Raw genomic sequence first — 287364 nt, 5'->3', positions numbered from 1 at the left:
CTACAGAACTATATCTAGAGGGAGAGCTGCTCAGCCAAGCCTCGTCTAGACCACCCAACCCCTGACTGCCATGGCCAGAAGCAGAATTGGTCCTGCTGTCCTTCAGATCCTTGAGAATAAGTGATTGCTGGTTTAAACCACTGAGTTGGGGGGTGGTTTGTTATGCAGCATTGCTGCGGCAAGGGCCGAGGGATAGAGGGGCAAACAGTGAAGAAGTCTGAGAAGGGACTGAAATGGTAAGCAGAGACCTGATCCTGAAGGGCCCCATCAGCCAATGAAGTTAACTTTGTCTTAAGGGCAATGGAGCCTACTGAAATGGTTTACACAGAGAAGTTCCACAGTGAGGTTTTCTTTGTAAAAAGCTCACTCTTGGGGGTCTGTAATGGCCAGATGGGCAGAATGAGGGGGGCTAGAGAGATGTACTTCCTAGAGTTCCAGAGCGTTTGCACCCTTTTATACACTTTCCAGGAACGTATGGGTGTTCTGTCCTGTAATTTCACCAACACTGGGTGTCATCAAACCTTTTCATTTCAGTCATTCCAGTGGCGATGTTCTGTTATCTCCTTATGTTTTCAACTTGTCTTGATGACTAATGAGGTTGAGACCTTTTTTCCTGTGCCTTTGAGCTACTACTGTCTGTTTGAGCAGTTGCTGTTCAAGCCTTCAGCCATTATTTACAATTGATGACCTCCTTTTGTTGAGTTGTAGGAGTTCTTTACATATTTTGTATCCTTTGTCAGTTTGTATAAGCAAATATTTTCTGCCAGTGGATTGCCTGTTGATTTTTTTATGGTATCTTTAATGAGCAAAAGTTTCCATTTTTATAAGACCCAATTTATTACATTTTTCTTTTATGGCTAGTGCTTTCTGTGTCTTTTTAAAGGAATTTTTGCCTACATCAAATTAGGGATGATATTCTTCAGTGTACCTTCTAGAAGCTTTATAGTTTTAGCTTGTAAATTTAGGTCTATAATCTATGGCAGGGGTCCCCAACCCCCAGGCTGCACATGGGTACTGGTCTGTGGCCAGTTAGGAACCCAGCTGCACAGCAGGATGTGAGTGGTGAGCGAGCCAGTGAAGCTTCACTCGCTTTACCACCTGAGCTCTGCCTCCCATCCACCCCTTCTCCCACCACCACCCCCACCATCCATGGAAAAATTTCTTCCATGATACCAGTCCCTGGTGCCAAAAAGGTTGGTGACTGCTGATCTATGGTACTGAAACCAGAAAAATTGGTGTTTGTGCTGCCTATCATTACCAGAACCAATAAGCAGAGACAAGGATTGAATCTTTATGGGCACTTTACCCAGATGCCAGTGATCTGAGAGGACGGAGGTTATGTTCCCTCAAACACCATCTTAACATCTCATCTCAAGCCAACCTTTTTATAAGGGGAAGAAATGGTAGGTAAGGGATTTGGGAAAAAGGTTAATTGGATAAGAGTTGCAGTCCTGGCTGCTCTTTTCCTGGTACTTCTTTATCTGTGCATCAATAATTATTTGTCCACCTCAGGTATGTTCCTCCCTGAAACACAATGGCTCAGATACCATCTCAATTTGCAGACTCCCTGGGCCCAAAGGTTGAACAACCTCCTGGAGTCATTTGGTTCATACGTTCCAGTTCCTGGAGTAACAGATTTCCACATGCACTAATCAGTTGGATCTTTGAACTAAGGCTGAAATGTTTAACTCTTGAGTTCCCCTATCAGTACTATGTAACATGCAGTCACAATTCATTTTTCCCCCATATGGATACCCAGTTATTTTGGCACCTTATTTTTTTTTCTTTTCCCCATTGAACTACCTTAGTTCTGATTTAAAAATTTAATTGACCATGTACATGTGAATCTATTTCTGGATTCTCTAATCTGTTCCATTGATCTATTTATGTGTTCTTAGACCAGTACCACATTGTCTTGATTATTGTAGTTTGGTAGTAAGCTTTGAAGTTAGGTGGTAAAAGTCATCCAACTATGTGCTTTTTGAGACTATTTGACTCTTCTAGGACCTTTGCATTTCTATATAAATTTGAGAATTAGCTTGTTAATTTCTATTCCCCACACCCCAAAAAAGACTACAGGGATGGTAATTGTGATGTTTTTATAGATTAATTTTACATCTTAACAATGTTGAATCTTTGCATCCTCAAATGTGAAATATCTATTTATTTAGCTCTTTAATATTTCTTAGCAGTGTTTTATAGATTTCAGCATAGAGGTCTTACATTTTTTCCCATTATCTTTGCTCCTGAGTATTTCTTTTCTTGGATGCAATGGTTAATGAACTGAATTTTTCATTTTCCAAGTCTTCATTGCTCTTTTATATAAATGCAATTGATTTTTGTATATTCACCTATCTTGCAACCCTTCTAGTGTTAAACAAATCTTATGTAACTGGGAAACTCTACTTGGTGATTAATGATGTATTACAATGGTTTGAAATATTCAGTTTCTTAATATTCTGTTAAAAAGTGTTGTGTAGGAACCAAGATGGCGGCGTAGGTAGACACACTGCGCCTCCTCGCACAACCAGAACTGACAGAGAATCGAACAGCAAGGGGGACCAACACCAAGAAAATAGAAAATAACCATTCATCCAGACTGGTAGGAGGGGCGGAGACGGGCACCGGGGTGGAGAGGACTCGCGTGGCTGTGGCGGGACTGAGACTGGCGGAGTGTGGGACAATTGGCGCAGGCAGTCGGAGCACTAGCAGACCCTGCGGCCCCACATCTGCGCAGATAAACCGAGAGGGCCGGACTCAGAGTGGCGGAGAGTGGGGCAGGCAGAGCAGCGGGTAGCACCCCGCGGCACCAAATTCGCCCACAGATAAACCTGACTAACGGCGGGCAATGAAGCAGACCGTGCAACCCAGGGCTCCAGCTCCAGGAAATAAAGCCTCAAACCTCTGATTGAAAGCGCCCCTGGGGGTTGGGGCGGCAGCAGGAGAGACTCCCAGCCTCACAGGAGAGGTTGTTGGAGAGACCCACAGGGGCCTAGAGTGTGCACAGGCCCACTTACTCGGGAACCAGCACCAGAGTGGCCCAGTTTGATTGTGGGTAGCGGAGTGAAAGATTGAAAGCCGGAGGACAGTGAGGCCGGCGCCATTGCTCCCGCTCGGCCCCTCCCCCACGTACAGCGCTCGGCCCCTCCCCCACATACAGCGTCACAGCTCAGCGACCAGCGTTACCCCGCCCTGGTGAACACCTAAGGCTCCGCCCCTTAAAGTAACAGACGCGCCAAGACAAAAAAAAAAAAAAATGGCCCAAATGACAGAACACTTCAAAGCTCCAGAAAAAATACAACTAAGCGAGGAAGAGATAGCCAACCTATCGGATGCACAGTTCAAAGCACTGGTTATCAATATGCTCACAGACTTGGTTGAATCTATTCGAAAAACAGATGAAAAAATGAAGCCTATGCTAAGAGAAACAAAGGAAAATGTACAGGGAACCAATAGTGATGAGAAGGAAACTGGGACTCAAATCAATGGTGTGGACCAGAAGGAAGAAACAAACATCCAAACAGAAAAGAATGAAGAAACAAGAACTTGGAAAAATGAGGAGAGGCTTAGGAACCTCCCGGACGCCTTGAAACGTTCCCACATCCGAATTATAGGGGTGCCAGAAGGAGAAGAGGAAGAACAAAAAATTGAAAACTTATTTGAACAAATAATGAAGGAGAACTTCCCTAATCTGGCAAAGGAAATAGACTTCCGGGAAGTACTGGAAGCTCAGAGAGTCCCAAAGAAGCTGGACCCAAGGAGGAACACACCAAGGCACATCATAATTACATTACCCAAGATTAAACGCAAGGACCTACATCCAAGATTACTGTATCCAGCAAAGCTATCACTTAGAATGGAAGGGAAGATAAAGTGCTTCTCAGATAAGGTCAAGTTAAAGAAGCTCATCATCACCAAGCCCTTATTATATGAAATGTTAAAGGGAGTTACCTAAGAAAAAGAAGATCAAAAATTGGAACAGTAAAAATGACAGCAAACTCACAGTTATTAACGGCCACACATAAAACAAAAATGAGAGCAAACTAGGCAAACAACTAGAACATGAGGGTTGTCATTAAGGGAGTGGGAGGGGGAGAGAGGGGGAAAGGTACAGAGAATAAGTAGCATAGATGATAGGTGGAAAATAGACAGGGGGAGGGTAAAAATAGTGTAGGAAATGTAGAAGCCAAAGAACTTATAAGTATGACCTATGGACATGAACTATAGGGGGGGAATGTGGGAGGGAGGGGGGTGGGCAGGATGGAGTGGAGTGGGGGGGAAATGGGACAACTGTAATAGCATAATCAATAAATATATTAAAAAAAAAAATTGGGGGCAAAAAAAAAAAAAAAAAGTGTTGTGTACAAGCATAGGAGGAATATTGGCCAGTGATTCTTTCCTTGGAAGGTCCTTAATGTTCTTAACTCTTCGTTACAGTTATGTAGGGCTCATAACGTGAGTTGGAAAGTGTATGCTCCTCCACTATTTTCTGAAAACGTTTGTGTAATTTGGTATTATTTCTTCCCTAAATGTTTGATAGAACTCACCAGTGAAGTCATGTGAGGCTGGAGTTTCTCATGGTCTTTTAGTTACAAATTTATTTCTTTAATAGATAGAGTTATTCATATGTTGTACTTCTTATTTTGTGGCATGAAGTGTTAGTGTCTTCTATTTGCCTTTTAATGACTGTAGGGTCGATATTGGTGCCCTACTTCGCATTCCTGATATTGGTGACTGTGTTGTCTCTCTCTTTCTTGATTAGTCTAGCTAGAGGTCTGTCCATTTTATTACTCTTTTGAAGGAAATTATGTTCATTTTTCTCTGTGTACTTTTTATTTCACTGATTTATACTCTATTATTTTTTATGTTTACTATAGGTATAATTTACTTTTTAAGTTTCTTAAGGTAAAGGCTTAGATGACTGATTTTACTCCTTCTTCTGACCTGATATAAACATAGAAGACCATCAATTTTACTCTAAATATTTCAATAGCTGAATCCCACAAATTTGTATATGTTGTGATTCTATTATTTTCTTATAAATAATAGAATCACAAATTATTTTCTTATTTTCAAAGAATAATATTTTCTTATTTTCTTCTGATATCTTCTTTGATTTCATGGTTATTTAGAAGTGTGTGGTTTAATTTCAAAATATTTGAATTTGTCAGAGATCTTTTCGTTCTCAATTTTTATTTAATTCTGTTTTTGTCAAAGAATATACTGTTTATGATTTTAATCCTGTGGCATTTATTGAGATGTGTTTTATAGCCCAGTTTATGGTCTGTTTTGGTAAATGTTCCATGTGCATTTGAAAATAACACATATTCTGCCATTTTTGAGTTGTATTTGATAAAATGCCAATTTGGTTACGTTTATTTATAGTCCTCTATATCTTTTCTGACTTTTTCGTTTATATGTTCTATCAATTCTTGAAAGAAGAGGATAAACCTCTCCAACTCTCATTGAGGATTTGTCTCTTTCTCCATCCAACTCTATCAGTTTTGTACACATGTATTTTGAAGCTTGTTATTAGGTATATACATGTTCAAGAACTGTGTATCTTCTTAATGAATTGATTATTTTGTCATTATGTAATGTCTCTCTTTACTCCTGGTAATTATCCTTGACTTTGTCTGATATTAATATAGCCACTCCAGTGTTTTTACAATAATTGTTACATGATTATCTTTTTCTATTTTTTTCACTTTTATATTTAAGATGTGTCTCATAAACGTCACATAACTGGGTCTCATTTTTGAAATCCAGTCTGACAGTATTGTTCTTTTCACTAGGCTGTCCAGTCTACTTAAATATAATTAGAGATTTGGTTGGTTTTAATTCTACCGTCTTGGTGTTTGTTTTCTCTGTGCCCTGTGTATGCTCTGCTTATTTCCCTCTTTGCCTGCCTTCCTTCTTTAGACTCAGGCAGTGTTTTCTAGCACTGCTTCCTATCTTCTCTATTGACTTTTTAGCTATGCCTCTTTTAATGTTTAGTGGGTGCTTGGAGGATTACAATACACATAATTTAGTTACCACAATCTGCCTTGCATTAACTTTATACCACTTCACATATAACGTAAGAATCCCACACAATATACTTTTATTTACCCCTTCTCATCTTTTGCACCTTGTTGCCATACATTTGGCTCCTGTGTAGATTTATACCTCTTGTATTACTTTGCTACTGTTTTTGGTTTAAGCAGTCAAATGTCTTCTAAGAAACTAAAAAATGAAAAGAAATGTCTTTTATCCTTATGCCACACATATTTTTCATTTCCAATACTCCTTATAGATCTGATATCATATGGAATTATTTTATTTCTGTCTCTAGAACTTCCTTCAACATTTCTGATATAAATGCATGCATGCTGATGATGAATCCAGTTTTTGCTTATCTAAAAATGTTGTTATTTTACTTTTGTTTTTTAAAGCTTTTTTTTTCTGGACATAGAATTCTAGATTGACTGAGAGTATTTTGTTGTTTTTGTTTGTTTTTACTTCAGCATTTGAAAGGTATTGTCCCCATATCTTCTGACTGGTTTTATGTCTGATGAGAAATCAGCAGTACTTCTTATCAGTATTCCTATGTATGTGACCTGCTTTTTCTTTCTCTGGGTACTTTCAAAATGTTTCTTTATTTTTCTTTCCAGCAATTTGATAATGATAGGCCTAGATGTGGTTTTCTTTGTGCTTATCTTATTTATTGGATCTGTATGTTTTCTTTCATCTAATTTGGGGAAATATTTGTTAGTATTTCCTCTTTTTCTTTCCTTGCCTCATTTTCCTTTCTCTTCCCCTATTGAGACTTCACTTATACACATATTATACTGCTTGATGTTTTTGCCCAGGTTACCATGTCTTTGTTCATTTTTTTAATCATTTTTTTCTTTCTGCTTCAGTTTAGATAATTTCTGTTTACCTGTTTTCAAGTTCACTGATCTTTTCTTCTGCGTTGTCCAGTCTAATAAACTGTCATTTCATAAATTGGGTTTTTTAGTTCTATCATTTCCATTTGTCTCTTTTTAAAATTTTACCTTTCTTCATTGACTTTTCTATATTGAGAGGTCCATCTTTCCCTTTAAACCATTAAGCTTATTTGCAATGGCTCTTTTATAGTCTCTTCTGCTGCCTCTATCTGTGTCACCTCTGAGTCTGTTTCTTTGACATTATTCTCCTGGTTATGGGTCACATTTTGTTGCTACTTTGTACATCTAGTTTTTTTTTTTCCTCTGAATGCTGGACATTGTGAATACTATGCTGTTTTCTTACAAAGAGTGTTGAGTATTGAGTAATTTACTTGTGGCTCAGTTGGATCCTCCTAAGGCTTGTTTTTAAGCATTGTTAAGGTGAGTCAAGAACAGCTCATGTGCTAGGGCTGGTGTAGTCATATTCTTAGATTGGCCTTTCTAGGGTCTCAGGTGAATGCCCGGAGTGTTCAGTACCATACTGTGATTGGCCAGAAACCCAATGTCTTCCATCGCTGCGGAATCTCAGGAATCTCTATGCAGTTCATAGTCCCTCAGTAGCTAGCTAGCCTGTGCACAGCCACACAGGATCTTGCCTTGTACACGCACAGCTTTGTATTTGGCTAGAGACTAAAAGAGACCTGAAAGCAAATTTCTGAGGCAACTTCTCTGTTCAGTTACATCTTCTGTGGCACCCTATCCCCCAACTTCCAGCCCCCTCAGCAGCCAGAACTCAAACCCTGGCGCCTGCACCCAGTGAGACCACTGCGGTCGTTCGGGATCTACTTTCTTGTGCCGTCATCTGCAGACTGAACCCTGGCCGGAAGTGGGCTGAACGTGGAGCTTATCTCGAGTGTTTCCTTTCCTCAGGGTTCACTGGCCATGTTTTCTGTAAATCTTTACAAGTATTTTTTTGTGTTTATGTTTTTGGTTTTTAGAGGGAGGGAGAGAGGGAGAGAAACATCAATGTGAGAGAGAAACATTGATCAGTTGCCTCCACATGCCCCAAACCCGCAACCTAGGCACGTGCCCTGATTGGGAATCCCACCTTCAACCTTTCATTTTACTGGACGATGCTCCAATTAAGGGAGCCACACCAGCCAGGGCAAACCTTTACAAGCACAGAGTAAAGCTGTTGGCACATACTGGGTGCTTAGTATGTTTTTTTTTTTAAGGAGGAAGGCATGGTTAATTTGGCTCACTTAAGTCCTACTTCTAGAAATACCCAAGAGGCTATTCAAATGGTCTGTCCAGAGAATAAATCTGCATCTCCCACCCATTTCAGTTCCCCTTCAGGGTTAATCAGCCTGCCCTTCAGGAGCTGATAGTTTTTGGCACATTTGGGTGACTCTGTTTGTAAAGCTTTGAGCATTCCGAGAATGATCAGGATTACATTTGTCCACAGTCAAGATACGCACTGTCCTCTGGGGGATTTGATATACTTTTTGCAAATCAGTTAACGGTTCTCTGGAAGAGTTTTTAGCGGGAAGGGGTAATTGAATAACTGAGTATGGGTCATCACTCATGTATCCTGTGTACAGTTTCTCATGGTACCAAGGAAAGAGCTTATGTGGTTGTTCAAAGGGGGATGCTGAGGGGAGGAAGAGGGCAGCTCCCAGATCTCCTGGGAGGTGCAGGCTCCAGGCCAAGGAGGCCCTTGGGCCAAAGAAACCCCCATCAGATGCCCTGCTCTCCTCCCACGCCCCCCACACGCAGACCCTTCTATTCTCCTCAAACACCCTGCCCCGCCTCATCTTCCCAGGCCCATTTTCTGGACCAGTGAACCAGATGAAAAACAGCCATTTTCTTTTGTTTTCGTCTTGATTAGGAAGATCGTGTCTCCACAGGGAGAATTATTTGGAGCCCGCTCTGGAGATTATGTTTGGGTTTTTTACACTCAGTCATTTTCCACCATTCTGTGCCCACTCCCACCATCATACCTGCGCTGTGTACCCAGCTCCATCCTCCTTTTGGTGAAGGATGTGGCATCTTGTTTTGTGGCCTAATGACCCTATTCTTGCCTTAGGGACAATGAATGGGCGATTAAAGTTTGGAATTGCTATCGTTTGGCCAGTGGGACTCACCCCCCCGCTCCCCGATTCAGATTTCCTGTTCACCAACAAGCACCTCTCTCCCTGCCTGCATTTTGGTTCAGGGGCGTAAGAAAAACCAGAGATTGAAAGGACCACATGTGTGAGAGTTTTAATATCCCTCTGAGGGGGGGAAAAAAAACAACTAGTTATGATTTTCCTCTAAGCAAACAAACTGTTTTCCATATGTCTCCAAGAGAAAACTGCTTTTCTGTTACGCTGCACTTTCCATGGATGACTCCAGTGGGGGAATCTAAGAAACAGTACATTTTCTCATGTTGCAGGGACCATGTGCTTTCCCACCCATAGTCCCTATGCTCTAGTAATTGGGCTTGAGGCACCCTCTCCAACTCCGCTTCTGAGAGGGAGCCAGCGAATGAGGAGGGGCACGGTTTGGTTTCTAGAAACTCCGAGGGCCACCGGGTGGGGCCCGCTGGGGCCTGGCCTAATGGGCTTGAGGCAGCTGGTGCCCCTGCTCCCAGGGGAGATGGGTAGAGGCTGTGTTGTCTGCCAAAAAGAGGGTCCAGAAATAATTTGTGCAATGAAACCTTCTGGATTCCGGCCCCTGAGGCACCTGTAACCCCCACGGGCAAACCTTGGAGGGGACACTAGGGTGGCCCCTCACGTCCTTCCTAGAACATCACAGGCTTTGGTACCCGACCCCCACTTCAAAACCTCCCCATTGCTTTTAGAGTAAAGTCCATATTCCTCAGCTTTGTGTTGATTTTTCTGCACAAGTTAAGTTCTCAAGAACCTGGTTCTGCGGGGTTACTCCTCTGTCATCTTCTCTCTCCTCCCTTCCCAGTCCCCTCCGCTTTCTCACCTCCAGCACACAGAAGTGTTTGCAGTTCCTCGAATACAATGGACTCTCTCAGCGTGGGACGTTGTTCCTGGGAACAGGAACACTACACGTTTCACCTTCCTGACTCCTGGTCGCACTTCAGTTCTCAATGCAGAAAGGCTTCCTCTGGGGGGCCGTCTTCAAGGCTGGGGAGGGCGTCCTCCTGGTTGCTGTCCAGAGTTCACTGTGCCCGCCACCTCACAGGCACTCCCCGGCAGTGCTTACCGAGCTTGTCTGCTCAGCAGTCCTGTGCTAGGCCCTGAGGGCATGGTGGAAAGAAAACAGTAATAAACAAGTAAAACAAGCAAATACATGAGCAAATGCCACTTGTGCTAAAAACTGGAAAAGAAGAGGAACAGAAATGGAAAATAAGGGGTGAGGTAAAGATGACCGCCTCTTGTTGTATTCGAACTGCCCCTTTCCTCTCTGTATCTCTGTTAGACAGCAAGTTCCCCGAGAGCAGAGATTTGTGTTCACGGCCCCTTTACTTCTTTTGCCCGACATAGGACGCAACATAAAGGAGGCATTGGGTAAGGTGTGTGGGAAGAATTGTAACCATTTCCGGGGCCCGTTTTTTTCAAATCTTTTCCCAGGAGGAGCAAACTGGCCACTTAAAAGAACAAAGAATAAAGATACTGGCTTATTTGGGCATCAGCCGCCTTCCCCAGTCATCCCTGCACCTGTCGTCATGGGCGTGAGGGTGGAGTGATTTTAAAGCATTGTCTCAGATTCTCCAACAACACTCCCTCCAAAGATGCAGCCTCGTTCTTCTCTGGAGTGTGAGCTGGCCTTAGCGACTAGCTCCTAATGAAGAGAACACTGCAGAAATGTTGTGTTCGCTTTGAGGCTGGGTCGTGAAAGTAGAGATCCTGCAGCTTCCATCTCCCTCCCACCTTGCTCTGTGGGAAGCCAGTGCCCTGTTCCAAGGACACTCCGGCGGCCTGCAGAGAGACCCAGGTGGTGAGGAACTGAGGCCTCCTGCCAAAGCCAAACAAGTGACTATCTTGGGAAAAGATCCATTTGTCCCAGTCAAGCCTTCAGGTGATTGCAGCCCTGGCCAAAACCTTAGCTGCAACCTTATGAGAGACCCTAAGCCACAGCCACTTAATTAAGCTGCTCCCAGACTCCTTACCCTCAGAAACCTACAGATAATAAATGTGTGTTAAAAACCACTAAGTTTGGGCATAATTTATTATGCAGTAGTAGATAATTAATGTAATTTGTCTGCATACTTGGACTTATGTAGGCAGACAAGGGATTAGCTGTGCCTCCTCGGCAGGGAGAGGCTCTTCCACTCCTGAGAAGAAAGGAAGGTTGGTCTGCAAGATCGGAAGGGCCGTTACTTTGTTACCCGTAGGGAGATGGGGCCTGTCTTGGGATGCCGGGTCTCCAGCCTGCACCACAGCATCTCCTTATGACCCTACGTGAGTTACGAGCACAATGCAGGCAATGTAATTTATCCTTCATGCTTCTTGAAAACTTTCTATGTTTCTATGAACAGAGTTGTGCACTGTTCTACAGAGCTTCGCATATACTAATTCATTTAAGTCTCACAACAGCCCTGTGAAATATTATTACTGCCCCTGCTTTACAGAGGGGAAACTGAGGCACTGAACAGTTCCCCAAGTGGGTTTTTAATATTGGGAGAAAGGCGCAAACATAAATAAAAGCCTACAACATGACGAGCATTTTAACAGACAATTTAATATTATTTCATCCACAAAACACATGGGCGAGGAATAGATAAAAGTCCTTGCTTTAACTATAACAAGGCAGCCCAGGGAGGTTGAATGACTTGCCTGTGGTCACACAGGAAGTGGCAGGCGTGGGTTCAAAGGCCAGGCCTGGCTGGCTCTGAAGCCTTCTTTCCACGGCACCCAGCTGCTGTCCTGTCCCCACCATACTCTCCCTGCTCTCGGCCTCAGATGTGTGTTTGGCAAATCTGGGAAAATCACCCAGGTGCTGGCCAGCTGCCTACATGGGGAATGAGGTGACAGCCCTGAATTCACACATCCCCAGGCACCTCCAAGCAGCTGTTACCTGCACCCATGTCTGTGCCAATGTGCTTTACTGCAAGCCTCATGCAAGGGAGGAGCGAGCCAAGCAGCCAGGGAGGAAGCAAGACAAACGGGATGCAATAAAAACGCAGCTGGTCTGTCTTTGAGGCAGGATTTCCATAAATCCAGAGGCACCTGTGCTTGTGACATTCCTGAGGCTGAAGCTGCCACTGGGCTTGGCTCTGCTTCCTGGGATGCAGCAGGAAATCGGAGGAGGTGGAGAGAAGGCTGTATTCCGACTGTTAGGAGAGGGAAGAAGCCCGCCTATGAAACCGGACAGGCCAGCCTCAGCACAAAGCGTGAAATGACGGAAGTTTGTCCGGCCTGTCTCTGTCTGTGTAGGTGGGGAAGCTGCCTCCCTGTCCAAGCGTGCGCTCCCCCCTTGCCCCTCTCTCCCCCACTTAAGGCCTCATCCCCAGGGTTGGAGATGCCCCCTCCACTGAACAAGGAAGTCAAGATGGCTTCCTCAAGATCTTGAAACATTGGTCCTTGCACTTCTCTAAGGTGATGGTTTGTATCTCCTCTTGATACTTGGGATGATTGAGATTTGACATAATCACACGTGGTTAACGGTGAAGACATAAAGATCACCTGGAGAGTGAGCTGGGAACACAGAGCCAGGTTTCCCACCAGCAACTGTAATTCATCCGGTGCCCCTGTGAATCTGCATCTGTAAGCTGCCTGCTGACCACAGACGCGAAGCCGAGAGAAGATTAGCACTTGGAGTGGATCCATCAGCCTTGGATTAACAAGAGCACCAGGCAGAGGCGAGAAACATATCCCCTTGAGAGCGCTCAATTCATACTCATTGCTCTCGGAAAAACTACTGAGACCCTGGTTACCTCTAACCAGTTGAACATAAAATTTTGTATTCCATCGACAAAGTGGACAAAGTTCCAGAAAGAGGACTAAGGGTAGGGTCTGTCTGCCAAAATCAAAAGGGCACTTACTTTTTTATCCTTAGGGAGGCTGGGCCTCTCTTTGGGGTCCTTCAGTGCCTTCTAGGAGATCGTTTTGTCCATTTCTTGTTTATTTCGGTGACGGACAAGTTTGGCCCTCATGGCCCCTGCTCCTGGCATTGCATCCACGAATATTTTATGTTACATGGGGAAAGCACTTTGCAGTCGTATTTAAGGTTGTTAATCAGTTGAAGAGTTGCTAAATAGGAAGATTATTCTGGATTAACTGGGCAGGCCCAGTGTAATTACATGAGCCCTTTAAAACAGAGAAGAAAGGCAGAAGGGAAAGTCAGAGAGATTTGAAGAGCAAAAATTATTTAACCTGCTGTTTCTTGCTTGAAGATGGAGGGACTATGTGAGACAGTATGAATGGCCTTAAGAAATGAGAGCACGATCCTCAGCTGACAGCCAGCCAACAACAGGGATCTCAGTCCAACAACTTCACGGGCTGGATTCTGCCAACACCCTGGTGAGTTTGAAAGTGCAATCATCCCCCGAGCTTGCAGGTAAGGGTGCAGCTGGCTGCCACCTTGAGTTGAACCTTGGCATACACGGAACAGAGCCCGGAAGGGCTTGCTTGGATTCTTGAACTACAGAACATGGAATATTTACCAAAATTGACAGAATGTGTGACCGAAGCAAAGTTCTATGAACTTAAAAGGATTTCAAACATACATAACGTTCTTGGCCCACAGTGCAATTAAACTAGTAATCAATAACAAAAAGATAACTAGAAAGTTCCCATGATTGGGGCAAATTCTGGAAAACTTGAATGGAGGGATATACCACCTTCATGAATTGAAAAGCACAAGATTATAAAGATGACAATGTTCCCAAATTGATCCATATATTCAGTGCCAGCAAAAGCAAACTCCCAGCCGCTTTGTGTGAGTGTGTGTTTGGTGGGTATCTACAAGCTGATCCTAAAGTGCAGGTGGGAATGCAAAGTGCTCAGCATGGCCAAAACAATCTCAAAGAAGAATAGGGCTGGAGGACTTAGAGTATCAGATGCCAAGACCTATTATAATAACTTTATTTTGAGAGTATGGAATTATTTTTGTTTTTTAGTAGTTTATTTTTTATTGTATTTTTTCCATTACCATTTATCTCCCTTATAACCTCTTCCACCTCCACCCACCCCTCCCTCCAGCAATCACCACACTGTTGCCCATGTCCATAGTCTTTTCTTCTTTTTTTGCTCAATCCCTCTGTCCTCCAACCTCCCTACCAGAGCTGTCAGCCTGCTCTCTACCTATAAGTCTGTCTCTAATTTGTTTGTTAGTTCAGTTTGTTCATTAGAATTAGTTTTAAAAAATGCCTGGCTGGTGTAGCTCAGTGGATTGAGTGCGGGCTGTGAACCAAAGTGTTGCTGGTTTGAATCCCAGTCAGGGCATATGCCTGGGTTGCGGGCCAGGTCCCCAGTAGGGGGCATGCAAGAGGCAACCACACATTGATATTTCTCTCCCTCTCTTTCTCCTTCCCTTCCCCTCTCTCTAAAAATAAATAAAATATATTTTTTAAAAAAGAAAAAGAATTAGTTTTTAAATATACAAATAGACCAGAACCATATAATTTAGAGACCAGAAAATGATACACATATATATGGTACCATAATTTATGATAAAGTGGAAAAATAATTTGTTTAAAATAAATTGTTCTGGAGCAATTAGAAATCTTTTAGAAAAAAATGAATCTTGATCCCTGCTTTACATTATACATAAAACAATTCCAGAGGAATGCAACCTAAATTGAACGGTACAACAAAAAGGTTCTAGAAGTTAAACATCAGAGAAAATCTTTGTGAGCTCGAAGTAGTTAATATTTCTTAAACAGGGCCGAAGCAGTGCTACACCCAAGGTAAGTTTTGATAAATTGGGCTTTATTAAAATGAAGAACTTTTGTTTATCTGAAGACGGGATGAACAGAATGCCAAGGAAGTCCCCCGAATGGGGTGTGCACCACACGTGCTTCAAAAGAAAGGGCCCATTCAGAACGCACGAAGAACCGTCCATCAGTAAGAAAGTGAGCAAACACACCATAGAACGAGTCAATAGGAAAACGGGCAAAAGACTTCGTGTCTCCCTGTGGAACACGCATTACTTATACCGGGAAAACAGGAACTTCCTTCTGGAGGGTTAGGGCACACACCACCTTAACCACGTGATCACAGTCCGCCTGACCAGTAACAACAGGCTGTGTCGATACCATGTGCCTTGTGATGCGATTCACAGAGAAGAGCACGGTGACATATCAGTGGCATTCTTGTCCCCCAAATATGCATAATCTCGATGTTACCAGATGTTACAAAAATGTGTGGTATTACATACTGATGAGCAACCAGAGTTCTCGTGTCTGGCTGGTGGGAATGCACACTGACACGGCCACGTTGAAAACCTGGGGATTACGTGTACATACAGTTAAAAGTACACTTATTCAAGGTCACATTGACTTTTAAATATTTAAATGTAAATAAAACAAAAGCCATATACTTACCATATGACCCAGCAATCCCATGCCTCCGTGTTCATCCAGAGGCAATGAACGCTTGTGCCCACACAAGGACCTGCGCACAAATTCCTTCACACCTTATTAATAACACACTTATTAATAACAGCCAAGCCCTGGAAATGACCTAAACGTCCACCAGCCGGGAATGGGTAAACAAATGCAACGGAATACTAAGCAAAAGTAAAAAGAACAAACTACTGATATGACGTGAATGTGTCTCCGACGTATAGTATGCTAAGTGAAAGGCGCCAGGCTCACGAGGCCCTTTTCTCTGGGATTCTATGTACACGGCATTCTGGAAGAAACAAAGCTGTAGGGACTTAAAAGAGAGTAGGTACTTGCCAGGTGTGGGGCGGGAGAAGAGGGTGACTGGACGGGGTGTGGGGGGTTTCAGGAGGTTAATGGAACTGCTACATATGTGGGTTTAGAAGTGGTTACATGACTGGAAATATTCGTCAAAATCCAAACTGAACAGTAAGGTGAATTGTACTGTATGAATGATCAATTATACCTCAAAATCTTGACTTAAAAAAATAAACCAAAACTTCTCAGATATGCCATGTTTATAAGTTATCAGCGCTTAGAAAAGTGTTGATAACCATGAGAAAACATCAGACAAACCCAAGTTGATAGGCATCATACGAAATAATTTTTGAAAGTGCCAAGGTCATGAAAAGCGAAGAATGACTGAGGGACTGTCACCGACTGGAAGAGACTAAGGAGACGCGACAGTGTGAGGAACCCGGGCTGGATCCTGAAGTAGGAAGAGACGTGACGCAGAATGGAACTAGTTCACGGTACTGGACAGTGTTAGTTTTCTGGTTCCATGCTGCACTGTGGTTATGTAATACGTTCCTGTTGGGGGAAGCTGGGCGAGGGGTACGCAGGAACTCTGTTATTCTTTTTGTAAGTCTAAAGTTTTTATAGGCCTCAAGTTATTCCAAACTAAAAAGTTTAAAAAACATTAACAATTTCTGTTTCTCAAAAGTTGGTGCGAGAATAGAAAAAGGCAATCCACAGAATAGGAGAATGTAATATATAATACAATAGGAGAATGTAATATATTATAATATATAATATATCCACAAAGAACTCATTTCCATAATACATAAGGAAGTATTACAAATTAACAAGATGTGTGTGTGTGTGTGTGTGTGTACACATATGTATATATATAAGACACTCAATAGACAAAGGACAAAAGTTGCTCAGGGCCCTTCACGGAAGGGAGTACCTGAATGGCCCACACACATAAAAAGGTGTGTGATTTTGTTAGTCACCATGAATATGCAAAATGAAACCACAGTGAGATGCCAACGCACACTTAATGGAGTTGCTATAATTAAAAGGCCAATAATACCAAGCACCGGCAAGGATTTGAGTCGATGCTGGAATTCCATAGCCTTGTGGCAGGAGTATAAATTGGGACAATCCACCAGAGGTGAACAAACAGATGCATGCCCTGTCCCCAGCAATTCTGCCCCTAGGGCTAGATAACTAAGAAAAATATGTACATATATTCACCAAAAGACATGCCAAAAAATGTGATAGCGGTACTATTGTAATAGCCCCAAATGGGTACAAACCAAATGCCCATCAGTGTAAACTGTGATGTATTTACACAATGGGATAGCAGCAAGAAAAATGAAAAAGTACCTCTCTACCCGACAACACAATTTAAGGATAAAGACGTAGTATTGAGCAAAAAGGGGGAAAATTCATCTGTGATAATGGAAGTTGGAATAGTGGTGTCCTTTGGGGAGAGGCAGGTAATGACAGGGTAGGGGGCTGAGGGACAAGGCTCACACAGGTGTGTTCACTTTGCGAAAATACTTTGAACTATACGCCTATCTGTGGTACATGCTATATTTTAAAATATTTTTTATTTTAAAAATCTCTTGGAAGGCAAATAATAGAGAAAGATAGAAATGTTTTCATGAAAGTTTTGAAAAATCCCTGTTTGGAAGGAATCATAATTGTTCTGTTGTAAACACTTCTCTTCATGGGTCCAAAAAAGCATGGGGGTAGTAGCCCTTTTATGCGTAGATCTGATGTGAAATCCAAGACTTCGGTAGCAGCAACATACACAGCAAAAGCAAACAGACAAAATTAGAGAAGAAACTAACCGTACACATCTGGAGAACCGAAAATAAACAAAACAAAACAAAGAAGCTTCTAAGAAATCAAATTGGAGAAGTGAAAATACATGTTTTATAAGATAATCAAACCACCATGCCCACGGTGGTTCCAGGAATCTGCCTCCTCAGACAGAAAGCCCCAAGGTTAATTTGGGGGGCCAGAATAAAGAAAGAAAAAGATACACTGCATAATGAAAGGGCATCAGAATGAATAGAAGATAATTCCCCTGGACATAAAATGCAATCAAGTCAAGACCCACATTTTATCTCTGCTGGAGGCAGTCTTATTTGTTAGTGAAGTGCTGGGATAATCAACCATTGTTCTCCCTGCCAAGACTGTCAAAACAAATACAAGCTTCTTTGCTCAGTGCTAAAAATGTCTGAGCCTTTGGAGAACAGCTGGGCAGAAAGCAATCTTGTTCAATTTCTGCACATTTTCCCCCAAGTATTAGGCTGTCCGAATGCAGCCCACATCAAAGCATCCCAGACACCCACTGCAGGGACAGACCTGACATGAGAACACCGCCTATCAGACTCGAGCGAGCAGAACGCACAGTGAAACCACTTTGAACTTGGCCAGCTCCCAGTCTAAAGGAGCAAGGACTTTGAAGCATAAAAAAGCCACTCTAAACAAATAACTCCTTTAAGTTGCTTTTTATAAATATAAAAACATAATGTTGCTCTGCTTGCAAAATGCCATGTCTTGGTAGGCTCTGGGAGCATTAGAACTGATCTAAGGATCCCTTAGCTCTCCATATCAGTGCTGCCCAAGGGACATTTTCTCCCACACATTTGCAGAATTATTTGCCATGCTATTATGTCAGCTGTTATTAAAGCATGTCATATTTGTGGCTTTGTGACTTTATTAATTAGGAGGTAGGTCAGTTAGGATGTTTGGGGGTGCAAGTAATATAAAATTTAAAATCAACTCAACTGGCTGTTTAAACAATAAGAACACTTCTTTAATCAAATAACAAGAATACCAGAGATAAAGCAATCTCAGCTGGGTTAACCCAGTAACTCAAATGGTGTCATCAAAGATTCAAGTTCTTTTCATCTTCCTCTCTTCCATCCTAATGTGAAGTCAACCTCGTGCTCGTAAGATGGCTGCCACAGTTCCAGGCATCACACCCAGATACTTGAGTGTTATAAGAATAGGGAGTGTTCCTGTGAGTTTCTTTTTATCAGTGAGACAAAAATCCTTGCAGAAGGCCTCTCAGAAGGTTCCTCATCATTTTGTTTTGGTCAGAATTGTGTCATGTGCCTATTTAAGAAGCCAAATGGGGTCACAACACACCATTAAACCAATTTATTTCTAAATTCAGGGCCAGGGCCATCTTTCTATGACTGCTATGAGGACCCCATCCAAATAAATGAGGGGTTCTACCAGCTAAAAAGAAAGGGGGGCAGGCTATTAAGTAAACCACTATCTGCATCTGGTTCATTTGGGATGCAGGCATGGGAAGGGAAAAATTTCCTCTTTCCCCTCTTAGTTCTCCTGGGCAGTTGATTAATTAAAAATGACATAAGACAGATTAACAGAGAAAACAAATTTAATTATGTATGTAGGTACAGGGATTCCATAAGAATATGGAGCCCTAAGGACAAATTGGGTATTTAAGACCTGTATGCCATCTTTCTCTCTCCCGTACCCTCCCCCCACCACCCCATGCTATCTTGAACTAAGGAGAAAAGGGGGTAAGTGGCTCGGGACTTCAAAGGGGAGGAAAGCATTGCATGTAAACGGAAAGCAATATTAGGTAAACAGATGTTTGCTGGGCCATCTTTAACCGTGGGACACAGGAAGGACTTCGATCAAAGGGACCTTGCTTGGTTCCCCCCGTCACATCCTCTAAAAAATATAAAAAATGCTCAACATCACTAATCATCAGATGCAAATTAAAACCACAATGAGACAGCACCTCACACCTGTCAGAATGGCTACCATCAGTAAATCAATGAACAACAAGTGTTGGAGAGAATGTGGAGAAGAGGGAGCCCTAGTGCACTGTTGGTGCGAGACTGGTGCAACCACTGTGGAAAGCAGTATGCAATATCCTTAAAAAATTTAAAATGAAACACTCTTTTGACCCGGCAATCCCAATTCTGGGAATATATCCTAAGAACCCCAAATCACTGATACAAAAAAACGCATGTGCCCCTATGTTCATGGCAGCACCATTTACAACAGCCAAGATCTGGAGACAGCCTGAGTGCTGTCGGTAGATGAGTGGGTAAAAAGCTGTGGTCCATTTACACAAGGAATTCTATGCAGCAGAAAGAAAGAAGGAAATCTTACCTTTTGCAACAGCATAGATGGACTTGGAGATTATTGTGCTAAGTGAAATAAGCCAGTCAGCAAAAGACAAGTGCCATATGATCTCACTTATATGTGGGATCTAATGAACAAATGAACTAAAGAACAAAATAGAAACAGAAGAAGAGATACGTGGAACAGACTGACAGCTGTCAGAGCGGGGTGGGGGGACTGGTGAAAGAAGGTGAAGGGAATAGCTGAGAACATGTGTGCATGACCCAGGGACACAGACAGTGATATGGGGATTGACCGAGGGAGGGGGTGGGGCTGGGTGGAGTTGGGCAAAAGGAGAAAGAACAGGGACAACTGTAATAAACAATAAAAAACAATTTAAAAAATAAAGTTAAGTTTGCAGGAGAAAATAACCAGCTTAAAATACGGTTCCATGGAGGCATGTGTTGGGGTATCAAACTCTGCTCCTCTTCAGAGCATAAAAGAAGTTTGGGTTCATTGAATTTTTGTCTTAGCTGTGGGATGGCAGAATACCTTTTAGGTTGTGACCCCAGCTATGGAAAATTATTCTGCAGTGTATTAGTGTCCTTTCTTTTCCTACTGAATGAAGCCAAATGACACCTTTGCTGACAAAGCTGACAGCAAATGACCTTTGCTGCGTCTACACCTAATCACCATCCCCTTCCCCCGCTCTTTGAGAACTCCGTTTTTCTCCCCATCCTCAGGATCACAGGAGCAAGCCTCGACAGCCGGGTCTGCATGGTGGGCTCCTGCCTGCCTGGTCACAGATAGGGGGTACAGTGCACCCTCGGCGGACCAATCAGCTTCTTTCCCTGGGAATTTGAGATGGAGCACCATTTGGTTGTGTTAGTATCTTCACATGATTGGGCATGTAACACAAAACCTCCAGAATTGTCAGGCCGCTCTTTCTCTGCCACTTGGGATATGAAGACAAAGCTGATATTTGGAAAGGTAAAAATGAAATAGACACACACACAAATCAGGCATTTAAGGCCTCTATGCCAAAATGAAATAGACACACACGTGCGAGATCCACATCCAAGCCAGTCTGAGGTACCTTACCGACCTGCAGCCAGAGTCCGAACCAACACAGGAAAGACGTTTATTTCTGATAAACGTCTTTTATCAGAAATCACTGAGGGTTCTGCAGACCTTTCAGGTCATCGGTAGAAACTTCCCCTTCTCATTAGTCAGAACCCTACGTGTAGGAAACAGAAGGTAATGAGTCATACGTGTCATAAGTTCACCAAGAACTTGCTACAAAAATGGCCTTGGTTGGATTTAATTCTTCACTATTGGTTCAGTTTCTGATGCTTTCACACTTCTCCCTAAAAACAAAAGTATTTAAACAAAACACTCCACAGTAACAACAACAAATGACTGTGAGCGGTTTACGTTGTGCTGCGTGTTGGAGGGACAGGGAATGGGATGAGCAGGTACTGCGTTCCGACCATTTGCTTTTCACGTGCTGTTGACCTTAATCCTCACCACGCACTGTGCAGCGCTCACTCTAAAACCATTTTACCAAGGAGGAAGCCAAGTCTCAGAGAAGCACGCTGATTCTGTTGTGGTCCTGTGGCTAGAAAGCCAGGGAGGAAGGCTTTAAACCTGGGTCTGAGGAGAACCCAAGCGGGTGAAGTTTCCCCTCTTCCACGTTATTGCACAGAAAACAATGTGTCTTCACTGGGGTGACCTGGTACATAGATGCTACCAAATTCTGGACACATGGCTCTGGCTATCAGTACTGGCACGATGTAGGGTGTTCTGTATATTCAGGAAAAGAGACAGGGACGGGGAGAACAACCTGCTAGCACCTGGTCTGTTGTTAAGGACACCTCTGCACTTTCTAAATGAAGCATTGCTACTTCAGGGAGGAGTAGAGAATAGCAATTCTTAGCACCATATTTATTAAAGTGGAACAGCCAAGTGGCAGGGAAGGTGAGAGGGCTGCAGGATCCTCTGCTGGACCTGGAGACGCTTTGTAGCCACCTGGTTCCCACCAGCTCAGTAGGTGTTCATTCTTAAGCTGTTGATTTTTCTTGGTTAATGAAAGCTGATTGGAGTTTTACAGTTCAGCCTTGTTGTTGTTTTCCCCCTATTCCAGGGACTCGAACTCACACGCTATCTGTTACTGCCAATGAGCAATAAAGCTGGAGAGGAGTTAGCCCCAGCTGTTCCCAGCCGGTGTAGGAACCTGTCCAGACGAGGTGAGGTTGACTCAGGCAAAAAGCGCTGACTTCACTGTGGTTTGTTCCTAGCAAGACAATCATGCAAATTAGACTTTACATCAACCTTCCAGACTCCTCACCGCTGACAGGGAGGCGTAGAGCTGCCCATCTGGAACCTAAGTTTTTACCCTCTCCTGCTGACATCTCTACCTATTGAGTGTTTTCTTTGTTTTGTTTAGACAAAAACAGTACAAAACCCAAAGCGGCTGACTTGTTTTTCTTGATTACAGAGAAATGTTACATGCTTATTTTAATGCATTCCAACATTACAGGCATAAAAATATAGAAAAGGAAAGTTTGAATTGGAGTTTTTGATACTGTCGTCAGTAGCTTTCCTATAAAACTTGCCATAGTCGAGAACATCTCAGGGAATGTGAGCTACAGGAAAACTCCAATTACTCAAAATGCCCAGGGAATGGGAGATTCCAAGTGATCTCAGAGTTAACCAGAAAATCCTTTTAACATCAAAACTTGGTGTTTCCTGCCTAAAACACAGTTCACTCCAAATGTGATTTAACGCTTCTCTGATAGTTTGAGGGTCAAGCTGGACCTCAGGCTAAACATTCTGGACCCCAATTCCCATTGTCCAGAAAACAAAACAGGAGATTGGGTAGAAATTGTAATTGACCTCAGGATATGTTTTTGAAGTCCCTTAAATAAGTTCCATGAATTTTGCTCCTTTTTCCTTGCACAGGAGAGAAAAAAAAAAAAGGTCTGCTAAACTGGGAGTCAATTCCAGTTAATTCAAGATTTTTTTTTTTCGTTGAGCCCTAATGAGACATGCAAGTGAGGCCTCAGCCAGCAGGAGTCAGGGGCCACTCCCCCACCTGGCCTCAGGCCCCGAACAGGGATGGGAGGAGAAGCGAGGCCCTTCCGCAGCCTTCTCCTCCACCTGCACCCCTGCACCCCCAAACAGAAAGCAGAATGGCAGGGGTCTTGCGTTTAGTCATCTCCTTCTAGATCAGAGTTTCGAAACCTTGGCGCTACTAGTATTTTGGGCCAGACAAAGCTTGGTTGTAGGAGGCTGTTTTGTGCTTTGTAGGATATTTAGCTGTATTTCTGGCCTTTACCCATTAGATACCAGCATCCTCCTCCTCCCCCGAGCCCAGATGTGACAACCAAAAATGTCTCCAGACATTGCCGAATGTTTCCTAATGGGCAAAGCCGCCCTTAGTTAAGAACTGCTGGTCTAGACGGAAGCACAATTATTCTGTCTTCCTCTTGGAGTCAAGATTATGAGTTTTCTTGACCTTGCCAAGTAATGTCATGACGTGTTTTCTGTGCTATTTCATGGAAGAACAGAAATAATTCTTTGATGAAATTAATATTTTGACTTGAATTGTGCGAGGCAGGCCTTGTGCAAGTAAAAGTGCAGATTCTGCCTTGTTTTTGGAAGACAGTAAATAGACTTGTTTTCTGTATCAGTCCTGATCATTTAAGTGCTGAACTTTCAAACTCTCCCAAATGTCCCTTGAGGTCATGGTCATCATGGACACGAAGACGGTGCCTCAGCGACAGCCCCTTGTGGTCCGCAATTCCACGTGTGTCTCTGTCTCAGCAACATTTTTACGGCTATTGCTGCTTCCTCGTGCCTAACAGATTTTTCATCCACTGGTGTTTTTGTAAATCCATCATTCCCTCTGTCCGTGGATTGAGTTACGTTTAAATGCGATGTTCTTGAGGAGTATTTAGTAGATTTCAACAATCGGCTAAATTGGTGAAATTCAGGGAATTAGTTTTATATTTCTAATTTTAAGCCTACAGTGGTATTTCTGCTATAGAAAGGAGTTAACTTGTTTTGGATAAGCAAGTTTTCTGATTAGGAGAGTTACCCCACATATGTTGATTTTCAAACAAGTTAGTATTTTATATAGTAATTCACACACAATTTTTCAGGTTCATCAGATTTTTTTGTGTTATTCTTACTTAGAGTGTAAAAAAATAGAATACAAAACTATAAGTACTCTCTGACCATTCTTTGTACATGAAAATATACAAAATTTTCATGTACAAAGGCAAAACCTATAATATAAAAAGTTTAAATGGTTGTATTAATTACAGCCAAAATTTTCTATAGATTGTTGTTTATACACATTTAAAATAACACGTGTTTCCCTGATACTTGCCCAGGAGTTGCAGCAGAAACACAAAAAGTGAAATAATGAAAACTTACTCATTACGTCACCACCCGGAGATATTAACACGTAGAAAACATTCTCTTCCAGTCTTTTTTCCTTTCACAAACTTAGATCACCCTCCACAGACAGTTCTTTATCCTGATTTTTTTTTTATCATACTAATCTTGGGTATAAATATAACCAGCACACCACTGTGAGATTTTAGGTGATTTCCAGTTAGTTCTTCACCATTATATGTTTAATGCAACACTGAAAACATTACATAAATCTTCGCACACATGTCTGAACAGCACTTTCAGCTAAAACCTGAGACGGCAAACACGGGGTCACAGGGCACGGCTGTTTTCAGCCTGAATACAGATTGCCGAATTACCTCTGGAAGGTGGGCCCGTTTTCTGTCCCTTTATTGGCAGTTCTCTTGAAGCGCTTCCACTCCGTGCGTCCAGCCTCCAGGCCCGTGAAGACATTTCCCATGGGGCAGTCTTCAGATTCACCAAGGAAATAAGATCCATCTCAAGATACCTGTCAGCAGCCTCTCTGGGCCCCTCTCAGACCATCCGTCAATAGCAACTCTAATATATTTTGGGAAGACGCTGATGCAGTTGGCAAAAACAAGTTTGCAATGAAATCAGGCTTCCCAGTCAGTTCAATTGCAGAATTGAACTGTGTTAATGACATGTGACAGTCTTAGTACGACGTCCAGACACTCCATGTAGGGATGTGTCCTTGTAAATTTGAGGGCAGCTGTCAAAGGGGGAACCGGGATTACCGTTCCCGTGGATTCTGTAGCGCTCACACCATCCGAACCACGTTGTATGCTTGGCAGCGACAATTGATTCCTGAGCTTTAGCTTCAGGCAAGACTGGGGAGAAAATTGCCGCTTTGATGCAGGGCTGTCTTCCTTAGAAAGGTAAGGGGGTGCCGACTATCACGGAGGTAACTGGTACCTTGTGGTGAGTTTGTATTCCATGCCACCAAAGGATCTCTGCCCATGACAAACATGTGCTTCCAGAAGTGTTAGCTTTCTTACAGTGTATGAAAATGTTCTGTGAATTGCAAAGCACTGTACATATATGTTTATTACAGTTGCCATTGTATTGTCATGAGCTCTGAACTGACTCTGAGATATGGATATTAAAACATCCAGGAATTATGCATTTTATTTTGGATGCACAACATTGTTAAGTGCCAGCGGTTGCCTGTGGTTATCCTCTCCCCTGCCCCACCGTGGCCACGTGACCTCTAAAAAGATCACAGACCCCAAATTGCCCTTTAGTGTTCAAGGGCCTGGTGTACATTTCAGGTGTTCACAAGGCCAGAGTTGCCTCTGCCCTCAAGGGGATGAAGGGTTCACAGGTTTTCCCTTCTATGTACCACAGGCTAATTGAGTGTCACAGACAGTTCAGTCTCCAGGTAACCAGGCTGCCCCTTAGCTCACTGGACCATATCATCGTCTTGACATCTGGTCTGAGGGACACAAACCACCAAAGCCAGAGCAGATACTAACCACAGGGAACACATAACAGACAGAGGCTGGGGCCCACCACCTTGCCAAGGAGGCAGACTGGAAAGGCAGGCCTGACCTGAATGCCTGCTCAGTATAAATAGCTTTCATAAAAATAGGTTGTACTCAGCTACCCTTGGACAATCTCAAAGCATCTTAAGTACCGTCTCCTGCGTGTGGCCTGTTGGGGATAAGAATGGCCTGAATTCTTTGTTATTACACGGTAGCCAAAACTCAACCAAATGGCATTCTCCTGGAATGGGGACCTGAACCTGGCCTATGGCATCTGTCTGTTTCTATGGCTTTATTCCCACCCTGAGTGTAGGGAGAAAAAAGCGGGGATTATATGCTAAGATTTTTAAAGCACCATTACCTACATTATTTCATGGAGCTGTCCCAGTAATTCTACGAGCCTGGACTTTTTCTCTCTTTCAGAGAAACGGAAACAGGCCCAGAGAGGTTAAGTATTCCAGCCAAGGTTATGTGAGAAAGAGATGGCAAAGCCAGGACTCAGACCTTGAACTGCCCGACTTCGAGGTCTTTGTTCTCTTCACCGTGGCATAGCAGAGTCTTGGGAGGGGCGGTTCCTTCTGGGTCGGCTTCGGAGACGACCCATGTGTACAGATACACCATCTCCCATCTCTGCCCACCCCCGAAGTGGGGGGTGGGGGATGGAGTGAATGGGAAGAAGGTGAATCACAGAGAGATCTAGTCAGAATGAGAATCTTTTGAGAGATTTTGCCACTTTAATGGATGAGTTTCAAGACGTGGTCAATTGCTTACAAATTTATCCAACTTTTATGTGTTAATTTTTCTATCTGAATGAACCCGTTCTACTCTTCATCAACATAAACAATTTGCATGTCTCCTTACAGGTTTTCGTTTAGTCTCGAAATCCTGGGACCTGCGAGCACTGACCGTCTGTCTATGTGACATGCAGAACTAGGTAGGAATTTTCCCTCGATCCTGAATCGGTGCGCAATCCAGGCTCAGTGCAGACCACCCAAGGCACATGCTTATGGCAGAAAACGGGCTGCCAGTTGGGACCCATGTGACTAGACATTGCCAAAGGACTCTGAGGTCGTTCCCAGCCCCACGTTGTTGAGAAACAGCTGTGCTCCTTCGAGCTCCCTGTCTCCCGTTCCATTTGGATGCACAGAACTTTGGGGCTCTAGGGCGGGGATTCTCAAACTTGAATGTGCACCAGAATCAGCTGGAAGGCTCTTAAAGCACAGATTGCTGCGCCCCAGCCCCAGAGTTTTTATTCTGCAAATCCACCTGCGATCCTAGAATGTGCAAGTCCTGCGAATTCCCCAGTGTTGCTGATGCCGCCAGTCCGGGGACCGTGCATTGGAAACCGCTGCCCTGGGGCAACGCCCTGTTTAAGTACTGGTTGCACTTTATACTCCTCTGGGGGTATTTTAAACAGCATATCGGTGCCCAAGCTGCTACTCAAACCAACGAAATTAGAATCTCCTGGGGTGGAGCCCACGTATGAGTATTTTTAAAGCCCATCGGGCAATTAAAGTTGAAAACCAATGCCTTCAAGGGAAGCCCGAAGATGGAAGGCATGTGGGCTCTTGCATCCCTAAGTGGAGGAAGGCAGCCTGTCAGTGAGAAGTAGCCACTTTAGATTGTTATGCAAACAAGAAGTAAACTTCTATTGCATTAGGCTACTGAGATGCGGAAGATGATTTGGCATCACAGCCAGCATTACCCTAGCTAATACAATAATGGTAAGTATTAAGAACAAGCTTTCAGAAGTTCTCTCTTTATCTCCTGTCTTGCTCCGAGAAGGAGGGTGTTGATCTCGCTGGTTTCCAAACACCTACCGGCTCACATTTTGTGAAGGTGGGCATTTCAACAGAAATGAGGCTGCAGCACACGTAAGCATAGTCTCTCTTTCTTTCTCTTCCTCGTGGCCAGAATGGCAGGGCAGCCTTAATACATTCTCTCCCCTGCTCCCCACCCCTTGACTTTCTCTCTCCTGAGGCACATATTCATCCTGCCACTTGGAAGCAGGTTCGGAGGTTGAGTTCTCGACTTGGCCTGACAAGTACCAGACTGGGCCCAAGATGGAGTTGTTCGGGCGAAGCCCTATGTCAGCAAACCAAACTCAACTTGGTTTCCAGGCTCAGCTGTACCAGAAAATGAAGGCCTAGGTCAACCAATTAGTACTCGCTGCTCAGCACAAGTTCCTTGGCCCGGCTCTCAGACTTCCCTTTGCTCTGCATGAGGAAAGTAACCCTGATTTAACCAGTGAGCAAAGGCCCATTATAACTTCTTCATTCCTGCTTACTCTGGTATATAAAAAATCTCTCACCTCGTACAGCTTGTCAGAGCTCCTTTGTGTCTGCCAGATGGGATGCCGTCCAGTTTATGAATGGCTGGACAAAGCCAGTAAGATCGTTAACATTTACTCTGTAGAATTTGTTCTTTAACACAGGACTTGGGCAGCCACTGGGCAAATACGCTGGGCAAAGATGGCAAAATGCTCTTTTCCTTCCCTGATGTACGTTGAAAATCAAACATCAAACACAAACCACAAGAACAAAAAACCTGATCCAACATACGCCCACCAGTGGCAGAAGACATGGACGTAGAAGAGTAAACCGGTTACATCTGGGAACTGGAACTGAACGAGGAGGAGAAGCATGAGGCCCACACACACTGAAGTGTGCAGTAAGGTTTTGGACCAAAACTCTCCGAAGATAAAGTGCTACTCATTGCCAGCGTGGGGCACTGCCGAGAGATGGGGTTGGCGGCGAGGCTGGGTTTAGTTGGTTCTGGGTCCCCAGGGCAAATGTCTTCATACACCAAACCTTAGCTAAAAAGGCGGTGCAATTGAGATGGTAACATAAGCACTGTAAGAGGCATGGTGACCAAAAATATGTATGTATACAGATGACCTTCACTGAGGAATTCAACCCACGTCTGTGTTCACTTGAAGGCAGGCCCCGCAATCACTTCAGTAACAGACGGGGCAGATGTTTCCCCCCATAAAAACGTCAGTTCCAGGTGGAAGGAAATGGAAAGGCTAATAGCTCTAAGAGCATACTTTGCAGGTTTTGCCTTCTCGGGACAGTTGTAAAGGGACCAGCACCCACAAGCGAGAATCTCGTTCCCGGCGAAGGGCTGTGACCCGCCCTTCCTGGCGCAGCTCTTACTCTTAGAGTTTCCTCTCAACCTCTCCTCGTGGGGAATAGACACTCTTTCGGTTACAAGACACAAAAGCCAACCCAAGACAGTACCAAGCCCAAAGAAAATGCATTGAATCATGTAACAGAGTGCTGGAACCAGGGCTTCCCTCAGACATGGATGGACTCAGGGCACTTCTAGATTCGGAGCGCGTCTCGTCCTTCTCCGGGCTTGCTGGTACCCTTAGAGGGGCGTCCCCAGTAGGCAGCGGGTTGGCCACGGCGGCCCCTACCCCACACCTCCCGTAAGTTCAGGCAAGGAGGGAGTGAGACCCTCCTTCCCAGAATTCCCAGCGAACATCTCCCTGCTCCTCTAATTAAATCAGGTGATTATAATGAACCCGCCAATGGTGGCCAAGAAAATGCAATGCACTGATGCACTGATTGGCTGAGACCTAAATCACATGCTCTACTCTCGAGCCAGGGGTCAAATCTTGCCAGAATCACCGCTGAGAAGGGAAGAGGGTGGTAGAGTTGTCAAAACAAACAAAACAAACAAACAAAAACGGGGGGGGGGTCACGGGGAATGGATTCTGGGCAGCTGAGAAGACACAGATGTTCACCTCAGTAGCCCTGACTTCCAGCATCAGCACCAGGAAATTCTAAAACTGTTTCCCCCTGGGAGGCAGTATGGCAGACACGGCTGATTTTCTGCACAGCTTTTTTCAGCTAGTCGCCATATGGAGGTAAGAATAAGTCTGAAGAGGGACCACAACTGGCGTAAAGATCTCCTGAGAAGGAAAGAAAGCGATTGGTGGAATGGGGGCTGTGGTATCCAATCTAGTCATCCCCATCTCCCCAGGCAGAGCGGCCCACCAAACGGGAACTTTGGGACGCAGACTCCTCCAGCGGTGCTTCCTCGCGTTTGCCCCGGGCCGCCTCTCTCCCTCCGCTCTCTTGACGCACACATAGGTCTTTTTATGATGCTCCATGGAAACAGAGACGGAATGAATCAAAAGTGGTCAGAGGAACCATTGTTCTCCCTCGTAAAATAACCGAACCCTTGTTAATTTGTTGCCAGCCTTATATTGCTCCCGGAGAGATCCCCATTGGACGGAGGCTGTAAACAGGAAACTTGAAACACTCAGTCCTCCTTTGTGTTACTGATTGTCTGCGGGCAGCTGCAGGGGATCTGCCACTTCAGAGCTTGTCTCCTGGGGGGTTAAATCCCAGTGGGGAGCTGAGCCAGATGTATTTCTAAGACAGGGTCCCCAGAGGAGGAACTACATTTCTTCAAAAGGAAGCAGAAATGAAGCTGAGAGATGAGGAAAGAAGCATTTTTAAATAGGTGACAGATTTGCAGGGATGGCAAGATAACTTAGTTTTACTTGGTGTACAATCAGCACATCCCCACACAATGGCCAGAGTTAAATATCAAAAGGCCTTAATTTTGTAGGACCGCTGAAGCTGAACTACTGCTACTGAGAATATTGAAACTCTGGGGCAACCAAGGTCAATTGCAAGGTAGAGCCACTTCAGAACTAGCCCCTCCGTCCCCAGATGTGGCTCTTGCTGGGCCCAAGGGAACCCTTACTGCAAACGTGGTTCCCCGTGAGGGCTAAGAACTAGGCTTCTGCGGCCAGGCTCTCTGGGTGTAAATCCCAGCTCACGCTCACCAGACCTTGGAGACTTCACTTAATCTTTCTCTGATCAGTCGGCTCATCTGTGACGTGCGAGTGGTAACAGTACCGACCACACCGGGTTATTGTGAACATGAAATAAATGACCGCATGTAAAGCACTTGGAGCAGTGATTAGCGCATAGTAGCTGCTTGTATGTGTTAGCTGTCATTATTACTAACCGCAGGAGTAAATGTGTACAACCTAACATAACATGTATTATCTTGTATGCTCTACATGTGTCTACGCAGGGCCCCGTGTGGCAGATGAGCGCTGGTCCCAGCACTAGGGCAGCACCTGCTGAAGTCTGTCTTTCCTCGTGGGGTCAGGGCACCTGTGCATCTGGAACCGGGAAAGTCAGTGTTTGTGCTGCCTGTCAATACCAGAACCAGTGAGTAGAGACAAGGGCTGAATCTTTATGGGTGGTGCTTCATTCAGATGTCAGCACTCTGAGAATATGGCAGGCTATGTACCCTAAAAAACCTCCCGAACAGCTCATCTCAGGTCAATCTTTTTTATAAGGAGAAGACAAGGGCACGTAAGGGGTTTGGAATTCAGGGCAAAGGTCAATCAGATAACAGCTGCCCTCCAGCGATTTTCCTAGCATCCCTTCCTCTACCGACCAGCAGTTCTTCCTCTGTGTCCTGGTTGGCTGATGTTCCCTCCCTGGAGCACAATGGCTCAGATACCGTCCTGATCAATTGCAGTCCTCCTGGGGCACAAAGGTTGAATTGCTTGTGGGCTCCCTGGAGTCAGGGTAGGTTCAGTCATACATTCCAGTTCCTAGAACAACAGCTTTCTAAACCCATCAATCCCTAGGCCTATTAACTACAACTAGAGCTAAAAATTTTTTTAACTCTTGAGTTCCTCCTACACATCCACCTCACGTCAGTCTAGAGCCCAACATCGTCACCCTCATTCTCTGCCCTGGATCTGCCTCTTCCCGAGACAATTAACAACGGAAATATCTCTGAAATTCCTTCCACAGGGGTAGGGTCTCAACCTTTAACCTCAGAAAGTTCTTCATGGCTCAACACAAGGGTCGAATACCAGTATAGTTCTCAAAATCTGGAACTTTTCCATGCAGAGCTCCAAATCTGGGTTATCCCCTCTCTGTTGGAATGTAAACTCTCCAAGGTGGGGTCTGGATGGAGTTTGCACACCACTGTGTCTCCGTCTAGAACCAGGTAGGTACTGGCTCTGTTTGCTGAGTGAGTAAATGGATGACTGGATAAAACAGAGCATTAACCTTATAGGACAGTTCCATTTTCTCAGCAATGACTGGTGTGTGGTGAAGCTCAGACCTTCTGGTACTTTCTGCAGTCTTCTTAAGTCTCCATTCTGTAATCCCTGGTAGCTAGCCATCTCTCACCCACTCAAATGCTCAGGAAAACAAATTAAAGTGTATTCCAAATCCATTTGGTAGGCGGGGAGGGAGGGATTTTCTTCAAATAAAAAATAAAATCGAACAATATTGTCTGTGGAACAGACACTTTATCAAATGAAACATTTTTCATGGTAGGGACCAAATGGATTACTGGGTACATTCAATGAGAATCTAAAGGTTATTTGATTCTGTGGGATCTCTGTACCTTTTATTGCCTTAAGCTGTTTTACAACTTTGTAAGTTGTTGGTAACTGAGAGCAGTACAAATCATTCTTTTTTGTAGACCTGTGTATGTGTTTTCTCTTGCTGCTTACCAAACTACCACAACCTTAACAGCTAACTGGAAACAGTTATTACCTGTGTTTCCTGTGGGTCAGGAATCCAGACACAGGTGAGCTGGGTCTTCCACCAGGGTCTCAGCATGCTGACATTAGGACGTTGGCCTGGTCTCTTCTGTAGCTCAGGTCCTCTTCCAAGTTCACTGGTTGTCGTGAGCAAGGGAGCATCCCTGAAGAGAATCACATACACACATCTGTGTCTTTCCACAGTGCCAGGTTTATTGGGGTAGACAGAGAAGAGGAGCTTACGTGATAGAAGTGGGCAGAGGTGACGCCCGCAAGTGGAGAGGCAGGAGACCATCTCAAGCCAGGAGGCTGCCGTGGCACCGTGTGTCCAGTGGAGCAGGAGTTTGGCAGCGCTCTGAGCGTGACCATGGTAGAGCAAGGCTCAAGTGTTGGGTGGTCAGAGCTCTGAGTTCTTAAGGCCCACAAGCGGCAGAGGTCCCTCTCATATCAGTGTCTAGATGGAGTCCTTATCCAAGTGTCCAGACTTTTGCTTGTGGGCCTTCTAGGCCCCTCCCAATGGCATTCCTGTGACACCCCATTATTTCAGTCTTGACGTAGAACTTGACATAACTGTCATGGCTGACAGTGACCCCATATTGGGTTGTCAAAGGTGTCCAAAAAGTCCGCTTTGTTCTCGCACTACACACTGGTGGTTGGCAGGGTTCCTCTTGCAGTTGTAGGTCTGAGATCTGTTCTTCCCTGAGGGCTGTTAGTCTTCAGCCTCCAGAGGCAGCCTGGCGTTGCCCGCCGCTGGCCTTCTCCACAACGCAACGGTTTGCTTCTCACAAGCCAGCAGAATCTCTCAAGCTTCAAATCTCTTCCTTCAAGAAGGGTACCCTTTGAGGGTTCACTTGATTAGATGAGACCCACTTAAGGATAATCTCCTTTTTGATTAATTCAAAGTCTCCGAGATTTAATTCCAGCTGCAAAGTCCCTTCAGCTTTGTCATCTAGTGTAACCTAATCATGAGAAGAAATCCATAATATCCAGAGTCTCGTTCATACCCCAAGATAGGGGATTATCCAGGATGAATAGTTGGGAGAGAGGGGTCAGCAATCTCAGAATTCTGCCTACTGAAACATGCAAATGAATATCGAAGACTGCTCCCTCTCCCCTCCCTCCAGCCAGTTTTACATCTATTGAGCAAATTTATATCAGGCCATATGTGCCTGTATCTCCTTTTTATTTTTTTTAAAGATTTTATTTATTTATTTTTAGAGAGGGGGGAAGGGAGGGAGAGAGGGAGAGGAACATCAATGTGTGGTTGCTTCTTGCATGCCCCCTATTGGGGACCTGGCGCAAAACCCAGGCACGTGCCCTGACTAGGAATTGAACCAGTGACCCTTTGTTTTATAGGCCAGCACTCAGTCCACTGAGTCACACCAGCTAGGGCTGTATCTACTTTTTAAACTCTCCTTTGAACCTAGTGCATCATCTGATTCATTCCTTAATGAATGAATGAGTTAAACAAAATCTTTGATGTGTTCATTTTACATTTGTATAAGTCACGATTTTACCTTTAACAATATCATCCTTTATCATCGCTTTCCTGTTAACAGTTATTTCACAGTTTCTTAAAATCAGTGGGTATGTTGCTTACTTATACATGCATGAATAAAGGGCTCTTTTCCTTTTCCAGAAACTCCACAGAGAGGTATTCAAACGGCACCTCTTGAGACCTAATGCTATTTGCTGCTTTGAAAGGACGATGTTTCCAGCTTTTACTGATCTCGCTGTAAGTAGCTTACCCCTTGTGCCCAGTCACCCAGCCACTATTGCCTGGGTGTTAAGAGGGGGGATGCCAGCTGCACCTTACCACCCCCAGATTAACTTTCTTGTCATGAACCAGAGCTATGAAAGGGCCCTGCTCTCTTGGAATATTGGGGTTCCAGGATTTTGCTGCTGGGAGGGACAGAGGGTTTTCTCCTCTTTATGTTCAAAATAATGCACTTTGCCCAAAACTAGCTATGTCTTTGTGAGGAAAAAGTATCAATAACATTAGGCATGACCTAACTGTGCTTAGCATGGCACCTGACAGATACTAGGTGTTCAGTAAATGGTAGCCCTCCGTTTTCTTTCCACCACACTGTGACAAGGGGACAGAAAAAAGACGTAAAAAGGGGCTCCTGGGCTCCCCACCGAGTCCTGGGATCAGGCTCCTTGAAGGCAGGGCAAGCCTTTCACAAGTGAGTGTAGCTCACAGCCCACTTCTGCTGGCTTTCCTCAGCAAAGCAAAACCTCGCTTCTGCCAGAGAAGCAAATGAAAGCTTAATGCCAGCTAAATAATACACAATAGTGAGATAATTATCCTGTCCTCTTTCCCGTAGGCAGCTATCTTGGTAATGTGTAAACACTTATGGGACATACACAAAATCAGACCACACAGACTTGTGAAGTGGAAGCCATGATTCTAATTAGTCTGGAATAGTACAAGGCCACAGGAATTGTATTTTTCTTCCTTCTCTCCAGTCAGGAGCCAGGCTACCATTCTGAACAATCATAAAACAACTGTCCTGTCCAAGTTTAAAAGGTATCCGTCCAGTCTTTAAAGATGCCCCCCGCCCCTCAGGTTTCCCTCTCTTTGCCTCTTCCTCAAAGGTGAAGGCTGTACCATCATAGCTTTTTCTCCAAAGCCTTTAGCAAATACTGAACATGTTTCAGCGAGGTGTGTCCTGGAGAGACAGACAACCCACATGACTGCCTTTATCCACTTTTCATCACTACGGGGTAAGGATGAAGCAACAAGCTCATTTAGAAAGAAAGCGTTAAAGAGCGAGCAGGCTTAAGATGGGGGAGGAGGTATAGCTTGCAATGTAAAACTCGAAAAGGTACCCCAGTGTGGGCAATGCAAATCTTTGAAATTGCTTCCAAATCCACTGTTATAGGTTACATTGTCTGCTGGCTCTATTGATTATTTTTATATAATTTTTCATTAGAATTCCTGCTAATGGACACTTCAGGATCATCCTCTGCATTTAATGTATCTAATACCCATTGATCAGGTCATTGGCTTATTGGTTATCTACTTCGCTGCCAAATGATTCTCTATAATTGCTTTTTTGATTACACATTTTTATTTCAGGAGCAGCTTCTATTGTTCCCATTACAATAATGGAAATTATTGATATGGAAATTACTAGGCACTGAGCTTAAGAATTCTATGATTCAGTCACATTGCATTTCTTCAGACTGTAGAACTGTTCTTCTATAATTAGTAATAAATATTGGCATATTGGTGAAATTGGTTAATCAATTTCATTCAAGACAGAAAGGAAAGGAAACATGAACTATTTTGCATTGCTATGTATGTATACTTTAGTAAAGATAAATATAGTGAGTTTGGTGTTTACGTTGGGCACCTGATGTGTTGAAAATTTTTTAGCATCCCTAGTTAAACACGGGAGTGTTTTTGATTACAGTCGTCATAAGCATGCCCATGTCGCAAACGCAAAAGTCAGCCCCTGGGTGGCTAATATCTGTGCTGTGTTACCCAATATAGTAGCCGCTAGCCCAAGTTGAACACTCGCAGTATGGCTGGTCCAAATTGCAATGTGCTGTAATTATAAAATGCACACTGAATTTTGAAGGCTTAGCATGAAAAACAGAGTGTAAGACACCTCATTACTATTTTTATTAATATTAACAAAAGATTAATATTTAAAAAGATTATATCTTTTTTCTTTTTTGTTTCTTTATTTACTTTCATGTTTTTTATTATATCTTGAAATGATAATATTGTGAATAGTCACCTGTAATGAGATATATTATTGACATTAATTTCACTGCCTTCCTTTTCCTTTTCTTTAGTGTGGCTACTAGAAAAACTTTAATTCCGTGTGTCGTTCACAGTATATTTCCATTGGGCGGCAGCAGTTTAACACAAGTCCTAAGTAGGGGGTGTCTACGACTGAGCTGCCCAGCTGTCCTCCCGTGACAATGCAAACTACTTAAAAGTGAATACATTTAGCCCTGGTCGGAGCATCATCCCATACACCGCAGGGTTTCAGGTTCAATGCCCAGTCCGGGCGCATACCTAGTTTGTGAGCTTGATCCCTGGTCAGGGCCTATACAGGAGGTGACCGATCAATATTTCTCTCTCACGTTGATATTTCTCTCTATTTCCCCCTTCCCCTCTCTCTAAAATCAATGAACAGATCCTCAGGTGAGGATTAAAAAAAAGTGAGTACATTTTAAAATTCAGTCCCTCGGTTGTAGCAGTCACAGGTCAAGTGCTATTGCCACATGTGGCTGGCCGCTCTCACTCTGGACAACACAGACACAGAAGGCTCACATCGTTCCAGAAAGTTCTAGTGGAAAGTGCTCATCTCACACATCACTGAACAAACCGGAGAACTGAGAGGGCCCCTCTGCTAAGCCATTGCCCATGGAGACTGTCATGAAATGCCATGAAAATAAATGTGTCATATTAAAGGTAAAACTGTGCAAATAGCGATAGCACAGGGTTGGCAGCGATCGTTATTAACTAAGGTATTTGTTCTTGGAAATTTTAATCTGTAAGTGCTGCTCAGGATAATTGCTTCAAAGATGGTATTTATCTGTTGGTGGGACCCCTAATTTTGATGGATAGGAAAGATGTAAATCAGGTGGAAAAAACTGGAAACGCTTCAGGTATTTTTAATAAGTTTTAGTGAACAAGACCTTCCTTGTCAACCCTAAGCCTCTCTTTAAAGGGATTTGGTGTCTGAGGTCCAAAGAAGTTAAGGGATGAAACAGAGCCTGAGGTCCAGCGCTTGTTCCCCCAGGCTGCCCGAGGTTAAGACAGCATTGAGAACTGTGTGTTCGTGTAGGGGTTAGAAGGCTGCAGGGGATGCGGAAGTCACCAATTTTACAGTAAGCACTTAGGGGAAATTTTTATAAAGTCAAGAGTCAAAATTATTCTTAAACCAACACCCTTAGGATCACAAGCCCAAGTTAGTTTCTTCAGTCTCTCTTTGCTTTTGGCTGTGACTTCTTTCCCTAGAACTTAGGTGCAGTCAGAAAAGCAGGGGGCCCGAGGTGAAGGGGTAAATGTACTCGAGTCTCCTATTTTCTTCTTTGGTGTGCTCTCTTTTTTTTTGATACAGTGGGAGATGTTTGTCCGAACACATTTATTTGAATGTATATATGGTGGAACTCCTCTGTAGTTTGGTGACATTTATTCTGTTTGTCCAGAAGTAAAGCTATCAAGGGAATTATCCCTTACTGAGTGAGTACCTTCGCGTTATTACTATTGCCAGTATTCAGAGGAGGAAACTGAGCCTCTGAGTGGTTAAGTCCTCTGTCCAAGGTCACTAGCTGGTTAGTAGCTAAACCAGAATTTACACCCAGGTCTCCCCTGAAAACAAAACTCTTTGCTTTACATCAGAACGCCTGTCTTGGGCATCCAAGGCGGGGCACAGTGGAATTCCCTGCTGCCAGCATACATGCGGATATACATGGGTTAACACTGTATCTATAGCACTTCTGAGGCGTAGGATGTAGCCTGAGCGTCTCCAGGGACCGGAGCACACAGGCTAGGAATCTGTGCTTTGTCACTGATAAATGATCTGCCGGCTCTTAGTCCCGACTCCGAATCCCCATTTGTAAAGCTGTTGGCACATTTGCACTGAGCAGATCACTCTCTGCCAGCTTAGTTTCCCGTGGCAGTTGGGGATTTTTTTTTCTTTAAGATTTTATAAAGCTGCATATGAAATGCAAATGTTTTCATAAATGCTTAAGCATCTTTAGTGAAGCTAATTTATAGAATTTAAATTCTCCTCTCCTGCAGTTTAAGCCCAAACTCCCAGGCGGTGGGGAGTGGGGGCCGAGAGACAGGAAGCTGCTCTGTTGCGTTGTTCATGCTCTACCATAAAAAATTAAACGGCCTAAAAAGCGCAAACCAGAGAGATTTCTTTTGACTGTGTCTCCTCTGAACTGGAGATGGTGATGAACACAAAACTTGGATGCTTCTCTTTGGTTTGTTCCCCTCCCCGGGGCCTGGCAGCCCAGCCTTGGGGCTCTGGGGAGACTCAGCCTGCACTGGGCACAAACCCCAGCACGTCCCTCAGCTTGGGGCTGTACCTCGGGGGTGGCGCGACCAGGTGGGGAAGAGCCTGCGTGGCGCAGCCAGCGTGAGTCCCTCGGGCACAGTCTGCTAGAGAGCTTAGCACTCTGCCCAAGTCTTCAGCAAGGTTCCTGTGGTCAGATTTTTTTGGGGGGCGGGGGGGAGCTACTTTCTGCTTGTATTTTACATCCCATCCTTGTTTTGGTGTCTGCTTTTACTTCCAGTTTATGAGGTGGCATGAAATCTGCCTCATAATCTGCCTCTGTTCTCATGCGGAACCAGGTGGTATAGAAATCAGTGGATATCGAATACTCTCCGCGGGAGGTCCTGCTCCTCACTGTCTTAACTCTGCCTTCAGGAGCTCGATACCCTCCTTTGGCGGTTTGTCCCCAGCCCTTCCCACACCCAAAGTATGCTGGGTCCTCTCTGAACGTGATGGCTTTTTAAAAAATTGTGCATACTTGATACCATCCTCACCTTCATATCAAGAAACTGGGGACACTGTGTAATAATAGAATGAACACAACAATTAACATCTAATAAATGCTTACGCCATGGCAAGTGCCATTTATTAGACGCCTCATCTCATCTGATGCTCACACCACCCGGAGGCAAGTATTGTAATCATCATTCTGATTTTGCCAATGAGAAAACTGGGGCCCAGAAAGATACTGTAACTTACCCAAGGCCACACGACTTGTAAACGGCACAGCAGGGCAGGCATGCTGGCCCATGTCATGTGCATCGCCTGTGCCCAGGATGGAACAGAAAGACATCCCCCAGGCTGGCCTCCAGGCTGACAGAGGCAAGGAGACAAAGTACATTCAGCTATATCTTAGTACATGACACGGCTATATATTTGAAAAGCATTGTTTTAGTCCAGAGTAAGCTAGGCATCACTACAGTAGCAAATCTGGAAGTATTAGTGATTTAGCCTAGTAAAGGTTCACTTCTCGCGCAAGAAGATCCACTGTGGAAGCCCAAGCTGGATGGAGACATGGTGTGTGTGGAGCTGCTTTAGAGGACAGTTCCGCTGAGTCTGGCCTCTGAGTCATTCCATCCAGGCACCAGACGTGGGAGGGAAGAAACCTGCAGCCGATTCCTGCTCTGAACATTTCAAGTCCCCTCCCCCTGTTCACCTCTTCCCAGCTAAGTCCCCAGGCATTATAGAAAGAGATAAGCCATCCCAGTGTGTCCTGTCTGAAGTCCTGCTTTGCTGTTTTCAGGGTGGCTGTTTACGCAGCAATAGGTAGCTGCACATACGTACTGGCTTTGCACACACTGCGGCTCTGACTTTCAGTCACTCAGCAAATCTTTACCGAGCACGTATCAGGAGCCAGACGCTACTCTGGCCCTACACAGTGGACATGTTCTCATAGTGCTTATATTCTACAGGGAGAATAGTGTTTCTTTTTTTGAAAATCATTTTAGTAGGTTTTTCTAGGTATAAAAGTAATATTCGCTTATTCTATAAAACTTGAGAAATACAAAAAATGTTTGGAAAATATAAAATATCCCCACAGAAAATCAGCATGCAGAAATAATTATCCCTCTACTGTATTGTCCTGCACACACACACATACACAAACACACTCTCCAAACTAGAGTCATGTAACACATTCAGCTTTATTTTCTGCAAACCGCCCCCCCTCCGCCGCCCCCGCACTTAGAGTGTATTGCAAACGGTCTTAGTCCATGCAGGCCGCTATAACAAAACACCTGAGACTGGGTAGCTTACAAACAACAGAAATTTATTTCCCACCGTTCTGGAGGCTGGGAAGCACAAGATCAGTTGGCCCGAAGGTTGGTGTCTGTTGAAGACGCAGTTCCTGATTCACAGACGGCGTCTTCCTGTGGTGTCCTCGTGCGGTGGGAGGGATGAGAAGCTCTCCTGGGCTGCTTTTATATGGTCAGTCATCCCGTCCGTGGGGGCTCTACCCTCACAACCTACTCACCTCCCAGGGCCCACATCCTAATACCATGGTCTTAGGATTTAGGGTGTAGGATTTCAAGATATGAATTTGGGGGCAGGACATAAACATTCAGACCATAGCCCAAATATTTCTTCATATCACTAAAATATGCATTTTAATGCTGCATATCATTCTAGCCTGTAGCAATACCAATTACTTAACTATTCTGCAACTATTTTACATTTCATCTGATTGTAATTTTTCACTGTGGTAAGCAACATCTTAAAGAACAGCCTTGTACATGAATCTCCAACAGCATCTTTGATTTGTTGCTTAGAATATAATCAGAGAAGTGGGATTACTGGTTCAAAGGTCATGCAAATATTCAGGTTCTTCATAAATATTGACAGGTCGCTTTCCAGAATGTTAGCACCAATGTACATTCTCACCTGTACCTTACAAGACACTGCTTTCATACCTGTGCCAACATTCAGTATTAGAATGTGTCTAATCTTTGCCAATTTGTTATATTAGACAATGCTGTTTCATTTTAAGACTGGTTCACTGCCTGGGTTACTCAATAATTATTGGGATTTGCCTACACTTGAGTTTTAATCCCAGCTCTGGTACCTTTTAACAGATATGTGACATCTCTAAGCCTCACTTTTCTTTTTGTCAAATGGTGATATTTATTCTGACTTTTGGGGATATTGGGTGGATTAAATATGTTCAAGTTTATAAAATGTGTGATACTGTGCCTGTCACAAAACAAATAAATGGCAGCTATTATTATGGGTGTGATAATTCAAAAATTATTGACACATGAAAACTTCCAGGCTTTTTCCTCCATGTCTTCTTAAAGGAGATTCTGATTTTGCTCCATTGTATTTTTCTCCCTTCCTTCTCTTCTGAAGAGGGGGCTGCCATTGTTTGTGGCTTTTGTGAATTCGAATGAGGAGAACAAAGAGACACATTGGCCAGGGACGGACCACACCAAATCCAGGAGCTAATGACAAACATCTATTGTCCCACAAATGGGTCTGCTGTTGGCTGCAAGTAGGCCAATTGTGGCTGGGCTCAGCTGGACGGCTCTGCTTCTGGCTGCGGGCTGACTGGGCTTGGTTCCAGGGTGTGAATGAGTTCAGGTCTGGCCCCTGTGTACTTGGCCTGGGGCCCATACCCAATGAGCAGAGCAGAGAGTCCCCAGGGTGTGTTCTCACATGGTGGACCACTTGAGCAAATGAGGTCAAGCCAAATGCTACAAGCAAACTGTTGCAACTGCTAACATTCCACTGGCCAAAGCAAGTCACATGGCCCAGCCCGAAGTCAGGGGGGTAGGAAGTCTCCACTTCCCACAGTGACAGTGGGGAGGTGGGGAGAGGGAGTGGCTGTGTGCTGAACAAACGATGGTATTGAGTGTTTCCAGGAAACGTCAGAGGGTGACAGACAGTGTGGTCTAAGAAAACTGGAAGAAAAAAAGTCGTCATGGGATAACGCTAGGATTGTGTGAGAGTTTATAAGCCATTTAATTCCTGAAAGCCTCTAGTTAAGAAGTTGCAAATTACTTTTTGTCTGTCTGGTTTGGGCTTTATCAAACAGTACTTCCCCTTGGGACAGATCTGATGGTATAATGGCTTCCATAGGGTCACGTAAGGGGAACAGTTCCTATCTTTTCTACCGTCACACCCTACATAGTTCTTCCTCTTCGGATATCTTAGACCTTTTAAGCATTTCCTGACGGCTCTGTTTCTTTCTCCCGCACTGGTAGAAAAGGACAGAGAGTGGCTCCCTAGCTGACTGACCAAGCAGAGACACAGCCTCCAGAGGAAATGGGTCAGCTATCCCATCGCCATCCCATTTAAAGTAGGACAGACATCAGGTTTGAGGGAACGTGGACAGGAGAGCCCAGGTGCAGAGAATGAGGGCAACCCCCTGGGGCTCAGCCATGACTCACGAGCTCCACATTCACTTACAGAACCTTCCTGTGACACCTGACTGATAGAGAGCACCGGGGCATGGCCCTGACTAAACGGAGCTGAAAGAGCTGTAAAGAGAGGGGCCGGGTCTTTTTAGCAGCTTCCGTCCTCTGTGTAAAAGCTTCCCCTCACCTCCCTGGAGACCAATACCTGGACCCTGACAGGAGACTCACGTCTGTAGTGGCTGGGTTTGCTCAGCTCCGTAGACGCCTGGCACACCCCTTACACAGGGTTACTCCCCACGTTCCCAGAAGGAGGTTAGTTCATCCCAAATGATGGTTCTCACGCACTCTGACAATTATAGGTAGACCAGCTGAACGTGGACATACCAGTTTGGCTCACCTCTCCAAATGTCATCTGTCTTTGACTTCATGCATTACAGTCTTGTTTTGCTTCAGAGAAAGCAATGTTCTCAACCTGCTGAAAAAGCCAAGCCAAGAAGGACCATAGACTGTATAAAGAATTACACCAACGTTTCAGTTCTCAGCCTTGGTAGAGCTGTGGCGTGGAGAATCAGGGGCCTCCGCATCCGCTGGGCTTTCATTGGGATAATGGGAAATGTGTGCTTTTAAAGACTTCAGTGTTGGGGTAGGGAATTGTCTGTAATTCTGTCTCCTCAGGTCATTAGAAGACATTTTTCAGTTTTTAGAAATCTACAGCCAGATTGGCTGTCTTTCCCTATTTCCATGAAAGGAGGGGAGTGTATATTTAAAATCTTCCCTAACATTGTTTCTTCCTCGCTCCCAGCACATCCCCAAATGGTTGCTTTTTTTTTTTTTTTTCCTTTTCTGAAGTCCTAGGATAGGCATTACTGTCGTATGTTTAACAGCGTAGATTTGGGAGTTGGATAACGCGGGCTTGAATATTCAGCCATCTCCTAGCTCTGTGACCTTTCATAAGGCACTTTAACTTTCCATGTCTCAGCTGCTGCTTCTGAGAGTGAAGAAAGTGATAGGACCTCCCTATGGAATGTAAGATACTTGGCATGTTGGAAGCCTCACCACTTGGCCCACGTGGGGTTTGGGCTGTGGCTACAAAGAGCAGCTTCCTCACACCCTGCCTGGGTCCTACCTCCATCATCCACCCAGTCTCTCAGCTTTTCTGCCTCAGGTTCTTTTCCAAAGTGGGGCAAACAGGAAGTGGATTTAATGCTCCACAAATGGGGGAGAGGAGATCGTGGATAAATGTCATTCCCTAATTTATAGGGATAATTTGAGGTGTGATCTACAAAGATCCCAGAGGGTCCCCATCATGGTTAAGCTTCAGTCGCCCACGGCATTAACCAACTCAACAAATGCCCCTTTCATTGACTTTTCTTCTACGGTCCTCCCACTATATCCACTCCCTCACTTCTGCTTCCTGGAATCATCCCTAATAAGTGCTTGCACCTAAGCCCTGCCTCAAACACTGCTCTGGGAATCCCCACTGAGAAATCTCTTAATCAATATTTTCTGTTATGATTTTCGTTGAAGAACTTTTCTATTCCCAAGAAGGCCGATTTCGGAACCCAAATTCAAGGTGCATGTGGAGACTTTTTTTCTCATTTGACACTTTACTTAAATTGAAAAATAAACAAACTAATAAACACTGTCTCATTTAGTTACACACTTGCAGATCTCATGATATCGGACCGTCCCCCAGCACTGGAAAGTTGTGGTTTCTGTACTTCTCTTCCTGGCCTGCCACTTCTCACTCTGCTTTGTCGTGTAGACTGGGTTCTGGCCCCTCCTCTAGACCAGAGGAGGACACGGTCTGAGTGATTCATCTTCCCCTCCTTGTTGCACTCAGAGAGGGCCCTGCATATAATAGGCACTTAATAAACATTTGATTAATGAATGAATAGATGGATGGAGGGAAAGGGCACTGAGACCTCCAAAACCTACTGCCCAAATCCTCCCACCTAGGGCATTTGATTGATTTGTCTACAGTTCACTGTCCGAAATAGGTGTATACATACCTGTCCAGGTCAGGAAGCTTCTTGTTTTCCACATGAAAGCCACACTATCGATCTGCTGTCACCATGGCAGGCGCCTGATAAAGAATTGTTGAATAAATGAATGAATGAGCCAATGAATGATGATAATTTCCCATTTTCTAGTAGTTATAATCAGAAATGATATTCAGAAGTCAGGCACCAACCAGTTAGAACTTGGTTCCCTGCTCTGTCAGGCTTTCTTTTACTTTCACTCCTGGGTGGGACTGATGGGAGCACCAGAGGCCCCAGCTGGGCAGCTGGGGTAATGTTGGAGACACTCGGCTTAGGGCTAGTTACCCACTGGCCCAGAAGAGTCTTATTATTTTGACAATGGGCTGTTGGTGTTGGTGTGTGCTGCTTGAATGTCAGCTCTGGTTGGCATGATTGTCCTTAGGTCCTCCAAACTCTTTTCCCCAGTCCCTTTTGATCCCAAATGCCGGCACTGGCAGGACAACTTAGCAGGATGAAGATTCTCGCCAGCGACCGCAGGCCTTTTTCATCCCTTCGTTGCAAAGCCAACGGGCCCATGCCAGTGTCAGCCTCAACTTTGCCTTCACTGGCACTGCGCTGGGAGATTTGAGCCAATTGGCCGACGTGGACAGCTTCTAGCATTACTACGGCCCGATCTTTTCCACCTTGGAAATTTTCATTGTTACTACTCTGGAGTTTCGCTGTGATCAGGTTCACGGTTATGGGGCAGGCAGCTGAACGCTGCAGGGTGGGTTGGCACAACTCTTCAATGGGCAAATGTCCTCCTACTTCCAGTTCCCTTTTCAATTCAATCCCTCCCTGGCTTGGCCACGAGGACACAAGCTTTGCCAAGGTGAGTTGATATCATGAGTATCCTGGAGTATGCTATTCCCTTTTGTGTATGTCACTCTGTTTCCTGGAATTACTGTTTCTGGTAGGATTGGGGTTGATTTCTGGCTATCTATTACTTTTCCAGCTGCAATGTTTTATTCCTTCACTTCCACATTTCGGGAAGCTTTGCGAAAACACCCATCCTGCTCTGGGAAGGCTGCCTTAGAGGGTGTTACTACTCAGCTTCTCCTCCTTCCTGGCCCTGATGAGATAATGAGCTGCAGCTATGAGGCTTTGACTGTAGGACTTTAGGCTTAAAATGTGATTTCTCTGAGCCTTTGTTTCCCCAGCTATAAGGTGGGGGTAATTATGGGACAAAAGAGATCCTGTGATTCAAAGTACCAAGCAATCTAAGGTATTCATTCATTTGTAAATATCGAAGGCACTCTTGCCAGTGCTCAGCCAGAGTTCCCAGCCTTAGGGAGCTATGGTTTGGTGGGAGGAGTAACACATTAATAGGCCATTAAGATACAGACCCAGAAACACTCCCAACAGGGAAAATACAAGGTGTTACAAGAGCACAGGGGAATGAGGCTTCACTCAGTCTTGAGAGCTTATGGAAGGCTACTTGGAAGAAGTCTAGAAAGATTGGGAGTTAGTAATAGTAATATTAATTATAATTAGTAGGGTGCTTACTATATACTAGGTAGTATGCTAAGTACTACCTCATTTAGATATCACAGTTGTGCTTATCTCATAGGGGTCTTACTCTTCATTTCATAGTTGAAGAAATCTGCTCAGAAAGGCAAAGTAACTTGCCCAAGGTCACACTGCTAAGTGGCATGGTCAGACTGAATTTAAGTTTGATTCCAGAACCCTTGCTTTTAACCTCTATACAAATCTGTGCGCGCATGTTTCTGCTTTCTATTGCTCACAGGATAATCACTAACCTCCTTTACATGCCCCGAATCTCCCATTCACTTCCCTGGTCTCACCCCTCCAACCTCTCTCCACCCCTGACCCTCATGAGGGGCAGCCTCAGCAGCAGCATGAAGGATATTCTCAGCTAAGTCTGAACTTGTCCAGTAGGGAGCCATGGAGGTTAGCAGCAGACAAGACCAGTTAGGAGAGGGCTGAAGCAACCCAGGCACAGGTACATGGATGTCTGAACTCAAGAAGGGTCAGGGGTGACTTGGATTCAAGAGGCATTCAGTAGGTTGAGTCTACAAATTACGCTGACCGATCATACTGAGGAGTGAAGGAGAGAGTAGCCTCGGCTCATACCCAGATTTCTGACTTGAACAACAAGGCAGAAGTTACCAGCTAGTTTGGTTTTTTTAAAAAATTGTTATTGTTATTCAATTACAGTTGTCTGCCTTTTCTCCTCATCCCTCCACCCCACCCCAGCCGAACCCCCTTCCCTCCCCCACCTCCACCCCCTCCTTGATTTTGTCGATGTGTCCTTTATAGTAGTTCCTGTAATCCCCTCTCCTCACTGTTTTAAGGAGCTGTGATCAATGCCTGACAGAAGCAAACATGCCTATAATTCTGTTGTGCTTTCGTTACATGTATGTTGAAGGGTCCTGGAAGGGAAGCTGTCAACAATTTTCCCTTCTCTGTTCCCTCCCTTCCGCACTGGGTGTGGGAATTCACTGAAAACTCCGCAAGCAAACAAATAAACAAAAAACAAACACAAAATCCGTCTCTCTGCTCTCCCTCCCCCAAGATGAAGTATAAACCCATATGGCATCAGCCCCAGATTAGGCAATCAAATAGCTGCCAAAATTAAGCCTTTAAACATTAAAATCAATTAAGCCCGAAGAATCTAGTTTGAAACAAAGGTGTGTTTTTAAAAAGTAGACTGAGAGGCACTGAGAAAAACAACCTAAATTATTAAAGTGGAATTTTCACAGTACAGGGAAGGTGTTCCAATAATGTCAGGTTAAAAATGTAAATCTATTTACCTTCCAGATGTTGTTTTTGAATGCTCTTATTAAAGTTTGCCACTTGCCTGTTTGTCTATGAAAGGGAGTTGGTTACTTAGAGAAGGTAATCAGACCAGGGCATGCTGGAATCATTTCCTCGCATTGTTACTCAATGAGTATCTCCTGTGATTTTTTGGCTTGTTAGTTAATTACTGTATAAATTTCCTTACTGAAATGGAGATCTTGTTCAGTGTCGGGTTCGTCTTGAAATTCAAGTGCCAAAGGTTCATGTTCTTCACAAAGATGGTTTCTTTTTCTCTCCATTCATTTCCCCCTTTCCCTTTTTCTTGACCCTGTGGCATATTTGTAATATTGAAATTATGATGTTAAAATCACTTTTATGTCAGTTGACTTGGATGCCTAGAACACAAGGTGAAGAGAGTTGGGAAGTAGAATCAGATAGATGAGAAACTGGGAGGAAAAACGTCCTTCTGAGGTGCGTGACCCTCAAGTGGACTTGTGTTCGACTGTGATGCAAGGGACACGAGGGGGTCATGTGTTCATTTACCAAATAAACCAATTTTATCTGCTCTGTTCGAAAGAAATATGTGGTGAGCCCCAAATGCAAGCCACATATGAAGTTACAAATTTTCCAGTAGCCACATTAAAAAAGCAGAAAAAAAGCCTGTGGTGTTAATTTGAATATTATTTTATATAACACTGTATCTAAATATTATATTTCAACATACGATCAATGTAAATATTATTGACATCTTTTACACTTTTTGTACTGTCTTTGAAATTGTTTGTGTTTTATACTTTTAGCTTATCATAATTCAGAATAGCCACATTTCAAGTCCTTGATGGAGCTATAGGAAGCCATGGGTAGCTAGCTGGTGGCTGCCATATCGCATTGTACACTGCAGATCTATACAGTTCAAGGTCAGTTTTCCCCCTTAAACCGATAGACCAAGAGTAGGTTTGTACACATAATGAATGCACGTTGTTTTCCTTTTCCAATTGAGAATGAGGAAAAAATGTGCTTGTGATGAAAATTGGCAAAATGGCTTTGTTGATAAATTGCAGGTTAAATTCTTTTTCATATAATTGTTTCTTGGTTCCAAGACTGGTCACAAGTGAAAAATCACCCTTTTAAGGGTGTAGACAACTTCATTCAAGGGGAAGTAAAACTGAGGCATTAAAATAAATCACAAGCTGCATGTTTTTTTGAAGTGAGGGGTAAAAATTCCATCCTTTCAGATGGTACAAAATTTTCATTAATAAATGTCAGCAGATCTCTCTTCTGCAAGCTAGCAACTATATTAAACATGAGTTACAAGAACGCTCTTGGTTCCCAGCAGTATTTTCCTGTAGATTAGGCTGACAATTTAAAATATATGTGTACACACACACACACACACACACGCATTAGGCAGGTGTGGGATGAGCTTAATTCCTCGCTGGGAGAACTTTCATGCTCAGCATTTTCGTGGGGTGGGGACTGCAATAATTAGATGCATCCAGAAAAGATTTCTGGGAGTCGAACTGTATTACATAATAAATCAAGTTTTATCTGATACGTTGAGCATCTTTACCTTTCTAGCCCCAAACCCAGTGCACACATTATCTTTCAAGTTGCATGTGCGTGCTGAGGTTTATGAATTGGAAGTGGTTTTGCTGAAGGCAGCAAGGAAGGTTCAATATGGTGACACGGGGTTCCTTTGGAATCGGAAGGATCGGGCTTCAAACCAGTTATTTCCTGGGTTATTTTCGGCCAGTCACTTAAATTCTCTGGGCACAGATTCTCCCCCATCTATGCAAAGGGGATAACAATACCTAACATGGAGGTTGTTGTGAAGATAAACTTGATTATAAATGTATAATGTCTGAAGGAGATGCTTAATGATCATCCTCTCACACGGCCTTCCCCAGGCTAATGGGCGAGTGAGATCCAGTAAGTGTTCACAGACTCAATGTATTGGTTATCTAATGCTGTGTAACAAATCATTTCAAAATGTACTAGCTTATACCAACAAACATATATAATCTTAGAGTGTTTCTGGGTCAGGAATCTGAGCATAGCTTTAGCTGGGTGGTCCCGCCTTAAGGTCTCTCATGAGATTGTAGTCAAGCCGCAGCCAGGACTATGGCCTCGTCTGCCTCCTAGCTCACCTGTGTGGGCATCAGTTCTTTGTGGATCGAGTTCTTAATTCCTCCCTGGATGATGTTGGAAGGCCCTTAGAGTTCCTTGCCACTTGAGCCTCTCTATGGGGCAGCTCACCGCATGAAGGCTGGCAAGTGAGATAGAGATAGAGATGGATAGAGAGAGAGAGAGAGAGAGAGAGAGAGAAAGCTCAAGCTGCAAGTTAGTGGTTTAAAACAATAATAAACATTCATTATCTCTGATGGTTTCTGTGGATCAGGAATTTGTGACTGGCTGGGTGGTTCCAGCTCAGGATTTCTCACCAAGGTTACAGTCATAGGAAGACTTGTTTAGGGCTGTAGGTTTCACTTTCAAGATGGTTTATTCCAATGGCTGGCAAGTTGGCAGGAAGCTCAGTTCCTCCCCGTGTGGGCCTATCCACAGGAATGCTTGAGTGCCCTCACCACATGGTGTCTGCCTTCCTCCAGAATGTGGGATCTGAGAAAGTGAGAAACTGCTATGTGCTTTGTTACCCAGCCTTGGAAGTTCCCCAGTATCACTTCTACAATAGCCATTGGTCACACAGGTTGGCCCCACACAGTGTGGAATTAGGCTACGCAAAAGCATGGATCCCAGAAGGCCAGGACCTTTGGGAGCCTCCTTGGAGACTGGCTACCGACACAGCGGCCTTGTAACAGGTTCCACAGCCACAGCTACCGCCTCCTGAGCAGTTACTTTGTGCATGGTGCTGTGCCAAGGACTTTACAGACATTACCTCATTTGGTCCTGACAGCAACCCTGAGATCCAGGTACTCTGAATATCCCCATTTTACAGATACAAAAAGTAAGGCTTAGAGATGCTACTAACTTGCCCTAGGTCACAGAGCTAGTGTGTGGCAGGTGAAAAGAACACTGGAACACATCTCAGACAGACTTGAGCTCAAGGCCAGCTTTGCTCAATTTTTACCTATGGTGTTACTGGGGCTGCTGCGAGGAGCGAGAATATTACCGAACAATTGGGGTCCTGCTGCCCACGGCCACCCTCTAGGCAAAATTCCAGAGGCAAAGGTTTGGTGATAAAGGAAAGGAGTCTTTATTCAAAAGCTTCACCATTTTGGTACAACAGCTTTCCACATGCTTTATTCACTTAAGCTATCAGTTAAGGCTAAACTCTTTAGTTACAGCACTAATCACCTAAACCTATCAATTATGGCTAAACTCTAACACCTGAGTTCTCCTATCATTTCCATGTTAGTTTTAATTATCTTTTTTCTATAGGGTTAGTTTACAAACTAAAGCAACCTAAGATACAAAAGCTACACAATTTTGGAAGAATGGCAGGCTTCTGCCTCAGAGGTCATCCTCTCTAGAACACCCCCAGAAGAATAACCCTGCCACTCTCTGCCAGGCCAGCCAGACCCTAGGCTGCAGCTGGTGTTTCTTCCCATCTAAAATTCCATCCATTGGGAAATGCAGGCAGCTGCAGCATGATCATCCAAGCATCCTCGAGGGAGAAGAGAGCCCAGAGCCAAAGGGAACCCACACACACCCAGCTGAGAGCCCTTCTTTTATTTCAAATCTTCTTGCTCATAATTCCATGAGCTCTAGAGGCATTCAGCTTCTCAGCCAATCCCGTCCTAGACTGTGCACTGTTGCCTCCACAAACTCCTCCTATGGGACCTCCCTACTTCTCCCCAATGATCTGATTAGAACTCTCTGTATCAAGAATGTGTATGGGTACTACAGAGTAATATACCAAAGACCACAGAGAGACAAAATTCTTTCTTTCCTCCTTCAGCAATGTGAAACCATGTCAGAACACACATCCAAGGTCAGAGTGTCTCACTTTTGGTAAACAAGAAACATATAAAGCAATCTGGCTTTGATTTTTATTAAACCAACATAAAAAGGGCTTGAGACTGGCTCCCTGAAAACCCAAACAATTAGCATTGGATGCTGTGACATTTTCTGGAAATGGAGTGTCTTGTGTTTTTGATGAAATTCTAAAGAATTGCGAAATAGGAGAGCATAATGAATGGTTTTACCTCCTGCACAGCTTGTATGGTGAGGAGGTTGGGAGTGATTCAGTAAAACTCTAAAAACAATTGAACCTAAAGAGGACTTTATACTTGTCCAAATGATTTTAAAGACATTGATATATTTAAAATGTGTGTGAGATAGAGATAGAGAGAGACAGAGACAGACAGACAGACATGTAGAGAGTAAGCCAGGCACCCTAAATCATTTCCAGAGTTGAAGTTCATGTGCCCAAAGGAACCTAAGGAGACAAGAATGACAGCACTGGGTCAGGTCCACTGTCTTTCTGTATTCCTAATATTTGGAGGTGAATGAACAGCTGTAGGAGAAATCACTTGTCTTCTTGGGTGTCATTATCAAGGGCCAGAGGCCTTCCCACAACACATTTCCTGGAAAAATGCACATACCCACATACACCTGAATTTTTGCATAAAATTTGAGGGGCTTTAAACTCTTCAGAGCCCATGGATGGTGTCCTAATGTTCATGGATCCCAGGATAAAAAACCCCAAATGATAACTCTTTGGGAGAATTTATATTTTCCATACTTGACAAACTACTTTGTCATATAGAACTTGCTAAACTTTCCTACATCACATTTTCTCATTACCTTAAATGGGCATTGGTATTTTTAACTCTTGACCTGATTCACTTTAGCTTCCATGTTTCCAGACTAGAGCAGACAAAAAGTCAAGTCAGTGAACCTTAGCATCCTCCAGGTTGTCTGCAGTGCATCCAAATGGGATGACAGCATTCCCTGTGCAATTTCCCTCCACAAGCAGCCCTGGAACCCACACCTTCCAGACTCCTCCAAACAGGTATAATTTAGATACAGTAAAACTCACCTGTTTTAGGCATGCAGCTCTGTATGTTTTGACAAATGTATTGTTGTGTAACCACCACCAAAATCAAGATGCAAAACAGTCCCACTGCTCTAAAAAGGTCTCTTGTGCCCCTGAGAACTTACTGCCCCACCCCCGCCCGCCCAGGGAACGACTGATCTGATTTTGGTCCTTACACTTTTGCTGCCCCTCGTCCCATGTCTGATAAATGAAATCTTACAGAATGTACCCTATAGGGCGGGATTCTTTCTCTTAGCATGCTTTTAAGATTCATTCAAATTGTGTTAAATGATATGACACAATTTGTTTAGCCAGTCACCAGTTGATGGACATTTTAGTTATTTTCAGTTTTTGGCTTTTTTTTTTTTTTTTTTTTTTGCATTAGACTTTTGCTTTTTTGCGGGGTGGGGAATGGGAGTGGAGCAGAAAATATCATTGCATTCTTTCTCCATCTATCTCTCGGGAACTTGCTTGCACCAGTGCTGTCCAGGAGCTCCAGCTGCATTGAAGCAGCTGTTCATTTTGCACTTGGGTGTGTTCCTTTACATTTACTTTTCTTTTCTACAAATAGGTGCCCAAACGTTCCACTGGTAGGCCAGACCCAGATGAAATAACTCACACCGCCAGCCTGTGTACCTTGAAGGTGTTAGCCTTTCTTCTCCAGGTGTGGTTCATGGACCATCAGTCTCCAAATCACCTATAAGTTTGTTAGCAGAGCAGAATCCCAGGGTCCACCCCAGACTGACAGAGTCAGAGCCAGCTTTGAACATGAAGCCCAAGTGTTTCGGATGCGTATTAAATTTTGAGAAGCACTGGTCATATCCCACTTTCCCTATTAAAAAAAAAAAAACCCAAAACAGTTTCTCCGAGTATTTGGCTCTTCCTTCCAACTTTTTCTTTCCCTCTCTGGAGTAAGCCCATTGGGTCCGGGGAGGGGTGAGCGCCGCATCCCCAGACGATGGAGAAACAGAGGGAAAAGGAAAGAGGAGAAAGAGAAGGCAGAGAACAGAGCCCGGGCTGTTAGATTCTCGCTGCCAGAGCGAGTGGGCGGCGAGAGGCCGAAAGGGCCGGACCCTCCGCTGTCCCCTCGGCGGCCTCCCGGAGTGGGGACACCCGCGCTAGCAGGCGGACGGCGGCGCGCAGCGAGGTCGATTGCAAAACTTCGCGGAGCTGGGCAGGGCCGGCGGGACCGGCGGGGCCGGAGCGGGCGGGGCGGAGGGTGGAGGGACATCTGGGGGCGGGGCCGGCGCGGCGAGAGGCGGGGTCAGCGCCGAGGCCGCGGGGGCAGCGACTGCGCCGGGTTGCGGGAGCGGCGGCCGTGCCATGTGGCTGCTGGGGCCGCTGTTCCTGCTGCTGAGCAGCGCGGCTGGTGAGTCGGGGGGCGTCCGGCGAACTTCCTGCGGGGCGCTGGGCGCGGCGACCGGGCTACGATAGCGCCCCCTTCCCGCGCCTGGATTGCGTCTCCCGGCGCGGGTGTGCATGGAGGGCGGACCCCGGCGCCGGGCTGGCCGGGACCCGGGCGAGGGGCCGCAGCGGGGTGCGCTTGGTCCCATTGTGTGGGCGTGCGCGCCGGCTTCTGCTGTGTGGTGTGTGTGCGCGGGCGGGGCTTTGTGTGCAGCCCGGCTCTAGGGAGCCCGGCAACTGCCCCGATTGGGCGTAGCTCGAGTGAGTCTGTGTGTTGTGTGTGTTGGGGAAAAGAGGGGAGGAAAGGAGAGAACTCTTCCCTAATCCCATCTTCCCATACACCCGGGTACTCGGAGCTGGCTAGCCTCCCCAGAGGTTCTTCCCTGATCTCTTTCGTGCACCTTCGGGCCTCAGTTTCCCATCCTCGATCGCGGGGCAGGCCGTATCGCCGCTTCCTTCCACTCCTCCCTGGACTGTGTTTGGTTTGGGCAAAGAGATGAAGCAAGGCCAGGCCTGGGAATTAATAATCTTTCCTACTGGTTCTGGGAGCAGATCATGTATTTGTCATCTGACCACCCTCATTCGCCCTTCAATGGGCGCCCTGATTGGCGAAGTGCCCTGGGAGAGGACCCGGGCTTCATCTGGCGGACCTTTGAATCTGGCATCACCGTAGCGAGTGCATCCCGAGGTCCAGAGGAGCAGCAAGCTTCTTTTTCTCCCAGACAGCGTGCTGTTCCCAGGAACTTTTCTGCTGATGTGGGCACGCTCCGAATTGCAGCCCGGGAGCCCTTCCTCCTCTGTCCCTGCCGGCCAGCCACAGCTGTCAGCTGCCCCTCCTCGCCTCCGCTCGCCTTTGGCCCCCTGATGTTTATTTCTGGGCAGCTGATGCCCAGAAAGTGGGTAACAGGGCCCAGTGAACTTTTCTTCAGCAGCAGCTTGCTTGCCTGACATTTGTGGCATCCACATATGTAATTTATGCCTGATTTTCCAAAAATGCTTCTAGCTACTTGTTATGGAGGTGTCTTTGGTGGGGTGTTTGTAGGGGAAGTTGAGGCTCATTTCATGCTGACCCCGCCCCTCCCCCCAGGAGTGTGCTCAGAGAAATCTCCCTTCCTCCTTGAAGCCCAGGTCCTGGCCACTGGGCAGCCTTTTCAAAGCCCCTCCCTACTCCTCAGAGCCTCCCTTTAGATATCTGTGAATTTGTTGTGGCTTCCAGTGAGGGTGGAATGCTGGTGGCTGCTGTGGATTTTTAACCAGGTCTGGGTCAGAGTGCCCCGTTTCTCTTGAACTATTGGGCCATCCAGGGAGAGAGTTCCAAGGGGGCATTGGCAGCCACTTGTTGACGTGAATGATTATTTGGAAGCAGAACAGGCAGACTTCCTGGGCATCTCAGACATGAAGATCCGCCTAGATTCATGCTCTCAATTTGCATAGCTGCGGTGTGTCCCATGATAACACCCAAGTAGGACAGCCTGGAAGCCAGCTCGTGTGTGTGTGTGTGTGTGTGTGTGTGTGTGTGTGTGTGTCATCAGAGAGCTGCTTGTGGCTCAGTGGAAACTATTTTTTGCATCTCCCAGTTGGTCCTGGTTGCTTTGGTTGAGTCCCCATCTCTATAAAAATAGCTATAAAGTTAATTTTGTCCTTCTCTTGTTCAGTGCTGGGTATTTAACACGTGTGTACCTATAAAATAGGGCTAAAATAAATAAAATAGTCAGAGTGGGGTGGGGTCACAGAACTGCCTAACTGTCCGAGGTGGGGTTTTTCCATTATCCATGGTCATTGAGCCTGTGTGGCTTCAAGTCACCTCTACAGCTGCTGGTTTATAAACCTCTGGGCAGGTTGGGGTGTGTGCGTATTTCATGTTGCATTAAGCATCTCCTCTTAGCATGGATTCCTCCTTGACGTGACGTGAAGAAACAGGGCTGGCCGTTTTTCCTGATGCCGGCCTGGTGTCCTGGGCTGCTGGCCTATAGAGAAGTCAGTTTGGGGTTCAGTTTGGGGTCCATAGCAGGACCAGAGACCCTGCCACTGTATCCCATCTCCTACATCTTGATCCTCCTCTGGGAAGTTGCTGAAACGAGAGATTGTCTAAGCCAGTGCCTCACATCTGTGTGTCCCTCTGATAGTCTCTCAAGAATCCTGGGGTCAAAGTTGAGCCCGCGTCAGAGTTCTCTACCTTTGTGGGGCTTCAAGGCCACGGGCATTGCAAGAGCAGTTAGGCGGCCTTTGTTATTCAGGAACCATCTCAGACACCTTCATGTTTTTTTTCTTCCTTTGTTTTTATTGCTTGTGTTAGGGAAGTGAAGCATTGATTTTTGGCTGTTATTATTTTTTAATGTATCCTGTGAGAAAGACTCTGCCCATACAATGTCCAGTTTCTCTTCACACGGTGGACTTGGTGGGTTTAAGTGCTCTGAAGGTAGACATGTGTAATGGTGGTTAGTCTTACCTCCTCCCAGGCTGACCTTTGATTAGATTCCTTGACATTCTCTTCCTGTCAGTGAAAAGGCTCAAGATTCCCCCATGGGTACTCCCAGGAGTATGGCTATTGACCTTTTTTTCCTGGAAAGATCTGCTTAATGGTGTCAGCAGGTGGATTTTATTATTCATTTTTACCAGCCGAGTAGCTTGGTGCAGCCCAGCCCAGGTAGATGAGACTGTGCCGAAGTACAAATAAACACACCTTGTTGCTTTTCATCTTCAAAGAGCTGAGCAGAAGCCTCCCTCCTGGGGTGTGGGGTGTTTTTTCCTGACAGCCCACTTAGGCCATGTACTTTGGGATTAGTAGGGGAAGGACAGGGATGTGAGTAGGAGAGAGGGCAGGAAGGTAATTTCTGGGCCTCCAAGACTGGTTCAGACACTTTCTGGCCAAAGTCTCCAGAGTAACTTGAAAGTGGGCTTGTCTCATCACCTGCATAACATAGTTTAGGAAATTTTGGGATTAGGAAAGTTAATGAAATAATCTCACGTTATAGACGTGGTCTTTATCACCTTGCGTGTTTGCATGTTGAGGGGAGGACAGGGAACCTGGTGTTTGTGGAAGGAACATCTTTGCGTGAGCTTCTTTGCTTGCCACTTTCAACACGTATCTTGCTGAAGTTTTCCAATGCTGTGGTGTGGCAGGAAGTTACTTTTATGGTTCATGAGACAGCATCTATACCCAGAATGCGGGAGGAAGGACCGGAGCTTGGATTCCAACCCAAGTTTCCCTTGGCTCTCAACCTGGGTATCCCCACTGTCTCCAGGCACAGCGCTTCCATACCTCTCCTCCCGCTGCTCCTGTGAATTAGCAGCCAGTGAGGCTGCTTCCAGAGACACCCCCTTCCCAAATCTGTTCACGTTGCGGTCACTGCTCTGAATTTAGCAGTCGCTGTTTTTGGTAAATACATAAAATACATCTCAATCCTTAAGGAGAGATGGACCACTTCAAAATAGCACTGGTCTTCTCGCTGTGTGCATGGCGGGGAAGCACACTTGGCGGGAAGATGCCCCAGGCCGCCCCGTGACATTGCTTGACCCGAGCTGTAGGGGGGTTCGCTGTGGTTCATTAAGCTGTGTCTTTGTATTTTCCTCTTTTCTTACATGTTATTGCATCTTACAGTTGACAAGAGATAACTGCGTGCCATGGATGCAACTTGGAGTGATGGAACTGTTTGTAGCTGGGATAAAGTCCCAGGGACAAATCTGGTTTGGGTTGTTCTTTCCCCTCTTTCTCTCTCTGGACTATTTTGGAAATGCTTGGGCCATCCTAACTTGGCAACTTTTCTACCAGTGACGCCCTGGGGGGATTTTTAAGATGGCTGCTCCAGCATGCGGGCGTGCGTTCGTGCGTGCGTGCGTGCGTTCGTTCGTTCATGCGTGCGTGCATGTGCGTGCGGGCGTGCGTGTGCGTGCGGGTTCCCTTTTTTTTTCATTGTAATTGTCGTAAAAGAATTTACTCTCTTGGATCCTGAGGAATGCCTTTAGAAATGTTTGCTGGGAGAGCACGTGGGTACTTTGCAGATGTCGCATTTGTTTGTCACATCATTGGCCTGATGTGCAGTGATGCTCACCAGGGTAAGTAGAGCTTTGTGGCAGGGCAGCCGCTCAGCCCAAGGGATGGCAAATACTTCAGGCGGGATTGTTAGGGTTTCTAGAGATGCGTGTGTGGATGGGGTTAGTCCAGCGCAGCTGAGTTCTTGTCAGTTTCGGTGCGGTGGACATTTGGGGCTTCCTGGTTCTTTGTTGGGGGAGGAGTGAGGTGTCCTGCCATGGTAGACTGTGTAGCAGCATCACTGGTTCTAGATGCCGGTACCACTCCCCCCGCCCTCCCACCAGCAGTTGTGACAACCATACAAGTCATTACCAAGTGCCCTCGGGGGCCAAAATCACCCCGCTGAGAACCCCAGTTGAGAACCTCCGGCCTAGTGTGAGCAAGCCTGCTTGCCATACATCTTGAGCACTATTACTGCTCATCCTAAAAATGCGTTCTGGATGCAGTGGGTCAGGGGGTCATTCTCCTCCCAAGGGATCTTTTAGTCATCAGGTTCCCCAGAAGTTCCATGTGAAGACCCAATCTTAGCTAGAAATGTGTAGCACTGACCCTTTCCCTCCCACTTCCCCTTGTGTCATAGTGCGAACTTCTGAAGTTTTAGATTGTAGATTTCTTTGGTTTTCTTGGGAGAGACCTGCTGAGAAAGCAGGTAAAGGGCAGGTGGCACCTGACACCAAGAGCCACCCTGAATGTTAAACTTGGGAGGTTCACCGGTCCTGGGAGGAAAGGGAGAAGCTGCCTCAGAGTTTGCCTTGGGAGTTGTGTGTTGAAATCTTAACCCTGGAAGTCCCTCTTCCTCCACTCTACAGAGCCCTTATTGTTCTTTTCAGTCCCCCTTACCCTCCCAGAATTCCGTTTCCCTTCCCATCAAAGGGCTTTACAACTTGAGTCAGTTCTGCAGGTGGTGGGGAAAATCATCTGTACTAGCAGTAAGTGGGTTTTGGAGAAATTTTCATCTCGGACTTTGTCTCTGGTCTTATAAAAGTTATGCTCTGTATCGCTTTATAACACTTGGATTCTTTAGGACAAGTCTTCCAGCTGTTGTTTCCTTTGTTCAGTGTCCAGCCTTCCTTGAGTTTTTACTTTCTCCTCCTCTTCAGACTAGAAGTGTACTTTGTCTGCTGCCGTCCTCTTTTTGTTCAGGAAGAAAGGAGGCACTGAGAAGAGGGATGCTGGGCTTGCAGGGGAGACGTGCCGATGGATCAGGCACATGTGTCTCCAGGGAGGAGCTCTGGCTTCCCAAGCATGCAAATATTCTTACCCTTTTTGTCTTTGGATAACTAGGAATTCTTCTGAAAGCTTTGTTTGGCTGTTCATTAGCATGGTACCAACCCTGGCACTGTGCTGTGCTCTTAAGGATGGAAAGCTGTGTGAAACCTATTCTTTTCTCTTGAAGAATCAAGTGATGCAGTGATGGAGATGGGGTTGTTTACCCTCTTTTCATTATCTGGGAAGGGCAGATGCACTTTTCCCCAAGTGTTAAAAAAAAAAATAGAAGAAGAAGAAGAAGAAAGGCATTCCTAAGTGTGAGATGTACTGATGGATTTATGACCTTGGTGAGGACAGAGCTGTGTGGACACCAGGGGCTTGGGCAAACACGGATGCCCTGTCCTTCAGCATGTTTAATGGATGGGTCATTGTTTTTTTGGTGTTTTTTTTAAAGATTTTATTTATTTATTTTAGAAAGGGGAAGGGAGGGAGAAAGAGAGGGAGAGAAACATCAATGTGTGGTTGCCTCTTGTGCACCCCCAACTGGGGATCTGGCCTGCAACGTAGGCATGTCCCCTGACTGGGAATTGAACCAATGACCCTTTGGTTTGCAGGCCGGCACTCAATCCACCGAGCCACACCAGCCAGGGCTGGATGGGTCGTTCTCGAACAGGTTTCAGAGGTGATGACATGTGTCCTAGCTTGTTTCTTTAGCCTTCCAGGTAAAGTGTTGGGATATGTGTGTTGGTACTTGAAGACACTAGTGGCTACTCTTTGTCGGCTCCTGAGATTTGAACAAGGCATTTCGTCTGTGGCATGTGGGCAGCAACTTACTTTATTTTATGGCCAATCTATCTATTATCTACCCATCCGTCCATCCATCCACCCACTCCACTTCCCCATCCATTCATCCATTTATCTATCTCTCCCCTTTTAGTCTCAAATCCTACTAGGTTGTAAACTCCTTGAGGGCTGAGATCACTTTTCTTATTTCTTTTGTATCATCTAGAAGCACAGTAATGGCCACCACCCATTGAAAATTTACTGTCTCTGGCAGGGTGCCAAGACTGTGCACGTATTGTTTTGTTGTAATCTTCGTAAACTAAAACATTGCAAAAAATCCAACACATGCTCATTATAAAAATCTCAAACAAAATGGAAATAATTACAACTAAGGACTAAAATCTTCGTTTCTCCTCCATTTCTCTCCCCTTTTCTGAATGATGTTTAACTGTCCAGAATATATCAGTTTAGCGCTAATATGGATTATACACATATTCACACATGCATGTGCATACATACACGTCTAGTTCAATGAGCTCATACTTGTTTGTATTTGTAGTTGCTTTTATTAACTTACAGTATTTTGTTAGCTCTGCTTTGAGCTACGTGAATCGGCCACGTCTGCCTTCCTTTTGGTTTAGACACTTTGATTATTCCAAAGCTTTTGGCATTTTCACTCGCCTTCACTTGCATCGCTCAGTTGGTGAATGGCACTCCCCTTACTACCTCTATTTCAGAAGCAGAGAGCAATATAGTTTCAGCTGTTTGTGAGTGCCTTCTGTGCCGAGCTCTTTAAAGTGCTTGGTTCTGGCTTTGCAGGAAAATATGGAATTGCAGCATTCTTCCAGGAAGAGATAGTTGCTTCACTATTAATCAGATTTATGCTCAGTTTCCTTGTTGTCTTGTGTACACAGTAACTTTTATTTCAATGCCAGATTTTAGTGTAATCTTCTAAAGGACGTTCTAAATAGGTAAATTCAACCTCTGCGATGCCAATGTGCACCGAACTGGATGGAAGTGATAACATGGGAATGGCTGTGACCAAGTTCACCCAGTCCCTGCCCGTGACCATCACAGCTTCCGCCCACCCTGCGCTATCATAAGATGCTCTTAGTTGTTGGGTATAGCTTAAATTCTGAGGTTCCGATACCAAAGGTACGTGTCTTCTTGGCTGTCATTCTTTCAGTTCTTACATAGCTTCCATTGTTTTAAAAACAGCTTTAAAAACATCTTCTGGGATGTGTGTGTGTACACTTCAATTTATTTAGTGTTTCCACTGCTGACAAATCTTGTTTCTTTTTCACAGCAGTTTATTCAGGTAGGCAGTGTGCTCTGCCATTTTATAGATGAGAAGGCAGGTGGGGAAATGATTTCTTTCAGGCCCTGAGCCCATAAGAGGTGGTTTTGGGACTGGCAGGTAGATCTGCACAGCTTCAACCTGTGCAGTGCTCCTAAGCACTGGCTCCACCGCTTTGGCGTAGAACAGACACTTGAGTCCGTGTGTACGGGAAGAAGTGCACTGTGTAGCTTGTGCCGGCAGGCAGGGGTGTCGTGCCGGCAGGCAGGGGTGTCCAGCCCGCAGCCATGGGCCGCGTGTGTCCCAGGGTGGCTAGGAATGCGGCCCAACACAAAATGGTGAATTTACTTAAAACATTATGAGATTTTTGTGTGATTACATGTCACGATGTGTTTAATGTGTGGCCCAAGACAATAATTCTTTTTCCACTGTGGCCCAGAGACACCAAAAGGTTGGACACCCCTGTAAGAGAATTCCATCGGTGGGTAGTGATGTCAAGACTGCTTATCCTGTTGGATGGGATGATCTGTTAGAGAGCTGTTGGTGGGGGCGCGAGCATCCTAAATCGATTTTATTCAAGTGGGGTCTTTGGCAGATTGAAACATGTCCTGTCATTCCCGCCGTGGAGAACTTGTCATTGTAGGCATTTAAGTTGACCTTTGCAGAGGCTTGATTTATTAAAGAAACAGCAACAACAATAAACAAATTATTCCAGCACCGTGAGCCTTGCCTTTGAATGTACTAGTGATGGAGAGTGTTTCTCCCGCTTTGATGGGAATATTTGGTTGGAATATCAACCAAAAGCAATTTCCTTTGGTGAGTTTCCCTCAAATAGTGCTGGCTGCCAAATAGAAGGACCCACTATTTAAACAGTCTAGGAGTAGATTTTTAAGACAAAAATCATAATGTCAATTATAGTGCCTCACATGAAAAGAAGAATGTAAGGTTTTTCTTACTTTCTGAACCTGAGCTTAAGCTTGTATGATTCACCTGTGAGAGAACTTTCTCTGAGCTTACTGTGGAAGGTGAAATGTCACCGTACTGCTCCAGGAAGAAGCTGGAAATAATTTGCTCCATCTTGTTAGCGCTGACCAAGGGGCTCTTGTGAGTGTACGTCGTGTCTTGTGAGAAAGTAGTGCTACGGGCCTGTGGAGCGTTAAAACGTCGGCCGCCCAGAAAGAGCCTTGGGCCCCAAACTCTCACTCCTGTGCTCCCCCGAGCCTCTCCCTGAACGGGCCACTGTGACACTAGGAGACTGTGCCTCGGGTGAGTGCGCTGGGGCCCGTGTCCAACTGTCATTTTTGACAGCGCAGAGGGAAGCCCAGGGTTGTCTCTGGCCGGGACAGAGGCCACAGGAGGGAGGGCAGCCGTTTAGCTTAGTCTGGAACAGGCCCCCAGCGACTGGCGGGTGCGGGGGGCACGAATAAGCTGGTTTAGAAGACCTGCAGGCGCAAGGTGCGGAGGGGGCCACATGGGACGTTTGTGTGTCTGTTGGCATAGGGAAATGGGAGCATAAAGGGTGTTTAATTTTACTGCATTAAAATCCCTTTTTGTTATTCTACGGCCCAGTGAGGTTGGCTTTGGGGGTATCAGGAGTGGGTTGTCTTCGATGGCATTACTGGAACATTTTCCTCCAGCTTTAGCCTTGAATCAGCGCGGTGTTCTTGAGGAGTGGTTAAGCTAATTGGACATGGCTGAAAAATGAGCCCTCGTCACACTTGTAGCTCCACAAGTTGAAAAAAAAAACCTCTGGGTTTGGAAAGTTCTAAACGTAACTTGATTTTTTAAATTGTAAAAATGAAATGGGGGAGTTTGGGGATGATAGAAAAATGATTCGCAACATAAGGTGTTATGTCACAAAAAAATTTCATCAGGAAAAATTTGAAGCTGTGAAAAATGGTTACTGCTAAGAGAAACCAGGACAGAACTGAACAAGGGGTTTCAAGAACAGACTTTATAAACACATCAGCCTAAGTGTGATTAAAAAGTATGATAGCAGCAACTGAGCCCCCTGTCAGGGGCCTGGAGAAGCAGGACTGAAGTTGATATGAACTGCTGTCGAAGAGCTAAAGTTGGAAAGAATGACGTGCATCAGGAGTATTCTGTAGTGACGAAAGGTAGAACTCACCTTGTAATGTTGCAGAGAAACTGTAAACATTGGCAGGACCTATGAAGGCCTGCAGTGATGCCCGAGTGTGCCCGAGGTTTGTGTTGCCCAAGTAGATGGTAGTGACAATCCAAGAAAAGCTGACCGATGTCAAGAATATACCGTATGTTGCCAGTTATAATGCGTACTATTTTGCCCAAATTTTTGAGGGAAAAATAAGGACGCACATTATACATGGGTAGCATCTGAAATACCTTGTATCTGTTCTTGTGTTTTGTAATCATTTGTTACAGAAAATGTCTTGTACCATTATCTGTTCAAAAATAAATGCTAAAATTCTTTTCTAATACAGAAAACAAGTATCTAAATATAAATAAGTAAAAAATTGAATTAAAAAACTAGAACGGAAGATTTTTTTCCTGAAAGTTTGGGACAAAAACGTGGGTGTGCGTTATGCACAGGAGCGAATTATAGATGGCAAAGTACGGGAATACGGATGTTCAGTTTCTGAATCATAAACATGCAAAGGAAATGGAGATGCTCAGAAACTGGAATCTGTCTTCAGGGGAGAGAACTCTGTCCAGCATTGAGGGGGCAATACGGGTACTTTTGGAAGTACCCATAATATGTGTCTTGGCAAGAATCCTCAACAGAAGAAAGAACTCTTCCTTTCTTGTAATTAAAGTTCCTTGAGGCAGGATGGGATCTGTCATCCTCTCTGATATCTGTCTCATTTGCTGTTTTATTCCAGCGCCTGAGTCAGTGCTTGGCATGGTGTCAGTCACCCAGTAAGGTTTCCGGTCAGTTACCCAGCAGGAGTGGAGCTGATCACTGGAGGTGTGTGCCTATGGCTGCAGGAGAGAAGGACTTGAGGGAAGAACTGAAATTGACTGGGCCAAGTCACCTTTGCCCTTCGGTGACACGGTGTATTTCCTCTAGGTTTTAAAACAGGCTCATTCATCTCCCAAGACCAGAGATACCTTTGCCTTTAAAAGGCAAAGAGAAAGAGACCTTTGAGAGGGAAATGGATTATAGCGATTTAAAGTCAGATGATACGTTAAGACTAACATGTGGCAAATGTAAAAGGTTCCTGACAGGTGAATGGAAACTGCTATGCATCTTAATTCCATTTGAAGGGAGTTTACATAGTTTACTTAATGAGTAGGAGAAGTTACCAAGAGGAAAAAGTGAAAACAGTTCTGTTTTATAAAGTATGGGTGGCAGAAACATTCAGTAGAGGAAGCTTAAGATTATCTTTTGGTCTAATTTAAACGGAAATAAAAATTTTCTGATGAAGTCACACAAATGATTCAAGGAAGGAAGTGCATTACTAAATATAATCTTAGAGGGAAACGGAAGGTGAGCTAACGACATCATGTACAGACTACCTGAATGTTGAACTGTCACTCGTACTGAAAAAAAATCACCCATCTACCCACCATCGGAAGAGCAGTAAAAACCAAGAGATATAAATAAAATGAAGAGTTGGGGTAATAAAATCCATTCTGGAAGAGCTGCTTTCAAGGTATCAGATAAGTAATTTCATGGCCCTAAGCATTAAGATAGATAAACAGGATTACCGCAGATGGCAAAAGGTTCATTAAACAACGAATATCCGGTAATCCCACATAAAAAGACATGAAGAATTAGGAACATAATTAAAGGGTGTTGAAGGTTCTTTAAGTATAAAATTAGCTAGGGCTTGCCAGGTTTTAGAAGGTTAAACTGTTTAGAGAATACATAACTTCACTGTTTCAAAGGAAAAGTCTGTGGGAATAGGGAAATGCCAGGTCTGAAACGTGCCAGGGACTCAGTGATAAGTGTCTGCAGTTGGGAGTGGCGGGTGGCCCTGACTGGTTCCTCGGGCCAGCCCTGGGGCCCCTGGGGCCCCTCCTCCTTGAACCTGCTCTCTGGGTGTGTGGAAATGCTTGCTCTTGGGAGCTTTGAGGATAACATGCTCCCTGCTAATGCGATGAGAAGGTTGATTAAGCTCTGAGTTGGGCTTAGTGAGTGTGACACCAGCAGTGTGGCCGGGGGATTGTCGGTGGTGGGAATGGGCAGGAGCAGTTTAGGTCTGCCGCATGGATAGGAAAGAAGGGTTGCAGAGGTTATGGAGAAGAAAAGTATATTTTTGCATATATATATATATAATATATATGTGTGTGTGTGTTGCTATTATTTAAATTCTTAGAAGAGACATATTTTTGCCCTGGCTGGTGTGGCTCAGTGGATTGAGCACCAGCCTGCAAAATGAAACATTGCTGGTTCGATTCCCAGTCAGGGCACATACCTGGGTTGTGCGCCAGGTCTCCAGTTGGGGGCTCACAGGAGGCAACCACACATTGCTGTTTCTCTCCCTCTGTTTCCCCCTCTCTCCCCCTCTGTCTAAAAAAGAAACAAAAGAGACGTGTTTTCTCCTTGAAGATTGTAGTATAGAGATTGTGTAGTCTGTACTCCAAGTGTGGTCTCCAGGCCAACAGCATCAGCACTGCGTGAATCAGAATCTGCATTATAACAAGATCTTCAGGTAATTTGTGTACATGGTACAGTTTGAGAGCCTTTCCAGTGAGTCAGCCTGGGTTCAAATGCCGCTCGCTGCCTTGATCTTGGCCTGGTTTCTTAGTTTTTTCAATGCACTGTGTCTTCATCTGTAAATTGGGGTAACAATGGTCCTTAGCATGTATGAATATTTTAAATGAGATATAGTGCATATAAACCACTTAGCCTTTAACTGCTCACAAAATGTTAGTTATTATAATTATTTAGGTTTGTTATAAAATTTGGGCAGATAATTAGAAAAACATAAGTTACAGTCTTACCACCCAAAGACTGTTAACACATTGGTATATTTTCTTTGATTTTATATGGTTTTGGTCATACTCAGAATATAATTTTATATCCTTCCCTCTTCACTTGTGAATACAGCATAAGCATTTTTCTTTGAAAAGTAATCTGGGAGAACAGATGGTTTAACATCACAGGTCGGCCAGGTGTATTCTTCAATGTCGGCTATAGGAACCATCCATCACAACCGAGTCGGCGGCATGCTCTTCCACAGCTTGTTTTTCTCCCTGTACATAGGGGTTGGCGCTATGCCTCCTGTCTGACTTTACCTGGTAGTTGTGAGGATCCAGTGAGAATTGTGTGTGTGAAAACAGCTAGTAACAGGCAAAATCTTGTTGATGTCTGTGTCATTGTACAAGGGTGGTCCTAATATGCGGCAGAAGCTGAGAAACATAATTATCCAGTGACTCAAAAATTCCTCTTCTAGGACTTTATTCTAATTAAGTAGCTTGGGATGTGTGCAGATAGATATTCAGCCAGGAGGGTGTGTAGGGCAGCTGACAAAATAGTCACTAGAAAGGGTGACTTGTCACACCAGCCTGCTAAGATACTCTGTAGACAGTGAGAGAGATGCCATAGACCTGTGCTCTCCGGTAAGACATCCCTCGGCCACATGTGGCTACTTAACTTAGTGAAGCACAATCAGAAACTCAGTTCTCCACTCACACCAGGCATGTTTCAAGTGCTCAGTAGCCCCTGTGGGTGGCGGCCGCCATATTGCCCAGCTCAGATGTACATGACATTTTCATCGTCTCCGAAAGTCCTTTTGGATAGTACTGCTAGTACTGCTCTGGAAGACTGACTCTCACATGGAAGGAGAAGCCCTGTGAAACAGAATGATTCAGACGTGTGTGTGTGTGTGTGGGGGGGACGGGGGGTGGGGGGAGAGAAAGAGATTGGCCCCTTGGGGCACAACACGGCATTTCTTCATTTTTCTAAATTCATCCACTCTAGCCTGGACGGCCCCTCACTCACAAGCTAGAGCTTTGGTGCGAGTCGGTTGTTGACTCTCCTCCTCCCTTAGGTTCTCTCAGGACCCCTGGGCACCGGCCCACATTGGTGTTACTGTTGCTCTTTGTTCCAAAGCCCGTTGCCTTCTTGTCTGCTGAACACTTCAATCCACCTCTTCCCATGAATTAACACCCCACCCATATTTTACAGCAGTCGTTTATAAGGGTTGGGCGAGACGAAGCCCCCATTCAGATTGGTGGGGATAGTGTTACCTCTGGGGGGGAAAACAGTCACAAGTGAAAACTATGATTCCCATGGACATGCGTGCTCTGCTTTCATCTAGTTTGCAGGCTGTAGTGGACACTGTGAGAGGACTCTGCTGCGGTGGGGCCCTCCGTCTCCACCCCTCCCTGCAGCGTGAGGCCTCCGTGGGAACACTCTCCCTGCCTTGCCGGTGGAGTCAACTGACACAGCCCGTGCCCGACCTCCTGGAAGATGTTATTGCCGCCCAAGTGCTTTTTCTTGTTGGATTTGTAGCACCTGGTTCTGGCCAGCTCGACTGAGAAGGGAAGGTGTCTCCCGGCTCCCTCCTTTCCCCACAGCTCAGTGCAGCCTTTATGTATAGAGTGCGTGCCCTTGTTTACTGTCTAGTCTTGCTGTTGACTTAGGCTATGCCTGTGTTTGTACAGTTCCTCCAAAAAAGCTCCCTATTCACCCTTCACCACCCTGCTAGTGTGTCCAGAAAGCTGGCTTCCCATAGGTACCTGCCAACCACAAAATCAGTTTCACCTCTTCTTCTTTTTTACTTGATGTATATGTAGATTGCAAAATGATCATCACAGTAAGTTTAGTTAACATCCATCAATTACCTCACATAGTTACAAGGTTTTTTCTCGTGATGAGAACTTTTCAGATCTATTCTCTTAGCAGCTGCCAGTGTACAATGCAGTATTGTTAGCTATAGTGAACACGCTGCGTGCATCACGTCCTAAGACTCACTTATGTTGCAACTGGAAATTTGTGCCTTCCGATACCATCGCCCATTTCTCCGCCTGCCCCCACTGGCAACCACCGGTCTGTTCTCTGCCTCTATGAGTTTGGGTTCTTTAGATTCCATATACAAGTGAGATCATACGGTGTTTGTCCTTCTCCGTCTGACATATTTCACATAACACTGTGCCATCAAGGTCCATCCACGTTGTCACAAATGTCAGGGTTTCCTTCCTTTTTATGACTGAATAATATTCTATAATCTCCGTTCTTAGTGGCTGCCTCTGCCTTGAATTTGTTCGTGTTGGACTTAAGACATGGTATTCTAATTTATTTATGCTCATTCCCTATCTTAAGTGGTTATTAGATGACTAAAAGAATAATTTGGATGTTTTATATACATACTTTTTAATTACCTGAAATTCTGGAATTTATCAAACATCATAAAAGAATCAAGAGTAATATAACAAATACTAGTGTAACTATCATATGGATCTATCATATTTTTAACATTTACCATTTTAGTTTAGATTTTTTTCGAGAAAAATATGTTATGGATGCTTTGAAAAACTTTCCCTCATCTTGTTACTTTTTCTCTTCTGCCAAGAAGTTCCTGCTCTTCCCAAGTTGCTGTATAGCCTTTCTGTCCATGTTTGAATTTTTTACCTCATTCCTGTCCATCTGTATCCAATATAGCATACTTTAATGTGTATAGAAATGCTATCATACTGTGTATACTTTCGCAACTTACATTTTTATTAAAAATTTTTAAAACTTAATTGATTATAGAGAGAAGAATGAGGGCAGAAAGAGAGAAACACAGAAAAAGAAAATTATCAGTTTGTTGTTTCACTTATTTGTACATTCATTGGTTTATTCTTGTATGTGCCCTGACAGAGGATCAAACCTAAAACCTTGGTGTATCTGTAACAGGGTGCAGCCAAGGGGGGAGCCCAAATAGGGATTTGTAATGGGGACCAGAACTCAGTGTCCAGGAAATATTAGAAAAATATATGTTATAGGAGGTCCTCACCCCCATAAGACTGAGCTGGGGGATGGGATGCATGGAGCAGGGCCATTGAGAGTTGTTTTGCATAGCAACAGTTTTGCAGATAACCTCTACAATGGTTATTTAACATGTCTATAACTGGTTTCATGGATACGTTTAACAGCTGTGGCCATGCTTTGAGCCAGGGGGATGGGAGTGACTTCAACCCATGATGTAGCTGGGAGGCAACTCCCCCTGGTTACAGAGCCTCCATGAGAGCTTGGAGATGATTGGCTCCACACCACAGGCCACACCTGCCCAGACTTACTATGACAGCCCAGTAAAGCTGGAAAACTATAGGAATGCTGGCAGCTGTGGCCAATTGTGGGTGGAGTCAGAAATGGTGCAGCAGAGGAAGATCGGGGCTGGGATTTAAACCCAGGAGCGGTAGCCATGCGGGGTCTTTTTCGGACCATGAGGTTTGGGCAGAGAAGAACCACGGACTTCTATTTCTTTTTCTGAGATACGGTACCACAGACTGGGCGAGGGGGGAAGGAAGGACTGTGCCTTTGTGGGTATTCTAAAGGACTTTGGGATCTTAATGAAGACATTAAGTTAGTACTCTTAAGTTTGTATAACTCTTTAAATAAATAATCCCTTTCCTTTTCACCAGTCTCTGGCATTGAGAGACGTCTTTCCCTGGTGGCGGGCAAGGCGAACCTAGTATGGGGTGGGGGATCCCCGGAGCACAAGGGTGGGAGGGTGGGTCCATTCAATAATAATATATGGTTCATCCACACTGCGCCCCCTGTGCCCCGCCCCCCCCGTCTGTTCTGCAACATCAGGACGATGCTCAACCCAGCCAGTGCCAGCAACTTAACTTTTTTCATTTATTCTTAGAATTTTGAGGTCCCTCCATGTTGGCACATGTCAATGTATCTTTTTATAACTGTTGTAGGGTATTCCACTGTATGAACGTACAGTTTGTTCATTCACCTCGTAATAGGACATTTAGGTTATTTCCGTGACTAGACACATTGCAGTGGAAATCCCGTGCACGAGAGCAGAGCTTCGTAATGTTCTTGAAAGACTGCAGATCAGAGGGTTTGCACATTTTCAACCTGACTAGATATTGCCAGCCTACCCTCTGAAATGGTCCTACCCACGGATATTCCCATTAGTGGTTTACTAGAGTGCCTGTTTCCCCACGTTTCTTGTGATATTTGGAATTAAGAGCTCTTCGTTTCCCAAAGGGCACAAAGTGGTCACTTGCTGTGGTTCTGCTGTCCTTTCCCCTGATTACCAGTGAGGGGAATGTGGGAGGCTGTGGCCAGGCCTCCCCTCTTCCTGCCCCGCCGGCACGTTCCCCAGTTGAATATAGTTCGAGAACCCCGAGGACATTGGCGCAGGTGCTGATGTGGCAAGAATTTCCAGGTCCTTCACTGTGGGCCTTAGAGCTGGGGGATGAGGTCGACTTTTGCCGAAAAGTAGAGCATTTGCTATTCACATGGATTCTGGGTGCTCCTGGGGCTCAGCGTCTACAAGGCAGTTCTGTGTTCCTCCGTCCCCGGGCTGTTTTACTCAGAGGGCTGCTGGGACCAAGGAACTAAGGGTGCCCGTGTGAGAAAACCAGCAGAGCAGTGGGGAGCCACTTCCTGGACCCTCCTTCTGATGGAGGTTGGGGAGTGCTGGCTCGGAAGGCAGGCTCTGGAATCAGGTGGTCTGGCTCACGTCCTGACTGTGTGACCTTAGGCCACTTACAGAGCTTCTCTGCGACTCAGTGAGCTCTTTACCTGTAAAAGCGAGATGCGGATAATGCCAACCTCGTCATATTCGTGGGGGGAGTGGGCAAGGTCATGCGTGCACGGCGCTTGGCCCAGTGCCTGGCACTTTTGTCAGCCATCACAGCAGGCTTACCAGTCCACGCTCCGAGTTGGGGTTTGAGGACTAGGAGTGTCGTTTACGTGCCCAGTGCCCAGCCCAGCCCTGGCACTGAAGTGGGCGCTCCGTGAACGTTGGAAGAATACACGAGTTCCTGCGCATGGTGTGTGCTTCGGTGTGTGCAGGAGTCCAGGCTGTGGTCAGACTTCGGAGTTTTGTTCTAAGATCGATAGATTATTTTTAACGAGGGATGACGATGATCCCACTTGTGCTCTTTAAACAGAAATGAGAGCTGTCGGTCCACCTGGACATTTTCAGTCCAGAAATTTCTAGTCACCAAGCATGAACTTGAAGTCAGGTACCTTTTCTGACTCATTTTCACAGTGATTTAAACAAATTTATTCTTCCCATTTTCCCTCTTCCTGAGAGGTTTTCCCCCACCCTTCTTGGTCTTTCTTAAATAGCTCTCCCCCTTTGGCGGCTCTGAAATACGCAAGTGTTTGGAGGTTGCACTTGAGCTTGTCTCTGGGTTCTAGAGTGTGCATATACTTCTTCATGACCTAGGACCTACTGCAGGGTTGGCGCTCAGTTAGAATCTGGAAACAGGGTCTGAGAACTCTGGCTCCATTGCAGTTCTGCTGCTAGGCCGGATTGCTCATCGCAGTCTGTTTTGCCTCTGGAGCAGCAATTTTCAACCTTTTAAAAAATTTCATGGCACACATAAACTAATTACCAAAATTCTGTGGCACTTCAAAAATGTATTATATTTTTGCCAACCTGACAAAAAAATAGGTGTAATTTTGATTCATTTGCACCAAAGACTATTGTTCTGTTGGCTGTCCTCATTTTTTTTATTTGGCAACCTAAGGGAAAGGAGGTCAGTGCCCCTGACTAAATAGTCAGGTATTGCACGTTTTAAAAATTCTTGTGGCACACTGTTTGAAAATCACTGCTCTAGAGAGTGATTTTTTGTCCATCCTAACTTTTTATGGAAGTGGGCATACACACCTTGTAGGGCCATCATGCAGACTGAGTGACTGATAATTTTCCATAAGTTGATTCTGCTCTGGCTTCAGGGAGCGAACAGCTTGCTTTGGGGAAGTTCATAAGTGTCCAGGGTTCTCTGGAGCATCTCCTTTTAAACGAGCTCCTAGGAAGAACAGAAGAGCCTCAAAGATACTGAAACAGAAGTGCCCTTTCTCTAAGTACCTTTAGAGGCAGACACACTAACTGTTTTTGTTCCCTTTTCTGTTTAAATAATTCAATTATTTGAGTGATGGAGAATGAGAGCAGAATGGAAAGAACTTGGAATCTCTCTGGACTTGAGTTATTTTTATACATAGGGTGCCCTAAAAAGGCCATTTAGTGGATTTAGAGATGAAGGGGGATGGAGAACAAAGCAGAGGTTGAAAGGCTGGCTTTGTAAAATAAATAAATAACAATGCCACCTTGAGAGGGTAACTTGAGTGAGGATAGGGAAATAATGTGGTAAAGACTAAACCAAAAGAGAGCATCATCAAAACAAAAGAGAAGTGTGAGAGACAAAGTTGTAGATGGTAACGGGGAACAAGGCCAAGTGGTGTACAGTCCATCAGAACTGAGGGTGAGCAAGTGCCAGACCCGGAGCACAACGGATTTAAATCCCATCGGATTCGAATTTTAATTACCGTCCACTGGTGTTGCCTGAGATTTGGGAATGAGCTTATTTGCGTGCTTATCTATATACGTGTATGTGCACACAGCCCTGTACATACGTGTCTATGTGTACATGTATAAACTTTGCCTGCTGTGGTCCCAGGGAGACATTCAACATTGTACGTAGGAGGTCTTTATACTGTATCTGCTTATCATCTATTTTAGAATAATCTGTGGAGGATGATGTCGCTGGCTCTTTAGAACAATTATTTATTGTTCATTTATGTATAAGGCACCGTGGCAGGCACCATTGGATGTACAGTTTCCCCTTGACTTTAAGTAATTGAGCGTTGAGCAGGAGAGGGAAACCGTGCAGATAGGTCTGAGTCAGGCGTTGTGTAGTAATGTGGAAAGTAGGAGAGTTGCAGAGTGGCACAGACCAAATACTGCCTGAGATCAGAGGAAGACCGTGCTCTGCCAGGCCACGATGGATCAGCAAGGACATGAAGGAGGGCGCTGACGCGAGCTTGGAGGAGAGGGTGGAGGTAGGCTGGAATTCACGCTGGCATGGCAGAGTCCCAGAGCTGGGAGAGGATACAGGGACTTGGGGAAGACTACAGTTTTGCCAGAGTCTCCAGGAGCAGTGGGGGATAAAGCTAGAAAGAGGGCCTAGTCTGCTAGAAACACTCCTCCTGCTACAGAGTTTCCAGTTCTTGGCTCTCACTATGCCCCAGAAACTCTGGGAAGTGCCTCACACACAGAATTGTGCTGAATCCTCTCAAGACTCCTGTGAAATAGTCACTGTCACCATCACTTCAGCCATTAGGAGACTGACGTAAGGCTGCTTGGCAGGACATGGGTGAGAGCTAGGTGGTGGACTTTGGGCCCTCTGGCTCCAAGGCCCATGCTTTGGCAGGTGGTGTGGTGATGAGGACCATGAATGCCAGTGAGAGCTTGGCCTTATGTGGTTGGCTTTGGGAAGCCTTTGCCTTGATCAAAGCTGCTTAGAGAGGCTGGGTTGGCCCTTTGGAGGCTCTCTTACGTCTGAGTGTAACGAGGGCCAGTCCTGGGTGGTCCGTTGTGGGCTGGAGGGAGGGGCCTGGATTTGGAGACCTTTCTATGAGCGGTTTTCCTTGAATGGTAGAGCAGAGGCTGGGTTTGTAGATTACGGTTAGGAAGTTAAGCTGGGGAGGAAGTGGAGGCCGCCACGTACTGCTTATTCACATAGCCAGTGATTCCCAGACTTGGATTTTATGGACCCGTAAAATCATGAAAAATACATAAACCCAAAAGGTTGGGCGCCTGATGTGGGGTCACCTACTTTGCTTCGATCAAATGAGAACAGTGAAAAAAGTCACTGTTTATTATATCACCACGACTTTCTGAAAGAAATCATGTTTTAATATAAAAATGTGGAAGTGGCTCATCCTTAGAACAAAGGATGGCTTTTTAAATCAAGTCAGTTTAGTTCTAAGAAGAGTTCTTAGCAACTGTTCCTTCAGATTCTAATTTTGCCACTGACCAACAGACGCTTTGCAGTGGAGCACGGTGTCCTCGCAGTGCACATCGGGGACCTGCTGGGTAGAGGCCGGCCCGGCCCCAGGTGGGAAAAGGGAGCTTCGGGGCAGAGTCTCGGGGCAGTAGGAGGATGTAGGTACCTGGTGTTCAGGTGTATGGGTATTTAGGATTTCGGGGAAGGGTTTTCCAAGGCAGGGAGTCCCGGCTCCGTGCAGGGGCCTGGGGAGGGCTCTTGTGCACGTAGAAGCGGGTGGGTGGGAAGTGCCAGAGAGAGGAGAGAGAGCAGAGAAACAGAGGGGCAGACCTACCGTGTATGTAGCACCCGCCAGTGGTGCATTGTGAGAGGTCCCTCATGAAAAGTCTTCGGGGGCAGAGGCACTGTTACTCCCATTTCATAGATGGGGACACGGAAGCTGCAGGTGTTTGATGCATCAGAGTCACCTCAGAACTGAGTGGCAGAGTTGGGGTTTGGATGGAGGCTGACACATTCTTTAATTTCTCCTCATGGGTCCCTGACTCTAGGATGGCATTGGCATGGTGTTTTGGAACCTTTCGACGACTCATTCTGTTTCCAGTAGCAGCAGGGACGTGTTGAGGCACTTGTGTGTTCCCTGTGGGACTGTGCGGTTAGTTGCCTTGTGACTTGTGACTGTTGCAGTTATATTCCTAGAGCACGGCCTCATCGTTTGGCAGCTGGCAGAGGAGGCTGCATTGATAGGCAGATTTCCTTCTCATGAAGAATCCTTTCCGGTGTGAGCACCAGTCGCTGGCTCAGCGTCGAGGTTTTATACATGGGTCTGGGGCGTGGAGTCCATGTACCTTACATGAAGGTGGTGGCTGGGGCTCTTGTTTCTCCCCGTCAGGAAATCAGTAACACAGGAGGAGGGAGGGAGGCCTCCCTGTTCCAGAGCAGCTGGGATTTGAACCCTGGCCCCTGCCTTCTCAGTCCAGGCTCTTCTCATTGCACATCTGTGGAGGCCTCTTCCTCTCATTGGCACAACTCCCCCCAGAGGGCTGCTCAGAAAACTCATAATGGAATCTTTGAACAGCTGCCCAAGGACAGTTTTCAGATTTTCAGCCATTTTTCTCTTGTAATGGGAAGCTCTGTCTGGCTACTTGGTTAATGGGTCCCAGGCTCTCCCAGGCCACTTACTTCCTCATTTTCAAGCATTATCAGTGGGGAAAATCCACCCTGTAGGAGCTTATGACTTAATGAGCCCAGTCAAAGTCAATATCAAGTTGTGGGCTGCAGCTTTGATCGTTGTGATGGGCGTTTTGGTTTCCACAGGGGTGGGGCGGTGGGGAAAGCTTGGCCCATGATTTATTCATCACCGCCTGGCTCTCCCCGGAAGGCCCAGTGAGCAGGCTGCCTGGGCCCCAGCCTCAGCTCTGGGCTTTTCTCTCCATACAGCATGTGGGGCTCCCAGGGCTGTGTTTCTGGAAGTGTTGCTGAGCTGGAAGGCAGCCAGGTATTGGAAGCAGAGGTGCACACCTTGAGTAAACCCTCTCTGGCTTTCAGAGTAGCCTGTGGGGCCCCTTCTTGGCAGACCAGCTCCTCCTAGGAGGAGGCGTGTGAGGCCCACGTGCGCGTGTGGGGTTTCTCAGAGAGACCCCCTGATAAAATATTTACCACAGTGACTCGGTACGGAGCCCTGGCTTGTTTGTTTTGGAAGTTTTAACAACACAGCAACCATTAGGATGCCAGCTTGTTAACTTCTGGTTTCTTCCTTGCGGTTTTTGTTTCCGTGAGGAGTGAGGAGGCCAAGCCTGATCCAGGAAGGGGCTTGCTGTGTGGGAGAGTGGTGCTCCCTTGTGTGGCTAGCAATGGTGAGATCTCCCACCTGTCGGGTGCTTAATCTGAGCAGCCCCAGTGGAGTTCTTAGTGCTGTGCTCTGTGATCGCTTTAGTCCTCTCACGATCTCTAGGTGGGTTGAATTGTGTCCCTGCAGACATGTTCAGGTCCTGGTGTCAGTACTTGTGAACATGACCTTATTTGGGAATGGGGTCTTTGCAAATGTAATAGGTTAAAATGAAGTCATCCTGGGTTAGAGTGGACCCAGACTCCAATGGCTGATGTCCTTAAGAGGAGAGAACACGTGGACACATGCAGAAGAAGATGGCCATGTGAAGACGGAGGCAGAAACGGAGTGGCGGAGGCGCCAGGCAAGGAGCTCCAAGGATTGCCAGCAACCACCAGGAGCTAGAAGAGGCAAGGAAGTATTCTTCCCCACAGCCTTGATTTCAAACTTCCAGTCTCCAGACCTGTGGGAGAACAGGTTTCTGTTGTTTTGAACCACCCAGTTTATTGAATTTGTGAGCAACCCTAGGAAAGGGGTTACCTGGAAGGGTTTTAGTCGTCCCATTTTGCCGATGAGCAAACCAGGGCTCAGAAATGTTAAGCCTCCTGCCCCAGGTCTTTCAGCTCTTGCATAGAGACAGGCAAATGAGGGGAGTGCAGGAGGGTGCTGTGGAGGCCATGCTTTCCAGGTGGTGACTCTTGGATTCGGGTAATCCAGGACACCTGAATGAGCAGTTAGATCTCAGAGCGATGGTATGCATCTAAAGGGAGGGTAGATCTACCTTAAACCCTGCCTCCAGGCCAAAGTTTCCCTGTGTGGGACTCTGAGGGAACTTTGCCTGAGGCAACACAGGTATTTTCTAAACAGGGGGTCTAAGTACTGGGTGGAGATGTCATGGCACCTGTGATGTGACATCTGTGTTCAAGGAGGCTCGTAGGTAATCAGGGACCAAGTCTCCTTCTACAGAGGTTAGACAGCTTGCCCAAAGCCTGTGTAAAGTTTGGAAAAAGGAAGGGAAATAAGAAAAGCGTGCTTTCTACCTCTTTCCAGTTGTATTCTTATCTCTATTTGAACTGCCACTCCCCCACTCCTGTTCTCAGCTTAGGGAGAGAAGTAGTCAGGGGTTATGTGTTGGAAAGACATTATTTTAAGGGCATTGGGACACCAGTGAAGGTTTTTATTGGGAGTTCCATGGCCTGTTGGACACTATTATGGGCTGAATTGTGTCCCTTCAAATTCAAATGTTCAAACTTTAACGCTGGTATCTCAGAATAATTGTATATTAAAGAAGTTAGCCCTTTGTGATACCAGTTGCAGATATATTTTCTCACTTTGGTTAGATTTGTTAATCCTTTCTTTCTAGATGAAAAAATTCTAGATTTTCATGTCCCACTTAGGCCTTCCTTGCTCCAAATTACATACTAAAAAACTTGTGTTTTTGCCTTTTGATGTATTTCTCACATTTAAATTTTTCCTCCATCTGGAATTTATTTCATGTCATATGAGTCAGGAATCCAACTTAATTTTTTTTCCAGGTGGCTACTTAATTTGTTCCAATCATTTATTGAATAATCCTTTCCTGCCCACTGACTTGACCTGCATTAGGTTTTTATTGCTGTGTAACAATATTATCACAAACTTAGAGTCCTAAAACAGCACACATATATTATTTCACAGTTTCTGTGGGGTCAGGAGTCTGGGCACGGAACACACGTCGGAGATTATACTCTCATGGATGAATATTACTTTCTGGCGCACCACTGCCGCTTTGTTGGGTTCTCTGCAAGGCTCCCATCAGGTGTCAGCTGGAGCTGCAGTCTCAGCTGAGGCTGGATTGGGGAAGGATCTGTTTCCAGCCCCACGTGGTGGTTAGCAGCACTCACTTCCTTGCAGGCAGCTGGATTGAGGCCTCATTTTCTTGCTGGCTGTCGGCTGAAGGCCAGTCTTAGTTTCTTGTCCTGTGGGTCCCCAACATGGTCTTTTGCTTCATCAAGTCAGCAAGGGAAAGGGGCGCTATGGTCTTCTGTAACACAGTTGCATGCGTCCCGTCACCTTTGCCTTATTCTGTTGACGAGCAGCTAGTCACTGTCCCCTGTCCACATTCAAGGGGAGATGACTAGACAATAGCATGACACGGGGACAAGGAGACTGTCAGGGCCTTCTTAAGAATGTGTCTGTCACCTTACCTTTATTATACTTTAAATTTCCATGTATTTTTGAACCCATTTCTATAAGGGGTGAGTACAGGAGGAGGAGCTTGCTCAAAGACGGGAGGAGGTGCCACGGAGCGGCGCTCATCTTTCCCGACTCTGTCGTGTTGGAACCTAACCTTGGCCGGCTGTGGACCCCATTTGTCTGAGACCCTTTGGCAGCCGCTTTCGTTCCATGGCTGAACTTGACACAGAGGCTGTCTGCTGCCTTCATGTCCATGCTGTGTGTCTCTAGAGATACGTGAAGGCAGAGAGAACCTAGCAACCGCTTGGGTGTGGTGAAAGTCTGCAGTCTCACTTGCGTGCATTTGGCCCTGGACTTTTGTGCTTTATTAGAGATTATGCTCATGTTGATGAACATTACTTCCTGGCCACACCACTGCCTCCAGATGAAACCCAGTGTGTCATTGCAACTTGAAAATGCTACCCTAGTGGAGCGCAGTAGTAGGGTCTGCTGGGAGGTGTTGGAGATGCTCGTGGATCGGTCCCAGTCCTTGTGCCCGAAGAACAAGAGTGTGCAGCACAGGCCTCTGGAAGAAGGGTGGACATTCTGGCAGCTGTGTTCTCTCCACTTTTATTTTTGCCACACTCCTTTAAGTCAATTTTGTAACCTATAGTTTGTGGCCCCCCCCCCCCAAAAAAAAACCAAACCCAAAAAACAAACCCACCCCGAAACAAAACTAAAGAAAACCCCCGTTCCTTTTCCCAAAAATCTGTGCAGATTGATGAGTAGAGGATTTGAGCAGTAATTAAAAGATGATAGGTTAAATAAAGTTAACAAACCCCCTCAGGAATAGTAAGCAGTATATGAGCTGATCGTGATATGGTGTAATCTCTGGCACTGAGCTCTGTAGGATTTACAGGGAGATGACAGAGCTCTGCTTCTTGATGGATGGAGAGGGGGTGGCACTTCCAGGTGGGCTGGGACAAACAGCTGGCCTGGTAGAGGAGGGAACAGTAGGGAATTTTTGAAAAAGTGGAAGGATGTGAGATGAAAACAGAGAATTTTAGTGTTGTTTAGATGTGCTGTTGGTGGTATAGACTTTGCACAGCAACTGAGTAAGGAATTGAGTGCCCGGGCTCAGGAGAATGACCATGTAGAAGATGCTTTTCCTTGGTGGGGCTGGAGAATCAGTTGCTGCAGAGGGGGCCATTTTGATATCAGGTAGGAGAAGAGGGACTGGTGTGGAGTGGACGAACTTGTGTGTTCTTCTGCTAGCAATGTCATGGACCCAGATGACTGCTTGAGTAGCAGCCAAGTCATGTGAATTCCAGCCTGGAGGAAGGAGGAAGACACTAAGACAGATAAGCTCCTTCTTGGATGAGGTGATGTTGGCAATAAACCTGCCAGGTAATTCTTTAAACTTGTTGCTAGTGAGTTGTATCATGGTAGAATTTGAAGTTGGAAGTGTACCCAAGGGGGTCTTTATATCCTTTAGTAGTTAAGAAAAGCAAAGTTGTAGGGGTTAGTTCTGTGGATCCACCTCTCCCAGAGACACAGAAGGTCAACATTCAGCAGGGAAAAGGAAGGGTGGTGGAGATGACTTGGGACTTGGGTGGTGGGGCTGGAAAAGTTTCTTCCCAAGGACAGAGGCCCTGGGAGAATAGATGAGAGATATTTACTGGAAACACTGATGGACCAATCAGGAAGGGAGATGTTAATATATCTTGTCTCCTATTCCAGCTGTGCTTTTATACTCCTATCTCCATTAGAACTGCCACTCCCCCCACTCCTATTCACAGCTGGGGGTACAGAGTAGTCAGGAGTCATGTGACCACAGTCACCATGCTGTTCATTACATCCCCAGGACTTATTTTACCATTTCACTCACCCTTAACCCACTGCCTGTGGCAACCACTAATCTGTTCTCTGTACCTGTGAGTTTGAGTTTCTGTCTTGTTTGTTTTGTTTGTAGACTAAACATGTAAGTGAAATCATATGGTATTTGTTTTTCTCTGTCTGACTGACTTCACTTAGCGTGATGTCCTCAAGGTCCATCCATGCTGTTACAGATGGAAGGATTTCCTTCTTTTTTTAAAGACTGAATAGTATTCCTCTGTGTGTGTGTACCAGTTTCTCGATCCATGCATCAGTCAACACTCTCCCATGTCTCAGCTATTGTGAATAATGCTACAGTGAACGTGAGGGTGTAGATAACTTCTCAAGTTGGTGAGTTTTAGTTAAGTAATGAAACTGTGAGTCTCAGAGCTTCTGGTCCATTTGTTTTAGGTCATTGCCGTTCCTTTGCCTCCTTGGAAGGCGTTGGGATAAGCAAAGTTAGTTCAAATTCTTTCCTGTGTGCCATGCTTGAAAGAATTTTTAGGATACACCAGACCTTGTAGCTCTGCGACAAGAAATGTGGCAGTTGGTGTCCTACCTGAGACAAGGTTCTTGAGCCAGTGGCTGGGAGGGATCTCCTGGTCTCTAGATTTCAGTCTGGTTCTCAACTACTTTACAGAAACATCCTCTTCCTTTCTGATTAGACAACTTTTTTTTTTCATCAGTGAAGAGCTTTGTCAGGACTGTGAGAGAAAGGCCCTGTATCCCTTCTCTAGAAATATCTAAGCTGAATTTAAATGTTCTTGTTTTTAATGTAACAAGGTGACAGAAATTTTTAAGAAATGGAGCCTCTTAATTGAGCCTTCAATTTCCATTGAAGTATTTTTGAAAGATTTATAACTGTGTGTAGTAGCTCTCTAATGACACCTTCAATTTGCATAATACTGATTATCCAGGCAATTCAAGTAATTTATAGCTGTATGTTCATTACCAGGTGGCAGATGTTACCCCATTTCATTGCTGGGGAAATTGAGTCTTCTTACAGAGAAGTAAATGACCCCTAGAAAGTCACATCACAGAGAAGAATTGCCAAGGTTTTCTGGCAGCCCCTCTTCCCTTTCCCCCCTTGACTTTGTCCCGATGGGCATGGTTTCATTAGGGAACGAATCTGCTGGTGAGTGAGTGAGTCAGTTGGTCCTTTTGGAAATGGCATTACTCCTCCTTCCTTCTCCCTTTCCCTCCCCATCCGCCACACATACACAGTAAAAATTCTGATTCACTTAGCTCCCCCACTGTGAAGGTTAAGGAGTGAATCTGAACTTCGTTAAACAGTTTGGGAGAAGTGGTATTTTATTAATGATAAACTTGGGTTCTGCTACTGGGTGTCATGAGGGCACTTTCCAGTTTTCTGAACGTGGATGACACAGGCGCTGGTAAGTCTCAGTCGGTCCCCTTTTCTGTCTGATCCAGCCAGGGACTCTTAGAATACTCCCCCCCAAACCAGATGTTTTGGAATAGCTTGTTACCAAACCACAATAATTAAGTAATTTGTATTGTTAAAACATTAATAAAAGACATTTATAACTATAAGAGATTTCATTTGGAGGAAGTAGTTATTGTTACCACTCTAATGTTTTGATTTCAGCCAAGAACAAAAACATTTGATGTGCTAATTTCCAAGCATTTAGACAAATGGACAAATTTGGTTGGTCCTTTTGAAGTAGTCCTGGGAATCTTTCCTACCCCAACCATGTGGAGACCTCAGCTTGGAGGCTTTTCATGGGGACTTCTCAGGCCACTGCTGACCCCTGGGGGAGTCAGGGCATTATTATTTGGGGTTTGGTTTTCATATTGGTTGGGAAATTTCACATGTAAAAAAAAAAAAGAAAAAGAAACACGTTCTAGATAATCTTTCTCTCCACGGTCCATGGGCTGCTTAGAACCAGGACTGGCTGCTTTTCCGTTTCCTGCTCTCCGTGCTCACGGTCACACCTTGGGGAAATACAGGAGGCAGTTGGAAGGTGGAGTCAGGAGGGAGGATTTTATGGTGAGGGTGAGGGCTCTGTAGGCACAGTAACTTTGGACCAGACCCAGGCTCTGTGTGTCTCAGCTGTGTGCCTTTGGCCATGTCACTGAACCTCTCTGATCTCAAGGTCCTTCATCTGCAAAATGGAGGCAGTAACTACCTCAGTGGATTGGTGAGAAGACTAAACGGGATGACATACGTAACAAAGGGGTGACTCAGGCTAGCCCTGGTAGGCTCTTAATATTGCTAAGAACAGAATGTATCTCGCGGAGACCTGAGGTCCTTCTTGGCAGGTGCACATCCTGTCGAAAGGTTTGTTTTCACATCCTCATTATTTTTTAAGAGTACACTTGCAGTTTGCCAAAGCTGTCGAGGGCACAAACAGCCCCCTGGCAAGAGGCCTTGGAAATCCGAGGGCACGTGGGACCTCTCGCGCCCTGGCAGGAGCTGTGAGCAGGAGCCGGCAGTAGCCCTGCTCAGCCCAGGCTGCGAACGCGGTGTGTTGGGGGGGTGTTTGAGGCACACTTTGGTGGCATGTCAGAAAAGCTGCATTTTTCACTCTTGGTTCTTGCTAAAGAAAGGCCACTTCTTACCGGCCCTGTGGCCTGGGAGTTGGAACTCTGTGGTCCTTCTGTCATCAGTTTCATTTCCTCGGCTGCTCTGGGTTGCAGTGATTAGTCCCACAGTCAGGGCCTCCTCTGCCAGCGCTTTGAAGACATGGACCATATCTGTCCTATATTGGACACACTGGCTTAAGTGAAATACTGAAATGAACTTTACCTGTGCCTTTTAAATTTTTTGGTAACAAGGCTACTAGAAACATTTATATTGTATACATATGTGCATTGTATGACACTTCCGTTAGACAGTTCTGGTTACAGCTCTGTGTCCCTTTATCCATGTAAGAAACTGCATGGACCTGCCCAGATTTTGTGGCTGGGTTGAAGGTTGGGGGCAGAGGTGGGCGTGAGGTGCTCTGAAGGGCTCTCTAACCTAAGCTTACCTGACTAATGCTTAGACCCCTGTAGTGGGGTGTAGTGAGTTGAATGGTAATCCCCGTCCCCCAAGATACGTCTGTCCAGAAGCTGCGACTGTGATCTTATTTATTTAGAAAAAGGGTCTTTGCAGACGTAATTAAGGGCTTTGAGACGATATCCTGGCTTATTCAGGTCGACCTTAAATCAGCCTAGTGACAAGTGTCCTCGTAAGAACAGGAGGAATCATCTAGAAGGAGGCTGTATGAAGACAGAGGCAAAGAGTGGAGTGTTGCATCCCAAAGCCAGGGATCCCCAGGGATTGCTGGCAGCCGCCGGAAACTGGGAGGGAGGCGTGGAGTGGATTCTCCCTCCGGGCCTCCAGAAGGAGCCCCCTACCATATGTTGATTTTGGACTTTTGTCCTCCAGAACTGTGGGAGAATGAACTCCTGTTGTTGAAAGCTGCCCAGTTTGTGGTTTTCAGGCAGCCCTTGGGAACTAGTACATTTAACCAAGAGTTCATTGGTTTAGCATGCAAAACTCTGCAGGAATGGGGAGGAGCCTCTACTCCTCATGGTTCCTTCATCCCAGGCTGGTCACACGTCCTGCCTGGAACATGGGCAAAGCAAGGGACTAGTTTGCAGGAGTTGTCACATGCTCCTCTTCTTTTTTTCACCCTGAAAGTGACATACATTGCTTTTGCCCGCATCCCGTTAGCCAGATCTAGTCATGTGGCCCTGTCTAGCCTGGGAAATGGGGGCAGTGGGGCGGTGCAGATAGAGTGGCGGGTGGGTAGCATAGGGGACACCTGTTGGTGATGAGTGAAGGCCTGAGCCTCTCAGAGTCAGGGGCTGCACTTCCTCCTCTCTCATACCGGGCTCTTTTCCCCCCACTTTTCAGCACTCAGCAAGTGTTGGCTGAGTTGAATGAATGAATCATTTGAAATCTGAGTTTTTGGTCTGATTGACAGTGCTGCTTAGAATAATCTTGCCGATAGAATTGTCTGCTTGCAGAGTGCACGTGCCTCTTATGGCAGAAGTGGGTCAAGCCCAGCTCTGACAAATTACTGTATTTTGTTAGCAAGAAAATGTACCAAAGTTACTGCATTTTTAAGGGATCCTTTTCTTAAAAACCTTCTCATAGGAAAACCTCTGTATGGACACAGTGGCAAAATTTGGTGTGTGTTAGCTAGTAATTACAGCATGGGGTTTATTGAAGAGTCAGGCAACCCAGGCCCGAATCCTGGTCCCTCCACTGGCTCTCTGTGTGATTTTGAACTAAATACTTAGGTTTTCCAAGCCTATTTTCTCATCTCTAAAATACCTAGTTCTCAGGGTTGTTGTTAGCAAGGATTTTATTGATAGCTGTATTAAATTGTCAGGGCTGCTGTAACAAATCACCACAAACTAGATGTTTTAAAACAACAGGAATTTATTGTTTCATGGATCTGGAGACTAGAAGTCCAACATCAACATGTCATAAGGGTTGGTTGCTTCCGTAGGCCCCAAGGGTGAGTCTCCTCCACACCTCTCTCCTCTCTTCTGATGGCTGCAGGCAGTCCTTGGCGTCCTTGGCATCCTTGGCTTGTAGGTGCATCACTCCCATCTCTGCCTCCATCTTCGTTTGGCCCTCTTCCCTGTCTGCATCCAGAGTTCTCTCTTACAGGGTTACCATCAAGTGGATTTGGGTCTACTCTGATCCAGTATGACCTCTTCTTAACTCCACCACCTCTGCAAAGACCTTTCCAAATAAGGTCATGTTCACAGGTACTGGAGCTTAGAACTTGAACGTATCTTTTTAGGGGACAGAATTCTACCTATGTGCCAGGCCTTCAGTAAAGAAGACTTCCCATTACTCTTCTGCATATTTGGGAAAATGTACACGGAACTTTCTGACTTTTTCTGTGTGTTCAGACCTTTGAGGTTGTGGTGTCAATAAAACCAGAGCATTTCCTGTTGGGTTTTGGTGCTACACAACTTTTATTTGCAGTAGGATGCTCTTCTAGGTCTGTGTCAGAGCTGCCATGCATCTCAGTTACAGCAATGTCCGTATTTGGGTTTTAAGTGACTTAGCCCCACGCTGTCACGGTTTCCTTCAGGCACTTTTGTCTTGCTTAATGATGCAAAACAGAAAATGCACACAATTGGTTCCAGAATGAAGCCTGTCCTTACTGCTGCTTTTGCCTCCCGCGGCCCCAAAATGCAGAAGCTCATTCACTGCGAGGCTACTCCAGCTCTAAATCTCCCACCTCCATAGATTACATCCCATATTACACTCCAGCCTGGCAAAATTAATTGTGGCCAAGGCAGGCGAGACAGGAAAAACCTATAATGGTTTATCATATTTTGCAGGCTTTGTGAGAGTCATAAACTTAAGGCCTACAGGGATGGTATTTATTCCTTAGACTTCACAACTTTGTAACCTTCCCTGTGTCTGAGAACAACAATGTCTTCAAGACAACAGGGTCTGTGGTTTTGAAGTAGAAAAGGGGTGACCCTAGCGATGTTGCCAGCATCCCAGACCATAGAGCTGTCCCTCTCAAGCTTCTTTGGTTTCACGGCTGCTAATAGCTGAATTATTAATGCAGGGTTGCTGGCGGAGGGAGCTGCTCGTGGCCATTGTCTGTCCCCTGACATCAGCTCTTTAATAGCCGTAGTTGTAGGAGTCACATTTCCTATGGAGCGGGTCGTAAATACGTACGAACTATGAGTTCCGAGTTGGATGTGTGTGTCTGCGTGTGTGGTGGAAGGAGCTCCTAGGAGCCTCTGACTATGTTTTGTGAGTGCCACTTTGTGTCTGAACCCTTGCAGTTCAGGAATTTACAGTTTGGAATGGGGTCTGCCTTGCAGCTGGCGTAAAGAGGGAAACGTACCCATGGCCGACCTCTGTTGGCCGTGCAGCAGCGCCCCTCAGCAGGGAAGTGCCCCCGTCTCCGTCTGTTTGGACAGCAGGGATGCGTATTCCAGGGGTTGAAATTCTCTGAAGTGGCAGGTTCTTCACGATGACAGTAAAGCACTTTTGGCCGCACATTCCCTGGTGGCCTTGTCAGTGGGAATGCAAGTTAGATTTGATGAGGATTTATTTCCTTTTCTAAAGCAGAAGTCCATGAACTGATTTTTTAAAAATTACAGAACTATGTAACCACCCCTTAGTAATCTTGTAGCCCACTGGCTTCAGACTTGCTGACAGTGACCCATAGAAACACGTTCACGCGTCCACACGAACATTTGCTCGTGAATGGTTTGCAGCTGAGTTACTAGTAGCCCCAGAGTGGAAACACCCCTGATGTCCCCCTGCGGATGAACAATAAGTAAATGTGTTATATACACACAATGGAATGTTATGCACCCATAAAAAGGAATGAAGTACTGATAAACGCCACACTGTGGCAGGATCTTGAAAACGTGCTAAGTCAGCAGACACCAAGTCCACATTATTGTGCGATGCTGCGTAGGAAGACAGAAGGTAGATTTGTGGTAGCCCAGGGCGGAGGCGGGGGTTTAGGAGGAAGTGGAGAGTGACTGCTGATGGGTATGGGGATTCCTTCTGGGGAGATGAAGCGCTCTAAAATTGAGTGTGGTGATGATTGCATAACTCAACACACTGGAAGTCATTGAGTTGTAACCATTGAGTGTGTCATTTGTGTGGTTGTGAATTATATCTCAATAAGACTGTTAAAATCACATTTACATTGCAAACTAGAACATTTACATACAGCTGAATCAAAACCCACTCTTTTCATGTCCAGTACATTCTGATTTATGTGATCTGTTTCCTTCCATTTCTAGAAAAAGTCCGTGGGCGAGACCCACCAAATTGATTTCATACCCATGTTTTTATAGATTGTCCTCTCCATTGACAAGAACGAGCCCCAGAGGGTACGAAGTGCGTTCAAGTTTACACAGTTAGTGACTCAGCTGAGACTACAGACTGGTTAGTCTAAATGCCTGTTCCACTGGGCCAGTCAGTTGGGTGTTCTTTTAAAAGACTGAGCGGAACTTGAGATTAAAAAAGGTACTGGCAGTGAATAGCCTTCTTGTAAACGCCTTCGCCGTGGGGTCTGCAGGGGTTAGGAAATCTCAGGACACAGAAGGGCTGGCTGCCCGGTTCTGTGCTGAGCACAGTGTTCGGTGCACGACAGCCGCAGGGCCCCAGCTCGCCTGGGAGTCTCCATTTGTTTCCTTACAGGCGAAGATGCTGTTTTCTGAGCATTGCAGAGTAGAAACAGTAGAAATTCCTAGCTGCCAGGCTTCTAGCCCTTCTGTGGACAGTAAAGTTTGAGGTAGGGGATAATAGAAATTAGGAAAACAGAGGAAATGAGGGAGAAAGGAGGAGCTGGGTTCCCCTACAGCCCTTGAATTAGTCAATTCGTAGCAATTAATTGTGCCCTGGGTACATAGCCCGGGCCAGAGACGCAAGGGAAAGAGAATTTTGCTGGGGTAAAGGATGGGGAAGGGGAGTGGTGAGTGGAGGTCCTCTGAGGTCCTGGGTTAGTCTGGGTGCTCAGTGCTTTCTCCCCAGGGGTCATTGCGGAGGACTTAGGGGCCAATTTAGACCTGCTGCCCCCTCCCAAGTCTGTGAGTGACTGTTTCATGGCCAGGGCTATTTATTCACCAAGTTTTGCTCAACACTGGACCAAACAAACACTCTACCTCCTTAGTTAATTATTTGCATAAATATTTGCTTGTACCTGGCAGGACCATTTCCCATGTTAAACAAGAAGGGCTGTCACATGGATCTCAAAGTTTTCTTTTCCCTCTCCCATCAGGAATGTGGTGCTGGGAAAGGGGCCCACCTCAGGGATGGAAACTCTGCTTAGTGAGGGGTCTGAGCTGGTGGAGGAGCGGAGGTGCAGGGAGGAGTGGCTTGTTCTGCCACAGGCTGGCCTGCCGCGGGGATCCCAGGGCCCTAGGAGGGCATTCTGCCTTTGGATGGTTTTCATGACAACAGCGAGAATCCATTGTGTATGGATTCCGTGTGGGTGGAGTCTGTTTCTCATCAGAATTCATGTCCTGCCTGGCCTGATCCAGAAGGCCAGGGGCAAGGAGCACACTCAGGGGAAGCAGCAAATATACGTAACACTAAATAAAACAAAAACAGTTACTAATTTGGGAGTTAAAGTTTCACTCAGCCTCTCCCAACATCCCAGCATAGAGTCGAAGAACTGTCAAGAATTGGCAGACCTGCCTCAAGGCCTGGCTCCTTCCTTTGCTCCCCCTCTAACCTTGGGAACGTAGTGTCTTCCTTTGCAAGCCTCAGTTTCCTCATCTATCAAATGAGGATCGTAATGCCCTCACCTCGCGGAACCACAGACAGCTGAAATGAGGCAATACACACATAGTTAGCTTACAGAACGGCTCTGGGCAGGTGCTCAAAAAATAATAGCTATTTTTATGGCGTAGCAATTTTTCTTACCCCCCATTTGACAGATTAGGAAGCTGAGGCTCCGACAGGCATGTAACTTGCTCAGGATTCATAGCTATAAAGTAGTGGGGCCAGGACCTGAGTTCAGGTCTGTCTGACGCTGGACCTCATGTTTTTACCACTGTGTTCTCTTCACTGATCATCTGATGCGTGGTGAAGGTGTTGGTTAGGGAGGACACCAGGGCCACAGGCCCTGGACCTGTGGTGCCCTTTCTGATTTGCAAGTCTTCTCAGAAGGGAGTTGACTCACCCAGGTGACCCCAAGGCTGTTCGCTGGAGGGAGGCAGTAGGAGTGGACCTGTGTCTGTCTCTTGCTTCCTCCTTCCTCTTGCCCAGAATTACTAAGGCGGAGGAGGTGTTTTCTGCTCTCTTTTGTGCATATTCCTTTGCCACCCAGTTTCAGTATGGGGTGCCTTTTGTTCATCTTATCAGTTAGAGATTACAATCTGCCCTGGAAGATAAAGGCCTTTCCCTCCCTCCCTCTTCTTTGATGCTTCCAAACGTTCCCAAGGGCTAGTGAGTATTGCATGCATCCAAGAAATAGAATAAACACTCTTAATACTGGATTGGTTCTCTGAGGCCTCAGCCATAGCATGTTCTCTCTTTCTCAGGCTTGATATGCGAAACCACTTAGAGCCTGCTGGGCAGGCCCGTCAAAACAAAACCCAGTGCTAGAGTGAACCTCCGGAGAGGGTTATGCTGGATGCTCTTAGAAAATATCCTCGGGGGCTCCAGGGAGGTCAAAGATGTGAGTCTGGCGCCTGTGGTTTGTAAAGGTGGCAGATCCCTAATTGGAGCCTCGGTCTGATGGTTCAAGGACTCCGTTGGACTCGGTGTAGTAATAGTCATAGCAATTTAAAGTAGGCTCATTACTGGAGCAGTTATTGCCTTTGTTCAAAATGGCCCATCGAAGTCAGGCCCTATTAAATACAGCAGTTTAACTGACGCTTAGCGTCTTTAGGGAGACGAATTATCCTTCGGCCTGGTCACCTCCACTGTGAAATGCGCTCGTTGGGATGAGCCCTGGGAGAGTAGTTCGGGCGGATGCGCTCCCTCACGGGAGCCCCGTGTCAGTCATTTGTTCAGGACACATTTAACGAGGACCTCCTCTGTCCCCGACTCTGTAAAGCCCTGGAGAGATGATGGCGATGGGGGCGAGGTGGGCCCTGCTTTTAGGGACTGCACAGCCTGTATTCAGTCATGAACACTGATCGGTTGTGTACGAAGTCCTGTGCAGAGGACAAGTGTGGGGCAGCCAACTGGGTGCAGCCTGGGACTGAATGTACGAGAGCGCCAGGTGATAAGAGAGGTGCAGGGAAGTGCTGTGAGCACAGCGGAAGGAATGAGTCTTTCCATTGGTTGGGTTATGGAAGGCTTTGTGGCACAGGTGACCTTAAAGGATCCTTGAAGGAATTCCTCTCTGATGAGTCAGCCAGATTACCTTTAAAGGATGTTAAAGCAGGGCCATTCCTTGGGGGCCTGGGCTGGAGCCAGGAGCCTCTCCAGAACTGAGGCTACTCCCCTCCCCATCTGTCTTGACCCTGCATGGTCGCCCCTTCTAGGTGTGGTCAGCTTCTCTTTGCACGCTCACTGTGTCTCTGTCCTACCCACTGCTTCCTCAAGGCTTTGTGGCCTTGCCATCGCAGTCCCAGATTTTCCAGCTCAAGCTTTTCCAGCTCAGCTTCCCTGGCTCACTGGCCAGCCTGTGCCCTAATTCTAAAGACCCCGAGGGAAGAGTGTGGGACACCTATTTGTCTTCTCTGGCCATACCATGCATGTCGCCCCATCTGGTACCAGTGGCCCCCTTCTGGTTCAGTCAGCAGTGGTCCGGGTCCAAAACCGGAGACGGTGGTGACCTGGTAGCTCATCGGGAGCCCTGGGCACAGCAGTATCTGGGATGGGTGAGCCCTGTGTCCTGTGGGTGCGGCACTCTGCGTGGCGCCCGGAGACGCCCATGAGGACGCTCACGACAGCTCTGTTTGCAGTAGTGACACGCTCAAAGTCGTCTCATCCTCCCTCTAAGGGGACTGAGTAAGTAAGTGATGGCATGTCATAAAGTGGGGTGCTATGTAGCAACTGAAGTGAATAGACGAGATCTTCACATACCAAACTGGATACATCTTTCAAGGAATTGAAAGTGGGAAGAAGGAAGTGGCAGGTGGTATATGCCACTTGAGTTTGTTTTAGAACGACACAGAATGGGACTGTCTGCCTGTCTCTTTATCTGATCTGTATATAGTGTTGTATATATATAATTCCCTGTGAACTACACACAATGAATTATATATATGTGGTAGAGGTAGCAAACCTGGGAAGAGGAGACACGACAGGACTGTAGTTCCTCTGGGGAAAGTACGATGGGTGGGGGGGTGCTCTGAACCGTCCATCTCAGTGGCATTTTGTTCCTTAAAACACATATGCACTGTTGCAAAATACTTGTTTTAGGACCAGTAAAAATGTGTGCATTTATTTACGTGTGATCTGTCTTCTGCCCTATTAGCAAGTTAGCGGAGTGTTCTGATTTGACTTTTGTTATACAATTTTCATGACCTTCTTTTCCTAAAGGTCTTCCCACGTAACAGATTCTGTAAAATATTAATGTTTGTGAATTTGGAGGTCTGGGGACATGAGGGTCTGTTGTGTTAAAATCTGTACTTTATACACTTGGAATATTTCCTGTTGTTGAAAGTGTGTTTGCAGAATGAGCGATGACGTGAGCATCGGGAACCCAGTTTGTGGAGAGGACTGTCCTGGATGCTGCAAGGAGAAAGGAAGACGGAATTCAGGCTAGGCCAGGCGGCGGATCTCCCAGCCAGTGGGGTTTGGAGGCGGGAGCTCTGGAGACAGACAGTAAGGACGGTGACACGACCTGTCCTCAGCATGAAGAGTGGCGGGGGAGAGCTCGGTCACGGTCCCTGAGGTTGGGTGGCAAGCTGCTGCAGTGGTCCCGACCCCAGACTTTGGAGGGAAGGGCTGGGGGATGAGTCAGCCTGAGGTGAGGCCGCAGGGCTGGTGAGGACGCAGTCACATTCCCGTGGAGCCCTGGCCTCCCGCATGCTGGCTGTTGAAGTGGCAGAACTGGTTTACCCAGACCTGAGGGCTGCCTGTTGTAGCTGTTCACTGGTACCTTCTCAGTCAGAAAGCTGCCCAGAAAAGCAGCTCGTGGTTGGAAAGAGAGCTTGGAGGGGAAAAAAATGACTCTGAGGAGAAGGTGGTGTTCTCCCAGCGTCAGACCAGGCAGGTGCGAGTCTGTAGCGTTTTGTGATTTGAGTGTCGTGTAGACATGTTTGAAATGTAAAGCAGCTGTTACATTGCCATGTCGCACATTAAGATGCCACTTAGTACAGAGAGATTCGGGGGGGGCATTAGCTAAATAATGAGCTCCGTTTATGCATCACTGTGTAGTTTCTTTATCAAAAAATGTCTTTGATGAAATACTGCCATACGCGACAACACGGATGGATCTTGAGAATATTATGTGAAGCAAAATAAATCAGACCGAAAAGTGAAGAGCCATATGATTTCACTCATACTGAGATATAAAACAGAAAGTAACACATGACAGACAAGATAAACAAAATCTCGTAGACACAGACAGCAGCATGGTGGTTACCAGCAGGAAGGGGGCGGAGGGAGGTCGTGGAGGGTACGGGGGATCGCGTACGTGGTGACGGAGGAGAGTTGACTTTGGATGGTGAGCACACAGTGCGATGTGATGTATTATAGAATTGTGTACTTGCAACCTATGTAACCTTTTTAACCAATGCCACCCTACTAAATGTAATAAAATTTAAAAATGTCTTTGACTTTTTAGGGGAAACTCTCTTCGGAGTCAATGCTCAACCTACGTTGACTCTGTGACAGTTTGGTTCTGGGATGGTCTCCCCCGTCCCCCCCCCCCCCCGCCCCGCCCCTGCTTAAAATTCTGAAAAATAACATTTGTTAGTATTCTTACTGTGATTTGTTATTGAAGATACAGCTAATCAGAAAGAAGAAAACAAAAATCACCAGTCATGCTACCATTCAAAAATTGGTGTGTTATCCTTCAGACATGTTACATGTGTGAGTTTTTAAACTTTGTTCATTTTACACATGCTGAGCATTTTTCTATTCATTCAAACATTTCTATTTCAGTTCATCTGCAGTCTTGCTTTATCCCAACTCTATTAGTCAATATAGTTTTTATTAGATTTATTTTCTCTAATCTCTATTGCGGAAATGGTAAGCTTTTATGTTATTTGTCTCCTAGTTTGGGATATCTGTTCTAACAGTAATTGATTTCTTGAGGCCACACAGTGTCCCTCTCAGGATCCTGGCAGCTCACTGCTTCGGGCATGCTGTCACCTTCCCTGCGTCCTCCTCCTCACTGCGTTAACAGAGTAGCGAGGATGGTGTTACTCTGTTACTGCTACTGCCCCGACTGGAAAGGAGTTCGTGAGACCGTTTCACAGGGCCCCTTTGACATCCGCACTAGCATCATCATCTCCTGGTGCATTTTATTTTATTTTATTTTATTTTATTTTACTTTATTTTTAATTTTCAGCTCTGGCTGTTTGTCTTAGCAGCCACTGAGGGTGCCATTGAGTCTTCCCAGTCCAAGCATCAGCCCCTCCCAGACTGGGAAGAGCCCCCCAGAATCTCAGCTGGCTTCAGGATGATGAGTCTCACTTCACACAGAGGGTCCCAGGAGGTCAGAAGTGTTCCAGATGAATGATGTTCAAACCATTTTTTAAAAAGATTTTATTTATATTTAGAGAGAGAGGAAGGGAGGGAGAAAGAGGGGGAGAGAAACATCAATGTGTGGTTGCTTCTCTTGTGCCCCCTATTGTGGGGGACCTGGCTGGCAACCCAGGCGTGTGCCCTGACTGGGAATTGAACTGGTGATCCTTTGGTTCACAGGCCGGCACTCAATCCACTGAGCCACACTAGCCAAGACTCAAACCATTTTAATCTTGGTTTGCATAGATGAGTCAGTGGTCCCTATGGCACACCTACCCCATAGCTTCCTACTTTAGTAGAAAAGACGAGAGGAACCACTGTGGTAATGAGGTGGCGTTTACACTACAGAAGCTCACAGTCATCCTACACATTTATTAATGTAAGGACAGCCGTTTCCTTTACGACTGTGTCAACTTCATTTATTGGCTTTCTGGTAGAGAGTAACCTTGCATGTGATAGTAGATTACCATACACGTTTTTATTAGGTAAAACCATACACATTTCCAATTAAGACAAAGAAGTGCAATTTCCTGAAGTCGGGATTCGGGTCATAACCTTGAGTGCTCAGGAATTCCAAGTTTAATTAATCCACCAAATTATTATTACTAAGAGGAAATGTCCTATCAATATTAGATGTGGCGGGACAGCAATCTGGCTGTGACCAGTCACTCTTGGGATAACCATGCGTGGTCCGAACTTATCTGGCTGGTCCAGGCAGCCTCTCCTATCAAAGTGAGCATGCGCCCCCCCTGGAAGTCAGCCACATTCTCTTCTAATACCCTTTTTCTGTGTTAAGTGTAGGCGGCACTCAGGTTTTATGGAAGTTGTGTGTTGCTTTTCTTCCTCATTGGCTGTGTTTTCTTAGCCTTGCTTTCCTGCTGAAGTGCACGTCCCTTCAGTCAGGAGGCCTGCGAGCTTCTCACACCGAGTGGCATCATAGAGATTTGGTTTTATGTAGAAAGAGTCCTGCCACGTCTGGCTTCTTGGAAGGAAGGGGATGTGTTCAGGGTCCTTGCTGCTCTTGTCAAGAGTCACATTCCAGGGGAGAGCATCTTCTTAGTTCAGCTTAGATCGCGTGACTGCTCCCTTTGGCTGGCGAGTGTAGAGCCCCTGATTGTGGTCCTGTTACATCACAGCCGTTGGACAGAGGTGATGCCAGTAAAGCAGGACAAGTGAATGCTGTGTAACTTAAACAGAAATCTGCCACCAGTGTCCACTATAGCTGGGACTCAAAAACGGCCTGCTCAGTCCCCGGAAGTACGGGCTCTGGGACACTGTGGGGATCTCCATTTGATATTCTCCTCTGTCCCCAGCAATTTGATCTTTGAAATCCATTTTCTCCCTAAATCACATAGGCTGCAGAGCTATCAGAATGACAGCCAACTCACTGATTAGGGTCTTTAGAGGGAAAAGCTTTGAATTTAGGAGTTACGGAGATGGGTTAAAGTTTTGGCTCTGCTTCTTACCAGCTGGGTGATCTTCACTTTAACCAGCCTTGGTTTTCTCCTGGGTACAATTGAGAGGGTGGGGCACCTCCCGGAGTAGTTTCAAGAATTAAACAGAACAGCGTTGGTGAGAGCCCTGAGCTGTATGCCTGGGGCGTAGGAAGCCCAAAGCAGTGTGTGGTGTTCTCTCCTTCCCCAAACAGTGCCCCAATGGACATCGGTCCGGATACCTTTCGGCAGATGCTGCAGCTTCTGGGGTTGAAGAGTGTGAGTTTGAGAGCCACACAGACCTGGTTCCACTAGTCTCTGGTTATGTGACCTCAGGCAAGGTCTTTAACTGTCCGAGCCTCTGTTTCCTCCTCTGTAAAGTTAGCAACTGGTTCCTTTCTCCCTCGTGTGGCTGTAGTGAAGGATCCTATAAAAAGATGCAGGTTTTGTGTCCTAGCCCAGTGCCTGGCACACAGATAGCACTGGCTGTGTTACACGGGGTGAAATCGGATGGCCTCCAGCCTGCAGACCCAGACCTCCTGTGCTTCTGCCCTGCTGTCCCTACCTGGTGCCTGGTCTCCCTCCTGCAGGAGAAGCAGCACTTCTAGCTCATGAGTGAGGAAGGAGTGGCTGTGATAGCATTGCCTGCTCCAAGTTTGCAGCCCTTCCGGCCCCCACTCGGGTCAGTCCAACCTCAACGCCATGCTGTGGCTCTCTCTCAATCCGCGGGAGAACATTAACAATTCTAATGCCAAGAGCTTTGGAAAAGTTCCACCTCCCCACCAGGCATTATTTATTTATGCTTTAATCTTCAGAGACGACCCTGAGTTGCTTGCAGCTCTCTCGAAAGCCCAGCGTAAGTGGAAATAGTGCATGCTCCTGAAGTAATTAATGCACTTTCTACTAGCGAGGGAACATGTAATATTCAGGAATGTGTGTCAGGACCCACCCTGCTAAATTTATACCCTGTAATTTGCAACGTTTGCTGGCACCGGATTGGCAGATTGGAGAGTCTAGCCTACCTGCTTTGCAATTATATCTGCTGGCTGCTGGTATTGCAGGATTGAGTAACTGGGAGATAGAGATCTCAATCATTTAAGTAAATTAGAACCGGCTCCTGGGACCCATCTGAGATCTGGTAGATGAGGCTGCTTCATGATGCTTCCTCTGTATAAACTTGAGAGTCTCTGATAAGGGCGAGGGAGGGAAGAGGCCAAGACGCAAGTCTAGGCTTTCCTGGGTTGCTGGGTGCGGGTGGACCACGGGCCTGGGGATGGCATCTCTGCAGCAGGCTCCCCTTGGACAGGCCTAAACGGAAAACACAGAACTGATAGAACAGAAATGGTTTTATGGTCTGTTTTATGAGCTGCATCAGCCCTAATAATTGGCTCTGGGAAGATTGTTGTTCGTCTTTAAAACTGGAAGTCACTTCTCAGCCTTTGCAGGCCAGTGATTTTGTAAAATCCTCGTAATTTTTTTGTTGTGGGAAACCTGCAGAAGAGTCATGTGGGCCAACTTGCAGGCTTCTTGTTCTGCAGGGGCCAGGAGGAGGGTGTGAGACAGCTGGGCTTTCCCCCGGTTGTGTTTTTGTGGCCAGATGAAAGAATCAGCAGGGGGTAAAATGAAGTGCAGCAGCCCCAGCCCTGGTAGAAATGCCAGGTCCTCGATTGCTCCATGCCACCTCAGGCAGACTGCTTTTTACCTCCCTGAGCCGCCTGCCTCTCCTCATCGGTGACATGGAGCTAATGAATCCTTTGATGACGGCTGTTGTAAATATTAGATGTTTGTAAAGGCATCCGACACTCAATAAATGATAATTGTCATCAGTACATTTATATTTGGTGGGGGGAGCATGTTCTTTATCAGTTTTAAAGAAGCTTGGCTGAACAGACCAGGCAGAATTGGTAAACAAATGGATAGAGTCCTTTATTCTTTCAAAAAGCCATTTGCGTGTGTACCTGGAGGACTGAAAATGCAGACCAGGTTGGGCTGCTACTATTGATTGGAGGGGGCTTGTAGCTGAAGAAAAGGCTCGCTGAAGAGGGTGGGATTCTTATTTGGCCTTGGGACCTCCTCAAGTCTTAAAAAATATAAGGAGAAATTTATTTATTTATTTTAAAATATATTTTATTGATTATACTGTTACAGTTGTCCCATTTCCTCCCTTTTATTCGCTCCGCCCTGCACACCCCCTCCCACCCGCATCCCCCCCTTTAGTTCATGTCCATGGGTCCTACATGTAAGTTCTTTGGTGTCTACATTTCCTATACTCTTCTTAACCTCCCCCTGTTTATTTTGTACCTACCATTTATGCTACTTATTCTCCGTACCTTCCCCCTCTCCCCCGCCCACTCCACCACTGATAAGCCTTCATGTGATCTCTATTTCTGTGATTCTGTTCCTGTTCTAGTTGTTTGCTTAGTTTGTTTTTATTTTTTTTAGGTTCAGTTGTTAATAGCTGTGAGTTTGTTGTCATTTTAGTGTTATATTTTTGATCTTCTTTTTCTTAGATAAGTCCCTTTAACATTTCATATAATAAGGGCTTGGTGATGATGAACTCCTTTAACTTGACTTTATCTGGGAAGCACTTTATCTGCCCTTCCATTCTAAATGATAGCTTTGCTGGATACAGTAATCTTGGATGTAGGTCCTTGCCTTTCATGACTTTGAATACTTCCTTCCAGCCCCTTCTTGCCTGTAAGGTATCTTTTGAGAAATCAGCCGACAGTCTCATGGGCACCCCTTTGTAGGTAACTCTCTCCTTTTTCTTGCTGCTTTTAAGATTCTCTTAAAAGGAGGAATTTATAATCGGGAGAGGGAGAAACTGAGGTACTGAGATTCTTTCCCCTGGGAGTTGGTCGTGGTCAGGGACCAGAGCTTTAAACACCCTTATTGACTCGGTTTGTGAATAAATGGGGATTCGCAGGTATCCCAGTCCTGTGGGGTGAGACAGAATGAGCTTTCTCTACGTGTGTGTGCAGGTTGGATGCATGCACGTGCCCAAATGTGTGTGTGCACGTGTGCATATGTGTGGCGCATGTATGGCACATGTGTATGCTTACGCATGAGTGAGCATGTGTGTACATGGCACGTGTGTATGGTGTGTGCCGTGTCTCCTTTATGGGCTGGTACATTGCAACGAGGAAAGGCAAATGTTTAACTGCCTAAATATTAATAAGTTGTTGAAGAGAATTGAGGCCTTTGTTTTGTCTTCTTAAGAAATGAACCGTCCTTACTCACCATGTTTCTGCAGGAAACTGCGCGGTGCGAGGAAGGAGTACTGCTTTGTTTTCCTTGTCGGCTTTCCAGCTTGGACCTCTATTTCTACTGGGGCCTTGTTTTTAAAAACATGTTTTTAGAGCAGAACTGCAACTGTGGAGATTATAGCGGTCTCTTACACCATTGGTTACGAATATGGTTTATGCAGCGTTTTTATTTCTTTTAATCGACCATTCTCTCACCTGAATTTTTCCGCATGTGGGATGGGGCCAGACGCCTTCCTCCGCTGCACTTTCTCCTGTGGCCTCCAGCACTCTGAGATCAAGCCCAAGCACACCCTTCACTTTCACCCTGCTTCCTGGTACCTGGCGGAATGGGTTTGGTACTGTTGTAATGTCCAGCCTTCCCCCACTCCTTTCTGTGGCTGCTTCTACCTTTTCTTCCTAGGCCTTTCTTGAAGAGTTCATTTCCTTGTCTTGGCATCACTTCCTAGGAAAACTCCCCGCTCCGCCCTGAGACTGACACTTTGTTTAGTGAAATCGAAGGCTTCCAAACAACGGTTGAGGTCTGCGGGTTTGGGGGCCGTCACCACTGGCAAGCCTGCAGGTGACTTCCACTTGCAGGATGTGGTTGGCTGTCCTGTTACCTGGCTGAGAAGAAGGGGAAGAAAAGAGTAGACAGCCCTGCACTGTTTTCCCTTCCATACCTGAAAAATTAGTTTCCTTTAGGATAATGGATTTTTCCCTGCCAGAGGTTTCTGTTGAAAGGGGTAAGGTGCATTTGGGAGGATGGAATGAAACTCTTCAGGAAAGAATGGATCTTCCACCCCTGCTACAGTCTCTCCTTTGCCCCCCCCACCCCCCCCCCCTCCGGCCATGAGTGGGTTTGGTGCCATTCACTCTATTATTGACTTGATTACAGAAAGTAGCAAAAATTGAACCCATGCAGAAAATGCCATGAGTCACTTCATCTCCTGCAATAGCTTCTTTACTATTATTGCAGAAAGGAGCACATCAAAAGGCAGGTCTAGAAAAACCCACCTTTCAAAAAGGTGGTTTTATTTATCTTCTAAAGCAGTTATTTTCCAGAAATCTGTAACCAGTATCAGGAATTTTCCGGTTCTGCATGCATAGCCACTTATTACTCTCTGATGCTTGCTTTTTTTTTCCCTTTCTTTCCCCTCTTCGGTTGTCTTTGGACTTTGCAGATTGGAAGGAAGCCGGCCAGAATGGTTTGTACGGAGTGCCCAGGACTCCCTCGCCCCCAAACGCCCCCAGCATAGGAGACTGAAGGATGCAGTCTGTCCCGCTGTATTTTGTCTGGGTTGTCCCTGTGCTCAAATCTGGAGCCCAGTGCAGCTTCCTTGATTGTCCCTATGAGGATTGCCTGCCCCTTGCTCCGCGCTGCGTGCCGAAGCAATACAAACAAACTGCAGCATTAGCCGGAGCAAAACATACAACGAAGACAGTGGATCTGCTGCCAGAAAGACCATCTGCTGTTTTCCAAAGCTAGAGATTGATGGCTGGGTGTCTCCTCCTTCAGCCAATAGAGACTCAATATCTTTACTTATTTTAAGTTTCACCAGCCTTTTGTTCTTCTTCTTACTAGAAGGGGGAACATATGTTGGAGTTAGTGAAGTAAGGCCCAACTCCTTGATTCCCAAATAGGTGCCTCCGGTCTTTGAATTGCTCCCAAACCAGATTTTCTCACTGTTCCCTACCCCAGTGTCTTTTGGCGTAGGGCTACCAGGTTAACGTAACCTGAAGCGTTACTCACCTTACGACACTCCCCTCCTCAAAACCGATGTTGGTTTCTCACTGTGGGCAAAGTCAAGTCCAAACTTTACAGGCTGGTCTTGCTTTTAGGGTGTCTTGTCACTGGCATTGTTGTTCATCGTCAGCATTGCTGTCTGAAATTGCAGGGGGGTGGTTTTTGTGCTTGATGTGCTTTCTTATTCTTGATTTTAATTAGTAAATTTAGATTGCCTTCTATAGTCTACGGTTAGGAACTCTTCCTTCCATATTCACTAGAGGTTAGGAATTCTGAGTGCTGTACCTCTGTGTAAAGATGTGAACTCCTGGGGGTTTTGAAATCAGGAAAAGTAAAACTGTGAATGGAAGAGGTGGAAGGAAAGAGCCCTGGTGCTTGGGGGCAGAAAGTGGAATTCCATGCAGTGTTTAAATTCTCGTTTCTCCTTTATAGTTCTGAAGTTTTGTTAATTTTGAAATACAGAAAGATCTACTATGTATACATTGGCATGGTCACGGATGATTTTAGAGATAGAAATGCTGTTGTTACTTACTGCTGAGAAATGCTTTGAGCTTTCTTCTTTCTTGTTCTTTCAGAAGTACTGAGGAATAGTGCCTGATTCATAGGGAAGTTTGGTAAAAACAAACATTTCCCTGAAATTATGTGCTTGCTAGCAGGGCCCCTGAGCCTCTTGGCAGCTCGCTTGAAGAAGGGGCTTCGAAGACATGTTTCTTTGGACCATGCTTTTTACAAATCTGTTCCCTTCACCTCCCGAGTTTGCAACCCCCAAGGGAGTGTGCTCGAGGCTTTTCCTCTGTTGAGGTAGTAGGGGGGCTGACAGTGGTTGTTACATGGAATCTTCTGCCCCCACTGGCCACTTTTGCTGACGCCCAGGCAGGAGCCATAGGTGGCTGTCTTCCCCTTTTTTGTGTTTCTACTAGGATCTGGAAGGCCCTGGAAGAGAGCTGTGCACCACAGTTTTAACAGGTCCTCAGTTGGTTCGTTCTCGTTCAGGCCTTCCTGGTGTGATCCGTGCATCTGTGACCTGCTGTCCAACTGAGGGTCTGGGGCTGGGTCTCGGCCTGGTGAGTGTGGCCTGGGATATTCCTCTCACACCTCCCTGCCTCCCTGCCTCTGGAGTCTGAGCTTGGCCTCTCTGTGTTTGCAGCAAGTTTGGAGTTTTCCTGGGGTGGGGGAGGTATCAGGAGATGGAGTTGCCATCCTCTAAAGCTTGAACGGAAGCCGTTTTGTTTTGTGGAACACAGGAAGCTGACCTGAGAGAGAAGGAGAGAGACAGACAAACAGACAGACAGTGGTATGTGACAGGAATGCACTGCAAAGGCACAGAGAACACAAATGGGTGGCATTACCAACCTGGCCTTGAATGAAAACGCTGTGATGACAGCACCATGTAGGATGATGGTCCCTGCTGGGCCAGACGAGTGCAAGTCGCTGGAAGGGTGCCATAGACAGGTGTGGCCTGGCACCTGGGTGACGGGTGACGGCTGCATGCTCTTAACACCAGAGACGCCCTGTGGCTGGTGGTTTGCCTCACCCGCTCCTTGTTGTCCAGCAAGGGGGTGGCCACCTTGCTGGAGAGCTAAGATCAGCCTTCCTTTCCCGGAGCGGAGGGCCCCTCCCAGAACGTCTGGACAGGGTGGTGGCGACTTGGCAGTGCCCTTTGAAGGAGCGATTGTAGCCGGGGAGAAAGAGAAAGCCGGAGTCAGACTTCTTGCTGGGCCTCGGCCAGAGGTGTGCATTCAGTTGCTTAGAATTGGTGGGCTCATCAAATGTCAATCATTCGGTATTGCGTTGCTGTCTGTATAATTTTGTGTAAACTTGACATTTTTCTTTTTGTCAAAGACAAACAGAAACCTTTTTCACTTCACAAAAGTGAGGGAACCCCAGCACACTAACCCCATAGAAAAGTTCTTGAAGACCCCTGATATCCCTCAGGGGCCAGAAAAACCCCAGAGGAGCTTGGGGAGTGAGGTCGAAGGTAACAAGAGATGGCACTGGCTTCGAGGAGGGGGTCCCATCCCCGGTTCAGACTCATTTTGAAATGAGAGCTGTAGCGGCCACACAGACTTTTCTACGTGCTTCCCAGAGGCTTGAGCTGTAGCCGAGTTCAGTGGCTGGGGCTCAGAACCTGGTGCCTGGCCGGAGGTGCTTGGGGCTTCTCAGGGTGTGGCTGGGGCCATTTTGGGTACCGGGGAAAAGGGCTGGGACTGTTTTCATAGTAGGGGAAAATGAGCATATCAATGAAAAATGTATGCTGGACATTGCCCTCTTTTCACATCGCCAGTCCCCCAGTGGTCACTTGGCATGACTTGGCCTTTGTGTGACTTGGACCTGTGAGTTTGCTGGTGGCTCAGGCTGTAGAGGGAAAAAAGGAGAGGTTCAACCTGGAGTGGACAAAGAAGGTGCCTGTGAGCCAGCTACGTATTCATAAGATTCCCTTTAATTACTTAAGTAAACTTTTAATAGAAATTTAACATACGTATGGAACAGTGCACAGAGGTAGGGAGCACTGTAAATTTTCATGGGGTAAACATAGCTGAGGACCGGTGTGCAGATGAAGAAACAGCATTACCAACACCCCAGAGCCCTCCTCGTGCCCGTGCCTGGTCCTCCCCACTGCTGATCCCGATCCCACCATCATAGATGGCTTTTGCCTGGTTTTGAGCTGGCAAGAATAGGAGCGTCTGGCTCCTTTTGCTCAACACTAAAAACATCTAATTTCCGCCGCCTCTTCCAGGAGGCGGGTTGTGGGATGACCCTCCACCCACTTAGGTTGTGAGGACAACTCTGAAACCTTGGCGACCAGACGCCCCACCAGCCACAGGCTCCAGGCTCCACCTCTCTCTCTCCAGGCGCCCTTGAATGAGCTCTTCTGTCTTCCAGCAGAAAGTGTGGCTGGGTGCCACCTGGAAGATCCAGCAGCCTCGAAGCAGGAGGCCAGCCAGCCATAATTGTGGGCTGACAGTGAGCACAGGCAAGCCCTGGAGAAACATGCTACATTCCTCACAGAGGACAAATGCAATTTATACCCCTTAAGCGGAGTCGGAGCCCCCAGCACCCCCTCCCGGGCCAGCAGGGTGGGGGCCTCTCGTGGGCAGGAGGGCGGGGAGATGCGTGACTGTGGAAAGGTGGCTCATCACCTCTTTTGTGGAATGCGTTTGTGTTCTGAAAGGGAATATAGCCCTTTGGCAACTTCCCAGAATAAGAAGCAGCCATTCACAGGTTTTTCCAAATGATTTGCTATTTGGTTAAAATTTTTTTATTTTTAGTCTGGCCCAGTGTTCGAGACTATTTCATAACTATGTAAAAGTGCTTTTACCCAAACTTGTTTCTCTTAAGTTTTAAGGAATGCTTTGTCTTTTTCATGGTTTGAACATGAGTGAGTAGGATGACCTCTCGGCTCTGCTTCTTAAAAGGGCCAGTGTCTGTGCATGTGCGCGCTGTGATACTGATGCAGAGGCAGTCCCTCCCCCACATTATCATGGTCATTCCTGACAGGTCTCCAGGCGTATTCACTGGGGTGACATTTTAGGAAATTCGCTTTGAAGTGAAGACGCCAATAGAAAATATACCTGTATTTTCAAAGGACCTCTCGTCTCCTTCCTTCAGAGCGTATGTTCTAGGACATTGCAGATAACGAACACGTAGGTGCGTGTATATTGTCACGTACTTCTCTGGAGATACACAGGAGTGGGTCATGCCGTACACGTTCTGCAGCGTGCTCCCCTCTGCACGGTTCAACCTCTCCCACGTCAGTACGTTCTGGCTGCTGGGCTCTTCGTTCTTCTTAGAGGCCGCAGGGTTGTAGAAGGGATGCACTGTGTCACACGGGCCCATCTCCCCGTTGGTAGATATTTAAGTTCTTTTGAGCTTTTACAAACAATGGTGAGTAGATTTTAAAAAAGGCTTTTATGCACTTACGTATTTATAGATTCCTCGAAGTGGAATTGGTGAGCCCACTGGTGAGCTCGTAGTAGGGAGTGCAGGATGGTGCCAGACGGCTCTGGAGGGGTGTGAGGTTTATGCCCTCACCAGTGCTGTGGGAGGGCCTGTTCCTCACACTCGCGCCAGCTCGTAGCGTTAGCCGTCTTTTTGACTTTACTGATAGGATTGCTTTAAAAGGTGGCATTTCCACTTGAATTTGTTTAACTACCAGTGAGATTGTACATCTTTTTATTTGTTTATTAGCCATCTTTATTTTTGGTGACATGCTTATTTCCTTTATCTCTTCTTCTTTTGGTTTGTTTGCAATTTCCTTACTGGTTTTTAAGGAGTTGTCTGCAATTAGGGACACAGAGGATTGTTTTTGAAAGGTCATTTAGGAAGAAAATCATCTTGATTGGCATTCCTGGCTATAAAACTCCATAAAAGTTCTAGTAGTCCGTCTTTTTAAAAAAACGTATTATTTTTTTGGCACTGGTTAAAGGCTTCGTTTTTCTGTTTTGTTTTTACTTAATCAGGTGAAGTTCCCCTCCTGGCTGGAGAGCCCTGGCTGTCTGTGAGCGCATTCTCACTGGTGCAGCACGGGGCGCACGGTGACGTGAAGTGGAAAGCCAGCCGTGCCAGGCAGGGTTGGCTCCTGTCAGAGCTGATTATATCGCGGACGCTCAGTGAAAAGCTGGATCCCTCACCTCGTTTCTCTTAAAAACTGCGGTCTCTCCGGTCTTTAGCATGAAGGCACCTGATCAACAAAAAAGACGGGGAGAGTCTCTTAAGCTGTGTTGGCAGTTCTGGTTCGTTATGTTTATTTATGCTGCTGGCATTCCTAGATCAGTGCGGCTCCCTAAACTCCCTTGGCAGGTTCACGTGGAGCCAGGCATCTTCTGTTCACGTCCAGAGCTTCTGGAGGGATGCCACCCTCCATATTGGTAAACAGACTGGGCTGTTGGTTCAGAGGTTGCCAGGGCTTTCAGAAGTGGGGGTAGCTGGGGGCTGGGGTCCCACTGATGACAGAGGCAGACCCTTCACCCCTTTCAGGCCCCTTTGTTCTGCCGGACCACCCTCACAGGACTTGCTTCGTTGTCTGCTCTGGATGCCTGTCCCAGCCCAGAATGCCACTGTCTTTGGTGCAGCTGTCACTACTCCCTGGATACAGTCAGAAACAAACAGAGGCCAAGTGTAGGGTGCTGATGGTTTGGGATTCACCATGGGGAGAGGGGGAATCAACCTCCCTGTGGGTGGAGGCCTGGCGGCTTGACTGGGACTGCCTCCAACCTGTGGCAGAGCAGAAATAGAAGGTTGACTCTTAGGGGTGTTTTCAGTGACTAGATGCACCTGGCCTGGTTCCTCTCCCCCATAACCTGTGTATAACCTTGATTTTTTGATAGCTGGCTCTGCGAGAATGGGTCATTGTAGAGTGTTGGATTTGCTCAGCTGTGTCAGATACTGCTGACAGCTCACATGTTGTGCGGAGTCCTCACGCCCCAGAGTTCTGGAGGGAAGCTTTTACCTCTAAGGTCATGGTCTAAAGTACTGGGCTGCATTTGAGTTTTTTACTTTGAGCCATGGAGAATTAATTATTGGCTTAAGCTCAAGCTAATCCAGACGTGTAGACTGCCATCCTCCCCTCCCTCCCTCTGTCCATTCACCCCTCCATCTCTTCATGCGTCCCTCCCTCCCTCCCTCCCTCCCTCCATCCCTCCATCCATCCATCCATCCATCCATCCATCCATCCATCCATCCATCCATCCATCTATCCTTCCCTCCCTCCCTCCCTCCCTCCCTCCCTCCCTCCCTCCTTGGATCCTTTGAGTTGGAGGGGAGAGAGCTGAGTCGGAAGTTGAACCTAATGGCAGATGAGGTGACGTATCCAGGACAGATGTAGCCATCTCTGCAGCAGACAGGAGGCAGAACACTGAAGGCTGTTGAGGGGTGGAGGGAGGGAGAGGAGCCTCCACGGTAACTGAGGAGGAGTGGTCAGAGAGCTGCATGTATGGGGGAGGCCCCAGGAGTGGAGTTTCATAAGGAGGGAGTGATCCAGTTGGTCCAGGGGGGCAAAATTGTGTGTAAGGTAAAGATTAAAAACTAACCTTTGCATTGAATGATTGGGAGACTTGGGAGGCCACCAGTCACTTTGTGGGGACAGATTCAGGACACAAAAGGGGGCGGGAACCAACTGGATGTCCAGGGATTGAAGATGGCACAGACTGTAGGGTTGGGACACGTTAGCCCGGCAGTGACTGACTCCTTTCCAGTGAGTAGGTGCTGGAACCCAGGCTGGAGGCACACTGTGAGGCATACTTGATTTCTTGAAAAATCGTTTCTTAATGAGCCTGATCTCTCCTGATCTCTCATCTCACCTGGTGGGATTCTACTGTGTTCATTTCCAAGCTCCTTTTATACTTGAGATCACTCTTCCTCTGAATACTAATCATGGAACTGCATTGTGATCGTATGTCTCATGTGATGACATGTCATATGCCTGTATTGCATCTAGTCTTTATATAATAGCAAGTCTTCATTGTGAATAATAATAATACCCTTACCAAATGAACTCTGGCTAATTTGTGGCCTGTATTAATATATATTTTTTTCATGAAGAGATTTTATTTTTGTGGTGTGACTGATACTCCTGAGAATGCTAATGTTTTCAGGTCTGTGATGATGTAACTCCAATACCAAGATGGACACAATGCCCAGGGAGCTTGCTTAGGCTGGGTCCATCTCCATTGTGGATGAGGAAACTGAGGCACAAGGGTGAAGTGATTCTCTGGGCTTGGAAGGAGTGGAATTCGAATTCCAAGTTTGTGGGCCGCAGGCTGGCCCGAGTGAGACCAGCTCTGTAACCTCTTTAATATTTCATTCGCTTTGTTTTCCTCACTGTCAGAAGCGACCCTCTGCGATCTGGAAAACCCGAACCGGTTAACTTGCACGCTCCAGCCCTCTGATTTACCAATTGACAAGTCTCTCGTGGAGGTCAGTTGCTCCCTCAGAAAACTGTGCTCATTCAGTCACGCACAGACGCGGGGACTCCAGCCGCAAATGCTGCTCAACGCTGGCACTTGCTACATGTGCAAACTCCATTTGCTCAAGAAATCAGCTAATTCCTCATGATGGAGGGCCTGTCCTCGGGCTCAGCAGAGGCGGAGGGTGCCCGCATGAGCAGATTGTAGACGTGAACAGTCTAGTTTAGTGGATTAAAGCTACTTAATAGAATTTAAAAAGACGCACCGGTTCATATGTATCCCCTTCTTGCTTAGTGGTCCCAGGCTGGTGGTTCTTATGTCCCTGGCAGAGTTCCTCTCCTAATCAGAAGTGATGAGGCAAACAGTCCTTCATCTACTGAGACATGAGGGAAGGTTGTGGGCCATGGAAGTGAACCAGAGAGGAGAGGCTCCAGGATCCATAGGGAACCGGAGGCAGGTCTGTTTGCTGGTGCTTTGGAGGTGATTTTCTCCTGTTGCAACGGAGTGAGGGACTGGCCTTCTTCCAGGGCACGCCAAGGGAGGCCAGGGTTCTGAAGCGCAGAGGCAAGAACTAAGTGTCACCCAGGGGCGGGAAACCCGGCTTCTCAGGCCGGCCCCAGCCCTGCCTTTTGCCAGGCCGGTTGATCTCTGGGTCTTAGTCTATGTATTTAAAAAGGAGGAACTACCTTTAGTACCAGCCTTGCAGGGAGGTGTTTGGTTCTTTAGAGAAGGAGCTCTGTGCAAACACTAGGTATTATGTTTAAGCGCTAAAGAATGTATCTGGGATGGGCAGAGGGTGAGTGTGGCCCGTCATGGGAACAGGGTATTATTGTCCACACAAACAAGAACAGCGAGTTGAGCCTTGAAAAGGAACGTCATCTGTTACTGTCTTATTTTACACATGGTGGAAACCGAGGCGCAGGGACGTGGAGAGACGACCCCAGATCCCAGTGGTGAACCCCATGCGCCTTTCTCTTCTGACCTGCTTCATCACTACCGTGTTCAGAGGGGTGGCTCATGTTTACAGTGTGGCTGCTGTTAAAGAGCCCACGGAATGACCCAAGCAGGGCTCATTAGGAATAATCAACCTGAGACTGTCGTGTGTTAGAGGACACACAGCCAGCGTCACATTGTGAGCTCCTTCACTGTGTTCCTAAAGCCTGGCGTCTCTCCCTGTGGACCTGAGTGGCCATGGGTCTCAGCCAGCCAGCCCCGGTTCCAGCAGGCTTCCCACCGACTCAAGCTGTGCCCTTCCTAGGGAGGCAGGGAGAGAAAAGGCCCTGGTCTTGTCTGAGGACCACTGGCAGTGCCAGCATTCAGAGCAGAGCAAGGGGAATGTGTGTGGGGGAGGGAGGAGTAACAGGTACTAGGACTGTTTATTGACCCCCAACTATTTGCTGCCTATTCTCTTACTTTGTCCCTCTATCTATTACGGGTAGGTGGATAGGTGGCCACCCTGTCTGGGAGGTGGGGCTACCCTGGTTTTACAAATGGAGACTCTTAGTTCAGAGAAGGTAACTCACTTTTCTGAAGTCACACAGCCAGTTATAGTGGTAAGAGAAGCAGGCATTCGGCAGCCGTGACTGGGCGTGCCACATCACCACCGCAGCTACCTTGAGCGCTGCTCAGCCTCCCACAGCCACATGCCAAGGGGCAAGGAGGCAGAGGGCATGTGCTGTTCTGAGAAAGAGAGCTTTACTCTGGCTCTTCCCACCCTGGTGTCTCAGGGAGTTAGTGTTTAAAAAATATCTGGCCTTCTGGCTAGGCCTGGCAGTTTTTATTTTCGGAATGCCATGGCTTAATAAGTTGGGTGGGTAAATCTGTCTTGTGAGATGCGTTTATTTTTCCCCTGCACAATCGGCTGCTACTCTGCAACTGTTGCTGCCTTTCAGCAAGTGAAGAGTTCATGAAAGACTGAATCTCCCGGATGGATGTCTTTGCCTTTGCTCTTCTTCCCCAGTGAGAGCACTTGCCCCCTTTTATCTTTCATTCTTTTATCGTTGATGGGAATTTTGAAGCTAGGATATTATTGGTAAATGGTTCCATATGTCTTTCATAGGTTTTTCTCAAATATTAGCATAATTTTTGTTCTTCATAATAAATTTTATTAATGGAACGTTTTTTAAAGGATCCAGAGTCACACAAAGAAAGCCTGCGTGCCTTCCGCCCAGCTCTGTTGAACGCCGATGGTTTGTCGTGCTTACTTCAGGTCGCTTTCAAGGAAGAAGTCTTCTGGTTGAAGCTCATTGTGTGCCCTGTGATCCCGTTTGTCAGTGGGTATCCACTCTCCTGAATTTGATGTTTTTCTTTCCTGTACATCTTCAAAAACACGTTTGCATCCGTACGTGTCCATTGACCTGTGACACTGTGCAACTTGTGTTTTTCACTGAGCGTTAGCTTTCTCAGACTTTTCCATGTTGATTCATGCCGCCCCAGCTCAATAAATTGAAGCTCTGGGTAGTAGTAGTCCATTGTGTACCCCGAGTTTTCGTCCATCCTCCTTTTGATGAACATTTAGTGTGTCTCGCAGTTTTGTATTAAAGCCGTGCCGCCGTGAACGTTCTCGGGCTCTTGTCTGCGCCCGGTTTCCCCAGGCCCAGGGCGTGCCCCACGGGGCATTGGCTGGGTCCGAGGGCAGTGGTGCCTCCACCTCACTAGGAATTGCCAAACCACTGTGTCCCTCCACCACGGGCTGCGTGTGAGTTCCTGTCGCTCCACATCACCTCACCACTTGAGATGGCCACACTTCAAAAATTGGGAAGTCCAATGGATGTGAAAGAGAACTTGCTTGTTTCGTTAATCATTCTTTGACTACCAATGAGCTTAAGCATATGTTAAGGGGCTGTTTAAAGTTGCTCATCAGTGAAAGTAGCTGTTCGTATGCTCTGTCCAGTTTCCACTGGGCTGACTGTGTTCTCTTTCAGTCTTGTAAGACAATCCTAGGTGTCAGTCTTTGTAGGTTATACGTGGCAGATACTGTCTTCTCGTTAGTGGCTTATCTTTGAACTTCGTAGTGTCTTCTGATGACTGGGAGTTTTACAGTTTAATGCAGTCGGTTGTATTTACCAGTCTCCGTGGCCTGTGCTTTTTTGAGTCTTACTCTAGAAATTCTTGCCCTGACCTCAGGGAGATATGCTTTTGGGCTTAAGTGAAGCTCATTTAGTTTTCAGCCCTCATTAATCCTTGATCTGAGTTGGTATTTTTCATACGTGCCCTGCGTGGGTGTCTGTGTGGAGCAGAGGAGAGGCTGGAACGGTTTGCAGTGACTGGAAGAACTGTTGCAGGCGCCCCTAGGCAGACGGGGCTGGACTGAACTTGGGGTCAGAGCAAAATCTTTCTTCTTGACCCTGTGGCTGTTTCTGAGAGGTGCTAAAGTGCAGGGTTGATTGGCTGTCTCTCAAGTCTGGCTTATCTGCGAGCCTGATAAAATTGGTCATAGAGTTGTCCTCTCCAGTTCAGTCTCACTGCCCGATTCTCACTTCCTGCTGCTGCTGCTGATTGAAGCTGAGAAGACAGAACATGTGGGGGACAGCGTCTGCTCCAGGTTGTCACCCGGCCAACACGCAGCTGGTCCCTGCGAGGACGTGGCATGTGGGGAAAAAGGGACCCTGAAAAGGTCACCAGATTTCTTCACTTCCCTTCCTTTCCTCTAGGAGCTCAGGAGTGTTCTGCAGACCCAGGCTCACCTACCTGTTCATTGTGTTCTGCACAGAAGTGCAAATGGATTCAAGTAGGGTTTAGATAAAGTCACAGAACTTGAGAGAGTGTCAGAACCAGGTGGTCCTTAGGCGTCATCAGCTTCTGTTTCCCAACTTCTGTTCAGTCAACAAGCATTTGCTGAGTGCCTGCCGGGTGCCCGGTACTTTCTAGTTGTTGAGGACACAGTGGGGAACTGGACGGCCAAGGTCACTGTCTCCGTGGTGGGGAGAGCAGCCCTCAACCACAGGGATCATTTCAGAGGGTGGTGGGTGTGATGGGACAGAGAGGGCGTGCCTTTGGATTGGCACCTGTGCCGGTTGGTATTTCAGGTAGACACGCCACCTTTTAGCTCTGCGGTGGGTACTGTGGCCCGTGTCCCTGACCTAAGAATGGTTTTGACATTTTAAAATGGTCGACAAAAAGCTGAACTTTGCAATAAGGGTTGATGATAGGGAACACTAACTTTGAACCTCAGTCAAGTGAAATCTCACCTGTCCCCCCAAAGGATTTCATTCTTCTCATCAGTAGATTACAGAAAATTGTTCTCAGTCATTATATTTTGAATTTCATCAATAAAAACTTTGTGGAATATTATTTTCTCTCCTCTTATATGAACACCCATATAATATCTTTACTTTGGCCTCCTGACCTGCACAGTCTAAAATGATGCCTGTCTAGCCTTCTATAAAAAGAGTGTGCAACAGACCGACACACCCCTGTTCTAGCTGTGTGACTGGGCACGTTACTTCCACAGTCTGTCCCCTCACCTGCCAGGTGGGCGTGTACTTACTTCATAGTGCTGTTGTGAAGGAATGAAAAGAATTGACGGTAACCTGCTGCCACGTGTCAGGAGCTTCAGCAGACGGTAGATCTTCCCTAGTGAGGGGTCAGCAGTGATTGGTTTCTTAGGGGCTGCTAAAGGGAGCATCGGGGGCTGGAGACCAGGGGGGCCGGGGCTCAGTGCTCCCCTTCCAGGGCCAGCATCCCCCCATGTTGCTGTCCAGCCCCAGAGCTGTGGACCTTGGACCTCACGCAGGCTACATCCTGATGGCCCTGCAAATCCCCATGACGTTAATGTCACTCCGACATAATTTTTCTCTTGAAACGCAATGGAGCATAACTTAGAAATGTAAGTAACAGCTTCAAACCCTTAATGAGGCTATAAATACAGAAACAAAAATAATTTATAAAGCTCTTTCCTGGTAAGGAACTGTCCTTTTCCTAGACCTTTTCATTTTCTCTTTGCTTTTCTCATTAATAGTAGCCATTGGCTTTCTTTGCCAACTCATTTTAAGTAGGAAACAAAGCATGCAGCATTTTGGAGTGGTTGCTGCTTCACCCTGCACGGGAGAAGCAGAGAAGAAAGCGTGTGAAGTGCAGATGCGGGGTGGACAGCTAGGCCCACTCACCGTCCATAAATGTTCCGCAGAAAAATCACACATGATCTTCCTTCGTGGTCAGTGTAAACATGAAGTCTGTACATGCCAAGGCTCACCATGCCTGGGCTGAGTCCATGAGTCATTTTACACCTTCTCACCCATTTCTTCCCTTGAACAGATGGGCAAACGGGGCAGGGCCCTGTGCAGCCTGGTCAGAACTGGGGGCCTGGCTACACGCAGGTACCTAGAGCCAGAAGCACTTCCTCACTTTGGGCTCATACGTCCTCACGTGACTGCTCCCTTCTTGGTGGCCTCCAGAGTGCTCGCCATAGCAAGGCTCCGGCAGGAAGCAGTTTGTTTGATGAGAACCAAATGGCTCCGGGATATGCTTGGGACAGATGTCCTTCATTCCACCCGACTCTGATGGCACCATGTGGAGCAGTCTGCAGACGGAGGGACCTTCAGGGATTTTCCGGGGATGTTTACAAACAGATCGCTGCAGACCAGCGCTCTCGGTGCTTTGCATGTGCCTGTGCATGGAACATATGTGTTCTGTTTGAAGAAGTGAGTCAAAGAGAAAACAGATGGTTGTTTTCAGCGGCCTCCTAACATCGTGTTTGCTGGCACCAGGCAGTGGGAAGAGGTGTGTTAATTCTCTGTGGAGGTTCTAGGGAAGATCTGTTTGAGATGGAACGCTAAGCCGTATGTGTGTCTGTGCGTATGTCTGTGTGTCTTGCTGTGTTGTTCATGGAGCTTGCAGACTGGATTGTCAGGAAGCAAAGGATGAGAACAGAGGCAGTTGGGCAGAAATCTGAACGCAGGGCCTGTCGACAGTTTGCAGATGCCAGTCCTCTATTGCATCGTGATGGGATATCCTCAAGGGTGTCCCGAAGATGAGCAGGAGGAGAGCAGAGAATGTGGAGGACTTCCGCAGCTGGAGTAGAATTCCCATTTCTCGGCGGGGAAAGCCAACATCGCTGGCTGCCCGTTCCAGGACACTTGGGGCAGAATGCAGCCGCTGTCTGAGTTTTCCCAGTTACCTCAGCCTTGGCCCCTCGTCGAATAATAAAGTTGTGGGTGCCAGAAATTTCAGAAGAAGTTGCTGCTGTAGGCTGTTTGTCTCTGTCCAGTGGGGGAGGACTGGGGACGTTTTCCTTCATTCTTGGTGAGATGGTGTATGTAGTTATTTTAAGTAAGTGATGTGCTGTGGTGAAAATGGGCAACTCTCTTTCATTTCTCAGCCTAATGAAAAAAAGAAAAGGGAAGAGGAGAAACCCCAGGTAGCCTACTTTGTGCTAATGCTTGTCTTTCTGGATTCTAAATGTGTCCCAAGACGCTGAGATGGGATAAATATTTCAGCCACTAGAAAGTTCTACTGTCGGGCTGAAAAGATTTCTCACCTCTTTTAAAACCAGCAGGGTAGTGATTTACTTGCACAAACGCAGACACTCCCCTGTTCCTTATTTTCAACTATATAGGTACAGATCCCACTCACCTTCTAGGGGGACAGGCAGGAAATAGAACTTCCGAGGAGGAGTCTGGGGATGGGGATAAGTAACTGCGTGCTTGGTTTTCTTCTTAGAGCGACCACAGATACTCACTGGGGACCCATTGAGCACCCAGTTGTCAAGGATGTGGAACTGAACCAAGTGCTGGCCCTCTGCCTTGTGGGCATGCAGGCTAGTGGGGTTGGTGGTACAGATACATCAGTCAGCACAGGTCGGGATAAAGGCAAACAAGTGCCAACAACAAGCTGAGAAGTGGGGACCACATTAGATTGGGTGTCAGCTCAGGGTCTCAGAATAAGTGACCTAAAGCTGAGGTCCGAAGGATGAATGAGATTAGTCAAATGTGTTAGTTTGCTGGGGCTGCTGTAACAAAGTACTGTGGATTGGATGGTTTAAATGGAATTTACTTTCTCCCGGTTCTGGAAGCGAGAAGTGTGAGATCAGAGTGTGGGCAGAGTTGGTTTCTTCTGAGCCTGTCTCCTTGGCTTGCAGGTGGCTGTCTTCCCCTGTGTCCTTCCACACGGTCTTTCCTCAGTGCCAGTCTGTGTCCTAATCTGTTTGTACAAGGGACCAATCAGATTGGGTGAGGGCCCACCCCTACCACCTCATTCTAACTTAACGGCCTCATTAAAGGCCCTGTCCCTGAATGCAGTCACATTCTGAGGGACTGGGGGCTAGGGCTTCCATGTAGAGATTTTGGGAAGATACAGTTCATCCCCCAACACCCATAACATCAGGGGGACGGCGGGTGGAAGAACCGGGGTCAGTGAACAGCATGTGTGGAGGCCTCACTGCAGGACGGACATCAGGAAGTGGTTGGAAATGACGTTGCAGAGGGAGGCAGGGACTGGGTCACACCGGGCCTTGTCAACCATGGCAGGAGCTCTAGATTGCTTGTAAGGGCACCCAGAAGCCATCAGCAGCCTGTTAAAATCTCCCTCTGCTGTGAGGAGAAGGAACTGGGGGCAGTGAGAAGTGAAAGCTGACGGGTTGGTTTAAGCCAGGATTTCTCAACCTTGGTCCCCTGGACGTTTCAGGCTGTATGATTCTTCTTTGCTGTGAGGGCTGGCCCTGTGCGTTGCAGGTGAGCGGAAGCATTCATTCCTGAGCTCGACCCACTAGACACCACAACCAAAAATGCTCCCAGATGCTGCCCTGTGTCCCCTGGCAGGCAAAATTACCCCAGGTTGAGAACCCAGGCCGGCAGCGTGGATTGGCTGGTACCAGTTGAGTGAGGCACACTGGACGGGTTCGGGGAAGATTTTTGAAGACAAAATCAATGGGATTTAACCTCTTTGCCTCGGTTTTGCCTCTTGCTTTTGAGTTTGATGATAGTGTCATTTCCCTAAGGCACAAGACCCTGTGCCCCCTGCTTGCACGATGGAGTTGCTCAGAAGTGCTGGAAGAATGTTCCTCTGTGTCGTCAGTCACCAGGCCCTGGGGATCCCTGGTCCTGCCTGCAGAGCTCTGAGCCCTGTGGCTGGCAGGGCCACCTGCCTATGACAGATGTGGTATTGAAGGCTCTGCATCACACCCTTTCATTTGTCAAGTCTGCGGGCCGCCAGCCTGTTGACTCTCCGAGAAAGCACTTTGGAATCTAATCTGGCCAATTCCCTGCCTCCGGAAATCTGTTTATCAGAACAAGATTTCACAGTGGCAGTGAGTTTTCAGGGAGCTTGCCTTCGAGGAGCTAGTGCGACAGAAGCAAGTGTAGGTGATTTTGTAATAAAACAGCATGACAGTTATGTTCTGGAGCCCTGAAGAACTCCCTGCTCACTGATGGGGCTCAGAGAAGCTGTTTGGAAACAGCTGGAATGTGTGGGATTTTCTGGGCTGTATATTCCCTGTCTGGGCAGGATCCAGCACCTGGCTGTCCCTCAAGGCTTCTGTCCTGTAACTTCCCCTCTGTCCTCTAAAGCCCTCACCTGTGATGGCGAATTGGTTTCATGTTCTTCCCAGGGTGGGTGGTGGCTTTTAAGGAGTCCAGTCTCAAGAGGGGTTCCAGCATTGGGTGTGGGCTCAGCAGACACGGTGCTGTGATTAGTGGTGTCTGTCTGACTGGCTGATAGAATAGGGGACATGTGGCACAATATGTTTGCCTTTCCTAACAACCACAGCTCGTTTTTTGTTCCGTACCCTTTAATACTCTGGGTCGGGCTTTCTTCCACTGTTTTGCTGTCTCGCTTTAGGCCTGAAGGGCCCTGAACGTCCCTTCTCTGTATCTGTCAGTGCCCACTGCAAGTGCCACCTCTCTCCTCGAACCTTTCTTTGATGGCTTGAATTTTGACTTCAGAACAGTGGGGAACTATTCAATGGCTTTTTAAAGTAAGGAAGGGTCCTGATTGATTTGCTCTTTAGAAAGGTCCCTCTGGCCACAGAGAGGGTTGTGAGGCTTGTCAGGGAGGCCAGGCTGGGAGACTGTGGTAGGAGCCCTGGTAAGCGGTGGTGGTGACCTGGGCTGGACTCATGGCTGTGGCCGCAGAGACTAGGGTGCTGCACTTCGTGCTTGGCCATCTGTAGAGGGTGAATGAGGAGGGGACATGGAGGGTTGTTAGGGTCTGGTGCGGGCTGAGGCCCCTCACTGTAGCTGCTGTTGTAGAAGTCTTCAGTGAGCTTTGCAAGCTCATTTTCAGTAGGGAGACGTGCATGTCCACCATTAATTCAGCACCGTGGGGCAGCTGGCCTACGGTAATATCCACAGCACCGGGGCTGATGTGGTACTGCTTGTTGCCCGTTCGTTCCAGTCAGACATGTTGAGTGTTACCTGTGTGAGAGTCACACAGAAGAATAAGTGCTCATCTCTGCTCGGAGAAATCAGGGGACACTTCAGAGGGAGAGCCGCATGGACGTTGTACGCTAACGGCTGCTAACGGGGCTTTGCGAGGAAACCCCATGGGTTGAGGGCATTCCAGGTAAAAATAATAGCACGTGTAGAGAACAGTGGCACGAAAGATATGGTGGCAAGGGTCTGGAATGAGATGCTTCTCTTTGACAAAGCTTGTGAACGAGGATCATGAGCTCACTCTACTCCCGCTACCCTCAGGGGGGTCTGGACACCCCTCCTAGCCCATGGCAGTCAGATCATTAGGATGCTATGTGTCTTTCCAGCCCTAGTTTTTATCTCTGCATTTTTAGGACGTAGCACGAGTGTCTGGTCACAGATGTTCAATAAATAAATGCTCATTGATGACTCAGGAGGGAGCCCTGGAAGGATTGGTCTTTATTTCTCCTTTTACCCTGAGACCATTTTACTTCCAGATGGATCCTTATCTCCCAGCCATTGATCACAGTGATCAGATTGATTAGACTCCAGCTCCTTTGAAAATCTGCCCCCCGAGTCCATTGGTGGATGCTATTCAGCACCCCACTCCCATGCCCTGTTGGCTTCCTAGCCCAAGAGCACCTTTGTGTGAGGCTTTGGCATTTTGTGACTCTGTTCAGTGGGGTTATATCCAAACCTTGGGGCTGGTTCAACATCTCCAACAACTCTTGGCAGGCAGTTCAGTGAACTTGGGGGTTAGAGGTCTTAGTTTAAGTTTTCATCTTGGCTTATCCCCTTTGTGTGACCTCAGGCAGATTAAAAGTTTGGGCTGGGGATCCCATTTTCTAAAGTGAAATTATCTGCCAATATTCCTATTGACTGGGCCAAAGTTCAAGGATTCTGTGATTGTAGGACCACGGAGTCTGAGGCCTGGCGGGTGCGCACAGCTCCTGCTGTTGGAGCCTTCAGGAGGCCAGTGCTCGCTGCTGTCCGGGAACCTTCCTTTTCAGGCTCTGCTGCTGGCCAGAAGAGACGTTTGGACTTTTACAGTCCATCTTCTTGACGGAGAAAGAAACGTCAGTTGAGCACCTAATGTGTGTCAATCACCTGCACCATACTTCTCGATTTTTCTCCATTTAGTCCTCCCAGAATCCCCAGGGGTGGGGCGGCGAAGACTATCAGTCCATTTCACACGTGAAGAAACTGAGACCCAGAGAGGTCAAGTCACCTACCCGGGGCCTTACCTATACAACCCCTGCCAGACAACAGCCCTTCCAGTTGGGGGCTCAGGTCCTTGCTGCATTTGTCAGGCCTCTGATATGTGTCCCCTCTCCAACAGACAGCCAGCTGCTCCCCGGGAACAACTTCACCAACGAGTGCAACATTCCGGGCAACTTCATGTGCAGCAATGGGCGGTGCATCCCGGGCGCCTGGCAGTGTGACGGGCTGCCCGACTGCTTCGACAAGAGCGATGAGAAGGAGTGCCGTGAGTGCCCGGCCCTGCTGGGGTAGGGTTCAGGGTGGGGGTCCCCAGGGTGGAGGGAGGAGGTCCCGATCTGGTTACACCCTGGGCATTCGGCTTGCTGTCCTTCCCCACGCTGTAGCTCTGCCTCAGAAGAGCGTGGTCTGGGCAGCCTGGTCCGTGAGGTGGAACCACAGCTCTGGGCACAGAGGACCCCTCCGCCAGGCTCTCCCGACCCCCACCCTGGGGCCTGTCATTGCCTTTATTTTACGCATGAGGAATCTGAGACTTAGAAGTTACGTGGCTTCAGTATCTATCAACCAGCAGACAGCTCTCCTGGATTTGAACTCAGGGCTGCCTGACCCCAAGGCCCAGGCTGATAACCATCTTGCACGTTGCATACATCGTGGAGTGTTCTTGACGATTAAATGAGGTGTAGCACTGTGCCAAGTATCCAGCATGGAGTTGGTACTGACTAGATCTTCATTTACTTCCACATGTCCTTTCCTCTGCTGAAAAGGCCTGTGCATCATCTTCAAATGGGCACCACCAGGGGGCATCTTTCTGATCCTCCCCACCCACCTCTTTCAGCCTCTTACCAGTTTCATGCCCTGAAATATGTGTGACATTTGGGTGCGGGGTAATCTACGAGAAAGGAAGCACCTGGGATGTGAGTGGAGGGGTGTCCAGGGTGTCTACTGAGCATGCCCCCTGCCCTGGAGAGGTGAGTTCCTCTTCCTCCCAGAGTGTGGCGCTGCAGAGTGAGCTCTGCTGGCACCCCGAAGGCAGGGAGCACACCCAGGAGTGCTGGCCCCGGGTCAGTCTAGCAGGTGTCTGCCTGGGGATCTTCACAGCGGGACAGTGATTCTTGAATCTTTCCGTGCCTTCAGGCAGCAGGCCTCTCTGACAGGAAAATGTGTGTCTGACTCTGAACCTGCTGTCTCTCTGGAAGCCAGCTGAGGAAGTGTCTGGGGAGGGGCTGATCATTTGAAATTTTAACATAGCTGGTACCCGGATTTGAGGCCAAGTCTGCCGACCCACTGGAAAGAGCACTCTGTTTGGTGTCCATCTCTGGAGCCCGTCAGCAGCCACCTGCCACCCCGCCCCTCTGCCCCCAACCAGTAATGTGCTTCCTCAGGCAAGCAGCCCGCTCTGAGACTGGCCCTCACCTGTGCAAGGGTCCAGTACTCCAGCTGCCTGCCTCTGCCCTGCAGGGAAGTTTTTGGAGGGTGGATTGGCAGTACCTTCTTTTGTGGGGAGTATTTCATTTTGGTTGTTGTGTGTGATTTTTTTCTGAATAGCCCACTATACATATTGCACTTTTATTTTCGCAATTTTTTTAAAAAAGTATTGTCTCTCTTAGCCTTCTGTTTCTAGTGTGGCTTCAACATTGCTAGAAATACAACATTTGTCATTTGTGTTTCCAGTGACATAATGTGTAAACTCTATAGTCTGTCAGCTTTGAGCATTAGTAACACTGTACAGATATGTGAAATGGCCATTTTTAGGGTGTGGTGTGTCCTTGAACCTCCAGGAAATGTGAGTTGTCCTTGGCGGAGGGGGGTTACTCAGTGCAGGAGAAGTTTGCAGAAGAATGTAGGGCTGGGAGTTGAGACCTAAGGTTTATTCCCAGCTTTGTCAGTAGCAGCTGCGCAATATCAGCGTCATCTGTGACATTCAGTGTCCTCTGTCAGCCTGGTGCCATGATTACAGAATCCGTGCGCAGACTGGAAGGGGTGGTGGAAAGAGGCTACAGAGGAAAAAGATGGTGCGGGCAGCTGCCTGGCGCTGTTTGGTTTGGTTTGGAACAAGCTTGTCTTGGCCATTCTCCATCCTTTTTTCCTCATTTCCTATCCTTAACCCCCAAGTGGAGACTTGATTGACATTTATTTAGTCTTTTGATCAAAACATAATTTAACGAACCATACACACAAACACATGTGTTAAATAAAACCCTCTCCCCTGTTGCTTTTTTTTTTTTGTCTTTAAATAAAAACAGAAGAACACTAGAAAGTTTAGACAATAGAGAAAAAGAAAAGAAGTCCTTTTCTGAAACAAATTCAACTTGCATTTTAAATTTCTGACATATGGCCTTATAGGCTGGGAGTCGAGGGTGCGAGCGCTGAAGACACAACGGTTCCAGACCCCAGGCCATCCTCCCACCCCTCGCCCAGATGCTATGTGGTCTTAGAAAGTTACCAGAATGGTCTAAATCTTGGCCATTGGGAGGATTTAGTGAGGATTTGCTTCAATTCCCTCCTCTCCAAAATGAGCATAATAAGGCTTTTAATAAGCATTGTTGTGAAGTTTGAATGCATGTTAAGCACACAGCATAGGGCCTAGTAAACATCAACTGTTAACTGGTCAGCCTGCACAAACTATTTAATCTGGTCGTCGTCATGGAAACACATGATGGAGTAACTTTTTTCTTCTTCGCGTTGGAGGCCCTTTGCCACATTACCATATTTAGCATTCACGATTGTTGTTTTGTGAGGTTGCCCACTATTCCATCAAGTAGATGTGCTGTAGCCTAACCATTCTGCTATTGTTGGCGGTTTAACTCTCTCTCGTTTTTTTACTTCTGCTGATCAAACGGTTTAGGGTCAGTTAAGGAATTCATGCATTCCCAGAGGACAGAGCCAGGATGGGCTGAGCTGAGGTCTCCAGGGTAACCAACTGGCCGCTTCAGAATTTGTGTCACTTCCCCCCATATCTTGCTCAGAAGTTGCAAGGCCCTTTCTCTGATCCTGTGGAGGAACTTGGTACTTAAGGAGAGGAGAATGAAGGCGGTTCATAGTCTCACCACAGAGCGGTGATTGCCTCAACTTCCTTACAAAATAGCTTTGGCCTTTAGAAGACAATGTGCTTCCACAAGGAGAGTTGTTGCCCTTTTGAAAGGGAGAAGATCCCCCAGCAGGGTGTCGTGGTGGGAAAGGAGGCCACAGGCAGCTCTTCTGTGTGCACGGCAGAGGAACAGTTTTCATAAGACAGGGAGAAACTTCTCTTTATCATAAAGGCAATAAAACCATGCATTGTAAAATGTGGGGGGTGGGGCACGCAATCAGCAGGGTCACACACACACAGTGATCGAACAGAACCACTATTAATTAGCATCTTCAGAGTTTCCATCCAGGCTTTTCCCAGTGGTCACCAAGGATATGCATTATTATATTTTGATTTTTTTCCAGATAGTGTTTCAACATTTTAATATCTATATATTTTTATGTATCATTTTTAATTCTTAGATGAACAGTCTGTTCACTTGGTATAATGTTTATTTACTCATTACTCAGCATTTATGTTGTTTCTAGTTTTTCACTGTTAGAAATGGTGTTCACTGTTCTGAACATGAGGGTGGACGCGACTTTCCCTCTGTTTTGAGACATTTTCTTAATCTAGATTCTTAGAAATGAAAGGACTGGTTTGAAGGACAGAAGCTCTTTCTGGCGCTTCATTCAGACAGCCCACTTGTTCTGCTAAAGGCTGGCACCGGCTTGGTCTTCACTGGCAACCTGAGAACTCTGGCTTTATTAGTCTTGGCAGGGCTCGGTAGTGTCTTAAAAAAATATTTTTATGGTTCATTTAATAGGTGAAAACAGATATATATTTTAATATTTAGTTTTTATCATCTAAAGAAATTGAATGTTTCCCTGTACCTCTGTTTACTAGTTATATTTCCACCTTTGTGCAGTACCTATTAATGCACTAGAATAAATTTCCATCTGGGTTGGGTCATTAAATTTTCCGCCTCATGAATCTGGAGAGCCTCCCTTCTTAGAGTTTTGAGAGAAGAGGCTCATTTTGGGAAAGTTTGAGTGTACTTCTGTTCTTGGTTAGTGAAATGCTCTAAATAATCATTTTATCTAAATAACTTTTTTTGGTAATGAAAGGATTAGAGATGTGTTTTAGAAAAACAGGGAAGCTCCATGCTTCATGAAAACACTTTGTCGTGCTGTGCCGATTCGAGCTTCCTCTGGGCTGCCCACTGAGTTATATTTGTAACTCATTTGCTTGTCGCAAGGGCCATGTGAGGAAGGGACTGTTGTTATCTCCAGATGAGGAAGCAGAGCCGCAGAGAGATGGACGGAGCTCCCTCGTCGCCCCAGGGACCTCGTCCTGGTGACCGTCCTCCCTTAGAGACCACCAGTGGGGTCCTATGGTCTTTTTCTGCTCATGGGTGTCACTCTGCTGAGCAAGAGTCTCCTCTGTTACGACTCTGCTTTTTAAAAATTGAGAAGCGTCGATAGTGTTGTTCTTTGTAAATGGCTGCTGAAGTGTCCATCAGCCCCGTGAGTGCGCGGAGGAAGAGGCCGCGCTTCCCTGACTGCCGCTGCTGTGATGAGGGTGCTGCAGCCCATTCCCGGACCCACGTGTGACCTGGAATCCAGAGCCTTCAAATCTGCCTCCAGCTCTGTGTGGATTGTAGCTGCCCCTCTCTGTGCCCTAACCAGATGGGGGCGAGATCGTGGAGGTTTGAGATCTGCAGTTCATTCTTTTCTAGGAAAAATTACATTGATCATACCTTTGACCAGGCACATACAGACTTAACGTCTCCAGCCCTTTATGTTTGTGTGTGTGTGATGGGGGCTGCAGGGGGGTGGGGGGGTAGGGATGGAGGGAGGTGAGAGAAGATGGGGAAAGATTCAAGGATTTTGTCAAATGATAAAATTTTAATGTATCTCAAGTTCCGAATCATCAAAAAATAGGGGCAAAAATGGAATTTAAATTTTATTTGCTTTTACTGTTCCCAGCCATTACTTGAGCGTGACTTTTAAGTGCTCTGGTGTGATGGCAGAAATCCATGAGCTAGGGTTGAGAGGGCGACTTTGGAATAATGGTCACCAAGAAATGTAAAAGGGGAAGAAAGGGGGGCGGGCAGAAATGCCTACTCTTTTCTTTTCATCCTTCCTCTCATCTTCTGCCCCTAGGTGGCGCCACATGTAATGTTTTCTTTTAAATGTGGTGCCACCGGGCTCACAGAGCTGTTACAGAATTCTCTTTAGCTTTGAACTCCTGGGGAGGCAGCCAGACACCAAAGCCCGTGCAGAAGGGAAGGAAACACCTATTTGAGGGCCTGAGGTGAACCAGGCAGGCTCTTGGGACAGCAGGGGGCCTGCAGGTGTTCCCCACCCTCCAGAGTGGCCGCCACTGGCTCTGTCCCAGCTTAGCTGGAACCCCACACAATTAGGTACCTATGTGGATTTTGATGGTGGTATTTTGCTTCATCACCTGAACTGTCTTCTTCAGCCTCTACCTTCACGCTGCTGTCCTGAAACCAGAACTGCTCCCTGTGGCTTCTAAGGTTTTAGGTCTAGAGCCTGGAGAAGTAACAGTCTCCTAGATACTCTTTTCTTGCCCTCCAGCTGTGCTTTGTGCCCTGCGTCCGTGTGAGGAATGGCTTGCAGTCCAGATGTTAGGATCTCAGCATAAATTCCCAGGTTGTCACCTGATAGCTACCTAGGAACATTTCCTGCTTGTCAGGCTGCACTTGACCTAACATGAATTTGACCTTATGCAGACTGTTCTAAAAGGGCCGTGGTAGCTGTTTGAAGATGCCAGCAATTTTACACTGAGTTGAGCAATACAGAGGTGAGGGGGTGAAAAACGGGATTCGGGATTCTGAGCTATTATTCTTTTCTTTTCTTTTTTTTTTTTTTTGAGCTATTATTCTTTAATTTAGCAGTAATCTAGCTATTTCACCAAGATACTTAGTGCTTGGGTCACATGCCAAATGCCCCAGGAAATGAGGAGGTTTCTGCAGGGTGGATGTGGCTTGCTTCGTGTTCTCTCAGGCTGCTCTGCCTTCTCTGAGAGAACGGGGTGGTGATGGGCTGTGGCCCAGGAAGACAGCCTGTCAGTGAACTGGCAGACACAGAAGCAGTGGAGCTTAAAGCAAAAGTGGCACAACACTGGTCCCAATACTGTCCTTACATTGTTATGGGTTGAATTGTCATCCACTCTCCGCCTTCCCATTCATATGTTGAAGTCCTAACTTCCAGCAGCTCAAAATGCAATTTTATTTAGAGGTCGGGTCTTTGTAGAGTTAATCAAGTTCAAATGAGGTCATTAGGCTGGGCCCTGCTTCCATACGGTTGTGTCCTTATAAAAAGTGGGTATTTGGATGCAGAGAGACATTCAGAGGGAAGACATCTGAAGGGACAGAGAGAAGATGGCCATCAACAAGCCAAGGAGAGAGGAGGCCAGGAGCAGATCCTTCCTCCCAGGCCTGCTGACACCGCGATTTCGTGCATCTGGCCTCCAGAACCGTGGGACAGTAGATTTCTGTGGCCGGAGCCACGCAGTTGTGGCAGTTGGTTACGACAGCCCGCACAGACTAATCCAGCTACCTACCCATCTCGCTTGCTTCTTACGGATGGTTACTTAGTGAGTGACAGCTGGCCCACAGCTGTGTAACAGGAGGACATTCACAGACATCCCACTTCCATTTTTTCCTTTAGCAATTTGAAAGTAAGAATCATACTGTTACGGGTTGAAGTGTGCCCCCCACCCCAAAAGATATGTCAAAGTCCTAACCCCCAGTACCTCAGAATGTGACCTCATTTGGAAATGGGGTCATCTTGGGTGTAATTAGTTAAGATGAGGTCATACTGGAGTCAGGTGGGCCCTCAATTCGATATGACTGGTGTCCTCATAAGAAGACAATGTGTGAATAGGAGGCAAGAAAGCCAGGTGACAGTAGAGGTAGAGATCCGACTGATGCAGCTGCAAGCCTTGGAACGCCAGGAATCAACAGCTGCCACCAGAAGCTACAAAGAGGTGGGGAGAGACCCTCCCCAGAGCTTCAGAGGGAGCATGGCCCCCTTACCCCTTGATCGCAGACTTCTGGCCTCCAGAAACCTGAGAGAATCAACTTCTGTTGCTTAAAGCCATTCAGTTTACGGTACTTTGTTTTGGCAACCCTAGGAAACTGATACACTTCCCAGGGGCAATTAAAGCTATTTGGGCTTTGGTGGGCTTGCTTAGCCCAGGAGATAAGGGCATTCTGTTAACCTCCAAGCCCCCCACCATCCTGCCTGGGCTCTCTGGAAGAATCATGCCCTCCATTTCTGCTTGACACACTGCCTTGCCGTGTGGTCAAGGTGTCTCTTTTTCTCCAGGTCTTGGTTCTGGCAAGCCATTGTTACACGCTGAATTTCACAAGCCTTCTGAAGTTGAGCTTCAGAAAACAGAACTGGCCCTACAGAGCCTAGAGAATATCATTGCACTTTAAAGCTATGTCCATTAAATACTGCAGAACGAGAGCTCACCTTCCTTCATGGTACCCTTTGTACAGAAGAAGTCCAAGACCTGTGTGTGTTAACGTTGCCTCTTTTCTAACTTAATCATTTTGTTTGTGTATTTGTTTCTAAGTCTCTCAGGTCGTGCTGGGCATACCTCCTATTTCACTTAATATCTTCCATCTCACATGTGAGACCATGAATTCTGTGGTTGAGAACAGAGGCGTGGGCCCAGACAGTGCTGGGTTCTACCCCAGCCCCTATATGGCTTCCGGGGCCCTGGGCACCACTTCACCTTACCCTGCACCTATTACCCCTCCGTAAGATGGGGATACTGATGCCAGCAGTGCACACTCCATAGGTGATGTCAAAACGTTGAGTAGGTGGTATGTCCAGGTGATAAGCCTTTTAGAAGTGAGCTGACCTTAAACGATAGGCCCTATTTCCTGATGCAAACAGGGTGACGATCAGCTCTGCTGACCACAGGGCATTATTGTTCTAAGTCTTCAGTGAGCTAAGGTGTCTGAGGTTTGGAGCTGGGTGCCTGGTACAGGCTAAGCATTTGGTAAATACTAATGACATTACTCCCTTAATAGGAGCTAATGACTTCCTCCTCGAACCAAAGTCTGCTGTGATATCACTGGCCTGTGTAGTGCTAGGTGTTAAGGTTCCAGCCCACCTCTCCAAGGCCCCACTTTCCCTTGCCCTCCATCCCTTGTCTTCTGCTGCTCTCTTTGGGAGCTTACACTTTAGAAACACCTTCCTTTGCTGGGTCAATATCTTCTTTTCACTTGAGAGAATCTTGAACACACAGTTATGAGCTGTTAGGAAATTCTCTTTAGCTTTGAGCTCCAGGGAGGCAGTCAGACACCAAAGCTGGTGCAGAAGGGAAGGAAGGAAACCACCTATTTGAGGGCCTGAGGTAAGTCAGGTGGGTGTTGGGGCCGCAGGGGGCCTGCAGGTGTTCCCCACCCTCCAGAGTGGCCGCCACTGGCTCTGTCCCAGCTCAGCTGGAACCACACACAGTTAAACACCTATGTGGATTTTGATGGTGGTATTTTGCTTCATCACCTGAACTGTCTTCTTCAGCCTCCACCTTCACGCTGCTCTCCTGAAACCAGAACTGCTCCCTGTGGCTTCTAAGGTTTTAGGTCTAGAGCCTGGAGAAGTAACAGTCTCCTAGATACTCTTTTCTCGCCCTCCAGCTGTGCTCCTTGTGCTCTGTACCCATGGTGAGGAATGGCTGGCAGGCCAGATGTTAGGATCTCAGCATAAAGTCCCAGGTTGTCACCTGATAGCTACCTAGGAACATTTCTGGCTTGTCAGGCCACAAGTGACCCACCGTGAATTTGACCTTATGCAGACTTTTCTAAAAGGGCCGTGGTAGCTGTTTGAAGATGCCAGCGATTTTACACTGAGTTGAGCAATGCAGAGTGCTCGGGAACTCCCTGGGTGTGTTAGCTCCTTGGGGCTGCCGTAGCACAGTCCCGCACACCAGTGGTTGGAGACGGCAACCCGTGCTCTCACAGTTCTGCAACCTGGGTGTCTGACATCCCGTCTGGCAAGACCTTGCTGTCCCTGAAGGCTCGAGCGCAGGGCCCTCCCTGCTTCCTTGCTGGTACTCCTTGGCTTCCTTGGCTTGTAGAGGCACACTCCAACCTCTGCCTCCATCGTCATGTGGCATTCTCCTGTGCGCCTGTCTCTACATCCAAATTTCCCACTTAAAAGGATACCCATTGTTGAATTCAGGTGCACTTTAATCCAGTGGGACCTCATCTTAACTTGATTATATATGCAAAGACCCTATTTCCAAACACGGTTGTATTCACAGGCACGGGACACTAACACCCAGCTCCACCAGGGCCCTTTAGAGAAGGTGGAGTGCCTGGTGCCCGCAGTACGAGGCCGTCACACTGAGCTCCAGTCTGTGTGGGTTCTCCCTGCGTCCACTGGGGCTGGCACGATGTTATTTATTGTGTCTCCCTTTGTAGCACGGTGGTCATAGATGAGGAGTGGTTCAAAAGCATGGGAGGAGTGCTTTGTATGACAAAATAAATATTAAAAAAGAAAACTCAGCTATCATCCAGCGGCCTCGATTCAGCCACTTCACGGTGAAGAAAATGCTCTGAATGCTAGTTCCTGTGTGTGGCTGCCTGTGAAAATCTGCACCTTTAAAAAGCCATGGGGGTGGGAGGTGCTATAACCTAACCTCTGCCTGCGGCTCGCTGCCTTCCAGCCCACCTGGGAGGAAGCCGGGTGGGCTTCCAGCCAGCTGGAGCAGCCACCAGGTTTTGTGAGTCCTGCACAAAGACCCTAAAAACTCAAATCGGTTGCCCATATTTCTAAAACTTGCACATAAAAATGGGGATTATCAGATTTTCTTGAGAAATCACATTCAGTGTGAGGATGCTCTCCATACTCAGAGAACCCGTTTCCACTTCGCCTCCATCATGCATCTCCCTGCCTGGCTCTGGTCGAGGCCTCTAGTTCTACGTTAACCCTAAGACAGGCGTCTTTTCACCTTCAGATCTCTGACATTGAGATGCTTCTTACAAGTGACGGAATAAAGAAACACGGAGTCCCAGTTTAATGGGCAGTTTCTTCTTTTTGACTTGTACGTAACGTAGGACATGCCTTGTAATCGGCGGCACCTTGGAGTAGGTGAAATAGAAGTGGTTTTCTCTGATCATTAGCACGTGATGGTTCAGCCAGGGCTGCTGACGTTTCCAAACAGAAACAGGCACTGCGTGGGTGTGGTTTCCTTAGGGTGCTGCCTGGGAGGGGACTGGCTCTGGGGCCTCACTGCCTGCTTTGGGTCCTGGTTCTGTCACTGGGATCTGTGGGACCTGGGCAGGGTACCTCAGCCTCAGTTTCCTTAAATCCCATGGGATTTTTATGAGGATTGAATGAGCTAAAACCTTGAAAACCCTTCATACAGCAGCTGGCACATAGTAAGCACTCAATGAATACTAGCTTAATATTAGCTAAATGTAGTCTTGCTGGCAACATGGAGTCACGTTTCTGGTTTACATCCCAGCTCTGCCCCTGGCTGGTTGCTCCCCGTCTTGGAGCCTCAGTTTCTTCATCTGTGAAACGGAAGTAGGTCTGAAAAGGGGGGTGTGAGAGAATCAGGTGTGCCAGTGCCGATGTCTGGTGCAGGGCAGGCACTTTATAAAACATGCTTTCCCATCTTCTCCCTTCCCTAGCAATGCCTTATTCCTGGAAAGGGAGTCTGCAGAGTTGCCAGAGCATTGATCCAGGCTCCCTCAGGCTCCTGCGTTCAGTCATCAAAGATGGGCTGGAAGATGCTCCGCAGATTCTGCCTTCTAGAAGATTGGCTGAGCTGAGGGAGGTGAACCGTTTCGCTTCAGAAATCCTGTGCGCGTTCAGAGTGGCTGCACATTCGTCAAAGTGGGCATGTCCCCCTCTCTGAACCGTTTTCAGAGGACAGAACCCAGTGATCCTGTGACAGCCCTGATTTGAGGGGTGGGGTGAGGGAGCCCCTTCTCAATCCCACTGCTCTGGGGCCCCCACCCACCCCTCAAAAGTGAGAAGAACCAGACTGTTTACCAAGAGCCCTGGTGCCCCTCCCTTGGAGCTGGGGCTGGAGATCTCAGACTCTCTGGCTGAGGGAGAAGTTGAGGTGTAAGCACCTTGGAGCCTAGAGAAAAACTAGGAGGATTTGTCCATGTTAGTAATCTCCCTGGACCTTAATAATCTTTCATCTCAGAAGTCACCAAAGCTCTCCGTTCTTAGAAAGTCTTGTTTTATTATTTAGTTAAGACCACCCCCCCCCCCGGCCCCCCGCCACCACCACCACACACTCATCCCTGCTGGTGTGCATGGCACCTACCAAAAATGCCACCAAGCTCCGTCTGGTTTCCGGCCCCTGCTTTGTTGACAACTACCAGTGAAATGACAGTGAGTCATCTTATAAGTCGGCTCTTTTGTACAAGTATCAGCCTTGCTCATCTCGCCAGTCCCCCTGCTGCCGCCTGTGGAGAACGCTGTTCCCATCAGCACTGTGCACTGCCTTTCCCCAGCCCGCACGAGGAGAAGCCCAATGATGGACCGGGGCTGGGAGGGCCCACGTTCCGAGCTGCTGGAGTGCGTGTGGCCAGGGCGCGGGGGCCCTGTCGTTCAGGCTCGCTGTCAGTGCCAGGACGTGGCAGGAGCTGCGAGACGACATAGTCAGTGGTAACAGGCTCCATAATTGCTAATAAAATTTAAATGGCTGCAACATCTCAGAGCATCAAAAAAAATTATTTCTCTGGCACATCCAAGTCTTGCTGATTCAAGCTGGGCTGTGACCGGGCAGCCTTTTTATTTTTATTTTTATTTTGTGTGCAGACTCGCACTTATATCTGCGATACAGCTAGCTTGCCGTTTCCGAATGGCTTTTAAAAATTCAGAGACCAGTGAGAAAGGAATAATTAAATGAAGAGGTTGTGCCTGAGTATAATCCACACACGTGACTGGGGCATTCTTTGGCTAATAACACAGAACACTAGTTTTCTGGCAGTTTAGAGTGGGAGACAGTGTGGGTAGAGAATCTGAGGTCAAAAGGTATGGTCCCGCTACAGAAACATTCTGGGAACCGCTGGCTTTTGGCGCAGTTTATACCTCGTCCTGGGTTAAGATGGCTGCAAGAGAGCTCCCGTAAAACGCGGGGAATGTCTCAGGGCTAAAGGCTGCCAGGTTGTCTGGACTCGGTGGTTGGAAGGGGAGGGAGTGAAACAGGTTACATGCGTGTAGTTCCGTGTTCTAGGCATGGCAAAGCTTCAGGTTAATTCCAAGTCTCTGGGCCTTCTGGAAAGCCGCAGTTTGCATGCACCTGAGCTTTTTGCTGTCTTCAGGGCCCTTCGTTTGTGGGGGAGGCTGGGAATCCGTGCCTCCGATTCTCCTTGGGGCTGAAATCTGCAGGGAACAAGGACCATCGTGGCTCCTGTTGTCCCTCGGCAGGTGGAAGGGTTATTGGCTTCTCCAGTTCTTCTGGGATCCAGCAGTAAGACCCGTGATGTTCGCTGACCTGAGCGGAGACGAGGTGCTTCAGAGGGGGTGGGGTCCGGGCGGGGGAGGGTGGCTCTGATGAGGAGCCGGTCAGTGATGTGTTGGGAGCATCAGATGTCCCAGAGAGCCGGATGGGCGGCCCACTTGCACAGCGACTTTCTGGTGGTCACCCAGCGTGATATGTTTTTTTCTCGTGGCTGATTGGAACATTTTGGCCAGTGAGAGGGGAACCAGGAGCAGGATCCTGCCTGTGGCCGAGCATTTGTTCCCCAGCCCGTTCAAGCCCATCGCCATCACTGTGCCGCATGTCCTTTGGCCTTTTTCTGTGGAGCGCAGCCTGCTCCTTGATGTGCAAGCAGACACATTCTCTGAGTGCCCGGGCAGGCGGCCGGCAGCCCGTGGGAAGCCGGGGGAGCCTCTGTCAGATGACAGGGAGCAGATGGTCTTGGTTTGGAACGTGGTGGGTCTCTGGCACTCACTGTCTGACATTCAAAACCAAGCCAGGCTTGTTCCCGATGCCCTGGAATTGAGGATACTGGCCAGTCTGATGCTGGGAGAGTGCAAGGGAGAGAGGTCACCTGCTGCCCATGGTCACTGTATGCTTTGGTGCAAGGCCTGGTGCAGCGCCCACCTCCTTTTTTGTCCCTGCTGCTCCTCAGGACCCCTCTGAGATGGAAATGGGGGCCTGGCACCTGCTCTTCCTCCAATTCCCCATTCATCCGTTTCTTGGCCATGTGCTGGGATGTTGGTTCCAATGGTGACTTGAGGAAGAACCTGTCTGGCCACCCTGGCTTCGGGAATGGGCTGTGGAGTGGCAGTTAGGACTCAGACTCTACCACTGCATTATTCGGGTCAGCTGAGATGCAGCTGCCAAGACAGGGTTAGGTGTCTGAGAGTTTTACTCAGGGTGGGAGCTGGAGAAGGCAGGGAGAGCGGTGATGGGGAGTTGGCATTTGTGAGAGGAGAGAAGGAAGGAGGAGGCGGAAGGGCCTCGGACTGCAGGGTGGCTTGTTTAGCCAGGCCCTTGGGATGTCCCGGAGCCAGAGGTGCCTGTGGAAGGAGTCCTGAGGGCAGTGGCTGGGGTTGGTGGTCACGCTCCCTGCCCAGGAGATCTGGGTGCTGCCTTTCCCTGACCCCCACAGCCACACATGAGCTGTGTTCGTGCATTCATTAATTCATTTAACAGACGTATGCAGAGCACCGTGGTGGCACTGGGGAAGCGCTGATGGAGGAAATCCCAGTCTTTTGAGAGACATAAGTCCGGTGAAGAGATGAATCAATGAACAAGCATTTGCAGTGGGGTCTGGGAGAGGGGCATGACCTTGGTGCTGTGGGTTCCCACAGGAGGGACACCTGGGGCTCCTAGGAAGTGTCTGGGAGAACCACGGACTAAGCTGGCACTGGCAGGGTAAGGAGGTGACCCCGTAACAGGTGGGAACACCTGCATGGAAGGGGAAGACCTAACAGAGCCCAAGGGTGGAGAGAGGGGGTGGTGTTTGGGCATACCTGAAGCAATTCCTGTGGCCGGTGGGGAGGAGGAGAGATTTTCAGGGGGTGTGTAGAGATGGGGGGGGCCGTCCAGCAGGGACTTGACAACCGAGGGCAGGACATCCTCTGTGTGCCTGTGGTTAAGAGCCTGATGAGTGGGTCATTCCCGCTCCCCCACTCCCAGCTGTGTGGCTCCAGGCAAGTCACCAAACCTCTCTGACTGCAGTGACCACATCAGTAAAATGAATGGGATAGAAGGAGGTCCGTCTCACGGGGCTGTGAGGATAAATTGTTCTCTGTGAAGCTCTGGGAACGGTTTGTAGTTCCAGTCATCACGCATGCTTTAAACTCTCCTGTAAAAAGTCACGGGACAGCCACGGTCGGGGCTTGCCTGCCGCCCTCAGACGGCCACCAGACAGTCCTCACAGTGACATGATTCATGCGTTGCTGAACGAGTGAAGGAGTGCTGTAGTGTTTTCTTGGTGGCTCAGCATGAAGCCGCTCCACGTGATATTACCAAAAACAACTTCAGAAAAATACCTAAGTAAGTCTGTTTTCTCTCGAACAGTAACTGAATGATGCTCGAGCTGTCAGCCAGCTGGGGCTCCCAGGCTCGTAGGGACAACCACCAAACAGACTTTGCTAAAGCTGCCTGAGGGTCACCTGACCCATCTGTTCCAAACCTGCTGAAGCAGAACCCATGTGGATGGGACCTCAAAACTGGCATCTTAACCAGAGGTGCAGGCGAGCCGTGGACCCACTACACTGAGGTGCACCTGTTCCCTGATGGAACTCTCAGTCTTGAGGAAGGAGGGGTTACATCAGGCAATTCTTACGTTGTCAGTCTCTCTCCATGTCAGGGGAGAAGGGGCTTGATGTCCTCTGAGAAGCCCAGGCAGGTAAGACGCACCCCACTGGTGTGTTGGCCTCCAGGGCAAAATGTGAGCAGAGAGCGCTAAGTAATGGGATGGCCACGTGCGAGGGGTTAGAGCTTCACTGGCTTTCAAAGGCTGTTGATGCGTATTGTCTCCTAAAGAAAGCCGCTGGATCCCAAGTGCTCTCCAAGCCAGAAATGAAATTCTTGGCCAGAGGTGCCTGGCTTTGGACGTCTCAGCAAGGAACGCCAACAAGCGTGCATCCCTGTTAACAGGGGCATCTCTGGGAGCTCTGGGAGGCAGCGTGTGGGGTGCTTCAGCGTGCACAACCTGGCACTGGCCTGCTCGAGTTTGTCCTGGTTCCTCAGCATCCCGGGCAAGTTACTTCATCTCTCGGTGCCTCAGCCTCCTCATCTGAAAAATGGGGGCTAATCCAATAGTGTCTACTGCGTAGAGTTTAAATACATTTATATGTGTCACGTGTTTAGGACAATGCTTGACCCTTGCTGAGCTCTTGAGGAGAATTAGCCATTTTTATTAACAGTAACATCATTTTCACGTACACGGAACCGGTGGGCCATAGGTGATTGTTGAAGTGTGAACAGAAAGGCTGCCTAGATCACAGGAGCTAGTATGTGGAGGGTGGGGGATGCAGCTCTCTGCAGTGAGGGGTGAGGCCCCTCTCACTGCTGCAAACTGTGCAACTTGGAGGGTCAAGGGTCAGTGCCATTGGGAGGAAGGAGGGCAGCAGGGCGGAGGGGACTTTGGATCCTTGAAAGCAAAGCAGCTACAGGTCTCTCTCTCTCTTTTTATCTGAATTCAAGGACATGCTTATTGATTTTAGGGTGGGTGGGGGAGAGGGAGAGGGAAGGAGAAAAACATTGATGTAAGAAAGAAACATCAATCAGTTGGTTCTTGCATGCGTCCAGACCAGGGACAGAACCTGCAACCCAGGCATGTGCCCTGACCGGGAATTGAACCCATGACCCTTGGCCTACAGGATGAGACTCCAACCAACCAAGCCACAATGGCCAGGTCAGGCCTCTTTTTTAATACCTAATGCGCTTTGCGTAAGATTTCATTCTGCCAAAAACAGACAAAAAGAATTGAGTCCCAGTGGACCAGATCCCTGGACTAGAACCCTGAGAAGCCTTTTTCCCCTCTTTAGTCCCTTCTTGACACTCAAGATTCCAAAGACCTCACCATAATTGTCCTTTTCCAGAACAAAGCTCACTTCCAGCTATCATAGGAGGGGAGTACTCAGAAGTGCTTATTGCAATGAGCCAAACTCTGCTTTCTGGAACCCTAACAGTAGCAGTGGGGTGCCGGAGATGCTCACACGTTCTCTGTTTTTAGAAACGTTCAGGCTCGTGATGATGTCAAGTTCCAGCTTTGCGAATTGCAGGCTCAGCGACCCAGCCAGTCTCTCTGCCTGCCTGAGGAATGGGTGGAGGGCGCAGGCCAAGTGCTTTCGAGCCGTGACGGGCAGGTGGCAGTGACGCCACTGCTCTGCTGACCCGGAGTGACTGGGGAACGTGCTCGGGCTCCTCTTCCTGCGACTCGGGAGGAGAGCTGCTCAGACAGCGAAGCAGACATGTCCTTGGTTGCAGGCAGTTTTTAGGTGATGCCACTAGGATCTCCCTTCAGTGCCATTGACCTTGCCAGTGGGCCGTGCACCCTTAGGAGCCTGGCCTTTTACAGTTCCCATGAGGGCTGCCGGGAAGCGTTGTACGTGCACCTCCCCGACGTCGTGGCTCCCTCGTTAAAACCCTCACCCTAATGCTGGCGACCAGCCACACCCCGGACCAGGCCACGGACGTGGTTCCCTCTTCCCTTTGCTCTGCAGGGCGCGTGTCAGAAGACATAAGCCGCGGGTGGTGTGCAAACCAAATCTTGGCGAGTGGGAAGGACTGCGAAAACAGTACATATGTGAAACATGCTTTCTCTGTGCTCTCGGGTGTTCCACTTCTCTGCCAGGTCCCCCCTTGTTCTGCATTTCACAAATATTTTGTTTTTCATTCCAGACCGTGGGAGTACAAAGGCAGATTTGTTTCATCATTTAATTTGCTGATACTGCCAGTCTTTTTCTCCTGCTGATCAGCAGACTTCTTACAGTCTCATATTTAAGGCTGACCTTTAGGAAAATTACATAAGAGCAGTATCATGCTTAACCTGTGTATGGCTACAGGGTACATGGAGAAATCAAGAGAAAACAAAAAACTTCAGGAAACAGTGCCTCTGAGAGTGAATCTTAGGGGAGACAGGGATGCCGCAGCTAAGCAGGGTTGGGGGCAGAGGAGACCCTTTTTTGTTTTTGACCCTGCATGGTACTTGGGGCATTTGATTTCATTTTTCTGAGCCTTCTTTTGCCTCTTGGTAGAACCCTGCCCTTTGGCATCTGCCCAGAGATACTAGTTATTTACAGCATCGGCACCATCCTCTTTGGCTTCCCTGGTGATGGGAATACAGAGCTGTAAACCACCAGCAGAGGCTGCTGCTTAAAGAGAATGAAGGTGGATATGTGGATGGCTGGATGTGTGGATGGCTGGATGGATGTGTGGATGGATGGCTGGATGGATGGATGGATAAGGACAGGGGGCTCTCCTTCTGTAACCACAGTGCCTCCCAGAAGCCCTCCTGTCCTTTCTCCCCAGGTAGGAGATGCCCCTTGACCCTTCTCCCGTAGCCCTTCTCTGACTTTGACTTGTAAACAAGCACATACAGTAAAGGGCTGAGGGGACCATCTGCCAGGTGACACTGGAAGCTTCAGGACAGCCAGGTGAGGCCTCACCTGTGTCTTGTTCACACTTATCCTCACATCAGACAGTGTCAGCTCCTGGCACGTGGAAGATGCCCAGTGCACGGTGGTTGAATGGACCAATGAGAGAACGGTGACAATTTAAAAGGACTTGTGGGGGCACGTTTTCGCTTTCGTTCTTGTATCCCTCGCACACTGCTGCTCTCCCAGAGCTGGTGTTTCTCTTCCCAGGGAGCCAGATGGGTTGCTAAGCAGGAATAGGGCGCCTCCTCCTCTAACACAGACGCACTTGTCTCTCTCCCTCAGGATTTTAAAAGGGGTCACCTAACTGATTGGCTTTAACAGCTTGTCCTCATAACCTCCCTTTCTGCCTCCTGACACCCTCATTCCTCCTTGTTAATGAATCTTCTGAGGATAAATATCCCTCCAGGTTCTCTCCTTTCTCTTCGGGCCCCAAGGGGTGTGACCTTGGAGAGAAGCCCACCTCTGTCTCCCTTTCTGAGCCTTTCTGTGGACACCTATCATCCTCAGCTCAGCCCCTGTGTCCTCTGTGGGGAAGGAGAGACCAGAGGCAAGGGCTAATGAGGGGCTTTTGTGCTCAGGAACAGAGGGCACCCGGCAGCTTCAGCAACCTCTCCATTTAACCCCAGACTTGTGGGGACACTCACTTGAGCTTCGCACAGCCTGGGGGAGTGGCAGACGGCGCACTTGGCCTTCCCCTGCTCAGCCGTTGCCTGCGCGGCCTTGGCGCCTGTGTGCAGAGGGGACGCCAGCGTGCTGTAAAGGACAGTTGCCTGTGGTCTTCCTGGTTGGTGTGCTTTGGGTACGCACTCCGGCTTCTCTGCCTTCGTTTTCTCATCTGCAAAGTGACTTGATACCTCCGAGCCCCCTTACAGCTGCAGACATCTGTCATTTAAAATAGGACGTCCTCACAGGCCGTCCTCTTCCTTGTGAAAATAGAGAATGGTTTTCTGGCACGTGGGCACACACACGTAGGGGTGGGTCTAGGGTGGTTTAGGCTTCTGCAAAATTGTGGAGACCCCACAAGCTTGCAGTGTAGGGGTTCTGGGTCAGACCGTGGAATTTTAACTACATACCAGGCACAGTGCCCAGCACTGCCCGTGGATGATCTCGCACAGTCCTCACAACCACCCCGCGAAGTGAGGCCTGTCAGTATCCCCATTTTATAGATGAGGACTTGAGGCTTAGAGAAGGTAAGGAATTGGCTAAGGCGCTTGAATAGTTCAGCCAAGTTCCGAAGGCAGACATTTAGCTCCTGTGAGCAGGCCGACTTCTCTGCTATGCTGCCCCCTGCAGGGAAATGTGTGCCATGCGGGTCTGTGCAGAGGTTTTTTCAGGGTTAGGTGGACTTCCCCGCCTCCCTTGCCCAGGGAGTGCATATTGAACGTCCTGCACAACACTTTCCCGCCCTGCAAGAAGGGATTGCATTGTAAGTGTCTGCAGTCACGACTGACTTTTCTCCTTGGCTCTGGAGGATGCAGCAGGGCCTTGAAGCATTCAGGTGTTCCTCTGAGCAGTCCTTTGCTGTCTTTGGTAAAAATCAGTGGCAGGCAAATCTCAAGGCACTCTGCGCTAAATACACCCTGTAGGAGGGTGCCCAGGAACTTCTCCCTTCCCCTTCCCACTTCTCAAATTTTAAATGTACATGAAAGGCACGGGGATCGTGGTAAAAACACAGGTTACAATTCATTGGGTCTAGGGCAAGGTTATTGAATTTCTAACAGACCCTCAGGACACTGTTGATGCCATTGGTCTGAGGTCTGCACTTGGAGCAGAGAGGGTCTATAGGCCGTGGTTTCCAGGCTGGCTCCATCAGAAAGACTGGGAGGCCTCAGTAAGCTGTTTCCTGGGAGATTCCCAGGCAGCAGGCCTAGCACAGGGCCCCGGATGCTGCAGGTGTTCATGGGACCACACTGTGAGAAACACTGCCCACACCAGTGGCTCCTAAGCCTCAGTCCTCTGCAGCCGTGCTTCTGTGTCCACCATAGTAATGAACTTGTCCTGGGGCATATCACCAAGAAACTCCTCATTGTGAGATTCAGCAGATATTCCGATCCTCCCTGACCTCCGAGCAGCATTGGACTCTATCAATCACACCCTTTACTCTCCCCGCTTTGCTTGCTGGGTCCCCCTCATCTCCTGGCTGCCCTCCCACCTCGCAGGCAGCTCCTTTGGTCATCATTGTTCACCTGGAAATGAGCTCCAGCTTTTGCTTCTTATGCAACCTCCATTGGAGAGCTCATCACTCTTATAAACTAGTGAGGCCCACATATTTATTTTCTGAATGATCTCCCTAAACCATCTCTCAGATCATGTTACTGCTCTCTGGCCTAAGACAGGTGGCAGAGGACTCGGGAGCCAGCTGGTCTGGGCACGGATCCTGGCCCTGCCGCTTGCCAGCCGGAAATCTCATGCAGGTCATGGAGCTTCCTTAGGCCGCTGTTGTCTCATCTGCAGGAGGGGGCCATCCCCTCATCTAGTGAGAGTGCCCAGCACTGGAGTTGCTACACACTGTGAGTGCTCAGAAGTCTGCTTTGAGTTTTTTTAATCGTTACTCATAAGGAATCCGAATGATAGCAGCAGTGCTCAGTGGACCCCAAAGTGCACCTCGCAGAGCCTCCCGGCCTGGCTGCCTGTCACAGCAGCTCCTCCCCAGCCACCCGTCTCACATGCTGTTTGTCTCAGCGCCCCTGTCCTCCCAGCATAGCCTTTGCGCCCTGCGGAGCTCCCCTGCCCCCCATTTCTCCCTTTGTGCTTCTGCTCAGTCTCGGGCCTGTGTGATGCACGAGTCCTGCCCCACTGACCTGATTTGCTTATATGTCAGTGTCCCCGTTAGACTCAGGTCTGCCAGTCACATTTGTAGCCCTGTCATTGGGAATGGCTGTCACTCATGGAGGACTGTGATACTCACGGTAGAACACATGAATGTTTGAGTGACAGTGAGCATCAGCATCACCCACTGGCCTAGAGGACAAGCACTGCGAATGTTCAAGGTTATTTTATTTCGTTATGGATGAAAGCTTAGGAATCACCCCTGTGGCCTCTCTCATACCAGCTGCCCCCTCTCCGCAGTGCAGTCCATTGACAAGTCCAGTCAGCACCGCCTCTAAAGCAGTGGATCTCTGCCAGGGGGGACTTTGACCCCTAGGTCATTGGGCAATGTCCAGAGACATTTTTGGTTGTCATAATGTGGGGTGCCTCTGACATCCAGCGGGTAGAGGCCGGAGATGCTGTGAAACCCCTACAATGCACAACACAGCCCCCCACAGCAAGGAAACCTCCCTAGCCCACGTACCAGTAGTGCCGAGGTCCAGACACTGAGGTCTAGAGCAGGGGTCCCCAACCTCCGGGCCTGGTAGGAACCGGGCCGCACAGCAGGAGGTGAGCTTGAGTGTAATGCACTTGAATCATCCTGAAACCCATCCGCCTCTCCCCGGTCTGTGGAATAATTGTCTTCCATGAAGCCGGTCCCTGGTGCCAAAGGTTGGGGACCGCTGGTCTAGAGGGCTCTGAGTCCGTGCTCGGCTCTCCATCTTCCCCACTCCCACCTGAGCTCCTTTCCCCCTGGACTGACCCTTCCGCCCACTCCTCCACGCCCTCAGTCTAGGCAGTGGCTGATCTTTAAAAAAGATAAATCAGAATAAGTCCCTTGTAAACCTTCCTATCACACTTGGGATCAAACCTGAACTCGGGGCTGAGGAAGCCCTCCCTGATGGGCTCCTGCTCCCCGCCCCTCCCTGCTCATTGACCCCTGGCCCCCTGGCTTTCTGCTCTGGTCCCACCCTGCCATCCTTCTTTCTAGTCTTATTTAACTTCAGAACTATCGACATTTGGGGGCCAGATAATGTTTGCTGGGGGTTCTGCACACTGTAGGATGGTTCGCAGCATCCCTGGGCTGCCCACCAGGTGTCAGCAGTACTCATGCCCTCGCCCCCAGTATTGCCAAAGGTTGCCTGGCCAGCAGACCGGAGCCGGGGAGGAATGCAGCCAATTTAGTAACTTCTTGGGAAAGAACAGCTCTTTTATTTCTGATGTCACCACCCCTGCTAGATTCCAGGGGTTCTTAGAAAGTTTTGTTTCTTCACTTGGTTACATCCAGAGAGTTGTGCAACGTGTTAACACTATTCTACTTTTAAAACACTTCCGTCACCCCCGGGAGAAGCCCCTTGTTACTGGTTTCTGATTCATTCCCATGTGATTGGAGAACATGTGGTATGACTTCACTCCTTTTACGCTGACTGAGGTCTGTTTTATGGCCTAACATTTGGAACACCCCAGAGGACATGGAGTGCGCACCTGAGGAGAACGTTTGCTCGGCCGTGGGTGGGCGCAGAGGTCCGTGGGAGACCCGTGGGTCTGGCTGGTTTACAGTGTCGTCCTTGTCTCCTGTTCCCTCCTTGACCCCAGTTACTCTGCCCATCGTCGGGGGTGGGGGACTGAAGCCTCCAGCCCTTAGGTGTCAAGGCCGGTTTCTCCTCTCAGGTCGGTCACTGTGTGTGTCATATATTCTGTGGCTCTGTTTTTTGGTGCATATAGTTATGTCTTCCTGATGGTTTGGCCATTTCTTTCACTCCAGCACTCGTGATTTTAGACAGTTTTTGTAGGCCTCCACGGTTACCCTAGTGTGCAGTCAGGGCTGAGGGTCATCGCTCCTGTGGGGCACACGAGAAGCAGAGGATCGCTTTAAAAGTGCTTGGCTTTAAAGTGCGCCCACAGCTACCGAGAGACGAGATCCCCGGGCCCGTGCGCGTCCCGTGCCTGGTGTTGAAGGCGCCCGGGAGCTCTGGATGCCTGCACGAAGCCCTGTCCTGCAGCAAAACTTGGTGGGTTAAGCGCTGTTTTCAGTTCCCTCGTGGCAGACGGAGGATGTTCTCTTGCTCAGCCGGTCAGAGCAGCCAGATGGCCGCCTGCCTCCCTGTCTGCAGGACTGCGTCTCTCAGCTCAGGTCCTGTTGTCCTGTGGGCCTCACCACATGTGACCTCATGTCACAGACTTTCCCTGGTGCCCTCCGCAGGCGTCATAACAACAACAAGTCCGAGCCCCGAGTTTTTCTGTGTATGTGTGCTGTCTGGGGAGGTGCAGGCAGGAGGGACGATGGGAGACACTTCCAGAAAGCTGGTTAGAAACGAGCCACCTCTTCATAAGTCTGAAGGAAATAGAATCCAGAAAATAAAAATGAGGTAAGAAGAAACACCTCAAGTTTGCCAGGGCCCAGTGGGCAGGAGAGGGTGAATACTCTGAAAGGCAAATCCTCCTTTTGGCAAAGGCGTCCCTCCTTGCCCAGCAGGATGGAAAGTGATCTAGAATGGACTCTTCTTCCTCATTCATTTTTGTGTAAACCTGAAAACTCTCTTCGGTTCTCACACCCCTCCCTCCCTCCTCCTTTTTTCTCTTTTTCCCTTTTTCCCCTCATGTCTTAGGAGCTGTCCCTTAGATATCCCCTTTCCTGGAGTTGGCTGATGCCTTAATTGAAGTGCTCCTTTGAAGGTGGAAACTCGTCTGTTTTATCCGCGCCTGTTCCCACATCTGTTCTTGATCCCGGGGACTCTGATCCACCATCAGGAAGTTTTCCCTCCAAGCAGTGAGAAGCCTCTGGAGGCTAAGTTATCTGACCCACATTTATTTATCTTTTAGAGCTTTTTTCCTCTCAAGATTTTTCTGTAGAAGGACCAGTTGAGAAGTCTGGGTTTCCTGCCATTACGTTCTCTGGAATTTTCATTCCAATGTTTGCATGCACACACACACCCCTGCATACACGTGTACGCGTGAGTCATAAATCACCAAAATAGGTAACCTAAAAAAAAACAACCCTTCAGGCCATAAGAAAATTTTCTAATGCTAAGCTCGCTAACTTGTTTTACCTTTTTCCTGTCATTTTTAATAACAAAATTACCTTAAAGCGCACTGACAGGCACTTTGAATTCCCTTATTGTTTAGAGTGCCCTTTTTCCTAAAAGCCCCGAGAATATCACAGACTTGGCTCTCTCTTCAGTTCCCTCGGGGCTTTTGGGGAGTGGGGAGGGTATTTCTTTGACTTACAGAGCCTCATGATATCACTGTCAGCCCATAAACGTTTCTTTCATAAGGAAACAACTCCGACACGTTTCCTTCCTTTATAAAGATGTCTGCTGGCTCCCAGGATGAGTGTTCGAACCCCACCTGCCTCTCCCGCAGCCTCACCGCCTGCCACACACTCTGCCTTCCCTCTGCCCTGACGTTCCCCAGGTCTCCTCACAGCGCCGAGCTTTGTTTTGGTTCGTGCCCTTCGTTTGCCTGGGCGCCCCTCCCTGTCCTTTCTCACCAGCATTCTCCTGCTGATCTTTCGTACCCAGCTGAAATAGCGCTCCTCTGCTGTGCCACCGGAGTCCCCTGGGAAGAGTGAGTCGCACTCTTTTGGGGGGTTTCTTTGCACTCTGGACATCCCCCACAGATCGACTGAGCATCCACTGATGGTCAGAAACCATTTGAAAATAATAGTAATAAATGATAACAGCAATCACAATAGTCTGTACTGTGTACTAATGTATAACACTTACATAATACTATACTTTATGGTGTATAGTCAAATAATAATAGCTAGCATTTAATATATATAACAGTAGCTAATACAGTAGGAATTATCTGTCGTAGCTCTGTGCTCCAAAGAAGACTTACGTAATTATTACAGTGTCTCATTTAATCCCCACAGCAACTCAGCAAGGTAGGTACTGTTAGTGTCGGCCCTTGCGGATGAGGAAAATGAGGGCAGAGAGGTGAAATGACCTAACCGGGAATTGTAGCCAGGAAGTGGGACCAGTACTTGACCCCAGGCAGGCTGACATGTAACCCCGTGTCCTTACCTACTGTAATACAGTGTGGAAAGGCTAATGTTTTGCAGGTTATATTGCACTTGCCACATTTCATTGCAGTAATCTGTTTATTGTCCTTTTTTTCCTTCTTGACCAAGTGTGCCTTAGCTAGGGAGTTCTCGGTAGCAGAAGTCATGTTTGAATGTTTGATTCTCTCTGCAGCCTCCGTGCTTGGTCCTGTGTGTGGCTGAAGCGTCCGAGAGCTAACGCTGACGGAAAAATAACCGAGCGAGTGAGGCCTTGGATAGTCCAAACGCTACATTGGCTCGGCCTCATTTTCCCCAGGACCGTCCACGCGTGTGGAGAGCAGTGTGTGGAACCATGAACCATGTTAGGCAGGGGAGGATGTTGTCGGATCCCTGCTGGACACCAAGCATTAGGCAGTTTTCTCTACGTGCGGAATCTCCTATTTTCCAACCATTGGCGAGGTCTGTGCGTGCTTTTTGCCCCCTTACAGTTGGGGGGCACTGAGGCCGAAGGGGGCTCAGTGACTTGTCTCAGGTCTCAGCTGTTAGGAGGCAGAACTAGGATAGAAACCCAGATACCTTCAAGCCCTAAGCCCTCCTGACGTCTCAGCCCCAGGGCTGTAGGCTTCCTCCTTTAGTTTTCAGAGAGGAAATGTGTAGAAAGAATTTTCTGTCTGAGAATCTTCTGGCAAAGCTGCTTCAACTAGTTATCGTCTTTCTATGTTTATAGTCCGGTTAGCCTGTGGTCTTTTGCTTTCTCCACTCCCCAGGGTGCATCTCTGCAACAGCCGGTGTGGCATTTTAGGAGGAAGTGATGCGCTATGATATTTGAGCAATAAAACTTGAGAGGCCACGCCAGTAGTCACACGGAGCTGAACTGCTGGAACAAGCAAAGGAGTTTTTAGACTAGCCAATAATGAATTTGTAAAGGCTTGAATTCCAGGTGTGGATTTGGCTTGCTGGGCTTTTCGGGAACAAGGTGAAAGACCTGTCCCCCACCCCACCCCCTTAGAGAATCTGGGCATATCGCTTCTTAAAAGTTTTATTTTTATAAGGCCTTTTTTGCTCTTTTGCTCCCATCCATGATGTCAGTTTTGACTTTTCAAAGGAGCCACAGTTTGACTTTTTACAAAATGAACCAGGAGACTGAATATACTAGCAATTTCAGATCCATTACTTTTTGCAAAGTTTTTAGCCACGTGGGTTTAGCCACAAACCCATGTGGGCCATTGCTTAGGGGATTGTGTACATGTTCATTCAAATTATGTGAATTTTCTAATTTGATTTTTTCTACTTTATACTTAGGTATAATACAATTCTCACATCTTTAGTGTGAGCTGAATTGTAGCTACTCATAGCACATATGTACTGAGAAAAATGGTTTTTACTTTTTTAGATAAATAAAACATACCAGGTCCTTTTACTGTTAAGAGAAACAAATTCATAGTGACTCCCTTTCAGTTCTCCTGTGACCACTTGGTTCCTGCCTCCGGCCTTTGCACATGCTGTTCCTTCCTTGGAACAGCCTCCCTTCCACAGTCCCCCCAGCACTAGACTTTCATCTGTGCATAGCTGTCTCCCGGTCTCCTCATGGTGTGCAGGTGAGATGCAGAATTTGTAAATGAATGTTAGTCGAATGACTAGCCAAATCAGTCAGGCCTCAGACCGTCTGAGCCTTACACTGGTTTTCACCTTAGGTGCGCGTGGTGTGTGTGTCTCCGTGGAGCCTGGCTGTCCTCTGAGAATCATTTTCTGACTGCAGCCTCCCCCCCAGTTTGAGATTGGGTGTCCTCTAGCTCCCCCATCAGAGCACTCCCTGCACTGCATGCAGAGGCTCATTGTCTTGTCTGGTTTCTGTTAGGAGTGCGGTTCAGTTGCCATGCAACTGGCTGAGTGCCTGACAGATAGCAGGATGCTCCGGAATATTTTGTTATTGGCCAAGAGGGGCATAAATACAGGGTCTGGCACAAATAACACCCCCTTTTAATTACAAAATCTTATTACAGAATCATAAGCATGTAGTTCTGTAACACAAGAATATCACACTCAAGCATACCGTATTACATTTCAGATGAAATGTTCGATTTAAAGCTATAAATGATTACACCCGTATTATTACCCTACCAACCACGCTCAAGCAGGTGTTACTTCTGTCGGACCCTGTATTTCTTGGTTCCTTTGACCCTGTTTTGTGTCAGGCACAGGTGAAGTGTTAATCCTTAATAAGTGGACAGAGCAGGTACACAGCCCCGTGATTAAACCTTGATGAGTCTAGTCCCCATCTGACACCATAGACACTTACTCCAATATTACTGACTGTGTTCCCCGTATTCTGTAACTACCGGTTTCTACTTCTAAATCCCTTGACCTTTTTCACCCATCCTCCCAGCCCCGCTCCCATCTGACAGACACAAAAATGGTCTATGTATCTATGAGTCCGTTTCTGCTGTGCAAAAACAGAAAAGTGGACAGAACTGATTAAAAGTTTTAAAGTTCTAAGAGGGCCTTTTTGCTAGGGCGGAACTGTTTGAATGTGAGCCTTCGGCTTTTTGTGTAGAGCAGAGCGATTTTGTGTCTCGCTCAGGACCGTGGAAGAGGAGAGAACCTGTTGGAGTGGGAAGGACCGCAGAGGCCTGTGGCTTCCTTGTGGGCGGCGCTCTTCTCAGGGTGACTGCACTGTCTGGGGTGAGTTAGACGCGCCTCCAGAGAGCGATGATCCACGTGTGCCCCGTATTGGCCGTGCAGCCAGAACTCTTGGAGTGGCCGCTGGTGTGTGTCGTGGCAACATCAGGAAAAGGGCTGATGAGGTCGTTTGCTCTCTGGACACGAGACAGGTGTTCACATGTTAGTGTTCATTGCCGTCCTCTGGGTGCTGAGTGAAAATGCAGATTCCCCCGGGGAGGCCCAGGAATTTACATTTTCACAACATCCCTGGAGTTGCTGCTGCAGGAAGATCACCAATCCCTTTCTCCATGAAACACTGCCTTACAGCACAGGATATTCAGGGGAAACATTGGCAGACGGGACAGTCGTTGGCGAGAGAACCTGCCCTTTGTCGGAGCCCTCAGATAGAGGGGAAAGTGCAGCAAAGTCCGCTCAAGGAGCACCTCCTGGAAGGAGGGCCACTGCGTTAGCCTGTGCTTGGCGTAACCCAGGGAGACCGTTCCAGCAGGCCTGACGCCCTGCACCCGGTGCAGATGTAAAAAGATAAAAAGAGGAGTCATGGTTTCCTTGACCGCAGAGGAATGTCCCCTACTCTGCAAAGAATTAAATACACAGATGTTAACCCGAAGGGAGACAGAGATCGATGGAGAATGTTGAGCACAGGCAACAGGGAAGGACCAGCCTAGCGCAACGCGGAGGAGCCGCGCTACGCTCTCAGCCTGTGCACTCCTGGGGAGATCCTCGCCGGCCGGAGGAGCAGCAGCCTCCTCCAACAGTCCCGGGCTGGAGGCTTTCCCGTAGCCGTCCGTGGCCAGAAGACAGTACCAGGTCCTCAGGGAGGAGGCAGTCGGTAATCAGGAGAAGGCCCAAATGTGAAATATGTGTATCCTTTGACCCAGTGGTTATACCTTAAAGAGATATTGTACAAGTGGGAAAGATAATCTACGTGTCTGGATGTGCATTGTTTATTGAAAACACCCCAAAGGTCCACCAGTAATGGGACTTGTGGGCACATAGAGACAGTAAAATTACTCTTAGCCATCAAAAGTGAGGGTGTAGACCTGTAGTTACCAATAGAACACGTCCAGTGTACGATGTTAAATGACAGAAGCAGGGTTCAGAGTAGCATAACATTTCATAGCTGCATTTAGTCAGGCCTACTGTTATATCTGTTTATTAATTCGGTCCGTAGTCACTGAGCAACTCAGGTACCAGGCACTGTTCTGGGTGCGGGAGTAGAGCAATGAGTAAGACAATGAATGGTCCTTGCTCACAGTGAAGGGCTTGGAACCAGCAGCACCCATGTCGCCTAGAAGTGCGTTAGAAATGCAGGATCCCAGGCTCCACTCCAGACTGGCTACGTTTTATCAAGGTCCTGGGTATGCATCTGCACACTGTAGTTTGGGAGACTGTGCTTCAGGAGCACAGTTAACCAAAACCACCGCAGTGGATTTTCCTGGGCAGCAGCCGTTTGGGGTAATTTTTACATTTGCTTCTGTCTGTTTCTCTATCGTTTGAGTTTTTCTCATTGAGCAATGTCTTGAGTTTACAAAGCAAGGAATTATGCACAAGAGCTTAAGGCTCCTGCTTCTGGTTCCTTGGGCTGCCTAGGGAACACGCTGGCAGCGTCCTGGAGCAGGGACTGGAGGTGGCAGCTGTTGCTCACTTGGCCAACCACAAAGGTCGGGGAGAGAGACCCGGAGTACGGGTCTGTGGCTGCAGCTGTTGTCACAGTCTGAGAGATGCTGCGGGTCTGATGAGCTGAGTTCATGGCCACTGTGGCTGAACAGAGCGGCTCTGGTACTGTAGCCTCTGTCCAACTTTTAGCGTGATTACACATGGGGAGAGCCTGGGCAGCAGCTTCCTGAGCGGGTCGGGAGCCGCAGGCACGGTGCCTGGGGAGGAGCGCTTCTGTCTGAGGCCTGGAAGGTTCTGGCCGTACGGAAGAGGGCCTTTGAGTCTCATGGCCACTTTTCTTGGGGCCTCTCCTGAATCTGATCCCCGAGGTGGGCGTTGGCAGGGTGTGGCCCTGCAGCGTCCTGCCTGACGCACAGTGTAGACTCAGGGCACAAGAGCTGGATTCTGGAGCAGCCTGACCCCAAATAGCCAGGTGGCTTTGGGTAAGCCCCCATTGCCTCCTTGGGCCTCAGTTTCCCTCGTCTCTGAAACGTGAGGGTTAGTTTCTGAGTGACCCTGTGTGAAGGACCTGCTGTGCTCCGGACGTCGTGCGTGTGAAGATCGGACCTTGGGAGGGCGTCACAACCTGGCAACACTGGGGTGTCTCCTGGTCCACCCTGCCCCAGTCCTGGCAGACCCCCAAACTGTGGGCCGAGGGCTCTGTGCTTCCTGCGAGGTGGATGCTAAGGCAGCTTTGCGTTTAGGGCAATGGCGAATAGAGGTTATTGCACGTTTGTTTGTTTATGTCCTTGCTTTTATTTAAAATAAAATAAAAAGTCAGCAACTGTGTTAGTCCTTTGTCCATTCCCATCTAGTTAAAAAATTTTTTTTAAACTTTATTTTACTGGTCTGTGAAATCCAGAACTGGAACAACCAGGCTGTTAGGAGGGCAAGGACTCAGATCAGGAAAAAAACCAGCCCCCAGGAGAGCCCTGATTCCTGTCTTGCTGGCGAAAGCTGTCACTTTGGAAAGTCCGAGGAGCAGCCCCTTGCAAAGTGACGGATTTAAACACGCATTCAGTGGAATGGAGTCACCCGTCTGCCTTTGTCAGTGCGAGTTTAGGCACAGAGTCCTTTTTCCGCCTTTTGCCAGGGCTGCTGAGGTTCATGCTGAAATCTCCCTCCATGGAGATGGGGGCCAGACTTTGTCCAGGACCCCCCCTAAGTCTCTCAGCAGGTCACGCAGGCAGGGAGCAGCTGACAGCTGCTGTCAGCGACTGGGCTCTCTCTCTGAGCCTCTGCCAGGCGCTCGGCTGGCCGCCTGTGATCCACCGCGGAGGTCGCCGTAGCCGGCGTCTGGTGGTGCAGATGTAAATCGTAACAGGACAGGCTCCCTCTGACAGAGACAGCGTTTGAGCATCCCCGGCCGGGCAGGAAGTCTGATGACTAATCCCTGAGGAGGGTGCAGGGGCAGGGAAAAGAGCTGTTTAATTGAATGGTAGCTAATTCATTTGTAATTATTCATCTTCTCGCTCTCTTTTCTCTCTCTTTATCTTATAAGGTCTAGTCCTTTGGAGCTGGGATTGCTGGGCCTTAGAAATATGTAAGGAGGCAGCGGAGCAGATGAGTTGAGAGCAAGGTTCGAGCCTCGACCCGGTTTATTAGCACTGTGCAGCTACTTCACTTCTGGGCCTCAGTTTTCTTAACTGTACAGTGGATTTTGTGAGGAGTCCACGAGATGATACTTGTAAAAAACATGGAGCGCAAAGCGTAGCCCATTCCAAGTATTCAGGAAATGCTAACTATTATTACCCAACACCCCCTCTCTCCTTTTATAGGTTCCTTTGTATGTTCAGCAAGTATTGTTTTAGCCGTCCAGTGTAAGCACTGTATAGAGCGGCTCCTTCCGAAGTGGTGAATGATACGATTCAAGGAGTGTCTGTTTATCACCAAGTAGCCCAGCACAAAGCCGGTGACATCTTCACTGTGAAGGGCAAGAAAGAAGAGCAGGGTGGGGGCTAGAGTGATTGTGGATGGGAGGCAGGGTTCCACTGTAGACCATACAGTGGTTAAGAGACTTAAGTAAATGACGGGTGAGACACGCCAACCCCCGGGAGAAAGGCATTCCAGCCAGAGGGAGCGGCTGATTTGAGTGTCCCTCGCTGGATCTGGCCTGTAGCGGTTGTTACCGTGACTTTCTATTTCCCTCATCCCTTCTGTGTTTATTAATTGGAATTCTTCCGTAAGGAAGCACTTCCCTTTCTCCCCCACTTACTTATTTATTCAACAATTTGTCATGCCAATTTGGACTCACAGGCATTTATTGTATTCTCTGGGTTTCAAGTCAATACTATTGTTTATTTTGTTGCTTAAATTCTTCTACCTTTGGTCATTGGGAATTCAGTCCTTCAGGTTGATTCCTGTGCCCTTTGACATGCCTCCATCATATCGTGAACACTTCTCTACTTTCTGGCAACACAGGATACTCCAGGTTTATCTTGTCTTTCCCCCTGGAATCAACCACTTCTTCAGGGAGCCCTGGTTCCCTTTACTGGCTAATGGCATTTAGAAACCAAGACCTGGGTGTGCTCACTGCTGTCGGGGCTCACTGACTGCGCCCGTCTCTCTCAGCAGATGGAGCTGGGAGTTAGATGTGTATGCGCTGCCCCATACACACGCAAAATAACAATCCATCCCCCTCCCTCCCTCCCTGTCTCTGTATGTCTATGTCTCTACCTACCTGTACCTATATCTAATCTATTTATCCAAACCTGAGCCCAGCACAGAGCCTCAGGGTACATTTCAGCCTTCCCGCTGTCCTTATTTGTAGCTTCTCCCTCTGATAGGGAGACACCTTGCTGTTACTAAAGTCATTTCAAAGTTGCTGATCCATCCCCTGTGACAAACAACTACAGCTAGAATACCGTATTTGCATACTGTGGTTTTTTTTCCCTTTAGCCTTATAGAATCCAGTAAAAATAATCATTTCGTAGTTACTTAGGCTAGTTCTTTCCTTCCCCAGCCCCTTCAGTGTGGTGGTGTTATTCATCTGAAACACAGTTGTGTATGTTTGTTGCTATTTATATTACATTTTAAGTCTATAACACACATACACATGGTTGATTTTAATCGTTTGCTTTTGGGATGTGTGAAATATTATCCTGGTTCTAAGAGTCGGAGTTACGCAAATGGACTCAGAGAAACATGCAGCCTTCTCATCCCTGCTGCCTCGTGCCATTCCCACTTCCCCATCATTTCCACCCCTTTCCCACCCACCCTCTGTTGGTAACTGGTGTCTTTAGTTTCTGGTTTATTCTTCCTGAATTTCTTTTGCATAGATAAGGCAATTGATGTATATTTTCTTTTTTACCTTAAAGTATATTTTATTGGCTGTGCTGTTACAGTTGTCCCAATTATTTTCTTACAGCCCCTTCTCTTACTATATAGAGGGTTAAAGTATTCTAGCTACTCTTGCAGTTTGCTTTTCCCCCTTAACAGTTAATCCTGGAGAGCACTTCACATCAGTTCTTAGAGATCGTCCATGATGAGCTCTTCACACTTTGGTGATCAGGAAGAAAATGAACAGCTCAAGGATCAATTTTAGAATTCTCTAAGCCTATTGATGATGGTGATGGTGACGATGATGGTGACAAATAGCAGAAGCGTTGTCATTAATTGAGCATCTACAGCACAGGTGGCAAACACAAGGCCCGCGGGCCGAATCCGGCCCTCCACCTTGTTTCATCTGGCCCGGCACCTTGTTTCTACCCGGCGGCAGCGCCGAGCTCCTTGCCCCTAGTTAGGAGTAGTTGCATTTATACAGTCCTCAAATTATACATCTGGCCCTTTGAAGGCAACCTCGAGGCTAATGTGGCCCCCGGTGAAAATGACTTTGACACCCCTGCTCTGCAGTGTGCTGGCTCTGTGCTAAACATTTGATGTAGATTATCTCACTGAATATTTTCTAGAGCCCTGCGAGGTAGATACTAGCTTCAACTTACTGGTAAGGAAGTGGAGACTCAGTAGTAGTTGAAAACTTGCCCACGGTCATTAAAAAACGGAGCCACAGTCACTCTCCCCCACGTCTGTGCCTTGTGAAGGGCACACCGGCGCCCTCACAGAAGTCCCAGGCTGAGACAAAGCCATTTAGTCTTTTAAAACCAAGGCGTGTCCCAGCCCTTAGGACCCTCTCGATTGTGGATCAGCGGGAACGTGAAGGTAATTCCCTGCCTGTTTGGTCCAAAGAAACGGCTCTTCCTTTTGAGGACGCTGAGTCCTGCTTCTAAGACAGGAGACGAGGGGCACGCTAGGTGGGGTCTGCTACCTGGGTTGCAGTTAATCGCCAACCAGAGCGGCCAGGCCCATTACCGGGAAAGGATGTCCTACCACAGGGCCATTTGTTAGCAGGACACTCAGTCAGGCCTGTGTTACAGCAGTTTCTTTCAAAGCTGTTGTACAGCACAAGTGGAAGAAGAATTTCTTAGAGCAGGAACTGGCTTCTGTTTTGAAAAGTGTCAGCAGCTGGCAGAGAGACAGCACGGTGGGGTTGGTTGAGAGCATGGCTTCTGGGGTCTGAATGCCCGGGGCCTTGAGCCAGCGCCAGGCTTCTAGCTCTGTGCCCTTGGGCAGGTGACTTCACCTCCCAAAGCATATCTGTGGAACGGGGATAAGAACTGTACCCATCTTTGTCCAGGTCTCCAAGACTGTCCCCAGGTTCAGTGATTTGCTAGGAGGATTCATAGAACCCGGCCTGTAGTCAGTCCTACAGCTGTGATTGATGACAGCAAAAGGAGCCAAAGGAACAATACCGAGGGGCCAGGGGAAACCCAATTCAGACTTCAGGAGTCCTCCCTCCCAGCGGTGCCGCACAGGCTGCACTTAAGCCCCCAGCAACAGTTGCAACGACCCATGTGAGATGTTTTCTAGTGGGGACACTCGTCAGAGACTCGGTGCCCGGCGTTTTCCCTGGGAGCAGGTTGGTCACACAGGTGCCCTCTCCCACGCTCTCAGGGAAGAAACAGGTGTTCCGCATAAACTGTGCTGTCTGCATAAAGAGTTTGGGCATGGTGAACCGTTATTATGAAAGGATGGTGCAAACCCTACTGAAATCCAAGGTCCCCGATGCCAGGCAAGCAGGGGCCAGCCTTGCCAGCAAGCTTTTCTAAGGATCATGGTCTCGGGCCTACTGCATTAATTTTTTTCTGCACACCACCCCGTTGGGTGGTTGCTGGGTAGGTTAAAAGAGATGATCGAGTGAAGCGCCAGACATGCCGTCTAGGACAGTGAGCACTCAGTGAATGTCAGCAATTACTTTGACAGTCAGGGAATGAATTTTGAATGGCTCGTTAGCACCTTGAGAGCAGGCTCCATCCATCATCCGTCTACTTACCCATTCATTTCCTTTTAGCACATTTGGACGGAGCCCTGCTGGTGCAGGTGTGGGGATGGTCTCTTCTGGGCTTTCAGAGCAGCGGGATTAGCCATTCCCTTCCTAGAGGATGGTGCCAGTGGGCTTCCAATCTGGGGTGGGTGGTGGTAGTAGGAAATTTCTGCAGACTTCCAGGTAAATGTAAGAGGGCCCATTTGCACAGTCAGAGCTAGTGGGGTGGGTATGCTGTGGGTATCAGGAAACTTAACTTCCTAATGTCCTGCTCTTTATCCTGTTTTTCCTCCCGCAGCCAAGGCCAAATCGAAATGCGGCCCAACGTTCTTCCCCTGTGCCAGCGGCATCCACTGCATCATCGGCCGCTTCCGGTGTAACGGGTTTGAAGACTGTCCCGACGGCAGTGACGAAGAGAACTGCAGTAAGTGCTGGGAGCTTGCGTGCTGTGGTCCCCGTTCATTGCAGCTGCCTACCTGCCCTGTGCTGGCCACTGGCACCTTCGGGCTTCTCCCACCCACAGGCTCAGGCATTTCCTGCTATGACCCTGATTCTATTCTTTACCACTTCTGTCTTGTGTGAGTAACCAGCTACCCTTTATCGGGACTCTCCTAAGTGCACCGGGCCTCGGGCGTACCTTGTTTTCAGTTCCAACAGCAGCTGAGCAAATGCAGGTGTGTGGGTCCTGTTAACAGGTAAGGAATCTGGGGTGTGGAGAGACAGGTGAACTCATCCACTGTCACACAGCGCACAAGCAGCAGAGCCAGTTCTCTCCTCTTTTTTATAAAAAGATATTACAGGTTAATTCTATATATATACTGTGAGAATATAGTTTGAAAGAACACATTCAAACAGGGTAGAAAGCTAAAGTGTTTGATTTGTGACCACCCCGATTCCTTTTACCTGCTGCATAATATTCCGTGGTGTCAACACAGACACACACCCGCCACGGGTTCTCCCCCTCCACCTCGCCTCTTAGCAGCCTTAGTGTTGAGCGCCACTCCTTGGCCTGGATACATGCAGCCCCTTCCTTGCCGGCATCTCTTTGTCCAGGATCACTTCACACACAGCAGCTTCAGTGACCTTCGGGCGTCTCTTCCCCGCTTCTCACACTATCCCCTCTCTCCCAGCAGGTCGCTTTGTTCCTGCTACTGGTCACTCTGGTCCCTGCTCACTGTTTCTTCTTTGGTCTCCCCTTAAATGTCTAGACTACAGGGGCCTTTGCAACTGTAGTCAGCTCTGGGCCAATTTGTTTTCTGTGTCTACATATTTTTATAACATTTTCTTTTCTGATCGTTAATGTAACTTGCAAAATATGGAAAAGTATAAAGAGGGAGACACAGCTGCCCAGATGAAACACTGTTAATATTTGGACTGTTTTGTGCCAGTCTTTTCTCTCTCTGCCCCCCTTTCTCGGTCTCTCTTTTTTTTTCTCTAATGTGCCTAATTGAGTTGTCCTCTTTCCTGTGACCATTCTGTCATGTTATCAGTCTTTTTCAAAACATAAGTTTTGGTGACCTCAGTGATTGTCTTGATAAATTGATTTTCTCTTATCCTGTCGGTTCTATTTTAAGTCCCTGAAGAGGAAGGTGACTGTCCCCTGTGTTATTTATGTCCTTCCAGGGTGCAGTCATTGCTGTACCCTCCCAGCAGGGACGCCGGGAGTTCATAACTCTCCCACGTGCCTTCTCCTGTTGCCTTATTTCATCTCTGGGTCTCAGGTGGCAGAAATACAGCACAGCCACTAGGCTGTCGAACGGTTAGTACAGCGGCTGAACCCACCTTCCCGGGGAGGCTGCGTATCGCTGATCGGGTCGGGCCTGACTGAGCAAAGTGAGTCTGGAGCTGGAGAGTCTGACGTCAGTCACCCTGGTGTTTGTCCTAATCGAGCGGGAGATGGGCATGCTGCGTGATCTTGCACAGGCCTTTCCTAGTCTCTAAAAGCAGCGCTGAGAGCCTGCTTCCTGGGGTTGTCGTGAGACTTAGATAATATCTGAGAAGTGCGTCATGTAGAGGCTGGCACGGAGTGACTGGTTATAAAGGTGTGTAGTGACTTAAAACAAAACCGTGAGTGATCAAGGGGAAACCATAGTTACCAGGGTTTCGGCTTTGGCTTAGGATGTCCAAGAACATTCTTTCTTTTTACACTGAAAAAATTTTTGTATTTGGAATTAGCCAGCTGGACTCAGTTTAGATGATCCCAATTTTGTTGGCAGCATCCAAAGCGCCCTGGGAAGCCTGATCAGCATGTTGACCTTGACCCATTAAGGTCGTAGAGCTTTTCCATAGCCTGTGTGATCTGGTGCTTGTCGGCCTTGACATCCACAGTGAACACAGGTGTGTTGTTGCCCTCTATCTTCTTCACGGCTGACCCAGTAGTCAGGGGAACTCGATGGCATAGTGGTCAACCTTGTTTCTCCTGGGGGTGCTCCTCCAATGACATTTGGGCTGCCTCTGGAGCCCCAGTATCTTGGGCCATTGGAAAGTGGGCGATGTACAGATCTTGAGGGTTTTCTGTGGCTGTGGACACCTTTCAGCACTGCTTTCTTTGCCTTCAAAGTCTTTGTTTTGGCTTTGGCTCTGGGAGGGGCAGGGGCTTCCTTCTTTAATTTTGGCTCCATCTTCATGAAAAGGACATGCTTCGTTTATATTTCATTTAGTGTCTGTTAGCTTGATCTCTACTTCCTATGGTCCGTGGGAATCTTATAATCTGAGGGGGAATTATACTTACATATGTATATGTATATCACACACATATTCATACATATATACTAGAGAGTAATGCAATGGCAATAAAAGCAAGTGGGACACAATATACTATGCACATTCTGAACAGCGGCGGCATCCTACGTACTCCCTGCCTTAGTTAAAGACCATGTCTGACTTAAATGTTTGCATATTGGTCCCTACTCGTCTAAGTGAGTAAATTATATCCATTCCATATTAAGTCACCGTTTTCCTTTGGCTTATCTACTATTTAAAAACAGTGGTTCTAATTCACTATTTTGAAAACTGGTAAATAAAAGGAAAGAATCAAGCATTTACCCTCCCTTTCCCCTATGAATTGTACTTCTGAGTAATTACATACCTGACTTAGGAAAGTTCCTTTCTTATTGAAGAATACCAGCTATAATGGGAGAATGAGAGAATGAGGGTATCTCTGTTTTGTAAACTCTAATAAAGAAACGGATCATCAATGGCTGCTGAAACCATTAGATGAAAAGTTGATGGGGGGCTTTATAATGGACGGATCAGGCCAGAAGCTCCTGGAACCAGCAGCCGGTCTTCTCACAGAGAGTTTGAGTCAGGATTGTACCGCTTAAGGTGGAGTGTAGAAACCCTATCGCTCTGAGATCACCCTGAGTTTAGTTGTTTTAGTACATCTACATGCATTAAAAACTCCAAAAGGCAGAGCTTTAATTTTTGCTTTAAATTTTCAAATATGTTTTAAAGATGTCCAGAGGAGAAAACTAGGAGAAGAATATGTACCCAGGTAGTTACTGTTTTGGCTGCTCGCCCTTCATTCCGGAGGTTCCAAGTCCCCTTCTGGTGCCATTTCCCTTCTGTCTGGGGGACTTCCTTCAGCAATTCTTCTAAAGCAGGTCTGAAGTGCTTGGCGCCTGCCCTCTTCTGCGGATGTCTGTATTTCACCGTCATTCCGCCGGGATGTTTTCACTGTGTATTGAACTCCGGATGGACAGTCCATTTCTTTTAGCACTTTCAAAATGTGGTGCCACCTCCCCGGCGTCTGTGGTTTCCGATGAGAGACTTGCGCTCATTCAGTTTGTTTCTCCATAGAGAACACGTCATTTTTCTCCGACCAGTTGGAAGATTTTTTTCTCTCGTTTTTAGCAGTTAGATTATTGTGTGCCTGGGCATGGGGATTTCTTTGAGTTCATCCTGCTTAAGGTTCCGTTTGCGTCTGTAGGTTTTTGTCTTTTGCCATGCTATTATTTCTTCAAATATTTTTTTAAGAACTGCACTCTCTTTCCTTTTCTCATGGGATTCTGGTAACAACTTTAGATCTTCTGTTAGCATCCCGCAGGTCCCTCAGGCTTTGCTCATTTATTAACCAGTCTTTTTTATCTTTTTATTGTTTAGACTAGGTAACTTCTATCTTGTCAGTTTTACCTTTTTCTTAGTCAACTGTCAAGCCCACATACTGTGGTTCTTTATTAATTTGGTTACTGTATTTTGTTCTAAAATTCCTTTTGGTTCTTCTTTGTATCTGCTTTTTGCCGAGACCTTCTACTTTCCATTTGTTCCGAGCATGTTTGTGATTGCTCGTTAGAGTATTTGTATGATAGTTGCTTTGAAGTCTCATCACATAACTTCAACATGTCTCATTTTGGCATTGATACTTGTTAATTATCTTTTGCCATGAGAATTGAGATTTTCCAGATGGCAAGGAATGTTGGATAATATTCTTGATATTTTGAGTATTATGTGTGACATTCTGGGTTTTATTTAAATCCTACAGAGAGTGCTTAAATATTTTTTTCAGGAGGCACATGACCCTGTTAGATCAGAACACAAGTTCCTGACAGCCCTGCAGGGGCTGTGCTCGCAGCGGTTTTCCCGTGATTTTTGCAGTGCTGTTGGATGTGTCCCGCGTGCGCGCCTCCCAGCGGTCCGACTGGGACTGGGTGGTGGTACTCGCGTTTGGTTCTCATCTGTGGTGGGCTCGTTAGGACCGGCGCTGTGCTCGTGCAGCTTGGAGGCCAGCCTAGGAGTTCAGCAATAACTTCAGGGGGCTGCTTTCCCTAGTGCTTCCTTCTCCGCGATCTCTCTGACACATCCCAGGTTCCTGGGAACCTGAGAGGGAAAAGAAACTACCTGTTCTGTGATTGTTCAGAATTTGATCTTCTTCCCCAATTGGCCTGCTCCAGTTTTTCTTTTCAGAATCTGAAAATAGCAGCTACACGTGCTACATGTTTTCTGTCCAGGGTTGGTTGGTTTTTTGTTTTTGGTTTTCTTCTGCATTCAGTGGGAGAACCAGGGGGGTGTTGACTGCATCTGACCTGGAATTGAAACCTCCTCCAGGTCAGTTTTAGCATCAAAAGAAAGACAATCAGATGTCATCTGCCTTCTCATGTGACCCAACAGGAACACACATCACCGCCACGATGTCCTTCTACCCAGAACATCCAGCCTGAATCTGATTGAGCCTCTAAATCTTAGTCAGTGTGGGCTGTTATAACAACACCATTGACTGGGTTGCTTAAACAGCAGAAACTTATTTGTCACAGTTCTAGAAGTCCAAGGTCCAGGGTACCAGCACGGTCAGGTTCTTGGTGTGGGCCCTCTTCTAGTTTGTGCCCTCACATGGCCCTCCCTGCTGTGTGCATATACAGAGAAACCCCTCGGCTCCCCCCATCTTATAGGGCGCTCATCCCATCATGAGGGCACCGTCCTCATGACCTCATCTAACCCTGATCACCTCCTGAGGGCCCCCCTCCTGATACCATGCTGTTAGTGATTAGGGTTTTGGGAGAGAGAACATGCAGTCCATGGCATTAACCATGAGTGTACAGAAAGTTCAGGGCCAAAGGAACATGTTAGTGACCTGCCAGATCCAGAATGAGGGAAATTCTTCAGAACCCAGTGTCATCCGTTAATAAATTCTGAGGAAAAATATAGGGGAACAGGGAACCTATGAATTGCAGGAAAGGGAGAGAGGCGAGGACGTCAGTTTCAGACATGCACAGTTTGGGTGGGGGGTGTTCACGGGGCATCAGGAGAGATGTTTATTGCTAGAGGAGAGGTTTGGATAAGAGGCAGACTTGGGTGTTGAACAGGAGGTCACCATGCCCAGAAAGCTTTTCTGGGGACGAAGACACAGTCCTGCCACCAGCATTGAGCCAAGTCTGGAGGGGATTGAAAAATGCAAATCCTCTGAGTTTTAGAGGCTGGGAAGAGGCAAGCGGGTGGGTGTACATGGGACGCTCTGTCTCGGTAGCCAGAGCAGACTCTGAAAGGAGGGCAGGAACTTGCAGCTGGCCGCAGACAGGCTCCCGAGTGCGTGTCTGTGGAGATCGGGGATTCGAGCATTTTCCAGGCCACAAAGGAAGCAGTGCTTGTTAATGGGATGGATTATTTGCAGAGAGGCTTGGGGCCCAGCGCCCTGCATCCCGGAGCAGAGGAAGTCTTGGGCAGCTCCGTTTCTCCCAGTCGCGTGGTTTCCAGGGAAGCAGAGCTGGGAAGACAAGAGCCCCATGACCCCGGGATGCTGGTCGAGGAAGTGAGCAGTAAGCACTGTGGGATGGGGAGCAGAAGGGAAACGTGAGGGCTGGTGACAGGGACCTTGTCTTTGGTGTATTTTGTCAAGAACCCCTTCAGGTGGAATAGGGGCCAACCTTACAGACTTCAAATGGATTGAAGGCAACATTTCTTAGGTCCTGCTGGAGACACATTGCTTCACTTCCTGCCTTGACGCCGGTCAGTTGCTTTGGGGCGATCGCAGTGGGCCCTTGGTCCTTCCCTTCAGATGTGGTTGAAGTAAATGCCGCCAGTTTCATTAACCACCGAGCTTGCTCTTAACTCGGTCCTCCCTCCCTCCCTCTGGCAGCGGGAGGCAAGTTCTCTTTGCTGAGTGTGTGGCCTGGGGACCGAATCCTCGGATCCCCATGTTTGTTGTGGTAATAACTGAGGAGCTTTTCAGTCCGAAATTGAGTTTTTGGAGTTAACTCTGCAGACAGTTTTCTTCATCCCTATTGAAATAACTGCTATAAGACACACTGTTTGCCTCCCTAGCTGAGTAAAATAATCCATTTCTCAGTGACTGGTAAACTTGAACAAGGACAAAGAAAACACAGATTTTGAACATAGACGTTACAGAGACATACACCCTAGAGGTCAGTGCGCTTCCTGGCTAGTTTATGAGCAGTCTGTTGAGCAGTTACTATTTCAGGGTCCTGGGTGAGGGAAGCTCCATGGGACCACAGGAGCCCCTAACCTTGACCCTTGCCCGCCCAGAGCCTGCTGCCCCACATACACTGGCCCCGAAATTTGGCCAAGTCTGGGAAATAGCTGCAGAGGTCCTGGAAGAAATGCAGTGAGGCTTGAGCTGTCTGGCGACTTTGGGGAGCTCTGCCACTCTGGTTAGGTGAGCCTGCCTAGTAACTGAGCTTTCTTGCCTTTGAGGACCATCGTTGACAGGGACTGTCTGAGATGGGTTGCGTCTTGGCATAAGCAGTGTTTGATTGGAGACAGCAGTGGGCCATTCTTAGGATCATTAATTTTCAGACTGGGCTATAATACAGGGTTGCCTTTGGCTCCTTTTAGGACTTTCCGGTCTCTTTTGAAACTATCTTAGGCTGCTCGGCTGTGGCATTTTTAAGGTTGCTTTTTATAGCTTTTCTTGTTTCCTCCCATAGTCGTCAGCTTTCATTACTTGCCGGCAGTTTGTCTGCAGGGTGGCGGGCCAGCCCCTGGCCCGTCTGACTTGCTGTGTCCCTGGGAACCGAACACCAGCCTCGCTGGAATTTGCATAACCAGAGAATCAGTGGGCCCTGAAGGAGGGCCGGCTTGAGGGCCCTTCCCTGAGGAGCTCCTGGCACCCAAAGGGCATGAACACTCCAGTGTGTGTTGGTGGTTCCACGGCCTTTTTTCCAGCTGGCTGCTGGGTAGGGGGAGGGTTCCTCCTGCATCCTCAGCCTGTGTCTCTGTCTGGCATTGCTGGGGTCGGGGGAGGGGGGGTGGTGCAGCATTTTATGAGGAGCCATTGACAAGGAGGAATCCCAGGTGTGGTGGTTTACAAGCATATACCTGTGTCTTCTCAGCAGCTGGATGACTGAATGTGAAAGGTACCAAAAACAGGTGTTTGTGCACCAGAGAAAATTTTGTGGGGAAAAAAGTAAAGAAAAAAGTGAGTGGACACTGAAACTTGTCTGCCAGACAGGACTCCTAAAAATTCGTAGTGAAGTCTTTCAAACATATTGGAAAAGAAAAGTAAAATTAACTAGACTTCTGTGTTCCCAATACCCTGTTTTAAAAATTATACTACATATAGTTGTTATTATTATTTTTAATCCTCACTTAAGGATATTTCCATTGATTTTAGAGAGAGAGAAAGAGAGAAACATCAATGTGAGAGAGAAATATCAATTGGTTGCCTCCCATATGCACCCAATCAGGGATTGAACCCACAACCTAGGTGTGTGCCGTGACCAGGAATTGAACCTGCAACTTTTGGTGTATAGGATACTCCAACCAACTGAGCCACCTGGCCAGGGCCCTACAGTTATTATATTATCATAACTAAACTATAGCAAATCATACCATATGGTATATTTGAAAGTCGCTCAGGGTGTAGATCTTAAAAATTCTCATGACAAAAAAATTTTGTAACAGTTACAAAAAATATAATTATGTGTGGTGATGGACATTAATTAGACTTATTGAGGTGATCTTTTTGCAGTATATGCAAATATCATGTACACCTGAAACTAATGTTATTTGTCAATTATATCTTAATTAAAAAATTAAAAACATTACAATTTTGCTTTTTTGCTTCAGAATTTAAAATAATAAGATGCTAGCAAATATCATTAGAAGTCTGCAGTATTTCCCTCTAGGATCCTGTCCGTCCTTCTCTCCAGAGACATCCACTCTTCTGAACTTAGCCGTGTTTCTTCCAATGCGAGTTTTTATTCTTTCAGTATCTATTTTCCTATCCATCAGTAACGGGTAGCATTCTTTTGCACGGGTAACTTCCTACAGGTGGCACAACACCGTGATAGTCTTCCATAACTTAACTTCTCTCCCTCACTATTGTGTTTGCAGAATTTATTCACCTTGTCTCAGATTCATTCATTTTTCACTGCTGTGGAGCAGGGGTTGGCACACAGTGGCCTGTGGACCAAATTTAACCTACTGCCTGTTTCTGTAAATGAATTTTCATGGGAACCCTACCATGTCCTAATTTTCTATAGCTGCTTTGCACTACAATGGAAATTGAGCAGTTAAGAACAAGACAAAGACCAAATGGTTAGCAAAGCCTAAAATATTTACTGTCTGGCCTTTTACAGAAAAAGTTACCCAAGCCCTGCCTTAGAATTCTGATGTCACAGTGCTTCAGTAAATGGTGCAGACCTCGGCCGGTGGGGTCTGTGTGTTGTGGCTGCAATGAACAAATTCACATTGGACTACAGGAGTCCTGTGGAGAAAAAGGGATGGCATGGCCACTCTCTAAGTGAGAGAGAGGGCCCGATCCCTGCCTGGACAGGCTTTTATTGCTTTTCTGGGTACATTACATGGAGGATGGTCCTCATTTACTATGCACAGGTTCACTGTAGGTGATTGATTACCTTTTACAGATAATAAAGGAAAGAATGTTGCTAGTTACTTCAAAGAGAAGGATGTTTCAGATGCAAGGGGAAAAGTGGTTGAACTGATTACACTCCATACTTGGGAGATTTAGCTCAGATTTTAGGAAGTTACTTTAGAGATATACAGTAAACATTTGCTGCCTCAATCCAGGGTGAGGGAGATTTAGCAAAAGCAAGTCTCATAGCAGCCTAGGTACAATGCAGGCCTGATTCCACACGGGAGAACCTCTCCCATGTCCGTGGGCATGGGTCCTGTGTGCCAACTTGCTCCCCACTGGCCTGTCCGAGTGGGGGCTAGGCTACCTTCCCCATGCCACGCAGAACGGTTCCCTGTAAGTAAACATTTCTGTTCGTTCACAATTCTCCCTAAAGCGTATAGCTGGAAGTGAAATTACGGGCCTGGAGGGCATGTGCCCCGTGAGCTTTACCAAACGGGACTAAATCGGTCTCCCTCCGAGGTAGACCTACCAATCCGCACTCCCACCGGCAGTCTGTGAGACTTCCTCTCCCTCCATCTCCTTGCCAACGGCCTGCTATTTTAAGACAAGTTTGGCAAGTGGATGCAGTTAAAGTGGTGCTTCATTACAGGTCAACATCTTTTCAACTTGTTATTGACCATTTTCCATTATGGGAATTGTCTGCTAATAATACCCTTGGCTCATCTTCCTATTGAGTCGTCTTTTTCCTTTTGAATTATGAGAGTTCTTTATGTATTCTGGCTACTAATCTTTTCGGTTATATGCATTACAAACCACGAGTGTCCTGGCTTTCAGTCAGTCTGGATTCTTTACCGGAGCTGTGTCTTACGGTCTAGTCAGCCTCAGTTCATCTTACAGATACGAGTGATCTGTATTTATGCACATATATGTAGCATGTGTGAATGCAAGTGTGCACACACATGCATCCATAAATGACTTCTTTCCCTTGGGAAGGTCGGCACCGTCTGCCTTTGTGAGAGTCTAAGGGTGGAGAAAAGCAGAGACTGCAAGCAGGATCAGCAAGGCTGACCCAAAGCAGCCTGCCCGGTAGCATTGTCCCAGAAGCTGATTGCCGCTGACACTTTCTTTGCTTGTGTAGATGTGACATTCTAGGTCCCAGAGAAGCTGAAAGCCACTGTGGTGGAACACGAAGGGTTTGGAGGGCTGCCTTGGACAGAAAGTGAATGTGATTTGTGGTTTTGGGTTTTCTCTGTTTTAGTTTTGGCTGAAGACAGATGTTGGTTTCAGCTTGATCAAATCAAACTATTCTCTGTCTCACAGTGATTTAAATCATTAAAACTCCCATTTCCAGCCCTGGCTGGTGTGGCTCAGTGGGTTGAGCACCAGACTGCGAAGCAAAGGGTGGCCTGTTCGATCCCAGTCAGGGCACATGCCTGGGTTGCGGACCAGGTCCCCAGGAAGGGACACATGAAGGGCAACCACACATTGATGTTTCTCTGCCTCTCTTTCTCTCCCCCTTCCACTCTCTCAAAAAAATATATAAAATATTTTTTAAAAAACCCTCCCATTTCCAGGCCAGACTACTTTAGTTTGACTTTGCGCTGGTCCCTCACCTTCAAAACTGAGGGCACTGGCTTCCCTTCTCCATCCACCTCCTCTGACCTTTCCATTCAAACTGTCTGAGTTGAGTAGTTAAAAAATAACTCTGCGTTCCTTCGGGTTTGCGGATCCCTGTGCAATTTACAGTCCTTGCAGCCGCGCTCCCTGTGTATCTTCACAACAACGCAGCGAGGTGCGCGGAAGACAGACGGCAGCTGCCATCTTGCAGTTGAGGACCACCGAGAGATGCCGGCACGGGCTTGCCCGGGTCCCACAGCGACCCTCTGTGCTGGGCCGAGCGCCCCGCGCTGGTGCTCTTCCCACAGCATGTAACTGAGCTGTGGGCTCAGTTTGTCACCCAAGATCCAGGACAGCACCTCTTCATCATCGCCAGTATTGCTCCTTCAGACGCAGCGAGGGGAACATTGCCTGAGCCTGTGCCAGGTGCCAGACTCTGTACTTTCTCCTGTGTCATCTCATGCGAGGCTCCAGTCAGTGCTGTGCACGTGGCAGGGCCGGCTGCACGGGCACATGACCAGCGGTCATTCAGGGCCCGTGCTTGCCTTAGAAGGGCACCGTGCTTGCTTGTACGCCCTGCACTTACCTTCTTGAACTTTTAAATAATTCTTGAGTAGTTGGCCCCACATTTTCCAATTTGCACCAGGCCCTGATAATTACGTAGCCAGTCCTGTTCACAGATAAAAAACCAAGGCTCAAGAGGTGACTTCTTTTGCCCAAGATTACAGAGCTAATAACTGGCAGAGCTGGGATTGCAGTGGTTTCTACTTTGCTACTTCCCTTATTAAAAATAGAGCTCTGGAGAGCCTTGTTTGAATTGCACTGCAGGGCACCGGGAATGAGGCAGATCGTGCTGTGGAAATACTGATTTGCTGGGGAGATTTGCTCGCATGGTGGTAAATAAATGGTTTTGTGGTGACCCCACCCTGGTCAGTTGCTCCCCTTGCCTTTCAGGGAGGGATCCTGTCACTTCTTGTAGGTCCCTGAAAGTGTCTGGAACAGGGAGCCTCACAGGGCAGCCACAAAGGCTGACCAAGTGGGCTAATGCGCTTTGTGGATCACAGAGAAGCGAGACCACGGAGTTGAGTGATCTGTAAAGACACATGAGGAGTTAAGGTGCCAGTCTGTAGTTGGGGAACCAGAAGGACTTGGCAGAGCTCTTGGACCAGATCATGCCATCACTGCCTCGGTGGCGGAGGGTCCTGGGCCCCAGGCCCCCAGCTCAGCTACCCCTTCTGGCTTTCCTTTTCTCTGTGTGTCTCTTACGCCACCAAGCATTGCACTCGCAGCTCTCCTAGGACATTCAGGTTTGCCCCCGGCCCCCCAGGGGCTGCTGGCCTGCCGAGAGGTCGACCACTGGGGTGGGCCACCTGGCCATGTGGGTACAGCTCTCAGGCACCAGTATGGTGACTTGGGCAAAAGAGCTTTTAGAATGGGACAGAGTGAGTCTTGTCCTGTCCGGGTCACTGGCTGGCTGGTGTCCCAGGACCAGCTTTGATCCTGTCAGCCATCCTAGAAGGTGAACTCACTACTTTCCGAGTAGGACATGCTCTTGGCTGGGGAAGGTCCCCAGGGTGTTCAAAGTGACTTGCTGGCCTCGCTGGTGACATGCTGTGTTCCCTTCACAGCTGCAAACCCTCTGCTTTGCTCCACGGCGCGCTACCACTGTAAGAACGGCCTCTGCATCGACAAGAGCTTCATTTGTGACGGGCAGAATAACTGCCAAGACAACAGCGACGAGGAAAGCTGTGAAAGTTCTCAAGGTAGGAGACACCCCAGTGCTAAAACGCAATCGCAGCACCACGGGGCAGTAACCCGGGAAGGGAGAAGGCGACACCTGTACCCGCTTCAGGTACAACACTGTGTTAGTGTTTGCACTTGACCTTGCAGCCCTTGGGCACATGGCTTTATCTGTAACGCACCATCCGTTTTGTTTTCCTCATATATTGAACATCATATGTGCATTTTCTCTTCGAAACTGGAATTTGCCCCCACCGCGTTACACCCTGTCATGGTGCTCTGCTGTGGTTTTCTGGGCTGTTGCATTGTTGGGGGCCATTGGGTTGTTTCCTCCCATTGAGTTACTTGTTCGGGGTGAGTTCCACCAGGGGCGGGGGGAGCATCTGCATGGTCCGCGGCGCCACCTCATCACACAGCTGTTTGCTTTTTTTTTTTTTTTTTTTTGCTTTACATGGTGACTAGCATTGTCCACCCTTGTCAGTTTCACTGTAATACCCCAGGCGTTCACTGCTGTTCTGTTTTTTCCATTTTTGCTAATTTAGCAGTCATAGAGCGATAGCTCCCCAAATGCTTTAATTTGCATTTTTTCTTATTATGAGCAAAGTTAACATTTTCCCTCATGTGTTTGTTTACTACTTTGTTTCCTCTTGTGTGAATTGCCTACTCGTATCAGGGCTCTCCGGCTCAGAGCTATTTTCTGGAAGCTGATGGATGCAGTTTGGGGATGGAAGGATGAGCTTTTTAGGGAACCAGACAGACACAGCAGGGTATATCTTCTCCTGGTACCGTGCTTTTCTCATTTACTATAGACACGTATTCTCTTCAGTGACGAGGGAGAAGTGCGAAGGTTTAAGAACATATGTTCGCTTTTAAGGCACCCTAAAAAAGTATGTATTTCTTTTATAAGCTGGTATCATCTGTATGCAGTCTTTACTTTCTTTACTTAATATCCTGTCTCTGTTTCACCCATGTTATTGTTTGTTGGTAGCTTTCATCTTCTTGGCTGCTACCAGTATTCCACACTACAAACACCCCACGGGGTACAGATGCAATGACACTGTGCAAAGGAAAGCAAGTGAAAGATGGCTGTCGGATGGATGGGATCAGCTCCATGAAGTTGGATGTGGGTTCTTTTCAGGGTCCTAGCTTTTATTTCGGTAGGTGGTTGTGTTACTGAAAATGAATAAATAGGTCATTCATAGACCACGGGTGAGAGTGGGTCACCAGCCAAGGATTACGTTCGACCCAGATCTGTACGCCCAAGGTTCGGACACAAGAAAAGACAAAATGTGCACCAACATAGACTTTGCCAGAATTTGTGCAGAGAATAGCCTGGAGAGCTGAGTCTGGGGTAGAGTTAGCCTCCGATTGTCCTTGGGTCTTTGCTTCACCAGGGTTCTCAGAGCGTGATCCTCAGAGAAGCAGTAGCCTCACATGGGAACCTGGGAGATGCTGAGCTCATGCTGCACCCCAGACCCGCTGGACCACCTGGGGCGCACTCTGTTTTCAGAGCCTTCCAGGTGACTTCAGTACGCATTCCAGTCTGCAGCCACCGTGCCACACTGAGTTCAGAGAGGTTTCTGATCTTGCCATGTGATGAGGAATTTCTAAGCTTCTGATGGAACCAGCAAGGCATTTCTAGTCTTTCCGCAAAGTCAACTTGGTATTCACCAAAAGTTGTGCCAGTATACCTCCTGCGGCACATGCCGTCAGCAGTGATAGGTGCCAGGTGTGGGGAACCGCAGTCACAAAGTCAAGTAAATATTGACACAGGTAGGAGACACTGAGGAGAATTTTTGTTGAGTATTATTATGTTATTTTCTTACATGTTTGCCACACGCACTAATGGTGCCCTGAGATGTTCAGCAAAAGGACCCCCAAGTCTAAAACTTGGAAGCCAGGGAATTTGTCCCGATGGTTTCAGCTGCCCCTTTCCCCGCCCCCTCCCCCATAGGCCTATTCCTGCATCTTGCTGAAGTGGCTTTTTGCTTACCCTTAAGTACTGTCCCTCTGCACGCTGGTTAAAGTTAGTATTTCTAAACCCAGCTCCTTTTCCTCTGTACTATTATACTTCCATGTGAACGTGAGGTGTAGAAAAAGGCAGTGGTGGACACGTGTCCGCAAAGCCCAACTTCTGGCAGACACGTGACTTGGAGCCGCCTTCCTTAGGTCTCAGCTTTGTGCCTTCCACACTCAAACGACAGGCCCCTGGATGGTAAGCGGTGTTCTCACATGCTCTCAGAAACAAGTCCCATCAGGGCGTGGGTAACAGCTGTCAGCTGTCATTGGCGTGACAGCCTCCAACCCAGGGTGCCTGTCGTGGAAAGGCATGCCATCAGGAACGTGCCTTTTTTGCCTCTCGAATCCCACAGACCCTACCTAGCAGCACAGTGCCCTCACGTGGTGGGCGTAGTAGGCCCTGCAGACTAGAAAAGAGGTCTTTGTCGGGTGTTAGGTTACTAAGCTGTGTTTAATCTGTGCCCTGTGTAGTAGTACGTAACTTGTGTTTTTATATTATGTGCGTTTACAAATCCACCGTCTATGAAACCAATCGTGTTCAGGATTATTGTTGTTGTTCAAATAGAGAAGATGCTGCTGCCCTTCCCCTGGGGACGCTGGCCCCACAATGAGCATGCAGCGGGACCCCGGGCCTACCGTCGCCTGGGCCAGGGCGCGGTTTGGCGTCCCTCTCATGGTGTGACGTCCCCTTGTTCCAAGCGTGGTTCTAGTCTTGAAGGGTATGCTTTCCTCCTATCAGGTAGCCTGTAGGCAAGCTGACTGCTGATTTCGGTGCTGGAACCAAGGAACACCCCTGTACCAGGGCTGGGGAAGACCCTGGCTCCTGGGCTTTTGAGAGAATGGGCTCCACATCCTCCTGAAGCATTTGAGAGGCACCTGGATTGGACAGGATCTCATCTGGTACCACAGAAGAGTTGACCCCTTGTCATCTTGATAATAGCGAACATTTATCAGGCCTTACCGTGTGCTTGATACTGTGCTAATACGCACCTTCTGCTCACGAGCTCATTTAGTGGAAATATATCCTGTCTGCCTCTGCTGGGCTTCTAGTCCTTCACAGATGCATCTTTGCTTTCGATTGATGTGGGGAAAGAAAATTGTATTTTATGATGTTTATTTGGACAGAATGGAGAAAGCTGGCCCCAAGACAGGAAATATGGCTCTTAAAGTACTTCCCCTCTCGTTTGATGAGGGTATGAAAAGTGCTATCTCCACGCCAGAGACACCAGCTTTGCTGTGCCTCTCCTCCCTTTCTCCGCTCACGCCAGTAAGTTCCCTGCCTGATCCCTGGCAGTTAAACCAACAATAAACTCTGACCGGAATTGGAAGCGGGATGGGACCGTGAACGTGTAGTCAATGCTGTACCTTTCTGTTCCATCTGGGATGTATCAGAGACCAGAGAACAGCATGGTGGAATCGAATTTTAACTGGGGCCTCATTGATTGGAACCATAACCTGTTTACCAGATAATTCCCAAAGCGGCGGCCTTGGAGCAGGCTTGCGTATGGACTTTCTATTGCTTAGGAATTCTCCCTGGACGGCGCCACTGAAGTCAGCAGGTGCTGCCACGCACATGCGGGGTGTGGCCAGCGCTGAGGTGGCCTCACATAAGTTGAATTCAGTCCTAGTTGCACATTCAGAATGTTTTCAACTTTGGATAAATGACTGAGCATGGCAGGTAGCCTTTAATGATTCCCACCTGCTGGGGTTCACACCCTGGTAGAATCCTAATCCTTTGAATGTGATCTAGACTTTGTGACTTGCTTTTTTTTTTTTTTTAATTGTGGCAAAATACACATAACATAAAATTCACCATCTTAACCATAGTTCAGTTGTGTTGAAGTATATTCACGTTGTTGCACACCAGTCTCCATAACTGTTTGATCTTGCAAAACTGAAACTCTCTACCCATTAAAAAAAATTCTGCATCCCTTTCTCTTCTCCCCAGCCCCAGGCACCACCATTCCTGTCTGTCCATCAGCATTTGACTACTCTGGATATCCCATATAAGTGGAATCATACAGTATTCGTGTTTTGCTGACTGACTTGTTTTTTACTTAGCATAATGCCTTCAAGGTTCATCCACGTGGCAGCCTGTGTCAGAATTTCCTTTGTTTTTAATTAAGGCTGAATAATACTCCATTGTACGTCTGTACCACATTTATCCATTCATCTGTTGATGAGCATTTGAGTTGCTTCCACCTGTTGGCTCTTGTGAATAATGCTGCTGTGAACATAGATGTACAAATTGTGACTTGCTTTCAACAAAGAAAACAGCATCAACAGTGATGGGGTGTCAGTTTCAAGATTAGATGACAAAAGACTCTGGTGTCTGTTTTGCTCCGACTGTCGTTCTTGCTGATGGAAACCAGCTGCCATGTTTTAAGCTGCCCCTTGGATAGGCCCGTGTGGCAATGACCTGGCAAGGGCTCTGACCAATAACCAGTGAGAAATGAAGGCCTGCCAGTAGCCACATGGGTGTGCTTGGAGGTGGCTCCTCCTCTGGTCCAACTCGAGCTATCTGATACCTTGGCAGACACCTTGACCGCAGCGTTGAGCCAGAGCTAAGCTGCTCCTTCTGACCCATCGAAACTGAGATTAAAATGTTTGGTTTACTTACGTCTCTGACTTTTGGGGTAATTTGTTATGCAGTTGGTAATAGATGAGTAACATACTGAATACCTCTCGTGTGGGCCCCAATTCTGGATGTTCTAATCACAGAGACTCAGGTGATGGTGGGGGGGTCACCTGTGGAAGGAGATCAAAATCCATACAACATAAAGGAGGGTGCTTGTAAAGGACCACTGTGACTTTGGTCATTGACCGAATGGCAGGCACCGTTCCAAGTATTTTACGTGTGAGAGGGACCCTCTCACAGAAAATGAGCCCCCCTGTGCTAGGTGGAGATCCTGAGGAACAGAATTGTTCTAGGTTGTGCCGTGTCCACACAGTGAATCAGCGGTGGAGCCAGGGTGGGAACTCAGACCACCCTGCATGCAAACTTAACGTTGTTCGTGGTCCTCCGTGGTCCTCTGTCCCCCACGGTACTGCCATCTGGTCATCACTGTACTGGGACCAGGAGCACCGGGTCCAGCCCTTGGTCCTGTGAGCTCACGGGGGAGGCTGTGTTGAGGGCTGGCATATCTTCCCTCTTTTTGCACTTACGTTTTCCTTTCTGCAGGAAAGACTAATAATGCCTGTCCATCATCCTGGCTTGTGAGGAGTGCTGGGAAGTTCAGTTCTTTGAAGAAGCCACTGATGCCAGGGTAGTTCAAGGAGTATTTTGGCAACTGGGCTGCAGCTTCTTTATCTTGCTTGCTGTGTTCTGGTGATAACGCTTCAGGGAAATTTAGAAAGCTGGCCGTGAGGTTTGACACCTCGCCAAAAGCTAACAGTGACAGCTTTGTGCTGTTTCTTCTGTAGAATTGTGTGTGTATGTGTGTGTGTGTGTGTGTGTGTATGTGTGAGAGAGAGAGAAGGAGGGAGAGGGGGAGAGAGAGAGAGAGGGATTGAGATTCTTACTGGCATTTTGTCAGTGCCCAGGAAATGGGGTGCCTCCATGTGCCAGGCCCTGAGCCGAATGCAGGGATACAGAAGTGGTCTTGGCCCCTCTTCAGTCGTGCCCTCCCCCCTCAGTCCACATGCTGCAATCCTGCACCCCTCGGGCCTCAGGGTACGGCCTGATTTGGAAATAAGGTCATTGCAGATGGAATTAGTTACGATGAGGTCAAACTGGAGTAGGGTGGTCCTCTAATCCAAGGTGACCGCTGTCCTTATGAAAAGGATACATTTGGACATGACACGGGCACAGGAAGAATGCCACGTGAACATGAAGGCAGAGGTCAGTATGGTGCATCTGCAGGCCAGGGAACTCCGAAGATTGCCAGCCAACCACCAGATGCGAGGTGAGAGGACGGAGTAGATGCTCTGTCACGGCCCCCTGAAGGAGCCAGCCCTGCCAACATCAGCCCCCAGAATGGCGAGGTAGTCAGTTTCTGTGGCTTAAGCCCTCTGGTTGGCGGTTCTCATCTACAGAGGCCCTAGCAACTGACACAGCCCCCAGGAAGTCACAGGCGGGGCGCAGTCACACACTGAGGCACAGTGAAGCTGCAGGAGAGTGACAGTGTGCAAAAGCAAAGTGAGATGAGGACCTCAGGGACACGTGCAAGTGCTTGGTGCCTTAGGGAACCCTGACAGTTGAGAATGAATTCTCTTTGGGGTTGGTCGTGGTTAATAGGCAGCTCCCAGTGTGTGTTTCGAGAGGCCGGCCCGAGTCTGTCAGCACCTGTTTTCCTGGCACCTCGGGACCCTTTGCTAGATGGAGAACCAGATCCTCAGGAAATACACGCACGTCTTACGTATTTGCCAGGGGATTGTTGGTCGCTGCCATGGGCTGGGTGCTGTGTTCCGTAGACACAGGACATACCCAATTTTGCCAGCTCTTAAGATGCTCTGAAGTGTAAGAACCACCATGATTTTATGTTTTGCTGAGAAAGGAAAAATGCTGACAATTAAATTATGATGACCTGTTGATTTTAAGATGCTTCCCAATTTCAGAGTGTTAAATATGAAAAGTAATGTGCGTTTTAGAATGAAGAATGGTAATAGGGAAGAAAAGCATGGTCTTTGCTCTGATGGAACTTCCTTCCGGTTGGAAGCACTAGCATGAGGAATGTGTGGAAAAGGCAAACTCGGGATGCTCTGGAAGTCAATGGCCTGAACCTGTAGGGTGATGAAGGCCTTCTTGAGAAAGGGGTGCTGAAGTGGAAATGAGAAGAAGGGAGAGTTCACTGGACAAGAGGAGGGGAGGGTTGGGGGGAGAAGGAAGTGTGGGTGAGAAGATCCAGAACTGAGAGAGAGCGTGGTGCGTTGGGGAACGGAAGCATGGGGCTCCGCTGGGCTGGACAGTAAGAATAAACTGGGAGGAAGCGGAGTGATCAGTATTGGCCTACAGACTGGTGGCCCGGGAAGCCACACTAAGGATTTTGGACTTTCTCCTATGGGCAGTGGGAAGTCACGGAGGAGACTGTAGAGGTGCTAACAGTGTGGAAGACAGGACAGTGGCTTCAGGAAGTATTTCAGGCTAGCATCACCAAGATTCAATGACAAACTGCATGCGGGTTGCCAGGGATCGAAGTAGCCCTCCCGAGTCACCATGGAGATGTTGATTCTGCGGAACTGCAGAATCCGCTCTTGTGTTGTCCAAGTGTGCGTGCTTTTTGCCCCGCTGCTCCAGGCTCCCCGCCAGGTGAGGTCCTTGGGAGGGAAAGGAGCTTATGCCTTCGGAAGAGATCTTTGCTCTCTGTTGCAGGATAAAACCAAGTGACTGAGCAGTCATGGACCATTTCTCGAGAAGTCGTGGTGAGCAATGAGATGGGAAAAGTGCTAGTTTTTATTTCTTTCAACTATGAATTGGAAATATATATATATAGTATATATATGTCGTGTGTATATATATATAAAGTATATATAGTATATATATATGCCTGGATACTATGATATATATATATACACACACACACACACACTTTATAAAGATATATATATATGTATACATATATTAATAGTAGTCTGGGTTTAGGGGATCCAGCCAAAAATGTCACAACCTAGAATTTATTGGGTGGTCAATATTTACCCCCAAACTCGTGGCCACCAAGTGATGTCAAGAGCTTCGTTAGAGGGGCCCTAGGAAAGAATCATCGCCCTGAAAGAATGTGTTCGGCTTTGTTGGAAGAAGACTGCTGAAGCTGTGTGGAAGCCCTTTCCACAGCTTTTAATTGGAGTTTGAGAGCCCAGCTGGGCTGGAAAGGCAGCAGTGCCGACTGCCTTGGAAGAAGCAGGAGATTGGAGAGGCTCACTGCTGCTCTTTTGTTCCTTAGTAATTGAATGTTTGCATCACAAAACTTCCTCACCTTTAACCACTGCAACAGGAATTTGAGGATTTTTGAGAGTGGCCCTCATTCAGAAGAAAGGCCGGAGTCTCTTCTGAGGACAGTAATTGCTTCTTGATCTCATAGCCATTGCAGCAATCCTCAGAGCTCTTTCTTTAGTCTCCCCTAGTCCTTGAGCACGTCGTCCCTTCTCCTCCCTCTCCTGGCCCTGGGCTTTGTCTCTCCCTCCCTCTCCTTGGCATGTGGCCGAGTCCCGCCTGGACACCCGGCCAAGCGCGTTTCGGGGCAGTGGGACCGAGTGTGGACCTTGCTGTCTGTCTGCAAGTCTGCTCTGCAGGTTTTCTGAGCCGTGTGACTGCTGTTCTGCGCCGCGTGATTATTCAGGGGACCTTTATCTGGCCAGTCCCAGGACAGCCTGTGGCCCTCAGTTCCCCAGCCTGTTCTACATGTTTAGTCTCTGGGCACTTCCTCATATTCATTCAAACTCGAATTATTTGCAGGGTGCGTGCTATTGCCTAGCCCCACCCGGGTTCTGGAAGAAATACAAGGCTAGTTCAGATCAAAGTTGCTCACAGTCAACAAGGGAGAAGCGTAATGCCCCACAGATAATGACCCTAAACTGTAATAAATGCCATAACAGAGGGGCGAGCAGCATGCTGTGGAGACACAGGGACGTGACTGGGGCAGTGAGGAACGACTGCCGTTCCTGGGGGAACATGGCAAAGGCTTCAGAGAAATGAAATCTCTGCCCAGTCTTCAATGATAAACAAAAATGGACCCACAAACAAGCATGAGGCCGGGCATCTAGCCAGAGGAGGTAGCACATTCAACAGCAGAGATTCCTTACAGCTGAAGCAAAGTGTATATGTGTACTTGGGGGCGGGGGAGGGGACATGAAGCCATCGGGGTGGGTGGAGGCTGCAAGCGTCAGTTGGAAGGTGGAGCCAGAGAAGAAATGAGATGCTCAGTCCTGGGAAAGGAGTTCACAGGAGGGCTGACGCTCACTGCACACAGCGAGCATTCAGATTCTCCGTGGTCTCACACCGAGCTCTGCCCTTCCACGGAGAGGGAACACCTGAGACTTGGGGGTACTGTACAGGAGGCTGGGAGTAATAGGTTCTGAGGGTTCTCCAGGATGAGAATCGTCGGGGAGGGTAGAGGACTATGGGCCAGCTATTCCCACCCTCCCACCCTTGACTAGTGGCTTGAAAATCTATCCTGGGTTATGCAGTCCAGGAATGAGCTTTGTTTTTGGACCCAGTCTGGCTCCCTGAGAGCGCTGTGGCCTGTGAAAGTGGAAATGTGCTCTTAATACTGCAGATACCTTGCCACCCCTGCCAAATGCTCCAGGCACCTCTTTCTCATTCCCTCCTTGTTTCTCTCTGGAAACTCAGTGGGTTAGCAGTCTGATCAACCTTTGGTCCTGGCAAGCCACACACTGGCTCTTACCCACATCCTCCAGTGAGCTCTCTTCCTTGAGATCCTGTGCCCTCTGTGACGTGTGCACGGCTCCAATTTGCCTTGGTAGGTCAGCCTTTCCCGAAGGTCTCCTTTTGCAGAGCACACTGCTAGGTGCTATGTGGCAACAAGAGGACTCGTAGGAGGCACTCCATTCTCTGGTACCTACCCAACTTCTCAGCTGGAGAGGAAGACCAGGAATATACTGTCACCCTTTGACCAGCACTGTGTACTTGAAAAATGTTGTGTCAACTTACATTTGAAAATATACATTAAAGCACCCTATAGTCTGAGTGCCAAGGTGTGTTAGATGTGTTCTGTTAGCTGCCCCATCCTCTGCTCCTTCTAGACCATATACTCCACTCACAACCTTTGGAAGGGCCACTCTCCACCCTCCAAGACAGTTCCCAACCACCTGAGCCATTAACAACCCATCTAGTCAGGGACACCTGGCCCAAGGCCCGTCCTTTTGTGGGTGACCAGCAGTGAATCAGAATGTCTCTCTTAAACTCAGATGCTCAGGGTTGAATCAGCATTAGGAGGCTGAGCAAATGAGTCGGGGTAAGACACAACCAAATGGAAGCCACAGCTGGGAAGGGCAGAATTCTTAGTGGAGGGTGCTGCTCTGCCTGGAGAAGACATCTCAGAGGCTAGAGGTGGCCTCTCTCCCCACTCAGAGAGATGGGCGGTGTGCTTGCTTTATCCCGGATGGCTTGCAAAGGCCCGGCTCTAGCCCCCATGAGGCCCAAGGTTTCCACCTTCCAGTGAGGCCTCTGTGTCCTGGAGAAAACCTTTCCTTTCATTTGCACTGACTTGAGTGGGTAGCAAGCGATGTTTTATGGGGAGTGGTCAGCGTCCATTCATGGAGTCAGGGAAGACTTAGATTACTCACTTCAGACAAATAGAAGAGAACGGGAAGATGGAACAATTACAGAAAAGAAGCGTACGTGGAAATCCTTTGGGGACCTTGAGGATCTCATTTCTAGTGTTTCTTCTCTGATTCTTCCTAACATTAGGTTCTTAGTTTGCAAGACTTGAGGTGGTCCAGAGATGCTGTATTAGTTAGGAAATAGGCTGAGCTGCTGTAACAAAGAGACACCATCATACAGGGTCTGGAATAAGATGGAGGTTATAGCTTAAATAAGTGCCTTAAGTAAGGTGAAGTTACCCACATATAACACCCTGGAGGTGAACAGCCTGGGCAAGCAGGGAGCTCTGCCTTCCTCGGGGCTCCCAGGGCCACTCCTGGTACTGTTTCCCAGACACCAGGAAGGAGAAAGAAGGAAGACCAGGCCATTTCATCTTTAAGGACACAACCCAAAGTTGCACACATCACTTTTATTCACAATCCAGTGCCTTGGATTTTGTCACATGACCACACCTAGCTGCAAGAGAGTCTGGGAAATGGATTCTTTATCTTTGTGGGTCCTTACGTGCTTAGCTAAAACTCAGGAATATCTGTTCTGAAAAGGCAGAGAGGAGGAATGGATGGGTACTGGGGGATAATTAGCCACAGCCTCTGCCACATACTTGTGTCCTAAGTACACATATGCAACACTTCTTTAATTTAAATTTTATTTCTCAGTTACAGCTTACATTCAGTATTATTTTATGTTAGTTTCAGATGTACAGCATAGTGGTTAGACAATCTACACTGTACAAAGTGTCCCCCCCAATATTTCCAGCACTTATACCATACGATTTCCCTTATATGCAGAGTCTACAGAACAAAATAAACAAAGCAACAAAATAGAAACAGACTCATGGATGCAGAGAACAGACTGATGGTTGCCGGAGGGGAGGGGGTTGGGGGACTGGTTGAAAAAGGTGAAGGGGTTAAGAAGTACAGACTGGCAGTTACAGAATAGTCACAGGCATGTAAAGTACAGCTTGGAGAGTGTAGTCGATAATACTGTGGTGGCTGTGTGTGGTGCCACAGATTCTTTTAAGTGGACACAGTAGTTCGGAGGTTGGTTTAGGCTGATAGCGTGGCCTGCAGGCTTTTGGCCCTGACCACCAGGCTTTTACCTGAGTGGCATTAGTTCACGCAGCCTGAGAGAGAACACGCAGTATGTGCTTTGTCTCTCAGACAAGCTGGTCTGAGATGGAATGCTGTGCCGTGCCGACAGGGGATCCGAGGTACGTGTCCAGTTGGGGGCGCCCCCCTCTGTCCCCAAGTGTCTAGTTAAAGAGGCTCTCCGTGTATTTGTTTCTTCCTTCACGGACCCATTTATTGTAAACCTATTCAAGCCGTTTGAGAGCCAAGCTTTTACTTTAATTTTGGAGTCTGATCAGGGTAATAGTTATTCTTTCAATGGCAGGAACTTGACTTTGATGTGCTTTTCCTATAGAAGTCACTGGGCCTCGGATTTGGGTTGCGGTGCATCCGGAGGAAATACCCAAGGACTGATGCTTTTTCCTCATTGGCTGATTTGTTACATGGTCTTTCCCACACGGCTCAGAACCTTACAGGTTTTCCCTCTGACTCTTGGTCAGCCAGTGCCTGCCTGCGTCCCTCTGGAATCATGCTGTGTATTCACGGGGGTGTGACTACACGGTGCCTCCCTTGGTCCTGTACCCACCCCTATGTGATCCACAGCCCAACTACTTTCCTCTGTCTTTCTCCCTACCTCAGTGTGGCAGTTTGGAAGTACGGCCACAAATTCCTTGGCTTTCCTTTCATCAGTAAGTGGAGCCTGTGCCCCTTCCCTTGGAGACTGTGGTGATTCATGGCATGGGTGACGGAATGGGCTTCCGTGGCTAGGATGTTAAAGGCTTTGTCGCTCTTGGAACACTGCCTCTGGAAATCGTCAGCCACCACAGAAGCAGTCCAGCTACCCTCAGGTCACCATACTGTAAGGAAGGCCAAAGTCATCTGCACAGAAAGGCCCATGAAGAGAGACAGGGAGTACCTGGGCAGCCCCCGGCTGCTCAGCCACTATCTGATCGCAACCATGTGTGTGTGAGACCCCAACCCGATCCGAGGCTCCTTTCCTGAATTCCTGAACCACAGTAACTATGAGAAATAACAAAGTGTCGTTTTGAGCCGGGAGATGATTTGTTAGGCAGCAGTAGCTAATGGGACCTCCGTCAATGAAAAGTGTTTTCCTGCATCATCAGTCTGCTTCCCGACGCAGAGAAGCTGATTGTCTCGAACCCTTTGTGGCCCCCTCGTTTCCCAACAGGGCTTTCTTTTGCCTCTGTACTCCTGAGCTCTCCTGAAGGTGGAGTCACACACGGAGGTCAGAGAGGCCACTGACCCCCACAGTTCCGTGTTATGTCTCAGTCACACAACACTATTCCTGGTCACCCCCAAACGGTGCCCCAGTCCCCCCTCACCTCAGGCATGATCCACTGAGGCTTCACAAGGAGCTTCTGACAGAAGCTGAGCCTGAGACCCCAACCCGACACTTCTCAGCATGAGACAGAAACCTGGGAGCTTTGTTTTCCCTCCAGTCCTGTGCTAAGCATGGAACACACAGCAGAGAATGTTAGATATGACAGTTAAAAAATCCATCAGGCTCTGGGCACAAATTTTAGGAGCAAGCTGATTTCCAAGACACTCCATCACCATAGCAACTGTATCAGCCGTATTCATGATCTAACATTAAGAGCCCAGTCTTTGCTCTGTGACTTCGGGCAAGTTACTTAACCACTCTGAGCCTCTTCAGCACTAAGACCTGCTGGAAAGAAAAGGGAGAGAATGCTGCAGAGCTCTTAGCTCAGAGCAGGTAGCCCTGAGTGTGGGTTCCATTCCCCATGTGTCAACAGTCCCTCCATAAAACCAACAACCACTGTAGTTACCTGCGGGAGCCTTTTTGTCTTCGGAGAAACACCAAATGGAAACAAATCAGATGAGCTCTCCAGGGTACTTGGTCTCAGAGAACTGACAGTTTTTTTTCTCCTTCCTGCCTACAAGCAAGGAGCCAGGCCCCAGGCTTGGTTCCATATGGCATCTTGCTTCTTGGTGTGGAAAAAAAAAAAATGGAAATAGCAGTGGAATGTTCCAGAGTGTGGATGTCCAGATATGGGTGGGGGTGGAGCAGAGAGCCTCCACCAGCAAGGCAGGGATGGGGGATGCTCAGGAGGGGCATCTGGTATCTCAGGAGTGAACTTAGAGAAACAGTCTCATCGGTAAGTGGCAGAGGTGAGTCACCTTTGTTCCTTCAGCAAGTGGTGTGTGGTAGACACTCGGGATACATCACTGAATACGCGAGGCCCCTGTGCTACGTGGTTCTCTCCGTTTCTGAGGAACGGCGCCAGTTTAAAAGCTGTGTGCAAGTCTTGATTAGTTTGGAAGAAATTACTTTGATTATTTATCAAGCAGAACAGAGTCTTGCCTTTTGATCATAAGACTTCGAGAGCAAAAGTTGTGAGATGGAATCTAGACGGAAAAGGAGGAAAGAAGCCTGTGGTGTCACTGCGCATCTGTTCTAGACCATTGTGTTTGGGGACATTCGCAAGAGATGAGTCGCCTCAGACTAATTTATGGCGTGTTTTCTATTAGAATTGCAAAACAGGGTGTTAAAATACGGCTTCACATTATATTTAATACCTGCTATATTTAAAACGGGGGTGTGAGCTGACGCACACAGCAGAAACTACAAGGAACTGTACCAGTTTGCCGGATTCTGAACTGATCTTGGTTCTGTCCTTGTCTTTTCTTGTTTCCATCATTGTCCCTTATTGTTGTCATTAAAAGTCTTTTGAATCAGAACCCTACCGTGGGTTTTCAAGATCAGTCAGCTAGAGTGAGTCTGAAGCTCGAGGCTCCCAGCTCAGGCGGAGCTGACCCCTCAGTGGCCTGAGTCCCTGGCTCCCCACTCAGTCTGACAGTGTGACAAGGAGGCATGACGGCAGTGTCCACAGGATGGGGGACCCACGTGGACTCTGTCACTCCAGGGGCAGTGTCAGCATTAGTGACCATGCCTTAGATGGCGGCCTTTCTCTGCTGGGTGGACCCTTCAGCTCTCAATCTGGTAGGAAAATTCAGAGATGATTCTGTAAGATGTTTATATGCTCTGCAAAAAGATCTAGAAAATGGAAATGAGTGTGATCAGGGTTCTGTAGAGACAGACGTCATTAGAGGCCAGCATCAAAGAGTGTTGGGCGTTGCCCTGGAGAGTGTCCGCTGACAGTGATACCTAACCAGCGGTGGTTGAGAAAAGCCGGGGAGAGCAGGACGTTGGGAGTGTTGACGGTGAGTTTCAGAATGCTGGGGTGGGAGTGTGGATGTGGTGGGTGTTTAATAAAAGGGGTCAGGGAAACCTAATGCCCTTCATTGAGAGGTACAGTCTCACAAAGCAAAGAATTTGTCCCGCCCCCTCCCCCCCACCCCACAAATACCAATAGCTCTCTGCTTGAGAAGCCTTAGACCAACTCTTTCATTTTGTAAAGAGAAAGTAGAAGTGGAGACCCAGAGAAGTGATGTGCTTTGTCCAAGGTCACACAGCAGCACTGGGCAGGAATCCATGTCTTTACACCCTGAAACTCAGGTCTCTTCCCATTATGTTCCTTGTTAAGGAGGAAACAAAACCTAGTAATCAGAGGGGGAATAATCTGCATGTTACTGTGAACAGAGCTGACACATTATATACTCTGCCATTTGACCGATGCGAATCTGTAAGCAACAGAAGCAGCAAAATAAAGTAAATAAATACATACATTCATACATAAGTAAGAGTGCGTGTCTAGAACACCTCACTTCCTGCCAGCTGGAGACTAAGCTGAACTCCATTCCGTTCGGGAGTCCCAAATGCCACCACAGGAGGCGTTGGTCACAAGTATTGCATGTACTGGTTGGTTTGGGTTTTTAAAGAACAGCTTTATTGAATACAACTTATATACCATACAAGTCACCCATTTAAAGTGTAAAATTCACTGTTTTTTAATCTAGTCACGCAGTTGGACCACCGTCTAATTTTAGAACATCTTCATCACTCCTCCCCCCCTCGACCTGCTGTCTCTGTAGATGGGTGTCTTGTGGATGTGTCGTAGGAATGGGATCCTGGAGTGCGCTCTTCCGTGCCTGGCTTGTTTCACTTAGCGTAAAGTCTTCCAAGTTCACCTACATCCTAGCGTGTATCAGTGATTCATTTCATTTTATTGCTGAGTGATACCTTGTGTGGATGCACCCCGTTTTATTTAACACTGCATCAGTTAACGGACATTGGGGTTATTTTAACATTTGGGCTGTTATAAATAATGTTGCTGTGGACATTTGGGTGCAAGTTTTGTATGGACCTATCTTTTCATTTCTTTGGGTGTGTACACGTAGGAGCAGAATCGCTGGGTCACGCAGGAACTCTGTGTTTAATTCTTTGAAGAACTGCCAGACAGTTTTCCAAAGTGGCGGTACCATTTACATGCCCACCAGCATGTAAAGTCAGGATTCTGATTTCTCCACATCCTTGCTAACACTTGTTACTGTGTTGTTGTTGTTGTTGCCATCCTTGTAGTGTGAAATCCACATTGTGGTTTTTACTTGTAATTTCCTGATGACTAATGATGATGAACAACTTTTCGTGTGCTTATTGGCTATTTGCATATCTTATTTAGAGAAATATCTATTCAAATCCTTTTCCTCTTTTTAAAAGTTGGTTTATTTGTCGTTTTTGTTGTTGAGTTGTAAGGGTTTTTAGTATACTCTTCAAACAAGTTCTTTGATTTGCAGAGATTCTCTCCTGTTCTGTGAGTAGTCTGTTTACTTTCTTGACTTTCATCTGCAGCACAAAAGTTTTCAATTTTGATGAAGTCCAATTTATCTATTTTTCTTTTGTTGTGTGTGCTTTTGGTATCATAGCTAGTCATTGCCTAATCCAAAGTGCCAAAGCTTGCTTCTTTTTCCGCCCTAAGTTTTATGGTTTTGCCTCTTCCATCCATCTGTGATGCATTTTGAGTGCATTTTTATGGATGGTGTGAGTTAGTAGTCCAGCTTCATTCCCTTGCATGTGGATATCCAGTTATTCCAGCCCATTTTGTTGAAAAGGTTATTCTTTTCTCCACTGAATTGACTTGGTACCTTTCTCTGCTTTTGTTTTTAATAAATACACTATCTAGACTCCTTCAGCTATATTTCTAGTCTGGGGACAAATTCACAAGTAGTGTGTGACAGTCCTTGCCTTCTGGGGATTTACATTCCTTTAGGAAGAGCAGAGAAACAGACGTGAAAGAAGACAGAGCTGTGTGACGATATAGGGAACATGTTTTAAAAAGTGGTCAGTTCCCTTTGTCATTGAATGATTTCATAATACCATGTACCTCTCCTCATAAATCCAGTGGCAGTTTCCTTCCCCAGAAAAATAATATATTTTACTCCACAGGTAGTGGGAGGTAATTGTTACTGGAGTTCTATTAAGTGGCAACTGTCATTGGAGTGTTTTCTGTGTGCCAGAGACTTCTCTGAGCACTTCATACACATTATTCATTCAAACCTTGCAAGAACCCCATGAGGCGGTAACTGTTATCCACATTTTTGCCAGTGAAGAAAATGTCCAGAGAAGTTAGTTCATTTGCTCTGGGTCACTCCGCTGACAGGAGAAGGGGTGGGATTTGAACCCAGCAACCCAGCAGACACGTTTCAACATTTTCAGCAATGAGGCTGAACTGCCTCTGTCATCCCCTGTTCTATTCTCAGTACCCAGTACATAGTTGGCACTCAATAACCATTTATTGAAGATACAATTGGATGAAATGAATAAATGACTACAGGAATAATCCAGACAGAACAGCAGTAGCCAAGGAGGGAGGATTGACTTATGGGAAAAAATTAGAGGAATGAACCCACAGATAGAGTTTGCCTAAGTGAGAGCGATGACTGGAGCCAGAAGGCGCCCTGGGGGAGAGGAGCTGTGTTAACAGGGGAGCAGAGGGGAGGGAGGGAATGATGGGGTGTTGGAGTGCAGAGTCCAGGCTGGAATACAAATGAGGAATCACAAACCTACACTGTAGCTTGTGGAGCAGTCTGTGAATGTGTGGACACGCCCTCTGTACGCATAGACGCCCAGAGAGTCTGACCCCATCATTTAGACGGGGCTGGCCAGGAGAGGCGGGTCGCAGGGCAGGCCAGCAAGCATCACCTTGGGTCCAGCGAGATGTCAATGGCTGTGAGAAGGTGTTGTAATATGTGTGTGTCAAATTATCATCGTTCTGGCAAATACTGCTTGTCATGGAAGTCCAGGGAAGCCGTATCTCAAAAGAGAGGCATTCACAGAAGTGTTCAGGCAGGCAGAGCGGGGTTTTGTGAGCGATGGTAGCTTGATGGTCTATCTGCAGTGACTGGTGCTAGGCATTTTTATCCCTCTGCTCTTTGCACAGTATTTAAGCCAAAAGGTCACCTCCAGCATGGAGCGGGGAGGCGGGGCTGGTGTGAGAGCATGGGCAAAGCCACGAGACCTCCTTCCTCGCAAATGCAGTGCCTACCACCTGCAACAGCGGTGAATATTATTGCACCCTCGCTGCATGTCAGGCACCAGTCATTAATTTTCCTCACATGTCAGGATCAGTTCAGGAAGTTTCTCTGTTTAGTACGATCCCTGTTTTACAGGAGAGGAAGATGAGGGTCGGGGGGGGGTTGTAGGTTGCATAAGGTCATTGTGATGGTTGATTTTGGGTACCCTTGGCTGGGCTAATGAATGACCAGGGAGCTGGTAAATCATTTCTGGGTGTGTCTGTGCAAGTGTTTCCGGAAGAGATTAGCACAGTCAGTGGACTGTGTAAAGCAGATGGCCTTCCCCAATCCACTGAGGACAGAGAGGTGAAGGAAGAGGGTCAAATTCACTTACTCTGCTTGAGCTGGAGCATCCTTCTTCTCCTGCCCCTGGACATGGAGACATTGTTGCTCCTGGTGCTTGGGCCTTTGGACTCAGACTGAGCCCTATGTAGGGGAGCCTTCCATTGGCTCCCCTGGTTCTCAGGCTTTTGGATTTGGACTAGAACCACACCACCAGCTTCCCTGGGCCTCCAGCCTGCAGCGGCACATCACGGGAGTTGTCGCCTCCGTAATCACCTGAGCCAGTCCCTCATGGTATGTGTCTGTCTGCCTATCTGTCCCTATCTATCCATCCATCCATCCATCCAGTCTCCTGTTGATTCTCTCTCTCTAGAGAACCCTGACTGTACAGTCTGCAGTAAATGGCAGATCCAGGATTTGAACCCACAGTCTTGGGACCTCACAGGGGAAGATCTTAACTACTACATTCTTAAGACACACTTTTGGATCTCACGTTTGGTTTGGGTGATGAAGTGGATAAAAAACAACAACAACAACAACAAAAACGAGTAAGAGCTGTACTGTGTGCCTAAGAGCAAGCAAGGGGTCTTGGTGAACAGCTTGCAGACCCTGTCCAGGATGCAGCTGTGGTCAAGGACGCAGGGGCTTAGTGTGGGAGAAAAGTCTCGCTCTCTACATTTGTGGGTCAAGAACTGGTGAAGCAACCTCTCCAAGACTCAGTTTCCCCTCTGAAGAGTGAGGACAAGAATCCTATCATTTCTTGGGACTAGCAAATGAAATAGTGTTGGTAAAGAGCTCAGCGCAGGGCTTGACACCGAGGAAGCACTCAGTACTAGTAGCTGCCATTATTCATTGACGCTGTGGCTATGCACTTGTTGTTGTTAAGCAGACACTGGCTTCTGGGGACCAAGAAGAATAAGACCCTGCCCCAGCCCTTGAGGAGCTCAGAGACTAGTGGAGGAGATAGACGTGAGAACAGATCATTCCCACATTGCTCGCTTACTTTTCTGTGCACCCTCCACTCCCTGATGGTAAGGGCTCCAGCAGACGTTGTCGATGAGTAAGCCATCAGTGAGTATTTTTAATGTAATGTGAAACACGCAACACGAGAAGAATATCCAGTCTAGTTTGGTAGGTCCCACTGGTCGAAGTCAGCTTGGCTTCATTCTGCAAATTGCATTCAGTTTGGTTCTACCTGTTTTTCGCTCTCTCTCCCCCACCCCTTTCCTCTCTCCCTCCCTTCCTCCTTCCCTCCCTCTCTCTTTTTCTGGGAGAAATAGGCTTCACAGAGCTTGTTTTTTCTCAATGGCAGTGTCAGAGGTATAAAAACCCAGCTGCACAAGCATACTTTAAGCCTGTACCCATAGCACATGCTAAGGTCCCATTGGCCAGGGCGAATCACATGGCCAAACCCAAGGTCAATGGGGTGGGAAATACAGTCTACCTCCAGGGCGTGGTGCAGGGAAGGTGAACAACCGGGAAAAGCAATATATTTCACATTTAGTTTGGAGGGGAAGTAGGCTCTAGCCACAGATGGCTGCCCTTGGCCTTGCAAATGTCTTGTTTTTTTGGGAGACTTCCCTGACGTGGCAAAGTGTCTCTTCCCACCCCTTCTGTACCAACCACCCAAACCCCTACAGGCCTGCTGTGGTCGTAGAGCTGAACTCTGGCAGCAGCCAGCGCTGGCTTTTATTGAGTCTGCCTCTGACTCATTATTTACCTAGACTGTAAAGTAAAGCTTAACTCAAAATTACCGTAGGCCAGCGCACCCAAGTGAAGCTGGCGGGCAGCTGGACCTTCACAGTTGAAAGCAGCCTAAATAAAAGGGGGAGGGAGTAAAATGAAGAGCCGCAAATAAAATGTCAGGGAATGCTTAATTATGTAAAGGTTACACGTCTGCCTGCATAATTGTCTAAAGTGGCGGATGGCAGCAGCTGGCGAAGGAAGCCAGTGTTCACTTCTATTTGTGTGTTGATCTGGTGCCTGTCACCGCAATGGCTACAAGCAGTGTTGGCTCCAAATTAATTTTGCCTAATTCCTTCCCTTCCGTGGCTCTGCTTTATTACTACTTAGTCCCACGCTAAACTAGGAAGCCTGCTTAATACACAGTGAAAACTTGGGGTTAGAGGAGGCAGAGGCCACCAAATGTCACAAAAACGGCTCTTAACATGTGCCCTTCACTAGCCTGGGTGATTTTCACATCTCTAAGAGACTTCTAATACCCGCAACGGCCATATAAGGTAGGTATTATTCTTAGTCCTGTTTTGCAGATGAGGATACTTATGACCAGAGAGCTTAAGTAATTTGAAAAAAGTCAAACAGCTTGCGGTGGCCTGGAGATACGCTTAACCTTGGCGCTTTTGATTGGTTGGCCTCTGCAAGGTGGTGTGTTAGGAGTTCTTTGCGCTTGGAGTGAAATCCAAACTCTTTACCAAAGACTACACTGCCTTGTGTGTTCCAGCTCCAACCTGGTCTCTGTGCACATCTCCTGATACTCTCCTTGCCCACCTGGGCCTCTGCCAAGCTCTTTCCTGTCTGTGGGCCTTTGCAGGCACTGCTCCCTCTGCCGCTGCAAAGATCACAGCCTCCCTGGCCACTCTCTAAGCAGGCTGTCCTTCCCTCACCTTTGCTGTTCTCCATCACAGGGTCCTGTGTTTCTTCCCGGGCAGTATTTGGATTTGCCAGTTGTTCCAGGTCTCCTCTCTGGTCTGTACAGAGATAATATCGGCTTATTCACCTCTGTGTACCCAGACCCTGGAACATAGAGGCAGTGGAGTGCCCCAGACCCTGGGCTACGGAAGCAACTGCCTGGGTTCAAATCCCAGCTCTGCCACTTACTGTAGACTGGGCGACCTTAAGCTGATGACTCTTTCTCTCTGCTGCTTCTCCATCCATAAAATGAGGATGGTAGGGTTGTCCTGTAGAGGGAGTTAACTAATACATTAAAATGCTTAGGTCAGTGCCTGATACACAGCAAGCACTCAGTAAATGTTCACTGCTATTTTGGTCATCATTATTAATATTATTATTATTATTATAGCACATATTAGGTAGTCACTGGTTGTTGATGGAAGAATGAATGAATTTCTCTTTGTAGAAGGTGAAGCAGAGGACTTCACAGGGACCTCAGCAGGTCCCTGATCCAGCAGTCTCCTCCCACCTCTTCACTCAGGGTGAGCCTCCCAGCTGAGATGACTCAACAGAGCGATGGCAGGGTCACCCTCATGTCCAGCGCTGCTCCCTACTTCCCAGCACCTAGCTGTCCACACCCAGGCCCGCTGTTGAAAGTAAATAGGTTTGGGAGACTACCCTTTGTGCAGAGTTCTGTACATCCTTTTGGCGGAGTTGGGCAGATGATTTTGTTGGTGAAGAATGATACTTTCTTACTCAAGCTGTAGGCAAGATGGTCCTGTTCCCTCCACTGCAACAGTGCCCCCCATTCCAGTCCATCATGCAGAGCCACCCTCTAGGGGCACCTGATGGAAGAAGCTGTAGGATTGCTCTGGGGCCCAGCCAGGGACAAACAAGGCCGTGGAACGTGGTAGACGGCACAGGGTGACCTGTGCATGCGATGCCTCTCCGTGCCCTCATTTATAGAGTCTGTTGGAGGGTCGAGTCCTGTGTTGAGCCTCATCTCTGCCTTCAGGTGTCTGAGGCTCCAGCAGGCTCCCAGCAGGATGCTCTAGCATTGCCCCCCCCCCACTGCGCTCCCTCCCGCTCTTCTCCCTTCTGCTGGCTTCTGCCGCCTGCTCCTTCTACCAGCTCTGCCTGCTTCTCAGCCTCACAGCAAATGCCTTCTGTTCCTAGATGTGGGCCTGCTCTTCTTGGCATCTTTACTGTCTCCAGTCCTGGGCCCAGTTCCTAAGACAAGACTTCCTCCCACTGAGAGCAGGGTTTCCTGTATCCCAATATAATAGCTCGTCCTACCCCAGATGCTCAGCTCTCTTATTCGAGAGGGCAGGTTATTTCAGAGACCCCTGCCAGCCCCGCATCAGCCACTCCCAGCTGTCAGGGAAGTGAGGGAAGCCTGGCCCTTGGAGTGCTCAGGATCAGGAGGCTGGCCCCAGAAGAAGCCAGCTGGCTGTTGGCCAGGGCTCTGGGGCAAGGAAGTCTGGTGCCCACCATCAGCCACTGGGGCTGTCAGCCTCATTTGGGCTTTCCAGTGGAGGCTGATTAACATATCCAATACTGGGGTGCTGGGTGGTCTGAGTTATCCTTCGGTTTTTCGTCTCCGGGAACTCCAGCGCCCCTGGGTATGGTGTGGCATGCCTATGACTTTCATGTCCTTTCAAATTTCTGTTGGAAGAAAGCGAGAACTCCATAGAGTTATGAGCTGCGGAGGACCTATGTTGTGAGACCAGGGGGTGTCTTGAACGGCTCAGTAATTCACACTTGAGGAAACACCCAGAGTAGAACTCACTGTTGAGTAAGTGGATCCTGTGTGCCCGATTCAGCCATTTCCTTACATTAAGGGGAAAACTGCAGGCTTGCACTGGAATTGGGGGTTGGCTGAATGGGAGTTTGAAAGAATATCGGTAATGAGTAGTTGATTATAAAGGAGTGGTGTAGGATGGGTGGAGGGTTGACCAAACCCAGGTGTCTGGCACGAGTGTTTCGAGCATGTTCTAGTGCCATCTAGTGTCCGTGGGGCCTTGTGCCAGCCAGGTAAGGCTGCTGGGTCTCCCCCACTTTAGGGCAGTGGCTCTGTAAACCCAAATGGCTTTAAAAGAGCACCAAGGAGATATTTGTCTCGTTAGATCAGCTGTTTCTTTCCAGCTCTGATCTCTTGTAAACTAGCAACTGAATCCGTTTCATTAACAGTCAGAACAGTTTGTTCCTTTGAAGCTCAGACAGGGTGAGATTAGTATGAACCCAATATTAAGCTATTAAGCATCAATTTGGCGAACCTATTTATAAAGGAGAGGCGCAGACAGAGTAAAGAAGACCACACTGCGGAGTTCTTTGCCAAGTCCGGTCTGTCTGTCCCTGGAGAATGTGTCGCAGTTAGCAGTTTTTATGTGAGCGAAGAGGGAAAAAGTGGTGGGGGTGTGCACGCACATGCTTCGATGATGGGAGGTCATTCCAGCAGTAGTACTAAGAGGGAATGGTGCCTGACCTGCGTGATGCTGTGTGCCCAGCACTGTTCTAGGCACTTTACACTGCAAATTCCTGCATTGACCCAGTGACCCAGGCGTCTCTTAAATGTCTCTTGCAGCTGGAAGAGCTGGAAGCCGAGAAAGTTGGCTTTATCACCAAAAGAAGTAGGTGCTAGTATTTTCCCGTTTCACAGATGAGGAAACCGAGGCATGTAATATAGCAAAGGTGACAAAGTCACAGTGTGTTGTGCTAGAGAAATTTCAAAGGACTGAGAAACACCTGGATTTTAGTTAGGGTTCCAGGTGCTGCCCTTTGTGACTCAGGTGGTCTCTGGCGGTGGCTCTGGTCTCTCACATCCACGTAGTACGTCCTCATTAAACTTTGCCTTTGTGTACTTCTGATCTGGAAGGTAAAGGTGCCTTAGTTCCATGTCCGCGAGCTGTGGCGTCTGCCGTGAAGGTGTGTGCGCCCTGTCACCTGAGAGGGCTGTGTCCGTTCCCCGTTGTGGAGGATAGAGTAGTGCAGGTCCGAGGAGATGTGGGTTCTTCGATGTCGCTTCCAGCTGAAAGATGTGGACGCTGAAACAGTTGGCTTTATCACCTCTTACCCTCTCTCAGCATTCCATATGCCTGCACATGCAGGCGACATAGATGCACACACATGCATGCACGCCGGTGTCCACATGTGTGTATGCTATGTGCATACACATGTGTGCCAGTGTTTCCACACACATGTGTATGATATGTACACATACACACGTCTATCTGTATTCGCACACACATGTGTGTGATGTGGGCGTGCACAGACACGTGTTTATTTGCACATGCTCATCCATATACAAGTTACCTTCTACGATGTAAAACTACATCGTCAGCATTTTATGGACACTGAGAGGGGGAAGTCTGGAGAAGTCTCCTGCCAGCAGGAGACGATAAACCGCAATGCCCCACACAGCCCCGTTACGGCAGGTCGAGGTGTGTACGGCACCACCGCCAGTCTGCCGGCCCTGCGGCGCATGTTGCAGTTAGGTGAACTGACAGCATTAGCAAGCGCCTCGTTAGGTCCCTGTGAAAACCTGAGCTCTCGTAACCCTGCTTGTTCTGTCAGGCCTTAGGCTGCTTTGTCCCAGACTCTCAGTCTGTGGGGTCTGTGACATTTGCATGTCTGAAGGAAGTGATTTCTTAATCCACAGGTATGAAGCTGCGAGAGGGAGTTTTACCCCTTATCTCCATGGCAGTGTGGGAAATGAGATGTTCTTGTTCAGGGAGCGGGGGAGGCAGCAGGTGGATTTGCTAGTGAAAGCCCAGGCGCTCAGCTGAATGGTAAGAGTGGCAGCGGGAGCAGTAGTAGCCCAGGGCGTCCGCTGCTGACTGGCATGGAGAAATGGAGTCGTCTCTCCATTCTGTCTTGGGCTCAGTCAGTGACAATTGGAACTTCCCGTCTGGCTGGAAAACCTGTCACTTGACTCAAGCAGGCAGAATAGCTTGGAGTCAGCAAGTTGGTGGTGGGGACCTCTGGCACTCTAGGTACCCCAGGGAGCATCAGCTGTCCAGGGCAGTGAGGCTGTTAAATGCTAATTACTTCTTTCACTTCTCTCTGCCTCTGGTCCCCTCCTCTCTCCTTGCCTGCTCCTCCTCACTCCCCAGCCCTCCATTCTCTTAGCATCCTTCTCCTCTTTATCCCCCCCCTCTTCTCTCCCCTCCTGTTGTAGATGCAGTGCAGTAAGGGTGATGTCTGGCGGACAGCTGGGATGCCTGAGGCTTCCACCTTCTTTTGACTCAGCCCAGAGATGCCTCTTCTTCCCTGTCAGTTAATCATTTAACCATGAGGTTTAATGAGCACGCGGTTCTGCTGTGGTTTGTTTCTGCATCCAGCTTACTCAGAGCAAAGGCAGTGTCTGAGAGAAGTTGTGGCTGGATGTTCCAGTTCTCTGCCATCTGGTCTGTGAAACACTCAGTCAGCCTTTATCCTTTATCCAGCTGGAGTCTGGGCAGGTCAGGGACAGTTGTCGCTTTTGACTCATAAGTCTTGGGGGTGGGCAGCATGGTAACAATTTTGCCTTTCCATTCTTCTGCCCACCTCCTGTTCCCATTCTGAGTCTTTTTATTGAGTGTCTAAAATGATAACCTTTTCATGCCCTCTCTCACCCGCCTCCCAGAAAAGTTCTGTGATTTAAGAAGAATGGGAAACACTGGGTAAATACCACATTAAACCATTTTCTTAGTTTTAGGACCATTTCGTGCTTCTTACACACTTGGGTACATTAGGAATCCCTCAGTGGGGGAGGTATTTCCTGAAAGTACACAACCACAGAATGACTATTCGAGTTACATCTCATGGATCGACACTGCCAAAAGTCTGACCCCCGAAGTCATTCTAGTGTCGTCCTTCCGGGTAAGATACCCCTCCGTGTGTTCCAGCCCATCACCTGTGCACGGGAACCCTCTCACGTGGGTCTCACGTTCTTCGTCAGGGGACGTGCTGTTGAGTGGGCTGACCATCTGCGGAAGGATTAAACTGAGGCATGAAACCCTGAGAGCTTGCTAGGCCCCAGGTATTTCACATACACTGTCTTTCGTAGACTTCATAACCACCCTGCAGCATGGGTAGGCCCCATTATCCCTGTCTCACAGATGTGCCCGCTGGTGGACGGGCGTAAACTGAGTTACCCACAGCCCTGCAGCTAGTAAATGGCAGAGGCAGGATTCAGCGTAAACGTTAGGAAGCATCCGTGGGATGTAACTAAACCATGCAAAGCGTCAGTTGTCACTGGCGGATGACCTGAGCTGAGCTTGACCAGGTAGCAGAGGTTTGGGCTGGGGTCATTCTCTCACTGTTTGTGTGTGAGGTGAGGGATGTGTCCCTGTGGCTGCAGCCAGGACTCTTGTGTCCTCTGGCCAACGAACACCTTTTAAAACACTCAATTCAGATATCGACAAGTTCAGTTTTTATGCACCCAACTTCCAATGACATAACCACATGAGTTTTCTTGTACCTATAACTTCTCTTGCCAGAATTAGCAGACCCTCCACAATTTGGGGACCCCGGGGGAAAGCATTTTGCAGCATCCAACACTAAAGGAACCAGCATCATCACAGCGAGCCTCCCATCGGCAGTCAGCCCGGTCACCAAGGGGCTCAGGGTTCGTGAGAACAGGTGGCAGCACTGAGCTGGGGTTAGTAAGTGCCTCGTGCGCATGGACGGCACTGTAGATCGATACAATATATGCTCCAAAATCAGATGATAAATGAGTACCATTATGGCCTAATTAGCCATAATTAATGGATAAATAATAATTCAGCCACATTATCCTAAACCACTTCTTGAAAGGTGCTGTTCCTGCTGCGCTCGCTGAGGCACAGATCGGGGCACAGGGAGCAGAGCGGCCGTTTGGGTGTCTGTCTGCTCTGTGAGGGGTGGCTGTTTTGTCTATGTTCACAGACACTCTAGCTCAGCTAGACTCTTTGTGTTTTTAAGGTTAGAAATATTAAAGTGTATGTGTATGTATATATAAAACCAGACTGCCTCTCGAAGGTGGAATTTACTGGGCTCTACGTAACTCAGGGTAGGGTGGCGGGGGGAGCTGCATCCTTCCATGTGACGAACTTGAGCAGCATCAGCCTGAGTACTTGACCGAAGACCGCGGCATTGGGCCCGAGGCTGGCAGGGACACCAGCCACCTGCCCACTGAAGGAGGACCCTCACCTGTGCTCAGGAACTTGGTCTCTGGAACTGCAGGGACCTGGGTTCAAATCCTGCCTTTTCCCTTTGTGAAAGGCAAAAAAAAGATGATAGATAATAGTACTTACTTTCTCAGGTGGCTGGGAGGATCCATGAGGTAATGTGTCAAGTGCTTGGCATGGTGCCTGACACGTAACGGAGGACTAGACCAATCTTAGTTCTTGTTGACGCACTTCTAGACCTCGGGTTCATCTCCGTGAGAGAATGTGGTCGCAGCCCATCATCAGGTCCCATCGTGGGTCCTCGGATTCCCAGGGTTCCACAAACATCTGGAGGCGGTGGCCCAGGTGGCATTTTCTTCTGACTTAGAAATGCCCTATTTCTTTGCTCTTGTTAGACACATTGCAGCTTCATAGCGACACCTGCTGTTATCTCAGGCTGATCAGAGGCCCGGCTTGGCAGTACATTTGTTCGTTTCTAATGAAAAATGGGAATCGGGTGAAATCAGCCTTAATAATTGCGTCATGGTGACAGATGTTGACACCAGACTTCCCTCACGCGTTTTATGTGAAAGAGACCTGTGGTTCAGAAGGTGGCCACTGTCAGAACGTGTCATCCTTGGCCGGGGGTGTGGCTGGACCACTAGGAGGATTGGAGGCGGTGGAAGGCTGGAGCCTGGGTGTGGCTGGCATTTCCCAGGTCGCCTGCTCTGACTCTGTGAGGCTAGCCTGTCTAGAGGGCACGGCCTCGTGAGCCAGCAGGGTTTCCCAGCAGCTGTCCTGTGACCTAGGTTACCACTTTCCATAGGAATCATGACCATTTTCACCTACTCACTACCTTGCCTGCCCCTCCCAGCTTGTGGTCTTGGCTTGAGCCCAGAAGTTCCCTTACAGTCTCAGGGAAATGCTGCGCTCCCTCCTGCCCCTGCCCTAGAAAGCCCTTCTCTGTCCCGTGGCCTAATGCAGGCTTCTCGACCTCGGCACTGTTGCCATCTGGGGCTGGCTGACTCTTCGCTGTGGAGGGCTGTCCTGTGCGTGGCAGGCTGTTCAGTAGCGTCCCAGACCTCTACCACCAGGTACCAGTAGCTCCTCACCCTCAAGCTGTGACAACCAAAAATGTCTCTAAGACATTGCCAAGTGTCCCCCAGGGGGCCAGATTCAGCTTAACATCCTGCCCTCTCCGTGAAGACTTCATTTCCAGCCCTTAGGATCCATCAGTTAATTCTCGATGATCCCGACTATGATGCGTGTGTCCTCGTTTTGTCTCCCCAGCCACCAAACACAGTCTGGGCCACATGTTGCTTTCTCTGCATCTCCACAGAGCTCATCCTTGTTTGATGTATTGATTTTTAACAAGGGCCTCTTGGCTTGCTGTCACTTACCATGAATTGAATGTCTGATATTTTCCAATTACTTCATGCATGTGTTCTCCTTAATTCTTACAGCTCACATCAGTACTGGGAAGGTGTGTGTGGCTCAGAGAGGGTAGTTAACATACCTGGAGTCGCACAGCTGATGAATACAAGCCTGTGCCCTTTCCACTAACCCATCCAACCCTGCCAGGCCAAGGAAGGCAGCACAGAGGTGGCTGCTGTCTCTGCCTGACTAGGGGTGGGGAGGTCCTTGTGGCCGGTGTTTAAATTGTCTCTAGGAGGCAAAGGTGCAGGGGGAGCTGGGAGTGGCCTCTGTGAATGGATTTGAGGAAGAACCAGTGTGGAAAGAACACTGGCAGCCCTTCTTCCTCCAGGAAGCCTTGGCAGCAGGAAGCTGACAGGTGTGACAGCGTTGGGCCTGGGTGGGTATTGATGCTGTCGCCCTGAAGGCTATCAGGAGTGGGGTCAGCCTGACATACTTGGGGAGGCCCTGGAAAGTGACAGGGAAGTGATCTGTTTTGCCTCGGAAAGCTGTGCTCGTTACCTCTGGCTGTGGCTTGTTTAATCTGAACAAATCACGGTGTGGGCAGTTGCCGGAAGAAGAAGTGCAGTGACCCGTGAGCCTGTGAGAAGACGCCCCCTCTGCGGTGGGCAGGGCAGAGCCAGTCTGAACGGCAGCGCCCCTCCTCACGCTAGAGGAAGTCTCGCCGTGTGGGTACAGGGGTGTGACTTAGGGTATCTTGTCCTCATTGCTCCTGATGATGAAAATACTCCAAACAGCGGAAGTGCCCGTCAGCAGGGGACCGGACAGATCACAGTGTAGGTCCATCCAGGACTTGAGGTGTGAAAGAAAGCAAGACGTTCACTCGTAGTATAGAATGCTACAATTTTTATAAACTTCACAAACATACGCAAACCACCCAATACCATATATTGATTAGGGGTATAAACGTGTATGTGAAAGTTATTTAAAAATGATGTTAAGGTTGCAAACAAACCGAAGGAAATGATTCCCTAGAGTCAGTGGGGTGAGTGGGGGTGCTGTATTAGAAGACCTTCACTTTAACTGCAAGGGTTTTTTTTTAATTAATGGAAATGAGACAAAATCTTAGCTAGTTTTATATCTGGGTGCTGGTGAGTGCACAACCACACATTTTAAGTGTTTTTCTATATATTTTGCCCCTAAATGGAGCTATGCGTTACTAGCCCTGCCTGTTGTGTAGGTCCGTGATGGGGATGTGATGGTGGTAATAGATGAGAAAACGCTCCGTCCTCTGGGGTGCTAGGCGAAGGTGGGGTAGTGCCTGTTTACTGAGAGTGATCGCCTTCCTAGCTTTTCTTTGGCTTTGGCCAAGCAGCATGTGTAGCTTTTGGAGGCCTGAGAGGATTTGCAGTGATTTACACTCCTGGTACCTTGAAGTTCACATTCGTTTGTTTTGTAAGAACTCCCCAGAGCACACGTCAGAGATAAAAGCACAGAGAAAGCGGGGGATCGGATCTTTATGTGATCTTGGTCGGCTGGGGAGGATGTGGGAGCGGATGCTTCCTTCCAGGGAGTCGGAGACAGCTGTCCTGAGGTCCGCGTTTGATCTCCGCACCAGCCACATCTTTGGAGCAGATCCAGAGGCTGCAGCGCACACTTGCTGGGCTGCTGGGACTCAGTGCCCAGAATTCAAACTGTAGGGCAGTTTGGTGAGGTGGGGGATAGGCCGTCAGTGGGGGACGGTTGTCAGGAGGGAGAGAGGATGTCAGTTAACCAATATGGATGAAGGGCTAGGTGTTCAAATGGTGGTTTCTATGACAACACTGGGACTGAGCCTGGTGTCCCCAGCCAGAGAAGTCAGATGGGTACTGTACAGAGCTCTTTCTATTACCTGACAAGGTAGCCAGCTGGGGCCTTCAAGGCCATGGGAAGTGGCGGAGTGGTCGGGCTGATGGGCGGCAGACAGGGTGAGATGTGGTGCAGGGTCTCATCTGCATTTCTGAAGGCAATAAATCCTCATCTGAGCTGCAATATCGATCTGCTCTGTGAAAACGCCGCATCAGTGATTTTTTTTTAAGCCGTGTCTTTCCGTGAATCTCAGATAGGATGTGCAGGGCCTAATTTGTTCCATTTTCTGAGAAAAATAAATCTCTGTTGCTCACTCCCAGTGCCTGCCCCTTCTTCACTCTGGGGTGGGGAAGCCCTGTCACGTCGCTGTGTTTGGGGTCCCTTCAGCCGGGGCTGCTCTGAGCACAGTAACCCCCTGAGCTTCACGCCGTCTGTGGCCTCTCTGGCGATGTTGCTCTGACGAAAGGGTGGACCGCAGTCTGGACCTCCGTCAGAGCCCCACCGGGTGGGTTAAGGGCGTGGCAGAAGAGCTGGACACAAGAAAACCCACGCTTCCGTGCCTGCTCCATCATGCTCCAGCCTGCCCGTGTTTGTAGTCGGGTTTGGTTTAATAGCTCCTGGGAAACGTGAAGCAGAATTCTTCATAGTACAACCTGTTCACCTGCCCACGTTAACTGTGGCTCATCACGAACTCTGAACGTCTGTTCCGCAGCTTTTAGTCAGAGCTGACAGGGATTCAGTTACCTGACCTGTGCGCACGCTGAGCCGGCTCTGTGGGTCCCACCCCCTTCTCCCTGCACCTGGAGTCCATGTACAGATGTCTCCAAGAGGCCAGGCAGGTGGGTGTGGCATAGCCCACCAGGTGGGACCCATGCTCAAAGGAGGCTCGTGCTCTGTGAAGGGGAGCCCCAGCCCAGCCCCAGCCAGGGACCGTCCTGGAGGAGGACACTTCCTGTATTGCTGGGTCTTCTGGTTTATCAAAAGGACTCAGGTTGGAATTTTTGTTTGGAAACTCTTGAGTTTTAAAATGTTGGGGTAAAGAAAAAATTCAAAATCTTTTAAAATACTGTGCAGTCATACAAAAACTCGGCCCCGGGGCTCGGGTAGCCCCATGGGGAAATAAACCAGACTGCCCCAATGGGATTTCGGTACAGCTCAGAAAGGGGCCAAATTGGTGCACCCTTTTCATTGATACTCAGGAGAAACAGGCATTGAGCACCACTGTGTGTGGTGGGCACTGTGCTGAGTGGGTGCTTGACACTGCAAATTCATACCCATCAGGGAGGTGGGTGGGGCCAGCTTCATGATACTGGTGAGGAAGCTGAGTGTCACTTGGGGAAGTAGTTTCTTTAGGGTCACAGAGGAGTGACAGGAACCAGTACCTGAGCCTAATTCCCTTCCAGAGCCCCAGCTGCCACGCCCTGCTTCCTGCAGCCATGCTTCCCTGCCTGACCATCACAAAGAGTCCTCTGGCCTGCCCTGGCCCGGTGGCTCAGTTGGCTGGAGTGCTGTCCAGTACCTCTTAGCTAGTTTTATATTGGCTAAATATAAAGGTTGCAGGTTCAGTCCCCTTTGATCCCCAGTCAGAGTGTGTACGGGAGGCAACCGATCGATGTCTCTCCCTCACATCAATGTGTGTGTCTCTCTCTCTCAAATCAATAAGCATATCCTCAGGTGAGGATTTTTTTTTTTTTAAAGAAGAAGAGTCCTCTGGCCTGAAAGGAAACCGAAGCCTGGGAGGTACACCTACCCCCCAACCCCCTCCACCCCCCACCGTGCCCCACCAGTGGTGGCCGTGCTCTAAACGAGAAACCGAGAAACCCGGAACGGCTGGCACAGCTAGGAATGTGGCCTTAACCACTCTGTCTACCCGCCAGACTTGGCGAACGCGCTCCAGGAGATAGATTTGCCAGAAGTACTAGCTGTTGTTAGCCCAGGAATAACCTCACCAGGCGGGGAGAAACCTGTAGCTAGGAATTATGCATTTTCCTGCTTCCTGTCTGAGCCCAGAGAGGATGCCACAGAAAAGGAAAAACAGGCATAGAGATCGCATTCCAGCTTTCCTAAGTGTCTTAGTCAGCTCGAGCTTTCATAGCAGGCTGTCCCAGACCACGTGGCTTAACCACAGAAATTTATATTTTCCTAGTTCTAGAGGTCAAGGTGTCAGCAGGGCTGGTTTCTTCCGAAGGCTCTGTCCTGGGCTTGCAGGTGGCTGCCTTCTGTCGGTATCTCACGTGGTCTTTCCTCTGTGCCTGCAGGAGTCTGATACTCTGCTCTTCTTCTGTGAGGCTGCACTTCCTTTTTGTATATATATGTATATATACAGACAGCAGTTAGAATGGATTAGGGCCCATCCTCTTGGCCTCATTTTAACGTAATCACCTCTTAAAGACCTTAACCTCCAAATATGGGTACATTCCGAGGTGCTGGGGGTTAGGACTTCAACATATGAATGGGGAGGGGGTGGGTGGGACAGACACTCTTAGCCCCAAGTAAATAGCCAAACAGACTGGAGCTGGTGAGAAGCACCAAGAGACCAGAATTCTTAACTCAGACTCAGCCACCAGCAGCTCAGCCTGGTGACTACATTCTAGCCTCAGTGGCTCATCTGTAAAACTGGAGTGACGTTCCCTGTGCTCCCACCTCCCCACGCTACTGTGAACATTCAGTGTCCAAAGAACGTAAGGACTGCAACACAGTAGCAAGGTTTTGCCATTAGCTGATCGTTAGTGGAAAGATGGCAAATTGCTTATGTTCTTAATAACGTCCCTCACTTTATAAAGTTACACACACCCACTGTCCATCTTTCTCACATAATCGAAACCATCTTGTAAATAGTTATATAAGCCACTGCTACTTACCGTGGCGTGTTACTTTCCCGGGACTGACGTGAATGACCACACACTCGGATTGCAGCAGAAGTGGGTTCGCTCACAGTCTGGCGGGCAGAAGGGCAGAGTCAGAGTGTCCGCACGGTTGGTTGCTTCCAGAGGCTCCGAAGGACGGTGTGTCTGTGCCTCTCTTCCAGCTTCTGCTGGCTCCTAGGAGCCCTTGGCATTTCTTGGCTCGTAGACACGTCACTCTGATCTTGGCTTCCACCTTCACCTGACCTACTCCCCTGTGTGTCTGTGTCTCTCATGTCCGTCTCCTTACTCATAGGGCCACCAGTCACTGGACTTGGGCCAACCCTAAGTCCAGGATGATCTCCTCTCGAGATCCTTCACTCAGTCACACCCGCAGGGATGTTGTCTGTAAATAAGGGCATAGTCACAGGACCGGGGTGAGGACTTGGACGTTCCTTTTGACGGGACACAATTCAACTCGCTATACATAGTGTCACGTGCGTCTCTCGAGCTGGGAAAAGCTCCTTCAGCAATACGTGTGTCCCCGCATCCCAGCACTGTGATTCCAACCTACAGGCTCAGACCCTGGCTTTCCACTCGCCCTGTGATGCCGCAAGGGTGAGCTACCTGTTGGAGTGTGCGGTACCTGTTCTTTTACTTTTTTCTCCACTATGTTTTTCATTTTCTTATTCCATAAGTGGTACACTTTGGCATAGGGGCTTTAGAAAACACGACAAGACGAAAAAGAAAACTGTAAGTTGAGGGGTCAGTGAGGACATTTCACCCCGGTGTTGTATTTCAACACCTCCCCCATCCTTTCAGGGGTTTACAGGCAGGAAGAGGGTGTCTGTGGGCGCCTGGGTCTCCATTTTGATGAACTCTGGTGCTGGATTTTCTTTCTGAATTTCTGTGGTGACTCTGGGGTCATCTCAGTTCATTAGTGGTGGGTCCAGATTTCCCATTCTCTAGCTGGGACATTGCTGCTTTTACTATTTTTCTCTTGGCACCTGCTTTTGAGAAATCCTTCTGACAGTCAGATTTACCAGTGGGGCCAGAAAGGAAAAGCTTATTGCACTTGCAACAACAACCACGTAGAATCAAGCTGTTGGAAGTCTGGGCGGGGGCCTGAGTGATGGCTGAGACGGGGAAGGACCCAGGGCTGTGTAGGGTTTGTGGCCGTCCTATGCTCTGGGTCTTGCTGGCCCTCAGGCTCATGCAGCAGCCAGGTAACTGAGTCAGGGCTGCTCCGTCCCTGCGAGGCTTCCAAACCCCGAATGTCTTCCAAGTTCTGAGCGGCATGGAGAATTCAGTCATCTTCTGCCACCCAAAGAGCACCGGCCCTGTGAAAGATGCGCTCCCATGGCTTGGGTTGGCTGAAGGCTTTGGTAGTGAACTGAAATAGCATTCTGTCTCAAAGCTTTTGTGATAGACGGAGGTGGTGGATGCTACTGAAGGGCAAATGACGCCAGTGAAATGGACCCTCATTTAGTCCTTCCTCCGTCCATCCAGTTCGCCAGCATTGTTAGTACCTCCTGTGAACTGGGGTTTAAAGAGAAGCGAGCTCTGGGCTGGCAGAAACTCAGAGTCTAGAAAGAGGAACAGACACAGGGCCAACAGGTGAGCTCTGGAGTACCGACACGGCAGCTAAAAGGAGCGTTTCACTCGGTGTGGGGAGGGCAGGGATAATGGCCTTTCTGCAGGGTTCTTGGGGATGAGCAGGACATTCAGGACTGGGTGGGGAGAAGACAGAATGTCCAGGGACTCTGTATAGAAGGTGAGGAGATGAAATATGTCCTATTGAATCTATAAAAGAACAGAGGGTTGTATCAAATATTTGATTTTCTCCTGTTGAAAAAAGAAGGAATGGAGAGGGTGGGGAAGAAGCAAATGCAAAGACTTCCCTGGATAAAGTTAAGTTGGCAGAAGAAAGCATGTAGTAAATACAAAGGAAAGGACAAAGTAGCCCCATTTGGAAGGCCCTAGAAAGACCCTGACGGTTCGAGAGACACCATTTCTGGCTGAGTGGCTGACCTTGCTCAGTGGTCACCGCCTCTGGTGAGAGGAGGTGAGGGAGTTGGAATCTGCCTGGGCTCCTGTTGGCTCCTCATTATAAGTGTCAGCGGCAAGTGTCTGTGTCCCTGCAGGTGGCCAGCGGTCCCTGCCTGTAGCGCCACACTCTCTGGCTTCTCTCGTCTCAGACAGTAATTGGGAAGAAAACCCTTGCCTGGGACCCAGCAACTGGGGAGCACAGAGCCAGGGCTTCCTTGGTGCTGGGAGTGCTGAGGCGGGTGGCGTCCTTGCCAAGAGTGGGCTCTGATGGGGATCTGTACCCTCTCCCGGTGACCTGGCAGTGCTGAGTGAGCAGGCAAGGCCTGCTCCCTTCTGTACTTACTCCCCCGGGCAGGGGGGAGGGGCTACGGAGTGGGGAGTTTAGTAGGGTGAGGCAGAAAGAGCGAGGGATCCTTTTACAACCTCCAAAATAGCTCTCTTGAAATTACCACCAGGCTGCAGGTGGGTGTCATTTATGCGGGGACTGTGTGTGCTGTCGCATCCTCTAGGGAAGAGCGGCATCACCTCCCAGCGGCCGTGTCACCACCCATCCCAGGACTGAGAACGTTATTTGGTCCCTAAAAAAACAAACAAACCAAAAAAAAAACCCCACAACCAAAAACCTGTTGGAGCTGAATGCCTGTGCCCTAATTCTGGGCTTCTTCACCCCTTCCTTCACACAGTGTCCTAGTGAGGCTCCCTGCCCCTGACCCCCCAACCTCCATTCCATTTTACTCAAAGCCCCGTGGTAATTGTCTTGCGCTCTGTGCCACCTGCATAAAGCCCAGCGTCTTGCTTAATATCAAAGGTTCTCCAGGTCTGTTCTAGACACACCTCTTGGTTTTCCGCTTTTCACTCATGCTTTTCCCTCTTCCTGGCATGCCCTCCCTGGTCTCAGCCAGCAAGATTTCCAGTTGTTCAAATTCTCATTCAGACGGCTCGTTGCAGTGAACCATAATCACATTTGGGAACGACTTCTGGATTTCATCGTGGCTCAGACTAGTGTTAACTCCCTTAGAGTTCTGACTCACGCAGTAACACCACTGGCAATAAGATGGCGTGACTGTTATTGAACACTTGCTACACGCCGATGGCCGGGGCTGCCACTTGGCACAACTGCAGGAGGTGTCATTCACATCAAATACAGGACTGCTGTCACCGGACAGGGGTGCCGAGCCCTCCATACAGACGATCCCAGCCCTGAAAGGGGATGCTGTTGCCTCTGTTTTGCAGATGAGGAAACTGAGGCTACGGGTGTTAAGTATAGCCAGCAAGCAACGTGGCTGGGCAGTGGTTAACTCAGGTCTGCTTCCAAAGCCCCTGTTCTTTCCGTGACGTTCTGCTCCCTGCTGAATGGATGCTAGACTCCATGAAGCCCGGGTCCCACGTCCCATTCCTTTGTAACTTCCCCCCTCCTCCATGGGGCTTAATCAGTGTTCATTGGCCAAATCTCTTCGTCCTGTGACTGTGTAGTGCCAGTCATACCCTCTGTAGTAGAGACGGGCATTAGCGTGGATTCAGCCAAATAGACGGGTTTTAGAGTCAATAAACAGAGTTGAAGGAAGGAAAATATATTGAATACAATTCCTCTCCTGAGAACCCAGGCCACTAAGCCTGTTACTTTATCTCTCAGTAACACCCCAAGGGAAGTCTGAACTGCAAACTGAAGGACTGGGTGTGCCTGGCAGCTTCTTGGACTTGACCCCAACACCTGCAACGGGGTGACTCTGAGGAACTGACCCCAGCGGAACTGCAATGCCTTCTGCAGCCACCCCCTCTCTTCTCAAACCAGCCCACCCAGGTCCCCATTCCTGCAAGTAAAGTACAAACTGGTAGAACCAAGGAATGCTGAATTTCCAAATACCCCCTGAGGGAACTAAAACCACCGCTTGCCTGAGAAATGCACCCCCATTCCCTTTTCCCTTCGCTAAGGCATCCACAAGGGTCTCACTTCTTGATATATGTGCTCCTGAAAGCTGGGTGGAATTTGTATCATATTCTGTATTCACCAGGGGAATCTCCTGTTTAAAGGAAGCTGCTCATCAGTCATAAAACCAAACACTGTCAGAGATGGAAGGAACCTTACAGATTACATGGTTTAGCCTCCTCATTTTACAGATGAGAAAACCAGAGAGGTTAAGTGACTGGGCCAAGGTCACACAGCTTGTTTGAGATGGGGATTGACCTGAAGGCAAATAGAACGTTAAATCCTGTGAGGCTTGCACCAGTGCTTTTCCCTCTGTAAAGCTCTTTTTAAAGTCGCCCTGCCCCTACCCATGGCCCTGTTTACTCTTTCCCCTCCCCCCTAAAAAACCTTCAACATAATCTGTTTCAAAAACGCGACAATTCTTGTATCAGAGAGGGTTTCATCTAGACTTCAGGTTCTACCTGCTTCATACCAACTTCCTTTGGCCGTCTTGTGCTGACCAGCTCTTCTAACAGAAGGAGCGTGTGCATAAAGCAATTATGAGAGCAAGCTTGGGACTGCTTATCTTTAGAAAATCCTGCTTGCGAGTTTGGCCCTTGGCTGGCACCCGGGACTTGGATTTTGGAAGGGTTCCCACCACCCTGACTGCAGAGAAGGTTTCCGGTGCCTGACCTGTTTGTACAGACAGTGTGGTTTGTGCTGGACACCTGCATGCCACCTGGGAGTCCGGAATGCGGCACCTGCTAGGCAGAGCTGCCCATGTGACCAGCCTGGGTTAAAAGCCTTGGGCGCCGAGTGGCTAGTGAGCTCCCTGATAAACGTCTAACACGTGTGGTTACAGCTCACTGCTAGGGGGACGCAGTTTGTGCTGTGTGACTGCATGTGGGGGGACTCGTGGAAGCAGGCGCCTGCTTGCCCCAGGCTTGGATCCACGTGCCTTTGCCCTTTGCTGATTTTGCCTTGTATCCTTTTGCTCTAACAAATGCTAGCTGCGAGTACAACTAAGTGCTGAGTCCTTCAAGTCTTCCTAGTGAATCACCATATCTCAGGGTAGTCCTGGGGACCTCCCCCATCACCCAACCCAGGGAGAGATGAGCTCTTAGTCCAGGGCGCAGACAGTCTTTTTTCTTCTCTTAAGGGAGGCGGGAGTGGTTAGGGCTTACAAATGAAGACTTTGGGGTCCTGCTCACCCCAGGTCCGGTCCTGACTGCCATTTACCATGTATTTAGGGAAGTCGTCTCCCCACTCTGAGCCTAGGACCCCCAACAAAGGGGGTGTTAATAGGTGAGGATTCGGTGAGATGCCTGGCATAGGGGAGATGCTTGACTAGTGGAAGCTCTGTGTTGTCAATGCTGTGCCCCCGATTCTGAGAACAGGGCCTCCCGGCAAGTAGCTGCTCCACAGTAAACATGTGTTGGATTTATACTGCGAGACTGAGTAAATGTCACCTGCCATTGCTGCGGGAAGCGCATGGGTCTGGGAGGAACCAGAGGTTATTGTCGGTCGAAGTGAGTAAATAGCATGGAAGCGTCTGTCTGACCACGGGCCGACATGCGGCCGTGGTGGGAGAGTCTTTAACTGAACGCTGTGGGGTGAGGATGGGTGATCTCCACTTTCCCAGACCTTCCAGGTGTGCTGGCTCATCTGGCCAGACCTGGAGCACGCTGTCCTCCCCCTGCCCCCAAGGGCACTGGGGCTCCTCTCTGGATCTCCTCGGTTCATCTGTTCCTGGATCAGTCTGGAAAGCTGTTGTGTGTAGACCTAGTTACCAAGTACATGATCTAATTAGGCGAGGCTCATTTCGAATGGCTAAGTGGAACATCCCCTCATCACAATCCCAGTGACCCATTTCCCAAGTGCTCCCTTTATGCTGTTTTCCTTCTCCTTGAACAAAGCGGAGGGGAAAGAAACGGTCCTTTGCATATTTGTTTGCTCCTGTGGTGGCAACCCCTTCCTCTTCCTGCCTCAGGGAGTTTCTCTGGCTCGCTTTCTCGTTCCTGTTTCTTTTACAGGATAGATACTGTGGAAGTGTCATCACAGACCAACAGGAGGTGGCCGGCTGCCGGGAGGTGGAAAGTGCTGCCTCCCCCACAGTGCGAGGACACAGTTCCTCCTGAATTTTTAATCTTGATGGGAGTTTCACTTCCTGCCGGAGACAGGGCAGGAGGGGAGCTCAGACTGAGAGGCCCCAGGTTCTGGTTTCATCTCCACCACCAAGTTGTCCCTGAAACTTTGTTCCCCTTCTGCAAGTTGATCCAGAAGGTTCCCTGACATCTCTGGCATTCTTTCAGAGTGTCAGCACACAAAGCCCCAGTTTAATTTCTGAGAATGTCACACCCACTGCAAGTCACAGTTTATACACCGGGGTGGGGGGGGGATTAAATGCAAAGAATGCACTCATTCTACCGCCACCTCCAGTGTCCCCAAGCTGAAGGTGAGGCAGAGTGGGCAGTGGTGACTCACCTTTAGTGTCCAAGAGAGCACTAGACCCCACGTGGCACTGCCCTTGGGAGCCCCAAATCTGCGAGCAGCTCCACTTGTGGTTACCAGACTGTAGGAGACACGGTCCCAACTGAGAAATCACATAATACGGAGACGGCTTACTGAAAAGGAACCTGTTTACATTGTGCAGCCAGTGTTTTGTGAGTGTAATTGACCAAAGAACCCGTTACTTCCCACCCCTTTTTGTACTATCTTTCCTTCCCGCGCGAAGCCATCCCGGAAGCTGTGGCTGCAGCCCATCCAGGTGACTTAGTTGGGAATCTGTCCCATGTCTCACCACCCATCCTATCGATTTTCTTGGAGCCTGTGTCAGAGTATTAAAGACGGTGTTTGTGTTCCCTCCAAATCCACACACTGAAACCCGTATTAGGAGGTGGGGCCTTTAGGCCTTGAGGTTGGGTCCCTCACGAATGGGGTTAGCGCCCTTGTGAGAAGAGGCCACAGAGCTCACTCACTCTTTTTCCCACCATGGGAGGACACAGGAGAAGCCACCAGTCTGCTGGCGCCCTGAGCTCAAGTCTTCCAGCCTCCGAAACTAGCTGACAAATTCTGTTGTTTGTAAGCCTCCTCGTCTGTGGTGCTTTACTGTAACAGCCCAACCTGACTGAGACACAGAGGGCTGCCCATGTCCACCCTAACGGCGCTCTCATTTGGGACAGAACTTTCTATCATGAACAAACCAGCCGACCTCAAGCAGATGCCACCTGTCTTGTCACGACAAGTCCCTCTCCTAGGGGCCCTTCCTGCCTTCAGGCTCCATCTCTCTGCCTGTGTGCTGCTTTCTCTCTTTTCCTTTCTCCTTCCTTGCAGAAAGGACACCTCTTCTTCATTTCCTCATTCTTCATCCCTCTCTCCCTGCCTTAGTTTGAACTTTGCTGGGAAGGGGGTGATGACCTTTGACCACAGACCCACAACTCTTCTGGGTTCGGACTGTGTTATTTGCCATGGTTTGGTTTCTCATTGCTCAGGAATAATGGGTGGCCGACAGGCTCCTCAGAGTGGATTGCGGTTGTCTAGGGAATCTGCTGATCTGGAAGGGTTTTCGGATGTTGCTAACGACCCAGGGAGCACGCCATCAAGCATTTCCTTTCGCGGCCAGCTCTGCGCACTTCCTGCCTGTGACTCTTCCACTCCGCCCCGTGTCCTTTTGGTGACACTCATTTCTTTACTGGGGGACTTGAAGCCAGGCCTCAAAATGCCATTAAGAATTCTAAACTGTTTGATTCCTTACTCTCTTGTGTAAAGGGTTGTAATTAAAAGCTTTGTTTTGAGACAGCCTGGTTAAATAGTAGCTACACTGACTTACGCCTTTGCTCCTGAGTTCACTTTTACTGCCTGTTTTCTCCCCCATCTGGCTGTGAGGCTTAGAACAAGTCAGACTGGTGTCACTTCCTAGCTTTCTGACCTTGAGCAATTGGCTAACGAGCCTCGTTTTCCTCCTCTGCAAAATGGGCATAATAATATCTATCTACTTCACAGATCAGTGGTAAGGACTAAATGCGAGAAGTGGGGAGTGCAAAGCACTCAGCACAGTTCCACAGTGTAGTTATCTGTCAGGGAATTACAGTTTGATCTTCTTAGGTAATTCCTGCAAATAAAACTGACAAAAGACAGGTAACAGGGAAAAAAATTATTGATGTTAATATTTTTAATTTTATGGACACGGGGGCTTCATGGAAAAGAACTGCAAATGCAAAGAACTGATTCATCACTTATTTGGTGGTGGGATACCATTTGAACAAAGAGCGATACATTGTGGGAGTGAGGAGAAAAGGAAAAGAGGTCGGGGCTTCTAGGAGTAGTAAACTGTAGAAAGGAAAACAGAGGGGAGCTAATGGTGGGTGGGGGTTGCTTAGTGAGGTGCTTGTGCAGAGTCATCTCAGTGCCATCTCTGTCCCTGGTGATGAGTTGTTCTCCTGGTAAAAGGGGGGGACACCTTCACAAGGGGAGCTTCTGTCACCGTTACAGAGGCAAATTCATGGTCTGCTTTGAGCAGATGTGGGGGGCAGGCTGAGTGCCCCCACCCCCGTGTCTGCTGTTTCTCAGTTGCCATCAGCTCAAAGTAGTCCTCGCGCCGAAGTGGCATGTTTTGGGGTGGCGTATTCCAAACCCTGTCATATGCATTACTTTAAGAGAAGGAAGGGACCTCTTCTTCTTTCCTGTGTTCCCAGGGGTGTCTGGCTCACAGTGGGTGCTCAGGAAAACGTGTGCAATGGAAAATAGAGTAGGGCATCCCTAATGTGAAAATCCTCTGCTGGAGTCTGGTCTAGGCCCTCGAAAGTCCTGAGTCTGCCTTCCTCCTGGACGCAAGGCAGTGAGCCTGCCACAGGAGCCAGGCGGCTACGTGCAGGGTTCTCTGAAGGAAGAGCCCTGGGGCTGGGAAAATGCATCCCTACACAGGTCATTTTCCGGCTCTCCACCTCTTTCGCCATTCTCCGTCTTGGTTGCACGTGTGAATCACCCAAGCAGCTGATTTTACAATACTGAGGCCAGACTCTGCTGCGCTGGGATGGGGGCCTTGCCGTTCTGATGCACAGCCAGGGTCAAAAAGCCTTTGTGTTAATCAAGGATAACTGACTCGAGTGGAGACTGTATAACCTCATTGCACTTGAAGCCATAAAAGCGAACTCCAGCCCTGGCTGGTGTGGTTCAGTGGATTGAGTGCAGGCCTGTGAATCAAAAGGTCACTGGTTCGATTCCCAGTCAGGGCACATGCCTAGGTTGCAGGCCAGGTCCCCAGTTGGGAGCGTGCGAGAAGAAACTGATCAGTGTTTCTCACACGTGTTGATGTTTCTCTCCCTTTCTTTCTCCCTCTCTCTCCTCTCTCTAAAAATAAATAAAAATAACGTCTTAAAAAAAAAAACGAACTCCAGTAGTTAGCTTCTTAATTGGGACTTCAAGAGTGAACCAGAATCAGTCAATTGTCTCTATGGGGTGACACCGTCCCCACCTTAAGAGCAGTTTGTACCTGCTCTTAAGAGCAGTGACATTGTCACTGCAGACTCAAAGCCCAGGTTGGCTCACATGGCCAGCTCTACCCAGCGGGACCCTAGGTAGGGCCAGGTGCCTCGGCAGAACCCAAGTTGCTGATTTTAGGTGGTTCCAGGTGGACCAGGGCCGCTTGGGACAGCACCGCCCATTCGTTGTCATTAACAGGAGCCTGGAGAGCTGGGCTTTCCCGAGCCCGTTCCCAGCCTCGCTGCAGTGTGCAGCAGCGTTCGGAAGGCTTGCCCCTTCACAAACGGCTCCCGCCTGAGTTTTGTGTGTTTACCCACACGGAGCTTTCTCTCACGGGAAGGTACAGTGAGCCGTGCCGTCTCAGCGCACACTGATGTGCAGTTATTTGGAAACAAGGATTGCCCCTGCTCCCTCCCGCCACTCGCTCAACTGATGGAGGATCGCAAGAGGACGGTCAGCGTCCCTCATCGTCAGCGTGATAGGCTTTCCGAGGTTTCCAGCATTTGATTTGTAACGTTTTCGGAAGGGAACATAAATCATGTGGGTGATTTTTTTTTAATTGTGTTTAAAAAGGAAAAAGGAAAGCCTGAGTCCATTTGGGAAAGCGCGTGTGTCAGTCACAGCCGCCTCGGATCCGGCACAGAAGCTGTAAATACCTTGCTGCACACAGAGTGCATTCAGGTCTTGTTGACGGCGCCGCTGTTAGTGCCGATCTCCTCGGGGCTCCGAGCAACTCCGGGAGGAGGTGGGAGAATGCAGAGAGGGCCGTTTTCAGCCCCAAATAGAAGCAGCAATTTTCAGCAATTTAAAAAGTTCTCTTAAGGGCAATCTTTTGGTCTCCTGCTGGAAAGAGAGGACCTCATTCAGAATGCTCTTAGTAATGCTGCCAGGGGCTGATGGGGTCTCCAGATTTCTACAGAGTTTTCTGAACCCCCAAAGCCACCATATAGGGCCCCCTGCCATTTCTGCCCCTTCATGTCTTTAAACGGGAATATTAATAATATTCTGCTTAGTGGAGAATAGATTACAAAAGCTAGAAATGAGTTGTCCAGATAAAGCAAGTCCCCTTGGGGCTGCCAGACAAACTTGGTTTTGTCAGGAAAGGAAAAATTGAGGGGAGCTGACTGAAGAGTTTCCCACATTGCAGCTTGTGAGTGGTTTTATAGTGCTGTTGCTGATTTTTAAAAATTTCTTTTTATTTAGTCGTCATTTTTTAAAGTCCCAGGTGAGCCATGGATTCTGGGCCAGGAGAACAGATGAACGTGGGTTAGGTCAGGGAGTTATTTTCCAGCAAACTGCCCGTGAATTTGGAGTTGTCGGGAAAGGGAGTCCCTTTCCACTGTGTGAGTCTCTGTTATGAATGTCTTCAATTCTAGTGGAGCAAGACCCACAAGGGCCTGCCCCAAGGTCAGGGAGTGCGGGGTCCATCTTTGGAGGACATAGAATCTTCTTTCGGTCACTCCCACACGAGCACTGTCCTGTGGGTGAAGAAACGTCTCTGTCCCTCTGGGCCTCGCCTTTCCAGCCTGTGTTCTAAGGAACGTGGATTCACAAGGGCAGGCGCTCTCAGGTGCCAGGGGCAGCGGGCAGTAGAAGGTAGCCTGGGGGTCACTGGGTTTCCAGCTATTTTGACCTCAACCCGCAATAAGAAATTCTTTTTACGCCGCAGTCCACTATCCAGATAGGTTCGCATTCTGTGTGCGGAGCACCGATATTCTTCACAGATTCGCTTCCTTCTTTTAACGTCGTGTGGGCCCTGACCCAGTATGTTTGTTTCCCTGCTTGCTGTGTGGTCGAGACACTGCAGCAGGGTATTTATGCTCCGAGCTCCTCGGCTCGGGAGTTCCGAGAGACGCCTCAGCGAGCGCCTTCAGCAGTACTGCGTCCTGGGCAGTCCTCTGTGTTCTACTGCGTTTTCAGGAACAGAGCCCCTGGCCAGTCCTCAAATGCATCAGGGACTCTCACCCCAGGACCTTCTCACTTGTTCCTCCTTCCAGCTAGCCAAGGGTCTGTCCTCACTTCTTGACCAGGGGTGACCTTCTCAGTGAGACACCAGACTGCCCTGTTTAAAACTGCAGCCCACCCCCCACCCACCCTGCTCACTCTTCTTTGAGCCTGCCACTCCACTTCCCACTGTGCGGGTTTGGGGATTGTGATTTGGTTTCTGCCGCAGCATCTAATAATCTTTCAACAAACAATATTCTCTGTAACTTATTTATTATATTCATGTTCCCTCTGCTAGCTTGTAAGTTCCCTGAGGGCAGGATTTGTGTTTTGTTGATTGATAACCTCCCAGACAGCTGGAGAAGGAACTGCTACAGGATGGATTCCCACTGAAGACTACAGAATGAATGAATGAATGTTTTTCAATTACAGCCTCTCCCTGCCACTTCCTTGAATTGAGGAACTAAAGGGAAAGGCTGAGTCCCCACTTGGAATGCAGTGGAAATGAGCAGGAACAGTGGGGCAAGGAGATGAAAGTAGACAGTGAAAACCCCCAGAAAAGGAGGAGATGGGGGAACCTCTGTGACCTCCGCCCACAGGAGAACCCACCCCTCCCCCAGGGGCCAGGACATGGTTAGGGGGCCAGCTGGCTTCCTGTCATTCTGTCCCCAGCCTGAGTTATTCACTGGTGCCCAGTGGTGGATCCCGAAGCATCTCATCAGCAGCGCCCGGCTTCAGGGCTTCTGTCAGGACGCCCTTGAACATGCTCAGCCACACGGTACTGCATGTGGCCGTGGTGCATAAGCCCATGGCGGGAGAATTTGTAATCCACGGCCTTCGTGAGTGTGGCTGAGGCAGATAAGCAGTGGTCTGCCAAAAATAAAAGCGTCTTTCCCCCTTCCCTTTTCTTGCCTGAGACACAAAGTAAACCTGAATCTGTATAGTGAATGGACTACATCCTGGGAAAGCGAAAATGAAAGCATTTCATCCTGCCTCTCTATGGGAAATTTAGTGAGCCGCCCGACTTTGTTCTCAGACCCCTGCTCTGCTCTGCTCTGCTGTCCGTGCAGGCCAGCCATGAGGGCCTTTGCCCGCCGAAACTGGGAGGGAGCGTGCACCCACAGAGAGCCAGCAGGACTCCCCTGCCAGAGGGGACGAGGCTGGTGGGGAGCCTGTTCCTCTAAGCGATGGCAGTCTGGCCAAGTCCTGTGTGAAATATTCATTAGGAGGCACGGGGATGCGTATCCCAACAGTCCTTTTGTTTCTTTTAACCCATATTCAGCCAAAACCAAAACCAAACCCAAAAAACTCTGTTCCTGGGAGTTTGTTTCCTTCAATTAGGCTCTCAGAAGTCAATTAAAAAAAAAATTTTTTTAATCCCATTGTTAAGCCAGGAACTCTGCTTGTCAAAGCAGACTTTCTTTGAATAAAATAATAATGCTGTCCGATTCCCTTGATAGTCATAGTTTTCCCTTTAAATTGGTTTTCGGTTTTAAAAAGCGCTTCCCATGGAGGAAATCGGAGCTGAAAATGTACTCGTGAGGTCCCGGAAGATGTCCAGTGGCTTGGTGAGGGACTGGCGGAGCCAGAGCTCCCACGTCGAGGGGCTCCCATCTCTCCACACCAACCCAGCAACGCTTCAGCCTCTCTGGTTCCGCATGCCTTTGGGAGAGAGGGAAAGAGCTTTTAGGGAGTTCGGCACTGCACAAAGTGCCTCCATACACTACCCCACAGGTTCCTCCCAGGAATCCTGTGAAGCCGGTCTCATTACCCCCATTTTCTAATTGACGAAATGGAAATTCATTTTTATTGCAAATGTAAATTGGGCTTTAGCCTCTGAGTCTCTGCAAGCAGGGTGAGTCATGAACTTTTTCAAACATTGGAGAGGCCTCAGATACATAGATATGTGTGTATATAGGAAAACAAACCAAAAAAGCAGAAAAAAAAACCCCGGCCCTGTGGAATCTACCTTCTGATGCTTTATTTTGAGATGGATGGATGGATGGTTAACAGTCCTCAGAGCCAACTCCATTTCCATTCCAGGAATAATAATTAGCCCTCTTGCTAAAGGGCCAGAACAGATGCATTTGTAGACATACACAACCTGGGCTTCAGACCAGGCAAGTTTGATTTGCCAATAAATTTACTGTAGCGACACATCTGATACGTAAGATGCCTGAGAATAAGTGTAATATGTTTTTGAAGACAGGGCCTTAATCAGTTTTGTATGCCCTGTATACTGAGGCTTCCTGGGTGCTCACTGGATGTTTAAATGAACGGCACGTGTAGATGAGTTCCCGGGAGGCTCTCTGGGAATGAATGAGCATCTATCAAGAGTCATGCAGTCCACAGACTTAGATGTATCCCAAAATAATCACCCCTAGAGAAATCTCTGAAAATCAGCAATGAAACAGCTAACTGAAAGCGATAAATCATACCATCACATTTTCATACGCTTACAAGTGAGTGGTTTTTGGAAACAAGATTGGTGTATAAGCTGCATTTAGCTTTGGTGCGCTAAGCAAATTTGAAGCAAATATACATTTCTGGTGTGGTATTTTTAAGCCAGGGAGAGGAAAAGGGGGGTGCTGGGGGAGAAAGGGAGTTGAAGGAGCATATCAAAGCTATATTTGCAAGTTTAATCTGCATTTTTAGAAAGATGTGTTTTTGTAGAATTGGAGCATCAATCACCTCCCACTGCCAGGATTCTTCATCAGGAGAGAAATTACAGCACATCCGATCTTCCTTGAGTCTCTTCTGATCGCATTATTAAAATGGCTTTCGTCGCCGTGCACCACATGTGAGAAGAAACCCTTCCTTGGCTTACATAGCTCCTTGTCCTTCACTGCCTTGTTTACAGCCTGCAATAGACTTGTTGAGTGTGAAGGGAGAGCACAGTCAGAATGTTAATGCAGCGAAATGACACATGAGCCAGTGTCGCCCTGGGCTGTGAGTACACGGGAGGGAGGGAGGGGAGGCCCTGCCAGCTCTGCCTCTGCTCCTTGCATTAGCTCCTTGCTAGGCATTGTGTGGAGAATGAATTGGAGCCTCCGCCATGAGCCCCGCTCTGGGAGCCAAGCGAGGATCCTGAAGTTTAAAGCTTCTCAGCCGAGACCACTCAGTTAGCCAGGGTCCTGAGCTTGGCTGCTGGTGGACACAGTGAATAGTTGATTGGCCATGGAATCCACAATCTGGTATGGAGTCTCCATTATTAAAAAGTCCTGTTTACCCTCCCAGCTTCTCCCCTCCCCGGTTTATGACAGTCTTCTTTTCTGGAATATTTCAGATGGGAGGGATGAACCGGGGTTGTCCTCGAACCAGACCCTCTCCAGGGGGCTCAGCAGTTTTGAGGATAGCACCTGCCTCCCCAGGCAGCTCAGAGGAAGAGCTGCTCTCTCACCGCCCTGCCCTGCCGGCCTGTGTCTGCGTGGGTGTCTGATACCACAGGAAGCTGGGGGCTAAAACCGGGGGCAGAAAAAGCAATGCCAGATGCATTAGGCAGGAAGCCAGGGCAGATCAGGAAAAAGTCTGGAATTAGGGAAGGTTGAAGAGAAGCACTTTTGCTTGGTTTCCAACAGGAGCAGTTGCCTGCTTTGATGTCTGGATAAGAACTGGCTTGTAATTGACAGACGGAGCCTGAAAAGACTCTGTCTACATTCCCTTCTAGGAGTTAAACACACACCCTCCACCTCCACTTTCTTCCTCTGTTCCGCAGACCCGTTCCTCTTCATCTGCAGCACAGGAGTGTATCGTAGCCCAGTCTGCTTTGAATTAGTTCTTGGGCTCCGTCAATGAAGTTTGGCCTGCCTTGTGCCCAGGTAGAGTATAGTGCCCGGGGTGGATAAAGGGATTTGGGAGCGTGCTGGTATAGGATACCTAGCAACCAGATGTGGGGGTCCTTTTAAGTATTCCTTCGCTCAGTGAGACTTCAGAGCAGGAAACTTACTTCTTCTGCACGTGCCCACCCGATCACTGCCATGGCCGTTTGATAACCCACGGAAGTTCTTCAGAAGTTTTCTTCAGGGTTCGAGTAGGTTGTCTTTTTACCTTGAAGAAAAAGAAAAGCTTTCTGCTTGATACATGGATTGATGGACAAGCATATGTAGAATATAAGTCAGTATGCCTATATTGGGGGAATACAGGTATGTTTTTTAAAGTTATTAATAAAAATGTTTGAGGCCCACTGTTCAGAGCACAAAGTGAGGCACCTAGATTTTCTCCCTTTATCATGAGTGCTGGCTGAGTGGCTTCACTTTTCACACCTTCCCTACTGCCTGCTGAAAACAGGCCTAGAGTGTCCGGTGAGGAAGGAGAAAAGTGATGTGCCTGAATTAAGATGCCCCTTCTCTGTAAGGGGCCTTTCCTGCTCTCTCCACGGCCTTCGTGATCTCCAGGTTTCCCGGATCCGACCTGGAGATGGAGTCCCGCCTGCAGATCTCAGGCTCCCGCTGCCCACACCCTTCTCGTACAAGCTTCCAAGGCAGTTACCGTTGTGAAGATGCTGTATGTGAAGCACATGGGCGTTGGGTTTGCCCATCACAAGAGGCCCAGCGCTCTGTCCTGCTTTGCCGTGCTGCTGTTGCTGCAACTTAACCCATGCAGGCCACCCAAGTGTGGCTTTATTTAAAACTGGACAAGATTCAACCACTTAGAAAACACATTAGTATGCTCATCGCTCAAATGTCCCCTACCCCTGCGCCCTGCCAGTGGCCTTAGATCTCTTCTCATTCCCAGAAGCAGATGGCTTGCTTCAAAAAAATCATGCTTGAGCTGGGTCAGAAAGCTGGCGATGATAGCTTCCAAGCACACAGACTCGCAGAGGAGGGAGAACGCGGTGACTGGCAATGATCTCTGGCAAGGAGTGTCCACTGCAATCCACGCCTGTTGGTCCCTGGGACTGGTCTTTGGCACTGCACAGCGGAGCTCCTTCCGTGAAGGAGCTTCAGCAAATGGAGTGCCTGTGACAGCTGTGTGACTCACTCCAGAGCCTGGTAGTTTAAAGCTGACAGCTTGGACTCTTCACTTAAGTGCAGTAGTTTGATGCTTTGGGAGCAGGCCGCAGGCCAAGTCCTTCTCTGTCCCAAATCTGGATGTTACATTGTAAAACGTGGTGTTTACCAACATGTTTCACCTTGAATTAGTTGTGATTCAATTGTTATTGTTTGTTGACGGGGGACGTCCTTTAAAATCTTATACAATTGATTTACTTTTCAAAAGTACAATGAAATCATGTTTTCATTATAAAAATACATGCACTCATTATAGGACATTTGTAAAATATAGAAGAGGGAAAAATTCATCCATATTTCCTCCATCCATAATAATGATTATTCGCTCCCTGGCTGCTGTGGCTCAGTTAAGTTGGAGCATCGTCCCATAAACCAAAAGGTCACGGGTTCGATTTCCAGTCAGTGCACAGGCCTAGGTTGTGGGTTCAGTCCCTGATGGGGGGTGTGTGAGAGACAGCCAGTCGATGTTCCTCTCTCACATCAGTGTCTCTCTCGTTCTGTATCTCCCTTCCCCCCTTTCTCAAATCAGTGCATGTCCTTGGGTCAGGAATAAAGATATTAATAATACTCATTAGCTATCAGCGTATTTCCTTCCATATTCCTTTCTGTGCGTATGTAAAGGGGGCATTTTGTTCTTGCAGCCATGATATTAGTTATTCAGTTTTTCATTCTGCTTTCTTTCTACCTGCATTAGTATTTTCCCGTGTTGTTATAAACGCTTAATGAGCATCCTCATGACTGCGTGATATTCCGTCAAGTGGGTGCACCGCACTTTACTTAGCCACACGCCTGTCGGTGAACACTTAGGTTTTACCACTGAACTTTTATACACAAAGTGGTAAAGGCCTTTAAAGCTTGTTTCATATTTTGGATTACTTCCTCACAATAGATTTTCATAAGATTTATATCAGGTGTGAACACTTTTAGGGCTCATTGTACTTAAGGTACTAAATCATTTTCTAAATGGGTTGTATCTTTTTTATACCCTCACAGGCATTTGAATAGAACCTTCCCACTGCATTCTGGCCAACCTAGGGTATTAGCATTTTTTAAATCATTCCTGCATTGCTAGGCAAAAAATGATACCTAATTTTCTTTAATGTTGCACATTCCTGTTTTGTGTTGATTGAGGCTTTATTTAGGAAGATCCTACTGTGTTTTGCATGGTGCATGGAAATTTCATGGAAAGTGCTCTTAAAAAATAAAATTGTTTATTTTTTAAAAATTTATTTATATTTAGGGGGCAGAGGGAGAAAGAGAGAGAAACATTGGCATGCGAGAGAATCCACTGGTTGCCTCTCTCATGCTCCCATCTGGGGACCTCGCCCTCAACCTAGGCATGTGCCCTAACTGGGAATCGAACCAGCAACCTTTCGGTCCACAGGCTGGCGCTCAGTCCACTGAGCCACACCAGCCAGAGCAGAAAACTGTTTATTTTCATTCTGTTTTTCCTCATCTCTTTTCCTTCCCACTTCTAAGTCACCTCACATGAAGAACTACACGGCCAAACTATAGAGAATTGATGCTCCAGAGATCGAGTGACTGAGATGGCCATGCAGTTTTCAGGCAATAAACGACCTGAGTTTTAATTTTTCTGACTTACGCTGTTTAGCCAGCAACCATCGAGGCCTTCTGTTCGCCGTTTTTTCCTTCTTCCCTTATTTCCTTCCCCCACTCTCCCTCTCTCCCTGCCCTGCCTGTCCTCTCTCTACCCTGTGACAGCTTAGATAAAGGCCTGACAGAGGGGAATGGAGGGGCTAATCCCCTTGCTGCAGCCCGGGTCCTGTTCCTCTTCCTGCTGAACATGATTTGTGGTTGTTTGGCAGAAGGTCAAAATCTGATTCCTCACAGTGGGGGTGGAGGGGGAAATATTTGATTTCTTTGACACAGTTCATTAAAAATTCATACATATGGATCTGAAAATGAAACATTTCTTCGTGTCAACATGAGTTACGGCCGAAGCCTCAAGCAAGCTGTCAGTAGCAGAGTGTGGCACTTTCCCCAAGTAATCACACGGGCGTAGCGGGGCCTTTCCACGTGACCAGAAGGGGAAAGGTGAGCTGGGCTCCCAGTGGTGGAAATGAGATTTTTCTCTCTTTTGCCTAAGGGCTTTCCTTGTAAATAGAAGCCGGTTTATTAGGAAACCTCTTTATCTGAAAGCTTAAAGAGCCCATGTTACTCTTTTATTCTTTTGTCCACTCAGCTGATAAATATTTTATGGAGTCTCAGCTCTTGGTCAGGTGCGTATGAATGAGACAGGATTTACTTTGAAGCTCCCTACTTTCTTTCTTACTCTTCCCTGACCCCTTACTTGGGAGTCGTCTGACTTTTGCCGTGTCTTTTATTATAAATACCGTAACAGCATGATCTTCCAGCCCAGGGCCTCCCAAACTGCAGTGCACTTAAAGTCTGGAGGTCTGTTAAAATAAGATGCCGCCTCACCAGGTCCAGGACAGGACCAGAAAGACTGCATTTCAGCCAAGCCCCTAGGAGACGCCATTGCCACTGACCCAGGTACCCCGCTTTGAACAGTGAGGCCCTAGTCTGCATAGCTGTCCTGGGCTGAATTGGGTTCCTTCAAATTCCTGTCCACCCAGAACCAGTGAATGTGACCTTATCTGGAAATAGAGTCTTTACAGATGTAATCTAGCTAAGATGAGCCTACTAGTCAGGGATCTACTATCCATCTATCAAGAGAAAAAGAGATTAACTGGCTTTAAGGAATGGGCTCATGAGATGCTGAGAGCTGGCAGGACCCACCGTCTTCAGGGCAGGCCCCAAGGCTGGAGATCCTGGGAAGTGCTGGTATTGCAGTTGTGAATCCAACCCCCTCTCTGGAGGCAGAATTCCTTCTTCCTCAGAGGACATCAGTCTTTTCTAAGGCCTTCAACTGCTTGGATGAGGCCCACCCACATTGCGGAGGCTCTTCCGCTTTACTCAGCGTGCACTGATTTAAATGCCAATCACATCTGAAGAAATTCCTTGACAGCAACATTTAGCCTGGTGTTTGACTAAAGCCAGGTACCATAGCCTAGCCAAGTTGACACATAAATTTAACCATTGCAAAGAGGCCAACAGATTAGGGTGGGCCCTAAATCCAGTATAACTGGTGTCCCTAGAAGAACAAGGAAATTTGCATACAGATACACAGGGCCATTTGAAGACGGGGGCAGGGAGTAGAGTGGTGCTTCTGCAAGCCAAGGAATGCCAGGGATTGCCAGCAACTACCAGAAGCTAAGAAGAGTCAAGGGAGGATTCTTCCCTAGAGCCTTAATTTGTGCTGGTTTGAGCCACCCGGTTGTGGTACTTTGTTACAGCAAGAGAAAACTGCCTAGGAAACTGCCACAGTATCCCCTGTCGTAGGCAGTGGCAAGCCTGAGAACATCATCACCAGCGCTTGACTTTTCTGGTGATCTGCTATCTTGAAAGATGGACTGAGAGTCTCAAAGTGCACAAACTCAAGTGTTTTACCGCAGACCAGACCAGAAGTTCAGAGCTACTGTGGCGGGAATGACCAGGTCGGGGCTCCCCTCTTCTTCCCGGCTCCAGAGTGATCTGGAAATGCTCACGTGTCTCCTCCTCTCCTTTCTCTTCTCACCCTGTCTTCAGGTTGCAGGGCAGCCTGCTGACAGATGAGGAGTTAAATTTGCTTTTCTTTGAACAAACTCTACTAATTAAAATGTGCCCCCACTGGGACTGCCATTTTTCCATAAGTAACGTGTTATTTCATTAACATTTGCTTTAAAAACCAACAAGATCATGAAGTTAAGATTGCTTTAGCTTACCCGCTGTCCAGATTTCGTATGCACGTCGTAACCTCCCGGCGTAGCAATAAGCTCGAGCAGGCAGTCTGGGGTGCTTCGCTGGTGCTTATTCTTAACAGCAGGGGAATCAATACTGGGTGAGGGTTAGACTAACAACGAGAGCTGTCAAGAACTGAAGAAATAATTAAAATTACAATAATAAAACAACAGGGGTGGAGGGGAATGGATAGATGGTTTTATTCCGGGTGGGTTTTTTCCTGCCTCCCGCACATTTGTTGGCCTTTTCAGAAGGACACAGAACGAGGAGGTATATTTCTGCTGGGGAATGTTTAAGTAAATGTCAGTTGTGATCAAGAGGATAGCCTCCACAAGGAAAGCAAAGCTGTAAATGTCACTTGTTTCGCTTCACAGCAACTGTGTGTGTGTGTGTGTCTGTGTGTGTCAGAGCTGAAGTACGAAACCAGTGAATTCAACTGTAGCCAAGAGTTAGCACCCAAAGTCCATGGCGAGGAAACAACAGGACCCTGAAAAAATGGACCCCCCTTTTAGCAGCGAGAGTGTGGAGAAACTGAACTCCTCGATACTGTGATTTCTCTATCTAATTCAGCAAATTAAATGGCTCTTAGGACTGCTGTGAGGTGGTCTTCAGACGGAATGCAACCCACATCATTCTTTGTGCTTGAGAAAGGTGCATTTAAAAGTGTTGACATTTTAGATTGAGAGTAGGCTCCTCACCCTGGCATTCAGAGTTTTGATTCCAGTGAACTTCACACTCCCACTCTGTGGCCCAGCAGAACTGGATTGTTCATCACTCCCCAAATGGATCCTGTCATTTCCCTTCACGGAGAATGTCCTCACTCCGTCTCCACATGCTAGGACTGTTCCCACCCTTCGAGACTCACCTCTAATGCCACCTGCAGCGATTCTCCCGACTTTGCCAGACCAAAGACCGTCGCTCCTGACTTGGAACATCCCTAGCATTTAATTAGTACTGCTTTTCCGAGGCCTCTGCTGGAATGCTTCTGTTCCTACTGTTTGTTTCCCTTTATTGTTCCACTGACTTGGTTGTAAACTTCTTACGGTCATGAGAGTAAGAGAGTCCCCTGTTACCCAAAGGAATGGCCGCCTGCCTTAGCTATTGTAAGCCCTCTGTTGTGAATTGGGTTGAACTCTCAACTGGATAGTGTGTCTCTATTTGTAGCTTAACTTTTTCTCTGACCTGAATGATGAGTCAGTCAGAGACACAGAAGGCCCTGGCTGATAAGGGACTTCAGGACGTCCATTGAGCACAGATTCTTGGGCTGAGTCGCTGGAGGTGCTCAATCAAAGGGCAGGTCCCAGACACCTGGATTATGAACAGACATCTCAGAAGCTGGTTGCTGCAGTGGATCACATGGATCTGAGTTGAGTCCAGTGCTGCAGTTTCCTGCTTGTGCAGACCTGGCAGCCTCCCTGTCTGTAAGGTGGGCGTGGTCCTACTTGCCTTTTGGGGCTACTGGTGGGTCAGATAAAAGAGCACAGGTAACAGGCCAGCCCCAGGCCTAGATCAAAGAAGACACACCCGATTCTGAATGCTGGTCCCAGGTGCATTTACCTGCCTCGGTACACCCTCATTTCCCTCCCTGAACATTATTGCTCTCTTCTATCCAAGCCCCAACTCTTCTCCAGCTGGGGTTTGTCTCTTCTTCACCCCTGCCGCTGCTGTGGCCCCGTGGACGTGAGCTAGAGGACACACATGTCAATGCTGCTTCTCCTAGAGTCCCTTTCTGCTGCTGTCGTTTCTTCAGCATACACCCGAGGATATGCTGTGTGCCAGACACTGTCACAGACGTTGGACATGCGGCCGTGAGCAGATCGGGCAGAAACCCCGGTCCTCAAGGGGTTTATATTCTGGACAGACTAGAAAAATGATAAGTAGGAGGATGTGCAAGGTTTTTTTCTGCTCCTATTTTCACCCCAACCCCAGCCTGCTTCTAGGGAGTCTCCATCTTGGCAACATCTGCTAATCATTGGTGCACTTGCACTCTTGAAAGTCTCACCCTACTTGACTTCGGAGTCCCCAAGCCCCTTGCTCCTTGCTTCTGGAGGGGGGACGAGGGAAAATTTCCAGTCACCTTTAGTTCCCTGCTGAAGCTCTTGCAGACTTTCGACAGTGCGTACTACCACTGTGCAGGGGAGAACGTGATGACAAGTCACAGAGGCTTTCCCCCGTCATCTGTCATCTTCTGCTTCTTTGGGAAGCCGTTCCTGGAATCGCCAGGGGCTGCGTGTCTCCATTTAATAATGTGTGCTTTTCGTTTTTATTAGTCACACACAGAGCCTGATATTAAGCATTAAGGAAGGGAGCCAGGCCGAGGCAGTGGGGTCAAGAAGTTGCTATCTTTGAAGAAGCACAAGACATTTGGAGAGAAAACAAGAAGGAAGGAGGTCTCCAAGGTTGGGGCTACAATTCGAGAAATGGAGTCATCATTTATTAATAACGGTTTCTAGATTTTGAGCGCTTACAATGTACCAGGTGCTGTGCTGAGCGCTTCATGCATGTCACTGGGGATGTGGATGGTGGGATGTTCACGTCGCAGGTGCGGAAGGTGAGAAACAGAAAGGCTAAGTGAGCCAGCCACAGACGCACGGGGTCACTCAGCTAACCTGTGAGAGGCACTTTTCACAGGCTGGAGCGAGTGGAAGTTAAGCAGCATGAACTTTTTAACCAAACCCCAGTTTAAGCAAAGGCAGTAAATTTACACACACTCAAAGCAAAATTTAAATAATCACTTGCTGCGCAAATACAGAAATACAGGGTTTCAAAACATTTTGGATTTTCGTGTCTGAACCCCTGTTGAGTGAGAGTAGAGCTCACTGACCGTGATACAAGGAGGAACACTGTGCATCGTACCCGGTCTTCCGGGCGAGAAGGTCAATGAGCAGTGGAAGTTGTGATCCGGTTAGACAAAAGGAAAACACTCACTTCTGAAGTCTGCCACCCAGAAGTCACTATTTCAGTACTTCTTAAGGTATGACTTCCATACCTGTTAATGTTGTATATTCCTGGAATCCAGCACAGTCCCAGAGAATTAAAATAGGATTACAGCCCCAAAGCCCACGTTCTAACAAGCCCCAGAGGTGATTCTGCTGCACGCCACAGTTTGAATTTCCTGAGACCACCCCGTTCCATGTCTGTGAGCCTCTCGTCCCTATTTCCCACCTCTTTGTGTCCCTCTCGGCTGCATTCTGAGTAATTCCTCCCAGCTGTCTTTCAGGTCACTTATGGGCGTACTTCAGAGATAGTGGGGGTGTGGTTCCAGACAACCACAGTGAAGTGAGTCACAGTCTTTTTTCTGGTGAATGCTCTTGCCTTCACTTCGTAAGAGTGCGTCATCTATGAAGCGCAGTAAAGCAAAGCACAATAAAATGAAATATGCCTATATTGTTTTTTCATATGTTTCTAATATACTATTAAATGGGTCCGTTGAGTTTGTAATTTTAGTAACAATACTATCCACTTCTAGATAATCTGTTTGGTTCTTTTTTCAAATTTTTATTTGGTCATCTTTTAATAGTTTACTGTTCCCTGCAGAGGGATGTAGTCAACCTTTTCTTTTGCGTCTTTAGACTTAGTAAACATGTGTGATTTGGTCAGAGAATTTAATATCTGCAGTGTTTGTGTGTCCGTGTCTGATATCTCTCGTTTCCACTGGTCTGTTCTTCACGTACTTGGTATTTGGGGCTGCATTCCACACGTTGTCTTTGAAAAATTATTTGTGGGGATTCATCGAGGGGTATGATAAAGCTGTCTTTCTCCAGAGAGATTTCGCTTGGCTTCTGCTAGGTTCCTGGGAGTACTGCAGTTAACTATCACTTGAAACCAAGTTCAAGAGGGTCCATAGACCATCTAGGTAATGCAGACCCAAGGTGCACAATCCAGGCGAGGGCCCCCCTACTGACAAATGCCTCCGCGTCTTCCCAGGTGCCCATGTTGCAAGGATAACCCTTCCTGCAGCCCCCTGGGCAGGGGTCAAGGAGAGCTGCCTCTGGTCCATCCTGATGAGAGTTGCTCTTTGGAGCCCTGTTGTAAAGGAGGGGTCTCCTTTACACTCCCCACTTTGGGCAAGCCCTGGGTCTTGACTTCAGTCTCAGGCAAGACTGAAACCCAAGTGGGTCCAAATCGCCATTGCTCTGGGGACAGAGTTATCTCAGTTTCCCAGATGCTTACCCTTTACTTTTTATCAGCTCTTTAATGATATTGAGATGTTTTTTAAAAATATTTTACTCCAGTAAGTACCCCCCGCCTTGGGAAAGGTTGGTGTGAATAGTTAGCCCACAGTATTACCAGAACCAGAGGTCTCTCTGCTAGAGTTTGAGAGCTGAGCCTCTGTCCACTCCAGCCACCATTGATAGAGAGAACGAGAGCTGGACTTCTGGCCTGTTATTGGGTAGAACACCTGCCTTTACCCAAATCTTTCACTTTGTTCTCCCTAATGTGTCTCTCGGTATCTCTAGTGAGATGATTCAAGTCTCGAAGCAACAGTTACTTTAACTCAATAAAAAGGTCAAGCGGTGCTTTAGAAGGAGGCCAAGGGGCTGGTGGAAAGTTGAGAATCCTTAGGTGCTGGGAATTCAGGGAGTAGGAGCCACAGCTGTTCAGATCAGCCGGGGCTGGTCTTCCCTCTCACGGTCACCGGGGGCCTCTAGACGGTAAGTGCACTTGGATTAACATGGTGGCACAGGATGGCTTGTGTTCACCCCAGAGACTGACAAATGGGAGGCAGAAAGAGCACTCCAGCTTCCGTCGTTGAAAACTGGGTGGACAGTCTGCACCCGGGCTCTGCCGCTCTCATCGTCATCATCCCCTCAATGGGTTAATTGGCCTCTGGAGGTGAGGTTGCCACTGGTTCCGAAGGTGCCTCTGTCGGCCACATTATTGCGAACCCTGCCCTCCGTTTCTGAAAGTCACTCTCGAAAACACACTTTCCTCTCCACCCGCGAAGCCTGATTTATCAGCCAGCTCCTCAGAGAAGAAACAAGATAAAAAACTGTAGCTATAAAACACTGTTAGGCATGACGCCCTGTGGGTTTTCTGTCTAGACAGAGCTACGAGGCTCCTTTGTGGCCCGAGCAATACCTCGAGATTGCTGTGTGTTTACGTCTTTGTAGAAGAAAGATGGACTTGATGGCTTTATGTATTAAGAGAGGCCACGGAGTCTGGCAAACAAAGCTCTGGCCAGGAAGTTAGGAGGTGACACTTTCCACCTCAGTCCTGCCAGTCTTTCCCCAGTGAGAGAGAGCGTGGCCTGCAGGGTTCCAGTCTTGACACTATCACTTACTAATTCAGTGACCTTGGGCAAGTGACTCACATCTCTGCCTGAGTTCCCCATCCATAAAAAGGAGATAATGGTGGTACCTAGGGCATGGTGTGGCTGTGAAGATAAATCATGTAAATTGCTTAGAATATAATGCTTGGCAATAGCACGCACTGGATAAATGCGAGCTATCATGATTATTATACTGGCCAGGAGGGAAGGCATGCAGGTCTGTCAGCGCCTGGAAAACAGTCCGCTATTCCAGTGAGTCGAGGAGCTAAGAGCTCCTGTTTTGAAAGGGGAAATCGGCGGTGGTGCTGGCCTGTTTGAGAGGGCTGGTTCACCTCCAAGGGTCTTTTCAGCTCAGTACCTCCTTGCCAGGCTGATTGCACAAGTGGTCCAGGGTTCTCATGTTCGTTGCCAAGAGACTTGTGAGTTGCTCGGCCAGGAGACATTCAGATGAGGAGTGCAGAATCAGGAGGCCTCTGGGAAATGCAGGGACAAAATGAGGTAGCACCACCAGGCAGGAGCCCGTTGGGGATTAGTGAGAGGCATCGGTGTGAATCCCACACTGGACCAAGCCCCGACCCGTCACCGGCTGTTGGAATTGAGACAGCCTCCTCCTGTGTTTCTCCTTCGCCAGGCGAGCTCATTCCCTACAGATCCACACATCGGCATCCATGCAGCGAGGGGATTGTGTTTGAAATGAATGCTATTTGTAGGTTACCCGGCTGTGTGCATTTGTCAGAGGTCATTGAACTAAAATTACACAATTTTTAAAAAATGAGTTTCCATTTGATTCTACATGAGTGAAATCATATGGTGCTTGTCTTTCTCTGGCTGGCTTATTTCACGTAGCATGATGTTCCCCAGGTCCACTGTCGCAAAAGGTAAAAGTTTCTTATGGCCAGGTGGAATTCCATTGTGTAAATGCCCCATAGCTGTGTTATGAACAAACTGAACTAACCAGCAAAATAGAGACAGACTTGCAGCTAGAGAGCAGGCGGACAACTCTGGGGGAGGGGGGCAGCTTTGGGGGTGGAGGGATTGAGCAAAAAGGAAAAAGGACCCATGGACATGGATAATAGTGTGGTGATTGAGAGGGAAGAGACGGGGGATGGGGGGATAAATGGTAACGTAAAAATACAGTGAAATTTTAAAAAAATAAATTAAATATAAAAATTTATTAAAAGTGAAAATAAATAAAAAACAAAATAAAATTTAAAAATGAGTTTTCCTTCTCCTTAAGTTGGTAGTGGCGCTTTCGCAAATGCACGGGTGGTTGTCATGGCCAGAAGGGGGTTCTTATGTGGTTCCCAGGGGGAGGGGTGCACCTGCTGTGTGTCTCTTGCAGGAGTGCGTGACCTGTCCCCGACTCCTGCCAGCTCTGGCCCTTTCTTAGTCTCTCTTGTACCTTTCTCCGGCTTCTTATTACCTTTATTTTCCCCCTAGATTTGATCATCTTTTTTATTTTTTAATTTACTTTTTTTTCATTTTATGATCAGAAATAATATGTGCATGCTAGGAAAAAAAATCAAACCACTCAGAAGGGTTTAAGTAAAAAGTGAAAGTCGTTCCCATTCCCCACCCCCAACCCTGTTTCCCAGAAGTAACCACTTTTTAAATGTATTTGTAGTTTAATGTATATAATGCAAATATACAGATAAGTACATATATACTTATATATATGGTCTTGTTTTATTATAGAGATGGAGTCATTTTCGTGGTTCTGCCTCTTGTTTTTATCACTAACAGACCATGGGCATCTTTTTATGACACCACATATAGAATTTCCACCCCCCTCTTTTTCAATGGCTACAATATATAATATATTGTTTCAATCTATTTAACCACTCTTATCGCTATATTTCTAACCTCACTCAAGGTGGGCATATGTAGTTCAGCTGAGAGACAGATGCACTGTGGAATGCATCCAAAAGAATTCCATCTCATTTCTTTTCTGTAACACTGTCTTGGATTCTGGGGTGTGTTTGGGGTGATGTGGAGTCTGGCTGGCTTTGGCAACAGATTGGAAGAGGGAGAAACACTATCCGCCGTCATACATCTGTGACCAGAGGACATTCTTCTGAACGTCAAAGGGTGATTATAAGATCACTACTGACAAACTCTCCCCTGAGACAGGCCAAGGTAATGCTCGGTTGAATTTCAGGAGATGAAAGTGAGGTTTTAAGCAGTGGCAAAGCCTTGTGTCCCTGTGGTCCTTCATGCTTTCCGAAATGCTTTCATAGTCATCATCCTACTTGATCCCTCTTCGAACCCCGAAAGTGCGTAGGTCGGTGGTGATTTCCCTGAAACTGCAGGTGAGTCCAAGGAAAACAGTAAGTAGGAATCAGAGCTAGGATTAGCACCTTTTCTCCTATTCCTGGCCCAGTGTTCTGGCCACGCCGAAAAGTGAACCACACCAGGGGGAGATCGGTGATCACAGAGCAGCCACCCAGGATGCCGGTAGCACAAGTTACCTGAAAACCCAGGTGCCCTAGATCGTTGAGGTTCAGGGGAGTGAGTGAGAGGACTACCTGCCCACAGCCTTCTTGTTTAAAATGGCAACTTAGATACACACACGTACCTCTGTTTTCTCCTAAAAATCCACCTTAATGATATTTTAAAGAGTAAACCCATAAGGACAATGTAAGGAGAAAAGAAAAAACAATGATAAAAATGGGGAAGCAGGAGAACAGTTGGATGAGTAGCAGCTGACTTAGCTCAGAAAGCAGAGTTCTGACTAGCACTCGGGAGCACCAAGACCCAACCAACTTTACTCCCAGAAGGTCTGGGGATTGGCGGTAGAAGAAAACTCTGGAAGCAGAGGTGACCAGGAGTATTGTTTGGAGTTCCATTAGGAAGCCGTCACACTTCCAGATTCTCTCCCTACCTGACTCAGCCTGGCGACTGCCCCTCACTGTGGCAGAAGATGAGAGTTGATTCTCTGGTGAGGGGAAGCAGAGGGTCTCTGGATACCACTCGCCAAGTGCAATTGAGGATGAGGGTACCTTTCTGGAAATGGACTTAGTGCGCACTGACATACTGAGTGTTGAAATCACTAATCTACGCCCCCACTCCTGGCCCCCCACCCCCCGGTCATCTCGCAGGACACAGCCAGGCTCAGGCTCCTTCCAGTCGAGAATTAAACAGAGTTTTGTGTTGTGGGGGGAGTCTCACCAGTTTAAGGGATTGGAGATGCCCAATGACATGGGCCAACCAAGTCATCTTATGAGGAAGCCAGCAGTCACTGATCCGCATCCGAGAGCTTGTTAGTGCCCCATCCTGTACGTGAGTGGCCAGCGGGGCATCACCAGGCACTGGAACGTGAGGAACAGAGCACTCACACATGCACACACGCACATGTGCATGGGCACAGGCACCGACACGCATGTGCACAGGCACGTGCACACACATGCACAGGCACATGCCTACAGAGAGACGGAGACAAGTGGAAAGCACCTAGAGGAAACAGGCCATACAAAGAGGAGGAAAATGGTTTTTAAAGCCTAAGAGCTAACCGAAGATACTGCATTCTGGAAACAAAAGCAGGATGTTCTTTTAAAAGTGCAAACAGGGAAGTACTCAGAAACTTAAAATATGACAAAGCTGAAACAGGAGTCGGAGGATATGTCCCAGACAGTACAAAAACACAGAGAAATGCAAAGTGAGGTAGAAAGGATAAGGAAAGTAAATCAAGCATGTGGTTATTTACACCCAAATAATAGGAATTCTAGACAGAAGCGAGAAAATGGAGAGATTAAAGGAAATTGCCCCTGAACCAAGGATGGAGTTGTCAAACAGGAAAGGGTCCAACTAATGCTCCCATCCAGGCACGTCGGCGTGGAACGTCAGAACACCGGGCACAAAGAAGATCCGTGCTGCAGACTTCCACAGAGGGCCTGGAAAGACAAGTGCGTAGAGGAAAGCAGCCTTCTACAAAGGTTCAAGAGTCAAAACGGCATCAGACTTCTTAATAACATTGGGCATGAGTCTACTGTTCTAAAGTGAATAATGTCAAATTCTGCTCCATATACAGGAACTACTGTAAAGGACACATGGACAAAATCAAGGGGGAGGGTGGAGGTGGGGGAGGGAGGTGGGTTCGGCTGGGGTGGGGTGGAGGGATGGGGAGAAAAGGCAGACAACGGTAATTGAATAAAAATAACAATTTTTTAAAAAATTCTCCATAAACACATTTTCAGAAATGATTTTTAAAAAGTGACTTTCATACAGCCCTCCCAAGAAACTAGAAATGAGTGTGCTGTACCCAAACTAAAGGAGTAAACCAAGAATAAGAAGACAGGTTACGGGAAATCCAACATAACAAGTGAGAGTGAGAGGGAGCCTCCAGGCATGGATAAAATGCTTCACGGGTTCCAGTGTATTACAGAGCTGGGGAAGGCTCCGTTTGGATTAGTGAGAACTATACGCAGTACTAAACAAATACGTATATAATTCTAAACAACTGAAGGGGGAAGGCTATAGGAACTCCAGGGAAAACAAAGTTTTGCCAGGAAGAAAAGTGTTGAAACCATAGTATACGTTATGATGTGGCAGCGCATAAACTTTCTGTGATCAAGATAAGAAAAACACTGATTATCTAACATTACTCTCTAACTGGGGGGCTTGAAAACGGGCTTGACTGGCAGTGGGCGTTCGTGTGCTGCTGAGAGGGTGATAAACTAGAGCTGCGTCCTCGTCTCCCAGATGGAAAGTCCGTAGCTAATGCCTCAAGCTGAAAATGAAGAAATAGTTCTGTTATTGAGAGATAGGAGGGAAACTGAGAAAAGACCCAACCAAAATAAGTAGGAAATGATTGCTTCTGGCAGAGGAGGGTCAAAGAATGCTGTTCCTTTTATCAAGGCCTCTACAGCCATTTGACTCTTTACATGGCGTGCACATGTTCTTTTGATAAAAATAAATGAATTTAAAGAATGCACTGGGAGGAACAATTGATCAGTAAGAGCACTTGTACTTTCAAAGGGAGCTGTATGCGGAAAAGCTCTTTCAAGTATTCTCAGCCTCACCACAGATGGCCCCGGGCACAGACACCTCTGCCCGCCTTGTCTGCCAGTCCGGGTCCACCTTAATGATGGAAACAGAGATGCAGTGGTGACTTTTCAGAAGCCCGTGAGCTGACTTTTTTCTCTGCAGGATGAGTGGTTTATTGAAAAAATCCAATTTTGAGCATTTTGGTTTACCACAAACCAGAAGAGGTGGCGGAGGTGGCCTCTACGTGGGTTTGGATTGCACACGAAGCATCACACACCCCCTTGGGGAGTAACCTACAATTCCGCCCTGGTTTTTAAAGCGAAACCACATGGCCGATACCTGGGGAGCAGGATGAGGATTTATTCTCTTTTCTCCCATGCTCCTAGGCAGCCTGGATTAGGGACACTGATTGAGGCACCTTCTCTCAAGCTCCCAAGGCAGATCGTGTTACCAGATTCCTCTCCCAGCACCCCCTGGGGTGAATGGCTGGGGCTCTTTTTCTGAGAATGGGTTCTGCCGCGCGTGCCCAGGCACGTAGCCCATCCAGCCAGGGCCACAGAGGCCAGAGGCACGTTCTCATGGGTGTGGTGGTTCAGCGCATGCACTTTTGAAGAATGCTCAAGCTGGGTTCAGATCTTGATCTGGCTACTGCTGACTGCTGACTCAGAGTAAGTGACCTCACTTCCCTGAGCCTCCTCTTTCTCGTCTGTAAAATGGGGGTAACAGCAGTACCTACGGCATAGAGTGACATAATACATAAGATGGGCTTGCAGAAGAGTGCCTATCACGTATTAGCTAATAACTCGACATTATACTACCTATGTCATTTGGGAGACTCTTGAGCTCCAGTCTCCTCATTTGCAAAATGGGGTGATACGCATCTCCTGAGGTGGTCGCGAACGTTCTGGGAGCCGATGTCTGCGCACTGCTTAGCCCGATGCGTGGCAACTAGTGAGAGCGTGGTTCACAAAGGTAGTAATCACTTCCCTTCTTTCCACTTGCACAGCCTCTGTCCTTATTCAGGCCTCCCTGCCTCTTGCCTGGCCACCAAAATACCTTCTCTGGCCACCCTGAGTCTCCCCTCTCTCCTCTGGAATGCACCCTCCACGCAATTGCCAGAACAACTTCTCATAAACATTGCTTTCATCACTTCCCACCCGCGTTGAAGAGCCCTCGGTGCTTGTAAAATCAAAACGCCCTGGCTGGCTATATAAAGCTTCACATGCCACCTCTGTCCCACTCTGCTGCTTTGCCTCTTTTCTGTCCAAGTGACCACCTTCTTCTTCACCCACTCTTACATCTGCTGCCTCCTAAGAACATCAGAAGTGTTAAGAGTTGATTGGAAACTCACTTCCATCAGAAAGCCTTCTCTAATCACTTCTCCACGCTGCAGCCAGCACTGGGCCTGTGCAGTTTTGGGTACGTTTCCTTGAGGGGGAACACCTCTACTGTGGCGGGAAAGAGTGTGAGGTTTCGGAGTCTGAGGGATGTGGACTCCCATCTCAGCTCTGCCACTGACTAGCTGAGAGACCCGGGGAACAGAATGTCTCCTTTCCGCGTTCTCACTCGTAAACCGGGAGTTTATAAAATAGGGTATCATCATGATGAGGACAGCGAGAGAGAAAGGAACGTGAGAAACCCTCGTAAAATAGCCACGTACGCCCCCTGGTATCACATCTGGCGTGGTGCTGCCTGCGTGTGGGTTCTCTTCCCTCCGTTGTTGCTTCGCATGTGCGCGCTTCGTTGCTTCGCGGTAACCTCAGCTCCGTAGGTGCGGGGCCCGGTTATTTTCTTTGAGTAGCTTGCCCCTCTGTGTCAGCTGCTATATGCCGGCTGATGCTGTGGTAACAGAGACACCCACGTTTCCACAGTTCAAAACTATAGATAGAGGTTTAGATCTTGTTCACCTGCACGTCCGTTATGGACTCATAGGGCCGGCTTTTCTCATTTTAGGTACGCTCATGTTTCATCAGCCAGAGCAAGTCACAAGGCCAAATCTAACTCCTAGCAGGACAGGGAAGTCGAGTCCTACTGTGTATCTGGAAGGAGAGAAATTCAGGAACATTGGCCAACCTCCTGAGGACCGCCACATCCTCCAGGGGCCTGTTTGAAAGCCTGGTGTCACCACTGGGCGTGCAGGCCTCTGCCAGGCACTGGGAGCCTCGATAATCAGATACAGTCCAGTTTTCTGAGGGCCCATGGTTCTCTCACTGCGATCCACAGCCTCTCCCAGAAACCCAGAGCAAGTCCAGTTGCCTCGAGACTCCACCAGTCCTTAAGCACTGAGGACGCCCAGAGGAGGAAGCTTCATCCTGCCCGAAATCCTGACCGGTATTCAGGGACCCCGGCTCTCTAACGTTCTGTCATCCTTGGCTCATTCATCCATGTGTTAATTTCCTTGACAAATAGTATATTTACTGAGACCTTCTATCTGCCAGGCACTGTTTTATTTACAACAATATAGTGATAACCAAGACAGGCATGGTCCCTACAGACTCAGATTTGTTTGGACAACTGGGTAGAGAAGGCAGTGGACTGCGATGGTTGAGAACGGGCTCTGGAGCAAGACCACCAAGTGGGCTTGTGCATCCCTTCCTAGCAACCTTGGGCAAGTCCCTAACCCTCTCTGTTCCTCAGTCTTACCAGCTGTAAAGTGGGAATGATAACCATACTACGTTACAGGGTTATGATAAAGAGCAAATGAGATAGTCCAAATAAAACATGTTATAAAGCCGTTGGCATATGGAAAGCCCTTGCTAAATGTGTAGCACACCATCATCATCATCATCAATACCAGTAACGCCTAACAAATGGTGGTGGGAATGACAAGATGTAGCACGAACAGGGGGGGTTTGCATTTTCCTGTGAGAACCGTATTGAAGAGGGTTGTCTGTGTTGCACATGAGCCCTTGCCAGCCCGTTTCAGGTTCACCGGAAACGTCCCGTGAATACCACCATGCAGGCCCTGGTTGATAACATGGTGCTGGGCCCACCTGTTAGACTAGGCAGTTAGGCAGACTCGATGGGGAGCAGGAACCATCGGCCAGGTGTGGAATGTCACCAGGGCAGCAGGTCCCAGGTGCCCAGCAACGGGCAGACTGGGGAAACAAGTGCTGTAGGCTAGGGCCTGACCCTGAGAGTGACCTTCCCACCCTGAGCCTGTCGCTGCTCCTACAGTTCAGACCCCGTGGCCTTTCCTATCACTAATCATGCCGTATAGACTCCCTCAGAGGAGGAATGAGGGCCCAGGGAATCGCCTCATAAGACTCCCCACAAGCCCCTGCACGGCCCCTCCCTTAAGCATCTGGTACTGTTACCACAGCTAATCCCCTGACGTTGGCCATTTGGGCGATTCCAGTTGATCCACCGTTGTCGGCCTCTGAAGGCCCACCGTCTAATGCCTTTTGAACATTCAGATAGCTTTTCACTACTAAGGCTCAGAACATAGAACAGCTGAGTATGAATTAAACATTTTAAAGCAGGGAGAAAATGGCTGGTAACTCTCTAAGCCGGACTAAAGGGCTGCAAAGCAGCCCCATGACGCATCAAACCAGCGCCTGCGGGTGCTTCTGTATGGCCAGATCTTAGTCACTGTTCCTGGGAATACGTACACCCTAAGTTCCTCTGGGGCTGGCCCCCTCAGTCACCCAAGACACGACCAGGCCATGACATTGTGAGTTTAGCGGGAAGGGCCAGAGAGCCACAGAAATACCACTGTTAAGTCCCGGCATGTGGGTAAAATCCAGACACTTCTGGGTCTGTATCTGTTTGTGTTTAGGATGGGCAAGTAAAGGAGGGAAGTCATTCTTGCCACTGCTGATCAGTCAGACGTCACCTGAATCAAGGACATACTATGCCATAATCAGCCCATCCCAGCCTTTTGCCAAAATGTCCATCCAAAAAAAAAAAAGTATACCCCGTCCAAAAAGCTGGCCTAGTGAAATCCTGACAGATCGCTGCCACCCTTCACAGCTGCCCAGCGGCCGGGTCGGTTTCTGAGCTCTGGCAGGAGTGGGAGGCATCTGGCTTCACTGAGTTATTCAGTATCTTCGACATGAGCCAAAGATTGGTAGAAATGGTAGGAAATGTGTTATCTCACTCAAAGATACAAGGAGTGGGGGCAAAGTTCATCCTTTTTTTCCCCTCCCCACTTAATTTTAAAACGATCCAAAGCGGAGGTGGGGTGTGGGGTGGACTTGGCATTCCGTCTGTAGGACGGGTTGTCAGTGTGGTAGGTAATTCCTGCAGACTTTGAAAGAGGGAGGCAGTTTAGCCGTATCGAGTGCTTAATGAAGTGAGGCCCCACCTCATCGTCATTCACTGTGGCGCTGACATTACGTACCCTAATTCCGAAACAATGAGCTCTGAGGAGTGTTTTCTCCCTTGGTTCGAAGTGAATGGAGCAGCCTGGATTCTCCCAGTTTGATTCCCTGCTTGAACCTGGAGAGGCGCCAGCCTGCTGGGTTTCACCCTGGGGAATCCATACCATGTGAAAACTTTCAATCGGGTCTGTCTGCCAGGACCCGGGGTCCTAATCTGTTAAATATTTCAAGCTAACAATGCCCGTGGGGCCCTTCAGCCCCACAGTCAGTCTTGTTCTGCGAAGACCATGCAAGTACAACTGCTTCTGCCTGCTTTTTTAGGAAAGAATCAATAGTTCCCCATGCTGGCATGGTTTTACTCGAATCCCTCGCATGGGGCACTTGGCCTGTCTTAACCTTAGCGGTGGCACACGGTCCATTCTGTAGGGTCCGGTCCTCTTCCTGCATGCCTGGGAAGGTGTCACATGAAGGACTGGCTTTTCCTTTGGTTATCCACTTACGGGAACTAGGCCCTTTGACTTCATCAAGTCATGGGAACTTGAGTCTAGCGCCCTGCTGTGTTGTGTGTGCAGAGAACGGCATTGAGCCCTGTCTGTCCCTAGGCCCTTCTGGGTTCAGGAAACTTAAGACATTGGGACTTGTTTCAATGAATGGGGCTGTGTGGAGTGTTTTCTTTAGAGTCAAGCACTGCTGTCTAAAAGGAAACTGCTTTCCAGGAAACTCTGGTTTTTCATAACTACTGCTTTTATTCTGCTGGCTCATTCCCAGGGGAGTGATTTTTTCTTTCATTTCCCTTTATCCAAAAAAAGAAGATAACATTTTTAGGATTCTAAAAAGGACTGCATGATAGATCTTTCATTAACAAATATTTATTGGGCACCCTGTGTGTTAAGTGCTAGATACAAGGGCAGCACACGATGGCTGGAGTGGCTCAGTTGGTTGGAGTGTCGTCCCGTAACGGAAAGGCTGTGGATTTGATTTCCAGTCAGGGCACATACCTAGGTTGTAGGTTTGATCGTCGGTCCAAGTGCTTATAGGAAGCAGCCGATAGGCGTTTCTCTCTCACATTGGTGTTTCTCTCTCTCCCTTCTTCTGTCCCTCTCTAAAAGCAATGAAAAAGTGTCCTTGGGTGAGGATTTTATGTAGTCCTTACGAGCATGGACCCAGGCGCCCAGCGGCCTGGGCACAAATCCTGGCTTCAGTCCTTGGTAGCTACGTGAGGTTGCCCTCAGCACACAGCCTTCCTGGGCTGTGGTTTCTGCTTTGGTAAAGGGGGATGTCAACCACACCTTATTCTAAAGTCCTTAGGTTAGCTCCTGGTACTTAGTGAGTGCTGTATAAGGGCTAGCTGCCACCTTTGCTGCTGCTGCTGTCGATAATACTGTCATCACTATTAGATGCTGGGAACAGAGTCGTCCACGAAAACAAAACGAAACCTTGTGCTTACGAGACAGAGTTTCCCGGGGCGGCAGGCACTAATGGGAGATCGTACTGGAACTGGAACTGTACCCTGTGCTGCGACGACGCAGGAGAGATGACTGGCTCCAAGCAGACGCAGGAGTCGTCCTCGTCAGGACGGTCAGCAAAGGCTTCCTCGGGAGGCGTGACTGACTTGAGATGGAAGGAGAGGGAGGCATTAATTCATGACAAAATAATTAAGTCCCAGAATGTAGGAAAGCAGTCCCTAACTTCACCCATAATTTATCCATCTAGTAATAACCACTATCCACATTTTTTAAATGAATAGAAATACATACACACATATACATGTTTTCTCATCCACAAAAATGGCATTCTGCTCTTACAAAATACATAAAGTGCTTCACTAAAGCACTTTTTTTCACCTTGCCATGTCAGCTGTCAGGACTGACTTCCTTATCGCTGAGAGCCACCCTGGACCTTCCAGCTCATTATGCGCCCACTCAGCGCCCCGTCCCGCCCTGCCTCCCCAGGTGGCACGAAGGTGCTGCTCACAGAGCCAGCCCTTCCACTCTGGTCACACACCCAGTGACTGACTGGGCTCCAGATATCTGCAGGGCTACTACCAGCACCACGTAGGGCCTCCGGACTCCCGAGGGCTTTCCTCCCACTGTGCAGGTGGTATCCAGGAGGAAGCCTAACGGGTTTGCCACCAGCGTTTGTGGGCTGGAATGGGAGGCTCAGTTTAACATCTGCAGGAAAAATTTCTACACATATGCATCCCCTTGTTTCTTAAACCACCTCTCGTACTTTGGGAGCCAGAACTCTAATAAAGATTGCCTGTTAAGGAATTTGCTCCTAGGGTCCTAAGAGATCACCAAATCTTATGAGTCTCTTGGAGGATGAATTGCTTGTCCTGAAATTGCTGAAGGCTCGGGTCACTAAAGGTCACCTTTAAAGGAGATACTTTTATGGACTCAAAAAAAAAAATCAATGGCCTTGTGCTCTGTGAATTGGCTTCCCACCTCTTTCCCCTTCCTGTCTACTCAATGACAGGTTGCTTTACTCATTTCCGCTGTGGAGCAATTGAAGGCATGCCTGCCGCGCGCATGAGGACCCCGTTAGTGGGTACAGATGCATCGTCTCACCCAGGTGGGGCGGCTAAGCCTTGGCCTGTTAACCGTCCCCCCCCCCCACCGTCCTGCCTCCTCTGTGTCACAAAGGCTTGCCTTCCCTCTGAACTTGGTTTTCCCTTGCCTTTTCCTCTGCACTCGCACAGCTTCACCTCCAGTCAGTCCGCAGTACATACAGTGAGTAACAAGGTCATTCAGTAAGACTGGAACAGTGTTTTGGTCTATTCAGGCTGCCGCAACAAAATTCCACGGGCTGGGAGCCTTAGACATTTAATTCTCACGGTGCTGGAGGCTGGGAAGCCAAGACAGAAGGAAGTGCAGCCAGTTCATTTTCTGATGCAAGCTGTCCGGTCATCCCCTCTTGTAAGGGCGATAATCCTTTGATGAGAGTTCACTCTTATCTGACGACCTCCTTTAACCCTAATTATCTGCCAAAGGCTCCCCCTCAAACACCAACAGATATCGGTTAGAGAATTCAACAGATGAAAGCGGGAAGGGGACAAAGTATTCAGTACCTCACCAACAGGTTTCGGGACGTGGGAATAAGAAAAGCATGTTACCAAGAGACCGTGGCAGGCAGAAGATAAAACCCTGACTGTCAGTGGGAGGACATCAGGAGGAGGATGTGGGACGAGAAGGGCAGCAGATGCCAGCTTTGCCACTGACTGGCTGTGTGAACTTGAGAGGCGCACGTAACCCCTCTGAACTTGCCTGTTCCCCCTCTGTAAAAGCAGGGCAGGTGATGCTCACTCGGGGGCTTGCAGGGGGTATTCTTCACTCCATCAGTCAGTCAAGAAGTAACTATGGGTCGATTGGTTATCTGTTATGTTTCAGGCACTGTGTTAGGTGCTGAAATTAAATGAAACTCATGTGCCTGCCTAAAACCAAGTGCAAGACAAGGTAGGGCCTCAGTAAGTGTTTCCTGCCTGGTCCCACACAGAACAGATCACAGAAACAGAGTTACTTGGAGTCTCTCAGTGGAGCTGGTGGTTGCTAAGTGCAGTGACAGAACGGGGAGAACTGTTTTCTTCTGAAGCGTGGGAGAAAAGTATCCTGGGTGCCATGTTGCAGTTGGGTCCTGAAAATGGGTACCAGTAGAGGCTTTTGACGGTACAAGTGGAATGGGGTGATAACAGAAGCCACATGCTGACCTTCTTGGGCGATGCCATTAGCTAAGAGTAGAATGATGAGCCCACAGCCAGAAGACAGCCAGGCCATTAACAGGCAGCTCCATGCACCACCAGCCTTCTCTTTGTTGCGTGCGGCAGAAAAATAGGGATGCGCCTGCGGGCTGCTTGGGGGATCGGCCTTTTCATGGTTCGGCTTGACATGTGCAGCCCTGCACTTGGGTTAGAGGTGACCCATCGTGTTTTGAACTCCCATCATAGTAAATGTGAGGGACCAGGTTTGCCGTAATGGCTGGCGGTGAGGTGTTTATTGTGTGGTGGTTGAGTTTGTTGAGTTTCGGATGGTTTTTTTTTTAATCTTTTAAATTAATTTTCAATTAAGCTTTGAACGGACAAAATATAAAATTAACTAACTTGCAATTAATTTCAACAATAATTATGCAAAAATTCAAGGCATGTGAAAGAGGGGGAATATGGAGTAATTAGTTGTGGATTTTTCACTACCGTAATTACAGTGATGAATATGTATGAGGCTGGTTGGGAAAGGAGCGCACAGCAAGCAATTGTATTTAATTAAACTTTCAGCTGGCATCGCTCGGGGAGCCTGCATTGTGTTTTCGTCTCCTCAAACTATTAGCAGAGTCTCTCCAAACAGATTGCTCCCAGAAATATAAAGGAGACAGGCACACGTGCCTTTTTCCTCACTCTGAATTTTGCAGACTTCTCGCTTCCCTGGATCTTGAAGTCCAGGGCTCATCATTGGGTGATCGTTGGATCGTCGTTGCTCAGGGTGTGACCATGATAGTACCTTGAATTAACATTTTTATGACAGGCATGGGCCGCCTTGTGTCACGTCAGCCTGTGTCAAAAACCTTTCGTTGAGCATCCCGTAGGCACCCTTTTCTATGGTACTGAGTACAGGAATTGGCTTCTAACAAGAATATTATGGTAACAGCATGTTATAACCCAGTTCCTGGATTGGACTGTTACTGCAGGCTACTCAGTGTATTGAGCACTTGACATCACGATTCTCTCCTCCTCCTGGCCACCATGGTCTGAGACTTAAAGGAACTTCCCCGGGGTCACCTGCCAAGGAAGTGGTAGAGGTGGAGTTGAACCCAGCTCTTTCTGATCCTAAGACTCGTGCTGTTTGCCACTCATTCACTCTCATATTTCTCCAAGTTGGAAAAACAGAAGGAAATCTTTCTAGTTCACACTTTTAGCTGCGGGTGGAATTTACGCAACTCCTTTGTGTCTCCGAGGTTGCTTTCCTGGCAGATGGACATTCCAGGGTATCTAAGCCAGTAGAGGCCCCAACAGGAAGCCCCAGGGGATCACACAGCAGAGGCGCTGGTGACTCTGGTACAGTAGCAGCAACAAGTATTTATTAAGCCCTCAGGCTGTTCACCAACCATTGCACGGTGTGCTTTATCATGGCCAAGTCTGATCTTCACAAACGCCCCATGGGATGGCTGCTGTTATCCCCACTCCACGGATCAGAAACACTGAGCTTCTGGAGCTCAGCGGCTTGCTAGAATGGCAAAGCTAGTACATGGTAGAGCTAGGATCCAGATGCGGGTCTGTTAACATGAAGAGCCTGTGGTCTATACTAGACATCAACGCATCATCCTTCCAACCCCTTTTTAACATCCCTGGGTAGCCACCCCCCAGGTAGAAAAACATGTCCCCACAAAGACAGGCTTCCGTGCCATCCCTTGGTGGTAAGAGCCAGAGTCTGAGTGTTTGGAAATCTTGGAAGGTTTCCCGTCTGCAGATGGGGTGATATTTGGATGCTTGTAAGGGACTTTCTAGACTCTCCAGAGCAAAGTCTTAGAGGAGAGGAGACTGCGTCTAACTGCAATCATTGCAGGATCTCGTTTTCATGTAACCCAGAGCACTTTTCCTGAGGTGCCATTGCAAATACATAACCTCCAACAGGCCTCTCCCCCTTTGCCCCTGCCTGTCAGGTCATGCGCTCTTAGCCAGTGGCTTCTTTTGGTTCTTGAAGCACTCTCTTTGAAGTCAGTGGTTACCGTCTAGAATACTGTGTGATTTCTGAAGCGGTTACAGTTCCCCAGCAGGGCCAGCACAGGCCTCCAGTGAATGCTGAGTCCACGGCCCCTTTCCAGTTCTCATTCAGCTCGATGGCTTTAGTTTAAAAAAAAATCCCATCACAGACGTGCACACCAGACTGCCATTAGCAAAACTGGGAAGAACCTTTCACCAAGTGAAGCAATTTCCTCCTTCTGTAATTAAAGCAATTGGGGGATGAATGTATTTATGGGCAAACTTGCTGAAGTGTGAGACAGGAGCGATTTATGGTGTGCGGGTCAGAGGAAAATCAGAGGCTCTGGGCAGGCGTCCTGGGTATCGATCAGAAATAATGGCGTTACAGATGTGTCAGGTCTGAGCCAAATCTGGATGCTGTGTCCCGCGCATCGCAAAGAGGAGGAAACTGAGGCACAGTGAAGCAGTTCACCCAAAGGTGGAGAACGAGCCAGCTAGTGGCCAGACTGGTTCAGACCCAGTCCGCTCCCTCCTGCTCCCATGTCCCTCCCAGGATGTCCAGGGGGGCTGAGCTACTGGGCCCTGGGCTCTCCTCCAGCTAGTTTTTGTCCTCTTGTTGGCGTTGGATTTTCTTTGTTAATGGTTTCAGTTCCCCTCCAGTTCTTACATTTGTGAAGTTTTCCCAAAGTGTTGTTTCACCAGTAGACATTCCCATCTGCTGCCAGCCAGCCGTTCAGGCCACCTTGCCAGCGCTTGCCCTGCACAAGTCTGCGGAGAGCTAGGGGCCACAGACTCAGGCCGCCTGCCCCTGTGGGCCCCAGCCCTGATCCACGACCCCGTCTTCCCCCACCCCAGGCTCCCAGCTCCTTCCTCCTCTTTATTAACAAGTGACCAGAATTCTCAGGAACTAAGATGTATATTTTCCAGACTCGGCTGGGGCTCAAGATCAGTGTTGTGTTCAATTTGGATTTGCCTTACTCTTATTTCTCACAAAACCTGCGCATTTAGGGTAAGTTCAGGCAACAAAACCCTGGTCCCTTCTGTGGTCCCCATGGGCGTGGAGATTCCTGCCACCAACGGGGCTCACCCACCGCTGACTGTCACCAGTGTGAAAGGCCAAAGGAGGCGCACAGCTCATTTCTGCACAGAGCAGAACCCCAGGGCCCTTTTCCCTCAGTTTCTCCTCTCTGCTTCCTGAAAAGTGACTTTCAAGAAGTGGGACAGTCACGGGATTCACGAGCCTAGCCCTGGGATTGTGTTGTCTCAATGTTGCTCACGTCGAAAGGCTGTTTAAGGCCCTGGCTGGGTAGCTCAGTTGGTTAAAGTGTCATCTTGCTACAACGAGGTTGAGGGTTCAGTCCCCAGCCAGGGCACATACAAGAAGCAACCGATGAATGCATAAGTAAGTACAACAATAAATTGATGTTTCTCTCTCTCTCCCTCTCCCTTTCTCTCTCTTTCTAAATCAGAAATTTTTAAAAAGACTATTTACACAGCATCTTTTGTCCAGAAAGACAACCGATAACAGTGGAAATGCCACAAATGACAGTATCTCTAGCTTAAGACTTGGGGTCGCAGGGTCTTCTAAACCAAAGGAAGCAGGAAGGTTTCCAGCACCTCTTATTCCCTCAAAGTCTTTATAGACCAACGAGGGTCAAGCGTTTGTTTATCTGCCCTCGGGCAAGATGCTTCAGACTAGCCCCAGCTGAAGACTGTATTGTTGAGACCACAGGGGAGTTTATAATCATGACCGAGGATGAGCTTCCCTCCTCTGAAGCCAATTAAAAAAATACAATTAGCCCAGTCTCCCTTTATCTCCCTCATTTGCGCGTTCAATTAGCGCCATTGGACGTGGATACCGTTGCAAGAGGAGCTTTGCCGGGAATGAGAGGGTGGCGGCAGACTCGCAGAAATGAGGGGAGAGTATTAACTGGCGGGAGCCTGTCCTGTCGGTGCTGCTGCTGGCAGCTTCTGCGCCCCGAGTCTCCAGTGAGGTGGGTGTGAGCGCCAGCGTCTCCGCGTTGCTCCGGGTGGAGGCATCACCAGGAGAAGCATTTGATACATAAAAGCAACAGAATTGAGCTAAAGGCCCTCAACTTCTGGTCAGGCGTTATTTCTTACTTCTTGTAATTTTGGAGAGTATAGTAACATCGGGGAGGAAGCTCATGGGGGAGTCCAGAAAATTAAATCCTTGTTAGAGAAGGGGACATTCATTCATGGAATATTAAGTGGTGGCAATAACGCTTATAATAGCTCACACGGGTGTGGTGAGCACCTCGTCTGCCGGGAGATCCTAAGCCCATGATTTCAGGCTCATCATCTCTTCCTGATTCTACAGATATCGGAGAGCACTTAGTATATGTGAATTATGGCTGAACTTCACACTTGGAAGTAAGAGGGACAGGGTGTAACCATGACTGAAACAGGAAGTCAGTCCTTAAGAAACACAGGGTTTTGTTTGCAGGAAACTAGCTGAATCCGTAGTTGTTCTGCAAAGGAGGGAGTGGGAAGGGCCATGACGTGGATCAGGTGAGGCACGGGGGAAGCTGTAGCAAAGAGAAGGTACTTCCAGTCAGAGAGCTGTGGGGAGAAGCCAGGGAAAACGTGGCTCCGTGGCCATTCCAGTCTGGAAGGCTGGCCGTGATGTGGACGGGAGGTCAGGTTGGGAAGAACCTCGCAGGCCAAGGCAGCGGCAGTGCCAGGAAGGCAGCGGCAGTGCTGGGAAGGAAGGACTTCTAGGAAGGTTTGCCTGCAGAGCCCTGTGGCTAGGAACACTGCTCTCCGTGTCAGCTCTTCTAAGACGTGAGTTGATGTTGCCGTGTGTACACAAGAGGCTCTGGCTGGGGGGTCTCATGAGGTTGCGGGTGCGTTGTTGGCGGGGACTGTGGTCTCATCTGAAGGCCGGGGGAGGGTCTGCTGTGAGGCTAACTGACGTAGATGTGGGCATGATGCAGCTCCCTGTGGGCTGCTGGGAGGAGTGCCTCAGCTCCCCACTGGCTGCCTGGCAGCTTCCCTCCGCTCCTTGACTCGTGGACTTCTCCACAGGGCAGCTCCCGTAATGGCCCACAGAGCGAGACAGAGAGAGAGAGAGAGAGAGAGAGAGAGAGATTGACGGAGAGAGATTGACGGAGACCGCACCAAGCACCTAAGGCAGAATAATAGTCAGTCTTTTTATAACCTCATATAGGAAATGGGCACTCATTCACTCATTGTTTCTGCCATAGTCTGTTCACTAGAAGTGAGAAAGTAAGTCCAACCCCGACTCACAGGAAAGAGATCACTGCAGAGGGGGAATTCCCGGAATCCTCCCAAGTCCCGAGAGTAGGAGGAGGCCGCCCCAGGGATGGCCCACCATGCTGGGCAAGAGGGAAGGAGCAGCAGGACCTGGGGTCAGAGGGAACCCAGGGGCCACTCAGGGAGGCCTTCTGAGTCTTTGTGAAGACTGCGGTTTTACTCTAACAGCTGCTGCAGTGTGACATGATTCATCTGCCAGGGTTTTTTATTGTAAAGGATTATAATAGGGAAAGATTGGAAATGGATCCCAAGCGCCCAGCCGATGGGTTCTGGTTAAATAATTGATGGCACGTCTCCACAAATAGCGCACCGTGTGGCTATTTATTAAAGAGTCGGTGCCGGCTTCGGGCCGGAAGTACAAGAGGAGCCTGAAGCATCCTCTACCAGAAAGTGAACAAGTCCGAAAAACCAGCGGACAGAATCATGGTGGGGGCGTCAAGGGTTGTTGCAGGAGCCTCCTGGAAGGAGCTCCCATGGCCCAAGTTGGGGCAACTGCAGGAACAGATTAAATAGTAATGGCATTGAGTATGGCTCAGAGAGTCAAATAAATATTCATGAGCCCATCTGATGTCAGCGTTTATTTACATAAATAACAAAATAACTAACTAGTGGGAGGAGGGGGCACATCTCCCTTTCGGAAGAGCTTCAGTATGTGAACGTGGAAGGAAGGAGAGACATCGGAAGTCACGAGAACCGCACAGTAACAATCTCTGCGGGCGAGACCCATGACGAAGCCTAAAATTAGTGGGGAAAGTTTAAGCCGAAACAGGGTGTTTGCACAGATTCACAGGCTCTCCAAGATACTTAGTAATGACAAAGGGACAACTAGCGACCCTGCAGTGTAAGCTCTAGACAGGCACCGCCGTGAATTAACGCAGCGGTCGCGGTTAGCGTCGTCAGTAAGCGCGTGCTAGGCGGGCGTCTCCTGACAGCGCGCACGGAGAAGAGCACGTCACCTCTGTGATGTTCTCCTCAATAATCTAGGTTCTCTCTCTTTTTTAAAAAAAGATTTTATTTATTTATTTTCAGAGAGAAGGGAAGGGAGGGAGAAGAAAGAGAGAGAAACGTCAACGTGTGGTTGCCCCTCGCATGCCTCCCACTCAGGACCTGGCCTGCGACCCAGGCATGGGCCCTGACTGGGAATCAGACCGGCAACCCTTTGGTTTGCAGGCCGGCCCTCAATCCACTGAGTCACACCAGCCAGGTCTAGGTCCTTTCTTTAATGGTGAAACCACATCAGAAAAACCTGGATGGAAGGGCATTCTCCAAAACAACTACCCAGTCCTCTTCAGAAGTGTTAATTAAGGTCGTGAAAGACCAGGGAAGACTGAGAATCTGCCACAGGGCGGGAGGAGACACCTGCAGCATAGGTGGCTAGTATCCAGTCCAGGAGCCTGGATACTAGACCAGAAAACAGGACGTTAGTGAGGAGAACTGGCAAAATCTTAGTAAATTCCATAATTCGGTTCATGTAATGGTTTCTGGATTCTTAGTTTTGACGGTCATCCTGTGGTCAGATAAGGTGTCAACATTAGGGAATACTAGCTGTGGGGTATATAGGAATTCTTGCGCTATTTTTGCAATTCTCCTGTAAATCTAATCTTATTAAAAGTTCAATTTATTTTGAAAAGGAGAGCCTAGCATAAAGTAGGGACTGTACAGGTATTTATTAAAATAGGCAATATGGCACTTGGTTTTGAAAAATGTATGTATGCATGTGGTTAAGTGAAAAAAATTTAATTACTGCGTATGTGAAAAATACTGGACCTTCGCTAACACGTGCCTGGACCGTCTCTGGAAGCCTACACAGATGGAGACCGGCGCTGGCGGCAGCCTCCCAGGAGAGGAATGTGGCGGCCAGAGGGCAGGTGTGGGAAACACTTACTTTTCCCGCATATCCTTTCTCACCTTCTGAGTTTTGAACCACATATATGTTGCCTATTCAAAAAGCTTTAAAAAGGTCTACACGGCCATGGGAGCTCTGAGGTTCCCAGGGCTCCCTGTCCTTTCCCCAGTGACTCGTGCCCCAGAGCGGTGACCCAGAATCTCCTGGCACCCTGGCCTGCCCTCAGCAGATGTTCAGTAAGTAGTAACCGCTAAGCAGGTGTTTTCTGCTGTTGGCCCTTCACAGGACTCATCTTCACATCACATCGATCTGGGTGGGTCCTCTGATTCCTCTTCCCAGGAGGCCAGCCTGGGCTCTCCGTCAGTGATGGAGGGCTTCTAATTCTTCCCGTACATGTTTAAACACAGCCCCATTAATGTTTAAAATTGCTTACCCGAGCTCTCTGGCCTCTCCTTGGTGTCTGGAGAGCTTTTGACAGGGATACATGGGCTCTAAAACACCCCGGGGATTGTTGGTGATTATTTCCTCTGTAAAGAATCAAGCAGGTAACCTTGAGTCCTCCGCTGGCCCGGACCCTGTCGTTACTCATCCGTGATGGAACACCGGAGTCAGCTGCCTGGGAGGCCGTATGGTGTTGGAGCGGAGCCCCCAGAACCTTGTCTTGGAGAACATTAACACCTCCAACAGCCGTCAGGAATCGTAAATAGGAGACATCTAGGCACTTCTCACAGGTGGATCCACAGTTGGGCAGCATCGCCCACCCGCCCACAGAGGTGGTGCTGGCAGAGAGCAGAGGACTTCTGGCCACTCGGGTATTTCATATCGGAGTATAAGAGCAGGCTTGCCATTTCCTGTAGGAGCATTTCAGTCACTCACTTCTACAGACAACAGGAAGCAGGAGCCAGTGGAAGCCTGGCCAGGGCGTGACTTTCAGTTTGCCGTTTCAGCTGCAGCCATGATGGCCAGGTAGTCAGGTAATTTCCCGAAGAGACTGTACGCTGGGCGAGAGCAGACAGTATTCCTCCGAGCTCGTGGCTCATTACAGTGTCTGCTCAAGCAGTCAGAATTAGACCAGTGTGGGCCCCAAGTCAGTGTTTTAGGGTTTGTGAGCCCTGGAGTCTCGTGGCAGAACTGTGTGACTCAGCCATGTAGCACGAGAGCCAGTGTGGGAAGTACCTAAGTGAATGTATTTGTTCCAATGAAGCTTTATGTGTAAAAACAGTCAGAGGGCGACTGCTGGCCCTGGAGCTGGAGCACGGGCTGTTAGAAGACAGGCAGCTCAAGGCCAGGTTGAAAGAGTCAAGGGCCAGATCAGAATTCTCTCTCTAGGCCATTGTTAGGAGGTTGGATTCTGAGTGCAGTGAGCAGCCACATTATTTATCTCCTAAAAGAGCTTTCTGCATGTTGTGCGGAAATGGATTGGATTGGAGAGGGGCAAGATTGATAACTGGGAGAGCAAGGAGGAAGTGCATGTGGTAATCTGTGCAACAGATGACCGTGACTTGTCCCAAAGTCAGGAAGCAGAATCAGCAGGACCCGCCCCTGGACATGAGTTGGACATGAATGGGAAAGGGTTGGACATCCAACCCTTTCCGCTGACACGGGATGCCCCATCGCGTAGGGTGGCTGGGGATGCCATTGTAGGATCGCAATTGACATGTGGTGATGATACTTGTTTTCTCGGCCCCCCACAAGTGACACCTCATTTGCAGTGACAGTGGCATGCTTAGGGCAGTTTTCCCTGGTTTTTAGGGTTGGCTTTTCCCTGCAATGCTGTTGGTGTGTGATTACTCGGCACTCTCAAGCAGAGGAAAGTATTGCTGTTCCTTGCATCCCGCGGGAGTTAGCACTCTTCGCTCCAGCTGCTGACACTACAGGCTCAATAAACCAGCGTATTGTAGCTTGCCAACCCTTATTACCAGGCCAGAAACCAACTGACCATTGAGTTCAAAGACTGTCTGCTGAGTGTTTAAGTTTGCCTCTTCCACCATGCGATACAGGTAAATAGATACAGTAAGCAATAGAAACAGTAATTCTCTCCAGCCCTCCTTATTCAGCAAATTCCAGGAGGCATGTGTATCCATTGTAAGCACGTTGTCTGCAAGAACAGTCCAGGATGCCATGTGCAGGAGCCTGGGTCAGCTGAAGTGGCTGTGGGCTCAGGAAAGGGGTGTACTGGTGGTCTCCCCTCCAACAGTCAGAATGAATAGAACATTGATTCCAATACGTGAGCTCATTACCAGGTTGCAGACCCTCCCCTGGCTGCTTTCTTAGGCTTTTGCTTTTTGTGATCTGCAGACGTGGCAGCAAAGAACTGCTGGTCCCCCCTCACTGTGCTCTTCTGTTGACATTTTTTAGGCCATCGCACAGTTGAGCAGAGTTCTAAAAACACCCCTGAGCCTTAGCTCCCAGTTACCCTCATCAGGGAGTTTTGCAGGCAATCTGAATTCCTATTTAAAAATGCCCTTTTCTACCTTAAATAGCCAGTTAAGCTTCTTACCCTCCAGCCACCTCTGTAACTACCCTGGGCCTGTTTCTTAGCAAAGAGGCCTCCCCCCACCCTCTCCCTGGTTTATCACTGGGCCTTTCCTGATAAGAGCCGGAGCTGAGGCTCAGGGGAAACAGCCACTCTGAGCAACCTCAGAGAGCCTGGGATCACCGGGGACCTCCCTCCATTCCAGCACACTCTCCTCATTGTCCTTTAGGGGCCTCTGGTAAAAGCCAGCTGTCTCCATAGCACTTGCTAGAAATGTGGGGCCTTTCAGGGATGCTTCCTTGCCCCCTTTGCCCAAGGGTGGGCTGGACCAGAACCCCTTCGGTCTTTTGGAATAAGAACAACCGAAAATTCTCAGGGTGTCTGCCTTATTCTGTCTTCAGCCTTAGAACTTTCTCATCTCGTAGTCATCTCTCTCATTTGAGTTTAATTGTATGGCGCCTGTCTCCTGGTTCTGGATGGTCTTAGAAACCCTCGTTACCCCCTGCAGATGGGTCTCCTCCCTGACTTCCCGCTGCTTGAGGCAGGATGGCTCCTGCTGTGGTCTGGCTGACGCTGGGCAGGCTGGCAGTGTGGATTTCCCGTCACCCTCCCTTTGGTTAATTTTAGAAACTTGAGTTGCCATGGTAATGGTTCAGTGGGGTTTTCATGGTTCTCTCTTGATTCAGTCATTTGTTGGTCTGCCCTTTAAATTAAACTTCTTTAATTCGTATCTAAATTGGGACGGGAGATGAGCTTGGAATGGGATCCCCAAAGGCGCTGCAGTCCACAGGGTGTTTTTTTAAACAGGGAAGCTAGGGTGGATGTGGGACGCCCTTGGTTTACAGTGGCCATGGCTCCTGTGACTAGCGGCAGGAGGGTAGAGGTCACCCCGGGGGCATGCTGGAGAGAAGCGGGCCCAGGGCCTCTCCCCCACGTGAGCTTCTCTGGGGCCAGGTCCTGCCATTTTGGTTCCAGAATCCTCAGCACTGAGCACAGGGCCCAGCTGCAATTGGGACTTCATTAAGTAGATAAATGAATTTGCACCCAGCGAGACTTCCCTCCTCAGTTCTCAGCCCAACCCTTTGAAGGTCACACCTTCCGTGTCCCTCAAGTCCTGGCTGTTCTTCCTGTCTCCTCTGGACAGCATTTCCTCTTCTTGGCCAGTTAATACTCAGAAGGCTTTTTTTTGTTTGTTTTAATCTTCACCGAGGACATTTTTTTCCCGTTGCTTTTAGAGAAGAAGGGAGACAGAGAGAGAAATACTGATGTGAGAGAAAAACATCAATTGGTTGCCTCCCGTGTGCGCCCTGACTGGGGATCAAACCTGACACCGACGTATGTGCCCTGATTGTGAATCAGTCCCATTACCTTTCGGTTTACGGGACGACGTTCTAACCTGCTGAGCAACACCGGCCAGGGCACAGGGCCCTTTTTAACTGGGTGTGAAGAGATCAGAGTCTTTGCACAGATGAAAAGAAGTCCCAGAAACAGGCTCATGATCATTCCCCTCGGCTCAGGTTTAAAAGAATAGTCTTTAATGTTCCTATCAGGTCTGGCTTAGGTGCAGGTTTTTAATCCCAATTTTACAGATGAGGCTTCGAAAGGGGCTGTAAATTGGTCAAAGTCACTCACGTGGTCTATGACAAAACCAGAATCTAAGCCAGTCAGACTTCCACACAGTCTCGCCGCCACGCGTGCTGCTTTTTTGTAATTGGATAGGCTTATCCTCCCCTTCCCCGTGTGCACAGACGGGCAATAACAGTATTAGTGTCTCTTTCTGCAGACCTACCACTCCACGGCAGGGACTTCACCTACACTAGCTCTCGGCCTCGCCGTGGCTCTGCACAGTGGCTGTTTGTTGCCCCCACTTTGAAGATGAGGCGACCGAGCGTTAGACTTGCCCAGGGTGTCACGGGGACTTAGGCAGCCGTGGGATGTGGGCCAGACCTGGAGACGTGGGTTGCATAGTCAGTGAGAGACTCAGTTTACAGACAGACACTGGCAGATGGTGTATAGGACCGGAACACTGACCCACAGCCTACAGTGACCGGCCCAACGAAGCCAAACAGCGACCCCTTAACCTTGGGCCCCAAACACCCAAGACTTGATTAATGACAGCCTCCCTAATGTTCATCCCCATTTCCAGCTTAGGGCCAAGCAGAGAAAGCTAAGTGTGCACCCCTCACCAGTTATGTAGCCCCCCTTCAGCTTCCCCTTGCCGACAGCCCCTAGTCCGGACTTACCCGAAGCCGTCCCTTTTCCCCACTCAGAAGCTTTCCCATTCCTCTGCCTGCTTTCCAGTCTCTGCCAAGACAAGTGGCAGCATGACTCCCTCGCTGTGGCAGACTCTGAATAAATAACCTTTGCTTTGCCCCTTTGGGTGGTTTTCGTGTATTTCCAATTGGGGTGTGGTGAGCACAAGTTCCAGCTCTGGGCCCCACGCAGGGAAGGAAGATGCTTCCCTACACGGGGCCATGAGCCCGGCCAGGCAGGGCTGGTCAGCACTGGGCCAGAGGGACCTCCGGTCATTCCCATCTCGTTTAAGCCACCTTGTCTCCAGCATGCTGTCAGATGTGGCATAAAGCAAGATGTCATAGCGGTGTAGCAGAGGGAATGGCAGTGAGGGGAGTGCAGAAAGGGACCTTTTCATTCCAGTGGAGGGGACATGGAAGGCTTTGTGAACGTGGTGGCAATTGAGTGAAGGCCAGGAGGAGGTGGGACTTGCAGGGCTGAGGGAAGGGGCTCCCTAGAGGTTGTGGCAGGAGAACAGGGAGTGCTGGAAGCTCGGATCGCCATCTGCAGCCGGCTTCCTCTCTGCAGTGATGGCTGATTTTCACGGATTGTATCTGCTGAGCCTTTTACCATCGGGCTTTGGTGGGTTTGGTCAGTAGGAAGCACCAGCAAGAGGTAGAGGGTGAACAAAGGAAAAGATCAGAACATTTGTTCCCCTAGCTCCTTGTCTGTGAGGCCACAGATCAGCAATGGCTGCCTTCATCCACCGAAGGCTTCAGCTCCTGTCCAGTCTCACCTGCTTCTAGAAGCCACATCCCTCACCCCTCAGGCCTGAGGTTGGGAACAGCTTCCCACTGGTGTTCATTAAATTAGTTCAGTCTTCTGGACTTCTGGTCAAGATGGAGGTGTGGGTAAACATGGCTTGCTTCCTCATACAACCACAACAAAAATTACAACTAGACTACAAAACAAATATCACCCAGAATCATCAGAAAATTGAGCAGTATGGAAGTCTGACAACCAACGAATAAGCCACATTTATCCAGGCAGGTAGGAGGGGCAGAGATGCAGAAGAGACGCAGAGGACGAGCAGAGAGGTGCAGAGACATGAAATGGGCAGTCCCACACCCGTGTGCGATGGGTAAAAATTGGGAGGGATACCTTGGGAGCAAGGGATCTCAGCCCCACACCAGACCACCCAGCCTAGGGTTCCAGTGCCAGGAAGATAAGTCCCTATAACTTCTGGCTGCAAAAATCAGTGGGGATTGGGGCAGTAGAAGAAATTTCTGGATTCTCATGAGTCTCCTCTTAAAGGGCTCACAACAGACTTAGGACTTACTCAGACTCACTCCCTCTGGCTCCAGCACCAGGGTAGTGGCTGGGAAGGACACCAGTGGCATATGGGGAGAAATTGAAGTGACTGGCATCAGGGTGAGTGCTGGGAGAAAGCTTCCTCCCAGACAAAACTCCAGAGGCCAGGCAGCGGCATTGTCTCCTTTCTGAGCCCTCCTCCACATGGAGGCCTACAGTGACCACATGGGTTGCCCCACCCTGGTGATTACCGCATTTTGCTGTATATAATGTGCACCCGTGTTTTTGTATGCATTACACATGGGATTATTATACCCATGTATAATGCTCATCCTTACTTTTCCCTCAAAAATTTGGGGAAAAAAGCACCCATTATACATGGCAAAATATGGTACCTGAGGCTCCACCCCATCCAACTTACCCATGTGCTTTTCTGCAGTAAGTCACACTACTAAGACAGGGAGTCAAAGCAACTCTACCTAATACACAGAAACAAACACAGGGAGGCTGCCAAAATGAGGAGATGAAGAAATAAGGCCCAAATGAAAGAACAGAACAAAACTCCAGAAAAAGAACTAAACAAAATGGAGATAAGCAATTGATCAGATGCAGAGTTCAAAACACTGGTTATTAGGATGCTCAAGGAACTCATTGGGTACTTCAACTGCATAAAAAAGACCCAGGCGGAAATGAAGGTTACACTAAATGAAATAAAGAAGAATTTACAGAGAATCAACAGTGGAGCAGATGTAGCTGAAAATCAAAATAATGTTTCTACAAAAAACTCTGCGCGTGATGTATGAGTGGTCACGTTGTTGTGATGAAGCTGCCAATCATCAGTTGCCCACAGCTGCAGCTTTCTGAATCATCCAAATAGTTTCTGTAGAGGAATGTTCAAGCTTAACACACAATTTAAAAAAAAATTTATTGTTTTTCGAGTACAGTTTTCTGCCTTTTCCCCCCAACCCAACCCCCCACCCCTCCCCACCTCCCTCCCATTTCCACCCCCTCGTTATTGTCCATGTGTCCTTTATAATTGTTCCTGCAAACCCTTCACCCTTTTCCCCTGAAATTTTAACACACAATTTGATTCAGATTCGTTGCTCTACTCTCTCAGTAATTTTGAATGTGACGACCACACAGTACACATGCTCACTCAACAGCATCTATCGCCCCCCTGACTGGTACAATGAAGTCGTCAGTGTTCATGCATGGACATTCCAGTCCACTCTCCTTGGTTGCCAGGTTACATTGATGTCATGCAAATCATTCTTGTTATATTAACACTGGCTGGACTTTTTCCAGACAGACCTTGTATATTTTAAGCAATGAACGTGTATCTTCTCTATAGTCCTGAGCTCAGCAGCTGCCCATCAGTAACACCATGACTATTTCAGCCATAGAGGTGGTTTCCCATTCCTCAGAGCAAATTGCCTCCACAGACTTGAGTGGGACCTGTCCTTATACCATAGGATCTCTGGGTGTTGGACCGACATACCTGGGCTCAAGGCTCAGCTCTGTCACTTCTAGGCTGTGTGACCTGGTATGTGTGACCTTACTTCTCTGAGAGTTATTTTTCTCACCTGTAAGGCTAAGTGAGTCCCGGCCAGGAAGCACTGGGCACATGAGGTGCTTAGTCTCCTTTGAAGGATGCTGTAGGAGCCCAGCACACGGAAACCAAGACGTACAGAGCCACGGAGCTGGAGGCCCTCGGCCCACATCCCCCAACAGATGTTCACTGAGCAGCATTTTGGGTATTGGAGATGCAGTGATGCATGAGCAAAATCTGGCTGTGCCCACGCAGGGTTACATTTCAGTAGGAAGGAGATGATTCCATACAAAAACAGTGAACAGTGACAGTGCTGTAAAGACAGATAAGGCCGGGGTAGGAGATGGAGAGGATGGTGGTGGCCCAGGATGTCTTCCTGCAACATTGACCTAGGAGCAGAGACTTGGGTGGCATAGGGTGAATGATGCAAATGCCCAGGCAGAGGGCATGACGTGTGCAAAGGCCCTGGGGCAGGGGCTTCATGTGTTCTGAAACCACAGCAGGGAGGCTAGAAAGTTTGCAGCAGAATGAGCAGACAGGAGTGGAGGTTGGAGTGGTAACAAGAAAGGTTATTTAGGGCCCGGGAGGCCATGGTGAGGACTCTGGACTTTATACTGCGTATATGAGGAGTGACATGTTAAGGAATTTAGGGTTTAGAAGGAGCACCCTGCAGCCAAGGGAAAAGATACTGTAGGGAGCAGGTGGGGCAGGGTGGATGGAGGAGACCGTGGCTGGGACGAGGGCAGCAGTGGTGGAGGGAAGGAGACATGGGCCCTAGGACCAGCCTGCCCCAGGGCTGGTGTGCAGTGACTGGGGTCAGATGTGCTTGTGCCCCCCTGCGAGGACCCTTGTCTGCCAGCTCTGGGACTGAAGCATAAGGCCCCACTGTGTGCAAAATGAATAGCCCTTCACTGCAGGGTGTCTGCCCCAGTGGTGTTAAGATTCTCTGAAATCTCCAGAAGCCGTGAAGTTGTTCATGGTCTGTAAAGCTCCCCCTTGGGAGCCCTGCCTGTAATGCCTCTATTATCGTCCTTTTCCCTAAATTATTCAGGAAGTTTTCGCATTCACTGGGTCCAAGGGTGCACACTCAGCGTTTCCCCGGGTAATACAGTTTAGCAGGCAGACACAGCACCAATGAACCGATTATGCAGGGGCCGTCACAGACATGCAGATGTGAAGAACAGACCCACGGCTGCCTTGGGCTCCTTGTGCATTTAACAGGATCAGCTCCTGTCTAGTCAGGTGTCACGATGGCAGGGTGTCACGCAGCACCCCGGGTGGATGGAGTCTCTCATTTCACACTCAGGAGCTGGTCAGGCGTCAGCCAGGGATGGTGATACCAAACCTTAAGTGGGTGTGGCCTGGACGCAGGAGCTGCTGCTGCACAGAGAGGGGAGGGACTGAGGCAGTCCCTTCTCAGCTTTTCTGCCTTTTAGGTTGGTACACAGCCACAAGCTTCCTCTAACAGCATGCCCAAGGGCCAGGCCCTATCTGGTTTGTGAAAAGCCACTCTCCAGAATGTTAGGAATGTGCTTGCGCGGAACACGATGTGCTTTCTGCTCATCTCAGCGCGGCACCGAGGTTGATGAAATAGCCACATCCTCTCACAAAGTGTCACAGCGTGTGTCTGCCTAGTGAAGGCTCTGAAAAGTGCTGGAATTACAGCTGTTAATAATAACCGAGGCATATGGAGTACTTGGGCAGGTTTACATAACTTCTTTGAGCCCCCATTTCCTCACGGTCTACTTCATAGGATGGCGTGTTAGTCTTCTAGGGCTGCCGTAAAAAATTGCCACCAACTTAGCGGCTTAAAACAACAGAAACTTGTTCTCTCACAGTGCTGGAGACCAAAACTCCAAGATCTAAGCATTGGCAGGGTCCGCTCTTTGTGGAGGCTCCAAGGAGAGTCTGTTCCACGTCTCTCTCGGCTTCCACTCGCTCCCTGCGGTGCTTGGGGTCCTTGGCTCAGGGCCTGCGTGACTCCAGCCTCCGTCTCCACGTGGCCTCTCCCTCGTCTGTCTGTGTCCTCTCCTTCTCTCTCTGTCATAAGGACATTCGTCTTTGTAGTTAGTTACAGGCCAGCCACGTTCAGGACAATCTCATCCCACGATCTTCACCTTAATTATATCTGCAGAGACCCTTATTCCAAACGAGGTCACATCTGAGGTTCCCAGTGGACATATCTTTGGGAGGGACACCATTCAACTCACTCCAGGTGGTGTAAGGGTTATAAAACCAGAGTTAATATATGTAAACAGATACAGGATGAGAGCTGCTTTGGTGGTTGTTAGGATGGCATTATTATTACTCTTTGTGGTGGTGGTGGTGGTGGTGGTAGTGTTGATGGATAGTGTTACTTGTATTACTTAGTTCAGATCAGAAGTGAGGACAGGTCACAGGGCAAAGGGTGTTCCACACTCCAGCTCTGGCCCTCTTTCCCCACTGCTTCTGGGGTTGTGCTGCGAAGCCCAGGCAGGGAGGACTGCAGACACTGAGTGCCTGGCTGAGGAGAGTCATATGAGCCATTGAGGGTCCTTGATCTGAAGATTTTCACAAGAATGCCAGTGTCACAGAGGCGGGCGATGTTCAAACTGATGGGAGTTTTGCAGAAGGGTTAGAGGACCCACAGGTTTCTCCCTCTGGCCTGAGCTTGGATGTGGTTGTGGGAATGGAAACTAAGAGCAGAATGTGGGCTTGGTATGGACAGAGGAAAGGAGAAAGTTCAGGACAACCCAAAGTGTTCAAACCCTGCAGACCAGAAGGCCAGAGAAACAGCTACCATCTAGGAGCCCGTCCTAAGAAAGCGCTGCGCCAGGGACCACGAAGACCACTGATGTACTCAGCATCTCCGTTGAGCACTGACTGTAGACTGGTGGGCAGAAAGCAAGCCTGTTCTCTCCTTAGGCTTTCACGGTCTGGTCGGTCTGCCTGAATGTTGTTGCAGCATCGTTTTTAATAGTGCAAAAGGTGGGGTGCGGGGGGCAACCTAAATGTACACCCATAGGGGTTAGTTGTTCCCAATTCCCTCTCTCAACAGATAAGTAAATTCTGACCTGGTCTGTGATGGAACACTACACGGCTACTCCTTAACAAAGGTGTGGATGGGTGAGGAAAGATGTCTGTTGCAGAAATTTTGCACGGCATGAAGAAAGGTGCGCGTGTGTCTGTGTCTGTGAACAATCCTTTTGAAGCATCTGTGCTGAGGGTCAGTGAACTGAGGCCAGTGAGCCATGTCCAGTCTGCCTCCTGCTTTTGTAAATAAAGTTTGATCGGGACACAGAAATCCTTGTTCATCGATGTATTGTTTGTAACCGCTTTTTGCCCTACGGAGGTACTTAAATTGTACGTCCCACAAAGCATACAATATTTACAATCTGGCCCTTAACAGATACAGTGAATCAATACCTAGTCTATGCCAAACCCTTGACTGTTTCTCTCTGGTGGCATTCTGGTTGGTTTACGGGGGGAATTTTGTGTGTCTTGGACATCACTATATTACTTTAATTTGAATAGTCAACATGGGTTTTTATAATCAGAAATAAAGTTCTATTTATGAAAGACTCACGCCACCTGCTTTTCAGACTCTCTAAGGCTGCAGTTATCAACACGCTTACTGGCATAAGGATTGGTGTGTGGCTTAATCAGACAGAATAGTGAACCTACAAGTAGACCCAGGCTCATCTGGTCAATTGGTTTTCAACAAAGGTGCCAAGGTAATTAATAGGAAAGAATAGGCTTTTTAACAAATGGTGCTGGAACAGTCGGAGATCCAAAGGGAGGGGAAAAAGAACATTGAACTTCAACTTGTCCCATAAACAAAAATTAACGTGCTGTGGACCATTGATGTAAATGTAAGAACTAAAGCTATAAAACTTCTTCTAGGCAGCGTTTTCCTGGATGGGATACAAAAGGCACAGAAAGGAAAAGTAATAATTAATAAAATGTACTTCATGAAAGTTTTTTTTTAAAACACTTATCTTAAAAAAGACACTGTAAAGTAGATGAAATGACAAGCCACAGTCTGGGAGAGAACAATTTGCAAATGACATTTCTGGAAAAGGATTTGTATCCCAGAACATACTCATATAAAAGCCACTTACTACTCAATAATAAGTAGTCAGACAAACCCATTTAAAAATGGGCAAGAGATTTAAATAGACACTTCACCAGAGACCTAGGGATGGCAAATCAGCACGGAACAGATACTCAACATCATTGGTCATGGGAAAATGCAAGTTAAAGCCTCAGTGATACCACTGCACACCCAGCAGAACGGCCACGATTGACAAGACTGAGCATGTTGAGTGCAGGTGAGGCTGCGCACAGCCGGCGGGCCAGGGGAAGCCAAATGCTGTAGTCACTTTGGGGAACAGTGTGACAGTTTTTTATCAAGTTAAACGTACACTTTCCACGTGACTCAGCAACCTTACCCCTAAATACATATCAATAAGCATGAAAAATATATGTCAGCACGAAGACCAGCTTTCCAGAAACTGGCAACTATCTTATCTATTCACTCCCTCAGCTGCTGAATGGATAAACAAATTGCAGTACACCCATCCATTCAGAGGAATACGACTCAGCGATGTAAAGGAATGAAATGGGAATGCTCACAGAAACATGGACGAGTGTCAAAGGCATTTGCCACGTGAGAGAAGCCAGACACAATTGGCTACACCCACTATGACTCCACATACGTGATTCAGTGGTTTCCGGTGACTGCCAGGGAGCCCAGGAACAAATTAGTGGGGTGTGGGGGATGAAGGTTCCATTATTGTGTTTGTGGTGGTGGTTATGCAACTATTTTTATTTTGTTAAAATTCACCTTACTGTACATTTTTAAAGGGTAATTACAGCTTTACAGTTTTATTGTGTGTAAATTATACCTCAAGAAACCTCACTTTTTAAAATAGTTCATCTGGAGAAAAATAAACTTAAAAAATAGTTTTAAAAAAAGGCACACAGGAGTTGATTTTTCGGAGGAAGGGTGAACAGTCTGTTTGAACAGGGCAGTGAACATTCTAGAACGTATTTTGGGGATTCGCAAGGTCAGGCTGGAGGCTTCGGAGCATCCTTAGGGAGCGGTGCATCAGCAAGGGGCCTCAGTGAGTAACGGGACATGGACCCCAGGGAAGCCTCACTTCGCATGGAAAGAAGTAAGGAAAAACAATAAAGAAAGCAAGGCACACGGTCACACATATTTCCAGTAGGTAATGCGGGGCAATAGGCCGCACAGAGTAGAAGAGGAAACCAAAGTCCTCTCTTGCCTCCATTTTTCTCCCTCGACGCTTTTTCTCACTAGATGCTGCCTCTGTGTGTCCCTGTAGAAACATGCTGTGCATTCTCCATTGAACTTTGCTTTTCTTCATTTATACAGTATCTTTCAGGTTGTTCCATCAGCATATGTGGAGCTGCCCTAGTTCTTTAAAGATGCCTGAATACACCATAATTTAGCCATGCTGCAATTGATAGATGCTTCGAACTTTTCAGATATATGTGCTATTATGAACAATGCTTCGGCAAATACTTAAGAAGTTATTTCTCGCCCCTGCCGGGTGGTTCAGCCGATTAGAGCGTCGTCCCCATGCAGGAAGGTTGTGGCTTCAGTCCCCCAGCCAGGGCACATACAAGAGAACCACAAGTGCAGGGATGGGCGGAGCAACAAGTTCAGGTCCCTCTCTCTCTTCCTGTCTCTCTCTCTCTTCCTCTCTCTCTCTCTCTCTCTCTCTCTCTCTCTCTCTCTCTCTCTCTCTCTCTCTCTCTCTCTCTCTCTTCCTCACAGATAGGTTTCTCAGAGTGGAATGGCTAGGTCAAAGGAAATGTACTTTTTATATGTATATTTACACCCTGTCACCACGCTGACTCGTACTGACTTCCCACCCCCCACTGACCATGCATTCATGGTCCCGCCTGTTTCCCCAAGTCCTGGCCAGCAGAATGCAAAGTCCATCTTTGCCTTTGCCGATCTGATAACCAAAAAAAAGATATCTTGTAGGAAATTCCTTTTGTACCTGCAGGAGGGAATTTTTGAGAAGCAGAGGAACACCCAAGTCACACATATCCACTGCTTTCGTCCCTCCATCGGTCCAGACAGCGCCTCTGTGTGAATGAGAAAACGGCACTCTCCCTGAGACCCCTGAAAACTGCTGTGATACCTGCACAAGCCCGGGAGGACTTTGAGGGGCAGGGCGCCCCTGGAGTTGTGCACAGCCCGCCCACGGGAGCTAGCACAGTGGTCTCTGGGTAGTAACCAGATTGCCTGGCATTCATGCAGTGGGAGGGGCAGGCACAGGACAGGAGTCCACGTCGCTGGACAGTGGAGCAGGAGGGCGTCGGCTTGAGGGACAGCCAGAATAAATGGAAACTTCATTATCCGTGGTTATGCACTTGGAACCTGGGTCCCAGGCAGCTCTGATATTAGTAATTTGGCCAGCGAGCTCATTAAGCTCTTAAGAAAAGTAAGTCTAGTTAATGAATTAATACAAGATGACATTTTACACACAGAGCAAAACCGAGACCAGGCACCACTGACTTATGTAACATAATTTCTCCAGAGAATGTGATTGCCGCTTCTCGCCTGCCAGCACAGGCCGATCTGCAGAGGGCCTACTCTTGCAGACGCTAATGAGCCTGCCAAGACCCGCAAGCATTTGACATTCCATTCATGAAGGAGCTCTCTCTCATATTCTTAAAACCGCTAGTGGTTACACAGAAGTCAGGGTCTTAAAAATGGACCCATCGGTTTTCTGTGTGAAAACCCAGCCACTTTCCTCTTTTAAGAAACATATCTTGCCCTGGCTGGTGTGGCTCAGTGGATTGAGCACCAGCCTGTGAATCAGAAGGTCGCTGGTTTGATGCCCAGGCAGGGCACATGCCTGGGTTGTGGGCCTGGCCCCGCAATGGGGGCATGTGAGAGGCAACCTATCTATGTATCTCTCACATGTTTCTCTCCCTCTTTCTCACTCCCTTCCCCTCTCTCTAACAGTAAATAAATAAAATCTTTAAAGACTCCCCAAATCAACAAAACTCTTCTTTTGGGGGGGGGGGAAGAAACATATCTCACTGGAAAGAAAATTCCTCAATCCTTATCCTGTCCCCTACTTTACCCCCCAAAGCAGGTCTTCCAGCCTCTGTCTGTCTGGTCCAGAGAAGTCGATGAGGACAATGGGAAGACCGTGCACACCAGGAATTAGCAGTGACCAGTTTGGGGTGGTGAAAAGTTCTGTGGGGGGTGGGGGTGGTTTGCACCGTGGTGTGAATGTACTTAATGCCGCTGAAATGTACACTTAAAAATGGTTAAAATGATCAATTTTATGTCATAGGCATACACACACGACTTCGCCAGGCTCTTTGCTCAGGACTCTGGGAATATTGTATTTTACCCTCTCGGTAACCCAAGGAGACGGCCACTGTTATTTACACAGAACCACCGCCGTTTTAAAGATGAGGCATCAGAGGCTCATAAACACTCAGTAACTGCCTTGAACAACAGCCAGGAGTGATGGTCCCAGGATTCAACCCCTTGGCTCTGTGCTGCAGACAACAAAATAAAGAGGGTATTTTAAGTCTGAGTTCTGAAACACAAGCCGCCCCCCACCCAGTTTTTTAATGATCTAAACTGAGAACAGACAGAACTCCAGCAGAAACCCTGAATGACAGCTAATTGTCTCTGGAAAATTTCAATGCTGTCTCCCTGCCCTAACTCTCTGGAGCATGCTTCTGCCTTTTGTCTGGGGTTTTGTTTGCTTCTTTCTGTACAGTTAATCATTGAATGACCCACAGGAATGGTGTAGCTTTCATTCATGTTTGAGCACAGCTAGGAAGAAAATTAGCTCAAAGCCTGGAGCTTGAGGGGGAAGATCTGTCTCAGACGAGGATTATTTGGGAGAATCGGGAAATGCTGGTATTAGGAAGGAAGACAGTATATTTCAGCACGTGCGGTGTTTTTTGAAGGAGAACTGTCTGGGTTCTAACGCTGACTCCTGTACTTACGTGACGTTAGACGAGTTAATTCACCTCTCTGAGTCAATGTGCTCATCTGAAACTAGGAATAATAAAACAATAAAAGCACCTACCTTACCAGGTATGTGACTACAGATTTTTTTTTCTATTGAGTTGTGTGCACTTATTGAGTGCCTACTGTGTGCCAGGCACACTAGTGGGGATGCAGTGATGAACGGAACAAGCACATATGAAGTGATGAGGAGTGTAGTAAAGCTTAGCCCAGCACCAGGGCACCAGCCCAAGAAGCAGGGCTCGCTGCTACTGCTACATTACATCACACTAACCCCTGCTCACAGCTTCCCAGGTGGAAAAAGCACAGGGTGTGGTCACCGGATTTGCTCACTTGCACTGAATTTAGATTGCTCTTCAGCTGGGCCACAGACGTGGGTAGTTGTGATTCTTCATTTTTTTTAATGCATTTTTTCCATTGCCGTGTAGTCCTCTCATACCTGGCAGTCCCCCCACTGTTGCCCATGTCCATGAGTCCTTTGTCCTTTCTGCTCAATCCCACCACCCCCTACCTCCCCTACTCACTTAGCTGTCATCCTGTTCTCTATGAGTCTATCTCCTGTTGTCCTTGTTCGTTCAGTTCGTTCATTAGATTCCACATTGGAGTGAGATCATATGGTGTTTGTCTTTCTCTGAGTGGCTTATTTCACTTAGCATAATGTTCTCCAGATCCATCCCTATGTCACGAAGGGTAAACTTTTCTTCTTTTTTACAGCTGAGTAGTAGTCCATTGTGTAAATGTCCCATAGTTGTTTAATCCACTCATCTACTGATGGACAGCTGTTTCCATGTTTTAGTGATTGTAAATAATGCTGCAGTGAACATAGGGGGGCTTATGTTTTTCCAAGTTAGTGTTTGAGGTTCCTCTGGATGTATTCCCAGAAGTGGGATCACTGGGTCTAAAGTCAGATCCCTTTTTAATTTGTTGAGATATCTCCATACTGCTTTCCACAGCGGCTGTACCAGTCTGCATTCCCACCAACAGTGCAGAAGGGATCCCCTTTCTCAACATCCTCGCCAGCACTTGTTGTTTGTTGACTTGTTGATGATAGTTATTCTAGATCTCATTTCTCTGATGATTAGTGATGTTGAGCATCTTCTCTATTGTTCATCTGTATGTCCTCTTTGGAGAAGTGTTTATTCAGGCCCTTTGCCCATTTTTTAATTGGGTTGTTTGTTTTTTTGGTGTTGGGTTTTATAAATTCTTTATAAATTTTGGATATTAACCCCTTATCAGATGTCTCAGCAAATATGTCCTCCCAGTCTGTGGGTTGTCTTTTTCTTTTGTCGACGTTTTCCTTTGCTGTGCAAAAACTTGTCAGTTTGGTGTAGTCCCATTTATTTATTTTTTCTTTTGTTTCCCTTGCCTGGAGAGATATATCTGATAAAATATTGCTATGAGCAATGTCTCAGATTTTGCTGCCTATGTTTTCTTCTATGATTTTTATGGTTTGGGGTGTAACTTTTAAGTCTTTACTCCATTTTGAATTTATTTTTGTGTGTGGTGTAAGAAGGTGGTCTAGTTTCATTTTTCTGCATGTACCTGTCCAATTTTCCCAACAACATTTATTGAATAAACAGACTATCTTTAGTCCATTGTATGTGCCTGCTTCCTCTGCCAAATATTAATTAACTGTAAAGGTATGGGTTTATTTCTGGGCTCTCTGTTATGTTGCAATGATCTATGTGTCTGTTTTTATGCCAGTACCATGCTGTTTTGATTACTGTGGCCTTGTAGTATAGTTTGATACTAGGTAACATGATTCTTCCAACTTTGTTCTTCTTTCTCAGGATCGCTGTTGCTATGTGGGGCCTTTTGGTGGCTCTTCATTTATTTCATGCTCACAGCAGCCCAGTGAGGCAGGGACTGTTATATCCTCACTGTGCAGTCGGGAAGGTACTACACAGAGAGGTGGACTCCTTCCCAAAGGGCACACAGCCAGTAGGCCGAACGGCTGGGATTTGAACCTAGTCTGGCTCCAGAGTCCATGATTTTTAGCCCATGCTGTGCTGGCTCTCTATCTTGAAAGCTTGGCATGGGGACTGGCATGGAACAAGCGCTCTGCACACACAAGCACTTAGACACGTGGACCGGTGGTCCTCGTGTATGTTATATGAAAGCTTCTGAGGCAGACTGATTTCTGCCACAGGAGCTACCCCTCCTGGGTATTGTAGTTCCCAAGGCTGATATCTTTAAACAACTTTATCGAGCTATAGTTTACATAACATAAAATTTCCCCATTTTAAGTGGCATTCAATGTGTTGCCGTTAATTTACCAATTTGTGTAGTCTCACCACATCCAACGTGTCCCTCACCCCAACAAGATCCCTGGGACCCATTACCAGTTAATCCCCATTTCCACCCCCCCACCCCCAGACCACCATTAATCTACTTTCTATCTATAAATTTGCCTTTTCTAGGCATTTCATATACATGGAATTATACAGTATGGTCGTGCGTCTGACTTAGTTTACTTAGCATGACATTTTTGAGGTCCAAACCATGTTGTGGCATGTATCGGTACTTTGTTCCTTTTTATGGCTGAGTAATATTCCACTGTATAGACATACCACATTTTGTTAATCCATTCGCCAGTCGGTAGACATTTGGGTGGTTTTTCCTTTTCGGCTGTTGTGAATCGTGCTGCTACAAACATTTGCGCGCATGCCCTGGGGTGAGTTAAATGATAACCTTCTCCTTTTCTTTCCCCTCGGGGGCTTCTCAGAACCTGGCAGCGGGCAGGTGTTTGTGACTTCGGAGAACCAGCTCGTGTACTACCCCAGCATCACCTACGCCATCATCGGCAGCTCTGTCATCTTCGTGCTGGTGGTGGCCCTATTGGCGCTGGTCCTGCACCACCAGCGGAAGCGGAACAACCTCATGACGCTGCCGGTGCACCGGCTGCAGCACCCTGTGCTGCTGTCGCGCCTGGTGGTCCTAGACCACCCCCACCACTGCAACGTCACCTACAACGTCAACAATGGCATCCAGTACGTGGCCAGCCAGGCCGAGCAGAACGCGTCAGAAGTGGGCTCCCCGCCCTCCTACTCAGAGGCCTTGCTGGACCAAAGGTGCGTGCTGGGTGGAAGAGATGGGGGGGAGGAGCTCATCCAGGAGGGGGGAGTAGAACGTGTGCACACCTGGATCCCTGGGTCTCACTAAGAGTCCACGTTCAGGTGCTGTAAGCACAGCAGCGTCTGACATTCACTGAGTCCTTGCAAAACCAGTCACATGCATCATCTCACTGCATCCTCTCGGTGACTCACTGAGGATGGCTCTGTTTCTGCCTCAAGTTTACAAATGAGGCAACTGAGGCCGTTGGATTTTAGGTACTGTTAAGGACATACAGTTAGGGTCCTGGCCAACTGAGAGCCCTGCTCCTCCCTGTTATTGCCACACTGACACATGTTCAGGCCACTGGCTTTCACACTTGGAGGCCTCGCCTGCGACCACAGAACAGAGCCCCCTACATCTTAGAGGTTTCATTAATATTTGTGGAATGAATGAATGAATGAATGAATGAGCAAGTGAATGAATGAGTGAGCCAGTTAATCAGTTCCTTACCTTTGTTTGGCTTCCTCTATAGAATAAAGGGGGTGGAGCAGAGCACTCTCAAGCTTTGTTAAACAGTAGAGCCCTCGCTACCAATGGAGTCAGTGTATAAGTCATAACTCAGAGTTCTGTAGTTGAAGTGGGTAGTGGACCTGAGTCCTGCCTGCTCAGCCTCCCTCCCTCCTTTGGTGGCCTCCAGGGAATCCCAGAGCACCGGGACCAGAGCTGTCTGAGTCCCCTCAGGTTCTGAGATTGCCATACCCTCCCTGCAGGCTCACTGTCCCTCTTCCTCTGAGCTCACTGTGGGTGAGTCCGTGTTTCTGGGGTGACTGGGTTCCTCTTGGACCCCTTTCACTGGCAGCTCTTGTTTTCTTTGTATTCTTTGTAATCTTTGTTTTCTCCCCTCATAAAAGGTAGCTTCAGGGAGTGGCGCTTAAGGATCTCTTTGCAAATTAGCATAAATATACAGGACCTCACTCCCCACTCCCAAGCTCTTATTTCACTGCAGAGTGAGGTTAAAACCACTGAAACCGAGACGACGCCTGGGTGCAGACCCCAGCCCTGCTGCTTCCATGCCACTGGTGATCCTGTGCCCCCACTCCGTTTCCTCCCCAGTCAGCGCAAGGGCACAGAGTAACACCTGCCTCTTTGTACTTGTGATCCTGACGTGAAGGAGTGAGTGTGAGGCACGTGGCCTGGGCCCAACTCGGTGGGCTTGCAGTGAGTGAGGGCTGGAAAGTGAGGTGTCTTTCTGTCACTTCTTTGCAAGCAAAGCATCATTAGTATCCCCTTCTACAGATAAGGAGACTGAGGTGTTGAGAGGATGTCCCCTCCCTGACCCGAGTCCATGCAGCCAGGTAGAGTTAGCTTTCAGTATGAAGCTCAGAGGTTCCATCAAACACCAGGCCAGTGGCTTGGCCAAGGGGACCCCAGCCAATGGAGCAAAGCCACTCTGTCAGATCACCCCGGATGAGCCGAGGGTATATTTGGCATCCTCACTCTGGCTCCATCCAGAGGATGTGGTTTGGGCTCTGCCCAGTGGGCACAGCCAGCCGGAGCGCACTGACCTGCACCCGGTCCCAGTCCCGGCCCTGTCTTGCTGCGCACCACTTTGAGCTGCCTCTGTGCTTGGAGGGCAGACCTTCCTCACGTCAGCGTCTGCTCAGAAACGGGCAGAAGTTAGCACTGCCTGCCTTGCCTTGGCTCCTTATAATGCATTCTCCTTCTTCTCTCCTGCCCCATCTGCCTTCTCCACTGCAGACCCGCATGGTACGACCTTCCTCCACCGCCCTACTCTTCCGACACTGAGTCCCTGAACCAAGCCGACCTGCCCCCTTACCGCTCCCGGTCTGGGAGTGCTGACAGCACCAGCTCCCAGGCCGCCAGCAGCCTCCTGAGCGTGGAAGACACCGGCCACAGCTCAGGACAGCCTGGCCCTCAGGAGGGCGCCACCGAGCCCAGGGACTCTGTGCCCAGCCAGGGCACCGAAGAAGTGTAAAATCCAGTTATTCCAAAGTCCATATGGGTTCATCTACTCTGACTTGTTACCATCCTAACAACTTGCACTCAATGGAAAGCTCTTCAGGGTGCCTCAAGGAGTGATTGGGGGTGTCAGCTGTCTCTCCATTCCCTTCCTTCCCCAGGTTTCAGGGATGTTTTTGGGAGAGTGACCTGGCGTTTCCTTGGCCTCTCAGTTGACAGGATGTATTTTGTGCATCTTTTCTGGCAGGTCACCCTTCCACTGGGGCCCGGGATCACAGCTTCACTCCTCACACTATTCTGTTGCCGCTGTAATCTGGCTGAGCAGGCGGCAGCATGAAGCAGGGTGTGAGTCGCCCCTGAGAAGCATTGTTTCTGTGCCGTGTTGGGTGTTCGGAAGGGCAGGAGACACTGGGCCACATGCTCTGTGGGCTGCCATCTGTGGGGGTTTAGGTTCGAAGCCAGGCGATCATGGAAACCTTGCGTTATCCTGTGCTTAACTCTCAGTTCAGTGGAGGCAGTGGCCAGAGAAAACCTTGACATGAGTAGAGCCCTTCAGTAACCAGCCATGTCATTTTGGGTTTGTGAATGACCCTGCAACTGCCCACTCTGGGTAGATTCTGGCTCCACGTTTTGCCCGAGAATCCTCATTTTGAGAGCTTTCTCTGGCAGCATATCGCCAGCCTCATCCCAGAATAGGCAGGACATTTCCACCAGGGGTCTGACCAACTTCGAGGCTCCTGAAATGCAGGCTGCCAGGAGCCGAGCCCTGCTTTTGTCCACGGTCACTTCCCTAGTTTCTGGATCATCAGCCTCCCAGCTGTGGCCTGCTTGTAGCCCAGGGATGAATACCCAGCTGAAGCTGGCCTAGCATCTGCTCTGGTCCTCTGTCCCTGTAAAGCACACCCAGCCTGCCTGGCCTGTTCATGCAGTTTCAACACTAGCCTCCTAAGCTCCTTTAACACTCAGAAGTTGTTGCACCTGTGTATTTGGACGTGACACTGGTTGCTAACACATGAGAACCGTATTCAGTACCTCCCACCAGAGCTGCCAGCTCCCTGCACTGCACACTCCCCCTCGCAAGGCCCCAGTGTAGGGTTAGGGTTAGAGTAGGTGAAGCCTCTTCGAACATCCCGTAGTTTCTCCCCTGAGAGACATGGACGTGGACAATTTGGAGTCAGGATTTGCCATTTGGACTTTTTTTTTATCTTTTAGAAATGCATTTGAAACAGTGTGTTTGTTTTTTCCCTTCTAGTTAAGGGACTATTTATATGTTTATAGGACAGCTGTCATTGTTGTTTCTCTAGTGAGGTCCAAAGAAAGATGCTAAAGGAGGTCACACCTTTGTCCCGCTGATCCCCGATAACAAGTCACTCCAGACCGCCTGTGTGCCAGGTGTTTGTGCGTTGTTGCACTTCAAGCTGTTATTTATCTAGTTCTCACAGGACGCTGAATGAGGGGTGCCTTTCTCCCTCGGTCCTAGTCTCCGTTCCTGCTAGCTTTCCTCTTCTCTGTGCCCTTCCAGTCACAGGGCCCACCCCCTGGGGACATACCGGGTAGAAACCTCGGTGTTATTTGACAAGAAACGGACAGGGGATAAAACTGGAACCAGGGGGGCCACTCTGGGCAGCTGTTACCCATTCAGGGCTTCTCCCCATGGCCCAGCAAACTCTCCATAGCCTCTTTGATGCCGGTTCCCATGGAGCCTGCAGAGGGGGATGACATGCGCTCATTGACCCTGTTCTGTAGACCTCTTATTCTGAACCAGACCCAGAGGGTGTTACAGGAAAGCTAACCACTTGGTGATTTTTTTAAAGGAAAGGAACCTAGTTGCTAGCATCCTTCGTTTTTAACATAACACTTCAGTTATTTTCTAAGAAATCCAATGAAGAAAGAACTTTTGATGGCAGCCAGAGTGTGTCGGGAACTCGGGCGGAACATTTCCCCCCTGTGAGTCAGAGTGGCACCCCTGCTTCTGTCCGCTGCTCTGGACGTTGCTCTGGGGAGAGGACTCTGACTTCAATGGGTAGTGCAGTGAGTTACTCGTGCATTTCTGCTTCCAGGCATTTTGGGAAAATAAACGGTGTTAGTAGATGAAGGGAGCCTATTTAATGTTTTTTAAAACACAGGGACATTCTTGTTACAGATTTGACTTTTTTAATGAATGTTTCTAAAATATGTTAATAAGACACCAAAGCTGTGGGGGGTTGGGGATTTTCCCCCCCCCTCTACTCAAGATAGCAAAATAAGTGGCCAGCGATGTTTTTTAACTCATTCCAGTCAGGATATTTTTTTATACATTGCCTAAACCTATGCCAACTGGAAAACCATCGCTGCTCTCTTTTCGCAAATGAGGTCAATGAGTCCTTTTATTTTAGCCTTAAAACACTTCCACTGTGATAGGTAGCTCATCATCTGACCCAACTCCCTCTAATTTGCAATTGACACTTTAAAAAAATGCAACTAAATGGTTATTGGTGTGTGATGTTCAAAGTTGATCTAAACTGGAAAGATTGTGTGCAGGGTTTTTTTGTTTTGTTTTTGGTTAGGTTTTTTTTTTTAATTTTATACTTTCAAATAAACTTGCAGTTTCATCCTTTATTGGTGTGACTGGTTCTTAACACTCCTTTCTCCTCTACAGCGGCATAAACTCCCGTCACAGCTCCTGCAGTGAATGTATGCCGTCGTAAAGGGAGAAAAAGGAAGGCTATATTGATGGGACCCCAGAATATGAGGGCCCTTCAGGGTTCCGCAGCTGGTGCCATGGGGATCCAGAGGTGAAGTCGGGAGCTCCAGTTAGTATCACAGGCCCTGGGAGGTCCCTCAGAAGACGGACATTAGCTGCGTTCACCACGGTGCTGTCTGTAGGGGAAGGGAGGTGACTGTGATGACCGTGGCAGGCTGCGACCACGTCGTCCGGGCTGCACAGCATGCCAGCACAGGCATGCCAGTAATTGGTGTAGAGCCACAAATGGTGTGCATTGGCCCCGTCAGTGATGAGAACATCTTTGTGCTCTTTTAAGTCTCGTTCTAGAACTGTGACGCCACAAGGACAGTTGCACAGGAAGTCAGGATGCCCGGGGGCACTGCTGCCACCACCCATAAACAGGACAAGTAACCTTGGTCTTGGTCTTGGCCACAGGTGAAATCCACAAGTGTAGGCCAGCTCATGTTCTCCCCCATATGATCTTAGGGTAGACCTTCCCAAGCAGTGTGCCCGAGAGGTTTGTCCAGCTGTTTTCACCTCCTGGGGTGTCATTTTTTGATAGGTGCCACAATGAAGAAATATGATCGAGAAGTGCTAATCTAGAGCAGATGATCAGTAAACATTTTGTGTAAAGGGCCAAATAATAAATATTTTTGGCTTTGCGGCCAATGGTCTCTGTGGCAACTACAAAAGCAGCTGTCAACATGTAGCACATAAGCGAGTGAGTGCAGCCGAGTTCCAAGAACTACGTACAAAAATAGGTGACTGGTTGGATTTTACCTCCTGGGCTGTTGTCTGCCAACCCCTGATCTGAAGGGGCATTCCCATATTGTGGTCGTGGGCCCAAAGCTAGGGACATTTTAGAAAAGTGTGTTGGTGGCCTGGAATATTAGAGCCCTTGAAATGGCACCAACCTTCACAGAATTAAAAATAGAATCACTTAGGAAGGAGGCAATTTGAGGAGCTGTAAACTAACTTTAATTGGCCCTACTAGCTGTTTTGCAGTGAATAAGGAGACAGGAGTAAGATGCATAGGGGTTTTCCCAGTAACATCCTCAGCAGTTGGATGGAGTGCAGAGGGCCTGGTCAAAAAACCCTCTCACTAGGGATTCTGTAAGATGATGAATTGACACAACAGTCTGTCTTTTAGAGAAAGGACGGGGACGAGTGGTCAGAAAGGTATCTGTGTTCTCCATTTAGCTTGCCACCCTCGGGCAAGGCAGTAGATCCAGAGGGTAAACTGTATAAGGAAGACCTTCAGGTGGCCGCAGCACAGCTGCCCAAAGTGCACACAGGAAGGAAATGCTCCGGGAGAGCCTCAGGAGAAATGGCGGCAGGCAAATAGGCAGATCGCCCCTTGACCTCTTACGGTGAGTCAAGTTCTTGGGAATGTTCATAGAACCTCCAGTTGTAAATGACAGGAATTCAACTCACACAAGCTTAATTGTGTTTAATTTTAGGAGACACGTTGGCTAATGCATCCAAGTCCAAGGGTATGGGCTGTTGGTCTGGGACAGGACTGGCTGAATCCAGTTGCTCAACAGCTGTCATTAGGAATCTGTTTGTCCCTAGCTTCTCAGCCCAGCCTTGCTCAGTATTAGCTTGGTGGCTTTACATCAGGTGGAAGAGAGGGTCCCAGGGGTCCAGGCTCACCATCTCAGGAAAAGAGGTACCATCTTCACAAGAGTCTATAGAAATTCCCTCAAATGGACTCGCTTGCTCATATGGCTGCTACTGTGTGTGACAATCAATCTCTTGATTGACAGCCTCACATGAATTACATGGAGCCCAACAGGGACAAATGGAAGGGGCTGGCAAAATACCAATGCGTCTACTGTAGAATCTCATCAAGGAATGGGACCCATAACTGGCTGGCACAATTTCTAGTACATATAAGAAAAAAGCATACGAATAACAAGCTTCAGGTAACATAGCTAGGTCTGAAAGGAGCAGAGGCAATGGGACAGTGAAAATTTCAGGAGACTCAACAGCCTCTCCCTAAACCTAGGAGGCAAGGTTAAGCTGCGGGCACTTGGGGCTTGGGTTAGGTGTGCTTATGTGAGGCGGTCGTCTGGGGTGGGTCACAAGAACATGGATAAAGGCACGCAGGAGGAGTTCTACACTAAAGAAACCTGAACTAACTTGTAGGCTCCAGAACTCTCCCCAAACCACTGAAAGTACTGAAGTGAGCCATTATCCCACATAGGGTCACACCCAGCCTGCACTAGATTTTTCAGTGAATGGACCAAAGGTGTGTTCCCACTGATTACCCTTGTCAGGTTGCCCAAAGGTCAGACTCAGTTAGGGAGCACGTTGTTAACAAGGCTTTCCATGATAACCCTTTTATTTACTCCCTAAGAACTAAGGTACATCAGTACCTAGGTAACCACCCTTTGGAAATTCTGGGACAGCTGGTGCCACAGGAGCTGAGGGACTGAATTTCCATCATGTTTGGGGCTTGAAGGCATGGCCATGGGCGACTGGGATGCAGTGTTGGGGAGGCTTGTGTATTTTAATGTGACTGATACTTCAATTGGGCTGCGTTTGGGTTTGTGGTCTGAGCAAGGCTGATTCATACTAGGTCTCAGTATTAGACATTATTTGGCTTCACTTGGCTCTCAAGTTCACCCTGGTGAATCATCCCAGGGAGCCAGCAGAGGAAAAGGTATACAAAGGGGCCCACATGAGAGGTATTGATGGGTCAGGCTTGGAGGTTGCCATCACCTCCATTCATATTCCATTGCCCATCATCTGGTCAGTCTTATAGCCACACCTATCCACAAGGGAGGCTGGGAAGGGAGATAGGCTCTATGTCTGGGAAGAACCAGGAGCAGGGCTAGGCACTGGCCACCAAATACCTGTGTGTTCTGTTCACACATGGAATACACTCACCCTCCACCCCCTGTAATCAGACTCCAAGTCCAGGAGCTGGTGAAAATCTGTACGTGGGGTCCAGATGCAGCTCCTCTGGTAAGACAATTCCCAGCCCCGCAGCCCTCATCCTCTCTCTTCTGGATTGCCTCCCTATGGCCTGTTCTCAAAATGCTTGAATAATTTAAAAATTAATCAGGATAAAAGTCAAAATCATGGTCTCCTGGACCTTACACCATCAGTTCCCCATGGTCTACCTCACTTCATCTTCTGTTCTCCCCCCTCCTCCACCTGCTCTAGCTGCCTTCAACACGGGGCTGGTTCTGGAACTCGCCAGCCACACTCCCAGCACAGTACCTCGGCCTGGACACCCCTCCGCAGATACCTGCCGAACTTCCTCCTTAGGGAACCACCAGGGGCCACGTCCACATAGTCTTGGTACCACCATCTTTGGGACCTCAGCAGTGGCCACATGGAGACTCCTGGAGGAGAGGGGTACCAGGGCGCTCTCTAAACCAACGTCTGGTTACCACCCGAGGGATTTTGGTCTGCCGCCCTAGAGCAAAGCAGGACATGGGGTCTTGGGAAGGAGCACTGGGGGGTACGTTCAGACTGTGGCATGGAAATTTAATTTAATTTGGATCAACGTTCTTGGGTGAGGAAGTGAGTCAACTTAAGAAATGCCTCGATAATGGAAGTAATGCGCCGGAATGTGCAGAACAGGGCCCATCAGGGAGTTTTTTCTTTCAGTGACTCCAAATAAAGTGTGACCCTTCTGCAAAGGAACCAGACCTTCGTCTTGGAGTGTGTTCCTGGGGTACCAGCCTGTGAGTCAGCTCAGGGCACACACACATGCGTGGAAACTCCCAGGGCCACAAACTCTGTTTGCAGATGGTGGCATCCCTAGTTCAGAGGTGGGGAACTGACACCTAGCTCAAACAAGTAAAAGAGTGACAGAGCTATTCTGGAAAAAGAAGAGGTTGGCTTCCTGGTACGCGAAAACTGAACTGCTTACCCTGAGTCAAGTAAGTGGCTCTTTCGTGAAAACAATGTTTGTGTTTGCGTGGTGTGTCAGCAGGAATCAGAGCCACAACGAGCGTTACGGGAATGAGGGATTGAGTCTGGAAATTAGGGCTGACACTGATGAAGAGCTGGTGGAGCAAAGGCTGGGAAGGGTCAGGTGGAGGATCGGAGACATGGTTGCCAAGGACACCAGCCTGAGCCTAGAATGAGTGGAGAAACCAGAGCTTGCAGAGGCCCCTACATGGACTTACAAGGTGGCGCTGCAGCGAGGGAGCTCCCGGAGAGGACCGCAAAGCAGCATGTCTCGTGAACCCAGCCCCTAAGCATAATGACTCTGCCTGCACATCTGCCTTCAGATCTCAGACGAGTGCCTGTCATTGGTACACTTGACCCTGGACCCACGCAGGGAAGGGGACTCAGGAAGCACTGTTTCCAGGAGAGGGTGGAGACAGCAGGCATCCGCCCCCTGGGGACTGCGATTTTGGGCCATGCAGCGGCTTCCAGCCCAGACCTGCCATCCTCCAGGGGAAAGGATTCTTGTGTAACGAACTGGACTCAACAAGTATTGGACCTCAGTTTCTGTGTATCTAGTGAGAAGAGGGAATTTCACTTTTGACTCAACTCTTGTAGGCATACCCAATAGTTGAAGTTCGCAGTTTTCAAAGTACAATGATTCCGTGATGTGATTTGGTATAATCTCTGGTAAACTGGGCAATTGATGTCAGGAAATAGAAATACATGACTTTGGAGTTATTTTTACTAATGCTCTGTTTTCACCCTGAACAGAACTTTCTACTGCCCACTGCGGGTCCCGGAGAAACTCAGAAGGGCAGCAGTGGGCACTGGGTGAGCAACTGCAGGAAGGTGGACATAGGATGCTGCTCTCTCCCCTGAGAGAAAGGCCACTAGGTTGGCCGTAGGTTTGGGGACGAAGCCATGAGTTAGAGCAGGGAAGAGCGTGTTGAAAAGTGTAAGGTTTCTGGCCTCCTGTCCTGGTTTTCCTCCCTATTGTTTACTGACACCTTCTCACAGGAGTGAATTTATTAAGTGCGAGTGAGTCAAGTGAAAATATCTGTTGGTCCACGTCCACCAGAAAGCAGGTAGCTCGAACTGGAACCAGAAGTTTCAGAGATTCTAGAAGGAGGAGGAGTCAGCCTTGGAAAGGCACAGAGATCCACTATCCTTCCTACCCTGTCCTCTCCCCTCCCCTCCTCTCCTGTCCTTTGTCTCCCTTGCCCCTCCTCCCCTCCCCCCTGCCGGTTCTCTCACTGTTCAAGGTTAACACCTTTGTGAGGCTGACCTCCTGAGCTCCTTGGAGCAAACAGGGTGGCTACGGCACAGTTCTCCCTGCCAGAACATTTCAAGGTTTAGATTTGAGAAATAGGATGTCATAAGAGGCTCTCGTTCTGATTTTAGTTAATAGCTATAATTTTTTTCAATTCTTCAATTATACTTGTCACTCAATATTATTTTATACTAGCTGCAGAGCCATAATTTTCTTATTGGCCTTTACCGGAGAGACCATGTACTTTGACGAATTACTGGACACTCGTCTCTGCTCCTAAGTGGATATGTGGATTTTACCTTTGGTCCCCGCCTCTCCACCCAAACACTGAGTTTGCAAACCGGTGGCCCATGGGTAGTTTTCAACCCACAGGTTGAATATTTCGATTGGCTTGTAGACTCTCCTCTTTTTTTATTGTGAACCTGTTGCCAATGCTGGAAATTCAGGATAGTTCACATAGATACCTGGGTACCTGGCTTCTTTGAAGAGCCAGTGGGTGCAGGGCTTTGGGGCTCCCTTCCCACGTGTCGAACTTTGCAGAGCAGAGGAACAGATTCCCTGCTCAGAGGGAAGTTTGCTCAGCGGCCCATCGCAATTGCTTCTCGGTCTGGGCCCCCCGCCTGCCTGCTTCACGCCTTGACTTGCTTGCTGGGCCCCGTCGGCTCATCAGAACCTGGAGGCTGCGAGGCTGAGGAGCTGCCATCCAAACTTCTAACCATCACCAGCAGATTCTTTCTGGAAGGAGCAAGAAGACTGACGACCGCCAACATAGCCACTGATGAGTCTTGTTGCTTTTTGGGTCTCCATTTCCCTTCACTAACAGCTCTCATAGTGGACATTTGTTATGCCCCGTGCCTCTTTTATGCTAAAATACACATAACACATTTTACCATTCTAACCACTTTTAAGAGTCTGCGGCATTAAGTACAAGCACATTGTTCTGCAACCATCACCCCACCCACGTCCAGAACTTCTTCATCTTCGCGAACTGAAACTCTTGTACCCATCAAACTGTAATTCCCCATTTCCCCTTTTCCCAGCCCCTGGGAAACAGCATCCTACTTTCGGTGGCTGTGAACTTGACTCCTCTAGGTACCTCACTTAAGTGGGACCATTCAGTCCCTGTCTTTTTGTGTCCGGCTTGCTTTATTTAGCACGCTGTCTCCGACGTTCGTCCCGATGTAGTACATGTCACAGTCGCCTTCCTTTCAAAGGCTGAGTAATATTCCGGTCTGTGTATCCCACCCTGTGCTTACCCATCCTTCCAGGGGCGGACGTCAGCGTCGTTTCCACTTCTTGGCTATCGTGACTAATGCTGCTCTGCACAGGGGTGTACAAGCGTTTTTTGGAGCTCTTGTTTCCAATCCTTTTGGGGAGACACCCAGAAATGGACTTGACCCAGCACCTTTTGCTCATCTTTCCAATAGGTTTGGGGGATTCCTAGAGTCCTGCCTCCCCAAGAGCTCCCTGGGAACTAGGGCCCGGGCCCATACAGAGGCTCAGCTGATAGGCCCCTCGAGTGAATGCCTGTAATAGAGAGTACTGGGAAGAAGGGACACCACGCAGAGTTCGTTCTGAGGGTGGCAGAGGGATGTGAAGCTCCAGGCTACAGCGGGGACAGGCATCTTTCTTTTCCTCAAGGCATTTTTTAAAGTTTTTCAGTTACAGTTTACATCCAGTAGTACATTGTGTTAGTTTCAGGTGTGCCGCATAGTGACAGCCGTGTACTTCTTGGAGTGGTCCCCGGGTTAGTCTGGGGCCCGCCTGGCACCACAGTTTCCGCTGTATTATTGACTGCCCTCCCCGTGCTGTACTCGACACCCCGTGACTGTTTCGTAGCTACCAACTTGTACTTATTCCCTTCACCTTTTTCACCCAGCCCCCCCACCCTCCCCTCTGGCAGCCCCCAGTGTCTTCTTTGTGTCTATGAGTCTGCTTCTGTTCTGTTTGTCCAGTGATATTGTTCTTTAGATTCCACATAGAAGCAAAATCATATGGTATTTGTCTTTCTCTGTCTGATTTATCTCCCTTAGCATCATACCCTCTAAGCCCAACCATGTTGTCACAGATGGTAAGAGTTCCTTCTCTTTTACAGCCGAGTAATATTCCATTGTGTAAATGTACGGCTTTTTAATGGGGGCTGGCATCTGGAGGGTGCCCAGTGTCGGTGGCGCCAGCTGTGGTTCCTGTGCCAGGAGTGTCTGCCACGGAGCACCGGCATTTCCATTGGGGTATCCTTCTCCCACGCAGCCTTGAGCCTGTGTCTCTGGTCCTCCCCCAAATTCTTTAAGCCACTCACTTAATGAATTCCTTTCCTGTTTAAACCAGCAAATGATGTGTAATCTGCAACAAGGATCTGACTAAGCCGATGCTCAGCACAGCCGGAATGTGTGGGAACCTGGTCTGGACCCCGAGTCCACAGAGGGCCAGCTCAGTTCCCGACTCCCAGTGCGACTTCACACCAGTCAGCCAGTCAGCCTGCCTCATCAAAGCTGTGTCCCGTAGGTAAAATGCTGCCATCATCTCTCCTTCCTCCAGCAGCCGTGAGAAACACGCGCGCCGTATTGCACCTGGCTCCGGGGAAGGGCCCTGGAGCGGTCTGATGGGGAAGACGTGGCATCGTGTCTCCACCAGGGATGCAGCTGCCTGTGGCTTTGTGAGACCAGCGCTCCAACGCCGAGCTCTGCGGCCTGCCCTGACTTTTACACGCTGGGCGATCTGGGAGTCCATCGAGCAGACCACTTCAGGGCAAACTCTTAAATGCACTGGTGCCCAGGGGGTCAAATCCACTTATTCAAGTCCCTTTTTAGAAATTTACTTAAGTTGGTAAAGGCGGGGAGAGGGGGGTGGAGGGATGTGTTAGGCAACCTGATGATCTGAATGGCCAGATGCAGAGCAGTGATGAGGATGAGGATGAGGATGATGGTGATGAGGATGATGGTGATGATGATGATGATGTGACATTTGTCAGTCAGTTATTTTTTGCCACACACTTTGACTACCACCTGCATTGTCACATAATCCTCTGAACCGGGAGCTGGCAAACGGTGACGCGCAGGCCACATCAGGCCCACCACCTGTGTTGTAAATAAAGTTCTTTGGGGACACGGCATGTTCATTCACTGGCCGTCTCCGCGGCTGCTTGCATCCCACGGTGGCAGAGGTGAGTAACTGGCAACAGCGCTCACGGGGCCCAGAAAGCCTGAGATGTTTGCTACCTGCCCCTTCAGAGAACACGTTGCTGACCCCTGCTCTCATGAAGCCTGCCAGGTGGATACTATCGTTCTGCCCACTTTCCAGATTGGAAGACTGAGGGGCAGAGACGTAAGCAGCTTGGTCTAAGACCTAACCCTAGCAAGTCCTCAGTGTCAGACTGGAGCGCCAACCCCCAAGTTCTAAACCTTCCACCTGTTAACCACAGTGATGTCTCCTCTTCCTCCCTGTTCCCTGTTCCCTCGGAGAAAACAGGTGCCCAGCTGGCCCCTCCTCTCACCTTCAAATGACAGCATCACGCCTAGAGCGAAACATCCACTTCCTGCTGCCGGCTCTCGCTCGGAACTGGATGTTTCTTCCCTAGCAGGTATTTGCTGCCTTGCTGTTCTCAGCATCAGCCAGTTCCCAGAAGCCACAGTTCTGCACAATGACAGGAAATCTGCGCAGGTTTGGGGCTGAATCCAGGGACCCAGGGGAAAGGCAATTTGCCAGGCAGGGCTGGCTTTGCTGAAACTGTCCCCTCCGGAACAAGCGTTCCCAGGGTTTCAGCTCATGTCACTTTGATGTCCTTGCAGCATACCTCCTACTCTAGGGAGCCCTGGGCCCCAGAGGGAGTCTTGGCATTTTGCTGTACTTCTCATCTGTGCCCAAAGCTTACTGGGGGTAGATCCGTCTCTGGCAGTAAACAACCACAGACGTGCTGGCCACCGACCACACTCCTTCAGAGAGGAGCCCCTGGGCTGGGCCCCCACACACCCGGTCAGGGCAGAGCTAAGATGGAAGGGGCCAGAGGATGGACAGTCCCCACTGCGCTGCCTTCCCAGTTCAGTTGCTTCCCCATCTCTGTGGTTTTCAATGACTTCGTCATCTTGGCCCTGACATCTGTGTGACTGACACACACAGCATTTCAGCTCTGGGGGAAACAGGTGGCAGGGACCAGTCTGCAAGCCCTGGCAGCTGGGCCTGGCAGGAAGGGGTTAGCCACTGGTATGAGGCTGGAGCCCGCAGGTTTGTTTGTGCCTGGGCTCTGAGCAGCCTCTTTCAGGCACATGGATGCCAATAAAGTGGTTCCAGTTTTCAAAATGAGATTCCCACAGCCTTACTACGGCTCTGGTGGGCTCCTTTGTCATCTCTGGGCGTGCCAGGGAGGTACCCTGTCGTGCATAGTTCCCAATCACAGACAAACCCATGCCCGCCCTGGCCTTGGGGTCCCCAGGCCTGTTCCCATGTGTAAGACCCTTCTCTCTGGCTCAGCGACCCCTTCTGCAAAATGGGAATGCAGCTGGCCAGGGGTCCAGGGAGCATTCTGTCCCCGGGGGCCTCAGTCCCCGGAGATAAGCATGGAGCACGGCACCACTGGCAGCAGCAAATCTCTGCCTCCAAAGTGGGAGGCGGGGGTTCTGCAGATAGTCTCTCAATAGGCCTTCTCTCTTGAATGAATTGCATATCGGAATTTAATTTGGAATCCCTGCTGTTTCCTTGATGGACGCAAACCGCACAGCAATTAAAGTGATGAAGCAGGCCCTTGCCGCTCCTGACAGGGGCGATCTGTCTGAGCGAGGAGGGAGGGTTGAGCAGCTGGCAGGTCGCTGGGGACCCGTGTGGGCATGTCAGCGGACAGCGACTGTCTACTGTCACCTGTGCTCACAGGACAGGTGGAGGAGAGGGCTTCAGAGGGACTATCCCATGGTCCCCTTGGCTCGTATCCCATGGCCCAGCGCAGCTCCCTGCTAACACTGGGCACCGCTGATGCAGCTCATGACTCCAGTCTCAGACTCTCCCCCTCACCACCTCAGTGTGGAAGGGAAGGACCAGGTAGTAAGCACTCACTATGCGCGACACACTGAGGTACGTGCTCTACAGTAGGGGACCCCAACCTCAGCTACAGACAAGCACTGGTTTGGGCCTATTAGGAACTGGGCCACATGGCAGGAGACGAGCTTGAATGTAATGCTCTTGAGTCATCCCGAAACCATCCCCCTCCCCCTGGTCGGTAACAAAATTGTCTTCCACGAAACTGGTCCCTGGTGCCAAAGAGGTTGGAGACCTCTGGTCGACAGGCCTTTTCTTATTTCACCACTTAGCAACTTCATGAGACGGACACCTTTATCTGTCATCTCCATCCGACAGATGAGACGCCTGTGACTCGGAGAGAGTGAACAGCGCAGTCACGCAGCTCCTAAGTGGCGGTGGTAGGTAGGATGTCCGCCTCTCCTGGTCTCCCTGTGGTGAAGGGGGTCTAGGCTTGCCTGCTTGCCTGGGAACAAAGTAGCACTTGCTCACACAAGGTGACTGTTTACTTCCCCCTCATAGGACAGTGCAGACATGAGGCATCCAAGGCTGTCATGGCAGCTCTGGGGCATCAGGCATTGCGATCCTTCCATCTTGTGGCCCCGCCATCCCTGCGCGTTGCCTTTGTCCACGTGGCCGAAGAGGGTCCACCACCGTGTCCACGTTCCAGCCAGCAGGAAGCAGGGAGGGGAGGGGAGGAGGGAGTGGTCACTTCGGTTCAAGTTCTACCAGCCGGAGCTTGGTCCTATGGCCATACCTAGCTAGAAAGGAGGTTGGGAAGGGTGGGCTTTGTTTTCAGACAGCCATGTGAAGTGCCAGCTAAGATCTGGGGTACTATTACTATGAGAAATAGGAAACAACAAGCCATTACTGCTGTAATTGCTTTTTCCCCCTTTTAAACCATGACCAAAACCAAACAGAGCTGACGGAGCCCAGCAGGAGGTCACGTGCTGTCGTGGTTCCGGCAGACAGAGTCTGCACTCCCAGAGCCTGTGGAAGGGCTGGAAGCCAGAGCATCTCTCACTGTCTTCAGTGCCTGTGTGAAAAGCAGCCACTCTAGGTATTTCACACAGAGGGCAGTTAGTACAGGGAACTGGTTATACAGGTGCTGGCACAGCTGAGAAGTCAAACAATGCAGAGATGAGCAGCCGCAGGAAGTCATTTCATGCCCAGGCTAAAGAGAACAAAGGAGGAGCCCAGAGTTAGGGACCAACGGGCAGAGCCAAAGCCATGGTGGGGATGCCCAGTGGGACCTGAGACCACAGAAGGAACTGAGGCCAAGAGGAGGTGTGGCTGCAGCTGGAGATGCCACCAGGGGCAGAGTGAGAGAGAGACCTGCTCTGGCTTTCCCCCTCTTCCCACCTTATTGTGTGAGTGCCACCACTGGACAATATGAACTCGAGGCCAGTAAGAAGGAGATTCTTGAAAATGTACTTCTCGGTGGTGCAGAGCGAGGAGAGAAGGGTGGTGGGCAGATCCGAGCACAAACAGGCTAGTACAGACTAGCCAGAGCCAGAGACACCCGCGGGGCCAGTCTTGAAGTGTGTTAGAAAACTGCGTTTTCTCCACACTAGAATGAATTAATATTATGTAGTGGGATTTGATTTTTCATGGAATAATATGGCAGCTGGAGACCTGATTTCAGCAAAGAATAAAGTGAAAGTAGGAAACATTGGATTAGTTTCCTGTTGCTCTTGTAACAAATTACCATAAAGTTGGTGGCTTAAAACAAGACAAATTTATTATTTTACAGTTTGGGAGATCAGAAGTACCAAACGTTCTCACTTGGGCTAACATCAAGGCGTTGGCAGGACTGAGTTCCTTCTCGAGAGTCCAGAAGAGAATCCATTCCTTGCCATTTCCAGTTTCTAGAAGTCACCGTGTTCCTTGTCTCCTGGCCACATGTCTGGCCTCTGCTTCCATGGTCACATCATCTCTCACTCTCTTCCCTCTGTCTGGTAAGGACACTGGTGATTAGATTGCGCCCACCCGGATAATCTGGGGTGATCTCTCCATCTCAAAATTCTTAAATTAATCACATTTGCAAGCTCCCTCTTACCATTAAGATAACTTATTCACAGGTTCTAGGGATTAAGATGTGGACTCTTTGGTGGGGCGGTGGGGGCGTTATTCTGCCTGCTATAATACTCTTTTCGCTTTTGCCCCAGATCAGAATCTAGGACCCCAAAGACTGAATCTGCATTCAGGAGTCAGATAGCCGAACTACCCTGGCAGGTCTCCCCCAGGCCGGGTGGACCGTGGCTGCCCTCCGGTGACCAGCACATGGTGCCTCTTTGCAGAAGTTCATCCAGAAGTGGCTCCACCTCTGGGGAGGGTGGCCTTGGGTCAGTTAGGAATGACTTTGACTGCAAGCTACTGAAAATCTGACTTAACATTTATTCTTCTTAGTAACCATAGTTTATTGGTGGTTGCTGGCCTTGGTTCAGGGTTCAGTGATATCACCTTGAGGAGTCTCATGAGAATTTCCTAATGCTCAGTGACTGGACACTGGTAGCATCCCTCGGATCCCTGGTCATGGAACATGTCTCCTCCGGCTTTTGTGGTCCTTAGAGATTTGCTGCCTTTTGGTCTTCTATTCTTAGAAAGTGAATCCCAAGAGATGGTGTGACCAGTCCCTAATCACTAGGTGTGTGCCCTGGCTCCAAGCCTCATGCCCACATTCAAGGCAAGGAAGCTGGAAGAGACGCATCAAGAACTCTGGTGCTCGTTATCAGGAGAGCAAGTTTTTCCGGATCCCTCCCAGCAGAGTTCCACTTACGTTTCACTGGCCTAAAACAGTCATGTGGCCCTCCCTGGAAGCAAGGGAGGCTGGAAAAGCAAATGGCAGCATTTCTAGTCCCTCTAGTGGGCAAGAGGGAAAGAAAATATTGACTAGTCAAACAAAAGAGTCTGTTGCCACTACCTTTACTGGATTCCCCTGGTTCTTCCCCTTGAATATGAGCATGAACTGTATACACGTGGTGTGGGCTGATCATGATTACAAGTTTCAGTCACAACTGGTTTTAAACCTCTCTAATCTATCAATGCGGTCCCATGATCTTGGCATCAAATAAACCAAGAGCTAGTTTTAAACTGGACCAAGTGATGAGTGACAACTGTCTCCAATGACTACAACTCTGAAAGCCGGGCCGTCAGCAATGGCCTCATGTGTGGAAGTCAGCCAGCTGCTGGCGGACTTGCTTCTGTGGACTGGCTTCTGAGGCTGACGCCAACCCACTCCTGCCCTGAAGCCAACACAACCCAAGCACACAGCTCCCAGCAGTAAAAGACCAACAGTCTGCACTGCTCAGTGGACGGTCTGACCAGCGTGGCTCTTCCTGACGTCAGCCTCACAATGATTTTCGGGTTTGGGGTGGGGGGCTCCTCCTCTGATAAATTGGGAGGCCCCAAGGAGATCGCTGTGAAGACTCTCGGCCCAACAGGTACCCTCCCTGGGCCCTTGGTGCCCAAATTCCACTTACTTTACAGATTCTCCTGACATGTTTCATTAAAATGTCTTTGCAGAATTTATTTTGTTACCCTAGGATCTGTAATCAAATCATTCTTTGTACAAGGAAATTTGACCTCAGTCATTGGCTAATTAGAATTATTTTTTCAGAGGTGCATCATATGGTTATTTTTTTTTTCATGCCTGCTTTAGAAGGACACCACTTTTTTTTCTTGGATGACCTCATTTTAACTTAGTGACTTTTATAAAGATCCTCTCTCCAAGTACAGTCACATTCTGAGGCACTGGGGCTAGGACTTCAACAGGTGAGTTTGAGGGGGACACAATTCAGCCATAACACTTGGAACAACTGATCTTTGGGGGGACTTTTGACATGTCAATGTTAAGAAATTAATACATTTAACAGTAGCTTTAGAGAATTATGAAAAATATACGATGATGTCTGTCCAGAAAGTATCCAGCCATGTCCTATGAAAAAGAGACTTTTATTGAAGAAGGTACAAGAAACATTGTACACAGGACAATGACACCTCAGTCCCCTTCAAAGTAGGCATCTTGGGACTTCACATAGTTCTCCCAATCACCATCAGCTGCCCCGTCATATTTTCCTGAATCTCATCGATGGTCTGAATTCTCTTCCCTTTCAAAGGTGATTTTAGCTTTGGGAAAAGCCAGAAGTCACAGGGCTCCAAATCTGGGCTGTATGGGGGTGAGTCACTTGGGTGATTTGATGTTTTGCCAAAAATCCCTGCACAAGATGTGATGCACGAATGGGTGTGTGGTCGTGATGAAGCTGCCAGTCACCAGTTGCCCATAGTTGCGGCCTTCTGAATCATCGGAATAGTGTCCGTGGAGGAATGTTCAAGCTTAACACAAAATGTGATGCAGATTCATTGCTCTACTCACTCAGTCATTTTGAATGTGATGGCCAGAGTACACATGCTCACTCAACAGCATCTACCTCTCCCACTGACTAGTACAGTGACGTCATCATTGTTCACCCCTGTGCATTCCGGTCCACTCTCCTTGGCTGCCAGGTTACATCGATGTCGCACAAAACCATTCTGGTTATATTAACGATGGCTGGACTTTTTCTGGACAGACCTTGTATATTCAAAAGCAATAGTCAGCTTTCTTTGACTGATTTGATGCTGACAGCTCAAAACAAAACACTGTCTGCAAGACAGTCTGTCCTGACGGGTCTGTGGCTCACCCCTGCTCAGACTTTCAGACTCCCATCCTCCGTTCTCTGTGTCTCCTTTGTCGCCACCCACTAAGCTCCTCTCTTCCTTCTGTGCTTTCTTTTGACATCCTAACTGAGTTTGTCTCAGGAAAAGAACCATCACATCACAAAATATCCCCTTAAAACTGCTAAACTAGAAGGCATATCTATAGAAGTTGAATTTTAACCATGGTCTAGAGCTGAAACAAGAGCTATAATTATAGTATTTTTGTAAACCTCAGGAAGAAAGACAGAAACTGGCTGCAGAATTCAAGATTGTGTTATAGCGATTTTCCTGGGCTATATCAAATTTATACCAACTAGTTTACCTCATTATTAATCCCTTTAAGTAATTAACAATAGGTAAGGGATGATGTTAAAAGCAGTAGTGTAGGAGAAAGAGAAAACTAAATAACCCAGCTATGCCACAGTGTTTTAAATGTCCCTGAAAGAACAAGAAAAATAGGAAAGTTACAAAAATAAGGCAGTTTCAGAAGCCTTTTCCTTTTGAAGGCAATGGTATGCTAGTGAATGCTTAACCTCCAGCTGTCGGGGGTGGGGGGGGGCTGTGGATTGTATTGTTTGCAGATTTCCGTGCTGTGAGTGTTTCACATCAAGTGAACCGTGGGACACCTGGGAATGCAGCTGAGGCAGCCAGTGCTCGCCGGCCCAGCACGCCACTGCTCCAGGGCAGCTCGGGCAGACCCGGGTTTGCAAACTAAATAAGAACAAGGCATCTGGACGCCAGGAACCTTCCGAACACTGGGCTAGGGAGGCCAAAGACAAGGGAGTCTTGTCCTCATTTTTTTAAATGACCTCTGACCCGAAATAGGGGAGTTGGGAAAAATAAATTGAAATAAAAGGTTGCCAACTTGGAAAATTTTCAATGTGAAGTTTTATAGAAACAAACTAGAAACGGAAACACACATCTGGCCTTTTGGATTAAACATCTGTCCCAGCGACAGAAAGGTGCCCTGTTTGCTCAGAATGCAGAGCTTGTTGAAAAACTCACCTGCAGAGGTTACAAGCAGGAGGACCATTGGAAGAACCAGTATTTCATGACTGTGTCAAAAGTGAAGAACAACTATCCAAAATCTGTCCAGGGAGGTCTCTCAGACAGACGTTAGTACCCAGTCCCTGCCCTTCCCTCCCTTAACTCCACATGTCGCAGTTTTTGCCCACCCAGGAACCCTAGCTGTGGAGTCGGAACCTATTTTTCTCGTGGTTTAGGTAAATTGACCCTAGCTCCCTCCCCGCTCCTCCTACAGGCCAACAGGTGAGTCAGAGGTGGCCAGTGAGAAACCCTCGCTGTTTGGTTCAATGGTGGGATTGTCCCAACCTAGGCCAATGAGTGTCCTCCGTGTCCACAGTTTTCAGGAACGATGGTGTCTCCAGTGGAGCTGAACTAGTGGCTAGCTATCCATCTCTCCTTCTACCTGGGCTTGCCTCCTGTAGGCGGGTCCCCCTTTGTTTTTGCCTCTGCTTCTGTTCCTCCTGCATTACTTTCCCCTCCTCCTTCTTCTCACCACCTCTTAGCGGCTGCCTTTTCCTGGCCACTGATGCTTCCTAGTCCCTGCCTGTTGCCTGCCCATTGCCTGCCCGTTGCTTTTGCTTCATGCATCCCTCCACTTCCTCCTAGTCTACCCGGGAGAGCAGAGGCCATGCCTCCTTTCTGTATCATTGTGTGCCCAGGGCCTGGGATACTTCCACATAAGCAAATGATTTTTGTCTTTCTTTGTTTTCCATTCACCCTTGCCAAGAAATGGGAGCTGATAAGTTGCACCCCAGCAGGTCTGTTTGATCAGGCAGCCCACCTGGGTCCAATTCATGCTGGCCGATATCTAGCATTCCCACCTGTTTGTGGAGGACTCCTTGCAGGTAATCTAAAGCTTCCAGAAAGATGGAAGTAGTAACTTTCGTGCACAGCCTGTTCAATAAAAATAAGCTATGATGGGCAGATTCTGACCTGACCCCCAGATGACGCCTGCCTCCCGATAGTCCTGCTTTTGTGTCATCCCCTCCCCCGGAGTAGGGGCTGGGCCCAGTGACTTGCTTCTAACCCAGAGCATACAGCCAAAGTGATGGGATGTCACTTCTGTGATTTGGTCACCCAAGGTGACTGCTGTCTTGCTGGTATTCTTGCTCTGGTTCTTCTCATATGCCTGCCTGATGGAGAGGAACTGTGGGTGACCTCCAAACGACAGCTGGACACAGAAATCCTATGAAGAGTCACATGAGTTGGTAAGTGGCCCTGTCCCCGCAAACACTCGGGCTGAGCCCATGCCAGTCCACACCTTGACTTCAGCCTGTGAGAGACCCGGAAGCAGAGGGCCTGGCTCAGCTGTACCTGGTTTCTCGTCTACACCAATTATGAGATGACAATTTTTTGTAGTCACTAAGTTTGGGGATAATTATCCTGCAACAATAGGTCACTATACACAAGCCAGATCATATCACATCTCAGGATCATTTCTACCATTATTCTTCATTGCTACCTCTTTCTTTTTCTTCTTTCTTAATCCTCACCTGAGGGTATTTCTACTGGTTTATCGGAGTGGGAGTGGGGAGGGAGAAAGAGAGAGAGAGAGATTCAAATCTAAAACTTACGTATATGCACTGACCAAGAATCCAACCTGCAACCTTTTGGTGTTTGGGACGACATTCCAACCAACTGAGCCACCTGGCCAGGGCTTGCCAGCTCTTTCTTAATTCAGGTCCTCCTGGGCTGGGCATTCGGGCAACAGAGCCAGCTCCCCCTCAGAGGCAGGGGCGGGAGAGTAAATGTCTGTAGGAGACACCCCAGCCCTGACTGTTTCCACCATGGACGAGATTGTGGCTCCTGGTATCCCCGGCCTCTCGTGCCCCATGGTGCAGGGCTGAGCACTGTGGCTTCGTTGACCAGGGAGTGGGTGACAAACCCTCTGAAGAGGGGACTGGGGCCAGCAGGTGACAGTGACTGTGAAAGGATGACTTGCGGCTGGAGCCTCCTTCACTCTCAGAGAGTGGTCTGTTTTGGCCTCGGGAGGCCACTGGGTGTCTGAAGCCAACCTGAGCTGCCTGCATTCCCGGCTCCCACCTTGCTCGAGTAGCACCCGTCCACGGAGCCCAGGAGGCTTGACTCCAGAGTCCCTTCGACCCTCAGCCAGAGCCAGGGCACAGGTCTTGCCAGCACGGGACGTCTTCCTCTTCCTATTCTCCCCAAACCAGCTGTCTCCTTGGCAGCACTAAACCCCAGAGGAGGCCTCCGACAGCAGACAAGCAAGCGTCCCTATCAAAAGAGAGCTTTCCCCCCAACCCCACCCTCTGGTCTATCCAGTAGATTAGGTGGCTCCTCAGAGAGCGGCTGGGACGCCAAGGACGGCAGAGCCTGAGGGCCTGAGGTGTTCGTGCTCCCCAGGCTGCCGGGTGAGCGGGAGATGGGGCTGTCTCTGCCTCAGCACCTGCAGCGGCCCCACCCCGCCTGTGGGGTCCACGTGCACTGCTGAGCCTGCAGAATCTGTTCCCACGTCACTCTCTTTTGTCATAGGGGAGTCCCAGGGTGGGTTTCGCCCATCTTCAGGGGGCAGCCCTGAGGGCAAGGCTGTCCGGTCCGACTGCAGCCCTGAGACTGAACCCATCGCAGGTCGGTGGCAGCGTGACCTCGGGTGAATGACCCCCCCAGCCTCAGTGTCCCCATCTGCAGACATGCGGTAATCTCTTCCCTCTGGGTCGGCGTCTACCTGGAAAGGCTGGACAGGGCTGGGACTCAGGTGAGGGGAGCGAGACACTTGCCTTGGGCACAAAACGTAAAGGGTGCCAGAAAACTCAATCACCAACAGAAGGAATATTTTCTTACAAAAGATTTTTTATAAATCAAAGTTAATGCAAAAACACAAAAAACCAAAACAACAGTCAATGGTGAACAGCCCTGGCTGAGTGGCTCAGTTTGGTTGGAGCATCGTCCCGTACACCAAAATCACGATCCCTGTCAAGTCACGTACCTAGGTCGTGGGTTCAATCCCCTGTCGAAGCGCTGCTTCTCTCTCTCTCTTTCTGTTTCTCTCTCTCTCTTTCTTTCCCGTCCTCTCTCTAAACATCCCCAGGTGAGAAAAAAAATGTTAATGGTAAACAAAATGTCACAATTCCAGGCAAAGACAGGGCCTGGTCAATAACTGGTTGTGAACACTAGCATCCTTTATGATAGGCCTCTCCAGGAGCCTGGGAAGGTGGGCCAGAGTCCCCGCTGGCCAGCTCAGGCCTAAGTTCAAGTGCGCCTTGTCTAGCACAATGGTTAAACATCTAGGCATGGGGGTCCCACAGAGCCTCTTCTGCGACCCACCCTCACACTCACCAGTTCTGAGACCACTCTCAGCCTCTGTTTTCTCCATGTGGAGGGGGAATAACATAACACACTATCTCCCCCAAAGGGTTGTTGCCGTGCAGGTAGCCTGACCCAGAGTGAGCGCTCAGTCATCATGGTGCCATTTAACAAACATCGGAATCAACGGGAAAAGCGCCCTTGGCTGGGCTGAGGGTAAAACAGGCTGGCTTTTCGCCGCAGCCTGCGCACCGCCTACACGAGCTCTCTACATAAGCTGCGCCTGCCAACTCTCTAGTTCATCAAGTACACAGCTGGCCTGGGCGCCTCCGGGCTGGGGCTGCCTTTCCTGCTGTTCCTGCTGCCATCTGGGGCTCTGAGGGAGCACAGAGGGAGGACCGGTTGCAGAGGCGGGAACAGCTGGGGCGGAGGCCAAGGAGAGTTCTGGGCTGCAATCTGCTTGCTGCACACTCATTTGAGATGCATGATTTTTGGCAAGGAACAAACCATCCTCTCCAGGATACAGCCAGGCACTATGGGCCTTCCCTCTTGGCACACAGGAAGCATGGGGATTGGGCCCAGTTTTAACCAGTGAGCAGCAGCGATGGCTGAGCTGTCCAGTGTGAGGACGGCTCAGGTGACTCCAGCAGGACAAAGGAAGGCATTGGTTTGGGGGGTTACTTTTCCTTCTGAGGCTTCTGACATCCGATGCAGGGAGAAGGGCCTTGTGCAGGAGATATGAGTAGTGACCACGTTCATCTGTTCATTTCGTTGCGTAAGCTGCAGGCACTCCCTCCCCTGAGAAGGACGACCTGCGGGAGAGGAGAGGCAGCGCTCCAGCAGAGGGCAGGATTCTCAAACTCGACAGTGTCTAAGCATCACCCGGAGGGCCTGTGACAAAACCGAGCTCTGGGGTGAGGCCCCAGGGTTTGCATTTCTCGCAGGTTCCCCAGTGGTGCCGCTGGTGGTGCCAGTGCCACTGGTGAGGGTCCCACCCTCGGAGAACCACTGACACTAGTGGTTACGGGCTCTGGGGTCAGGCTGCTGGGTTTGACTGGAACCTGGCGGCGGGATCTTTGACAACAACTCAGTCTCTCCGTGCATGAGGTTCCCCGTCTGTAAATTAGGGGTGATACTGGTAGTCCCTACCTTATGGCTTTCGGGAGCTAAGCGAGTTAAAGCACTCGGAGCAGGGCCCGGCTTGTAGGAAGCCCTTAACATGCCTTAGTGATTATGATCTGGAATGTTTAAACATTCTACAATTGGAATTATTACATGCGTGCTTTTGTGAATAAACAAAAGATGAGTAAAAAAAGTCCCTGTGTATTCAGGCATGTCCAAAATGTTTTCATGTGATTTCAAAAGCTTCACAGCTCCACACAAGCTCATCTGTCTTCATGCCCCGGCTTAGCAGACGATAGCAGCTGCCATTTTGCCTCCTCCACTACGTTGCATGAAGGGTGGCAGGTGATTTCTGTTCTAAAGACTTCTCTAAGTCCCCATAACCACTGCGTAAGGTGTTCTTCATAATCACTCCTATTTTATGGACAAAATCGTTGAGGCTCAGAGACCTGCCGAGGGAGTCTTGGAGTCGGGATTTGCACACAGCCCCATCACGCCCTCCATCACATGGCTACTGTTTGCTTCCTTAGAGCTACTACTTCACCACTTTATCTAGAATACATTTAGCAACATTTAAGTGCTCAGCTCTATGGGGAGAGATGAAGGTTGCCCTTGACCTCAAAGATGATATCAAACTGAGGAATCAGGAGGAACATTAAATTTGCAAAATAGTACATAATTACAGGCCAACTAAAGGCCATGGCAGAGAGTTGGTGTGGTCCCCCAGGCGTTCATTTGTTCTTCACATTTCCCAGCATCCCTTGCATGTCTATTAGGGCTGAGGGTTTGCCCAGTGAATGTGGGTGGGCATCATATAAGTTACTTCCAGGCTTGACCCTTATAAACGTGTCCCATGATTACTCCTTTCTTTCTCTTGCTTCCCAGCAGTGATCTGGGAAGCCATGCGTTCCGGTGGCTTAGTTCAGGATGGAGGAGGACCACCCAACCGCTATCAGACTGAGATGGGAGGGAGAATTGAACCTCTGTGGGGGAAGCCACTGCTATTTCTGGTTCTTGCAGCATAATGAAGTCTCTCCCGACCAGCCGAACGGCAGCTAGTTTACAACCAGCCACAGGTGTAAAGTGAGGAGTTCCGGAATGAGTCCTAGAATATTTAGGTGTTAAATCAGCTGAAGGTCCCATTCTCTAGCCCTAGTGAGTCAAAATATTTAGGGGTGGGCCATGGGAGTCTTTCTTTCTTCTTCTTCTTTTTTTAATGAGGTGCTACTGAGGATTGGCCAAAGTTTGGGGAGGCTGCACCTGTGATCTGCTAAGTCCCCTAGAAAGTCTCCCACAGCAGAGACACTGCCACGTGACCATCTAGAAGGCAGGCTGGGAGGGAGGAGGACAGTGTTGCCTGGGCTCAAATCCTGTCTCTGCCTCCTTCTACCTGTGTGACTTTTTGTAATTTTAGCATCGACTTCACAGACTTGTAATGATTACGGCAGTTTATTTATTAGTTATCTATTGCTGCACCAATTACTCCCAAAACTGAGTGGCTTAAAACAACACCATTTGTTATCTCTCACAGCGTCCATGGGTCCAGAATTCAGGCGTGTTCTTGTTCTGGCTCAAGGTCTGTCACGAGGCCATCACTGTGACGTCAGCCAACGCTGCATCATCTGAAGGCCCAAGTGGGGCTGGGGAACCCATTAGCAAGATGGCGCTCTCGTGTCGATGTTGGCCAGAGACCTCAGCGCCTTTCCACATAGTGATCCAAGACGCCAAAGAAGAAGCCGCAATGCCTCCACACACTGCCCCTTCCGGCATATAATTTCCTGCTCACGTTAGTCACCCCGGTCCAGTGTGGAAGGGGAGTAAACAAGGGTAAGAGTTTCTGATGGTGAGGACCATTGGGGACCATCTGCGAGGTTGGACAGAATTAGCATATCATTGAATATCTGAAATGCTTCAAGTGATGCCCGAGGGAATCAGCACTCAGTGAAGTTCAGAGAATTGTGTTACTAACACAGAATGATCAGTGAGCTCCAACCTGGAGCTCCAGCTCCTGGACAATCTTTCTGTCCTTCGCTTATTCCTCAGGAGCCCCCCTGAGTGGAGTCCAACTCTGTACCTGGCTGTGTGGCCATTGGGCTGAGCACTGAGCTTCCAAC

At 48.1% G+C, this 287364-nt stretch overlaps 1 protein-coding gene and 1 long non-coding RNA gene across 3 annotated transcripts; both read left to right on the top strand.

The window, feature by feature from the left end:
* The first annotated feature begins 53138 nt into the window (after positions 1 to 53138).
* LDLRAD3 (low density lipoprotein receptor class A domain containing 3) lies at positions 53139 to 272981 on the top strand. 2 transcript variants are annotated; one of them, XM_053924598.2, is made up of 6 exons: positions 53139 to 53291; positions 116509 to 116655; positions 150795 to 150920; positions 163010 to 163144; positions 259945 to 260290; positions 262032 to 264851. In XM_053924598.2, exons 1-6 carry the CDS (start codon positions 53246 to 53248, stop codon positions 262267 to 262269), a joined length of 1038 nt encoding a protein of 345 aa, XP_053780573.1. In that variant the 5' UTR covers positions 53139 to 53245; the 3' UTR covers positions 262270 to 264851. The 2 variants fall into 2 exon arrangements, with proteins under 2 accessions (XP_053780573.1, XP_053780574.1); XM_053924599.1 differs by lacking the exon at positions 262032 to 264851 and adding an exon at positions 272675 to 272981 and having other exon boundaries at positions 53180 to 53291; positions 116509 to 116677.
* Positions 272982 to 275790: 2809 nt separating this feature from the next.
* On the top strand, positions 275791 to 277407 carry LOC123479562 (uncharacterized). The gene is made up of 3 exons (XR_006655211.2): positions 275791 to 276200; positions 276894 to 277098; positions 277309 to 277407. It is a non-coding gene; the product is annotated as an uncharacterized lncRNA (long non-coding RNA).
* Positions 277408 to 287364: the final 9957 nt, after the last annotated feature.

This window comes from Desmodus rotundus, chromosome 5 (genome assembly GCF_022682495.2).
Source record: "Desmodus rotundus isolate HL8 chromosome 5, HLdesRot8A.1, whole genome shotgun sequence".
Taxonomy (NCBI): Eukaryota; Metazoa; Chordata; class Mammalia; order Chiroptera; family Phyllostomidae; genus Desmodus; species Desmodus rotundus.
The sequence above is the reverse complement of the archived record's forward strand: the minus strand, read 5'-3'. Positions and strand labels throughout refer to the sequence as shown.

Coding starts and splice junctions, on each gene's coding strand:
- LDLRAD3 (XM_053924598.2), top strand. CDS start 53,246: ATGTGGCTGCTGGGGCCGCTGTTCCTGCTGCTGAGCAGCGCGGCTG. Junction 53,292..116,508: donor GCTGCTGAGCAGCGCGGCTG/GTGAGTCGGGGG, acceptor CCTCTCCAACAG/ACAGCCAGCTGCTCCCCGGG. Junction 116,656..150,794: donor GAGCGATGAGAAGGAGTGCC/GTGAGTGCCCGG, acceptor TTCCTCCCGCAG/CCAAGGCCAAATCGAAATGC.